The following is a 288,358-nucleotide window of genomic DNA, read 5'->3' as shown; positions in this document are numbered from 1 at the left end:
CTGTATTACAGTTTCGGCCCAAGCATTTCTCAAATGGCCAACATGTCTTTGTGCAGACTCTGTCTCCAAGTCAACCCTGCCAATAGTCATAACCCACACACTATTGTCTGAAGTGAAACAACTAGAAAATTAAGAAATATGTACCTTAGCTTTGGGGCCTCCAAAATCCATGACTTTTAAGTTACTTGAGTGTGGGCGAAACTAGAGTGCTTATCTGGGGTGTCTTTTTGTGTTTGGTAACATCTCCCCGTCATTGTCTGTGTAGCTATCTTGAACCTGAGTAGTTTGGGTTTAACTTACTCATAATGGTCTTCCACTCGGAAAACATTTTGACTTTGTGAGGTAATTTTGGTTGTTATGGCAAAGTTGTTGAGAGGAACAAGGATGGCTACACGAGATATTTTTAACAGGTAGAGCATTAAGGGTGTAGAGTTGTCTCCTGTGCCCCTTTGATGGTCACTGCCTGCTTCAGCATCCGTTTACGAGAGTATTAATGGGCAAAATCACATTTACAGGGAATAATGTCTATTAAAAGTTTTCAGCCGGGCATTGGTGGCACATGCCTTTAATCTCAGAACTTGGGAGGCAGAGGCAGGAGTATCTCTGTGAGTTCGAGGCCAGCCTGGTCTACAGAGCTAGCTCCAGGACAGGCTCCAAAGCAATACAGAGAAACCCTGTCTCAAAAAAACAAAAACAAGCAAACAAACAAAAACGATGACACTAACAATCACACGTATATTGTAGATCTAAATGCAACATCTGAAATTACGAGAGAGAAGGGGGTAGGGAGGGAGGGAGGAAGGGAAAGAAAGGAAGAAAGGAAGAAAAAGGAAAGAAGGAAGGAAGAATAAATACAAGGATCAGAGCTAAGGGTAGTGGCACAGGCCTGTAATCATAGCACCAGGAAGGCTAAGGCTGAGAAGATCTAACAGAAAGTCTTACGGAAGCCTGTATGGGTCATAGAAAGAAGGCTGGTCAGGTGCTGGGTGGAACTAAGCTTGGATGCCTGGGGAAAAGGTCAGAGGCTCTGAGAAGCTAGACAGGCATTGATATGCCTCAAGCACAGGCTTAACCACCTTCCCATGCCCAGATAAGGCCTTCCTCAACTTTCTAGATGGGTATTGGCAGGTGAGGGGCATCAAAATGCCAGCAAATATCTGGGAGTAGGCCAGGGAAAGATTCTTCCACATAGTCAGATCCACCCATCCTCCATCTTTGATATTGACCTTCTGCCATGTGGTTCTGTGAGACAGTAAACATCTGTTGCTGCAAGAACCCTGGGTTGGAGTTTAAGAGACATTAGAATACTGTGACAAAAATATATTCTGAGCTTGACTCGGGCTCTACCACTTGGCCTTACCATCAGGCTCCAGACCTCCCGTTCTCCCCTTGTCCAGTGGTGAGATAGGCTGTGGGACTGTTCGGAGCAGCTGGCTGGGTATGCTAAGGACTTAATAATCCATGCCATGGTTGTTTCTAAGAACAAAGCCATTTCCAGAGTCTTTGTCAAAATTCCTGATGACCAAATTCCTCCAAATTGCAGAGTGCATACAGGAGATGCCAGGAGGGGGAAAGGGAATTGAAAGGTCATATTGAGGACAGCCTGTTGGGCTGGGCACTATGATGTGATTTCTTGGGTCATTTAAATACTAGCCTCCAAAAAGGGCTGAAGGGGGGCTAGAAAGGTGGCTCAGTGGTTAAGAGCAATCCCAGAGGGTCTAAGTTCTATATAACCCAGTATACACATTGCTGAATGTGTATACTGGGTTATACATTACCACCAGCTTCAAGAGATCTGATGCCCTTTTCTGGACTCCCTAGGCACCCAAACATCACACACACACACACACACACACACACACACACACACACACACACACACAATACATCTTGTTTTGTTTTTGAGACAGGGTTTCTCTTTGTGTAGCCCTGGCTGTCCTGGAATTCACTCTGTATACCAGGCTGGCTCAAACTCACAGAGATCTGCCTGCCTCTGCTTCCTGAGTGCTGGGATTAAAGGCATGCACCACCACTACCCTGCATAAAAATATATTTTTAAAAAACACAAAGCCTGGCACTGGGGAGACAGCTCAGTGGTTAAGAGCACTCTTGTAGAGGACCTCGATTTGATTCCCAGCAGCCACAGGGAAACTAACAAGTACCTGTAACTCCAGTTCTAAAGGATCCAGCGTCCTCTTCTGGCCTCTGAAGGATTCTGCACATGTGGTATACTGACCTACATACAGTCAAAACCACTCATACATATTTTTTTAAAAAAAAAAAAAAAAAAAAAAAAAAAAAAAAAAAAAAAGGGCCTGAAGAGAATGAGATGTGGTCCAGGGAAAATAGCCTACTGATGGGAATGGAGGACAGCAAGACCAGAGAGGAAAGGGCTGGGTGGGGGGACGGTTATAGTGGGGGAGGGGTATCTAAGGGGAAGGAAAGGCTGAACCACTAAGCCTGTCCCTGCCAGGCTTCTGACCACTACTCCTGGCTAGGGAGGTACCTCTAGGGGGGGATGTACAGACCGTAAACATCTCAGTCAGTGCAGCCGGAGTCACCAGACCTGCAATAATACGCCTTTCTGCCCTGGTGGAGAGAGAGGCCATTGTGTCTGTCAGCTGCGTCCTGACTTGTGGCATAGCTTGCCTCTCAGAAAGGCTTGATTGTCTTAGGCAACCTCCACAGCCTGGGGCTTCCACCCAGTACATGTCAGCAAATTTACAAAGAGACAGCCTCTCTCGGGGGACAGGGTTCCTGTAACCCTCCAGCCTTGGCTACCTTGAGGAGTCAGTAACAAAGAGAAGCACATGAGGCAGACACTTCGGGGGGCAACTTGGATAAGTCAGAACTGTGGAACCGATCCAGTGCTGTGGAGAGACTCCCAAGCCCACAACCAGAAATCGGTGGGCGCCAGGGTTAAAGTCTTCCCTGAGGCAGTTACTACTAACGATTTAGGTCAGAACTGAAGATGACGCAAAGTCTCCCTCACACTGAAGACAAGGCGGCCTGGAGATCGAACTGCTCCACATGCGGGAAGAAAAGCAAAACACAACAGTGGTTCTCAGCCTGTGGGTCTCAGCCCCTTTGGTGCTACAGGTATCTTCATTACAATTCGTAACAGTAACGAAACTACGGTTACAAAGTAGCAATGAAAATAGCTGTGATTGGGGTCACCACAGCATGAGGAACTAACTAACTATATCAAAGAGCTGCAGCGTTAAGGAGACTGAGAACCACTGGCCTAGTGGGAGATCTGGACCTCCTCGTTACTGAAGGTAGCCTGTACCCCATTCCTGGTCTTCTATCCAAGGAGCCAGTTTTAGGAGGTGAGGAGAGAGACCTCTTACAGAGGCAGCCTCTCCAGCAAGAATCTCTACCGGGGGAGAGGAGGGAGAGAAGATATTTGATGTACTGCCTAAAATTGTTCCAGGCAATGACCCTGTCACTTTTTTTCCCTTTCCTCCCAGTAATTGTCCCTTGGTCACTTCTCTGGCTCTGGGAGAGGGTCACCAAGTGTACTCAATCTTTGACTGCCTCCACTTGGCCTCCCAGTGTTCTCTCTGAGCCCCTTCCTGGCCCAGTTCTCTGGAGATTCTCTTCCCACTACCTCCTGTCTAGGCGTCTGGAAGAGCCAACACCCTCATCCCAATCATCGACCGAATGAGCTTCCAAAAGCCCTGGGAAGCCAGGCACAGCCTCTCCCTCCCGCGGCTCCAGACCCTGCAGGAATTGGGAGGGAATGTGCCTGCTGGGCTCCTGCCCAGTCCTGAGCCATGCTGGGCCAAGGGCCTCTCCTTACCCCTCCCCCCACAGACACACAAGGCTTTATAGTCAGATTATGCCATGGAAACTATGTGCTTGGCCTGCCCTGTTCACATGGCCTCAGACGAAAAAATAACAGCGCCTTCTCACTCTGCCGAGACCCACAGTCCTAGCAGATCCTCGTTAGCAAAGCTGGCCCCTTATGAGAAACAGGTCCTTGGGAGAATCTCAGGAAGACCTGTCTGAGGGGTGCCTCAAATCGCTCCCCTCCTCCTGCCCCAGACATCTGCCTCCCTCTCCTCAGCAATTGGAGGGTCCAGGCACCAGGAGCACACTGCCTTATATGGTGGTTTCCTCTGAGAACAGTTGTATTTCCTTCTCCACCGGCTTCTGCCTTTAGCCACACCCCTCCCCATCAGTGGAGCCACCACCTCCTTCTCATGCAGTAGCCACTAACCACAGGTGACCATTTACATGTAATGTTAAACATTTAAATTAAAATTAAGTTCCAGATGAGCACAGTGATGCATATCCATTAGTTCCTACTACTCGGGAGGCTAAGGTAGGAGGATCACTTCAGGAAATAGTTCAACTTCAGCCAGGGGAGCTTAGGGAGACTGTATCTCAATACACAAAATAATCCATTTATCCATTAATGTCCTCGGGTGCCAAATGCCAAGTGGCTATTAATGACTACTACTATACTGGTCATCAAAGACAGAGGACATCTCCCACACCCCAGAATACCCTGTAGGATAGCAATGCCGTGGACCAATACCCAGACTTCCCGAGCTCACTTGGATCTGTGATGGCGTCTGGCCTAAGTTCCTAGGGCCATAACCCACTGCTAGGATACACACTCCTGGACCCCAAGGTGGTAAAGAGGGTCTGTGGATGAATCTGGGACTTGTGACTTAAAGAGTCCATGGGCTCCCTCAAGGTTCAGAGCACTCTGGGGACAGATGGAAAGGGAAACAGTGTAGTCTGGCTATGTTTTCTCACTGCCCATGGGACTCCGTGGATGCTAAAACTCTATCTTCAAGCCTTGCCTTCCAGGGTAGTTAGGAAAGAACACTTCTCAAGGAGGAAGAGCAAACATTTTACTCATTACTCAACTATTGATTGATCACTTAATTGAGACAGGGTCTCACCTAATAGCCCTGGCCATCCTAAAGTTCACTATGTAACCTAAACTAGCGTTGAACTTGAGGTGATCCTCCTGCCCCACCTTCCCAAATGCTGGGATCACAAGTGTGATCTTTCATGCCTGGCTCAAACTTTTGAGAATGTTTTAATTATGTCTATTAGGTTAATTTGGGTGGGGGCGTTTACTGGCGGTTGTCCTCTGACCATACACTCGGAGTTGTAGCCCCGGAAGAAGTGAAAGGAGAGTTAGCACAGGGGCCAGCCTCCACGTTTAGAACAGAAGCCGAATTCTGCTGATGATAAACGAACACAGAAGCCACAAAGGTCTACGTAGACCCAGATCCTGTGTCTCTTCAAAACCTTCCACCAGTGGCAGGGTCTGGCCCCTGCTTACCTCCTTCATTCTACCTGATCCAGGGTTGGCACTCTTGAGTGTGTGGCCAGAGGAGGTCAGGGGACAACCAGCAGGAACTGGTCTGTCCTTCTCCCATGTGGGACCTGAGGACTGAACTCAGATCATCAAGCACACTAACCACTGTCACCAGCCCCAAACTTTCAAGTTTGTAAACAAGTTTTTGAGAACTAATTTATATACTGTCTAGCTCACCCACTCAAAGTATGTAAGTCTGTGGCTTCTGGAATAGTCACAGAGTTGCATGGCGTCACTGGTCAATCAAGAGTGTTTCCATGACCACAGAAGAAACCTCATGGTCTTTCATCACCTCTAATGGCAGAGAAACACAGGATGCTCTGGGGTGTTGGCCTGCAAGTGTGGACATGAGTTTGTCTAACCTTCTTTCTTTGGTCAGCTTCATGAGACCAGGTGTGGTACCTCTGTCCCCATCTTACCCACAATGGGCACACAGTGGTACTCCCTAGTTATTTCTCGCTTTCCTCCTTGATGTGAGAGGAGATAGGCCATCCTAGACAGAATGGGGAACATGGGAATCCTGTGAGCCTAGAGGAGCTTGCGGCTGAAGTGGGTGAGATAGCAAAACAGTACAAGCTTCTGATCACACAGTGAAGGACTAGACTCTTGGGACCAAAGTTCTGGAAGGTGAATTCCTAGCCCCAGGATATGGGGCAGTGGTGAGGCCAGGTGGTCTAGAGCACAGACATGCTCAAGTCAGTAAGGGAGTGGGCCTAAGTGAACTCTGGGTCTTGATGTCTGGGACCCTGGGCTCGGAGCTGTCACTGGTGAGAGGTTTTGAAGAGACACAGGAGCCATATCTGCAGATTTTGCGGTTTCTGAGTTCAGTTTATCTTCAGCAGAGTTCTGGCTCCTGTCTTTTGAAACTCAGGGTCTGACCCACTCTGCCTCTGTCCTTTCACCTGTCCAGGGCGGGAGGGTGGAGGGGGTGAAGAGTGAAGGTGGAATGGGGGTGGAGGGTGGGGAGGTGAGGGTGTTAAAGGCAGACTGGGGAGGTGACTGAAGTTGGCTTGCACTGCTGAGAACCTAGCAAATAAGCTGAGACTAATGAACAGAAGAGCTATTCCAACAGGCCCAGACAGGCCTCACAGAGGATTCAGGAGCCATGGCCCAGGCCACAGCACAGAATGAACAAAGCTCTTGGCATTGAACCAAGCAGGAGGCCATGCTGTCCTGAATGTACCTGGGCTGGGCTTGTCTTTGATCATTCCAGAGGTGTTGATCATTGGGATGGAGGATGAGGGATGAAAGAGTACGCTTCATGGGAGGGGTCAAAGGAAGCGGACATCTGATGTCCCCAATGACTAAGAGAAAGTGATCTCGTGTCTTGGGTGGTATGGAGGAGAGGAACAGTGCGTTCCTTCTGGAAGAGGGGAAAGGAAGGAACCCACAAGGCTGTTCTATTGTGCCTGCTCTTGTCCAAGTGCCATACAGACACTAGGGACCCTACAAGGTCACACGTCTTACAAGGTGTGGAACAGGGGTCTGGAGAGAGTAGGAGCACTGGCTGTTCTTCCAGAGGTTCTGGGTTCAACTCCCAGCTCCCACATGGCAGCTTGCAACTGTCTATAACTCCAGTTCCAGGGAATCAGATACCTTCACACCACTGCACATAAAATAAAGTTAAATAAATTAAAAAAAAGGAAAAAAAAAAAACTCTGGCTCTGTGGCTCCTGGGCCAGGCTTGCCCCGTTGTTGGCCGGTGATCTCCTGTTTGTGTTTAATCCTGAGACAGCCATGGGGAACAGGGAGGTGGTCTCTGTTCTGGATGCTTAGGGAGGTTACATAGCTTGCCCCCAGGAATTCACTGCCAGGGTTCAGTCTTCACCTGTGTGACTCTGGGGTCCAGAATGTCTCTGTCACTCTACACTCAGATTCCAGGAGGTAAAGGGTAAGGCTTCAATAAGTCAGAACATCTGCTTTCTCATACACTTTGTTAGGAATGAACAGAACAGTGCAGCGATCCCCGAGACCTGGGAATGAGAGCAGGCGCAATAAACCTGCTGGGCTTCACACAATCCAGCAGTGACTGCAGCCTCTCTTTAAACGTGTTCCGCCTCATTGTTATTGTAGTCCAGGTGCCAGCGGCTTGCACTGACCCTGTGTACGTCATTAGAGTCGCACAGGTGAGAGTAATAAGGGGCTTCGTAAAAAGCCCATAGTGGACTTGACCCATGTTCCAGCTTGAGACTAAGTTAAACCCAGGCCCTGAGCTGAGTGTCTGCCTCCAGAGTCTTCTTGCTGACCCCTGCCCACACCTGGCCAGCATGCCCAGTCCTCTCTGACCCACCTGGCTCCCTCCATTGTCTAATGGTCCTGCAGAGCAGTGAAAGACTCTGGGGTCCCAGGATCAGGTCTAGCTATGTTACCAGTGAGGCTGACTGTGGTAATTTAAAAAGTGGCCCTGGAGAGGACACCACGTGACAGAGCTCACGTGGAGGGGAGATGGAAATTTGGCCTCTGGGGACTGAATACTAACACTAACTCACTTGGTTATCACTGAACCCAGTGATAACAAGGTCTCTCTAACTCCTGGGCTGGTGCTTGATGTCATTCATTCACTGGACCAGCTGTGCCACCTGCTAGGAAAACTAAGTATCTACTGCCTATCGCTGGCTCCAAGCAATTATGGGGGAGCAAATGTCCAGTGGTGGCAAGTTGATACTTCACTGACTAGAGGTGCAGTTCTTGCTGCAGGGATTAGAAGGAAATCTCAGATTGAATGTTGACTGTCAGGAAAGCAAGAAGGGACCTCAAGGGTTAGAGGGAACAGCACTCATGTAAAGGGAGTGCCACCAAAAACTTGTCCTGTGCTGTTTAAGCTTGTTGAAGGCAGACTCTAAGAGCAAGGAAACTTTCCCTCATCCCCTCTGCACCCCACGTGCTGGGTCAGGCTACCACCCCCCAACTCTGTAGCTGAGGGGGACAAACAACAAGTAGCTAGGTATTAACAGCACTGCATTCCTGAGAACAGAAAGGTGGTGAACCATTGTTTACCCCCATTGTTTACCCCTGGCGGCTACAGTGGGAACAGGAAGCCAGAAGGTTAGCCATGCAGAGAATGCTCAATTAGGAACCCTCAGCTTCCCCAGTGTCTGCTGATGCTGTAAGACCCCTCTTTGATGATGTTACCTTTGTTTACTCTCTCGGTTGGGCTTTGGTGGGGTTTTGCTGCCTGTCTGTAACTTGTTATTCATACTTTTGCTATACGCTTAGTAAACTCACTCATTCAGAAAGGGGAGTGTGCAGAGGCAGAGGTAAGGGCAGGCATGCCAAAGCCAGGCATCTGTAAGTCAACCGAGGTAGCTGGAGCAGAGAGAGAGAGACATTTAGAGGCAGGGAGCCTGTGCCACACAGGTGTGGAGACCTCTAGATCTAGAGAGGGTTTAAGCAGAACATTGTGCGTTCAGTTTGGAACCACCACTCTGGTTGGCAGAAGGTGGAGTGTTAGGAAGCAATACAGCTTCTCTGAGATAGAAAGACCCATCAGAAAATTATCTGAGGGCTGAAGAGATGGCTCAGAGGTTAAGAGCACTGGCTGTTCTTCCCAAAGTCCTGAGTTCAATTCCCAGCAACCACATGGTGGCTCAGAACCATCTGTAATGAGATCTGGTGCCCCCTTCTGGCCTGCAGGTATACATGCAGGCATAACTCTGTATACATAATAAATCTTAAAAAGAAGAGAAATATATCTGAGCCACTCAGCTGAGAAAGTGCCAGCTAAGGAGGGCAACATAACACTTCTGTTGTATACTGGGTGGTGGTGGCACACACTGTTAACCCAGCACTCAGGAGGCAGAGGCAGGTGGATCTATTGGAGTTTGAGGCCAGCCTGGTCTACAGAGTGAGTTCCAGGACAGCCAGGCCTACACAGAGAAACTCTGTGTGATGAGGGTGGTTTGGATAAGAATGAAGAGTGGCCCCATAGGCTCATGTATTTGAATACTTAGTGCTGGGGAGGGGTGCTATTTTAAAGGATTAAAAGGATAAGGAGGTGTGGCCTTGCAGGTCGGGATGGAGCTCTTGGCTACTGCTCCAGCCTTTGCATGCCTCGTGTTTCCTCCCATGACGATAACAGACTTAGACTTCCGAGACTGAGACAAGCAAGCCCCTGGCCAAATGCTTTCCCTTGTAATAGTTGTCTTGCTCTTGGTGTCTCTTCCCAGCCATAGAACAGTGCCTAGGACATGGTGTGAGGAGAAATAACCAGGGGAAGATAAGATGTGAAAGGCAAAATAAGACAAAGAGGTCCACGAAGGGTCTCAACTGTTTTAGGTGGCATTTTACTTTGTTTTGAGACAGGTCTTACTACGGAGCCCAGGCTGACCCTGAGCTTGTGTAGGTAGTTCTTGATGGCCTCAAACTCATGGTGACTTTAAGTTTGTCAACGTGCAACTGCTACTCCAAGCTCAGGAGTAACAGGCCTGGGGAAGAGAAAGTGGGGTGAGGTTTCCTAACTAAAGGGGTGAAAATTCCCTCCAGGCTGGGAACCAACTGCTATTTTCGAGCCTATCCCTTAACAGGCCAACTGAAACACCCTCTTGGAAGGGCTCTCTCTCTCTCTCTCTCTCTCTCTCTCTCTCTCTCTCTCTCTCTCTCTCTCTCTCTCTCTTCCCCTTCTTAGTGGTTTTTGTTTGTTTGTTTTTGGGTTTTTTGTTTTGTTTTGTTTTAAGGACAGGGTGTCTTTATTATAAAGCCCTTGCTGTCCTGGAACTCTCTATGTAGACTAGGTTGGTCTCGAACTCACAGAGCTCCACCTGCCCCTGTCTCCCAAGTGCAGGGATTAAAGACATGTGCCATCATGCTCAGCTGTCATTCTTAAAGTCCGAGGTAAGGGAAAGACTCTTGGGGTCCCTCTCAAAGGCATATTCGTCATCAGTAAGCTATGCCCTCTTGGGCTAAGGTCCAAGGCAAAGAGAAAAGTAGGCAATATGACAGAAGGAAGATGCTGGAAGGCATAGGATGAACAGAGGGAGATAAGTCACACTGATCAGCCAGTGTAAAGACTGGAGTGGTGTGAGAATTGTAGAGACCTCCACAGAGGTCAACAGCCTTGTCGAGACAAAGGCTATTTGTGCAACACTCCAATAGATTCATAGAACAGGCCCTGCCCTTGTGCATGTGTCTTTGTGCCCCTGGAGTGGCTGCACAAAGTGAGGCAGCTGCATGGTGTCACCAGTCTGGGAGAGGGACCTCCAGCCCTACTCAAATTCTCCTGTGTAGCCAGGGAGAAAGCCAAAAGTCCCTACTCGCCACTAGGAATGCAGAGGTGGGTGTGAGATAAGAGCTGGGACACACACACACACACACACACACACACACACACACACACACACACACACACGAGCTCAAGCCTGGAGGGGAATGGAAAGCGAGCAGGACCTCCACCGGGCTCAGTCTGCAGAATTAACACAGGACACAGGGGCCATTCGAACTACCTGGTGCCCCAGCACCTAACTGTGGATACTAGTAGATCAGGTGTGAGAGGGACACCTCGTGGATGCCACCAAGGTTTGGAGGCCAGCATAGGGCTAGCACCCAAATCTGCTACCTCCTCCACTCCCAGAAGGGCAAGCTGGAGAGGAAAAACAGTGTAGCGATTTAATTATCTGTCCAATTTACAGTAGAAGATTGGGTCTCTTTAATTGTGGAGCTTAAACTCTCCCAATAAAGACCTGGTGTGTAAGGACACACCCTCACTCCCAGCACTTAGGAGGCAAAAGCTGGAAGATTAGGAGTTCAAGGTCACCCTCAACTATGTAGTAAGGCAGAGGCTGGTCTGGACTACAAATGATTTTGTCTCAAAAAAATAAATACATAGCCATGGCACATGCCTTTAATTCCAGTCCTTGAGAGGCAGAGGCAGGCAGATCTCTGTGAGTTTGAGGCCAGCCTAGTTTACAAAGCAAATTCCAGGATAGCCAGGATTGTTATACAGAGAAACCCTATCTTGAAACAACCCCCCCAAAAAACATACAAAACAACAAAAACCACATGTATGTATTAATATGATAAGATGCATTTTGTCTGCAGCAGAAGAAATTCTCAAAGAATCAGTTAAGATATTATATTAAACAAATATATGCACATCTCCCTCTTACAACTGATGCAAAGGCCCACATGTGACATTTGCATCCATTCTAGAGACTACAGAGCTCTCACTCTTCATAAACAGCTTGGCTCTGCCAAGTGATGTTTGGCAACTCTTGCAGCTTTACTTTAATTCGAGTTTATGAGTTATAATTTACATACAGTAAAACCCTCTCAAAGTGCATGCTTGAATGTGTTTTGACAAGTGTGTGCACTTGGATAACCATCACCCCACCTAACATCTGAAACCATTACCTTTTGGGTGGTCGGGATCCCTGCACCACCCAATCCAGAGGCCACTGATGTGATTTCTGACTCAGTCTTTTGCTTTTTCCAGGATGTGATGGACATGAAGTCGTAGATTATGGAACTCTTTACACTAAATGTTTAAACACACTTCCTTAACTACCTCAGCTTCCTCCTCTTTTTCCACTTAGCCTTCTCTGCCAGTTGCTTTATATGGACAAGCCCTGGATCGGGGCAGCCTTCCCCAAGCCCTGCCTAGACCTATTTGTATGACGACAGTCCCCAGGGTCAGAATATGGTATAGAACGCCAGAGTTAGCATTCAATCTTGCCAGTTCTCTACTACATCTACTCCCCCCTCCACTTCTTCTTTTCTGAGACAGGGCCACATAGAGCCCAGGCTGGCCTTCAACTCATTACATAGCACAAGATGAGCTTGATCTCCTGATCCCTAGCTTCCACTCCTGAATGCTGGTGTTTCAGTCACATCCATCACGCCCAGTTTTAGGGGTGCTGGGGTATCCAGCGCAGGGCTTTTTTGCATGCAGCTAAGAAACACGCCTAGCCCCACATTTTCCTTTCTTCAGGAGGTGTTTCCCTTCACCCCAGGGAACACTGAACTTCCTTCAGATCACTCCAGACACTCTCTTCTCCCTGACTTCACCTGCCCCAGCAGCCTAGTGACTAAGGAACCCAATCCATGCATGCCACCCACTCCCACCGAGCTTCAAGCATGTTTTTCTTTTGCACACCCTCTCTTTTGCACACGTGTTCCTCTCTCATCCTTCACTGTCTGTCACCTTGGTGTCAGTGCCCCAAAGCATCTTGAGGTTTAGTTTTGTTGTTGTTGCTTTGTTCTTTGTTTGCTTGTATGTTTGTTTTTCCAAGACAGGATTCCTCTGTGTAGCTCTAGCTGTCCTGGAACTCACTCTGTAGACCAGGCTGGCCTCGAACTCACAGACATCTGCCTGCCTCTGTCTCCCAAGTGCTGGGATCCAAGGTGTGGGCCACCACCACCCAGCTATGACTTGAGATTTTATTGGCCACAGATCCACCTTGCTGCTGTTCTTTGGCCTCCAGCAGCATTTGGTCAATTGGCTTGGGTTTTGTTGTTGGTTGAGTTTTTTTTCTCTCCTTGGTGAGGAAGAAACAAGAAGCCCCAACATTACAATTTTGTTTCTGACAGATTCTGTATCTTCAGGACAAGGAATGGGTCTCATATGCCCCAGTGAATCCTGGGTCTCACACACAACAGTTAAGTGTTGCCTCCACGATAGTAAATAAATAGGAGAGGAGAGATAAAAACAAGAGGGAACAGAGTTTGTGCCTAGGGATAAGGCACTGTTGGACTAATGAGGTAACTGTCTTGCTACACGTGTTAAACATTTGCAATCTGACTGTTCCACCGGAACTACATGGCCTTCTCCATCTACTGTAGGCATTTCAAAGGGCCACAGTCTGGGAACAGGTCTCCTTGGGTTTCTGCCAGACAGGCAACTTGGTCTAGGAGAGGAGAGCAGAGGCCCAGGAGAAGGAGAATAGCAAAGGGGAGGGGATATAGCTTAGGAATAGTGGCTCCCTCTCTGATAACTTTCTCAGGGCTATTGACTTGACCTTAAGCCAGTGGTTCTCAAGCTTCCTAACGCTGTGACCCCTTAACACAGTTCCCCATAATGTGCTGACCCTCAATCATAAAATGATTTTCATTGCTACTTCATAGCTGTAATCTTGCTACTGTTATGAATGGTAATATAAATACCTGATATGTAGATGGTCTTAGGTGACTTCTGTGAAAGGGTTGTTCAATCCCCCAGAGGGGTTTCAATCCACAGGCTATGTTCAATCTTTCTTTCTTTCTCTTCTTATCTTTCTCCTCCTCCTTCTCCTCCTCCTCTTCTTCCTGCCTTGCTGGGATAACAAAGACAGACATCACTCTTCTGACACTTGTTTGACATTGGAGACTAAATTTGGAGCCTGAGTTCCTACCAATATTTGTCTTCGAAAGGATTCTTTCTTTCTTATTATATTTTTGAGACAGGGTCTTACTGTGACACTGTGTAGCTCTGGCTGGCCTGGAACTACAGTGTACACCAGGCTAGCCTCACATTCACAGAGATTTGCCTACTTTTGCCTCCCAAGTACTGGGATAAATGTATGCACCACGACACCCAGCCCTTGGTCGTATTGTTTTTATTCCTTACATATTTTAGTTATTAGTTTTGCTGGACATGGGTGCCCCATGGGCCAATAAGCACATCAGAAGTTAGAGGGTAACTTGTGATAGTTCTCTCCTATCCCTGTGTTGGGCCCAGGATTGAACTCGGGTTTGTTGGGCTTCATAGCAGGTGCCCTTACCCTCTGAGCCATCTCACTGGCCCTCAGATAAGATTTCAACCTGAAGCGAAAGCAGGCATCCTATCTGCTTTTCTAGTTGTCTCTGAGCATTTGTTTTCTTATAAAAGTTTGGGTGAGTCTCAAGGACCAGCCCCAAAGAATGGACAAGTGGCTTGATTCTGCCCCCTAGAGGACACTGAGCTAATTATATGCTCAGAGATCCCTACAGAAACAAGAATTAAAAAAAAAAAAAAAAAAAAAACCTCAATCTAAAGAGACCATCATTTATTTCAGGAAAGGGAGGCAGGCTGGAAGCAGGTTGGGATTATCTGGACCAAAAGTGAGAACCAGCATGTCAGTGTAGACCCATAGCAGACAGGGAACCCTCTGTGAGTTTTGTTTTGTTTTGCTTTGTTTTATTTGTTTTGAGACAGGTTTTCTTGGTGTAGCCCTGGCTATCCTGGAACAAGTTCTGTAGACCAGGATGGCCTTGAACTTAGAGAAACCCACCTTCGTCTTCTTCCACTGGGATTTGTCTCCACCGCCGATTCAAATGTACATTGCTGAATTTGGGGTTTCTGTGTCACAGTATTCTGGCTTCACAGATCAGACAAGGGAAGTGTTTCTGAGTCTGTATAAGTTTAATGTTATACTGTCTGTGAATGTTGGAAGATTTCAACAATGAAGCCCTCTCTTTTGACACTTTTTGGGAAGTACCTGGGCACACTCGTCTTGACACAAGCCCCAGATGGTTCTTTTTTTTTAAATTTTCATTGCTTTCTTTCATGTGCTTGAGGGCTATGCATGTGCACCATGTGTGTGCATGGTACCCAGAGGTCAGAAGAGGGTACTGGATCCCCTGAACTAATGGAAAGATGACTCGAGTTATCATGTAGGTACTAGGAAATGAGCCCTGGTGGTCCTCAAGAAAACAGGTTCTCTTAACCCCCAAGCCACCTCTCCATCTCTCCAGGCTGTTGCTCTCCAACCCTTTTATACCAGGGCATGTCATTCATTCACTTTATAAGAACTGCAAGAATATCTCTCATCTACACTTTCTTGGTAGTCTGAGGTGTACCTGAGGGAGCTGAGTCGAGGTCTCCATTCCGGTGAGGATGGGTCAGTCCCATTACCTCATTTGAAAGACTCGGCTTGTTAACTGAGAATAAATCCCATTTTCAAGATGGGGTGGAAGTCCAGCGGCCACATTGTGCTTGCAGACATGACTTCACGTGCTGTCTGTTCACACCTGGTTTCCTCGGCTGAAATACCATAGAGTAAACCTCTCTAAACCCCCTTCCTGCTCCAATCAAATCTCTTCCTGTAGAACCTAAGTCCTCCCCTCCCCCAGGGTGGCCTCTGAGAAGAGAAATTTGTCCAGGTGACCTGCCTAGGATACTGGTCTCCATACCTGTGCAGTTTTACCTCCTACCAAACAGTGACTGAAATTCCAGAAGCTGCTGGGACCTGTGTCCTGCCTGTCCCCTAGACTCAGCCTTTCAGGTGTCCCTGTCATTGGCATCCCCAGCAACCTTCTTTTTGCTGCTCTCTGGGATGGAACGTGCACTTTCATTTCAGAGGAGGCCTGGGGAGAAAGTAGAGTTGACTGGAAAAGGAACATTTCAGGCAGTGGTGGCATACACACATTTATTTAATCTCAGGAGGCAGAGGCAGGCACATCTCTGTGAGTCCGAAGCCAGCCTGGTACATAGAGTGAGTTCCAGAATAGCCAGGACTACTCTGTCTTGAAAAACAAACACAAATACAAACAAACAAACAAAAAAAAAAAAAAAAAAAAAAGAAAAGAAAAGAAAAGAAAAGAAAAATTTCTAGAACCCAGAAATCTTGAGATCTGGAGTCCATTGGGCCAGGCTCTGTTCTTAATAGCTGTGTGATTTGGAACAACTTACTCACCCACTCTGAGCTTGGTTTCCTCATCTGCAGAATGGACAGAAGAACAAAGTCTAAATGAGGTGGGAGCCAGAAGACCCATGTTGTGCTTGCAGACAGAGTGGATTTACTTACTTTCTCCAGTCCTCAGGGTTTTCTTTTGAATTTTTTGTCTGTAATAACCAGAGGATGTGGGCACACACTCCCAAACTTCCCTTCTGCTCAGATTCCAGGGTATCTATTTGTAGATGCTTAGCACCCAACCCCCACCCCCAGCATTTGGGAGACTAAAGCAGGGGAGACATAGGAGTTTGAAATCATCCTGGGTTACATAACGAGAACCTTTTTCAACTCATCATACCCATGTGCACTCATACTTACATATATACTCACACACTCACAAGTACAATTACACTGTGGAGGTTTCAAAGACAATGGTCCCCAAAGGGAGTGGCACTATTAGGAGGTGTGGCCAGTTGGAGTGGGTGTGGCCTGGTAGGAGGAAGTGTGTCACTGTGGGGGTGGGCCTTGAGGTCTCCTTTGCTCAAGCTACACTCAGTGGTAGATAGTTCACTTCCTGTTGCTCGGGGATCAAGATGTAGAACTCTCAGCTTCTACAGCACCATGTCTGCCTGCACGCCATCACTTCCCACCATGATAATGGACTAAACCTCTGAATCTGTAAGCCACCCCAATTAAATATTTTCCTTTATAAGAGTTGCCCTGAGCAGGGCGGTAGTGGCACATGCTTTTAGTCCCAGCTTTCAGGAGATAGAGGCAGGTAGATCTCTGTGAGTTCCAGACCAGCCTGGTCTACAGAGCTAGTTCTAGGATAGCCTCCAAAGCCACAGAGAAACCCAGTCTCGAAAAACCAAAAAAAAAAAAAAAAAAAAAAAAAAAAAAGCCCTTGCCCTGGTCATGGTTCATGGTATGTCTTCACAGCAATATAAATACCAACTATGACACACACGCATGCTCACAAAAGCTCACAGCACACATACACATGAACTCACACAGACATCAGAGGACAGCTTCAGTGGGATTTGGTCCTCTCCTTCTACCATGTGGGTCCAAGGATGGAACTCAGGCCCTCAGGCTTATAGGCAGATGCCTTTATCCACTAAACCATCTCAAAGGCCCCCATCTGTCCTTTTCCTGACTAAGACTCTCGTGATTTCTTTGCTTCACCGGGAGGATACATAGCACAGATCTATCCTCTCTACCCTGCCTCAGAGCAGGGACATCCAAAAAGATAAACCCTAAAAGTGTCATTTCTTCAGCCAATCAAACAAGGCCCACTGAACACATCCACACGGGAGTCTCTGCCCCCACCCTAACATTCATACTTCCAGGCCTGGAACTGTACACAGCCATCTTGTCAGGGTGCTTGTTCAGTTCAGCTGACTTATCCGGTCCACGTTTGAAAGGAGTGTGGGTCGAGGAAAGGAATAGACAAGAAACAGACAATAGAGTCAGGCATCCAGTAAATACTAGGATCAGCCCCAAGTTTATTGTTCAAAGTTCTTAGATATGCAAATCAAAACGGGGGAAGGCAAAAGGCTTCCTTACCATGATACAGGGAACAAACAAATGTAATTACCTTCTTAACACCCAAAACACCACAGCCTAAACCAAATACCCTGTTGTTAAGGTTAAGACCTCCATTAGCTACATTTTAGGCCAAATATCCTGTTGTCTAGATGAAACACACAATAGCCACACCTTAGGCCAAACATTATTGTTGTTTAACTTTGAAGGAGCAATAATAGGCTCAAATTCTCTGACGTTATGTCAAGATGGAATGGAGCCACTTTTATGGGCCTCCCCAGGTGCAGAGAGTACCAGCACATTTCCTTTAGCTTCTTAGGGAAATATGTGAAGCCTCCAATAAAGTAAATCAAAATTCTAACTGGGACTTGTACCACACACACACACACACACACACAGAAACACACACATGCACACGCGCGCACACACACATATGCACACATATGCATGCACACATACACACACACTCACTGGTTAAAAAGATTCGAGGTCTTTTTGTCAGTCTGACACTCCGAAAAGTCATTTTCAGGGTGGGGGTGGCCATCTTAACCTCTGACTTCCTCTCTGAAGGTTAATAAAAGTGTCAGTGATGGACCAAATCCAGGGGATGCTGGCAGGCCTCACAGAGGCACAGATAAAGCACAGCCACACCCCTTTCTCACAGCAGGTGCCAACACTGCAACCTTTAGAGCAAACTTTTCTCATGAGCCAGAGCTAGCAGAAGAAACCAGAAAGGCCAGGAGTGGATCCAGAGAGGCCAATTTGCTATCTTTTCCAGATATGAGTCATTCACTCACTCATCCAACATATACAAACATATGGCAGTGTTTTGTTTTGTTTTTTTTTCTTAACTAGGAGACAATTCATAGACCATATAATTCATCATTTTAAAGTTTACAAATCCGTGTTTTGCGTAGGTTCAGTCTGTATTGCCACATTACCACACTCGGTTCTTAAGCTTTTCTGTCATCACAAGGAGGCCAGTAGCCACTAGCATTCCCTCCCCGCATTCTCCTGTCTCTCCCTGGTACCTCCCTCCCCGCTCTCTCCTGTCTCTCCCTGGTACCTCCCTTCCCAAGTCTCTGGCAAACAGTAATCTACTTCTGTCTTTATAGAGTTGCATGTTTGGAAGTTTCATGAAAATGCAGTCATAAATTATGTGATATTATTGGGCAGTGGTGACACACACCTTTGATTCTATCACTTGGGAGGCAGAGAAAGGCAGATCGCTGTGAGTTCAAGGTCAGCCTGGTTTACAGAATGAGTTCCGGGTCCAGGACAGCCAGGGCTGCACATAGAAACCCTGTCTCAAAAACAAAACAAACAAACAAAAACCCACTAAACTGTCTGGTTTATTTTTCCTTAGCATATTTCAAAAGTCCATTTGTGTTTGTGGTATGTACTAGAATCACATTATTTGTTGTGGGCGTTAATTACTGTTCTATTGCTGTGAAGATACCATGACCAAGTCAACTCTTATAAGAGAAAACATCTAACTGGGGCTTCCTTACAGTTTTAGAGGGTGAGTCCATGATCATCACGGGGGAGAAGCAGACAAACATAGCAGTAGTTGAAAGCTTTACATCCTGATCTGCAGGCAGCAGGCAGACAGAAAAAAGGGAGACTGGGCCTGGTATGAGTTTTTGAAACCTCAATGCCAATCCCCAGTAACACACCTCCTCTAAAGAGGCCACACCTCCTAATCCTTTCCAAACAGTTCCACCAACCTGGGACCAAACATTTCACTATATGAGCCTATGGGGGCGGGGGACTTTATTAATTCAAACCAATGCAGATACACACACACACACACACACACACACACACACATATATATATATATATATACATACATACCGTGACAAGAACTTCTGGGCAACATGGTGTTTCTGTTTTTAACTGAGACCCTGAAAGGCTATTTTCTCCTCTGCCCTTCTGCTATGCTAAGAGGCTACACTGAAATGGCGGGCCAGACAGGCCTGGTCAGTGCCTGCTAGAGGTTGGAACTCTGCATGGGAGGGAAGCATGAACCAGACGACTGCAGGAGTTGGTGAGTATGCTTGCACAAAAGCCAGGAAGGGGTAGTGGAGGGAGGCTGCATTGAGACTGTCCTGTAAGAAAACCAGTCTCAGGGCATGGGTGGTATCCTAGTTTCCTTCCTATTGCTGTGATAAAGACCATGAGGAAAAGGAATGTGGGGAAGAAAGGGTTTTCTTTATCTTACAGCCTGCAGTCTACTGGAAGAGAATTCAGGAGGAGCCCAGAGACAGGAGCTGAGGCAGAGGCCACAGAGGAGCCCATCTGAGAAAAATGTTGTCACCAAGAAGCCTTGCTTGTCTCTTTCTTTTGCTTCTAAAATCCCTTTTTAAGCTTTTGTCAAGTTTTAAGTGGAAGTTCTTAGTACCCACATTGGGCGCCATTTTGTTACAAGCACGTTCCCTCCAGCCTGGTCCCACAACCGTTTCAGCCCCAAAATAACACACAATGACTTGTATTAATTATAATGCTGTTGGCCAGTGTCTACAGATTCTTATTGGCTAGCTCTGTCTTAATTATTAACCCATAACTACTAATATATGTATTTCTACGTGGTCTTATCTTACTGAGAACGCCACTCATGCATCCTCTCCTCCCGAGATCACATTGTGATTCTGTCCTATGTTTTCCAGAATCCTCTACCTCTCCTAGTCCCACCTACCTTGATTCCCTATTGGCCAACGGTGCTTTATTCAATTATTCAACCAATAAGAGAAACATATTTACAGAATGACAACTCCCATAAGAGCACTGCTCATTGGCTTTCTCGACCTGCTTTCTTATACAACCCAGGACACTGCCCAGAGGTGACACCGCTCACATCAATGCCTCCAACAAATTTGCTATAAGCACTTCCTAATTGAGATTTCCTCTTCCCAAATGATTCTAGTTTGTGTCAAGTTAACAGAGAACCCCTGTCTTGAAAAGTTGGTCCTCTTAAGGACCAAATACTAGGGTACAATGACAAAAAAAGGAAACGTATGTGGCCTCTAGCTCCTTTCCCCAAGTGTGAGAATGGCCAGCAAGCTGAGGGGCCCATCATACACAGGATAGCAGGTATTGGACAGAGTTGCCTACGATCAGCAGCTCCTGGCTGGTGTGGGATTCCTAAGGCCGCAGGCTAGAACTGCCTCTGAGTTCTCTGGGATGGTAGGACTCCTTCCTCACCACACTCTCGCAGCCCCTTCCTGTCAGATGTGGCTGCAGTGGTTTGCCTTCCAGCTGTCATGTCATTGGCTAAGCTAAAGCTGGGCATCCATAAGTCAGAATATGTATCTGTGTATTTATTTGGGAGCTGGCAGCCCCCACAAAGAGCAAAGACTAAGAAAAAGAAAAGCCAACTACATGGGCTCCATCCATCCATCCATTCTGTCAAGGCAAGGAATGAACAAAGCAAAGGCTGGCGTCCCTGAGGAAATCCGATCATGCGACTTGAGCTGCAAAATTAGGCCTGTGAGTCCCCTGCTTGCAAGCTCACACTGAGGTCTGTGGACTTGCCAGCCTCCAGTATAGCATGGGTCAGTTCCTTAAAGTAAATCTTGCTCTTGTTCCCTCTCCCCTCTCTCCCTTCCTGCCCCCATCCCCCCCACCCCTCCTCTTCTGTTTCTCTGGAGAACTCTGACTGATACACGTGGGTCATAAAATGCACCCCAGCCTCCTCCTGTTCCTTCCTTTCAGGCTGTATACTTCTGAAAACAACGGTGAGGCCCCCAGTGGGAAATATCATCAGCCACTGGACTTTGTGGGAGCCGTAGTAGCTGACTCAGTCACCAACCTCCCTCAGAATCTGCCACTTGAAGCCTCAGACATCGTGGAACAGAGAACAGTCAGTCATCCTTGGTGTGTGGTCCTATCCAACAGAGGCCAAATTGCAGATGAGTATTTGAGTTCCAAGCCTTACTTCAGTTAGCTTTTTGAGCTAGCAGCTTACTCTGCTGCCCGGGCTGATCTTGAATTCACAGCAATCCTTCTGCCTCACCTCTCCAGTACTGAGATTACAGATGTGCACCACCAAACCCCTCAAACTTGAGGTAAGTCAGGCAGAGGAGGGCCTAAACCACATCACTCTGGCTTGGACAAATGTCACCTTCCTTCTCCATAGTGACATCCTGCAGGGGTCTAGCCCCCAACATCTTGAGGGAAACAGAAAGGCCTGCCTTGAGGGAGGAGATGGCCTGGCATTGCTGGCTGCTTCCCAGATCTTTTCAAATGAGGAGGTTGAAAAAGGCCACCTCTGGCTCCAGATTAAGCTAACGTCACAAGGAACCGGGAGGTCACATTGTGAGTGAAGACCTTGGACTGGGTATTTCCTTCATGCTTCAGCCCTTCAGTCTAGGACTCTGGCTCAGGATGAAAAAACATAATTCTGGCTGTTTCCAGAGACACTGATCACGATGACAGTGACATTTCCTCAAAACAGAACCTGGAGGGGGACCTGCAGGCATCCCAGCCCCAAAAGTAGGAAACCACTAAGTGTAACGTACGGGTAAGGAAGATGCCAAGAGGCAGAGGAGAGTTTGCTCTGGGCCACGAACCAGACTGAGCCCTCTGTATATATCATCTCAAGGAACTCTGCAAATTTCCTCTGAAGTGGGGACAGGGCGAACTCCACCACACAGAGGAAACAGCCTCGACCTTCAATGCTGGTCCAAGTTCAGTGGGTTTCAAAGCCTGTTGTCTCCCTGCCTACCTCAGCTTTATCCCACACTCAAAGGCAGAGGGATGTGGTGACAATGATATGTCTATGATTTCCCAGATACAAAGACTTGTTCCCACTCAGCCACAGCACAACCACCACAGCACGAAATTGACGCCCCCTCAAACTGTTCATACAGTCCCGCTGGGATCCCAGGCGGCAGGCTGCTGCTAGCTGCAGTGGCCTTTGGTCTCCTTCAGTTAGAACAGCCCCTCAGGCCTTCCTGTCTTTCCTGACCTTGACGTTCTGCAGAGCACGGGGGATGTGCCCCAGTTTGAATCCATCTGATAGATTCCTCATGATTTTTGTATTTTTGGCAGGAATACCGCAAAAGCGATGCTGCAGTCTGTCTTCGGATGTGTCACGTTCCGAGGCTTGTGACAACTATCAGGGGTTGAGGGACTTTTAAACAAGCACTTGGGATTGTATATTGAGAAAGAAAGCTACAACTGCTGGGAATTTTGTCCCTCAATAAATCCTTAAAGACTAGGGGTAGTGGTCCAGCTCAACAGAGGCCAGAGCCCAGTGTGCAAGGGGAGTCGCGTTTGCTCTGGGAATACATCAGGCCCAAGTTTTGTAGCCTTCTTCAGGAGTGGCTTTGAGTGGTTGGAATGAATTCCTTAGTAAGCCACTCAGAGAGGAGGGAAGACCTCACACAGCCTTCTCAAATAGACAGAGTAAGGAGCTAGGTAGTGGGTAAAAAAAGCAGTGCCTTGTTCAGCCTAGACACAGGGGTATGGGAGGTGGAGAGTTGCCTTGGTTTTGCCTTGGTCCTGCCTTGGCGAGATGATGCCACAGACTTAGTAGACTTCCTAGGGTAGCAGATGGGAAGTGGGGGGGGGGATAGGGGGAAGCAGGAGGCGAGGAAGGAGGGGGAAACTGGGATTGGAATGTAAAAAAAAGATTAATATAATAATAATAATCATAAAGGTTATAGTAAACACATCAAAGGCCAACAGTAGAGGAGAACGATGGAGAAATGGGAGGTGTCTATATAGGCAACAACACAGCATTCCAAGCTGCAGGATGAGGGAGGGTGCTGGGAACTGAACTCGGGTTTTCTGTCCTGTGTTTAATCGGCTGATCCCATCCATCGGGAAGGCAAGTTCATTCGGTTAACACCTTCCACAGAATGCTTCCTCTTCAGCGGCTTCTGTTTCCACTCATCAGCCACGCTGCCCGTCCAGACAGAACACTCCACACAGGCCTCGCAAGTAGAAGCTGCAACCTGACCTTAACACCATAGAGTTTCTCCTGGACTCAGGCCTCCGACCAGGCAGCCCATAGACATTTCTAGGGCAACCTTCTCAATTTCCAGAAGAGAAAAGCAAGACTCTAAGAGTTTAAATGCCGTGTGGAAAGACACGAATGTGTACACAGCAGTCTGAAATTCAAACTAAGTCCTTACGCAAGCCCTAGAGTCCTACACCCCTTATTTTTTTTATTTCTTTCTGAGTCCTACGCCCCTTATTTCCATAACATGCTTCCCCTTGTCTCAGCTAGGCAGACTGTGTTTGGGAAACACACTGACCACACAGAGACACCCCCCCCCCCCATCATCTTTTGAAGTATTTACTCTCCCACAAGCTGAAAGTACTATTCTGTGCTGTTGAAGGGGGAGTGGGGTGGGGTGTGGCGGGGCATTAGCTGTGATGAGGAGAAATGTCACAAGGCTGCTGCTGAAGATGTACGGCTTATTTTAGAAACCCTCCCGTCGGTTGTTTCCTCAGAGAGCAGCTTCCTGGTTTCCCTGGACAAAACTTAAATTTCTGTTTAAGGATCAGCACCCAGATGCGTCTACGTGATTTCAGCACAGCCAGGACTGGGGTGGGGGATGAGCAAGTATGTGTGGTCGGCCTGTGAAGGAACCAGCATTCTCCGAAGATTTACCCAGCTCGGGGTCATCACAGACTGACGCAGATCTACACGCTGCTGCAGCTGGCCTTCTGTTTTGATGTTAACATCAATACAGCTGCTGGCTTTCATTTGCTTAGTTGCCCTTTTTTGGTGGTGTTGATTTTTTTGTAGACAGGGTTTCTCTGTGTAGCCCTGGCTGTCCTAGAACTCGCTCTGTAGACCAGGCTGGCCTTGAACTCATAGAGTTCTGCCTGCCTCTGCCTCCCCAGTGCTTGGATTAAAGCCATGCACCACCACCTCCCACTGCCCTTCCCCAATCACCACCACCATATTTTGCCTTTTCCTAAGTCAGCCATGGAGGTCAATGGATAACATGCAAAAATTGGTTCTTTCCTTACAACATGTGGGCCTGGGGACTGAACTTAGGTCTCCAGGTTTAATTTAGTTAGTGTGTATGTATGCATGTTCACCATAGTGTGTGGTGTGTGTGTGTGTGCATGTGTGTATATGGTCACCATGGTGTGTGTGTGAGCATTCATGTATGTGTGTGAGTGTATATGTGTGTGTTCACCATGGCAAGTGTATATGTATGTGTGAGTGCTCACCATGATATCTGTATGTTCAGCATGGTGTGAGTGTGTGTGTGTGTGTGTCATAGTGTGTGTTTGTCTGCGTCTGTGTATTCACCATTGTATGTGCATCGTCGTGTGTGTTATTCACCATTGTATGTGCTTCGTCGTGTGTGTTTGTGTGCCTGCGTGCTCACTGTGTGGTGTGTGAACCTTTTGAGAGGCTTTGTTCTCCTTCCATTGTGTGGGTCTCTGGAATCAGGGCCCTCAGCCTCAGCCTCAAGTGCCTTTACCCACTGAGCCGTGAGGGGCCACTTCTCACATGCCTGGCAAGGTGTGCTGTGGTGAGAGGCTCAGGACTGTCCAAGTCTCCTCATAACCCAGCAACAGGCTTACCTTAGAGCAAGTGACCCAATAGACGGAAGTGGCGGTCACAAGGGGGAGAACAGTCTCGGATTTTTGAGGGAGTTGCTGTGAGGAGTGGGAACTGGGGAAACGGGCAGATACTGGGCACTTTGCAGTGTAATCCCTTATTCCCATCCCTCATCTAGAGACTTCTGTAAACACTTATGTTGCTATTCCCTCACCCTAGATATCAGGCTGATGTTTCTTTTGAGTGCAACATCACGCTGAGACTGTTTGCTGGCCAGCATTTAAGGAAACCTTGATGACTGTTGCTTGCTTAGCATCATGCCCTCACACACTGTCCTGCACTGACCTGGGAGGTTGTCAGCTGTGACAGGATGTTTGCAGAAAGTGGGGTGAGGGGGAGTATGAGGCTGTCATTCTCTTCATGACCTCCACCTTGGTCTGTGGGGCCATCTGCCTTCAGGGGAGTCTGTTGTTGTGTTGTTTTTTGTTTTGTTTTGTTTGTTTGAGACAGGGTTTCTCTGTGTAGCCCAGGCTGTCCTAGAACTTTGTAGACCAGGCTGGCCTTGAACTCACTGAGATCTGCCTGCCTCTGCCTCCCAAGTGCTGGGACTAAAGGCATGTGCCATCACCACCCGGTCTGTTGCTGTATTTTAAGGAGACTCGAACAGCCTTATGGAAAAGTCCATTGTGTAGCAAGCAAGCCTCCCACCACAGGGAGAGTAACTTGTCAGGTCTGTGAGGACATCCTTTGGTTCTAGCCAAGAAATGGATCCTAATTTTCCTAACTGACATCCTGTTGTAATATCCTGACACTCTTGAGCCAGAACTGCTCAACTGAGCCACTCCCAAAATGCTGGGATTGTATGAGATGACAAATGGCTTCTTGTAAATCTTTAAGTTTTGGAGTTGTTCACTATGCCCTGGGTACCACCCAGCCAGCTTTGTTGAGGTTACACAGTTGTAGCCAAGCCATCTCAGTCATGGGTACAATAAGGACACAGTAATCACCCACGTTTCACTGCCTCTCGATTCTAATGCCAAAGCAAGATCTACCTGGAACTTGTGTGAGGTTGCCATCCCCACCAAATAGGAAAATTCGAAGCGTTTGTGAGTCCGAGGAAGGGAGATGGGTGTGTTTAGGAGCTGACTATGGTCTCTCACTGAGTGTTGCTTATGGTTTTTGAAATGCCACTGTCTTTTGCAAGCACTGCTGTTGTCACTAGGGTCCAGTGACCCTGCAGGCTTGACCCTCTTTTCCAGGTATTTCCCCTGAAGAACACACTGGCCCAAAGCCAGGGACTGTCTCTGTGAAGGGGTGGACAGGAGGACACATCCCACCTCTTCAGTGCAGTAGCTCTGCCTTCGGGAGTCAGAGTTCCCTCCTAAGTCATAGATGACTGTCCCTAGTCAGGTTACTCCAGGGGATAAAGCAGGGAGAAAGCTTAGACCCCAGGAGTCTAGGAAAGGCCTGGGCAGCATAGCTGGTCTCTTTAAAATGATTTTCTTTTTAATTTAGTTGTACTGTGACCATTTTGAATATGCAGTGAGAACACAGCCATATCCCAATTGGAGTTCTGTAGAAATGATTCTGTTTCTTCAAGACATAAATGTAGTAAGAGAAAGCAAAGACCAGGCAGGTATTGTGGTATGTGCCTGAAATCTCAGCACTGGGTAGGCTAAGGAGAGGCTAAGGAGTGTTGTCAGTTCAAGGTTGGCCTAGATTATCCATAGCAAGACCCTGTCACAAAACCAAGCACTGGACATACAGCTCAGTGAGAAAGTACTTACTTCAGAGGCTGGTTTGATCCTCAGCAAGGAGAAGACAGGGGAAAAGAAAAGAAAGGGTGTTTAGGAGATATGACTGGATTAAGAAATACTGAAGACATGTAAATTGAGCAGAATATGTGAACCTTATTTATGTCAAGGTATGAAAAAGTCAACCGTAAGAATGCATTTTCCCAATGGAATGGAATTTTAAACACAGATCTGATATAAGATGTGACTACACATTTGTTGAGCATTAGTTCTCTACGGTCTAGAGATTGATGCTGACATGCTTGTGAAATGATATTATGCCTAGTAGCCACTTTAAAATTCTAATGTAGGAACTGACAAGCTTTCTCTGGAAAGGGCCACATGGTTTGTCACTGTTCTTCAGCATTGCCATAGTCGTGCAAAAGTAGATATAGCCAATATGCACTCAAGTGGACATGGCTGTATTCCAATACAACTTTATTTATAAAATAGGCTTTATTTGGCCCATGGAACTGTGGTTTGCCAGTCCCAGCTCTATGAAAAAAGTAAAACATGCTGGGCGGGTGTTTAGTCCCAGCACTCAGGATGCAGAGGCAAGCGAATCTCTGTGAGTTCGAGGCCAGCCTGGTCTATAGAGCTATTTCCAGGACAGGCTCCAAAGCTACAGAGAAACCCTGTCTCGAAAAACCAAACCAAAACAAAACAGGTAAAACAAATCAGGAGAGTTGAGAAGTGGAAGCAATGGGTAAAATACCACTGAAGCAGGGTGACGGGTCTGTGGTGTTTCAGGGCACTTTTTCTCTATTACTTCCCTCACATCCTTGACTTTTGTGCACACATGCTCTCATTTCAAGCTGGTGTTAAGTTGAAATCGGCCTCCCAGAAGCCGAGGACAAGAGCAGATCCCTGCGGTCAGTGCTTTTGGTGGGGTCTTTATATTTCCCAGGAGACTCAAGGGCGCATTTCCTTTCAGCGCCTTACACCCTGGTAAACAGTCTTCCTAAAATGGAGATTGCAGTGCTCGGGGATGGTGCTTACCACCCTCAAGGAAGCAGTGTTGTTTTCTTCTTTCTCAGTGGGAAGTCGGAATGTCCCAGGGAGGACTAGAAATTCTCCAGAAGCTCTGTGGAGCGCTGGGAACTCAGGAAGTTGGAATCTGGTCAGAGCATCTGGGAGTTTTAAGGAAGAAAAAAGTTAAGCTATTCATCAGGCCCCATAAACACTCTCAAAAGCAGATACTGTAATTGCACAGAAAAGAGACAACGGGGCATGCTGTCAGCAGAAAGGAATCACACACGTCTCCAGCAAAAGGGCCCTGAATGGGAGGTTGAGTCCTTACCTAATTTTGGATCATGGGTGGCGGATCTTTTATTTTGAGAAAGGAATTTGTGGGTTTTTTTTTTTTTTTTTTTTTTTTTTCTTTCCTCGATAAGTTTTTTTTTTTACAGCCCTCGTGAAGCTGGCCCTCATTACGTGGCCTCTGCGGGGAACTGTGCTGTTCGTCCTCCATCAGCAGCAGCCTCATTCCTCAGTGCCAACTCAGCAGGACCGTAACTATACAAACCCTACCACCATTCAGACTCTAGCCTCAGCTACTAAGCTTTGCCTGTGTTGTCTAACATTACCCAATGTCATTATGCAACTGTGTACAGCACTGTATGAGACCTAGGGTAATGAATGCTGGTGTCATTCCACCCCAGAGCCTGGAGAGATGGCTCCGATGGCTCAGAGGCTAAGAGCACTGCCAGCTCTACCAGACTGTCCTGGGTTCAATTCCCAGCACCCACATGGCAGTTGACAACCAACTGTTAACTCTACTCTAGGGGATCTGATGCCCTCTTCTGGCCTCCAAGGGTACCAGGCACAAACGTGGCTCACAAACAGACATGCAGGCAAAACCCCCATACACACAAATCCCTGCAGAGGTAGGAGGACCTCTGTGAGTTTGAGGCCAGCCTGGTCTACAGAGTGACTTCCAGGACAACACAGAGAAACCCTGTCTCAAAAAACAAAACAAAAACAAAAAAGTGATTGTGAACACATCTTTCAGCTAGCCTTTGTGTACATTATTTCTATTGAGTATGTGTCTGGGAATAGAACTGCTAGGTCATTAGGTGCCCATATATCAACAAATAGTTTTCTAAAGTGGTCATAGATCTTGGCATGCTTTCCCACCCACAAGTACTTCGTGAGACTTGCAGCTGCTCCAAATATTTGCCAGCGCTTGGTTGTCTGTCCTGCTCCTTTAGCCATTCTGGTTTGGTGCGATGATATTCCTCCTGGTTTAATTTGCTTATCCCTGGTCATTAAAGCTACTGAGTGAGTTTTTAATGGACTCCCTGGCCATTTTGACATTCTACCTTGAAATGTCCAAGTCATTGCTTATGTTCTTTTGGGCAGGTTGTCTTTTTCTTACTGACCTGAGGAGAGTATCTGTACATTTGTTTGTTAATTATTTTGATGCAGCTGCATTCTTATATCTGGTAGATTCCCATTCCTTATCCTAAAATTAAACCCTTAATTTTGGTTTGGTGGTGGTGGTATACACCTTTAATCCCAGCAATTGAGAGGCAGAGGCAGAGGCAGATGGAACTCTGTAAGTTCGAGATCAGCCTGGTCTACACAGCAAGTTCCAGGACGGATAGGGTTACACAGAGAAACCCTGACTCAACCCTGCAGTACCCCTCCCCCAACACACACACACACACACACACACACACACACACACACACACACACACCAAAAGAAGAAGAGGAAGAAGGAGAAAGAAAGAATTTGAGGCATGCCTGGGACATACAGTGAGACCCTGTCTTCAAAAAGAAGAAAGGAAGAGAGAGAGAGAAAGAAAGAAAAAGAGAGGGAGGGAGAGAGAGAGAGAGAAAGAGAGAAGCTAGGCACTTGGGAGGTAGAGGCAGGCAGATCTCTGAGTTTGAAGCCAGCTTGGTCTACACAGCAAGCTCCAGGACAGTCAGGGCTACATAGAAAAACCCTGTATCAAAAAACAAACCGACCAAACAAACAAATAAACAAAAAAACTATTAATCAAAAATCCTCTTATTATTCTTATTCTTACTGTTTTTTCGAGTGCTAGGGTTAAAGGTATATGCCACCACCACCCGGCAATTAACAGTTTTACATTTTAAGGAACTATGTAATAGGTTTTTGTCTTTAATAGCTAGGCACTTTTTGTGTACTGGCTCTTCCAAGCTCATGGAGATGGTTGGTGTTATCTTTTAGAAGTCATATGTTTTACCTTTCACCTTTAGGTCTGTGGTTGATCTGGACTTGGCTTTTGCATTTGGAGTGATATGGGGAAGATGTGAATACTCAGGGCATCAGTACCGTGTGTTGAAAGGATCGTGTATCTTCCTCGTGTGACGTAGGACCTTGGCTGTAAGTCAGGTGACTACCTGTGTGTGTGGCTATCTAAGAACATCTTATTTATCTATGTTTTCACTGACATCACATGTTTTTAATCGTGCTGGTTTAAAAGCCAGTCATTTAGTTGGGTGTGGTGGCCCACACCTGTAATCCTAGCACTCAGGACGGAATATGGAGCAAGAGGATGAAGACTTAGAGGCCAGCCTGGCTATGCAGTGTAATCTTTGTGGATCATGTCCCAGGGACACCCCACACCCAGGAGTATATGGACAATGCAAATTAGAGTCGGCGGGCTGTTTTTTAAAAGGATATGGAGTTAGGGACTTAGTGGGGTGAGAGGTGGATCTGGGATGAGTTAAGGGGTGGAGCTGGGAGTAGATATGGTCAAAATACATTGTGGGAAATTCTCAAAGCATTAATAAAAATATCTTTTAAAAAGGGATCTGTGAAGCTCCTCGGGTCTCAAACCAGTGTCTGCCCTTCCAGAAGACTTTCATTTGAAAATACTGCATTGAAAGTCAAACTGATAGGCTGTGATTCGACCTGTATTGTGGAATACTGCTCTACAGTAAAAACAAAACACAAACAACAACAACAAACAGAGCTGTAAAGACAGAAAAGGAGGAAGCAGGTGTGATAGCTCATTCAGAGGCAGGAGCATGATGATGAGTAGGAGGCCAACCCAGGTTCAATCCCAAAACTCAACCTAAAAATAATAAGATCATTGAAGGTGAGAGAGAAGCAAAGGGTCAGAGCACAAAGGGTTTTCAGGCAAGGAAAGTTTTGTTTTGTTTTGGTTTGGTTCTATTAATTATTTATTTATTTAATGTTTTGGCAGAGTTTCTCTGTGTAGCCCTGGCTGTCTTAGACCTTGCTCAGTAGACAAGGCTGACTTCAAATGTCCCTTACAGCTCTCTTCCTCCCCCACCCAAGCTGTAGAACCTCCGTGTTCTCAAAGTTGAACATTCTCAGAACTGCCCGGAACATAGTACCGGTACCTTGACCCCAGGTGTGGGTGGTGTGACTTCCTCCTATGCTTAGCCCATCCCCTGGCTTGGGTGTATAAGCCCATTACGCTCTGTCATAACAGCAGCTTCTTCTTCACTTCTCGTGGTTGTCTGTTAAGTGCTTCAATCCCGACACCCTCCGCCAGCTCAGTACTCTGGTCCCACGTGCGCAGCATTCAAACTCAGAGATCCAACTGCCTCTGCCTCCTGAGTGCTGGGATTAAAGGTGTGCACCACTACCACCGGGCTATCTTTATTTTTTATTTGTTTGGTTTTGTTATTTGCTTACTTTGACAGAGTAGCATGTAGACCAGACTGGTCTCAAACTTTCTATGTAGCCAAGGCTGGCTTCAAACTCCTGACCTCCAGTCACTACCTCCAAAGTGCTAGGGATTATAGGTGTGTACTACCATGAAAGCCTCCAAACTATTCTGTATGGTATTGTGATAGTGAACATGTGTGCTATAAATTTGTCAAAAGCCATATAACATCAGGGGGCCAACAGACTGCTCAGTAGGTTAAGCCACTTGCCACCAAGCCTAATGTCCTGAGTCCCTGGGACACACATGGAGGAAGGAGAAAGCCTACTCCTGAAAGTTGTCCTCTAATCTCCACACTGGAGCTGTAGCCTGTGTGTGCACACTGAATGAATGGATGAGTGAATAAATGAATTTTACTTTCAAGTTTGAGGTCTACTAATCAATGCATAGACCTCTGTGGTAGGGACACATGGGAACTCTCTGTGTTTTCTACTCAGTCTTACTGTAAACCTAACACTGCTATAATAATCTCAAAAAGTGAAAGTCATAACTATAAAAAAAAACAAATGAAATTGCTGGTATATTTTCAAAACTTGAAGTCTTTAAAAATGATATTAAAGAAACCTGTTACTTCGGATAATTGTCTGGTCTCTAGGTCATTAAAAATATATATACTGTATCACCTAGGAATTACTCCCTAGAATTGCACCCTCAGAGGACAGGAAAGTGACTCAGATTATGCCCGTGTTTCTTTGAGTTTTAGTGTAGCATGGACATGCAACACACAGCACATGCTGTAAGATCTGGTAGCCACACTCTACCCAAAGCCGCTTCTTGTTTCATTGTAACCCTCAACGCCAACCACACACTGCACGATATCCAGACCCTGCAGCCACAGTCGCCTCCTGGTTTGAATGACACAGTTTCCATTTTTGTTCTTGCAATGTTCCCATCTAAGCGTTATTTAATTGCTGTTACCAAACACCAGTGATGCACTTTCTAGATTGATCTATTTTTTTTTTTTTTTTTTTAAACGCAGAGGCAGACAGGACCCTGGTGCCGACACTGAACTTAGCCTTGAGTATACGGCTGAACCCTGACTGGCTGAATTTGAGGTCGATCTTCAGTCTGTCGACAACGCCCATTGATGAGCATACAAAATACAGCCGGCTGCTTTGGGTAGTGATCAGATTGCCCCTATTTTCTGTCTTCCACAGACCCTGATTATATTTGGGCTGATGCCTGCAGTGTTTGTTTTCATGGCACCCAGAGTTAGAATATTCCAGAATGAAATGTCTTTTCATCATCCAACATCTGAAAACACCTGTTTCCACTGTGGTTCTGTGAAAACTGTGCTTCTGCCGACAAAGGAAAAAGTTGAGTGTGAATGTTATCACGTCAAGGCCAGATGTTTGGGTGCAAGCTTGCACCTGGAACAGAACAGCCCATTGCGTGAGCCTCACAGGAGGCCTGAGTTTGCCTTTCCAGTCACCCATGTTCCCACTTCAAGTCCAGCACAGAGAGGGGGCAGAGGAAGCTGGGGGCTTCCTGGAGAACTTCCGTCTCCCTTCCCATCTTCAGCCTCCTCTTCACTTTCTTTTCTTTTCAGTGCAGCATATTGCCTTTATTATGCAGAGAACACTTTCTGAGGATTGTCGTTGGCTACTTTGTCAACAGAAAAGTATCACATAGTTGACTTCACAACACAAAAAGCTACCTGTGCTTAAAGTAAACATCTTCTAGAGCACAGCCAGCAGATTGTAACTGGACTGGAAACTAGTCCTCTTCACGTTTTATGTCTTCCTGGCAGACTGTGGCTCCTTGGGCTTGCTAGGAAGTCTCCCTCGCTCCCTGCTGCCATGCCTGACCCCCTGAGAGTGATCACTGGGACCCACACCTTTGAAGGAGAGAACTAATTCCCCAGGCCTCTCCGCTTCCCCACCCCCACAATCCCCGTGACCAGTCTAGTTCCTGCTTGACCTGTTCTGTTTCTCTGTATTTCTTCCCCTCATCTGCTGCAGAATCATATATGAGCTTTAATCAGTAGCCTACACCAAAATTCTTAGACCAGGAATAGAAGTATTGAAGGCAAGCTGGCCTCCAGGTCCAAGAAAAAAAAAATCCCTGTGGCGTCTGTCCTCCTCTACTGTCCCATTGTGGGTCCTCCAGGTATACACATTCTGGTCAGAATTCTTAGTGTTTGCTCCCGGGTGTGCAGTTATTTTGTTCTGTTTGTTTGTTTTCAGGAAAGCAGCGGTGGCGGAACATGGTTATTCTAGAGTAACAGGCAAGATATGAGTGGGACCCGATCTTCCCACTGTCCGTGCCTCTCTCTGTCAGGGAGAGCAAGGGTTTATTCGGGTTCATAATGGGCCAATATGTTACCATGCTTTAGAACCAAGTTAAGAATAAAAGCAGCAATTTACATGCCACAACCTTTAAGTCCTTAAAACGTCGTGGAGCAGATGTTACTACTAAAGGCTTGCTCCATGTCCTGCAGCTATCTGGGAGAAACCTAAGGAAGCATTTTTTTTTTTTTTCATTGAATCTATTGTTGTCTTGTTGGTTGTATTTGTTTCTTTAAAAAAAAAAAAAAAAAAAGATTTATTGCTGGCCATGGTGTGCATGCCTTTAAGCCCAGCACTTGGGAGGCAGTGGTAGGAGGATCTCTGTGAGTTCGAGGCCAGTGTGGTCTACAGAGAGAGTTCCAGGACAGACTCCAAAGATACAGAGAAACCCTGTGTCGAAAAACCAAAAAAATTGTTGACTTTTATTTATGTGTATGTCTTCACATATTATGTGCCCATGGAGGTTGATGCCCACAGAGGTCAGGAGAGGGTGTTGGATCCTCTGGTATATAAGCAGTTGTGAGCTACCATGTGTGTGCTGGGAACTGTGCTCAGAGCCACTGTGAGAGCAGCAGGCTCTCTTAACCTCTGAGCCATCCCTCCTTTTTTTTTTTTTTTTTTTTTTTTTTAAAGATAGTCTTGCTATAGAGCCTAGGCTGGACTTGACCTTGTGATCCTTCTGCCTCCTGAGTGTTGAGATTTCAAACATGAGCCATCATGCCCAACTGTCATTTTCATTTGTCTGGAAGCAATATGACAAAAAAAGATCATCTCAGGAAGCAAGTGTTAAGTTTTTCATTTAAAATAGTAATCTTGGTTCAGGAGTGTGGGGGGGTGATGGTGGTGGCACACACTTTTAATCCCCCTGCACTCAGGAGACAGGGGCAGGTGGATCTCTGTGAGTCAGAGGCCAGCTTATTCTACAAAGCAAGTTCCAGGACAGCCAAGGCTACACTGAGAAACACTGTCTCAAAAAACCAAAAACCAAAACCCGTAATCTCCAATGTTGAATTTAGCTTCTAGCTGAATATGTGTACATTCTGGTCATTGAATAGCTTGTCCTGGAAACCACTGTGAAAGCCACCCATTAGAGCTTGAGTCCTGTGAGCTTCTCATTGGGTGGCATAGGGGAAGATTGGTTTGGGGGGCGGGGGAGACACAGAATTTGCAGACATTATAAAGAGATTCCACCAGCAGGTGGCAGTGTTTCCCACAGGAACCTCAGCCCACCAAGTTCTGCACAGATGCCTAGAGATGTAAAAACAAATTGGGAGTAGACCATAGCAACTGCTTGCATTTTTTGTGTGTGCTGGGGATTGAACCCATGACCTTGTGGATAGCAGGTAAGCACTCAACTGCTGAGATACACCCCCAGCCCTAAGTTTAAAATTTTTGTTCATTTACACATTTTTTTTTTTTTTTTTTTTTTTTTTTTTTTTTTTTTTTTTTTTTTTTTCTTTTTTGGAAACAGGATCTTTCCTAGAACTCACTACATAGACCAGGTTGGCCTTGAACTCACAAAAAAAAAAAAAAAAAAAAAAAAAAAATCTGCCTGATCCTGCTGGAGTTAGAGACAATCACCACCAGGCCCTGATTTATTTTTATTTTTAAAACATCTTTGTAAAAAACAAATCAGGGTAGACCTTGGTGAAAATGTTAAAGGCAGGAGCAGGCACCTCCCTCCCTGCCTGTCAGCTGCCCGGACTCCCTGAGATGCTCCAACAGATCTGCTCATCCAGAAACAGCCCTAGGAGGGTTAGTTCAACCCCATTGGCCTGCCTCGTCACAGTTTCCTCCTCCACTTCCCTGAAAGCCATCACTGTGCACATCTGGGGCCCGTCTAGCCTGCACCTGTCCACCTCTGCTTACGGTTCTCATGAAAGAGCCAACCACACTTCTGGAGAGGAGAGCCTTGGCAGTGAGCAAGTAGAGGAAGCAGCTGTTGGCTGTGAGAAAGACATTTCAGGACCAGGAGAGGCTGTGCCTGAGGTCCAGTAGGCAGCTACAGCAAGTCCACTACAAGTGAAAAATGTGTCCCTTCCAAACACAAGCTTCAGAGAAATACTTGTTTCTACCTTTGTCAGGCCGCCTGGAGTCTTAGGGTGGGCAATATACCCTTTTGATTTTGGAGGTAATCAGGTTTTAGAGAGCTTCCTGCTGTAAATGTAATTACAGGCCTTGAGATTGTGCATAATACCATGGAAACGAGAGTGGGTTAGGAGGTGCTGTCGTCACCAAGGGGACAGTAATACACTGAGAAGTCACTTTTCTAATGCTACCTCCCAGGCAGTTTACATGCAAATCTCACACTAATGAATGATTTGTGTTTTGTTTGCTGTCTTAGTCGATGCCCTCTTGCTGTGAAGAGTCAGTCCATGACCACGGCAGCTCTTAGAAAGGAAAACATTTCATTGGGGCTGGCTTACGGTTTCAGAGGCTTAGTCCATTATCAGAACGGTGGGAAGCATGGCGGCGGCATGCAGGCAGGCGTGGTGCTGGGCGAGCTGAGCGTTCTACATCCAGATTCACAAGCAGCAGAGAGAGAGAGAGAGAGAGAGAGAGAGAGAGAGGTTCTGTCTTGCTTGGGCTTCTGAAACCCCCAAAGCCCACCCCCAGTGACACACTTCCTCCAAGGCCATGCCCCCTAAGCCACTCCCTAAGCACTCAAACGCAACGCGTGAGCCTGTTAGGGGCGATCTTATTCACACCACTACATTGGCAGAAACAGGGTCTCTCTGTATAAAGCAGGCTGGCCTTGAGCTATCGCCTCCCCTTCCTCCTCTCCCACACCTACATTACATATGTCTAGACAGTTAGCTTTCCAATCAGGTACCTTCAGTCATCCCCTCTGAGTTACTGGTGGATGGGGCAGGCATCAGGCAGGCAGATGCTCCGAAATGTTGGGGGAAATGTTATCTTAGTAAGTCTCAACTTTGTCGTCTGCTAGCCTACTCAGCGCTGGGTATTGATCCACATCTTCTTGTATTGGACCATGTTATCAGTAGGCCGACAGGGCTAAATGTACTTAGCTTGCCCAAAGTCCCCTCATGAACAGTCACTAGGAACCAACAACTTGCTGTTTCTCCTTGGCCCCACTGTGGTTCCTTCCAGAACAAACCCATGTAACAGACCTTGGGCTAGTGACTAATTAATGGAACTCTACTCTCCAATTTTTGTCTAAAGTCTTTACTGAAACGCAAGAACAGGATCTTACGTTCCATTCCCTGGACTTCTTGGGTTCTCAGATATCTTGTGTGAGCAATGCTGTGCTTACAAGGATGCCTTATTCTGTATCTACCTATAATCAGGACTAGTGTTCTGACATGAGGACTCCCAGGCAGACTGACAGAGTGATGCTATTTAAGGGTGGGGGTGTAATCAAGCATGGGCTGCGTGGTCACCACAGTTAAACCCCTATTTGGACTGCACTTCCTTGTTTGTTCCTGGCATGGTAGAACCTAGCATTGTCCCATGAGCAGCTCCCAGCTCCTCTTGCAAGTTTGGCACCATCTGCATCTCTTGTTGACAAGAAGGACAGGCTAGCCTGTGCTGAAGTTCCAAGTAGGGTAGGGAATGACAAGCATTAGCACAAGCATTAGCACGCAGTTGTTTCCATGAGAACAGAGAACAAGCTGTTCACTGACTGCAGAGAGGCAGGGTGTCTGCTCTCAGGCCTGGAAAAAGGGCCAGTCCATTGTGTTTGGTTGCCACAGAATGGGGGTGGCACTTTGGAATACGCTGGACTGGTGTATTTCTCTTTCCATTTAAATCAGGGTACTCTGTGAGTCACCACCCATTTCAGGAACGGGTTTCTGTACCTCAGGGTAAGGGACGTGCCACCGAGAATAACTAGGTCATTGCTCTATTTCAGCTTACAAATTCCTCTACAGAAAAGTCTTTGTTAGAACATGGTAGTGGGAAGTGGTCTTCAAAGTGGGGTGTATCCAAGGCAACACAAAAGGAGTACAACTTCTACATTTTCGTTTCATCCTTTACAATATCTGTGGGCAAGTATTTTGTGTGACACATACCATTGTTATAATAGTATATATTGCTTTGAAAATACATCATATTAATATATACATGTATCATCACCACATATAATACATATAATTAAAGACGTTGCATATCTACCGTTGACATTCTGTATCTGTGAGTTCTCAAAAGCATTCAGGAAAAAGAGCACTCATACAGACCAAATGACCACCAGGACCAGTGATGAGAGAGCCTATGATGGCAGCACTCAGGAGGTAGAGGCAGACAGATCGCTGTGAGTTTGAAGCCAGCCTGGTCTACAGAGAGAGTTCTAAGACAGCCAGGGCTACACAAAGAAACCCTATCTGGGGGGCAGGGGGAGAGATGGACTGATGGAGGAAGGGAGGGAGGGGGGAGCCACATAGCCATGCGAGGCTGCCCTCACTTGAGCGAGTGCTTAGCAGGGTCAGGGCATTTAGAGACTCAGTGCACACAGCCTACAGGTTCTCCACCTCCCGGATTCACAGAGCTCTCCCCTCCTTCCCCCCCATCCCCCTCCCCGTGTTGTGGCTTAAATTGTGCCCCTTACTCCGCTTTCATATGCTAATTCTCTAACCTCCAGGGACCACAGGCATTGATCTCATTTGGAAATGGGGGGTGTTACTGATATCATTGATAAAGATAAGATCATACTAGTATGAACCTTGCTCCGGTGTGATCTGTGTCCTTCTAAAAGGGTTGGGGCTGTGTCTCACTTGGTAGATGGCCTGCCTAGCATGTTTGAAGCCCTGAGCTCCATTCTCAATCACCACATAAACTAGCTGTGGTAGCACTCTGCAATTGGAATGGGGAGGAAGGAAGATCAGGAGTTCAAGAGCACTCTCAGCCACAGAACCAGTTCAAGGTCAGTTCCGACACTGTTCCTCATGGGAGGAGTCAATGCAGACAGAATGATCTGAGAAGACAGCACAGGGAGACAACCTTCTACAAGCAAGGAATGCAGGCTGGAACAGAGCCCAACCTCCCAGGCCAAGGAAGAAAGCAGCCCACTGATAACCTGAACTCAGATTTCTAGCCTTCAGAACCCTGAAACAATATACTCGTGTTGTTTAAGCTGCTCAGTTTGTGGTGCTTTGTTATAGCAACCTTAACACACCAGTACGCCGTCTTTGCTAAGGAAGTTATATGGGCAGGGAGAAATCTAAAACTGGGATTTTGTATTTAAAAAGCTGGGATCTTCCAGGCTGGGATAATTTGGAAGAGACTGTTCTAAATGGAGAGAAAATGAGTTTGTCTTCTTACCTTTTTCAGACAAGTCGAAGTCCTCTGTCCAGCCAGAGGCAATGGAGGTTTCAGAAGAAGGTAAGTGATGTCCCCCATTTTCTGTTACTGTGACTGAACGTTAAAAACTGGGTTGTTTATGAATAAGTTTATTTGGCTCACAGTTCTGGAGGCTGAGACAGCTGGGGCATGGCTTCAGCACCTGTTCAACCTCTGGAGAGGCTTTTCCTACCTCAGTGACAGGGTGAGAGACCAGAGGGAGACAAGCCCACGCGTATGACAACATGTGCTAACTTGCTCCAGTGAAAATGACATAACTCCATAAGGATACATGCATCATCACCTAAACATCTGCCATTAGTTCGGCCTCCCAACCCCATCGCACTGGAGGGCAGGCTCCTAACACGTGGGCTTGGGACATACCTTCCAATTATAGCATCGAGACATTCACAGACCATGCCAATCCTTGTGCATCTGTACTGAATAGAATTTCAGCCTGACAATACTTGCATCTGAGCCAGGTGTGGTGGTGTGTGCCCAGCACTGGGAGGGTGGGGGCAGAAGGATCAAGAATTCAAAGCCAGCTCCAGTTGTCTACAAAGGTTGAGGCCAGCTTGGGCTGCTCAAGACCCTGGATGATGGCTAATCTTGGCTGTCAGTTTGACTGGATCTGGAATTAACTAAAAGGCAGGTCACTGGGCACTCCTGTGAGGGTTCTTTTGATCAGATTAGTGGAGGTGAAAGACACACCCTAAACACGGACAGCACCTTCTGGTGGCAGCCAGGACAAGAAAGAAGGACAACTCTCCTCTCTGCTTGCTTGCCTTCAGGCTTACAGGCAAAGCTCATCTTTCTGGTGATGCCACAGCAACATTCCTTCACTGGTGCGGGAACCAGCTTCTGCAGGGTTCCAGTGTAGACTGAAGACCAGCAGCTCTGTGAAAAAAAAAAAAAAAAAAAAAAAAAAAAAACAGTTTACAGCACCAGATTAGCCCCGCTGAGACATCCAGCCTCATGGACTAAGCAACTAGCAGGTTCTTAGCCTCTCTGGTGTTAATCAGACTTTGGTAAACTACCCAGACAATCTAATAGCCCCTCTCCGCTTTTATGACACAGGATCTCATTGATTGTGTAGCCTTGATATACCGGGAACTATATGTAGACCAGGCTGGCTTCAGATTCACAGAGATCCATCTGTTTGTGCCTCCCAAGGGCTAGGATTCGAAATGTGTGATACAATAAATCCACTTTAAAAGTATATTTAGTCTATCAGTTCAGTTCCTCTAGAAAACACTGACTAGTATACCTTAACAGGCAACAACAAAAACCCACCTAAACAACAACAAAACCCCACGCTGTAACTCCCCAAACACAGTTCTCACATCTCTTCCTGGACAGGCAGCTCTGTTCTTGTGACCGGAGCCCTTTTACCATTTGCAGCCTAGTCGCTGCGTTCCCATCTGCTTAGCCTCCTCACTTAGTTCTAGCAGGCTGCTAAGCCAAACACAGGAGCAGTGGAATGCTGGAGCTCATGGGTATCTCTGCCCTTGAGAGCTGGCTACGAAGTCTAGAGATGTTTTTTTGGGAGCCAGCTGCTGAACACCACTATTAGCAGTGAAGTTACAGAGGCTGGGGGTTAGCTCAGAGGTAGAATACATGCTTGTGTGTGAGGCCCTAGGTTCAAACTCAAGGACCTAAAAATAAAAGACAAGCACACAACAACTTTTTGTCTTTTATTTTTATTTATTTATTTATTGAGAGAGGGATAAACAGACAGACAGACAAGCTTCTGTACTAGCCTCAAACTTGCTACTGACTTCCACCTTGTGATCCTCCTGCGTCTATCACACACATGCTGGGTTACAAGCATGTGCCAGTGTGCCTAGTTTTCTCTCTCTCTCTCTCTCTTTGTCTTCTTTCTTTCTTTGTTTTTTTGAGACAGGGTTTCTCTGTGTAGCCCTGGCTGTCCCGGAACTCACTCTGTAGACCAGGCTGGCCTCAAACTCACAGAGAGCCCCCTGCCTGTGCCTCCTGGATGTTGGGATTTCAAGTGTGTGCCACCACTGCCCGGCATTGTCCCTAGTTTTCAAGCAATGGCTACAAGAAATGCATCGCTTCCTAATTATGTTAAGTATATTTTGGTTTTACCTACGCTTCCAGGCTGTTTCTGTCTGGAGCATCCATCAGTGGATACACTGGGTCAGGGACTACCTCTGTGCACCTCTCTTCTTGACTCTAGGCTCAGTGATGTCAGGTTGGCTCCTGGAAGTCAGCTACAATGAAAGTGCTTAGCCCAGGGAGACTGGCAAAAGTGTTGTTGTCAGCCCCAAGGATAGCCTATTGTTAAGAAGTTCCCTGTATGCTGTTCTGCAGATTTTTACGTACATTGGTGTTTTACCTGCATGAACGTCTTTATGAGGGTGTTCGATCCCCCTGGAACAGGAGTTAGGGACAGTTGTGAGCTGCCATGTGGGTGCTGGGAATTGAACCCGGGCCCTCTGGAATAACAGTCACTGCGTCATCTCTCCAGCCCCTATTCTGCAGATCTTAACACAAGGTGTTGACTCCGTGTTCTAATAAAATAGTAGGCTAACTGAAAAGCTTGAGAGACAAGAATTTCAGTGGGACCCAGATCTGATGTTGGATTTAAACCACCAGTGAACATTGAGAACAAATCCAGTCCTCCACAGTGTCACACACTGAGGTGGTACCTGGAAGAGCTGCCATGTATCCCCACAATCCGGTTGGGACTTTAAACAAATAGCGGCTCACTTCAATGCCTGTATTGTGTTATATTGCTATGGGTTAACAGTGTTGAAGAGGAAATCTCTGAGCTAGCTGCCCCTAACAACCCGTATTGCCATAAATACACTAGAAGGCCTCTTTCAGCCCTGCCCTAGGCAGCAAGAGGATAAGGGAACTCAGAAGGCTCAGACTTCTAGCAATCTGCAACCTATCTATAAAAGTTCCTTCAGAACCAGATGACAGGTGTTCAGGTCCCTATCACTGTCCAGTTCTTGGGGCAGCTGTTGGCTGTGTATAGTAACAGCTATAAAAATAGCAGGTTAGCCCACTTCTACAAGAGGAGCCAGGCTAAGTGCTTCCAGGCCTCGGAGGGAGGTTACACTGTGTGGCACAGACATTTCAAGGGCTTGAGACTGATCCGAGCTTGTAGCCAACTCTCTCATTTATTAGCTGTGGCCTGGGCAAGGTATGGCTTCCTCCAGACTCCATCCTATCCTTTGCACTGGAGAAAAACAAGAGGTTGTCTAAAGCTGAATGATGTCTTGAAGGGGAGGAGCGTGAAGAGATGTGAGGGAGGAATGAATGAGAGCCAGGTAGAAGGATACCATGTATGGACCCATTATTTTGCATATTTATTTAAGAAGCTAAATGAGCAGAGAATCTTGAGTGTGTGTGTGTTACAAAGTTACAGTGTTTACTGATATAATAAACAGAAAGATGTTAATTCATCTATAAAGAAATTGGGATGGGCTAGATAGGGATGTGGCTCACTTGGCGCAAATTCCCTGGGGTTCAATTCCATAGCAGCACGTTTAAACTGGATGTGGTGGTGTATGCCTGCAACTCCAGCACTCAGGAGATAGAAGCAGGAGGATCAGGAAATTCAAGACCATCCTCAGACACATAGTAAATCTGAGGTTAATCTGGGCTACATAAGACCCTGTCTCAAAAAAAAAAAAGGAAAAGGAAGGAAGGAAGGAAAAGGTAAGGAAGAAAGGAAGTAATGAATAGGGGTGTTCACATGGGTTATAACATATCTAAATCCTTGTCTATTAGAGCAGAGCAAGAAAAATTAAGCTTATTATTTAAAGGTGGTAATAACAAAACAAGGAAATTAGTCTTAAAGATTCAAGTGTGGTGGGACACACCTTTAGTCCAGCACTCAGGAGGTAGAGGTGAGTGGAACTCTGTGAGTTTGAGACCAGCCTGCTCTACACAGTGAGTTCCAGAACAGCTAGGGCTATGAAGTGAGACTCCGTCTCAAAAAAAAAAAAAAACAACAACCAAACCACCACCACCACAACAACAACAACAAAAAAACCAAGTTAACCTTCAAGGGCTTGTGTAGAAATGCAACTGACTTGTGTTAGGCTTTGCAAGTTTTTTACTTAAAATTTTCTTTTTTTTTAAACTTTATATGTATGGATGTTTTGCCTGAATGCAGGTCTGTGTACCACGTGAATGCCAGAAGAGGGCATCAGATTCCTTGGAAATGGAGTTGCAGACAGTTGTGAGCAATGCAGGCACTAGGAATCGAACTTGGGTCTTCTGGGAGAACAGTAAACACTCTTAACCTGTGAGCCATCTTTCGGGCCCCATTTATTTCTCTTTAAAAAAGGAAATATAATTACGGTCACTTGCACAAGATCAAGTCATGCAACAGCAGTGTTCCAGAAGTCAGCACTAATTAGATTCAGTGTGTATGGGGCACATGAGGCAGGGAAGGGAACTTGTTAGGACGGGGGACATGGAGCTGGAGCTGGGGCTAGGTATGATCAAGACGCATTGTATACAAGTATGAAATTGCCAAAGAATAAAGGCAAGATTGATAAAGAGAGCTTGGAAAGAAACACACTGTGCACCCCATGGCTTGGTTTTTAATGTCTCCCCCTTGAGCAGTTTGTTTTCCATCTGTTCTTTTCTCTGAAGTTGAGTTTACACCCCTCCCATTGGGGAGGCTGGAAATAGTTTGCATTTGTAGCCCCTCGTCTCTAGGATTCTGCAGCTACTTTAGGTCTGTTGTAAGAGTCTCTTGATTCACACCCACACTGGCAAATCCTTCCCAATAAAGCCTTTCTTTTCTTGCAAAACTATGTAAATAAACAGGAAAGGAGGGTTTAGAGCTGGAAGGGAACGCTTTCATCTCTGTAGAGCTGGGCAGTGGAACCTCCGGAAGCAGGAAGCAGCTGTGCCCGGTGGAACCAGGGGCCTGGCCTCACAGCCTCTCGTGGCCTCACAGCCAGGCTGGCTCCAGGAGGCTAGCAGTCTCAGCCATGGCAGGGAACCTGACATCCTTTCTTTTTAAGTTCTCAAGCCTGTTGTGGACTTCAGGGGGCCCACAAAGCCCAGTGTTACATATGCAACTATTTACTCTTCTGGAGAAAGGCTCCAGACAGTTTTCAAACTGCCAATCTCCTCAGGCTCAGACCTCAAATGGCCTAGCTTTAGGTAGGGTTTCAGTACTCCCGACAAGGCAAATTTAAGTGGCTTTTGGACCTAGGAACACAATAAAACTGTGTAGCCAGGCATTGGTGGTGCACGCCTTTAGTCCCAGTACTCGGGAGGAAGAGGCAGGAGGATCTCTGTGATTTCGAAGCCAGCCTGGTCTACAGAAGAGTTCCAGGATAGGCTCCAAAGCAATAGAGAGAAAAACCTGTCTCCAAAAACAAAAACAAACAAAAACACCTGTGCTGTACTAACTACTGAAAGACCCGCAGAGCGAGGACCTTCACGCTCTCACGCAGGAAAGGCACCCCCTGCAAAAAAAAAAAAAAATCACTCATGAGAAGCGGTCTTGATGTAAAAGCATGAGGTCTTTTATATTCCAAGTGCACTGGGGTCCACAGTCATGTGCCACGCAGGGGCAGAGGACTAAGAACTATGAGGACAGAAGTAAGATAGCTTTTATAGGATTACAACAAAGCCCGTGAATCGTAAACCAATCATCTCATAGCATCCAGAGCCTGCGAGATGTAGACCAATTAATTTAAACCATCCAAGCCCGCACTATATAGACCAATCAGTTTCCTATAGCCCCGGAGGTTTGCAAAGCTCATGTACTTCTGTAAACCGCAAAGAATGTGTCCTTTTGCCTATTTACTGGCTGAGGGCAGGGTCTGGAATTTAAGATTTAAACTTCTAGCTTCCTGTGGTCAGTGGAGAGTTAGGCTGTATTTTTTCCATTCTTACACTACCACTTTGTCAAGATTTTAAATGTATGGTAATGATAGAAGCCCAGACTGCCTTTACTGTCTCTTAGCAGTGGGACCTTTTTGGGACAACCAATTGACCTCTTGCTGCTTTTGCTTCCTGACTATATAAAATGAGACAGATAAAAGTACCTTCCTAGTCAGCCTGACCTTTTAAACAAGTTTACATGAGAGAAGAGCCTAGAGCACAGCCTGTCGCTGGCGCAGTGTTACGTGGTCTCTGCCCTTCACTGTGCAGTTCGATGACTCACGGTGGTTACCTTCAGTCACTAACCATGGAGTCTTTCCTGTGTTGGGGAGACAGCTGAATCGCTTCTTTGGGAGTCAGTGTAGCATCTCCAAGGGCCCTAGATGTAGGTGGCACTGCAATGATGCTAAAGAGAAGAGTAGAACGTTATAGTGGCTCTGTGCTGCGTGTGAGTGTGTGTGTGTGTGTGTGTGAGAGAGAGAGAGAGAGAGTGTGTGTGTGTGCGTGTGAGAGAGTGTGTGTGTGTGTGCGTGTGAGACCCAGGGTCTCAAGTGTGTTAGGAACCTCCTCTACCCCTGAGCTAAACCTCAGTCTCATCTCTGCCCATTTTAAATTTGGGTGTTTTCTTTCCATTGTTGTTACAGTTTTTCATGTATCAATATAAATCCTATTCTGCATTTGTTTTGCAAATATTTTCTTCATTTCTATTGGTTGTCTCCAAATTTTATTGCTATCTATTTTAAAGTATGTCAAATGAGTATGTGTTTGTGTGTGTGGGATTCACGTGTCATGGCTCATGCATGAGCTCAGAGGACAAGTTGTAGGAGTGGGTTCTCTCCTTCCAACATCTGGGTCCTGGGGCTCTAACTCAACTCATCAGGATTGGCTGCAAACACTTCTGTTTCTACTCTATCTTGCCAGGACATTCCTCCTAAGGCCAGCAATAGTACCTTTTTAAACACACACACACACACACACACACACACACACACACACTCATACACATGTTGCTATTTTGTTACTTTGTTTTTTGTTTGTTTGTTTGTTTTGAGATGCTCTTGCTGGCCTGAAACTCACTATGTAGATCAAGGAACCTCAAAAGAGTTATTGGATAAGTCCTATTTATTTATTTTCTTTATTTCTTTCTTTTTTGGGGGGAGTTGCTTGTGCTTCAGAATCATATCATAGGAATCACTGTCACTTTAATCAAAATCATAAAAATTTATGACTGTTTCCTCCTAGGCAATTCATAATTTCAGGTGTTGTGTTTAGATCTACAATATATGTGTGATTGTTAGTGTCATCATTTTTGTTTGTTTGTTTTTGTTTTTTGAGACAGGGTTTCTCTCTATTGCTTTGGAGCCTGTCCTGGAACTTTCTCTGTAGACCAGGCTGGGCTGGAACTCACAGAGATCCTCCTGCCTCTGCCTCCTCCAATGCCCGTCTTAGTGTCATCATTTTGATAGACTCTAGACTCACCTGGGAGATGGACCTCTGGGCATGCTGTGGGGATTATATTGATTTCACTTACTGAGGTGGGACTTCCTGCTCACTGTGAGTGTGGGTGGCACCATTCCCTCAGCTGAGGATCATGGATGTGTAAGAGTAGAGAAGGCAAGCTGATACCAGCATGCTTTCCTTGATCTCTCCCAACTGCTGACATAATGTGACCAGATGCTTCAGGTACCTGCTGCCTTGAACTTCTGGACGTAATGGCCAATGCCTCAAGCTGGGGATTGAAATGAATGACTTTCTGTTGCTCATTCGAGATTACTTTATTACAGCAACAGACAGATACCAAGACCATACTTTCACTCTACTGTGTTGTGTGAGGTAGAAATCCAAGTTCTCTTTCTTGTATGTTGGCATGCAGTTGCTTCTTTGCTCAATGGCTGTATGAATCCCTTCCTGATAGAACTGTAATGACAATCTCGTCAAAGTCCACTAACCATAAATGTGAAGGTTTATTTCAAATTCTCCCTGCTTTCCTCCTCTACCAAAGCATCCACTGACTGGGGCTGACATCAGGCTTTGCATACACCCTTTTTGGTCCTGCCATGGGTACCAGGTCAGCCATACAATAGCTGCACCCATGTGAAGGGCCAAGCATCCAACAAGTCTTCTTCCTTTCTCCCTCCCTCCCTCCCTCCCTCCCTCCCTCCCTCCCTTCCTTCATTCCTTTTTTCTAGACAGAATTTCTCTGTGTAACTTTGGAACCTGTCCTAGAACTCTCTCTGTAGACCAGGCTGGCCTCGAACTCAGAGTTGCACCTGCCTCTGCCTTCCCAGTGCTGGCTTCTTTACCTGTGAAACCTAGAAGTGCTCTTGAAGATCTATAGCCTAACAAGATTTGTCTTCCTCGGTTAAACAAGCTTAAGGGAAGAGTCTGGAAGAATTCCAGAAGTACATGAGGGGTACCTGGAATTGCTCAGCATGCCCGTACCTTTACAAAGTGTGGGCAGCTCTACTGTCTTCTGCCTAAATAACTCACTGCTGATTGGGTAGCTTTTGTCAGTTTGACACAAGCCAGAGCCACCTAAAAAGAGGATTAGCCATCCTGAGACACAGGAGACACTGATGGAGGGGGGGTGTTAGCAGGCCAGCTCAACAGCTCTTTTCTTTCTTTTCCCCTGTAGCGGTCTTGAGTCACCGAAACTGTGACAGATTCAATTTACCAAAGGTTTCTTCCTGGGATGAGTGCTGTCCTGTTCTGTGCAGGCCATATGGGTCTGTGTTGAAGCTGTATTCCAAGTGTATGATCAAGGAGTTTCCCTGAGAGCAGAGGGCAGCCTCTACCCTGTGATCTACCTTGGCCTTTTGGCATCTTCATCGGCAGGCAGTAGGCCTTTGCTTGCTTGCTACCTCATGGACCATTGATGATGGAAATTGGCTCCCTCATCTGATTCATTTTCCCCAAAAGGCAGGGTGGAGGTGGTACATGGGGGATGGGCCCATGCTCTGCTCTTCCCTGATGTTGGTGTTTCAGTAAATCTGGGGCTGACGTGAAGCCAGGATGAGGAGTAGAAATTACAGAGAAGACCATGCTTAAAGGCCTATGTTCCAAAGCAAAGCTGCAACATCAGCCTCATGCCCATCTCCAGCTCAAACTGGGAAACAGATGAGGCAAGTGAGCTCTGTAATTAGAGGCTGAGGTGAGCCAATGGAGGCCCCACAGTTTCAGGGAAACCTCATCAGAGGAAGTCCACCTCAAGAATAAAGGCTCCTGGGTTGGTTTTGGAAGAAGGGACTTTTGTCCCTTTGGAAGAACCAGATTTTGTCCTGGTTCCTACAAGAGACCTGGCACTGGATTGGACCATCCAAATATTAATACTATAACCGCATGTTGTGGGGAGGGCAAGTTTGGTTTTCCAGGGCCACATCCGGTGCTGGGTGGCAGTGTTGCACAAAGCAGGAAGGTCAAGTTTGCTCAGCTTTCTCTCCTGAGTAGGCAAATTAGAAGCTAGAAGGCAGGGGCCGCAAACACAGAGCAAGTCACCTGACATCCTCAAGCCCTTTGGGGGCAGCTTCCTCCCAGCATGACCATTTTTAATGCCCAGGGAGCCGAGCCATGGAACTTGTGCTGGTGGTAAAAACCAGTCTGTGGAAGCAATCTCCCAGATGAAGAGGCACTGGAGGGAACGGGCAGGAGGGCCCTCTGTGGTCATGGCCAGGAAATACCTGGGCCGACTCCACAGTCTTTCTCCAGGCATTCCCAGGAGCATCAGATCATTTACGAACAGCAACATGTTGGGGTCCTGGCCTCAGCTCTCTGCTGTGGCCTCGGCACTGCGGCTGTTGAGGGAGATGGATTCTTTCCCTCCCCCAGGAAATCAGCTGAATAAAATGGAAGACTACCGCAACAGTCGCCACCAGGCACCTTCCCGTATAGACAACAGAGAGGGCAAGGAATCAAAGGGGAGGAAGTTGTGGTCACCAAGGTTTCCGAACTCACTGGGAATGCTGCTTTGCAGTGCGCCCTTCCAGTGATGTCAGAAGGAGTGTTGCCCCCGGGGCCATATCTCTTTCTGCCTGGGTGATTGGGGGCTGAGAAAGAGGCCCTCACAGAGTTCCTTTGAACTCTGGGGCCCCAAAGCACCACCTCAGAGGCCCTTTTGCTTCACTACCCTGAAAATTCTAGAAAAGGACCCTGTTCACAGGAAGTGCTCAGTCGTCCCTGTGGTACAAGTGCAAAATTGGTTTATCTCGTTTAAACCCCACTAAACCCACTTACTGTGAGGTGTTCCTGAATTAGCCACACCCCTCAGGGTTGGTGTGGACTCCCACACTCCCAGGCAGGTGAAAACAGTGTGTCTGTCCCTGTCTCTCTGTAGGCACATGTCACCAAGTTATGAACCTTTATGAAGATTGGGAAAACAATATTTAAACAACTTGAATCAGAATTGAAACAATTCTTTGTTTGTTTGTGTGTGTGTTTGTTTTACAAGACAGGGTTTCTCTCTGTAGCTTTGGAAGCTATCCTGGAACTAGCTCTGTAGACCAGGCTGGCCTTGAACTCAAAGAGATCTGCCTGCCTCTGCCTCCCAAGTGCTGGGATTAAAGGCGCTCACCACCACTGCCTGGCCATAATTGAAACAATTCTATTAAGATTGCCTTTGCTAATACAATATTTCTTCATGGGGGGAAAAAGGTGGGAGTTTGTTTTTTCATCTTTTAGATTTTTGAAGCAGAGTTTGACTATGTCATCAAGGCTAGCTTCAAACTGGCAACCCTGTAGTGGGATTTTGGGTGAGTACCACCACCCAAAATAATTTTAAAGGGCTGGAGAGATGATCCAGCAGCTAAGAGTGTTTGCTGCCCTTCTAGAGACTCCAGCACCAGGGAAATCCAGCTCCAGGGGTCTCTCCAGGTACCTCTACATGCATGGGATGCACATACAAAAATACATAGTAAGGTTTTTTTTGGGGGGAGGCTGCTTTTTTTTTTTGTGACAGGATTTCTAGTGTAACAGCTATAGCTGTCCTGGAACTTGATATGTAGACCAAGCTGCCTCTGCTTCTCCAGTGCTGGGATTAAAAATGTGTGCCACCATGCCCTGATCACCTTAAGTAATAAAAAAAAAAAAAAAAAAAAAAATCTCTTGTAAACATTCAGACTGGTTGCTTTTTTTTTTCCCTCTGCTTCACTCTTTATTTTTAAAATCAAGGTCTCTCTCACACAGCAGGAGACTCCTAAGGAAATAGTAATTTCTTGGGATCTGTTCTTTCCTCAGGCTGAGAGCCAAAGAAGGGAACAGATTCTTTTTAGAATACTGTCATTCCTGCCCGACCAGCCCGGTACTCTTCCCAGCTCTTTATTTATAATGCTTCAGTTTAAGGTGAAACACAGTATAAACAGAGCACAGGGAGGAGCCAAGACTTGATTAGTCAGACAGTGTCAGGCCAGGGCACATAAGAACCGTTTCTGCACGGCCTCCTGGCTTTTACTTACTTTGGGAAGGATTGGCACAAGCAGCTCCATCTCTTCAGATACTCAACAAGATCTCAAGTGTATCTGTCCTGACCCCAGACAGTTTTATTCACCCTCTGAAGACCTCTCCAACCCTGAATGTAGTTGAGTGAAGACCTTCATTCCTGAGGCTGCCCACTTTGCCATTCTTTGAAACTAAATTCCTGCAGCTTCCTTCTGAATCCTTTTTCCAATTCCTACAAGACTGTAACAGGAGTTGATTGTGGTGGCACACCCTTTTATCCCAGCCCTTGAGAGGCAGAGGCAAGCACATCTCTGTGAGTTCAAGGACAGCCTGGTCTAAAAATCAAGTTCCAGGACAGCCAGGGTTACACTGGGAAACCCTGTCTGGAAAAACCAAAAAGAAAAAAAAAAAAAAAAAAAAAAAAGAAGAAGAAGAAGAAGAAGAAGAAAAGAATAGGATTACTGATCCCCAGGAAATGTTAGATGTTAAAATGCATTATTTCATAATGCAACACGTTGTGAGACTGGATCTCTCATTTAACCTGGAACTCAGCGATTCACTTCGATTGACTAGCCAGCAAGCCCAGGGCATCTGTCTCCTAGTACTGAGATGAGAGGTTCGTACTACAGTGTCTGACTTTTACATAGGTCTTGGGGTCTGGGACTCAAACTCAGTTCCTCGTGCTTGCACAGGAAACGCAGACAGAGCCATCTCTCCAGCTTTCCTTTTGTTTTAAGCAAACAATCTTCACATTTTCGTTAGTCAGTTGGAGATCCACCATGACAAGAAAAACAATCTGTTACCAGGGGAAAACAAGTCTTATTGTTTTTTGAACTCATCTCTATGATCTGAGTTGGGATAAAGTCTCCTCTAGTAATGATGATGATGGAGATGATGGTGGTGGTGATCAACCTTTTATCTTATCTGTTAAAACCATCTGGAAAGTGACACTAAAAGAAGAGGATGAAAGTCAAGGAGTGGGCTAGAGGTCAGCACTGTCATCCCAGAGCTGGGCGCAGCATGTGACAAGGCCGTGGTGTCTTGTGACAGGTACCAGCTATTCCTCCTGGGGCCTTGGGTATCATCTAGCTAGAGAGGGACAAAGGACAATCTGTCTTTTGCTCGGAACAAAAGCCTTGACCTTGCAGAAAGTACTGATTCTCCATTCAGCTGCCTCTCCCTAGCCCAGCTTTGGGGGTGGGGTGGGTTGGGGGGGAGACTTCCTGTTAATGACGATGGGGCTTTTGCTACTTCCAGAGACTCATGGTGCCCAGGAACATACATAAACTCTGTCCCCTCGGGATCCTCAGCTGCAGGGCTAGTGTAATAAAGATTCAGGCATCATGGTGGCCTGCCCCCGCCACCTGGCAGAATGCATTGCACTCAGGCAGTGCCCTGGTCAGTTCAGGGACCCATGATTGCACAGTCTGCACGCAGGCACAAAGGACCCCTTTAAAAGTCACACACACACACACACACACACACACACACACATCCTCTTTTCACACTCCTTTCTTTCCCTCTCTCTTTCCCGCTGTTCCCCTGGGGCAGACAGAACTTTTCCTGTCCCCGTCTTCTCTTCTGTCTTCTCTCTGTCTCTGTGTCTCTTAATCTCTTTTCTCTTTCCTCTCCTCCCCCTTTCCTTTCTAATAAAACTTCTCACTTAAACTCTGTCTGCCTGGTCACCCTCGCCTGCCATGGTCCCCCCCCCCACAAGGTTTACCACACTTTATGGTAACAGCTAGGACAGGCCTCATCAGCGGTACCAACACTCATTCCTTGTAACCCCAGGAGAGGGTGGTTTATAACAGAACCCACTTATCATTTACAGAAACATCTGTGAGGATGAACACGCTGCCCGCATAGAAATTACAATTGCAGATTAAAGGTGGTCCCTAATGACCGCCAGCCTGGCTCGTTAGGGCACCTGGTGTCCTCAGCTGGCAGCTGTTCCTCGTAGTACTAGGTTTCTGATGTCTTCCTCTGCTCTCTTGGAAAACTCAGTAACTACTTTCAGGAGTTTGGAACATCTTGCGTTTTCCTGGGATGACAATTCGTAGCATAATTAAATGTGGGCTAGAGCCTTCTTATAACGCTCTTCTACAATTTGGGGTGACATCTCCAGAGTCTCTAGAGATAGGACTCAAGGAAGGAGTTTTCTTTTGTTGTGTCTGTCACAGAGGGGGCACCCAATCCAGCGTTGCCTTTAAAACATGGATTGATGCACATGTAAACAAACACAGGCAGATTCTTACTGGCTCGCTTTGCAAGGCACAGGTGTGGTTTAACCCCAGGCCTCTCACTACTGATAACCCGATACTGTCTCATATTCATCTTGGAACAGCACGGTTCTATGCCAGCTCTACTTGGGAAAATAATAATGGTGATGTCAATAAAAGTCCTTCAAGTGGGGACTGAAGGATGGCTCTTAGGGTACAGTGCTTGCTGCTCTGTTAGTCCCGACGGTGAGATAAGACCACTTCCACAATTGGAAGCAAGCTTGATTCTTATATTGTGACGCCTCCTAAACCAGGTTGAAGAGAGCAGCCCTGAATCCATTTCTTGGGGTCCTTTTAGTGAGTAAAATCACAAATAGTTTTACAGAAGGGAGAGAACGGGGCAAATAAGGAAATAGAGAAAAAATATCTCAAAAAAGCATTATGTGTTCACTGTGTCATTAGGGAGGGTTCAAGGAGGGTCAGAGGTCATGGGTTGGGGAGGATGGGGTTCCAGGAAACAGAGAGCAACTCAGTAAATAGAAACTCATTTCTAATAATACAATGCAATGACTCCTGCCTTCAAAATGGAGGCAGGTTCCTTAGCACAAGCATGAGGACCAGGGTTCAGAGCCCCCAACATATATGTAAAAGCTGGGTATGAAGCCTAGCAGTGGTGGCATATGCCTTTAATCCCAGCACTCAGGAGACAGAGCCAGGCAGATCTCTGTGAGTAGCCTGGTCTACAGAGTGAGTTTCAGGACAGCCAGGGCTGTTACAGAGGAAAAAAACCAAACCAAAACAAAACAAAACAAAAAAAAGCTGGGTATGGACCTACACACACATCCTTCAGACATTCATGGAGACTACTATACAGCATTATCCTCTAGGTAGAATGCTTGTAAACATTCCTCACAACTGGGCTTGTTGACTTTTGACATTCTCTCATGAAAAGAAGAGGGCCAGCTGGGTCAATGGACTCTCACCTGAGCATCTCTGGTCCCCCCAACACCTCCCAACCCCCCACCCCCAACCCCAATCAGTCATATGCAAGTCTGCCCTATTGAACTTGACCTTGGGGTCTCAGAGAGCATGCTGAGGAAGTCTAAGGGTAGGGGTCCCATCTATGGAGCCATAGGGAATTGTGGTCCACACTGGATGCAGACTTTCCAGTCCAGCTGCTTTAGGGTCATACATACTGCGGCCTGAAACCTCTCACCGATCCTAAAAAAACTTACTGGTTCCCCCAGGGGAACTTTGGTTTGTCACTGGGACTTGAAGGAGGGAGGTAGACATTGACCAGCGCTCCACCCCCCCCCCCCCAGGGAGAAAATTCTTAAAACATCTTACTTTATTCGACCTGCAACACATGCAACCCCTTTTGTCCTCAGCTCTGAGCAGGGCAGTATCAAACTCCTGCCAGGAAACATGAGTGCCAACGATTGCCCTACCAAGGAAGATACAACTACCTCATGGCAGATCTGGGATTCAAATACAAGTCTGGAATCCGACTCAATCCTTGGGCAAATATTCCTATATATGTAGAGGTTATAGATGAGTTATTCACATAACTTACATAAATAAATTCCCAGACCAGTGCATGTAGAATAAACCAGAGATCTTAAAAGACCACAGAGTTCAACTCTGGCAGAACGGAGGCTCTTTCCAAGTCCGCCATCAGCCCTTCAAACACATTGCCCCTGTCTCTTGGTGTGCCTTCTGTTTCTCTGTGACGTCATGTGCTGCACTCCAGCTCTGCAGTGTCCAGTCTCCGCCTTCCTCTCAGCTCTGCCTTAAGAAATGCTCTCTTCTCCCGATACTTTCTTTAAGGCTCATTGAAGTGTCTGGCATTGTTGACTGTCTCTTGATTTCCAAGGCAACAATCCTCAGCAAAGCGCTATGCCTCCATAGTGATTGTACCTGAAATCTGGTGTCTATCCCAGGATATCCAAATGAACTGCTGTTTCTTCTCTCTCCTGTTAGGCTGGGTAATTGCATCTGGAATTGCAAAGAACAAAAGTTATTTGTCTTTCTAAGCACCTCCCACAGGTTCTCAATGATGGATGGTTGAGCTGAATGCAATTTAATAGAATTACACTGGCTTCAGAATAGCACAAGCTTTAGATATGAATACATTTCACAGTATGTTGCAAAGAGTATTTGTTAGTACCACTGGAATATCAAAGCACCAACAAACACGTTCTCTTATGAGTCACATCCAGGTTTGAAATCCATGATGTTGTGTTTTTCTGGGTCTTTTCTGCATCCTGTCATGGCTGCTAAAGCAGGGGGCTGGGTGAGGGTCTGATCCCTTCACTAGTTGACAGAAAGTAATCATAGAGCATCAGAGGGCATCTGGGAGAGATGGAGAGATGCACCGGAAGTAGTAGGGAGGAATTTTGAGTGGAGTGGTTTTTTTTTGTTTTGTTTTGTTTTGTTTTTGAAGGATGTTCTCTTGAGAGGGAGACTCCACAAAGAGAAAAGGTTGACTAGGTGCTACTCAACCTCTCTCGAGTCTTTGAGTCTCGAGTTTTACTTAAAATAGAACCATAGAGATTTAGTTAATGCTAACTTCAGCTGCAGCAGTAGAGCCAGTGCCTGTAGGAACAGAATTTCCACCAGGCCTCTGCTGGAGAAGCAGGCCAGTAACTGCAGAGCCATAATTGCCCGCTGAAATAGCAGTGGATTAAGTCCCAGCCACTGTGCCGAGGTTAAAGCAACAGAAACTGTGTAGTTGAATATCTGTGCTGTGTGTGTGGCAGCCGTGGCTGGGTTCAAGAGTTATAGTTTTGTGATATAAAAAATGTGGAAGATGGGTGGTTGAGATGATTCACTGATGATGTGACTTGTCCCTAAGTCTGACGCAACCTGGATTCAATCCCCAGGACCCACACAGTAGAAGAGAACCAACTCCTGTTATCTTGCCCTCCGAAAACACGCCACGCACGGCATGCCCACATCCTGCTATATACAAACCCAGTGATAATAAATACAACTGTAAAGCGATAACAATGAGGCAGTTTTGAAATTATGACTGAATACCATGTCAGTAGTATGTCTAACAGAGACACCATGAGAACTTGAACTTAATCCTAAATTTAAAATGACTTTTAATTGTTAATGGACTCCAGGATCCTTTTAGAGACCTTTCCTACAGGCTTTACCATCCACTGTGATCATACAATCTCAGCACTCTGGAGGCAGAGACAGGCAGATTTTGGTAAGTTCAATGCCAGCCTGGTCTACATAATGAATACCAGTAATAGTCACAGCTACATAGCAGCCCTCTCTCAAACAACAACAACCCATGCATTTGTCAGAGATTTGTATATACCATCCTCCTCACAAACTTATGAGGTCTCCCCATTGTGCTAGTAGGAAACCAGAGGCAACCTGAGGTAAAGTAGTTTAACTCAGACCTCAGATGTGGTCTAATGAGTTCTGAACTCAAGGAACTGCATCCATGCTCTTTGGCCCCCCCATATGCTGTTCGGGAAATTGTCCGGATTCAAATCCTCCTCAGGTAACCTGTCCTTGGATCTGGGGGAGTTCAAATTCTCCCAATTTTGCTCTTGTTTCTATTTGTGTCTTCCAAGGAAGAGAGCCAAAAACACTCAGCACTTGACCACTGACCTTGAATACCTGAAAATGTTTCAGACTTTTTAGTTTAAATGGTTCCCAGTAATCTTAAAATTCCTCGAAGAGATTGTCCCTTCCCATGGTTAACTCACCCATGTTTTTCCTGATGTACTATTTTTTTTTAAAAATAGTTTTCCTATATTATAAAGCTCCAAAGTGCATAGAAGTGTTCTCCAGTTAAGCCCTGACGATGCCATATATGGGAAAAAGAGTCAGGAATTTTGCCTGTGATTTCTGATTTCCTCACTGACATTCCAGCATCAGCCCATTGTGGAGGTACAAGCCTGAGATCCCAGCACTGTGGAGGCCAGGCTGGTTCATAAACTGAAGGACAACTTGGGGTACATGATATGACCCTGTTAAAATAGAAATCCAGTGTCACATTGTTTCTCTAGATTTTCTCTCTCCTTTTTTTCCCCTAAGTTTTAAATTTTATGTGCATGAATGTTTCATTCACATGTATGTTTATGTACCACAGGCATACTAGTGTTCTCAGAGTTCAGAAGCAGACATCTGTTGCAGAATATTTGTTTACACTGTAAAGATGTGACTCTGCCTCAAGGCTCCTCCTGATTGATTCAGTAAAGAGCTAAATGGCCTATAGCTAAGCAGGAGAGCTGGGCAGGATTTCCAGGTGGAGAGGGACCCCATGGAGATGCAGAATGAGTCTGACACACAGAATGGGAGAGAGGTAAAAATCACATTGTAGAACATTGATTAATAAAAATATGAGTTAGTTTAAGTTATAAGAGCTAGTGTGGCAAGCCTAGATTAAGGCCGAGCTTTCATAATGAATAGTAAGTCTTCATGTCATTGTTTGGTAGTTGGCTAGTGGGACAGAGAATGACTCATTACAGACATCAGATCCCCTAGAACTGGAATTAAAGGTGGTCATGAGTTGTTATGTGGGTTCTGGGAATCAAACCCAGTAGTCTGTAAGAACAATTGCTGAGCTATCCCTCCAGCCAGTTTTTCTAGCATTCTCCTGCTCAATGGCTCCGTACATGGGGCAGTTTTCACTCAAAGCCCCGAGTTCATTCGTATTTATATGTGTATGGATCTTGTCTCCTGGTGTCCACAGCAGTGTGAAAGGTACTGGAGAGGTTAGTCCTCACTGCCTGGATGGTAGTAGCTCCTAATTTGGTATCATTCACTGAACACAAAATGCTTGGACTCGACCATACCACACAGGTCATCAAAGAAAGTATTTATACAAGCCTCATTCCCCATAAACATATTTTCCTGGCTTCCAGATAGCTCGGGGGTGGGGATCTGAGTTCACATTTTAATTCTTTCTGAGAACTGCAGCTAGTTATCTGAAGTGTTTGCCTTTTGGGAAGAAAACAGTCCCAATTTGTTTCCAAATCTGAAGAAATACTGATGTTTGGCCACAAGTTGGCTCCTGGAAGACAACCAATGCTGGATTTATTCTAAATACAGGAGACAGCAGTGTTCTTTGGAAGCTGAGACCCAGCCTGGCTGTGTAGAAACTACAGAGAGGCCTCTACCCCTCACCCCGCCCATAGACAGGCACTGCTTTTACTCTGGGCTAAGCAGAGAAACACTGCAATCTAGTAACAGGTCAGGAACACTCTGAACTGAAGAACTGGGTGTTTTTAAACATGGGTTTTTGTAATGTTTTGTTTATGCCTTGGCTCCAAGAAAAGTAAAAACAGCCCTTTTAAAAGTTTATTTTTTATTTTATGTGCATTAGTGTGCCTGCATGTATGTGTGAGGGTTTCAGATCTTGGAGTTACAGACAGTTGTTCGCTACTATGTGGATGTTGAAAATTGGACCTGGGTCCTCTGGAAGAACAGTCAATGCTCTTATCCACTGAGCCATCTCTCCACTCCCCCCATCCCTCCCTATCCCCCCACCCACCCATCCACCACCCTTTTTAAAGGAACTTCTGACTGGGCTGATGGTTAGAACTGTCAGGGAATTTTTAGCAAATGGAACTGCTTGGCTGGGATGAAACACCATGACCAAAAGCAACTTGGGCAAGAAAGGGTTCATTTCATTCACAGTTTCATACAACAGTTCATCATCAAAAGCAGTGAGGACAGGAACTCAAGCAGGGCAGGAACCTGGAGGCAGGAGCTGATGAAGAGGTCATGTAGGGGTGCTGCTTACTGGCTTGCTCTTCATGGCTTGCTCAGCTTCTTATTGAACTCAGGGCCAGCAGTCCAGGGATGGCACCACCCACAATGGGCTGGGTCTTCATCAAGCACTAATTAAGAAAATGCCTTATAGCTGTATTTTTGTTTTGTTTTGTGAGACAGGGTTTCTCTGTGTAACTTTAGAGTCTTTCCTGGAACTCTGTAGACTAGGCTGGCCTTGAACTCACAGAAATTTGGCTGGCTCTGCCTCCCGAGTGCTGGGATTAAAGGCGTGTGCCACTACTGCCCAGCCATACAGCCAGATCTTATAGAGGCATTTTTTTTTTTTTTTTTTTCAATTGAGGCTCCTTCCTCTCTGATGTCTCTAGTTTGTTTAAATTTACATAAAACCAGCCAGTACAGTAGTGTTTACCACAATAACACCTGTGCAAGCACAAGCTTGGGTGGTGTGTAAGTGTGTGTATGTGTACTGTGTCTGTGTAGATGCATGTCTTAGATTTTAAAAATGAATCAGAAAGGATATAGACAATACAAATCTATAAAGATGGGAAATAAAAACCAACTGATTGGAAATGGGGACAAGCATGCTAATTGGATCACAGAACCCATGTTTTAAACAGCAGTCTGGTAGTGGTGGCACATGTTTTTAATTCCAGCACTCCGGAGACAGAGCCAGGCAAATCTCTGTGAGTTTGAGGCTAGCCTGGTCTGCAGAGCAAGTCCCAGGACAGCTAGAGTTGTTACACAGAGAAACCCTGTCTTGAAAAATAAAAACAAAACAAAAAAAGCTGGGTCTGGTGGTATATGCTTGTGATCCCAACTCTAGGGAGGTGGTGGAGACAAGAGGGTTGTTGGAACTAGAGGTCAGGACAGATCCTGTCTCAAGAAAAACAAGACCCACGTGACAACACATGAGCTTGTCAGTGGCCACTCTGATGATTAAGTATTAACTGTGTTTCTGTATTTCCTAGAGGCAGAAGTAAAAGAAGCAGGCCTGGAAGGTTATATATTCTTGTTCTCTGATTTGAATCAAGCACATTCATTTTTAGAGACACATTCTTTCCCCCTCAGTCAGTTCTGAGAAAGAAATGGACTTAGTCTCACAGTGTAACCACAGGGCACAAGGTGAGTTCCCCATGGCTGAGCATCATGAGGTTAGGCGTGTACAGTTTAATGTTTGGTGATCCGTGACTTGCCTATTTTGGATCCTAAAGGAAAATTTAAAAGTACACAGCTTCCTGGACTGCTCTGGCACCCGGGTAGCGTAGAGAGCCACTCAGGAAGAATGACTTCAAGGTAATAAGAAAGACTGTCACATGCCATGCATGTGTGGCATCAAAGTTCAGCACTGGGAACACTTTGACTATCTGGGGCTAATTTTAGGGGCCAGTGAGGTGACTCAACAGGCAAGAGGCAGGAACCCACGTGGTGGAGAGAGAACCAATTCCTGCAAGTTGTCCCCTGACCTCCACACATGCACTGTGGCACATGGCTCAGAAGTTAAGAGAGCTATCTGGCCTTCCTGAAGATCCAGATTCCCAGCAACCCACACAACTGACTGTCACTCCAGTTGTAGGGGGTTCAGTGCCTTCTTCTGGCCATCAGGCAAGCGCATGGTGCAGACATAGATATCGCGGTTAAATAAGGATCAGGATAAACAAATAGGCTGAATAGATGTTTATTCAGGGAGAAATAACTTACAACCTAGACAGATGAACACCAGGAAATTCAACCCGATCCTCCTGTCCGAGTCCCGCCAGCAAGAGAGCTTTACCCCGGCCCTTCCTCAGACCTCCTTCCACACATACATGCAGGCAAAACACCCATACACATACAAAATACAGATATGTTCTTGAGTTATCTCCCATTTCTGAAAAGCCAAACACTAAAACATACCAACAGCTAGGCACGGCAGTGCATGCCGGTAATCCCAGCCACATAATGCGTTTCTGGCCAGCCTGAGCTACATGAAACCCAATGTCAAGAAACCTCACAAATGGACAAAACCCCAACTAACCGACAACCAAGAAACCAGTGCGACAAAGATGAGCTCCCTGCCCTCACACCATCTCTTAGCAAACACAGCTCCCCTCTCGTCACACATCAAGCCCTCTGATCAACCCCAGTCTCCACTTTCTCAGGCACCTGTCTCTGCTCAACCTGTGTCAGAGGCGCAGCATCTAGGAGCCTGCACAGTTGACCGCATAATCCCACCTTTGATGGTCATTTTTCCGTGACCATCCCACCTTAGCCGCTACTTCACAGTGCCCCCTCCTCCAGCTCTTCTGATGTGTTGAGAGCCCTACATTTGGGCACTATTGTCTACCTGCTTTCTCTCCTTAGCTAGTCACACATTGTCCTGTGACAGGTTGCTTCCAAGTCTCCATTTCCAGCTCAGACAGTCCCCTAGAATGTGTACGACTAATCCGTACAGCTATGACCTGTTACCATTCTAAATGCCCCGGTTCAAAGGCGAGTTCAGTCATCCTCTTCCTCAGCTTTTTCTTCACGCATTCTCCCTATAGTGACACAAAATCTGCAGCTGTTTCAAACCAGGAGATGTAATTATCCTTGCTTTCTCTCTATTAGCCCAACAGCCAAATCTTATCAACACTACCTCGTCCCGAGTCCATCGCTGGCTGTGTATCCTAGGAACCTATGGACATTCTAAATACCTCAACTGTCATTCCCTGTTCTCCTCGCCTCCAGTTTACATCCCACATAGTAGCCAGAGAAATGCCTTCAAACACAAATTAGATTATGTCACGTGTTTGTCTAAAACCCTCCATCTTCTCCTCAGCACATTGTGTAAAGTCCTAACACCCTAGAACCAACTAAGCCCCCGATCATCTCTCCCTGTTAATTCCTATCTATCCAGAAAAGCATGACCCCATGTCTGCTCATCATGGGGAACATTCTTGGGGATTTGTGTAGCACAATAAATACTTTCTGTGAATCAATAAATCAGGGATTTAGAATGGTTCTCACCCCTTCTAATGTTGCCACACTTTAATGCAGTTCCTCATAGCGTGGTGACCCCTAGCCATAGAATTCTTTCATTGCTATTTCATAACTAATTTTGCTATGTTGTGAATCATAATCTGTGTTTTGTGATAGTCTTAGATGACTCCTATGAAAGGGTCATTTGATCCCTCAGATGGGACCACTGAGTTAGGAGGATAAACTTGCCATTCCAGACTTATAAAAACAGCTTTTCAGTGCAGAGTCCCAACTTGGAAAACCAGCATCTATGATCACCCATCCTTCCAGTTTGTGTGAGGAAAACTTGCCTAGTTTGAGACTCTTCGTGCTAGTTCTTCAATGAGTACCTGTTACCGTGGGAGACCTGGGGTCACTTAGGGTGCCCTCTCCCATGCTTCATTATGTGCAGTGACCAGCACAAGTCAACACAAGTGACGGGAATAGCCGTCTTGGGTCCTCTAACAGATGCTTTGCATCAGGGTGAGGTTATCAGCACACATGGAGGGAAGGATGAGAGGAGAGAAAGAAGCAGCAGTGTTTGGATGGGGACCAAAACAATCACTGTTCTAAATCACTGGGTTATTGATTCACAGAAAGTATTTATTGTGCTACACAAATCCCCAAGAGCGTTCCCCATCACAAGCAGACGTGGGTCATGCTTTTCTCAATGGATGACCATTAACAGGGAGATGTGATAGATTATAGGGTGTGTACAGAGGCACCACGTAAAAGAGCACATCCCCTCCCCCAGGACAAAGTGCCTGTAAATACCCTGCCATAAGCACGGAGGCCTCACACGGAGGGTGCTGAGCACATTGGAGGGCTGATGCAGTTTGCTTTCTTGAGGTTATTATTATTTTTTTTAAAAACTCTCATTCATGCTTTGGTCTGTGCTCAAGGCAAAGAAGAAGTAATTAGTAAGAGGGTGGCGCGTTACTCAGCAGCTGCTCACAGCCTGGCCCAAGCATGTCTCATGATGCCAGCTGTACCTGAGGTCCTTGTCTGGGACTCTTATTCTATTAAGGTTTAGCAAAATGGGCTGGAGAGATGGCTCAGCAGTTAAGAGCACCAACTGCTCTTCCAGAGGACCTGAGTTCAATTCCTAGCACTCACATGGCAGCTCACAGCTGTCTGTAACTCCAGCCCCAGGGGATCTGATGCCCTTTTCTGGCCTCTTAGGCATTGTGTCTACGTGATGGATAGACATACAGTCAAAATACCTACACCCATAAAACAAAAAGGACTTTTAAAATGTTTGCAAAATGATAATATTCTAAAGGTGATTTTTTAATTTTGAAAGAAAAATGGTAATATTTTAGTAGGACTACCCCTAATTATTACTTACAGTGGATCTACAAGAAGAAAAATTTCCATCATCCACAATTTGGGCTGCCCTGAGTTACACTTTGAAAGGGAAATTACTGCCTACTGTTTTGAGGTTTGTCAGGTTTGAAAGAGCACAGGAAAAGAGGCAAATCTCAGATGAACAGCTGTGCTCCTCAGGAAGCCATCCATCCAAACACTGGTGCTGGGCATGGGTGGGGTGGGTGGAGACTAACTCTCCAATGGAAATGAGATGTGGGGCCCTCCATTCCTCTGTTCTCATTACCTTTGAATGAACAGTCAGCCCACTGCTAAGTCCTTGGTCTCCACTTCACATTTAACATTTCCCGCATGTTCTCCTCTTCAGTTTCCCAGCCCTCATGTCCTCATTCAGCTCTTCTGCATGGAACCCACTTTCTGTTTCTTGAGTTCCTCATAGACCCAGCAAGGCACAGAGCACCGGTCAGGTTATCCACAAGGGACTGCGTAAGATCCAAGGTGATACAGTACTCATTTATCCCAACCATCCTCCAAAGCACTTTAGTGTCTATCTGAAGCAGTTGTTCTGTGGGTCCAGACCCATCTAGGGGTCCAACCAGCCTTTCGCAGGAGTCACCTAAGGCCATCACAGATACTTACAGAGTTACTGTTACAAAGTAGCAACAAAGTAACTTTATGGTTGGGGGGGGTCACTACCACAGGAGGAACTGTATTAAAGGGTGGCAGCATTAGGAAGGTTGAGAACCTCTGGTCTAAAGTATCTTGATGCACTATCACAGTAGGAACACAGCTGGTCATGTTACATGTGCAGTCAGGAAACTGAAAGAGAATTCTGGTGCCCAGCTCTCTCTCCTTTTTTTAAATTTATTTTTATTCATTCATTTGTTTTTATTTTATGCACCAGTGGTTTTCCTGCATGCATCTCTGCACGCCATGTGCTTGCCTGGTACCTGTGGGACCAGAAGAGATTGCCGGGTTCCCCGGACCTGGACTTACAGGTACTTGTGAGCTGCTGTGTCAGTAATTCTGGAACTGAGGCCCGGGCCACGGTGCTACCCACCCTCAGGACTGGTGTTCCATTCTTAGTTATGCCTTTCTGGAAACACCTTCACAGACTTACACAGAGGTGTTTTTCCATGGCTATTCTCAATCTGGTTGACGGTGGTGATGAACCATCCCAACCCCAGGGAGATTGTTTCCCATTTCCTCATTCCTGTGGCTCCTTTTGTGGCATTCTGTCCTGGAACTCTGCCACCTCCTAAATAATTTTCTGAATTTACTTACATTAAGACTCATTTCTGGTTGGGCAGTGGTGGTGCCTCTGTTTCTCTCAAATGCACACATAGCAAATAACTTAAAAGTAAAATATATAAGTATATGTAATTAAAAATTAACATGGTAATAAGGTGAATAGCATCTAAGAAATAATAATCAGGGTAGTCCTCTGGGCTCCACATGCTCACCTGCACACACAAGGGCTCCCTCCTACACACATTAACACACATGTACACAAAGAAAAAAAACTAGTAAAGGTAGGAAAATGTGCTTTTTAAGAGCTTTCTAAAATTCTTTATTAATCAGTTAGTAACTATTAAAAGAACAACCTGAGCCAAGGAATCTTGAATGTTTTAAGCGGTTATTTCATGACAATAAATATTAATCCTACATAGTGTTAAGTCAAAGTAGTTTACTTCAAATATAAGGACCGGAATAAAGAACCAAAACAAACTGGATTATTTAGGGCAGGTGTTTTGCGAAGATAGTGTTGTTATGACCAAGTCCAGTGTGTCCTCAATTGTGTTACTTCTCTCTATTATGGAAGAATTTCTTGCGCTCTGTTTCCCATTTTCTTCTGATTCAAGAGGGAGAAGAGTATGAGGGTTGAACAGATGTCGAGGCTCCCCCAAGATGCCAACTCTGCAAGGAGAATTACTGCTATGGTTAATCCAGTAAATGGGAAGGCCAAAGGCTGTGATTCACAGTTGTGCTTGTGACTGTGATTATCAGTCTGTGATGATCACACAGACAGACAGACAGACAGACAGACTCTCTCTCTCTCTCTCTCTCTCTCTCTCTCTCTCTCTCTCTCTCTCTCTCTCTCGTTAAGACATACAGATACTTTAAAAAGCCAGACCTGTTTCCATACCCATCACTGTGGTCTTACAAACACCAGCCCCTGTAGTATCTTGTTTATACTCTAACAAATAGAGCTTGCCTGAAGATCAGCGGGTGGAGCTAGCCACTAGCTAACCATAGAGATCTGGAGGTCTGTACAGACAGACAGGAAGTCAGATGCTGGGCAAAGAGGAATATAGATGGGAGGAGACAGGAACTTGGTCTCTTTTCAGTCTGAGGATTTCAGAGAGGCACGAGCTCTAGTGGCTGTCTGTTCTTCTCTGGTCCATCAGCTTTCACCCCCAATATCTGACTCCAGACTTTTATTATTAAGACCTATTAGAACCTGTGTTACAAGCCCCAAACTGAATCATAACAAGATTCTCTTCTGGCTCTACCTACATCTCCCCAACATGAATACTTAGAATAGACCTAAGGAGCTGTAAGCAGTCTGGCCCTCATTCCTTCAGGCTACAACTATTTAGAGCCTAGCACAACTTCTAGGATTTTATTTTTTCTAGTTCGGGTGTTCTTCAGTGGGGGAGCTCTGGTCACCGGGTCAGTGGTTGGCATGGGAACAGATGCCTCTGGCCTTCTCAGCTCCACCAGGAGGCACCGCTCACAACTTTCCCGTGACCCTCCTTGGGCTACTTACACTGGCAGGATCATAGACTCCAGACTTGCTCTTTCCTTCTGCGTTCGGGGTGGAAGTTTGATGCCTGCCACATATTTTTTTTCAACGATGTTTTGAGCTTTTTCTCTGAGAGATGGCAGCAGTGTAGACAAGACCGGGGAGCGCATGTCCATGGCCTTTTTAATCGCCGGACGTTTTGCCATCATTTTCCTGTGGGAAGGAGGGGTGACAGTCATGTTACATTGTCCTATTTCTTACAAATGTCCTTGAGCGGAGGAAAGGTCCCATGGCCATAGCTGAGCCAGATGCCACGTGCAAGCTTGTATCCCAGATAAGGTACAAAGATTACAGGTTTGAGGCTACACACACACAACACACACACACACACACACACACACACACACACACACACACACACACACAAAACAGAAAGAAAAAAAATAAGAGGTCGTACCGAAATTGTACCAATGTCATGCGTTTCTTCTCTCCTCCTGATTCTTCATCCTCACGCTTCCTTCGGGGAATGTTGAACATATTGGTACGAAAAAGCCTTCCTACTTCTTCCTCTATCTCTGTCAGGTACTGACGTCGGAAAACAATCCAAGCTATGCATGTACAGAAAGTATAAAAGGACTGAAAGAGAAAACAGAAGAATCACAATGCCCAGAAATGCTATGAAAAACTCCCACTGTCCCCATTAAGTAGGCACAAGCCGGGGTGACCCAACTGCTCAATATCCCTAGAAGCTGTACAGAATTACCTGTGTACTCACATGTATGGGTAGAAAATTGGGTCCAAATTCTAAGGTACAACACACAATATGTTATCATCCTTTTAAAAAAAGGATATCTGTTGAAGACATGTGCCTGCCGAATGGCTACTGGTCATTGTTGTGCGCTGTTTTCAGAGCAAATGAAGTCCCCAAAGCAAGGGGCTTACCTCAAAGAATTTCCAGTCTTTCTGCGTATCTGATATTTTCTCCCTGAAATATAACAAATCACAACTATATGTGATAAGTTCATTGTCCACATAATGTAGGATTCTAACTGGTGGCCCTTTCATGATTTGGATCTGGATGGTCCCGAGACAACAGACTAGGTTGCCAGCTGATGGCACTATCAGGTGTGTGTGTGTGGGGGGGGTGTCAGGTGGAGGAAGTAGGCCTGGGAATGTGCCTTGCCAGGGGCTCTGTCTCTGGGTTCTCCCTCACTGTCCACTTCATAAGCAGCTTTCTTCTATTGTGCCCTCCTGCCATGATGCTCTTCCTTATCACAGGCCAAGGACATGCTAAGAACTTCCCATTGGCTGTGATATTTCATTCTTCTACTGTCTCCTCAAGGGAGTCAGCACTGTGACTTCTATGTTACATCAAGGAAGCTGATGCTGAGATTCAAGTCCAGTTCTCTCTCTGTATTTCCATGATGCTAGCTAGCCGCCTCTCATCTTTCCACTGACGGCTACCCCCAACCCCACAGACTCCTCACATTTTTCTCTTTGCATTTATATTTGGCACTACTTTTTCTGCTGGATAGGCACTGAGGGTGTGTTAAGTACTTCAGATTTGCGTATGTGTGTGTGTTGTTGTAGTTTTTTTTTTTTTTTTTTTTTAAAGAGAGAGACATGAGATGGGAGTTGGTGGCATAGGCCTTCAATTTCAGCACAAAGGAGGAAGAGACAGGCAGCGCTCTGTAGTGAGATATTCACCTTGTGGGCACCTGTGGTGTGGACCACACCCATTGGGGATGGAGACAGGGCCTGAGGTGACCTGGGGGGAACTAAGGCTGAGGAGGGGGCTTGGAGAGCTCTCTTGCTTCCAGCACGGGGACAGGAGCACATTGGGAGGCATCCTTGGGATCAGGAACCTGCTGGTGTTCATCTGTCTATGTTGTGAGTTATTTCTCCATGAATAAACATCTATTCAGCCTATTTGTTTCTCCTGATCCTTAATAAACATCAATAGAGCTCTATGAGTTTGGTCTACAGAGCGAGTTCTGGGATAGCCAAGGCTGCACTGAGAAACCCTGTTTCAAGAAAAATAAGAGAAACCGAAAGAAAACATAAAGTTGGATGATAGGGAGGTAGGAAGGAACTCGAAGGAATTAGAGGAGGGAAAAACATGATCAAAATATATTGTATGAAAAATGTATTCAATAAAAATGTTAACTATTAAAAAATAATTTGTAAAATTATGTTTAAAACAAACACCAATCAATAAAATCCAAGGTTGAAATAAACTACTAGAAAAAATCAACGTCTTATAAACAAAAATGCTGTAATAGAGAAAATGACTAATAAATGGTATTGGAAATGGAACATTAGTAAAGAAAAAGTATCTTAGATTCATAGTTCACCTGAAGCATATGACACATTTCAAATGGATCAAAATGTAGCATTTTTCATGTGAGGTTTTAAAACTAAGAAAGAAAGATAAATAATTTAACCCAGGAAGAACATGTGTGATTAGCAAACAGTATTAGAAATAAGTTGGAAAAATTCACATAAATAAAAATGTGGACCATCTTCCTAACGTATGTAAGTTGCAGTAAACAAGAAATAGAACATATGACCAATGCTTGCTATGGTCATAGTGCTATCTATACATACGCTTTCTAGCTATGCAAATTCCCATTTCTGCCTTGGTAAATTTAAAATGGATGGTAATAGAAGATTATTTTTTTCAAGACAGAGTTCCTCTGGCTATCCTGAAACTTGCCCTGTAGTTGAGGCTGGCCTCAAACTCAGACATCTGCTTACTCTGCCTCCAGAGTACTGGGATGAAAGGCTTGGGCTACCACCAGCCGTCCACAGAGGATTTCTTAACCTTCATGAACTAAGGCTCCTGGCCCCACATGGCTCCACAGGCGGGCTGGGGAAAGCTCTGGAATCTTCTACTTCCTTTGCTTACTTTTTGAGATTGGGGCCATCACTGTGCTACCCAGGGAGGTCTTCAAGTGATCCACTTGCCTCAGCCTCCCAGGGGCTTCATTTTATGGGCATGCATCACTGGCATACCCCGCCTGCTATTAACTGGCAGTATGTAACACGGGCATTTAACAGTTTGCACTTTCTAGTTAAATATGTTCTGGGTAATAAGTCATAAGGAAAGAGCCCCAGTGTAATGTGGATAAAGATGTTCAAAGCAAAAAATATTAGGAAACAAAAAACAAAGCTCAAACCATACATATGTTCACAAAGAATGGTGAATCAAATGGGCCAACACACATGATGGAATTCCTATAACTGCTATTGAGACTACATACAAAGAATATATATGAATAGAGCATATGTGTAAAGAATGGTGGCTTGCATGGGCTCCCACACACAACAGCACACCTCCATCTGCTACTGAGACTGTCTACAAAACAAACAAAAAACAAGTAAAAGGAAGCACACAGGAAAGGCAGTATTTAGGCACTGTCATCCTCAGAGTAAAACAAAACAAAACAAAGCGAAAACATTTTCCCACGATGGTGGTCCTCACAGCTGCGGTTGCTGCAAGAGAAGCAGACACTGCCCGCCTCCCCTCCCCCTCCCCCTCCCCCCCCCCAACACTGGCTATCACATTGTCTCCTCCTGAGACAGCCAAGCAGCCCAGGTCCTCAGCTGCATAAGATTCCACAGAGAGAACAAGTGATGTCATCGCAAGATGGAGCAGTTTATACAATGCCGGCTGAGACTCTGAGATGCGTTCCATACTTACTTGGCTCTCTCAACATGGATATTAGCGCTTGGAACGGATTCTCACCTGAGCCCTGTTAGAGGGATCACTTTCTCGAGGGAACCAGAAATCAAATGGGAAGGTGCTAGGGATGTGCCAGCCTAAGGGTAGCAGAAGCGCATGCGTACTTTCCACAGTTCATGTGATGCTTATCTGCCATGCCCACACCCAGCACGAGGATGCAGTATTTCTGCGCCAGGTACTTCTGTGCATCTTCTAACTTGATCATAACCAGCTCCATCTCTTTTTTCTCTACCAGGCCTCTGCGGGTAGGGAGAGAGACAAGGTGGATTAATTCTGGTGTAAGTCTACATTAATGAGCAATTTTTAAGAAAGAATGTAGGCTATTTTGAAAAAAATAGTAGTGAGTCAACAAACCACTTGCCAATTTGACTTCCTTGAGTTTTGGCATAGAGAAAATCCTCAAAAATTCTCCTTTTCTTTTGGAAAAGACACTTATTTTTTATTCTGTTTGCTTGAGGTTTTTTGCCTGCATGTGTGTGCAGGCAATGTGTAGGTGCCTGGTCACAGCATAGCAGATGAGGGCACTGAACAAGAGATATGGATGGCTGTGAGCCACCATGTGGGAGCTGGGCCTGAAACCTGGACCTCTGGGAAAGCATCCAGTGCTCTTAACTGCCAAGCCATCTCTGAAGCCCCTCAAAGTCTCTTATGGCTATCAACTGCTGAAGTCAGCATCTCAAATTTGGGTGAATGTCGCTTGTATAGATCGATCCCTCATACTCAATGTTCTTTATGTATCCTCAACTATATTCACAGTGAATCCTAATACCTATAGAACTCTCCAGTAACAAATTATCGGCACTGGTTGCTGGGCAGCTGCCTCCTTCCATCCCTGCTATTTCTAAAACACTTGTGGAGACTCCTTGCCACCTCAGTTTTCCCCAAGGCCCTGATGTTGCCATTAAGTTCAGGCATTCCGGGTCTGTATGTGGGTGCTCCCAGTTCTGAGCTCAGCTCTGTTTGGTTGGGAACCATTTCTGCTGGCCAGTACTCGGGATTTTGGCATCAAGTGTGGGAACATCACTTCCCTACAAAAACACAGTCCAGTTCTGATTGAATTGCAAATGAACTTTTTAAAAGACACGAATTCTTATGTTACAGCAGGTCTGAAGTCTGAAGTACTGCACAGCATGGTAGGGAACAGTACTGTTGACAATACTGTCAAGTGTCACTGGAAAGTGAATCAAATGTGCTCTCAATAGTGACAAATGACTGCTCCTTCTGAAGTGAATTACTGCACAAAGACGGGGGGGGGGGGGGGATTGTGGGGAGAGGTGGCGCTCGCTTTTAACCCCAGCACTTAGGAGGCAGAGGCAGGTGGATCTCTGTGTGTTTGAGACCAGCCTGGTTTACAGAGCCAGGGCTACATAGAGAAATCCTGACTTGAAAAACAAAGAACAAACAACAAAACAAAAGAAAACCTGTATGGAGACATGCAGTGAGTGGAGAGGGAGGAGTTTAAGAATAACATGGACATTTAAAAAGCACAACCAATTATCACAGGCAATGGAAGGAAGGCCTGTGAGTCACTGGAGTTAAAACGAGATTCTGGAATAAAGAAAGTGGGCTTCAGCTTTAAGATCCCAGCTGTTATAGAGTCCAAACACACCCTCCATACACAGCCTGCTTGTCACATACCAGAGCCTGCCTCCCAGCTGCCTTCAAGTAGCCCTCACCCTCTTTGGCCAGAGGTGCCACTAGCTAACCCTGTTCTCTTGCTATAGAGACTTAAACAGCCACCAAGGGATGCTTTCCAACATTTAGACAACGGTTCTCAGGTTTTACTCATTATAAAGGAAAACTATCCTGAGGTTCTTGCTTAAAGTACAGAGTTCCCGTGTGACGCCATCTCCAGATTCTGGAGAGAGCTCAGGAAAAGTTAAAACAATCATCCCACAGACTATGAGGCTGGGGACTCACCTAGTAAAATACATAAGGAACCTTAGTAATGGTTTTCAAAATAGCTCAGCAGGTAAGGGTGCTTGCCATTAGACCTGATGACATGACTTCAGTCCCTGGGATCTTACCCAGTGAGAGAACAGACTCCAGCAAATTGTCCTCTGACCTTCACACACACACACACACACACACACACACACACACTAAATAAATGTAACTTTAGAAGATTAATGTAAACAAAAATGAAGCTAGGGCTGGAGAGATGAAGCAGTAGTTAAGAACACCTGTTGCTCTGGCACAGGACCCAGGTTCAGTTCCCTGCACCCACATGGTCCCTGACCTGTAACTCCGATTCCAGAGGATCCGACTTCTCTGGCCTCCAAAAATACCTGCACTCACGTGCACATCCCGACATGCAGACACACACCTACACACAATTAAAACTAATGCATCATTTTAAAGCCCCGTTGAAGTGGAAAGAAGGGGAAAAGCCATGAACCAAAGTCAAAGGAAATATAACCTCAGTACAGACTTCTAGGCAGCGCTGGCTCCTTGCGTCAGAATTTGGTGTTGGATAATCATTCCCCTCCACGGTTTCGCTGTTTTTACTTCTGCAACATGGTCTCAAACATTTGTGTGTGTGTGGGGTGGGGGGGCTCGAGTACCATATAGCCCAGGCTAGACTTGAACTCACTGTGTAGCTGAGGATGTGAACTTCTGATCTTTCTGCCTCTACCTCCCAAGTGCTGAGATCAGAGGCTACACCACCATACCAGGTGTGTGCAGTACTAGGGATCAAACTCAGGGCTCTGTGTATGTTAGGTAAGCTCTCTACCAACTAAGCTGCATCCCCAACCCTTAAACAGTCTTTAGATACACAGTGATTCACCTGAACTGACAAACATGGTCTTCGAAATGCAAATGAAGGGATAGGGATGGAATGCATGTTTGGGACCTTAGATCTGATTCCTAGTAGCACCAAAAATGAAAACTGAGACACTGACAATTTTGTTGAGAGTGGTATATTACATATATTGCTGTTACCACACAATTGACATAATTCTATGAAAAAATTTTGAAAAGAATTTAAAGAGACATGGAAGTGATTATAAATTTTGGGCCCATAAGACCTCTTCTGGAAATTCTTTAAAAAAAACATTATCCAAAATCAGACAGAGAAGTTTTATGAATGAAGATATTCAATTCTGAGCTGAGCATGGTAGCGTATGCCCATAATCCCAGCATTTGGGAAGTCGAGGCCATCCTGGGCTAAATGACTCTCAAAAAAAAAATCTTCAAAAACAGCAAAATTATTATTATTATTATTATTATTCATTGAGATAGGCTATTTCATTATGTAGCCCTGGTTGGCTCAGAACTCATTATGTAGATGAGGCTGACCTCAAATCATAGAGATTCACCTGCCAATGCCTCCCAAGTGCTGGGATCAAAGGCATGTTCCACCATGCCCAGTCTACAATTATCATCTATCTATCAAAGAGACAGGAAAATTTTAAAATAAATAACAAGAGGGATGAAAGCAATACCACTTGTACAGCCAGTTTGTTAGGATCTAAGGGCATGACATTTATTAACTTTGTGGGACTGAAATCAAATATTTCCCTCTGTGCAAATACCCCAACACAATCTATATTTAACTGTTATAAAGAAGTAAACCAAGAGACTCTTGAATATATGAAAATGAAAGGTGATCATGATTTTCATAACCCATTGGTTTCTTTTCCTACACCACTGGGTTCTAGTTACTTCCAGTGCATTTAAAAACTTACCAGAAGACCTTTCTTCTCTGCTGCTTATAAATTAATATATAAAACAAATATCTTTGCTAGATTAGTCATAAGCCTCAGAATTAGAAGGAACCAGAAGACTATAACAAGCCAAAGAGCCATAAAAGCCTTCTGAGTTCAGTTTGGGAATGGGAGGACTCTCCAAGCCTAGTAAGCCACAGTTGGCTTTAGCTTTTGATGCTGCCATAGAAACGCTTCATGCTCTGGCTGCCCTGCTGTGAAATGCCACCCTGAAATAACACTCTGTTGCAAATCATGGTAGCACTACAGGCACAGTAGTGTCTGATCTGGTTCCTTACAAAACTGCTATTCAGGGACACCTATCAGGTCACAAAATGTTTCTCCAACTGCTTGATCAGATACAAGAGTTCTATATTTTAAAAACGTTCTGTAGCAACAAAATAATGGCTCTCCCCAGCATTCCTAACAGCTAAATCATTGAGTTGGTTCCACACATACAGGGTGGGGTGGGGGTGGAGGACAGCCTGGGCACTTGGAAAGTTCCACAGTTTGTGAAAGGTCACCAAGCCTGGGAGGCATTGTTGTGTTCAGGACTCCAAGTTCCCAGATTTTGGCTCTGGTATTTATCTCTAGGCAACTAGGCACAGTCAAGTTTTCTACAGACAGGTTAAGAAAATGTGTCGATTTTCCTTTGATAGAGAATGCTTTATTTTCTACTTTATAAAACACCTTACTTTTTGTTATTAGACACTCACACACCTTTTAACATGAATTTTGTAAGCACAAAAACCAAGAGAGTAGCTGGGTGGCGGTGGCCCACACCAGTACTCAGGAGACAGAGACAAGTGGATCTCTGTGAGTTCAAGGCCAGCCTGGCCTAAAGAGGGAGTTTCAGGATAGCTAGGACTGTTACACAGAGAAACCCTGTCTCTAAACAAACCAACAAAGCACATGAGAAGAGAAAGCAGAGGGGTAGGGAGGGGAGTATTGCATGGCTCTGTACTGATATCACTAGCTGTAAGTGCCTTCTTAGTGCTTAGAGTGGTTCATCTGAATTGAAATGCTATAAACATAAGGGGCTGGAGAGATGATTTAGTGGTTAAGAGAACCAGCTGCTCTTCCAGAGGACCCAGGTTCAATCTCCAGCACCCACATATCAGCTCACATCTGTCTGTAACTACAGTTCCAGGGGATCTGACATCCTCACACAGATATATATGCAGGAAAAACACTGATGCACATAAAAATAAACAAATGAATAAATAAGGGACACCAGATTCTGAAGATTATAGAAAAAGTGATAATAACATCCTAAGGGGCTGGGGAGACAGTTTAGTAGGTGACATGGTTGCTGCTCAGGCTTAAGGACCGTACTTCAGATCCCCAACACCCAAGTGAAAACTGACATGGCAGCAGGCATCTCTGACCTCAGCTCTAAGGGGAAATGAAACAGGCAAATCCCTGGGGTGCTCAAGCCAGCTAGCCTAGCTGAAAAACAGCAAGGCCCTGTCTCAAAACACCAGGGAGTGTCGGAGGAAGACACTGACATAGCCCTCAGGCCTCCACATGCTCATATGTGGATGAGAATGCTACGTCCCACGTTGCAAACACATGCATATACCACATGCATACACATACATATATATGACATGCACACACATGCATATAATGTATACACACACAAAGGAAAGAATGCAACCTTTTAGAAGAAAGAATCATTTTAAAATATTAACATCCTAGTATTGACTACATATCACCATTGTAATATTTTTAAGTCATTAGGTTGGATAAAACAACATTTTAAATTTACATTACCATATTTCTCTATTTTTAAAAAATATTTTTTGTTTCACATGTATTGGCGTTTTGCTTGCACGTATGTCTGCAGGAGCATGTCAGATCTCTTGGAACTAGGGTTGCAGACAGTTATGAGCTGCCATATGGCTGTTGGGAATGGAACCTGAGTTTTGTGGAAAAGAAGCCAGTGCTCTTAACTGCTGAGCTATCTCTCCAGCCTCTCCTTTTTATATTTTTAGGACACATTATTAGATGTTTTTTCCCAAGACAGGGCTTCTTTGTGTAACAAATGGCCCTGGCTACTTGCTGTGTAGACCAGGCTGACCTCAAACTCACAGAGATGCACCTGACTCTGCCTGTGGCTTTCATTATATCTCATCATTGAGCAGTGTCGATCTGGGCTTGTTAGAATTCCTGTGTGAATTGCTCAGTGAGCTTTGAAACAGAGCAAGTCCTCCCATGAGAAAACCGTCTTCCTAGACCAGAGTGACTTAAGAGATGCCGTCACCCCTTCATCCTAGACAACAGCACCGACAGTAATAAAAACTCTCAAGCATTCATAAAATCTTACTCACACCATGTAGCTTTGGGGTTTCTTTTCCATTGAGATTTTCTCCAAGTAATAAGACAGATAGTACAACAGGGCCATAAGGAAGCTGTCAAGATTCTTATTTCTACAGGGAAATTTTGAGGTAAAAGAGAAAAAAGAAATCAATACTCCCGATTTCAAACATTAGGTTACCCGTGAAAAACAATGGGGACACAGTGTGAGAGTAAATAGAAATATATGGTTCCAAACCTACCACACAGTTAACTTACTATTTAAAATAATTCTACCCTTTGTGATGAAGATGGAAAAAGCATCGGAAAAAGACTTATTTCTGCGAAGTCAGATACCAAAGTATTAACGTATTATTTTTTTTCACTTCACAAATATTTGCTCTGTTGGTAATAATACTTCCATTGTTTGTAAAAATGGACAGAGCTGAGCATGGTGGTTCACACCCGTGATCCCAGCAATCGGGAAGATTTTAAGTCCTAGGTCAGCCTGGGCTACCAAACATAACTAACAGGAAAACTCCTAACTCCTCTGCAGCATGGCCCCATCTCAAAATACAAACAAGAGCACAGAAACACGTGAAGCAAAGTTCTCTTCTCCCATTCTTTCGCCTATGTGCAATTTGCTCTTACCCCTTGCTCCAGGACTTTAGAGCACCTGTGACTTGGGGCCCCTGTGACCTCAGATGTCTCACCCACACTGTCTAGTCTAGTCTCTGAAGGGATGGCTTGCACAGAGACACCATGTTATCTTCTGAGAAACCCATTGCTGCCCCCTAGGTCTGTTTCACTTATTTCCCCTTCCAAGAGAAGGGGGAAAGGTGTGTGCTGTCTCATCAGCTTTACCTCATGAACGTTGTGAAAGAACAGACCCGCTGCATTTCAGTGTCTTGGAGGGAAAGCAAGGCAACGACTGGAAGGAGAGAAGGAAGCAGTTAGTTAAATAGAGGCAAGGCGTGGCACCGGGAGCTGGGGGCTGTCAATCACGTGGAGTGGGAGGAAGAAAGGGGCTCACACTTGACATCATCCAGCGTGACATAGCCCTGCTGACTTCGTTTGTCCAAGGCTTTCACTGACTTTTCATCCCTCGAGGCAAATCTTTTATCTGTCAACCTGTTTGGGAATATAATAGTCTCAGGTGGTGGTTTTGTTGTTTTAAGATTTATTTTTATTTTATATGTATGGATGGGTGTTTTGCCTGCTTTTAAGTCTGTGTACCACATTCATGCAGTGCTCTCGGAGGCCAGAAGGGGGTGTTGGATTCCCCCAAGTGGAATTACAGTCCCTTGTGAGCCACGCTTCTGGTTCTTTCAGTCAAATCTGTGTCAGATCTTAGAGGAACAGCAAGCAGCCAGTTCCCTTAACCTCTAAGCCACTGCCCTAGCCCTCAGAGAGTTTTTTTTGTTTTTTTTTTTAAAGGTTTATTCATTTATTATGCATACAACGTTCTGTCTGCCTGCATCCCTACAGGCCAGAAGAGGGCACCAGATCTCATTACAAATGGTTGTGAACCACCATGTGGTTGCTGGGAATTGAACTCAAGATCTCTGAAAGAGCCGCCAGTGCGCTTAACCTCTGAGCCATCTCTCCAGCCCTTCAGAGAGTATTTTAAAGAATTTAGTTTTATCTAGTATGTCCTGAGATGCACGAGGAACTTGCTTGTAAAGTAATGAGAGCTTGGATGTCATGCATGGGTGCCATTTAATGCAGTATTGTGTCACAGTACACTTGATCATTGTATTTATTACAGGAGTAGAAGCATGTGTACTGATATAAAATGTAAACCAAATAGATTATTTTTGCTGATTTTTTTTTTCAAGACAGGGTTTCTTTGTGTAGCCCTGGCTGTCCTGGAACTCACTTGGTAGACCAGGCTGGCCTCCACCTTAGAGATCCACCTGCCTCTGCGTTTTGAGTGCTGGGGTTAAAGGCCTGCATGCTCAGCTTTCAAAAAGGTCCTTTAAATCCCTTAATGGGTTGAGCATGTAGTTCAGTGGTAGGATGTTTGCTAGAATGTGTGAGGCTTTTATCCCCAGCACTTGGAAGAATGGATGTTAGAATGGATATAAATGAAAATCTGGTGTCACTAGTATTTTCAGACTAATAAAAAACTATAACTGTAACAAGTTTGAAATGCACTAATAGCCACATTATCAAAGGAATGAATGCCTAGGGGCTGCTTCTAACTCCTGCTGTAGAGACACTGCCTGTGTTTCCCTTGATGGATATTTGCATGGCAACCTAGGAAAGCAGGACCAGTATCTCTTTGAGTTTGTATAGACAAGCAAATCTGCTGGAGCCACCTTTCTGAAGCTGGACCGTCCGTTTCAGCGAAGTGAACTGCCTTCCCTTTCTTGCCTTTCTCCTTGAGCTCTATTGTAGGCGTGAAACTGCAATGAGAAGGAGATGATTAGGGACCTTTTCCCAGAGAAAGCTGATCCTATGGGGCCATAGCTCACGTAGTCCGAAGATTGGTATGTATTAGCAGTGTTCAACTCCCGAGATGTATGAACACATGGGGCCACTAGCAAGAGGAAGATTAATACCTCCAACTCACAGCAGCTTCTAGGATGTCATCATGCACAAAAAAACTTCTGTCTGAACGTCTTGTAGTACTGTCACACAAAGGAAGCTCATGAATGTAGAGGGCTTTCAAAGTTTATTGAGTACTTGTGACAGGCCAGGGACTTTCAGGGACCATCTCATCCTCATAACCACTTTATGAGAAAAATATTACTGCCATCATTTTCACACCTAAGAAGAAGTGAAGCTTAGAGATTATAGGCATGGGCAGGAGGCAGAGCAGATCTCAGGATCATTGCTCTGTGAAGGTTCCAGCACTTGGACTGTTTGTGGTGGTGGCGTGGGGGAGGGGTGAAAAAGAAAGAGACCCCCATTGGGAAGAGGGTCAAAGAGATTGGGGGGGGAGGGAGTGTGTGTGTGTGTGTGTGTGTGTGTAAATGCTTGCTGGAATCTAATGGTAGAATGCTTGCCTGACATGTGCAAGGCCCTGGGCTCAAGCTCCAGTACTGTATGACAAAATTAAAACAGAAACTTGATTTTGACCCTAATGTGGTCTTGGAATTATCTGACAAGACATCTAATGTCTTTATATTTTTATAATTTAAGTACAAACTACATGTGGCTAGCCAACTCTTTTCTTGACCTCCAGCCTCACCTGGTCAACATTCTAACAGACGTTTTCACGGAAGCCTGTCATAGCAACCTTAAACAGCACACTGTTTTCCTGTGTGTTCAGGAATAGCAATGCCACCCAGTTACCTGGGGAGCAATGTAGCCGCCTACTCCTCTTTCTTCCTTCACATTTGGGTATTACAGCTTGTTGATTTTATCCAAACATCGTGCTTAATGCTGTCCACTCCCCCCTCTCTCAGCATAGTTAATTCTGACTCTGCTTTTCACTTGTATCCCGGTCTACAATTCCCTTTCCCTGCCCTTTCATTTGGTCCCCAGTTAACAGATAGTTAACAGAACATGGTTAATAAACATTTGTTAAACACTTATTTTGTTGGCTACAGAGCTAGGTCCAGGACAGCCAGCCAGGGCTGTACACATTTTAAAAAAAGAAATGGAAAGAAGAAAACAATGTCATTAAAGGCTGGTCAGCAAAATCATTTTCAGACGATGGAATTTAATTTTAGTTTTTTGTTTTTGTTTTCTTCGAGACAGGGGTTTCTCTGTGGCTTTGGAAGCTGTCCTGGAACTAGACCAGGCTAGCCTCGAATTCACAGAGATCCACCTGCCTCTGCCGCAGGAGTACTGGGATTAAAGGCATGTGTCACCACCGCCCAGCTAATTTTAGTTTATAGACTTCTCTGTATGGCTTATTATCGATCCCCTCATCTCCCACCCCCACCCCAGCACATATAACAGTGATAAAAAAAAATGTCTTAAATCTTTTTTTTTTTTTTTTTTTTTTTGGTTACGCTTTACCTTCTAAATTCCAGAGTTTTGGTTTCATCTTTCCAGTACCACATCCCCAATCGTAATCCACATTGCTGTAAAACGAAATGATTGCATCAGCTATAAATTCACTTTACAACCCACATGTCCCCATAAAACCTTTCATTCCTCCTGCTAGTTCCTTAAATCTACCTAATTAATCTCATTGAAGCTGACCTTGAGTTCCTTTTCTTTCCTTTTTTGTTTTGTTTGTTGAAACAGGGTTTCTCTGTGTAGTCCTGGCTGTCCTGAAGCTCAATCTGTAGACAAGGTTAGCCTCATATACAGAGATCTGCCTGCCTCTGCGAGAATTACAGGCCTGAGCCACCAGCACCAGGTGAACCTTTAATTCTTATCCTCCTGTCTCTACCTCTTCCCTGGGATTACAGGCATGCACTCTTACACCCGGTTTACGTGGTGCTGGGGATCAGCATCCGAAACAGGGGTGGGTGCATGCTAGGTAAGGACTCATACGAGTGACATCCAGCCTTTGCTTTAATTTTATTTTGTGTATAAGGGTGTTTTGCTTGTGTGCCTGTCTGTACACCTCCCGTGTGTAATGCTGGAAGAGATCATAAGAGGGCATCGGATCTCCTGGAGTTGGAGTTACCAAAAGTCACAGCAGATTTGTGGTTGCTGGAAATTGACTGTGGCTCCTGTGGAAGAGCAGGGCTCTTAACGACTAAACCATCCCTTCATCCTTCTGTTTTCACTTGGTTTCATTCTTCTTGTTTCAATAAGGAAACGATGAGAGGATGAAAGAAGTAAAGTAGGAGAACGGGAAAGCAGAAGATGGGGAGGGAGAAGGAGGAAAGAACTTTAGCTCAAGGCTAGTCACAACCATTCAGAGGATGCCATAGAGCAACCTTTAATCTAGGCCCTCAAGTTAAACTCCTCAAAAAAAGAAAAAGAAAGGAACAGTCAATCAGGCGGTGGAGGCGGCGCCTTTAATTCCTGCAGAGGCAGAGGCAGATCTCTGAGTTCAAGGCCAGCCTGGTCTATACAGAGTGAGTTCTAGGACAGCCAGGGCTACGGAGAAACTTTAAGGAGGAGGAGGGGCTCTAACGTTGTCTCTGACCTTCAGGGACAGAATTTTGCACAGTAGCTGGGGACAAACAACCAGCCTTTGCCCTTCCTGGGTCCGGAGCTGGTCTGCTTCTCCAGCAGTAAGACTACCTATCTCACAACATAACAGAGAGGAATGGACTTTCATAATAATCTACACATCTGTGTGGGGAGCCAGACAGAATTCCATTCCGACAACACACCTCTCTACTTTTGTGTTTGGAGGCAAATATGCCCCACGTTCTTGGGAACCGTGGGCACAAGATGAAGGCGACGACCCGCCTGTGGAGGAGCCCGAGCACGAGCACAGGACAAGCGCCACCCCAGCCTCCCCATCGAAAGCCGCTGGGCACCCACGGTGCCTGCCACACAGCCCGCCACACCGAGGGCAGGTCCCGGTCAGCACTGCCCGCCTGTCACTGGCCCTGAGAAAGTGCGACCAGGCTGCACTTACGTCCAGCGGGGTAGAGGATTGCCCGTCGTACTGCTTCCTCCTGGAGTAAAACTCCGGCACGGAGACCATGGTCTCACCCTGAGACGGCCAGCCGTCGCCTGGGATACGGCCACGCCGCGGCCCTGCAGGCGTCCGAGAGGCGGGGTTTCCGCCGGATCGAAGTCCAGGAGCGTTCTGACACCTCCCCATCCCCCACCCCAGCTCCGATCCTGCCAGGACTTGACACTGGTGCCCCCATGAAACCATCACCCCAAGCTTTAATTGGAATAACTCGGTACACTCCTATAGTAAAGACCTGTTCCAAACTGCCACGGCTAGCTCAGTGAAGCTGAAACACTGTTGGACCTAGGCTGCTTTAAAGAGTTCGTTTAGTGGAAGGGATTATGGGCACGGAAATAAAATATTCCGAGCAGTTCTTTTGTTAACTAGTGAAACCTGGTTTTAACCCACTTCTGAAAATACCCAAATCAGAGGTCATAGACATTTTGGGGTACCAGCCTGTGTGAGTAAGTTAGCGTTACTGTTGCTCTGAAGAAGCACCATGACCAAAGCAATTTGGGGAGGAAAGGATTTATTCAGTTTTCCCTTTCCCATCACAATTCATTAGCAAAAGAAGTCAGAACAGGAACTCAAGCAGGGCTGGAATCCGGAGGCTGGAGCTGATGCTGAGGCCATGAGGGATGCTGCTTACTGGCTTGTTCCTCATGGCTTGCTCAGCCTGGGTTCTAAAAGTAGAAACAATGCTAGATGAAGAGGCTGGCAATTGGGGATGCCTAATGAGTCTGCTTTTATATCCACAGAGCTGAATGGGTATGAGATGCACAGTAAATAGCCAAGTATATACTATACGCCCATAAACTTTACAATTACAGTAACTTGCATGTCACTGCCTGTCTGACCTAGTCTCCTGGTTTTCCAGTCACTGGTTATGGTGATCTAAAACTGTAATCAATACATTCCTGTCCTATTTACTGGAGTCAGTTTTACTTGTTGATCCAATTAATTTAAATGCATGGAAACTTATGTGGACACCTCCAGTGCTAGTTTGAGGCCAAGGGTCAAGCAGGCTTACTTACTGTAAAGGAAAGAGAATATAATATCCCAGATGCCAAGAATTATCTAACTACCAGTATCTATAATTTGGAGTGGAGTGAACCAGGAGGAGATAAAATTCCCAAAAAGACTAAGACCAAGGTATCTAGTTATTCCACAGTCAGTAGAGAATGTAATAATAACCCTGGGGATGGAGAGATGACTCAGCAGTTAAGAGCACTGGCTTTTCCAGAGAACTCAGGTTCAATTCCCACCACCCATATGGCAGTTCACAACTGTCTAACTCCAGGTCTAAGGTGTTCAGGCATCCTCTGGACATACATGCATGCAAACATACATGTAGGCAAAACACCAATGCATATAAAATAAATTAATAAATCTTTTTTTTTTAAAGAGAGAAACCCAAAGGGGGGAAAAATCATGTTGTTGACTTAGTACATGCTAAAAAAAATATCTAAAAGAAAAAAACAACCCTCTCAGATAGCTCACTAAATGCATTAGGTGCTAACAGAACACCATCTCTAAGTTTAGTCTAAAGTGAAAGGAAGTTCCTGAGAAATTAAAATATTATTTAAAATTAAGATGCATAGCCAGGCATGGTGGTGCACGACCATAATCCCAGCATTCTGGAGGTGAGGTGGAGGCAGGTGGATCTCTGTGAGTTCAAGGCCAGCCTGGTCTACAATGCAAGTTCCAGAACAGCCAGAACTATTACACAGAGAAACCCAGTCTCAAAAACAAAAACAAAACAAAACAAAATAAAGCTGTATAGCCAGGCATGGTGGTGCATGCCTGTAATCCCAGCACTCAGGAGGCAGAGGTAACAGGATCTCTCTGAGCTCAAGGCCAGCATGGTCTACAGAGCAAGCTCCAAGACAGGCTCCAAAGCTACACAGAGAAACTCTGTTTTGAAAATCAAAAACAAAACAAACAAATAACCTGGTCTCCAGTTTCAGGGATCAAACTTCCTCTTCTGACCTCTGAGAGCATCAGATACAGACATGATGTACATACATAAGTGCTTACAGAAAACTCATAATACATACTTTTTAAAAAAAATTCAAAAAGCAGCTAAGAGCATGTAACACAGAACAAAGTGTCTTGTCTCAGAATCTTAGACCTGGCATTAACTGGTTATTAATATATACTTGTGCTGGCCATGGCAACACAGACCTTTAGTCCCAACACTTAGGAGGCAGAGGCAGGCAGATGGATGTGAATTCCAGGCCAACCTGGTCTGCATTGTGAGTTCCAGGACAGCCAGTACTGTCCCACTAAACCAGAAATGCATATATTCTAGAAATATTTATATTACAAGAGTCATAACAAGAATAAAACTGGCGGGGTGGTGAGTTTGAGGCCAACCTGATCTACAAAGTAAGTTCCAGAATGGCCAAGGCTACACAGAGAAACTCTGTCTTGAAAACAATAAGCAAAACCAAAAGAATAAAACTGGATTTTTTTTTAAAGTCTTTTTTTATTATTTTATTTTTATTTATTTATTTATTTTTTTATATTCCAATTCTAGTTCCCCCTCTGTCCCCTCCTCTCACTCCCCCCACTTGCCCACAACCCCACCTCCCATCTGCTCCACAAAGAGGGTAAGGCCTCCCCTAAGGAGTCTACCAAGTATCTCATCATCTCCTTGAGCCAGGACCAAGGCACCTCTCCACCCCACACCCCTGTGTCCAGGCTGGGCAAGGTATCTCTCCACATAGAATGAGCTCTGCTAAGTCAGTTTGTGCCTTAGTGTTAGGTCTGGGATCCACTGCCAGAGGCCTCATATGTTGTCCCAGGCACACCATTGTCACCTATATTAAGGGAGTCTAGTTTGGTCGTATGCAGGTTCCCCATTTGTCAGACCAGAGTCAGTGATCTCTCACTAGCTCGGGTCAGCTGATTCCATGGGTTTCCCCATCATGGTCTTGACTTCTTTACTGTAATTTTATTCAGGAATAAAACTTTGTATATGATTTCTAAATGAGAAATCTTTAATGCCTATTTATGCACTAAGCATATAGAAGCAATTGAACATTCCCACACATTTGGTTTATTTATTTTTTCTTTTTTTTGAGACAGGGTTTCTCTATATAATAGCCCAGGCTGTCCTGTAACTCTGCAGTCTATGCTGGCCTCTCAAGAGACCCACCTGCCTCTGCCTCCCGAGTGCTGGGATTAAAGATGTGCACCACCACTGCCTGGCTTTTGTTTGTTTGTTTGTTTGTTCTTTTTTCCCCAATTTTTTTACATTTTACCACTGCCTGGGGCTTTAAGTTTCATTTTTAATTGTGTGTTGTGTGTGTTTATACGCACATGAATACAAAGGTCTACCTATGGTGGTTAGAGGTGTCAGATCCCCTGGAGCTGAGGTTACATGCCTTTGTAATCCACCTGATGTGGATGCTGGAAATTGAACTCAGGTCCTCAGGAAGGGCATATGCTCTTACCTACTGAGCCATTTCTCTAGCCCCTCCTACTCTTTTGTTTTGGATTCTCAAGACAGGGATTTTCTGTGTAGCCTTGGCTGTCCTGTAACTCTGTAGACTAGGCTGGCCCTTTATTCTTTTTTTAGGTAGGGTTTATCTGTGTAACTTTGGAACCTATCCTGACACTCGCTCTGTAGACCAGGCTGGCCTGGAACTCAGAGCTCCACCTGACTCTGTCTCCTGAGTACTGGGATTAAAGGCGTGCGTCACCACTGCCTGTCCTTGCCCTTTATTCTTATTTCTTAATTCTAACATACATATTCCTTTAGCAATGGTCTTGACATATGGCTATGAGATTAAATCTTTACTCACAATCATATGTGTACATGTGTGCATGTGTGTTATAATTAACCAAGGACAATTTGTGTGAATTTGTTCTCTCCTGTGATGCAGGGCCTGAGGGTGCAACTCAGGTGGTCAAGGTTTTAATTTCCAGTATCCCAAGTCAAAGGGAGTATGGTTTACAACACAACTTCTGCATCCTACAGTTTAAAGTGGGAATGTCTTATGTGCCTGTCCACTTAGCTTCATAGAAGCTCTTTTGATCTCATCCAGATATTCAGAGTGTAAGAATGACAGCTAAGGGCTGGGGGTATAGCTCAGTTGTAGAGTATTTCTGCCTAGCATGCACAGAGCCCTGGGGTAGATCCTCAGCACAATTAAAAAAAACAAAGTGAGGGCCTGTGTGATGGCTCAGGGGGTAACAGTGCTGTTTGACAGGCCAATCCCCAGGACTCCCATGGTGGAAGGGGAACTCCCTCAAGTAGTCTTCTGACCCCACGTGTGTACACCGCAGGAAAGCAAACACACACTCACATAATACAATCGTCATTTTGAAAAAGAAGACCGAGGCTGGAGAGATGGCTCTTAAGCACTTGCTGCTATGGTGGAAGATCCAGGTTCAACACCCGGTACCAACATGGCAGCTCACATGTGTGTGCGAGGGCAGTTCCAGATCTGATGCCCTCTTCTAGCCTCAGTGGCTACCAGACACGCACAGTGTACAGACAAATGCAGGCAAAATACACACATACAATTTTTTTAAACATAAAAAAATTCAATGATCAATAATTCTCAAAAAAAAAAAAAAACCCAAACCCTCTTCACCTTAAGCCTCTATTGCACATTGAATGTGTGATATATTAAAAATCCTATTATGTAAAGTTTTATGTAAGTAACAATATCTCCTAAGGTACTTACAAGTTTTAATGCCTTTTCATTACACATACAAAACTCTGAAAGAAATTGAAAGTTGAGACTGTTTCCAAATGTCATCTAAAACACTATTATATATTATTTTGACAGATTATCATTTATCACCTCAAAAGAAACAAAATAATCAGACATTCAGATACAAATGTGCCTGTTTTTATAAATTGCCTTTTAGCCCTCAGCCCTCTTTTTGTAAACATATTGCATCTGTTTTAGTCACCTCAGCCACTACTTGAAAGTTCATATGATGTTAATTATTCCTCCAACTGTAATTTAACCCCTCCGAAGAGCAAGCCTTGTTTCCACTGTTACTTGACCAGGGCTAGCTTAACATGTGATCAGGAGTTCCCGGGTGTTCTTGAGTTACCAGTTTCAATTAACTCTTGGAAACACAAAATGTCTATTTTTAGTGGCATTATCTTGGTAATATTCAAATCTAGGTAAATTTGAGAAGATAGAATTACAGATTTAAAAGGCTAGTTCACTTTTCAAAGTTACAGTAAATGAGGTCGCTAGAACACCAAGGCTAGCATAATAGCAAGTGGCCGCAGGTCAGCCCACAGTAGCATTGGTCGTTGAGATGATGAAGTGAGGCCTGAAGTCTGTTACAGCAACTTGCCTGTGTAGAAAGGCCTTATCATTTGAAATTAGAGCAGGGACATATTCACCAGAAGTCTGGGGACACTGAGTGCTCAGCTAGTACCAACAAGGTGCTGAGTTCAATATCACCTTCTGGTCCCCCACTCCCTAGGACAGGAAAATAAACACAAACACCGTTGAATTAATAGAGGACTAATAAAAGAGTAATAATGAGTATTGTCCTGGAAAAACTCCATAGAAAACCACTTTAAAGCCTTTAACCCCAGCACTTGGAGGGCAGAGATGGGTGGATCTCTGTGAGACCAGCCTTGTTTACATGAGTTCCTGAACACTCAGAACTGTCTCAAAACAAAACAAAACATAAAACAAACTCACGTTAAGACAGCATGCTGGTACCTAGCCCTTTAATCCCAGCATTCAGGAGGTGGAAGCAGGATCTGGAGTTCAAGATCATCCTCAGCTACATACTGAGCTTCAAGTTAACCTGGGCTACTTAAGACACTGCTCAAAAACAAAACAAAATCATTGTAAATCTAGTAGTATCAAAGTGCTTTATCAAAAGTGTAGGTAATAGTCTGTGTAACCTTGTTTTACTACATCTTTTAATGCCCATTGCTGGAAATTTCCACTAGTGTTACACTAACAGATTAATCTGCTTTCGCATTTATGAAGTATGGAGTAAGTAATCTTTGAAAAGTTTCTAAGTATTTTGAAGCAATTTCATAATTGCCCATTTATCTTCCTTTCCTCACCTAAGTGAGGATTGCTAAAAGATCTAGCTATACATAAGGGTCAACTATAATGTGAAGGTCATCACCAAAACCCCATATCCTTAGTTAACCTGTTTCCTAATTTTCACATTAACTTATATTCTAAAAATAAATCCACTAGTTTTGGATAATGAGGAATCCATTATTAAATAAAAAATACAGCTTCTAAAACACACTACTATTTTAAAAATAACATGAAAGCAAACTTTTATATGTTAGGAAGATATTAAAATGTCTATGTGCTGTTAAAACTATGCATTTTCAAATCAGCTACTAAATTTCTCCCAATTTCCTCTTAAAGAAACTTTTAAATATAATTTCATTAAAAACTAAAAACCAAATGGCTCAGCAGGTAAAGACACTGGCTACCAACCTGAAAACCTGAATTCAATCCTAGGGACACACACGGTGGAGAGAACCCCAAATAAACAAATCTAACTATGGTATTTCAGGCAGGTATTATAAAAGCTCTAAGATCTTCATATCAGAAAAGGAACCACTTCCCAAGTAAGTACAGCTGCCCAACGGGCTCTTACAGAATTTGCCGTAAGGTTGGCAGTTGAGCTGTTTTGTAGGAAGGTAAAACAAGATTGACTAGACTTGGACTCACATTAAACACTTCTAAACTGGCCTGCTGGATCTTGTTACAGGAAATTGTATGTCCCTTTGGCGATTATGGAAAGATGCTGTCCTTTCTGTTACTCTAGAGGAAAACTGTATTATGCAGGATTCTGGAATACAGCCTGTACTTTCCTGCAACATTCAGGCAGGGTTTTGTTCCTATTGTTTTAAATTTGAATACTAAATAAAGCCAGGGCTTAGGAGTTTACATTCACTGGAAGATCCCAACAGGTATCTGTATACTAAAGGGAGAGGGATTACCACGACTCTTCACCCCTTAAATTGTTGGTGATTCTAGGCAGGAACTTCATCTGAGAATTAGAGAAAATTGGATTAGATGCATTTCACATCATTAAAGATCAATGTGAGTAAAACACGGGAAGAGGAAATTGAAAACTCCAGACATCAATTTTGAGATCAATTTCAGCTTTACTTTAAATTTGCATTTATGTGTTTACAGAATATACCTGTCTTCAAAATTACTGCAATGTTTACTCTAATCTCGAAGTAGTACATAAAAATAAACAATTCAAGCTTCTCTGTATTTAGTGTTACCAAGCTTCCATAGGACAGGTGTGCAAACATTAGGTTTCCCATTTTGAGCAAATCTCCACGTACAAACTAAGCTTAACCAAAAAAAAATATGCTCAAATCAGCAAACACTTAAAATGCATTAGAAACCTCATTTCCCCCAAATCAAACTTGAGAACTAACCTTTTGTAACTAAACTAAGTTGCTGTACCTTTCCTTTCATATATATGCACCAGGCTAAAGACTTCCAACAACAGCTCTTACTTGGCACGAGGACATTTCAAAGAAACCAAAACAAAAGGGGAAGGGGGAGGGGGGAGAAAAAGAGGTTTCCGCGGACTCCAGTGCAAGCTTAGTTAGTCCACTTCCTCGATGGTGGGTCCTCCAGAGGAGCCGCCGCCGCCGCCGCCAGGACCGCCTTGGTAAAGTTTGCTGATGATGGGGTTGCACACTCTCTCAAGCTCTTTTTGCTTGTGTTCGTACTCATCTTTCTCTGCCATCTGGTTTCGGTCGAGCCAGTTGATCACCTCCTGACACTTGTCGAGGATCTTGTTTTTGTCCTGCTCGCTAATCTTGCCCCTCAGTTTCTCGTCTTCCACCGTCTGCTTGATGTTGTAGGTGTAGGACTCAACTGCGTTTTTGGCTGCTACGCGGTCGCGATTAGCTTCATCTTCTGATTTGTACCGCTCTGCCTCCTGTACCATACGATCAATGTCATCCTTGCTCAAACGACCCTTGTCGTTGGTGATGGTGATCTTATTTTCCTTGCCGGTGCTCTTGTCGGCGGCGGTGACGTTAAGGATGCCGTTGGCATCGATGTCGAAGGTGACCTCGATCTGGGGGACCCCACGGGGTGCTGGGGGGATCCCAGTCAGGTCGAACTTGCCCAAGAGGTTATTGTCCTTGGTCATGGCCCGTTCGCCCTCGTACACTTGCACCAGCACGCTGCTCTGGTTATCTGAGTAGGTAGTGAAGGTCTGCGTCTGCTTGGTGGGGATCGTGGTGTTCCTCTTGATGAGTGGGGTCATGACCCCGCCAGCTGTTTCGATGCCAAGCGACAATGGGGTCACGTCGAGTAACAGCAGATCCTGCACATTCTCCGACTTGTCACCGATGAGGATAGCCGCCTGCACAGCGGCGCCGTAGGCCACCGCCTCGTCGGGGTTGATGCTCTTGTTCAGCTCCTTGCCATTGAAGAAATCCTGCAGGAGCTTCTGGATCTTAGGGATGCGGGTGGAGCCGCCCACCAGCACTATCTCCTGGATCTGGCCCTTGTCCAGCTTGGCATCGCGCAGAGCCTTTTCCACCGGCTCCAGGGTCCCTCGGAAGAGGTCGGCGTTGAGTTCCTCGAAGCGGGCGCGGGTGATGGACGTGTAGAAATCCACGCCCTCGTAGAGCGAGTCGATCTCGATGCTGGCCTGCGTGGACGAGCTCAGGGTGCGCTTGGCGCGCTCGCAGGCGGTGCGCAGCCGGCGCACAGCGCGCTTGTTCGGCCCAATGTCCTTCTTGTGTTTGCGCTTGAACTCCTCCGCCAGGTGGCTAACCATTCGATTGTCGAAGTCTTCGCCGCCCAGGTGGGTGTCGCCGGCCGTGGACTTCACCTCGAAGATGCCGTCCTCGATGGTCAGGATGGACACGTCGAAGGTGCCACCGCCCAGGTCAAAGATGAGCACGTTCTTCTCGCCGCCTGCGCAGCCCTTCTTGTCCAAGCCGTAGGCGATGGCCGCCGCCGTGGGCTCGTTGATGATGCGCAGCACGTTGAGCCCCGTGATGGTGCCCGCGTCTTTGGTGGCCTGGCGCTGCGAGTCGTTGAAATAGGCGGGGACAGTGATGACCGCGCTCTGCACCTTGCCCCCCAGGTAGGCTTCAGCGATCTCCTTCATCTTAGTGAGGACCATGGAGGAAATCTCCTCAGGGAAGAAGGTCTTCATCTCCCCCTTGTACTCCACCTGCACTTTGGGCTTCCCACCCTCGCTCACCACTCTGAACGGCCAGTGCTTCATGTCTGACTGCACCGTGGCGTCCTCGAACTTCCGCCCGATCAGCCTCTTGGCGTCGAAGATGGTGTTCGTGGGGTTCATGGCCACTTGGTTCTTGGCGGCGTCGCCGATGAGGCGCTCGGTGTCGGTGAAGGCCACGTAGCTGGGGGTGGTGCGGTTGCCCTGGTCGTTGGCGATGATCTCCACCTTGCCATGTTGGAAGACCCCCACGCAGGAGTATGTGGTGCCCAGGTCGATGCCGATAGCCGGGCCGCGGGCGGACATCCTCACTGAAAAAAGCAGGCACGGCGACGTTAGGACGAGAGGCACGACAGACAAGCGGGGACCCCGGCCAACGGTCACGGCACACAGCTACCCACGAGCGCGGCTGGCGTCTCCCGGGTCCCCCGGCTGGGTCTCCCGCTCTTATAGTCGCCCCCCTACTTTCGGTAAACTCCCGGAGCCAATCCGCCCCCGGGACCGCCCGCACCGACCCGTCCAGCGCCCCCACAGGCTTGCCTGGTCCGAGTGACCAGCCGGTGGCCCAACAGAGAGCTAGCTGGCTGAGGGGCGGGACTCCGGCCCCGGGCGGGGAGGCTGAGGGGCGGCCGTTATGCAAATGAGGCCCCGCCCAGCGCCTCCCGCCGCTTGGGGGCGTTAGGCTCGCGCCGGGGAGCCGGGGTACAAGCCCCTTCCCCTCGCTCTCGTTGCTTTCTCTAAAGCGTGATTCGTTGACGTCTCTCGGATTGGCAGGGCAGATGTCCAATGAGCAGCGCGGAACCCTGGGCGCGGCACGGGGCGTGGCTCTCGGAGGCAGCGCGGAAGGAGAGCCGGCCTCCCGGGAGGTTTAAGTGAGGTTCGGTACCGTGTTCCGCCACGGACCCAGCTCCGCCGGGCCGAACTCTTCCTGGGGTGGTTGCATCGAATAAAGAACGGCTGGGGTCGGCTCTCGTCTTCCCCGCCCCTGCCGTTCCACCAGCGGGGACCGGGGCTGGGCGTGGGGCGGTTCCAGGGCGGGGACTGTGAGGTCGGGCGGATGCGAGCTTTTCCTCGCGCGTCTTGGTCGGTGCGTGGGGAGGGAAGAAGGCTGCGCCGTGCTTACCCGGGAGGCGCGCGTTCGCGGCCTCTTTGCTCGGCCCGCTCCGCCTTTCTCGTTTTTTCTTTCAAGCGCCCCTTTATAGGCGGTTTTGGCTCCTTGCCGCTATGGTAGAATAAGCCAGTGTCACTCTCCGGTTCCAGTCCCAGCACACGAGATCCCATTTAGGAACTAGTCGTTTTGCGGCTGTGCTCAGTTAAATATGATTGTCTTTTTTTCTTCGAAGAAGTTAGTTTGGCAGCACAGACTTGGGAGAGAAGGGAGATGAAAGAGTCAACCTCTTTCGCTCTTGTGTAGACGGGGTATGAGAATGATTTTGGAAATACTCTGGCGCGAGGTGGTGGGCAGAAGCTGGCTCCTGTAAAAGGACTCCTGGAGGAAAACGGAGAGCTGTGTAATGTAGAGCCACCGCTTCGCCTTACGGATGGGAAGCTGAGCACAGTCATCCCCGAAAACTTTGACAGGTGCCTAGGATGAGACGAAAAGAAAAAAAAGAAATGGCCCGTCCTTAAGCCGAAGTGCTTGGAGAAGAGCGATGGGAGCACAGGGCAGGGGCACACACAGACTAGGGAGTGTCAATGAATGCATCCTGGAGGAGGTGACATGCCTAAGTCCTGCGGAGTAGGGTAAGAAAGGTGGGTTTTGTTTGTTTTGTTTTGTTTCTTAGGTTTTTCTTTGCCCGTGGTTTTGGAGGCTGTCCTGGACTAGCTCTTGTAGAGCAGGCTGGTCTGGAACTCACAGAGATCCACTTGCCTCTGCCTCCCGAGTACTGGGATTAAAGGCGTGTGCCACCACTAGAAAGGTCGAGGTGTTGGAGTGTGGGCAGATGAGTTCTGAATTGAAGGTTGGGGGGTCTGGATACATTCAGTAGTTTTTTTTGTGTTGTTGGAATTGTTTTTTTTTTTCCCTCGAAGCTTTTCTGGAGAGAACTGCCCTTTGAAACTGACTAAATTGGCTAGTGAGTTGTGTGAGAAACATGGACGTTTTCTGTGTCCAAAAGGAAATATTGACAAAATTCTTTAAAACTTTTAACATTTTTTTACTTTCTTCTCTCTCTTTCTCTCCCCCTCCAGCCTCCTCTCCCCTCCCCCTCGTGTGCGTGCGTGTGTGTGTGTGTGTGTGTGTGTGTCAGGAGGTTTGTGCAATGTGGTGGTGCAGGTGCCTGCAGAGGCTAGAGTTGTCAGAACTCCTAGAGCTGGAATTAAATATGGTGGGGTGCCACCTGACACAGGTGCTGGGAATTGAACCCCAGTGCTCTTAACCTCCGAGCCATCTCTCCAGCTCAGAAGCCTATAAAACTTAATCAGGAAAAAATTTAATGATCCTTTTATTTGTTCCTACACGTAATTTCTGGTTTTAAAAAACACATTTGCCATTGATTTCTTCATCTCATTGATTTAGGTGGTGTAACTACAATTCTCTATCTTCCATGAAAGGCATTAGAGAAAAATTTGAAATAAGAAAAGAGTTAAAGAAAATAGCAGACCAGGCATGGTGGTATATGCTTACGTACCAAGGGGGGTGGGGTGGGAGAGCGCCTGAGAAACATCTCAGCAGTTAAGAGTCCAGCTACTCTTGCAGGGTATTGGGTCAGTTCCCTACATGCCCATGGTGGCTCACAACCACCATTAACTCCACTTCTAGGGAGTGTCACTCTTTTCTGACATCCTTGGGCTCTTGTCCTCAAGTGCACATAAGCATACAAAGGCAAACACACATGCAGAAATAAAAAGGAAACCTTAGGCAAGCAGTGGTACACATACATGCAGACAAAACACCTTTATTATGTTCTTATTAGAAAACATTTTTTTTAAATGAATCTTAAAACAAAGGGGGGGGGAGTTAGTGGGCTGCAGAGAAGTCTCAGCAGTTAAAAGGACTTGGTCTTATTAGAGGACTTAGGTTCGGGTCCCAGCATCCACATGGGGGCTAACAACCATCCGAACCTACAGTTCTAAAGGATCCAACGCTCTCCCCCCCCCACCCCCCCCCCCCCCGGTCTACCAGAGCACCACACAGGATTTGGACTCTCCATAAATCTTAAGCAAGAGTGAGAGCCAGCAGGCCCAAACTTCTCCCACAGAGACATCCTCAGAGCTTCAAAGGGAGAATTCTTTTGTGAAGTAACTATGTCCTATCTATGCAGTCACTGTGGACAAATCTTGCAGTCCATCACCACATTCATCTTCAACAGTCTTCTGAAATGACAACAGCAGTTATGCCTGTGTTTTTATTAGCTATATTTTTCTGTTTTCACTTTTCACCTGGTAAATTGATGTTTACATGTTTCATACTGTACATGGTATCTTGAGCCCTTCCCACAAAGATACAGTAATATTTTTATTCAGTCAGAATGTTCTTCAGTCAGAACATTGGCATATATTCATTCATTTTGTTGGTGTCTTTTCCATTTCCTTTGTTTGTATATGTTTTAAAACAGTCATTTCCACCCCTTTTTATAATTATATCTCAGAATTCATTAAAAACACAATTCAGGTAGGTGTGGTGGCACATACCTATAATCTCAGCACTCAGGATGAAGAGGCAGGAGGATTATTACATAATGAGTTCCAGGCCAGCATGAGGTATATATTGAAACAGTAAAGCCAAAATAAATAAACAATTAAAACCATAGTCCATTACAAATGATTAAATCAGCAAGGTTTTGAGCATCCGTGTTATCAGTGGTACAGCAAAACAGGCAAACCCTACCAAGACTGCTCACCACCGAGGGTTTTCTGAGGGGACTGTGGCAGGGTTTTGTTTTCACCTTGAAGAGATCATATCCTTTATATAATATTATTTGTGTGGGTTTATCCTAAGGAGATAATAGAAAATGCCTACATTATTATTTATGGTGGCAACAATAAATTGAAGATGATTTAAATATTGATTGCAAAAATATCGATTACATATATGCACATGATGAATTTTGTAACTGCAAAAGTATAAGTTTTTGTTTTTGTTTTGTTTTGTTTTTTAAAGATAGGATCTTTCCCCATAGCCCTGGCTGTCCGAAAACTCATTATGTAGACCAGGCTGGCCTTGAACTCACTATGTGGTCAAAGATGACCTCAAACTCCTGATTTTCTTGTCCTACCCTCCCAAGTGCTAACATCTTACCAACAAGCACATACCAAGCCCAGCTTATTCCTATAAGGATCAGGATCTAATGCATGCCAGGCAAGAAGTCTCTCAACTGTGCTACCTTCCCAGCCCCTCCGATTGGTTTTTAAAATAGCAATTAATATTCAACTGAAACAAAGTTTACCAGTCCCATTACTTACACATAATCCAGGACTGGTTTCCAATAGCTAAAATCTCTTTTAACAGATCATAAATACTAGACTATTTCTAAAATATTTTTTTAATCCATAGACTAAATTTTCACAGATTGGTCAAAGAGACAAGAGCTTTAACATACTGTAAACACTCTTCAATTAATGTCTAGGACCCGGAAGAGCATCTGGAACACAGTAGTAATTCTTAGCCTGGTGGGTTTTAGTTTGAGACTCGGTGTTGGGGATTAAACTCAAGGTTTCAAGTACAAAAGCCTGTAATGCACCTCATCACTGGGCCATATTCCCAGCTCATTCATTGTTTATTACAAGTTATCCAAAACATAGTATTTTCATCGGCAAACAATCTTTCTCCTGTGTAGGAAGAAAATCCTCTTACTCGTTTCTGTATTAAATGACATTGCAGAGACTAACAGTTGAAACAGATTAATATCTGAAAATAGAGCTCTAGAGCTAATATGAGGCACAAGACGATGTGTGCAAGCATTAGCTTGTAGAGTACAAGACTAAACTGTCCTGAGTCCTTTAAATCCCACCCAGGCACAGGCTTCATTAGGGTTGGGATTGTTTTGAGGAGGTATGAAGAGAAAGTAGGAGCCATAATAGCTTCTATATTGAGGATATGTGAGCAGGCTGGAGTTCAACTAACGATTATATTTAAAAATCTCTATATGCAGTGCCATTTTATAATCCTTTTTTTGTTTTTTTTTTTTTTTTTCAAGGCAGGGTTTCTCTATATAACATCCTTGGCTGTGTTGGGACTCACTTTGTAGACCAGGATGGCCTCAAATTCAGAGATCTGCCTGCCTCTGCCTCCCTTGTGCTAGGATTAAAGGTATGCACCACCATGCATTTTGTAACTAAGGCAGCCTCCACACCTTTTTGTGACAGGGCTTTGATACATGACACTGGCTAGCCATGATCCTCCCATTTCTACTAGTGTCCTGTTTTTGTTTTTCTCAGACATGCTTACTTTGGTTTTTTTTTTTTTTTTTTTTTTTTTTGAGATAGGGTTTTTCTGTATTGCTTTGGAGCCTGTCCTGGAACTAGCTCTGTAGATCAGGCTGGCCTCTAACTCACAGAGATCTGTCTGCCTCTGCCTCTGAGTGCTGGGACTAAAGGCATGTGCCACCAACACCTGGTAACATGCTTACTGTGTGTTAAGTACACGTGCACATGTGCCCTAGTATATATGGAGGTCAGAGAACAACTAGAGAGAGCTGGTGTTCACGTGGTTCTGGGGACTCAAACTCTTTAGGCTTGGTTGCAAGTTCCTTACCCTGGTGAGTTACCTCAACAGCTGTAAAGGGCCTGGTCTTAAGATAATTCTCAAATTCTCTGTCCATATAGGGGAGGAAAAAAAAAGTCACCATTTGTTTTCTTTGAGTCTTAAAATTTTGTCTTGCTTGGTATGGTGATTTAAACCTGTAATTCCAGAACTCTGAAGGCAGAGGCAGGAAGATCACCACCAGTTTCGGGCAGCCTGGGCTACAGAGTGAGACCCTATCAGTTAAACTGAAGATATATAGGAAGATGGGCAATGAGACTGCCATGTCCCCCGTGTGGACAGCTAAATACCTGGCCCTGGAAGACATGCTTTCTGAGAGGTGGCCAGAAGCTGCAGGCAGTTTGCCTGCTTCATCTTGAGTGCTAACGAATCATGTTCCTTGGAGAACAGTTTGAACGATGCGGCAAAGTGAGGCTGCCCTGTCTAGGAGACAGGCAGACCAAACATTCCATTATTGTCAACACAGTAATTTGCTTTCATGTTTGCCTTGAAACAGTATTTTCCAATCATTCTTCTGTATCAAAAACAAACAACAGGAGTGAGCGGTAAAATTTTAGCTCATTCTCTTTGGGCTACCCATGACCACCTCTGGTGACATTATTGTGACACTAGAGGCTGGGGGAGTTGATAAATTAGCAGACTAGTTATGCTTTAAAACAATTAGGTTGCAAACTAATGCAATACAAATGAAGGTAATATACAAACAGTTTAACTTCTGAATGTAGAGGAGGAAATTTTATTAGGTAAAAGCAACGGATTTCAAAATGTAACAAAAATACTGTATGTAATTCAAAAATTTCACTTAAAATAATGTACAGGAAATAATCACATTATAGTATGCACTTATGCCACTTATGTATTTCATTACACTTGCATTTAATACAGTCAAAATTCAAACCATTTTCTTTAGTAAATCTAGTGCAATAAAAACTTAGTCAAAAATTGAATCTTTTCTATCTTGATCTGGTTTCTTTAGTTATTGGGATTTAGAAAAAAAATTTTTCTGTGTATTTTAAGAAACCTTCAGTCTACATGCTCATGTTCCCCAAAGAGATTACTCTGGTGGTGTTTCAACTCTTAACATTTGTCTAGACTTTTTATCTTAAAGCAGTCATATATTTTGAATATTTTTGTCTGTTTGTTTGCAGTAGGGTCTCATGTAGCCCAGGCTGGCTTTGATTCACTCTGTAGCCAAGGCTGGCCTTGAACTTTTCTTGATCCTCCCACCTCCACCTCTCAAAAGGCTAGGATTGCAGGCATCCAGCAGCATGCATCACCAAATCTGAACTCTGTGTGAGTCCTTTGTTCTCTTCTCTATCTCCATTACTTCTTTTTTTTTTTAATATTTTTATTTTAAAGATTTGTTTTTATTATGTATACAGAGACTACAGGCCAAAAGAGGGCACCAGAACTCATTGCAGATGGTTGTAAGCCACCATGTGGTTGCTGGGACTTGAACTCAGGACCTCTGGAAGAGCAGTCACTACTCTTAACCCCTAAGCCATCTCTCCAGCCCCTCCATTACTTCTTAACAGTGGACTCTCTTGAATTTTCAGCCAGTTAGTTTACAGAATGAGATTCAAGTTATTACTACCTTAAAGTTAGGATTTTCTTTTTTTAATTAAAAAAGAATCTTTTTAGACAAGGTCTCATTATATAGCCTTGGCTAGCTTGGAACTCATTATGTAGACCAAGGATGGCCATGAACTCATACAGAGATCAGCCTGCCCAAGTACTGGGATTAAAGGTGTGAACTTTTCATTCCTTAGGACAGATTTCTTGGTGAAACTTATTAAAAAAAACTTTCAAGAATTTTACATAAAAACAAGTAAGCATTTAAACATTTGAAATCACACACACACACAAAGAAGCAAAAGGAATTAGTCATATTGTTAACAAAAATTTAAAAAAGTATATTCAATCAGGAAATAATACGGTCATAAGATTCATATGGTTAAGGAGTGTATGTATAGCAAAGCATTCATAGTCATAGCAAGATTCAACTCTAAGTCTCACCTCAGGAAAGGTTTTATACAGACATACCAGTTCATTTAGTGCTCCATTTTATTTTGAAATTTGAAGCCAAGCATGACACTATACATTAGTTCTGAGAATAACAAAACTTCATTCTACATTATGGGACCATATTGCTAATCAGAAGAAAATAATGCATGGTTTGTGGGAATCTATCACTACTGAATAATGTTCCTCTGTTTAAGAGACTTTGAAAGAGGCTTCACTTATACTCATAAGCAAGTGTGTGACTGGTACACAGCGAAAAAGGAAGCCTAGTGTTACATTTCCCTAATAGCTACACTATATTGTTAAAGAACTGGTCTTGGATTTTCTTTTTCTGTATCCATTTCTTTTTACTTATACTCTACAGATATTTTAAATATTTTTTTAAATTACTTAACTATATTTCACAATATATAAGCTATAATTCTGGTTGTTTTGAGTTTAGAATATGTTTCCAGAAATATGTAATTATCTCCCTTTATAGTGCATTTACAGTAGCCTAGCATGCCCTTTATTCTAGAAGTGAAGATACATGGCATAAATTTACTTGCTGATGTCACATGACTTTTATACTTTTCTTTAGCAGATTTTCCATAAGTACTAGGAAAGTCACTGTGAATCAATTTTGTTACAACAAAGTGATTCCAAAGTGATCTTAATTGAGTTTTCTTGGATCTTTGCAACTGGAACTTTGGGGCTGATGGCGTTTGTCAGGAAGACAGAAAAGATGGTGCCACGGCCACGTCAGATCTGATTTCCTGGGTCTGCACTTAAAGATTATCTGTTGAAGAATGATTCTTCCCCATGTCCTCTCCAAAGTCACATCTGTCACTTCTCCAGAGGCTTAGAAGGCCCTATTTCACCACTGCCACACAGAAAGAGACAAAACTCAAGAAAAATAACATCACAAGGCAACAACTGCTCTACAAGACAACATCATGCGTAGTTCAGAATGTTTTGGCTTTGGCACTGGCACACTGTTGAAGGAACAGAGCAGGAATGAGAGAATAGCTCCTAGAACTTGAACTTACTTACAAACTATTATCACTCGTGTAAGTCTTCAAATTCACGGTACCTTTTTGTTTTGTTTCCGTGTGGTTTAAGCATGGCTGCAGACATGAGCAACGTAAGACAAGACAGGGTGTCAGAGGTGGAGGAGCTAAGCAAGGGGCATGTCCCTTTGAATGGGGTGGTTCTACAATGTGTTTGCTAATGACAAACATCTGACTGAAATACAGATGTGATGAATCTGAAGGTCCATGTTTTCAGTCTTCAGCCATCACAGTAACACTACTTTCTTCAAATATTAGGTGTATGCTTTGCTAATGAAGACCAGGTACAAGCATGGCTGAGAATAGTCAGTCTGGAGTTTGTAACTCTCCTAAACCACCCCCTGATATTGGGCAAAGTGATATTTTTTCAGGAATGTTTTGCCCTGATACTAATATTCTTAAAAAAAAAAGAAAAGTTCCTTAAAGTATCTTTCTCATACTGGAGAACATAAGCATTTGAAGGAAAATGTGACTTCTATAATCTGGATGCCTAGATTTGTTTAATCAGAAATAGCACTGTAACTGTACAGGGTGATACATGTTTGTGATATGACACTTGGGAGCTGGAAGCAGAAGGATCACCCTGTTCAAGGCCAGCCTGGACTACATGAGGCGGCATCTTAAAAACAAAACAGAACCCTAGCTGTCTATGTACTGGGTAGAGTGAATAAACAGGTATAAACTATTGGTTTAAACATAATAAACACAAATGTTTAAGTACAGCTTAAAGGCTGTATGTTTAATTCTAGTCCTTTTTCAAATAGGTTATTACAGACTACTGTGCAATTTTCTCTTTTGTTTGTTTGGTTTTTTGAGACAGGGTTTATTTGTATAGCCCTGACTGTTCTGGAACTTGCTCTGTAGACCAGACTGGCCTTGAACTCAGAGGTCCACCTGACTCTGCCTTCCGAGTCCTGGGATTAAATGTACATGCTACCATAACCAGCTTTTTTAATGCAAATTTTCTTAATGAAATTAATATTCTTGGCTTCAAAATGTCGTTCACTACCTTCCTCAGGTGCTAGCCTTACCAATAATTTTGTACTTAGCTCAGTGATTAGCACATTGACCCATTAGAATGAAACCAGGAATTGAATTGTAATCTTCATACCGCCTTTCAGTTTTAATGCCCTTCTGCCCTCCATTGATCTGTGTGGGCTTTGATACAAAGATAACCCTCTCATTACTAATTTGCCTCAATGATTTGGTTCTCTTGATTATAAGAAAGTTAAAGATTTAAACTTAATGCTAACTTCAGTTGTGTATGTATGTGTATATATGTGCATGATAGTAATAAATTGGTTCAAAATCAGTATGGATTTAGAAGTTGTTGTCATCCGGTTAGTTTCTATTTACCAACTGTTACTAACAGACAGAAATATTAAAATCCTTCTCTTTTTGCTTTTGCCAGAATATAAACATATAAAGAGCTAAATTTCATCCATTTTTTATACTAAACCCATCACGAAGTAATGTGTCCAGAGAGCAGTGAGGAGCGGGACCACTTAAATGTCTGTATTGGTCACAGAACAGTCTCCATGTCATCCTTTTATTTCAAAACTATCATCGACATATATGGTAGCCAAATTATTAAAGTGGTAGCTTTAGCATAGAATCTGTTGTGTAGACATTAAATAATAGCTGCAAAGGTCAGAACCTTATTGTCTTCCTTAAAACATTATTTAATGTTTTGAGTGCTGCTAGACTGGTGTGGTTATGAAGCTGTGACCTCCTACAGTCATCTGCTTCTTTTGTAAGATCACCTTTGAGCTTACCTAGAAATCTATAGATATTTAATGGAATTATACATTGTTAGAATAACCAACTAGTTTTTAAGCAGATTCCTTCAGTAAAGCAACCACAATGTACCATTGGGGGAGGGGAATCTGTTCACTAGCCAAAGGAATAGTGAGTTTCTTATTCATATCTATTAAGTCAAAAGAGAGGAAACTAGTTATCATTATCTTGTTTTTTCCTGGAAAATTTGCTCAAATAATCTGACTTCTTTAATAATTTACTAGTTCCATGACCAATACAAGCAAACAGGCCAGTGGAGAGACTAAAACAGAGCCTCAGTGCAAACATGCAATGCGAATTCAAGCTAACTTTCAACTGACTATTGGGCCCTCAAATAACTATGCCACCAAATGTTTTAAGTTTAAACGAAGCAAAATCAGAACATTCTCAATGCCACATTCAAATCAAGTGTTGCTTTCTACTTTTGAATTCTTACCTCAGGTCATTCCTTAAGTACCCACTATTACCAGCCACTTTACCAGGCATCATAGAGGACAGATGACCAAGGAACACAGCCTCACATGATCTCTATCATGTGTCCTATGCTGAAAAGGCACTACTTTGTAGATGGAACATGTGTCTTCATGATTAAGTTACAAGAATGTAGCCTTAGTCAAAGTGAGTTCAAAGTTCTAATATATACACTTTGTGTGGCTTAGGAAAAAGTCTTTGGACCTTTGTCCCCCATCTGGAAAATTAGTAGACTTACCTCAGAGAGGATGAGGGATAGAGTGCTGTAGAATGGCTGCTCAGACTATAGGGGGCCCTACTATGGGCAGACTGTGGGTTTCCTAAGCTGGGATATAAATGTCAAATTCTTAACATGGAGGACAGCTTCACTTGTGTTAGTTTCACACCCAGTTAACTGAGCTGAGGTATCAGGGTTCTATGGAAACATGCCCCCACCCCTCAATTTCTGCTACTCTGCAATCCTAGTAAGTGGGAGAGAACAGGCATCTTATCATTGGAAGCACTTATATGGGAAAAGAGGACAGTGAACAAAGTTGAGGGACTGATCAAAACAGAACAATGGCGGGGGGGGGGGGGGGAGACTCTTTTCTTTTTTAACAACCTGTGACATGGTAACATGTAGTCCAGGCTGGACTTGAACTCTTGACGTTCCTGGTTCAGCCTCCCAAGCACTGGGTTTACAAGTATGTGCCATCATATGCAGCTCTTAAGTTAATGATAAACCAACCCAGTTCAAATTAGGTATGTCAAATGTTAACTTTTCAGCTATATGTACCTACTCAAGTATTTTTCTTTTAGTGCTGATACATGTTTTTTATTAATGAGTTTTATTTTTTAAATTTCAATATTACAACTATTAAACTGGCTCTTTGGACGATTTTTCAGAGATCTAGTAAGTATAGAACTTTATTAATTACATAAAGGAATATTGCATAACCAGTGAGAAGCTATGGACTGCCACCGCCGCCTGGCTTTTTAGGGCACATACTTGCCATGTTTATAACTACTATCCCATTGAGTATTTCACAATTACAATTGAATTAGCCTAATCAAAAAGACTTGATATCCTACGCCTCCTCCAACTTCCATTTATTGGTTTACATTCAGTTTTACATCATATTCGTACCATCCCCCACCTCCACCCTCCACCCCACCCCAGCCTCCTGAGCCAGGGTTTCTCTGTGGCTTTGGAGCCTGTTCTTGAACTAGCTCCTGTAGACCAGGCTGGTCTCAAACTCACAGAAATCCACCTGCCTCTGCCTCCGAAGTGCTAGTACTAAAGGCTTGCACCATCAACGCCCGACTCCTATTTTTGCTTCAAGCTGAAACATGGATTTTCCAGCCCAGTGTTGTTCTGTCTTAGCAAGCTGTTTTCAACAGTATCTTCCATTTTTCTGAGACAGGGTCTTACCTATGGGAAGACCAGTGGAGTCAACTCAAGTAGCAGCCTTGAACCTAGCCTAGCCTCTTGCCTGCTGGGATTGTAGGCATAAACTACCACACATAGCCTCTCTCTCTTTTTCTAAGACAGGGTTTCTCTGTGTAACTGCCATGGCTGTCCCTGAACTCACAGAGATCCCCCTGCCTCTGTCTTCCAAGTACTGGGATTAAAGGCATGCACCACCACTGACTAGCAGCTTAATTCTTTTAAGAGTACCCCTCTGGAATCCTCATATTTTGCTTAAGAGTCAAATTGTTCATTACCTTATATTAAACACTTGCTATGTTACTCATGTGGGTCATTTCTCTGAAAAATTTCACTTGAGAAGTATGGGAATTTAGCTAGTTGTGGTGGTGTATTATGTAATCCCAATACTCCACTACAAGAATGGAGACTTCCACTCCAACCTCTCTCCAAAGCAAGACCCTGACTAAAAAATGGAAGAACCTGAAAGGCCATGAGATGCTGAACTAAATAAAGCTTTAGCTCACAGCTGTAACTCCTGACTCGGGAGGCTGAGGCAGAGGAGCAGCATATCTTGAGGCAAGCCTGGGTTAGCCTGCCTGGGCTACAAGGGAGAAAAATGGAGGGGGAGAAGGATTAAATCCAGTTGGTTCTACTTTATTAAGTTCTGAGATCCAGTCTTTAAGAAAAATCATAATCCACAACCTTTTAGAAATTGGTTATTTCTCCTGGTTTTTTTTTTTTTTTCCTGTTTCCAAAAGGGAAACTCCATTCACAGCTGAGGCAGAATGGCTGCCTCGAATGTCAAGGCTCTGGGCTTGATCTGGAGTGCCAGAGAAAAACATCCAATCCAGCAATGGGACTTCAAATGAAAAGTGTCATTAATAGAGGGGAAAAGATGCTACTCTTCTCTAGTTTCTCTCTTCCTCTACAGACCGGAAAAATCTGGATCCTAAATATGTGAACTACCAAAGGGAGAAGCAGCAGGCAAATATCCCAGCCCTGAGTCACTGTCTTCACAGCCTAAGGAGAGGTTGGAGGTAGGATGAAGAATGCTTTTCATTCTCTTTTCTTTTTAAAACTTTGTTATGTATACAGTGTTGTCTGCATATACACCTGCATGCCAGAAGAGGGTACCAGATCTCATTACAGATGGTATTGAGTGACCATGTGGTTGCTGGGAATTGAACACAGGACCTCTAGAAGGATAGTCAGTGTTCTTAACCACTGAGCTATCTCTCCAGCCCAAGCTAAATAATTTTTACCTGAAGCCAGTCTTGTTACTGGCTTGGAGAAACTGTGCTATCCTGTAGCTTAATTCCCCCCAAAAACATGCATACTATATGGTATGAAATAGAAAACATCAAACATGGCTTCTTGAAACTGTCATAGTTGGATAAAGTTTGATTATGTTTGCTTGATAATTTGGTAGTTGTTAGCACACATTAAAACATTAAATCAAACCTCTCTCCCTCATAAACAGAAGACTCCTTCAAAGAGGAGAATATTTTAAAAATGCCTGTAACTATAGGAAAGCCTTTGCAACCCCAAATTCTGACAGGAAAAAATGACCTCCCAACCCCCAAATTAGGTCCCCTCAGATACTGTATAACTTGAACATTTCCTTTGTTTTCCTTTATACTACTCTTTGATGTCTGGCTTTGTTAGAGAACATTTATCAGGTGATTACTAGTAATCTACATATGCATCATATGTTTTCTTTTAAGCATTTGTTAAACTACTATATCCAAGACATTTTAAAATGAATGACTTTTCTAGCGTTTTCTGTTAATTATGTGGCCTTGGAAAAAACTCACATAATGTTATGTTTTTGTGCCTCTTCTCATGGTCAGGAGGTTTTAATGTCTTGGCTCCTGTGCTATCCTCTCCTCAGTAACACTCCAACACATGCCCATCGATCTCCGTGTTCATACTGTGTTCTAGTACTTTCAACTAACCCTGTACTAGCCAACGTCTCTCAGTTCTCTTGGCAACTTGCACTTTTATGCAAATAGCATGTGAGAAAATATGATTTGCATATCTTAAAACTATTGAGAGCAAAAAAGAGCAATGCATTTAAATTACTATCCATGATCAAAGCCATACTTTTAAATGTAGATGTTAACTAAAATCCCTTTCAATATAAGGAGGATGTTCCAAGTAATTCACATTAAAAGGCATTCTATTCAGTAGATGTGTTTATTGGTGGGTTGTTTTGCCAGTGTTTTAGTTCACATGTAACTGATATAGTATAGACCCTGTCTAACAACATGACTACTTTACCTGACAAGTAGAAGCTGTTTCCATTTATATGCTGTGATTTTATAGTCCTCAAATCTTGTATCTTTTACAGAAAATTATATATAAAGCATAGCAATAAATTGCAATTTGCCACAACACACTTCCTCCAAATCTTAGTGTAAACACAACACACTTTTGTGCACTCTACTTTTATAGAACAACCAGATTTATAATCGATTTCTTTATTTTATTAGATTTATCAATATACATGGCAGCTTTTTCAAATCTCAGTTCCAAAGTAATTTTAAAAATGAAAAATCATTTTTCCTTAGATGTCATATTTCTAAAGAGCTATTAAAGTCTATTTATAAACAAAATAATTGATAAACTAACACATTTTAGAAATCAGAATATTTTTAAATTAAAATATTTTAATGAGTACAAGATGTCTTTTGAATTAACTATCATAGTTAAATTCAGTATCACAAAACGAAATGGCTTATCCCCACTAATTCCTCAAGTGAGGGAAAGTCATTGGGACTTACACTTAATATAAGTTTTAAATGTGATTATTAAATGATAACATTTTATCAATTATAGGAAATGTTCATTTATAGGAATTTCCTTAGGTCCATCAATCTTAGGCCAAGGTTAAGCCCATGTCCACCTTACAGGTTAGATTCAGTGCACCTCACTTGCCTAAGTTTGTCAATTTAAGAATATGGATTTCATTGATAAGGGAGAATGAACAGTAACCACCCACTATACAACTGACAAACAAGTCAAAAAGCCAAAAAACCCCCAAAAGCAAAACCCAAAAAAGAAGCAAAAAGTGAATAGGATAGTTTTAAATAGTTATTTAAAAATTCTTTAAAAATTTAAGCAGGAATGGTCAATGATCTTGGGTTTAAAATTTCATAGGATAACCTTAAAAATGAAAGTACATAGAAATAGTGAAATCATTATCTTACTGATTAAAAAAAAAAAACTAGTTTAAATAGTCATTGAAGGGATAACAGCCACTTACAGTCTACATCGAAAAGGAATTTAATGGTAGTTAAGAAAACTATGAACAAAGAATGCTCTTGGAAACATCAAAAATGATAAACATTTAATGCCTAAAATATACTTAAGGTCCTAAACAAAAATGTTAAAGTAAAAGGGCCTTGAAATTTTTTCCCAACACTTCTTATAAAATCAGTGTCTAAATAGCTCATATCCTTTTGCTTTGGTGTTCTGCCTATCAACTAAACATTCGTGCAGCAGAGAACCCCTCAGGTTCTTTTCAAATGCTTGGCATTATAGTGTGATCTCATATCCTTCCTCAAATTAAACTTTGCTCCACATATTCCACACGTATACAGGTGAACATCCATATGCTGCTCCAACTGTTCATTATTTGGGAATATCTGAAAGCAGACCTGGCATATAGTCTCACCAGCAGATAAATGAGAAATCATATGCCGTACATGGTCATGTTTTCGGAAGTTTCCTTGATCACAAATGGAACAGACATACCTGGCCATGCCTTTGTGCATATCATTGTGCAGACGCAACTGCCGCTCTCTTAAAAACTGCTTTCCACATGTCTGACAAACAAACTGCTTTTCCTTAGTATGAACAGTATAGTGTTCTCTCAAATGACAGCGCTGATAAAATCCTTTTCCACACAGGTTACAAAAATGTTTTCGTCTGTGATCTCTTTCATTTTCTTCCAGGATGGCACTCTTAAACATATCTTGGTCTAGGCAGCTAGACATATGTTCAACCACTAAATTTTCAGTTTCAAAGCGCTGGCCACAATTGGGACACCGAAAAGGACAGGCAGAATGTTTGAATAACTGCTTTTTCTGGATACTGTTTATTTGGTAATGATTGTCCCTGAAATCATCTAGCATTTCAACAAACATGTCTCTTATCTCAGACTGCTCATCAGGATTCTCTTCCATGTCCATTTTCTCATCAGCATTTCCTAGCCCATTCATGGTCAGATCTTGAGGTTCTCCACATCTCTGAGCATGTTCCTGAAGCTGTCTGCCCTTGACCAGTATTTGTCCACATTTACCGCACGCGCAGATATTTTCAATGTGTTTGGCTAAGTAATGAGATGACAGGTCCTCCTCAGTTATTGTGAGTCCACACAGCTCACAGGATGCGTTTTCAGCATCCTCTCGGATTGGACTGCTATTGTTAGGGGGCCTCATGCTTTCTAAACCACTTCTTTCATCCACACTTATGGACATCCGAGGTTTTAGGGTTTTCCTACCACTCTTTTTAATGCCGACATCTTCCTCAACATAGTATCTATAGAATGGCTCTTCAGGTTCATCTTCTAATTCATCGTTGTCAGTGGACTCGTTGCAATCTTTATCAGTAACTTTAATAATATTGAAGTCTTTCATCTCATCTGTGGGAATATCTTCTGGCTCCATCTTGATAATAATTCTTTTCGCATCAGCAGCTCTACTTTTTTCTTCACCAGCCATTCCAGACTCTACTGTGCTTTTTCTGCTTGCAGTGGTCGAAGCTGAATCATCAGGCGCCTGGCTGGCGTCTTCTCTGTATTTGTCTGTCTGTGCAGAAAATGTTTTGGAAGAATCCTTTTCACCAAGCTCAGCTTTGATGTTACTATCTTTTCCATCTCGAATATCTACTATCCGGTGGTAAGCTCTTGCTGTGTTTTGGTATGAATGTCTATTAGTGCAGGTCAGCACATGTTCATCGAGTAATTTTTCACAGCTGAAACCAAATCCACAACTATCGCAGGTGAAACTCCGTCCAAAGCGTCGTGACACGCGTTCTTTTGGAGTGGATAATTTGGACACAGAACTTTTTTTACACACATCAAATAGTGGCTCAGGAAAATGAGCTAACTGTAAAGATTCTTCATCGGGCTCTCTACTGTGGGGGGTGTTCACCGTTGAACTGGGCTCTGCACACCACCTGCTGGCTTCATTGCCATTCCTAGCCACTGTGTCTTCATACATTCTTACCCCAAAAATCATCTTGCTGTTCTGTTTGCTGGAGGCAGAAGACGAACATTTTGAACTAGAACAGTCCGCGTCCTGTATATCTTCTAAGCAGTCAGGAACATTGTAGAGCTGCAGGTAGTTCATTGCCACTTTGAACTGCTCGAAACTGGAAGGAGCAGTCATAATCTTTCCTAAATACATGAACTGCAAAATGAGATCAAAACACTCAGCACTTATTTTCATGTTGCTGAGATTCAGTTGTGCAGTACTATGCTGATGGTTCATGAAAAACATTCTAAAATAGGAGCTACAGGCAGCTAAGACTGCTTTGTGTGCTTGGAAGTAGATGTCATCAATAGCAATACAGCAGTCACAGAGAAAACCCCATTCTCTTTGGTTGTTTAGCTGCTGAAGGACATAGCTGCTGTGACTGGGCTTTGCCATCTTCTATCAGTTAGACCTATGCAAATAAAAATATGACAGTCAGATTATCAGGAAGGCAAAAATCAGAACTATGTCTAAATCATTTTTTAAATTTGAAGATGAAAATATCTAGTCATTTATTCAGTTTTCTCATATTAAACAAAAGGCACCAAAAGCAAAAGCTTTAATATTTTTTAAGTTAAAAACAAGGCAGAGGGAGGCAGATCACTATGAATTCCAGACCAACCTGGTCTACACAGTAAGTTAGCTCTATCCTAGCCAAGGCTACATAGTGAGATCTTATATCTAAACAAACAAACAAGGAAACCATGTCTTTATAAAGCTGGGCATGGGGTATACCTCTGCACCCATGAGACTTGCTGGTGGGCCAGCCTGCTACCTTTCTTGTGAAATTCCAAGACAATGAGAAACCCTGTCTCAAAAATAAGGTAGATAGCACTGAGGAACAACGCCTCCACAATGCATACGAACACATATGCCTCTGTACACAAATGAACATATACACACAAAAACTGTCTTCATCCTTGAGGGAAAACACACATTAAATTTGAAAGGGGACATTAAGACACAAACAAACAAAAAAAGTAAATAAAGCAGCAACTTATAATAATTTGAGTGTAGAACATTAAAAGCTGTTTGAATGATTTACTATTATGAAACTTGCTCATTTGCAAAGTGTGCTAAAAAGCCCTCCTTTTTAAAATTTACTTCAGGGTTTTAAAATTATTTTATATGTGTGTCAGAGAGGGCATGAGATTCCTTGGAACTAGAGTTATAGGAAGATGAAAGTATGGGGATACTGGGGAAACTGGGAACCTAATCAGGGTTATTTGCAACAGCACTAAGTGTTTTAACTGCTGAGCCATCTCTCTATCCCTCTTTGGGTTTTTGAGACAGGGTTCTACCATATAGCTGAGAGAACCTGGAATTCTCTCTGTGTAGCCCAGTCTAACCTCGAATCCTACTTCAGCCTCCTGAATACAGGATTACACATGTGAGCCATCACATTGGGCTAAAAACCCTTATCTTTTAGATGAATGTACTGATGCATTTACAGATGAAATGACATATTTGAGATAACCTTCAAAACAAATGAGGAGGGGATGAAGGCTATAGATAATACAAAACTGGCTATGTTTTGAAGCAGGGCCATAAGAGTTTCATTTTTTTATTTGCTTGAAATTTTCCAGAGAGAAATGTATTAGGGCTGGAGAATGGCTTAGTGGTTAAGAGTGTTCCTACATGGCAGCTAACCACCATTTGTAACTCCAGTTCCAAGGGCTCCAATGCCCTTTTTAAGTCTCCATAAACACTGCACACATATGGTGCACAAACATACATGTAGGCAAAAGACCAATACACATAAACTAAAAAGTCTCTTAGATACAAAATTCCATTTTAAAAAAAATCTGCTGGATTTGGTGGCATAAATCTTTAATACCAGCACTTGGGAAGTAAAGCAAGCAGATCTCTGTGAGTTCCAGGCCTGCCTGGATATATAGTGAGACCCCGTCTGAGAAAATAGGAAACAAACTTCATTGGGTTATATAGAAACCAATTGTTTGACTGGTATTTTTCTTAAGTTATTGGAGAAACAGCAGTTTTGTAGTTAGAATACATGTAGTACATGTTCGCCATGTACTTAAGGGGAAAAGAAGCAGTGAATTTATTTGGGAAAAAGGTATCTTTATATCAAAAATTTCCCCCCTTAGGAGCTGGAGAGATGGCTCAGTGGTTAAGAACACTGGCTGTTCTTCCAGAGGTCCCAGGTTCAGTTCCCAGCACCCACATGGCAACTCAAAACTGTCTGAAAGTCCAGCTCCAGCACTTCTGACATTTTCTCACAAACATGCAGGCAAAACACCAATGAACATTAAAATAAATCGTTAAAAAACAAGAATAAAAGCAACACATGTTCACTGTAGTAAGTTTAAACAGAATAAAAATGCACCTTGAATGGCACACTTCTCAGGTGATCATCTAAGCACTCTGGGCCTTCACATCAGTCAGTGCTCACACAGTCTGTAATACCGTCCTAACAGCCAAGCATATAGTTTGCTTTTGTTTCTCTAACTCAAATGGTATCAGTGTGTAGACCTCTCAGTGACCTGTTTTCTTCAACACTGATGGGCAGTGTAATTATTAATGTAGTGAGTTAACTTGGGGTAAGAGAGGAAACTACTAAACCCTAGAGGTTCTGTTGCATTACCAAGCAACTTAAAAGTGGACATAACATATACCCCTAATCAAAGGCTGAGGCAGGAGGATTTTGAGTTCAAGGCCAGCCTAAGTTACAGAGTTACAGGCTAGTTAGGGCTATATAGTGGAACCCTGCGTATTGTTTTAGTGTGTGTGTGTGTGTTTTAAAGAGGTATAAAAATGCAGTTTTCTGATTTTGGTCTCAAATTTCGATCTGTATACATAAAAGTTTACAATTTACTCTCTACTAGAAAACCCCCACATTCCTATACTGTTTATTGGAAAAATAAAAGACAACCACAGCAAGATGTTCATGCCCATTCTTTTGTTTATTTCTATTTATTCCTCTTTCTTCCTTTCTTCCTCCTTCTCTCTCTCCCTCTTTTTTAAAGAGTCTCTAGCCCTGGCTGCCTGCCCTGGCACTTGCTTTGTATACTAGGCTGGCCTTGAATTCACAGATATTCCTACCTTTATACTCAGAATGCTGGAATTAAAGGTGTAAACCAAGTTCCACCAAAATGTAGTTCTATTCACTTTCCTATCTCTGTAGTAGCAATCAAGAGAATACAGAGTCCATTTATTTCTCCTCACTTTTATCTTTCTTCATAGATCAACTATAGGTCACGGATCCTGCTATATACAGGCCCATGTTGTCTCCCTTCCTATTTCCCTACCTAAATGTCAACAAGAGTTCCCTGGGAAGAGATGGGGCCTGTGAAATGGAGAAGGCGGCACTGTGTCTCCTGGAAGCCAAATCAAGTGTTTCGGGAAGGTAATACATCTCAAACTGGAGTCTCAGATGTCCACAACTAATCTGAGGATATGTCTGAATATAAAAGTTATGTATGTTCAAAGACATCAGTCATGTTATTAAGAGTTAACTACACTAAGGTTAATCTAGTAGCCTTTAAAGTATATTGATAAAAAATCCTGGAGAGATGGCCCAGCAATTAAGAGCACTTGTTGGTAGAAGACCCAGGATCAATTCCCAGCACCTACATGGTGACTCACAATCACTCTAGTGATCCAATGCCCTTTTCTGTACTCCAAAAGCACCAAGGGTGCATGTGGTACACAGATACACATATGGCCAACATACATACACACAAAATTAAGTAAATCTCAAAACATTTAAAAAATAAACATATTGATAAATGAAGGCAACAAATGAAGGCACAAAAATAAAACCATTACCATTAGAATGATATAAAACAAATCTACATAATAATACAACTAAATGCAGACGGTCAAAAAGTATACAAAAACATTGAACCACGCCTACTTTAAGTAGGGTGAGATTTTGAGGTCACTAGTCATCCCCATTCTATGATTCACAGAAATTTTTAATGAAAAATAAAGAGAAAGAAGCAAAATGACCAATAACTCTAAAAAAGACTTTCTCAACAGTTGTTGGAAACTGAAACAAGCCTAAGTGGAACCTAGTGATGCCCACATACAGAGAGATGAAAGCAACCTGTTTACTACCAGTTGCCCTCTACTAAGGTGGGACTCAAATAACAAACACAAGGAATCACACAACTAGTGTGTAAAATACGGTGTTTTGCCATGTAATAATAAACAGAAACAATACTGCCTGTGGTTGTAATGGCGGTGATGTTTATTTGAGCACCAGGAGGTAAATCTGACTAGGTCACTTTAAGCTTCCTTTCAGGTAAGAGCCAAATGACACAGAAACCAATGTCTCAAACTCCTACCCCTACCCAAATGGTATAGCGCATTTACTTTTATTAAACAACTTTATTCAAATTCCCAAAAGTTTGCCTTCTTTTCAACTCAATTTATAACTAAAAAATGTTGGGACTAAATGGAAGGCTCAATGGTTAAGAGCACGTGTTGCTCTTATAGAGGACCTAGCTTCAATTCGTACCTCTCATATGGTGGCTCACAACTTATCTGTGTAACTCCAACTCCAGAGGATCTGATGCCCTCTTAGACCAGGCACACACATGATGTACAAATATAGATATAGAGAAAATACTCATACATATAAAATAATAAGCAGATCTAAAAGAAATGTTCCTGGGTGTGGCTTTAATCCCAGCACTGGGAGGCAGATGGGGAAATGTGTGAATTCCAGACCAGTCTTGGCTACACAGTCACAAAACCAACAAAAATGTCACCAAAATATAGTAAGCTTTATGTCATGTAGCTTATCAAGAAGTTTACTTACATAAACAGAGTCCTTCTATCTCAGCTGCTCTGGTTTTTGTGATTAGAGTCTGTGACTGTGTTTGTTTGTGTTTGTGTTACCTGCTATCAATGGAAGATCACGTTGATCACAACTGGGCAAAGGGGAAAAGTACTCCAGCAATAAAAAGACAGAGATCCAATTTATCTTACGCCACAATTAAAAATTACTTTGAAAATTTACCAGTTTATTTTAAAAGTCAAAAAGTGATCACAAAACACATCAACTGTATTAAGCAATTCAGAAAGTCATAAACCTACAGAGCCCAGATCTTAATCTAAGCCCCAAATCTTACTTCATAAAAAATAAACACCTATGATGATTATACTTTGTATCAGGACATAGTTAACTGTGGTAAACCAGGTACTGGAACTACAGACAAAGACTCCTATGTACCTCAGCTGGTACTAAAACTTCCTTGTTACAATCTAGTGTGGGAAAGACTGGGTTCAGGTCCTGAATTCAGCAGGTGCTATTATGTAAATGATGAGCCTCACCTGAATAATAGATGTAATGTGTTTTTATCTGTTTATTGGTATGTTCCCTAAATATACTATATAGCTTTTTGTTTTTTGTTAAACCAGGGTCTCATGTAGCCTAGCCTGGCCTCAAACTCCATTTGTAGTAGAGGATGACCTGAACCTCTGATTTCCCTTGCGGAATCACAGGCTTCCCCCACCATGCATGGTTTACTCCCACCACATCTGGTTTACTAACTGCTTGGGACGGAACCCAGGCTTCCTGCATGTAGGTAAACACTCTGTCCCTGAGCTACACCCCCAGCCCTGCAGAAGCTATTTTCAGTGACTTTCTCACTGATTTTAAAATCTCAGGAACGATTTAGTCTATGGCTAGAGCTCTTAAATGGTAAATAATAAGTTTCTACCTGGTTACATTAAGGGTCTGTAAATATGCACATAAAGCAGGGTGAAGCACACCTTTAATCCCAGCAGTTCCACAGCCAGGGGTACACAGGGACAGACAGACACACAGGCACACACACACACTTCTTTGAATGCCATATTTCAGAGTACACAGTCCAATTTCTAACAGGAACAAAAGATTTTAGGTTCTCTGTTTAAAACTCATGGCAATAACCAGTTGTAGATATTCCTAAAGATAAAAATGTCTTACTATGAGCTACATAAGAGAAAATGAAAACAAAAAAAAAAAATTATTCCCTATCTAAAACCAGGCATTCTGGCTAGCTATTAAATTCAGTACTTAGCACAGGAAGTTCTGAATTTATAATGGGATAATGTTCCAACACTATTTCTAAGTTATTTGGAGCCTGCAGCACACATTCCCATAGAAACAATACTATAAATGGTGGCTCAGTTTCATGCTCACACCCAAGTCTGTTAAAGCCATCACACGCCCTGTGTTAATCTAACAATGCTGTGCTACCGCTTGTATCATTAGCACCCGCTGATCTAAGGAGCAGTGTGGTACAGTAATGCCCACTATACTGACTGAGCCCTTGAGGACAGGGACGTGCTTAAAGGCCTTGGTGTTCTTGTGCCCAGCACAGTCTTCCCACATGGTTGGCACTTAGCACAAGTTTGTTAAATGAAAGGGAGGGAAAAAAGTCCTGGAAACAGGCACTGCTAGATATGGGTACCAGTCCTACCCGCTTGGTAGGTCCCAGGAAACCTTCCCATCCCTTATATTTTGTCTCTCAACCATCAAAGCAGGACAGTCACACTCAGCAAAGGGTTCTTGTAGACACTAGGAATGACAGGGTTTTGAGCAATCTAGTTATTAAAGTTAAGGTCATTGCACTGAACACAATTTATAAATTTTCATGAAAAATCAAGTTCAACTCACTGTTCTGCAGATGAGAAGCAAACATGCTCTCGGGGTTAAGTCATATACTCAGCCACATGGGAGTTTCGGTGGCCATCAGGGTCAGACCTGGGTCTCCAGCCTCCTGGCTTAGGATCTTCCTAGCCTAGGATCTTCCTATTGCTCACAGCTCCCCTGACTTCTCTTCATCACTAAACACTGCTGAAATGCAGGAACTGTCTACACTTACTCCAACCACCCTCTCACACTGCCACTCTTTAGTTGTAGACTATGGCTTCTTTGTTGGTTGGTGTTCTAAGCCAACAGCTTCACTTCTAAAAGGTATGCTGATCGATCTGGTGTCTACCACTTTAATATCGCAGGCTGTGAAACTAGACAAAAACTCAGTGAAACACCATATAATTTAATTCTTTGAGGTCCTATGTACTATGATAGTAGGCAACCAAATTGCCTTCTCTGGCTTCTTGGCAGAACAATGGATAATGTTACACCAAGCAACACAAACAAACCATCTCTGTCAACTGGATCTCAGAAAAGGAATTCATCCACACCAAGGGCAGAGGGGAAAATATGGATTGAAATTTGAATACTCTTTCTCTCCAGTATAAGAGGAAAGGTATTTATACCTCCATTTTTAAGCCCCTATCCTAGAGGCAGTATAGCCATGTCCTGAACACCAGAGGGCACTGTAGGTGCCTCTGACCTAAAGTTGGTAACCATGGCATTTGAATTGTTAGGGTTTGTGGTGTAGGACTCTACTTACTCCAAACTATTGGCTCTGTGCACTGTCTGCTGTAATTGTGAGCAACCGGACTCAGCATTAGCCAATTCTTTATTTTAGAACTTAAGTATTCAGTAAATGCTGCTAAATATCCTGCCAGGCAGATACTGTAAGTTATATAAAGTACAGTTTCAAGTTCTGCTGCCCCGAGTAGTTTCTGTTTAGTTCTAACCAAAATTGTGAAAACTCTTTTTTTTTTTTTTTTTTTTTTTTTGAGACACGGTCTCACTATGTAGATCAGGCTGGCCTCCAGAGATCTGCCTGCTTCTGCCTCCTGAGTGCTGGGATTAAAGATGTGTATCACCACACCTGGCAAAACTCTAAACTTTTATTTAATTAAAATAAATGAAATAAAACCAATAAAGAGTATCTATTCTCATCATAATCCCATTTTTAAACCTTTAATCTCTTAAGGATTCCCCCAACCCAAACACTTGAAAAGTGAAAGCTTTCCTTATTTCACACACACATCTTTGGGGAACCCTTTCTGACCCACAATGAGGCAGGCACTTCTTTTGTGTGCTGCAAAAGCCCAAGATCAGGGAGACAAATGATGGATCATACAAACTGAAGGTTGCATCAGCCACTGTTTTAGTGTAAGGCCCTTGAGACCAAGGTGTCCTGTCATTCATGATTACAACCTCTAGCTAGTAGTAGTTTCTTGACATTTAATGAGTTTTTCAAGGAATAAATGTTGAAGCAGGCAAGTCTTATAATGCTTACCAGTTTTTCTTTGGCTATCACTGAAACTTAGACAGTTGTGGACAATTTACAGGGCCTTTTCCCCATGTTTCATATGTACTGATTCTCATGACACCCTGAGATAGGTTTTAAATTGTCCTCATTTTGTGAATGAAGAAAACAGGTGTGGTAGTTAACTACTCATCCAGCAAAATGGGGCCAAAACACTAACTCTGATTCAAAACACAGTGTTTCGGTTTTTGTAATCCAGACAGCACTTTCTGGGTATGATTATTAAGTAAGTGAAGTGCTCCTCTGGAACATTCCAAGCCTCCCACAGTCATTTTCCATCACTGTAAAAGCTCCTATCATGCCTGCACTGTCTTATCCTGCAGGCAGGTAGAATGCACCCCATGCCCATCTTCTTTTCCATCTGTTGACCACCCATCCCCCCTCTGCTGCTGCCAATTTCAAGTGGGAAGGGGCTCTTCAGCTAGCGCTTAAAAGGCCAGCATGCTTCTCACACAGAAAACTAAAAGAAAACATAATCAGTAATGTATTATTTAATTTTTTTTTTGGGACAGGGTCTCACCACATCGCCTTGGCTGGCCTGGAACTATATATATCAGGCTGGCCTTGACCTATGGGAAATGCACTTGCCTCTGCCTTCTGAGTGTTGGGATTAAAGTCACTCACCCCCACACTCTGTTATTCTTTAATTTTTAATACTCACTATTATATGTTCCAGTGCTGAGGGTTGAGCCTAGGGATTCATGCGTGACAAGCAAGCACTCTACCACTAAGCTAAACCTCCAGTCTTCAAATATGATTGAGAACAATTTATATTCACATAGTAGTGTTTTAAAAAAGCATGTTCTCGGGGCTGAGAGATTAAGAGCACTGGGTGTTCTTCCAGAGGACTCAAGTTCAATTCCCAGCACTCACATGGCAGCTCACAATTGTCTGTAACTCCAGTTCCAGTGGACCTAATACCTTCACACCAATGCACAGAAAATAAAGTTAATAGGTTATTTAAAGAAAAAAAAAAAAAAAAGGCATGTCCTCAACACCTCCAAGTGTAACTACTGTGATTAAATTTACATGTATTGTTTTGGGGCTTTATTAAAACCAACTTCACAGCTCATCCTTCTTGACACCAGGCTAACTCTCTAATGACTACACAGAACAAAATATCAGTTCAGTTAAGACACCCACCTTAAATATATGAGATGCCAAATGTGTAAAGTTCAGGCCAGAGTCCTTGCTCCCCCCACCCAACTGTTAGTCTTTCCCATGCTAAAACAATAAACACCCTCACTAAGACTCCCTTCCTTCTGATTTCCTTCCAATCATGTTTCTCTTGCAGCTTTGGATGCTGATCAAGACGAACCTATACCATAACAAAAAGGCACAGGGTTATCTTGGCAGAGGTTTTAGAGGCAAATATACCCACTCATTCCCAATGGTAAGCTAGGAAGCTCTCTACACATGAGGGGTTTGTTTTAATGAGTTTAACCTGCATAAATCAATCAGGTAATAGACTGCAATATTTGCAAAGATTGAGAAGCCCACTAAGGTAAACTTCATGAGGACTAAACTAAAACAGCTCTATTAAACTTAAAAACTTACACGTTACTAAATCATAGATTTGACATCAGCTCAATACAAAAAACCCTGCCTCCTTTCTCTGTACCTGGTAGTTCTCACCAATCTGAGTTATGAAAAAAGAACATGAGCCTATAAACAAGAAAGGCCAGCACGAGGCTCACATAGCAGCAAGATGCTTGGATGCTGCCTTCGTACTTTTACAACATGATTACCACTGGGGAGTGGGAGTCAGAACAACTTCCAGTTTTGTATTTTATGTACTTTACTAAAGAGCAGAGTATTCCACCTAGCACTCGGGAGGCAGAGGCAGGTGGATATCTGAGTTCTAGGCCAGGCTGGTCTACAGAGCAGACTTCCAAGACAGGCAGGGCTACTCAGGGAAAAGAGAAACCTTGTCTCAAAAAAAAAAAAAAAAAAAGTCATTCCCACTTTAAAGAAAAATAGACACAAATTAATAAGGCTCACAGGAGAAACTATGAATGAATAGCTGAGCATTTTCACTATTTTATTACCAGAGACACTAGCACAAGAATCCATCAGAAGAACACCAGAGACCAAAGCGAACTCTGAAGCATATATTTTACATATTCACCCCCAAAGATTGCAGCCTAAAAAATATATTTTTTTTTTTTTTTTTTTTTTTTTTTTTTTAGCATTCCTATCACAAATGTCCCATTCTCACTCCCTCTCCCTTTAGGCAAAGATATAGTCTGTCCTGGCTAAAGAAGACGAACCCCTCCTCCCCAAAGGGCAGCGACATTTTTTCCTGAGTGTTAGAAAAATAAAAATGGTTTTTTACAGGGAGCACTCAGACTCTTTGAAAAGGGACCATGATTGCACCAGAAACTGACAAATGTGGAGAATGAGGAAGCAGAAGGTACAAAAATTTAGCAGCTACCATGAAATCAAAACACAAAGTTCTGGGCAGGCTTTGCTGCATAACCCATTAACCCTAGAACTGTAGAGTCAGATGTGGACACATCTCTAAGAGTTCCAGGTCAGTCCGGTTTAGAGCTGTGAGACCCTGTTTTCAGAAAACGAACAAAACCTACAAGGTAAAGAACCTGGTGTGGTAGCACAGGCCTGTTAATCCCAACACTAGCTGAAAGGTTGGAGCAGGATAGAAAGTTAAGGCCAGTCCTGGACCACAAGGCAAGAGTCTAGCTTTAAAAAAAAAAAAAAATCAAAACGAAAGAAAAAACAGCCAACTTGGTGATGCATGCCATTAATTCTGGCACTAGGGGCAGATCTGAGGCCAGCCAAGTCTATATAGACTACACAGACACACACACATGGTCAAGGCAGATCTGAGGCCAGCCTGGCCCTACAGAACACACACACACACACACACACACACACACACACACACACACACACACACACACACACACACACACACACACACACACACACAGTCAAGAAGCTATGCTTATGCCCTGGTTAAAAATGGGTTCTTTTCTGGCAATGATGTCCCCACCACCTTCACTGGTTTAAAACTGTAAGCATGATGTTAGAAACTGGAGGAATTTAGTATTATGAAAACAGAGAGTTCACTTTTAAAAAATTATTTCTAATTATGTATTCATGTGGGGGAGGGGCATGTGCACTGGAGTTGCAAGCAGTTGTTGCAAGCAGTTGTGAGCTGCCTAGTACATGTGGGTGCTGAGAGTCAAATTCAGTTCCTCTGGAAGGAAAAAAGCAAGTGCCCTTAACCACTGAGCCATCATCTCTCTAGCCCTGAGTTTTGTTTTTTGTTTATAAAAAGAGTCTTGCTATGTAGCCCAGGTCCAGCCTCTCTGGAAGTGCTGGAAATATAGGCATGCACAACCACACCCTGTAAAACTTTGGTGTCAACAGAGAAATACTGTTGTTAAAATGGGTGTAAGTTGCTACAACCAACACTGTACTACAGAATTTATACTTATTAACCTCTGGAAAGGCATTTCATCTCTTTTCTACTTTACTTCCATCTATTTCTTGAAAAGGAAAAAACCCCGAGCGGCTCCTAATGCTATTCAGTAATTACGGAGACTTTAGGAGATAACAGCAAGTGATTCAAAAGGGAAGTTTTACGGTTCCGGGGAACCAACCAGCCATCATTCAGGCTTCAGACTCCTACACTTTCATCCTCTACATCTCTCCAGATCACATCCATTTGAGGTGACAAAGTTCCAGAGAATCTATCTTGTACTCTTTTTAAAACCATGGCTGCTTTAAAGTTATCTTAGGAACTACATCGTTTCCCCAAATCTGCTTCAGGGTGCCTCGAACTTCAGCTCAAGAAATTAATTCTAAGTGATCTTCAGAACACAAAACCAGGCTTGGTGGCTCATGTGTATCACCCCAGAACTTAGGATCCCCTAAGGCAGGAGAATAACGTCCAAGCGATCCTGGGCTATCTTGCCAGACCTTGTCTCAAAAAAGGGGTTAAAAAAAAATGCTTGGAACGCTTTGTGGATTCCAGCAAAGTGTTGCCGCAGCGATACAAACTGTACGGAAATGCATTCTGAACAGCAGAGAATCTACTTGTACCTTCGCAGCGACACTCGACTTAGGAACACGATCACAAACATACAAACACCCTAGCCCCAGAAAACAAGGACTTTCATTAACCTGTTCCAGACGCGACCGAGTTGGAAAATGTCTTGTCAACCCCCGTGATCACGTGGACGGGTGGCTCAGGTGGAAAGGCAGCCTGGGAGCGGCGGCTGAGCTCAGACCCACGCCTGCACGCTTCAGTCGTAAGGACTCCCGATCGCCACCCAACTCGCTCACCGCCTCTCCCAGAACTTGTTACTTGTAAGCGCCCACCACTGGAGGCTTCCGAAAAGCACTTTCTTCTCGGGACTCGGGGGGGGGGCAGAAAAAAAATCTCATCCACAGAAAAATCCCCCCACCTCCCCCCCCCGAGACCTACCACTTTTGACCCGAACAAAAAGCGTGTGTACTGACGAGAGGGGGTGGGAAAGGGCGAAGCAGGAATCCGCGCGGCCCAGCCGCCTCCTCCCTCGGAGCGCGCCCAAGTGTGCGGCCTCCGGCTCCGGGACGCTCCCCTCCCACCGGCCGCCCGGCCGCAGCTGGAAGTTAGCGAAGCGCGCTCTGGGCCCGTCAATCAAGCGCGGCCTCCCGCCTCCACCTCCCCTCCCCCCTCCCCCAGCACAAAATAAAATAAAGGGAAAAGAAGTAATTTGGGAAGTCGTCTGGAGAGGGGGATTCGTCCCGGATCCGGCGAGACCGCGCGCACTGGGCTGACTGACCGCCGACACCGAGCAGGAGGGCGGCTCAGCAGTCCCCCGCCACCGGATCCTTGCCGCGCGCCCTCCGCGCTCCGGCTCTCCCCCGCACCGGTCGCCGCCGCCGCCGCGGGCCACGCACTCGTCCAGGCCCGCGGCGCGACCGGGCCCCGGTCAAAGTTGCGCAAATCGTCCCGACGACTGGCAGATACTCACCGGGCGCGGCGGGGCGCGCGGCTGCGGAGGTTTTCGGGAGTTTCGGGCGGCGGGGCCGCGGGGCGGGCGAGCGGAGGCGAAGGACCGCGGGCTGCAGTTGACGGCGCGCGGCGCTCGGCTGGGCTGCGCCGAGACACTCCGGCTCAGCCAGGGACTGCGCTGCAACAAAGGACTTCCGCTGCCGCACAGCCGCGCCTGCCGCACCGCACTGAGCCGGCCCCGCTTACGCGGCGACTCCGGGTCTGCCCACCAGTTCGCCGCGGCGTCCGCCAGCCTTCCCCTCCCTCTCGCCCGCCCACCCACTCCGCCGCTGGCGGCTAGGGGCACCCGCGGTCGCCTGTTGGTTGCAACAAGTTTCTGCGTCGGGGCCGAGGAGGCTGGCACTGCCCGCAGCGACGCGGGCGCCCGGGCGTCGACTGGAGCAGCTGCACTCTTCGTCCCTCTCCCCAGGGTCGCCTTGGCCCTCCTCCTGTTTGCACAGCTGGACGCCACTGGGATCCTCCCGACTCCCCCGGGGCTGGATGCTGCTCGCCCTCTGCCCAGTTATCAGACCCCTGCCCCGCAGGGCCCCGCACTTGGACCCGCCCCCGCGCTCCACCCTGGACACTCTGGGGGCGCTGGCACCCTCGTCCCGTCCCGCCTGAAGCTCGTCCGCTCGGGGTCGCCCGTTCCCCGCGCCCCCCCACCCCAACCCCTCCTCGCGCGGGCCCGACGGCCTCTGGCCTGAGTCACTTCCCCCGCCATGCCCCGCCCGGCCCGCCTCCTTCCCTGGCTCCGGCCGCGCGCGGCCGCCTGCCCCGCGCCCTCACCCCGCTCCCACCCCACACGCGGGCGCATCCTTTCCCGTCCCCACCCAGGGCCGAGGGGACACCCGTGCTTTTGCACACGCCGGGGGAAAGTCCCCGGGTCACGCGGAGGCGTGTGGGGGAGCCTGTGACGCTCGGGCTCGTCCCCCACACTTCCGCCTCTAGTCACGACGGGGGACCGTGGCAGAGGCGCCCGAAGCGCCGGCCGACCCCCGCCTAGCCACCCGGGCAGGCGCGCACGTACGCACGCAACGCACGCACGCATGCAGGCACCCCAGTCCGGGTGCCGCCGGCTCCCCCAGCAGCCGGGTCACGTGGGCCCGGCGCGGGAAGCCGCGCGAGAGCAGCCCGCCGGGTGCGTGAGCGGGCGCTGCCGCGTGCTGTGCGCAGCGCGGGAGCCCGCCCCTCCCGCAAGGAGCAGCACGCCCGCCCGCCCGCCCGCCGCCGCCGCGGCGGAGTCTGGGTAAGCAACGCGGCCCTGCCCCCGTGTGCTGCTCCGGGCTCAGTCCCTCCCGCCGCGAGCCGCCCGGGTGGCGGCTGCAGCTGCACCGGTCGCGGGACAGATGCAAGTAGCCGGGGGAGAGGGGTGTTTCTGGTCCGTTGGAGATGTCAGTCAGGGCCCTGCAGGAAATTAGCAACGGCGAGCGAGTGCGGGCGCGCGGCGCCTGCAGCCGCCCTTCGCTGTGGGCCTCCGGGGCCTAACGCAGGCGGCGGGATGGCGCGCGCGCGGGCGCCGTACAACCTTGGAGCCCGGCCCGCAGCGGGCCGGGCCCCGACCGGGGCACAGAAGTCTCGATCCGCCCGTGGCTGCTAGCTGCAGGCGACCGTGCCAGGCCTACGGCTCTAGCTAGTGGGCGGGCGTCCTGATCAGGCTGCGCAGCCATCACTGCCCCCCTCCCCCGCCCAGTTTGTGAGTACCTAGTTTCTAAGGCAGGTAGCCCCCAACCCTAATAATTCCTTTTTCCGCCCACGATTTTTATCATAGCTAAGTGACTTTTCTTTTTGAAGTCTGTCTGCCCCCATCTTATCACCGTCTCCCTAGCACTCTTTTGGAGAAATCAGCCGTTATCAGTTGCTTAGGAAACGCTCAGCGCTGTACCTGGAACCTGATAGCAGCTAGCGTGGTGTTTTACAAATTAGCTCCGGTATAGGTACCTCTAAAGGATTAAACTTGGCGTTCTTCCTCCAGAGACTGGAGCAAGTCCTCTAAAAGCTGCAGAGCTGTTGACTGGCAGGATTAAAGTACATCTTGAGAGTCTTCAGTTTACAGAACTGAAAAGGACCTTAAGTAAAATCGAGTTCATCTCTCATTTCACAGAAGACACCGGATCTAGCATAGTGTAGGTCGATTCTGCACCTCTCATGGTTAGGCTTTAGGGCCACAGACACCTTTTGCCATTGAACCTGCCATTCCTTGTGCCAGGACGGCAGTGTCAGGTTCTTCTGCTATGGACCATGTATCCACCAGAAGTGATTACACTTGGCTGGCAAGATTGAGAAGTTAGGCCTGTGTAGTAGGTATGGCACTATTTCTGAGTGAGTTGTGCATAGTGTATTTTGGAGCCAAAAGCTCATTTCCCTTTTTTCCATACCCCCAACACCAATTCACCCTTACACAGGGATAGGCATTGAGACTTGTTTATTTTGGTTTTTGAGACTTTGAATCTTGGTATATAGTCCAGGCTGTCATAGAATTATTGATCGATCTTACATCAGGTTCCTGGGTGTATGGCTCCGTGCCTGGCCACTGTTTCCTTTTAGCATCCTAGATATGATTTAGTTAAGAATAAACAGTGTGTCCCACTGCCAGACAGATGGCTGGGATACAATTAGGAAGCAGTGACACATCAGGAGGTGGTCAGCAGGAAGAACCCGATGCACAGACACACACACACACAATCTAGATGTTTGTGCCCAGTCCTATAATGCCTTTCAGCTATAAAGAGTTCCCACTCAGGTTTTTGTTGCTGTTTGTGTAGTTTGATGTGCTAATGTTTGCCAGCTGTTTTCAGAGGCGAATTCCCTAAAATGGTAGTACCGTCTCTGTGTTACAAGTATGTTTTAAGCCTGCAGAGGTGAAGCAGAGATACACCTGACTGTGATGGCAGTCATTTGCAGAGGAATGTCAACCCAGACCACTTATCTTCCAAGTCCAGTCAGTGCTCGTTTGCATTATATCCTGCTCCCACTTGAAGCCGGGAAGGGGATGAGAGAATCGCCTGTGGCTGATTTATTGGCGCCTGTGGTTGCCCAGAGAGGCCAAGCAGGACTTTCAGCTGCTCTCTATGCCTTACAAAGTGGAGCTGTGTACTTCCACCCTATCTCCTGAGGGGAATGTAGGGGAGCCAGGCTGTCTAGCTGGGGAGGAGGGGCCCAAGTGGCTTGGCAGTAAAATGTCCTGACCATGGCTGTGCTGCTGGGAAGCCTTGCATAGTTACCCCCCCACACCTCCACTGGCCCACTGTGACTTATTCCTTGCAAGCTGTAGGTGGTGTTTGACCAATTTGTCCATTTTTGTAGTAACAGCTAGACGACGAGATGGAAAGCTGTATGACTGTAGACTCCCCTTAGAAAAGCAGTTCAGGTGTCCTTATCTTGATGAGTTGTACACCACTTCCTGTGCTCCCTTTCTGCTTATTTAGTCCTCAGAGCATGTGAACCCGAGTCCTTTGAGAGAATGCTGAAAAGAAAATGCTGTTCCAGTTGGTAGTTACCAGTACTGACCGGCTATGGACTCAGATCCTTTGATCTCTAAACCATCTGGTAGTTAGATTCCTCAATCACTTGTCCTTCCTCTGGGCTGGCCAGATGGTTTGTCAGATAAGAGCTCTTACTGTGCCTGTAGACTTCCAGGTTTGGTTCCCAGCACCCTTCTAGTTTCCACAGGCTTCCGCACGCATCCGGGGCATCTGAATTCATGCAATCACACACATAAAATTTTTTTGCCAGGACTGGTATATATAAAAAGGTGATGCACACCCTCTTAATCCCAGCACTTAGAAGACAGAGGCAGGTGGGTCTCTGAGTTCGAGGTCAGCATGGTCTAAATAGTGAGTGCCAGGATAGTGAGAGCTATGTAATATTTCCTGTCTCGCCCCATCCCCCACCCCAAAAGTGTAGAGGAAAAAGTGCTTACAGCTAATAGGAGGTTTGATTACTAGTTGATTTTATTTATACCTGGTTATGTTCAGACCTGTCATCTTGTGAATGCTAGTCAGGGCTTCTACTACTGAACTATATTATATCCACAACCCTTTGTCAGGCTTTGCTTTCATTTTATTAAGCCTTTTTCTTCTCTCAAAAAAAAAAAAAAAGAATTAAGTTGGATTGTGGTGGCCAGTGCCTTTAATCCCAACAGAGGCAGGTAGATCTTTGTGAGCTCAAGGCTAGCCTGGTCTACAGAATGAGTTCTGGGACAGTTCAAAACAGAGAAACCCTGTTTTGAAAAACCAGACCCCCTCCCAAAAAAAAAAACCTTATTTAGGAAAAGTATTTTTATATTAAGTTTTTGAAAATTTTCTGCTTCATTGTTTTCCTAGTTACAGATCAAAACCAATGTTTTATTCTGAAACACCAGGCTTTTAGGCAGAGGATCTAATTAGCCCGTGTGGGCTCATTCGGGTAGTATGTTCATGGAATAGAGCTGTAACTCTGGGACAGGAAATGCTGTAAGGCACACACTCAGGCTGTCGTTGCCCACTATATTCTAGGTCTGTTGTAGTTTGTCTTCTTTACCTTCCCTCTTCTTTGCGTCCCTTCTTCTGTTAGGATGGGACCTTTATGAGTCAAGAAGAATTACGCCCTTTTCTTCCTATATTGCGATTTTTTTATTTCCAAGATCTATTGGCCTGTTGCTTTATCAGACAGGCACACACACCATGGTGTTAAGAGATGAAAAGGCCACCACTGTCTGCCCACAAGCAGGAGCCCCAAACTGCCGTGTTGAAGGTTTCTAGAGTGTACCTGCCCTTCTGAGTAGTCTTCAATGTCTCCTTCCCTAACATTCTCTGTAAAGTTTTATAAGTAGATGTGTGTATGTGTAGGGTTTATGACATGTTTTTAATCTGGGATTGTATTTTCAGGTCAGCAGTTCTGTATCATTTTTAGACATTGGAAATAAAGAGTATGAGAATAAATGCTTCCTTTTCCTAGATGCTTTTCAACAGAACATTTGGAAATAGTGTGGCCTTTCCTCATCTCTAACCATCCTACTGTTGATTAGTTTAGATCATTTCTGTCTCTTTTACTTGGCTGTGTATGTCTGGGTGTGTGCATGTGAGGTCAAAGGTTGATGTTGGGTGTCTTCAGTTTCTTCCCTGTATTTTTTGAGACAGTGTCTCCCTGGAATTGAAGCTCACTCCCTCTTCTAAGCTGATTAGACAGTGAGCTCTGGGTGTTTGTCTGTCTGCCACTAGAGCACTAGGAGCCCAGCTGCACGTTGCTACAGGAGTTTTAAAGAAATATTTTATAATTTTAATTATGTGTATGTGAGGGGCTTATACATGTGAGTACAGTGCTCTTGGGTAGAAGAAGGTGTGATGTCCCCCGGAGCTGGCATTACAAAAGCAGTTGCAAGCTCCATGGTGGGTGCTGGGAATCAAACTTGGGTCCTTGAGAAGAATAGTACTCTTAACTACTGAGCTGTCTCCCCAGGTCTCACCAGACACATTCTCAATTTTTTTTAAAAAAAGCTTTTAAAATTTTTATGTGTATAGATGGTTTGCCTACACAGGTTTGTGTACCACGAGTGTGCTTGGTGCCTGTTGAGGCCAGAAGACAGTGTTAGCTCTTCTGGAACTGGAGTAACAATGGTGTGAGGCAGTGTGGGTGCTGGGAACTAGACTCATGTCCTATGAGAGGAACACATGCTCCTAACCACTGAGCCATCTTTCCAGCCCATCAGCACACACGCGCACACGCGCGCGCACACACACACGCACACACACACACACCGGGGTGCACCATGTAGCTCCAGTCAGTTGAAGAAAGGCACTCCAAAATGAAATGTTAAGGCCTATGTGGTAGCAGAAAGGTCCAGCTTCTCTGATGGACTGAAACAGAACAGTCATACAAAGGCATATTTATTGATTGCTACACAAAGTATTTCCTCATGCCAAGGCCCCTAATCTAATTTACATGTTTTACTGAAGGAGAACATCACATGCTCCATGACTTTGTGTATTGTTTGCAATACACAATAATATAAGAGCCTCAGGTGTGTTTGAGGTGTCTTGTGACCAGAGTCATTGGGTGGCTGCAGTGTCTCTTCAGCAAAATGATTCTCCAGTCATGGAAAACAATCAGTTTTCTACAAGGAGTCTTCAAGTCAAATACAGTGGCCCTGCTAAATTCCTACCCCGCCCCCCCCCACACACAGGCACACACACACACACTTTAAATTAGGGTCCTGGGGATCCAAACCCAGGCCCTCATATTTGAGTGGCAGACACTTTACTGACTGAGTTATTTCCTCAAGGCCCCCGCTTGTTTTCTTTTTGAGGTATGTTTTCCTAAGCTCAGATCTCAGACTTCCATGTGCACAGTATGTCTAACTTCCTTAAACTACCGAAGTGTTTAGTGTAAAGTTACATTTAGAATAATTGTTGATATGTATTTATCTACTGTAATCAATATAATTATTTGAAAACTCATGAAATAGTTTATGTGTGTGTGTTTGTGTGTGTGTGTGTGTATGTGTGTACTACGTGTGTGCAGGACCCCTTGGAAGCCAGAAGAGAGCATCAGATTGCCAGGAGTTGCAAGTGGTTGTAGGTTGCTTAATGTGGGTGCTGGGAACCAAACCCAGGTCTTCAGCAGGAGCAGCAATACTCCTACCTGCTGAACCATCTCTTCAGCCCCTTGAAATCACTTCTTTATAAATCAGTATAACATTGTCCCATTTGAGCCTGGAGAGATGATGGCTCAGTGGTTAACAGCACTGACTGTTCTTCCAGAGAACCTGGGTTTAATTCCCAGCACCCACGTGGTAGCTCACAACTGTCTGTAATTTAAGTTTCAGGGGACCTGACACCCATGGTATAACACCAATGGACATTAAATAAATAAAAGTTGGGTTTTGTAGTGTATAAAGTAGCTAGTTCATATTAGAGTGTAAATGCTCTTTTGGGTTTCCTTAGCTTCTTGTTCTTCTAAAGCAGAGTTTATTAACTAAGGTGTCTGTTAGAATCTCCTGGGAAGTTTCTTCAAAGGAGAGAGAGAGAAAGTGTGTGGGTGTGTGTGGTGGGGGTACAGGAGGGAGGAGGGGGAGCAGCAGGTAAAAGCAATTGCCATACAAGCCAGATGGCCTGAGTTTGGTCCTTAGAACTCCCATGGAAGGAGAGAAATAATTCTATCAAATGGTTTTATTCTGACATCAACATGCATGATGTATAGCATGTGTGGTTTGTACTCACACAGAGATTATACACATAATAGATTTTTAAATGTATGTATATGGGTGCTTAGCCTGCATGAAAATCTGTACCGTGTGTGTGTGTGTGTGTGTGTGTGTGTGTGTGTGTGTGTGTGTGTGTGAGTGTGTGTGTGTGTGTGTGTGTGTAGTGTCAATGGAGGCCAGAAGAAGTCATTGGATCCCATTGGACTGGAGTTAGGACAGTTGTTAGCTGCCATGTAAGTGCTGGAAATCAAGCCCAGCTCTTCAATAATAATAGTTTTAATTATTTTAAAAACTGAATGGTCAGAGGGCAGTCTCTGGAATTGGTTCTCCTACCACCTTGTGGGACATGGGGATTGGACATAGGTCATCAGGTCTGTGCACAAAAGCCTCTGTCTACTGAGGAGTCTTGAATAAAATGAATTAAAAGTCATGGAGCTCAGCCCCAGCAATTCTTGGGGGTTGTTTTGTGGTGAGACTTCAGCATAGCCCATTCTGTGTAGTCATTGATGGATGCACTGTCCCATCCTGTACATTGTTTCATTCCCGCTGGGAACAGTGACTGATATGCTCACAGTTGAGGCAGGCAAGAGAATACAGAGGTCAGCCTGGGCTCCATAGTAAATTCCAGGTCAGTCTCGGCTATAGTGAGATCCTGTCTCACAAATAAAACCAGATGAGTTCTCCGTTTCTTAGATAATGAAATGTTACACATCCACAATCATCTAAAAATGATTACCATTTTACAATTCCCAAGTTTCAATCAGTGAAGAAAGCCTTCTATCATATGGCTGTAGAGATTTTTTTTTTTAACCTGTGTATTTATAGCCATGAGTAAGTAGCTCAAGAAAGCTTGACATTCCTCTGCCAACTTTCCTGTCTTTTAGTGATAATTGATTATAAAGTCTGTTAAAGGTTCTTACAGCCTGAGAGAATGAAGAGCTGAGTAGTCTAGGTCATTCTGCCACTGCTGAGCTGAGCGTGCAGTCCAACTAAAGAAATTTTCTAAATGAAAATAGTGAATATCATGCTAACTGAATTATAATCTAGCATACATTTGTTTTATTTGAACTAGTCTGGAACTAAGTTACTACTTTCTAGAAAGTAAAGAAGGCTTTTTTAGTCTTATAATTATCAGTATTAAGCCTGTTTAGTAAATATTACTTTGGGACTTTGGGGGTGAGGGGTTAATGCTTGGATGGGGAGAATTGGGTTGAATAAAAATTTTGTATGCATGTATGAAATTTGCAAAGAATAAAATATTTAAAATACTAATTTGTTCATAAAAATTTTAAATGAGCCACTCTTTGCTTTTCAAAATAATGAATGGTAAGTTATTTTTCTACATCTTTTTCCTCCAAAAATCTTTTTTTTTTTTTTTTTTTTTTTTTGTAAGATAGGCCCAAGTCAGCCAGTCTAGAATTAACTATGTAGCCTTGGCTAACATTGAATTTGTAGCACTCTTCCAGCTTCAACTTCACAAGTCATGGGACTACAAGTGTGTACTGTGTCATGTCTATCTACCATGTTTTAAGAAATTCTTTTTTTGAGACAGTTTCTCAAGTAGCTGTCCTGGAACTCGATTAGTAGACCAGGCTGGCCTTGAACTCCCAGAGATCCACCTACCTTTGCCACCAGAGTGCTGGGATTAAAGGTGTGTGCCACCACCACCTGGCTTAGGTGTTAAATTTTTTTTTTATTTTATATATATATGGTGCTTTGCCTGCATCTATGTCTTGGTACCATGTGTGAGACTGTGAAGATTGAAGGGTTAGAGCAGTGGATATTTCAGTTTTTATGGCTTTGGTGACACAGTGGCTGGCTACAACTGGGCAACTATTGCTTGAAGAAAAATGGGGATCCAGAACAAAACATGTAGATGGAAAGTGGGGGGGTATCCAAGAAATGGTATGTTGGAGTATTGTCACCATGGAACTGGACATGTTCATAGCAGCCACCAAGCAGCACACCAAAGGACAAAAACATGCCTTTAGTTGCTACCCAAAGTCAGGGTAGACCTTGGGAGTGTTAAGTTCAGCCAAATTAATTGCTAAAATAAAAACATCACTGTTTGGAGGAATATTACTGAATCTAGAGTCTCTTATATTAAACATAGTTTACTTAATATGTATGAGTGCTTTGCATATGTGTGTGTACCATGTGCATGCCTGGTGCCCATGGAGTCCAGAAGAGGGTGTCTGATTTCCTGGAACTGGAGTTAGAAAAGATAGAGTTGCCATTTGGGTGCTAGGAACCCAACCATCTTTTCAAGAGCATTAAGCACTGTAGCTGCTGAGCCATCTCTCCATCCTTAATCATGGTTTTTAGGATACAAATGACTAGATGTGGGAGGCAGGGAGAAGACTGTCACCCTAATCAATAAAGATTGACCCCACAATGACACAAAAGTTAGCAGAGCAAGGGTGTAAAATAAGGTTGTAAGCAAACTGGAAGACATTGAAGCACAGAAAAAGGACCCAGGCCAGGCCTAGGGAAGGCATGGCTGCCAGGTTGATGGTTCAGCACCTTCCTGAGAAATTTTGGCAAACCCAAAGACTGAGGAGAGGTACTATGCTTGGAGAAAAGTAGGGCAAGAGTTTACAATTTTTTCAGACTTGTAAACAAAATATCTGGAATCTTAGGGAGTAGGTTTAACCCATTAGAAAAGACAGGCATTGGTGATTTTGAAGACAGGTTAATGGAAACTAAAGTAGAAATTATTGCCTATGAAAGATCCTTATACAGTTTAATCCACCATTAGTATTCCAGGGCCCCTTTCCCTGCGGACTGACTTCATTGTGAGTTAGATTGCTCTGTCCTCAGGCATCTCTGTACTCTTGGAAAGAGATCCGTCTAGCTGCGTCTAGCTAACTTGGGTTAATCTGGGGCCTGTCTTCTTCACCCAGAGCTCTTGCATCTGCAGCTTCCTGGGTGCCTCACCCTCACTTTGGTTGCCTCAGTCTTTAATCAGAAGTTGGCCTTGGCCACCTGCCTACACTTGTGGGAGGTCACACACTCTCCTGATCACCAGTGCTACCTCCTCTCCCAAGGTTCTTGGCTTTTCCTCATCTCCTTTGCCTTCTCTTGGTTCTGGCATTTTCCTGTTCTGTTTGGGTTTGGGTTTTTTGAGACAAGGTTTCTGTTTCCCTGGCAGGCCTTGAACTCTAAGAGATCCCCCTGCCTCTGCCTCACAAATGCTGAGATTAAAGGCTTAAGCCAGCCCTGGGCTTCAATTTTGTTTTATTGTATCTTTTCTGTTTTCCAAGGATTCATACTTTATTTTCATGAACCAAGGAGCTCCTCATGCTAGCCAAGTCCTCTCTACCACTATTTAGAACCCCTTTTAAAAATTATTTTTTCTTTTGACACAAGGAATAGCTAAGTTTCTAAATTGGTTTTAAGCTTATATTCTATCGCAGGCAAGCCTTGAATTTGTGACTTACATACCATGGTATCCAGTAGCTCTGATTCCAACATGCCTGTGCCACCAGGCCCAACTCAGACTTAGCTTTTTAAGGCCTCTCTCTCTCTTCAGTTTGGTTTCACTGCATAGCTCCATACACATTTAGAAACTTCAGTCTTGTCTTTTCAAGGCCACCTCCCTTTTTGGCCCTGTTCCTCCACTATCACCAGACAGTTCTACTTCCTTTTCCTGGGGTAGACACTGCACTCACAGTGTAAGAAACCTCTACTAAGCCAGTTCCTGTGGCTAGCTCTGCTGTTGTACCTCTCTATGAACACTGAGAACATGGCGGTTACTCTGAAAATGTTCTCTGAGGAAACAAATGACATTGTCTAGTAACCCAGCCTGGCGTTCTGAAACTCACCTTTAACTCGAAGCCTGTGGTTGACTGCATCCGGTCTGCTGCCAAGTCATGTCAGCTCTGGGTCTAGTAGATCTCTCGTGTTCTCCCTTTATTCCCATGGCCATTACAGGGTTCCTAGTTGGCTCCTTGACTGACAGACCTACTGTCAAGTACTGTGTAGGCCAGGGGTTCTTAATGCTGTGACCCTTTAATACAGTTCCTCATGCTGTGGTGACCCCCAGGCATAAAATTATTCTCATTGCTACTTCATAACTGTAATTTTGCTACTGTTATGACTGTTTTCCAATGGCCTTAGGTGACCCCTGTGAAAGGAGCATTTGACCCCCAAAGGGGTCATGACCCACAAGTTGAGAACTGCTGGTCTGTTACTTAATGAACACTTATCTATGGGTTCCACTATTAAATGTATTCACTATATAGCTCAGGCTGACATTAAACTCCAGAGCCTCTGTCTCAGTCTCCTGAGTGCCTACAGGTGTGTGCCATCACACCTGTTTTCGTATGACAACTCTCAGGAAGATACTGCCATTATCCAGTCTACAAGTGAAACAGGCCCACGGAGTCGAATGTCCTGTCGAGATCACAGACCTAGTGGCAGAGCTGGAACTCTTCAAGGCCAGGCTTTGAGTACTATGTATAGGTGACGGTGCAGTTCCTACAGGAGCATCCTATGTAGCTCATTTCAAACACAGCTGGGGTAGCTTCAAGAACAGCTGGGGTTTGCTTATACTTAGGATCCTCAGTGAGCTGAGCCTGTGTTATTTCAATACCCCTTTATATTGAATTGAATTCTCCTGTTATCAAAATATTACACCCCCTTCCAGTAATGTTACTCAGTTTATCTGTCTGCCTGTTTGAGTAAGACCAGTTTGAAAATCTTAGCTTTGATCGTGTTGTCTGTACTTATCTCCAGCTATCCTGGGGCACTTTAACACTCTTGTAATGCGATTAGTGCTTTGTGTTTTATCATCTCCTTGCTTAGCCTGTATTCTTGACTTTGGCATTCTTGACTTTATGTCATTTTTTTTTTCTGTCTGTAGCCTAGAATAAAGCATGTTTTTGAGTGTGTGTGTGTGTGTGTGTGTGTGTGTGCGCGTGTGTGTGTGATATGATACTGCTGGGGAAATGAAAATTTTAACTGTTAGCACTGAGGTCTTTACAGTGTAGCTTTTTTTGTGCTATATCTCATTTCTGTATGACTCAACAGCTGGCTATGCCAACGCACCATATATATAGAAAAAACTGGTGAAAATGCCTGCGATCCAAGATTTTGGTAGGAGTTTTTGTGAAGCCGTTTTTTTTTTTTTTTTAACAGCTGAGTTAAAATATTATACTTTGAGCCATTTTATTGATTCTAAAGTGTTTTTGTACGCTAAAACTTCAAATATAGGACTTTTTAAAATCTTGTAAACTTGTGATGTTTTAGAAACTAATGTGGTGATTGTAAGTAGTAACTTTTGGTCAAATAACCTCTTAGAATAATACCCAAAGCTGGAGTCTGGAGAGGTGGCTCAGAGGTTAAGAGCACTCACTTACTGCTCTTCTAGAGGTCCTGAGTTCAATCCCCAGCAACCATATGGTGGCTCACAGCCATTTGTAATGAAATCTGATGCCCTCTTCTGGCCTGTACAAAATAAATAGGTCTTTAAAAAAGAAAGAATACCCAAAGCTTGCAGGATTCCACCCCTCCCCCCCTTTTGAGGATAAGGTTTTGTTTCTCTAGCTTCTGTTGGATTATTTCAGTGATGCTGAAAGTTTCGATTTTGTTCTTTGTTTTGAGACGACGTTTCTCTGTGTAGCAGTCCTGACTGTCCTGGAACTCACTTGGTAGACCAAGCTGGCCACAGATTCACTGAGATCCACCTGCCTGTGCCTCCCGAGTGCTGGGATTAAAGGAATGTGCCACCACTGCCTAGTGGTTTATTTGTTTGTTTGTTTGTTTTTCTGTTTTTTTAAATGACATGAGGAAGGATCAGTAAGATGGCTCAGCATATAAAGGCACTTGATGTAGAAGTCTGATGGCTTGAGTTTGAGCCCTGGAACCCACATAGTGGAGAGAGAAACAATTCCATGACATGGTGCTCTGACCTTCATATGCACACCCCTGGTATGCATGCCCCCCCATACAGAGTAATAATAACAACAACAATAATGATGATGACTTTTTAAGTGAGATGACTTAGCAGTAATGATGCTTACTGACAAGCCTGACAACCTGAATTTGAACCCCTGGACCTACGTGTTGGAATTAAAGAACCATGACACTTGTTCAAGCTGTCATCTTAGCTCCACATGTGTGCCGTGGTATGCTTATACCCAGACACACACACACACACACACACACACACACACACACACACACACACACGAATGCGCGCGTGCTCATGCACACTCTGAATGCATGTTAAAAATGTTTCTTGTAGTTGATAGTGTTTGCATATGTGCATGAGTAGGTACATGGCATCTTTAGGCCAGAAGCTGTTCAGGCATTTTGCAGAATACCTGGTTTGTCATATCAGTGCTGGGATCTGAAATCTGATCTTAGTGATTGAGCAGGAAGCACTCTTAACTGCTAAGCCATCTCTCTAGCCCCATGACAGTTTCTAAAATGTGGGATGATAGAGGGTTAGACTTTTATTGGAAGATGAATGGAGTTGGCTCAGCAGTTAAGAGCACTTATTAGGCTTGTTTGGGTCTCAGCATCCACAGGCTAGCTTAAAACTGTCTGTAACCCCAGATTCAGAGAACGCAGCACTCTCTTCAGACTTTTTTGGCACTACGTGCATGAGATGCACAGACACACATGCAGGCAAAGCACCCATACACATACAATAATTCTAAGAGATGGAGTGAGAGATTGCTTGTACTGCTCTGGCAGAGGACCCACATTCGAGTCCTAGCACATACATGGAGTGACTTCCAACCACCTGTAACCCAGCTTCTGGGGGATCCAATGCCTTTAAGAGCACCTGAAATCATGTCCACACACAGACACATAGACATAAAATTTGAAATAATACCTTTTTTAAAAAAAAATAAAAGTAACATATGAATATAGAGTTAAATACTCAAGTTGTGGGATTCCTGACATGTAATTATTTGTGAAAGTAACACTTCTAATTAGTACTATCCTTTGGTCAGGGATATAGTCCTGTACAGGAAGAATGTGATGATGTAAAGAGAATAAAAAGCACTAAATTCAGGATGGTGCTTATCTTTGGAAGCAAGGTAGGTAGGTGGGGGGGGGGGAGAAATGAGGGATATGCCAAGGGGCTTCTGCCAGGTGTGATAATTATTTCCTGTTTTTTTTTTTTTTTTTTTTTTTTTTTTTGGTTCTCTGTACTATGTACTACTTGCTTACCCTAAATGTTTATAGTTTTAAGTTCAGGTAGTATAGTCTACTGGCAGCCTTTCCCCCCTATTCCCTAGTTCCTTCTCCAGAATTGTTCAGGAGTAAAAAGCCTACTGATTGGTCTAAACCTTTCCAGTGATGTATACATGAACAGGAATTAATGTAAAACTTTCTCACATGTTTAAAAATAAAATAATGATTCAATTCCTTTTTAATGGTTTTCTTCATACCTATGTCTTTTCTTGTAAATATATCTTAGAGATTATATTGTATCATTATACTATACAGTTTTTAAAAGCGGCTCTTTTGTTAACAGTAATATTATTGTCATTATGCTATGTTTTGGACTTTATTTGCTACTGTATATATTGCTTTTGTTGTATACCATCTGCTTAACCAGCAGGAAATCCAAGTTTCTCCCTAATTCCTCTTTGCAAATATTCCTGGAGCTTCCCATGGAGGTTTGTTTTTATCTGTAGTTCTTCTCTGTGCTCTTCGAGTTTGTGAGTCATGGTTCCTTTTAAGGAATGAATATGAGGGAGGCAGATTTGGGCTTCAGAGCTTGGGTTTGAATCCCCTGCTACTGCCTCTTACTAGCAGTGTGGTCTTGGGAGCTTGTTCATTCAGTCCTTAATCTGTAAAGGGAATTTAGTATTCCTTTGCTTGTGAAGCTCTATTAAGGATTGAATGGGTTAAAGTGCCTAACACAAGGGAAGTGATGTAAAGTAGTAGCTACTTTTCCATTTTTATTGTATTATTGATTGCTCACCTGTCTGCTGCTCCTGCTACTACCAATCTGTTGATGGATAGCCCTGCCTTCCTACCCTGACCTCCCTAGGCCTTGGTCTCTCTGGCTATTAAAGGAGCCTCATACTCATTTTCAGAATCTGCTCTTTCAAAGGATGTTCTCCCAGCCCCCAGTGACACCCATTGAACTGCAGCCACCTTCTCCCTACAGCACCAGGGCCGATGGCTTAGCTAGGGCAGAGGTAGTGGTGAAATACAGCCTCCCACCTGCCTGAAACTAACTTTGCTGTGTCCTTGGTGCTCACAGAACTGGCTTGCATATCCTCCATCATTCAGGAGTTTTCCCTTGAGGTCCATTTGCCATATTCCATCTTCTTACAATAGAGAATCTGCATCCAGGCATGTGTCCAAGTCTAGCTGAGATGAGGTCAGATTGAGGTTCATTCCTGTGAGCTCCCAGGTTACATGTAAACTGGGGTATGGCTAAGTTCCACAGATATTTATGACAGCCAGGAATCCAGTGTCATCTGAATGCCAGAGGATCTCCAAAGACGAGAGTTCTAGTCCAGGGAAGATGCCCATCAGGCTAGAGAATTTAGGCTCACAGCCAGGGAGGATGCCCTGTTATTCCCACTTATAACTAATATTTGAATAGCAATTTCTATTACAACTGAATTTTCACTTGTTATCTCCTCTAATTCTGAGCCACACATCAGTATCTCATTTTCATCGCCAGTGAAGAAATTAGAAACATGATCACGCTGGACAGCAGTGACACACCTTTAATCCTAGCACTTGGAAGGAAGGGCAGGCAATCAGATCTCTGTGAGTTCCAGGCCTGCCTGGTCTACAGAGTGAGTTCCAGGACAGCCAGAGCTATTACGTAGGGAAACCCTGTCTCAAGAAAACAAAAGAAAAATGATCACAAGATGAGGGGAAAACTCAGTAGTAGAGTGTTTACCTAGTGTAGATGAGGTCCTGAGATCATCCCCAAACCATGAGGAAAGTAGGGTGGGGCTTGCCTAGCATGTGCAAGGCTCTAGGTTTGACCATACATGCACACGTACTAATGTGCGCGCGCGCACACACACACACACACATATATTTGTGTATATTTAGGTATAAACACATGTATATACCTAAAACATACATATTTATGTTGATTTTTCTCAGAGCCACAATGGATACTGCTAGCCATAGCCTTGTTCTTCTGCAGCAGCTGAACATGCAACGAGAATTTGGTTTTCTGTGTGATTGCACAGTTGCTATTGGAGATGTTTACTTCAAAGCCCACAGAGCGGTACTTGCTGCTTTTTCCAACTATTTCAAGATGATATTTATTCACCAAACAAGGTAAGAATGTGTTCTTGTATAGTGATGCAAATCTTTACTGTAATATTGTTTAAGGGATTGTTACGGGGTTACCCTAATACAAACTTTTAATTATAATAACTTTTGTATAACTAAAATTGATTAAGTCTTAGCCCCACAGGTGTGGTGGTGCATGTCTTTAATCTTACTACTTGACAGAGAGAGGCAAGTGGATCTCTGAATTTGAGGACAACTTGGCTATGTAGTGAGTTCCAGTCCAGCCAAGGCTACCTAGTGAGACCCTATCTTGAAAAAAAAAAAAAAAAAATCACCAACCAAAAAGGCTTAGCCAGTACCCAAATATCGATCCTATAATGTAAACTCCACTGTTGTCCAGGTCTTAGAGAAAAGGCAACTGAGCCTGAACTGCTGAATGGCCTACCCAGGAGTAAACAGCTGGTCAGTTAGGCTCTGATGTAGCTCTGTCTGAAGCTAAGCATCTATTCGTAAATGTTGGGTTATTGATTTCTAGTGTAGCAACATTAAAGTATCACGTTCTACCATAGCATTACTAGTCAAAGACCATTTGTTTCACATGTTTGTTTTGTTGTTTTTAATTGTTTTGCTTTTTTGTTTTGTTTTATTTAGGTAGCATGGCAATTCAAATTCTTAGCTCCAAGATTAATTTTATCCTAGCTTTAGTCCATTCTAGAACAATCCCTTATTTATTTATTTGTTTGTTTGTTTATTTATACATTTTGAAATAGGGTCTCACAAAGTTGCTCAGGCTGGCCTTGAACTCACTCTGTATCCCAGGAGGGCCTTGAACTTATGATCTTCCTGCTTCAGCCTTCTAAATATTTTGGGCTATAGGCCCAAGCCACCAGACTTGGTTCTCTGTATATTTGGTATGTTGTTAATTTGTTTCTTTTTAAAGGACCTTGCATGAAATTGAGGTGTCAAACCTCAGTTATATATTTTTTATTTAGTTGTTCAGTTACTTAAATATTTCCTCAGTACGAATGTTAGGAGATTGAGCTGGACCACAGTAACTTCTCTATCTTCAAGAGATCTATAGTTTGATTGAGAATTAAATGTAAAGCAAATAATTGACCTTGCTTGTGTTAGTCACTCTTCACTGCTGTGACACAATGCATGCTTAAGAAAACAAGGATTTGTTTTGGCTGCAGTCTCTGGCTTTAGTCTCCTGCGGCTGGCTGTATTGCTTTTAAGACTGTAGGAAGTCAGAGTACATGACAGAAAACCTGTCCACCTCAGTGTAGGCAGGAAGAAAGCAGGTGCAGTGCACACAGATCAGGGACAAGGGAAGTCGTGTTCTTAGTCCTCTTCTCCTAGTTTCTGCCATCATCCTGTGACTTGGTTTGTGGACTGATAGATACACTGATGAAGCCAGAGTCCTCAGAATTCTGTCACTTCCTCAAAGCCCGTCAGCTGGCCACCAATTCTGTGGTACATGAGCCTCTAGAGGACAGTTCATGTTCACACCCTAACACTCAGCTTTCTTGTCTGTCGAATGCCTGCCAGAATAATATACTTTCCTTTTGAAAGATTAAATGGATTAGTAAAGTTAAAATGCTTAGAACAGCCAGGAGTGGTGGCACACGCCTTTAATCCCAGCCCTGGGGAGGCAGAGGTGGGTGGAGCTCCCAGTTTGAGGACATCCTGGGCTATAGAATGAGTTCCAGGACAGCCAGGGCTACAGAGGGAAAAATGCCTAGGAACAGAGCTTTGCTGTTATTAATGTGATACCTAATGTCAGAATGTATTCAAAGTAAAAGTGTTCTAGCAGTCCTGTTTTGAGAAGTTTACAACAGACTTTACAAATTTGAAAAACCAAAGTTCTTCAGGTATTGCAGAGGAATAATATAATATAAGGAGGGGAAATGGCATGGATCAAGGTTAGGTAGCTAATGCTTGTAATAATCCCAGCACCTTAGGTACAGAGACAGGAGGATCGCTGTGAGTTTGAGGCCAGACTGGGCTATGATGTTGCAAGTGTCAGGCCTGAGCTGCATAGTAAGACCCTGTCTCAAAAACCAAAATGAAACAAAAGTGGTACTAACACACATGTATAGGTATGAAGCAGATGTGGTTACCCAGACAACAGAATAGATAAGGGACCAGAAAGGGGCACGGTAAAAAGAATGGGGTTGGAATGCTAGCCAGGTAATGCGAAGTCTTTTCTGCTAGAGGAGTTTGTCTCTTATGTGACACTGCAGATTACATTGACCACGTTACAGATGCTGACTGCCCCTCAGCCTGAGCTGTGACTTGTGAGTTTAGGAGCTGTGATCTTCTTAAGCCCCTGTTGTGAGCTAAGTGCTATCCAAACATAGGTATTGGGAAAGGTGAGGCCAACTCTGCTAAACTCCAGGTAACAGAATTCTGAACTTATCCCCCCCCCCAAAAAAAAAATGCTTGTCACACAACGTGTCAATGAATATACAACACAGAGCAAAGAGAAAAACTGAAGAGAGGAAACAGGAGTCCCGAGATGCCAGGACTAGAGAAAGTAGATTGCAATATGCTGAATCCCAGTGCATTTATTCTGACTCAGAATAAATTTCTGCCCAGGGAAGTGAAGCCAGTCAATGCTGTCAACTATTTTTTCATGTGTATCCTTCTCTTTTGGCTGTTTCTACTCTATTTACAGAGCTTTACTCTGTTACTCTATCTAGTAACCAAATTGAGTTTGAAATTATTATAATGCTTTTCAGAATTATACCTGTATTCAGTTGTAATTTAAGGATTTAGAAGCCAAATAAACAGTGTCATTTACATTTTGAATGATTAGAATTTCATTAGATTCCTTTAAAAATATGAATATTTTGGTTTGGTTTGCTTTTGGTTGTGATTGCCATTTTGTTTGTCTATATTATGATTGTTTTGCCTGAGTGTTATGAGCTGCTGTGTGGGTACTGGAAACTGAAGCCAGGTCTTCTACCAGAGTAGTCAATGCTCTTAACTTAATGGCAGTAATTATATTCACAATCCTGCAACTGTCACTATGTTTCCAAAACCCTCTCATCACCCCAAACAGAAACATTGTACCTATTAAGCAGTAATTTTCTATTGTCTTTCAGCCACCAGTAACAGCCCCTTATCTAAATGTAGTTCTGTCCCTATCCCTTGTATGTCAGTGTTTGACCTGCATGTATGTCTGTGTTCCACTTGCATGCCTGATGCTCACTAAGCCAGAAGAGGGCACTGGGTTATAGACAACTGGAGTTATAGATAATTGTGAGCCGCATGTGGGTGCTGGGAATAAAACTGGGTCTTCTGAACTGTTTTTTTGTTTTGTTTTTTAACCACTGAGGAATTTCTTTAGCCTTGTTCTGTCTCTTTAAATATATTTATCTTAGATACTTCTTTTGTTTTGTTTTTTTGAGGTAGGACTTTATGTTTCTCTGGCTGTAGGTGAGTTCTGGGATTGAAAGCATGTACCACCAGGCCCAGCTTTGTTTTAACTATTTCATGGGTGTGGTACAACATCATTTTCAGACTTTTTTGGTCTGGCTCGCTTTATTTAGCATGTTTTCAAGACTTCAGCCCTGTTATAACACACACCAGAACCTAATTGTTTTTTATGGCAGAATAACATGTCTTTGTATTTACAGCCCCCTTTGTTTTATCCATTCTTTCTTTTTTTTTTTTTTTTTTTTTTTTTTTTTTTGAGATGGTCTGTCTAGTGGCCTTGGCTGTTCTGGAATTCTCTATGTATATCAGGCCAGCCTCAATTGAAAGAGAGTCACCTGCCTCTGCCTTTCCAGTGCTGGGATTAAAAGCTGTACCACTACACTCAGTTCTGTTCCTCTTTTGATGCAGTTGTTTTCAGCTTTTGGCTACTGTAAATAATGCTGGACCCCAGCATATAGGTACCCTTTTGAGTTTCTGTGTTTAGTTCCTTTTGTTATGTGTTCAGTATAAAAAGCAGAGCACCTATTTTAGTCACTGGTTTTTTCTGTCCTCTGTCACCAGTAGAGATGATACTGCTTAGGAGTCACTCAGTGTTGAACTATCTGAATATCTGTTTCCCAGTGCTAGGCAGTAGATAGGATGCACAAAGCTTTGTGGATGGACCATAAACGCAGTTACAATCAGATTTCTTGCTATTGTATTTCATCAAGGCAGGTTGCCAGATTTAAACCTCTTAGGAAGAATTTGTTTTAAAATAAGATTGCTAGAAACCAAAAGGCCAACCAGGTTGTGTTTCATTTTGTATGGTTTTGTTTCTGTTTTAACAGTGAATGCATAAAAATACAGCCAACTGACATCCAGCCCGATATATTCAGCTACTTGTTGCATATTATGTACACAGGAAAAGGGCCAAAACAGATTGTGGATCATAGTCGTTTGGAGGAAGGGATCCGATTTCTCCATGCTGACTACCTTTCCCACATTGCAACTGAAATGAACCAAGTGTTCTCACCAGAGACTGTGCAGACCTCAAATCTCTATGGTATTCAGATTTCAACAACCCAGAAAGCAGCTGTCAAACAAGGGCTGGAGTTCAAAGAAACTCCTCCCAGTAGCAGTGGAAACCGAGCTGCGGTCCAAGGTGAGCACCCCCAGTTGCAGCTCTCTCTTGCAATTGGGCTAGACGATGGCAGTGCCGAGCAGCAGAGGGCCCGGCCTGCTGCCCAGGCCGTGGAGGAGCACCAGAAACCCCCGGTGTCCATCAAACAGGAGAGGTGTGAGCCAGAGACTGCGATCTCACGAGGCCACTCCTCCTCCTCTTCAGAAGTGACTGGCCCCTCTTTTACAGAAAACAGTATCAAAGTCCACTTATGCCATTACTGTGGGGAGCGTTTTGAATCCCGCAGCAGCCTGAGACAGCACCTGCATACCCATGTGTCTGGATCTCTCCCATTTGGTGTTCCTGCTTCCATTTTGGAAAGTAATGACCTTGGTGAAGTGCATCCACTTGGTGATAGCAGTGAAGCTCTTGAATGCCGGGGGCTTAGCTCCTTCGTTGTCAAGGAGAATGAGCAGCAGCCTCCACCTCCTGAGCACTCAAGCCGTAGTACAGCAGAGCCTTTACAGATCAGTCAAGTGTCTTTGATCTCCAAAGACACAGAGCCAGTAGAATTAAACTGTAATTTTTCTTTTTCAAGAAAAAGAAAAATCAGTTGTACCATCTGTGGTCATAAATTTCTTCGAAAGAGCCAGTTACTGGAACACATGTATACACATAAAGGTAAATCTTACAGATACAACAGATGCCAAAGGTTTGGAAATTCACTGGCCCAGAGGTTTCAGCAGTATTGTGACAGCTGGTCCGATGTCCCCCTGAAAAGTTCTCGCTTGTCACAAGAACATTTAGACTTGCCCTGTGCCTTAGAGTCTGAGCTCACACAAGGAAGTGTGGACACCATTCTTGTCGAGTAGTAGCTTCTCCTTTAGAATTTTTATCCCAGTCCTGGAGAAGATTCGTACACCATTTTTAAATAATTATTTAATTATTTACCTCCTCATGGTCTGTTGACTTAAAATATCTGTCCCTAGTTTTGAGGTTGTACATACCAGTTCTTAATGACATGGCTATTAAAAGTAACTTTCAAATTATCCTATGAGCTTTTTTATAATTTGAAAAACAGAAGTTAATGTAGAAACTTTAGAGTGACTGATTATTTATAAAATCTTTGTTTTTCCAGGTTGCAGAATCAGTAAAATGAACTTGAATATGAAGTAGACGAGATCTGTTTTAAATATTTTAGAGACTAGGAATGAAGCTCACCTGTAGAGGGCTTGCCTAGCATGTGTGAGGCCCTCGGGTCAGTCTCCAGCTCACACATACACATGCTCACACACAAACACTTCTAAACTGTCACTCTTATCTTATGATTCATGTGAATTATGTCCTCATAAAAATGATCTTTAAATGTTTTCTGCCATATAGGAAGTCAGTAGTTATTTTAATGTATAACTATATATTATAATGTATAAAAAGTTTGTTTTAAGACATGGCTATACCAAATCATGAATAATTTTAACTGTCTACTTTCTAGTACCCCAATCTCTCTCTCTCCCTCTCTCTCTCTCTCCTTTTCCTTTGGTTTTTTGAGACCGGGTTTCTCTGTGTAGTTTTGTAGACCAGGCTGGCCTGAACTCACTGATCTGCCTGCCTAGTGCTGGGATTAAAGATGTGCACCACCACCACCCAGCTGCACCCCAGTCTCTTACATGGCCTTTTATTTACCTAACATCAAAGATACCTCATTTTTAATAAAAAAAAATTCCAGCTAGAATAAAGGACTGGAGAAGCCAATGGTAAGGAAGTCTTGGCCAGAGAAGCCAATCCGTACACATAACTAAGCACAGAGGCATGTCTGTGAAGTAACCCTGGGCCACACAAGTAGTGTGTCCTTAGACACCAAGGACAGACTTATAGCAAGAAGTTTACCCAAGTTTACAGAGAAAAATAAAAATATACAAGTCATCTCTCTACCTTAATATAGCAGAATTTTCTAGGCTGTCTGGGTTGATGGTAGTTTTTTGTTTGTTTGTTTGTTTGTTTGTTTGTTTTTCCTCAGTAGCCTTGAAAGAGATGGTAGTTTCTAAAAGTCACTCTTTAGGGTAATTTTGCAGTAGCACAGCTTTCACTTTTTCTGTTAGTAAAACCAGTGAAGTAGATACATTCCGTGTTCTAGACCTACTTAAAAACCCACACTGGCAGCTCTCTTTTTGTGAATATACTTTACCTTCCCTTTTAGAGTGGTGATACTTAGAAATCTAAAACCCCAGGAAAATTGAAGTTGATTTTCTGAAGCTAAAAAATAGCCCATCAAATTTCATTGTTTTTGAAATGTTTCAGTGTGAAGGATAAGAAGGCAAGAAAAGCTGCAGAACAGCCCTCTCTCCTTCCCCTGTCCTACGGAAGTCTAAGCTTCACAGGCATTTGAAGAGCATCTAAGATGGTCCTGACAGCCCACCCCACTCCCTAGTTTGGAAACAGAGTATTGCTATGTTACCTAGGTTGGTCTTACACTCTTGGGCACGAGCAGTTTTCCGCTCAGCTTCCCCAGTAGACAGGACTGTGGCCATGTGCCAACCCACAGATATTTGTATACACCTAATAAATGTAATGCTTAGATTTTAGCCACATGTAAAGTTTGAGCTACCCCCACCCCAGTAGAACACCTATGAAGACATTTCTTAGAGGTCCTACCGCCTCTGCCTATGGGGAGCCTAGAGTAATCCAGCTAATTCTAAAACAAAAGTTTTTTTCTGGGTAAACTGTGAGTTCAGGTAGTTTCAAAGATGATGTTGCCCGCCTCTAGTCTCAGAACTCATGAGGCTGATCTCTCGTGAGTTCAAGGCCAGCCTGGTTTATAGTGTGAGTTCTAGGCCAGTTAGAGCTACATAGTAAGACCCTGTCTCAAACAAACAAAAATCACACAGGCACACCACATACCAAACCAAAGTAGCAGTTTCCTTGTTTTTAGTTTTTTGAGAGGTCTTTCTTCCCTGCTTCCTTAGTGCTGGGATTATGGGCTGTACCACCAGCCAGGCTTCAGAGTGAGAACTTTTGAGGGCCAGCCCCACAGAAAGCAGCTGCAGATTCAGAGAGACTTTTGTCTTAAAAGCTGAGGTAGAGAAGTGATTGGGGAAGATGTGTTATCAGTCTCTGGTCTCAGCACATGCCCACATGGGTGCACACACCCCATGCAGAGTAAGTGGAACTCTAGCTCTATGAGCTTTAAGAAAATGTAAGTTCACCCAGTTCCTGTTATTCTTAAGTGCTAAGAACTTTACTTGATTGATCTTATTTATAAAGCTCCTTTTAATACTAAACCAAAAAGACAAAATGCTGGGGCTTGCCATCTGTAACCCCAGCTGTCGGTAGACTGAGGCAGGACTGTAAATTCAGGACTAACCTGGAGCTACATGGCAAGACCCAGACTCAAGAAAAGAAGAAAATATTAATTGTTCTCAGTTTTAGGAGGTGGAGAAATATTAGTTTCATTTAATGGAAAAAGTTCCCCAAAGCTAGTGTTTACATAGGTATGTAGTAAGTGGTATGGGATCTGCTGTTACTTTCTTTCGGTTTTTAAAAAGAAACATTTACTTGTCTTTATGTTATGTGTTTTGTGTTTGGGTGTTTTGCCTGCATGTGTTTCTGTGCACAGCATGCGTGCAGTGCCCATGGAGGCCAGAAATGGGCACCAGATCTCTGGAACTCACGTGGGTGTGGGAACTGAACCCAGGTTCTCCCCTAGAGCAGCAAGTGCCCGTAAGCACTGAGTCATCTCTCCAGCCTGTTTTCATTTTTTGAAGTGAGATCTCATTATATGGCCCATGCTGGCCTGGAACTTGAACAGTCCCTTGTCACGTAAGTGCTGGGATGGCAGACATGCACTATCATGCCCTTAACCTAGATAGTTTTGGTTTTCGTTTTTCTTAAGAACATAATTCTTCATTGGAAACAAAAAAAGTTTTAATATTTTATAATTTTTTTCCAGAAACAAAACAAAACAAAACACTTTACTTTTTGCCACATCTGCAAAATGGAGCTTTGTCTCCGGCTTAAGCAGTGTGGTTTGTGTAATGGTTGCCAAGTTGAACCAGTAGTTGCCGGATGTACTTTGTTGCCAAATGTCGCCCTCTTGTGTTGAGGTAGGTAGTTTCTGCTGGGTAACATTTTGAAGGCATGGTGGGAAAAAAGCCCCGGTTCTTGCCAGCCGTCCCTGTATCAGGCAGATACTGAACAGACCTTCCCCACTTGGATCAGCTTTAAATCTTCCTTCTTTCCGGATCCTGCGTAGTGGGGTTTTCTGGAGAAAAGTTGATGCTGTCTCAGCATTTGTTCTTAGGGAGAGCCCAGGAAATGCAGTCTGCCTTAAAGCCAATGTTGTTTAATATGTAACCTTGAGATGGTTACTTCTCCGACTGAACCCCCAGGTAAAGTGGGGTCTATAGCACTTGTCCTGTGGATTCTAGAAGATGTTTGAAGCAGTCATGCACTACTTAATAGACCACTAACTGAGAAAACTAGTTTTTACTCTGGAAATAGCAGTGTTACTTGAATTCTAACTCTGCTGTATTATTTCAACCTTCAGCAAGGGAAGGGGGATTTAGCATTATTATTGGGAGTAAAATACACCAATTTCAGCATTATTGAAACTCTCCCGACAAGGAAAATGGGGGGAAAGTCTCACCATCTCTTGGATGAAGATGGTCTACGTAGTAGGCGGGGAAAAGAAATGGAATGAGGAGCTCAGCAGTGACCTTCTGAGGACACTGAAGAAGGGTTCATGGAATGCTGGAGGAACCCCGACAGTCGTGAGGAGAGAACAATGGGAGAGGGCACATTTCCCAAAGCCTGTTTGTACAGGCAGATTCTTCACACTGAAACTCAGATTCCTGACCAACACTTGATAGGTATTTTTGTGGTAATTGTGCTAAAAGTAGGTCATGTGGGCAATGTAACTTGTGTGTTTTTGTATGCTTAAACTAAATTTGTCTGTGATATTTCATTATAATAAGTTGTTAAATTCCTAGGAGTGAACCCGTAAATGCTTCCATGCTGAACAACATTTGTGTAATTGGTCTTTCTTTTTTAATCTGGTATATGCAGGTATCCAAACTGATTGTCGTCCTAGATTGGGAAAACCCATTGTACTTGAGAGAGAGAGAGAGAGAGAGAACGCACGCACTTGATTCCTTAGATGCTACTTCATCACAGCTGTGTGCAAATCACAGTTGCCTCACCAGAGCAGATCAGAATAGAAAGTTAAACTACTTCAAAGAAACTCAGATCTGGCCTTGGGCTGCATACCTCTTTCAGCATTCAGGAGACTGAAGCAGTAAAATTATGAGTTCAAGGCCAGGCTGAGCTTATCTCTTAAAAAACGAGTCTGGAGAGACTGACTCAGTGATTAAGAGCACTGACTGCTCTTCTAGAGGACTCACATTTGCACTTAGCACCCATATCAGGCAGCTTACAACTACCGGAGGATCCAGCATCTCTGATCTCCAAGGTACCTGCAATTGTGTGTGCATACCTTTGCACAGATACACATAATTAAAAATAAGCCCCAAACAATTCTAAGAACTTACATAGTAAAAAAGGCATAATGAAATAATCCTCAGATTATCAGGCTTACATAGCAAATGTAGGACACTACACTGTAGGGTTATACTTCTGTATGATGTGCTTCAGGAACACTACAGAGTTTTGTCTCCCAGCTGGAGTGGAAACTGGCTTTCATCTATTTTATGAAGGCATATGTGACTTGATCTAGTAATAAAATACTAGCTTGTGGATCTGATCTTACAACAGTTTCTGCCAATGTTGTTACTGTTGTTGAGGTAAATAGTCTTTGTTAGGTAACTTAATTTTTTTAAACATCTGTGAGTGTTTTTCCTGCACATATGTATTTGCACTATTTGGTTCCTGATGCCAGTGGAGGCCAGAAGGTGTCTGATCTGGAAATGGAGTTAAGGTACCTACAAGCCAGTATGTGTGTGTTGGAAACTGAATTTGGGTCTTCTGGAAGAGCAGGGCATGCTCCTAACCATCTCCAGCCCCTCTTACATTTTAAGGCATACTGCAAAAGGTATGAATGGACCTAATTCTTACCAACTTTAGCCTGTAGCAAGAGAAAAGTGCTGTCAAAATCAAGGAAGTTCCAACTGGAAAGAAAGGCCATATCTAGTCATCTCTCAGAGGTTTCTTGCTTTGCTTTTGCTTTCTGCTTTGTACTCTATTCTCTGCTCCAAGTAACATAGTCTACCACAGTGATTCTTAGGGTGTATTCTGATGCCCAGAGGAAAAGGATAAGAGGAAGAGATAGGAAAGTAGATGTTACATTGACTTATAGCTGCTGTGGTGGTGCACACTGGTAGTCCAAGCACTTGGGAGAAAATAGCAAGGACACCATGAGTTCTAGACCAGCCAGGTCTCCTTAGTGAGTGCCAGAGCAGTTGGGGCTACACAGTAAGAACCTACCTCAAAAAAAAAAAAAAAAAGTTAGTAAATGTGACTTTGACTCATACCTTCATGAAGACAAAAGAGATATAACTGGAAAAGCAATTGGAATAAATTCCAGTCCAAAGCTAGCAGACCCAGAATGATCTGATGTTTGGATTTTTGACCAATGTTAGGAAAAGACAGGTCTCTCAGGCAGGGGAATGTCACCTTTCTGTCCAAGCCTTCAGCTGTTAAATAAAGGCCATCTCTTTTACCCAGTGTACTAATTCTAGTGTCTCTCTAATCCCCAAACTCCACAGCAAAGCCAGATGTGACAGCTGACATGGAGGGTCCAGTAAATTAGGCTGAAGTGGGAGGACCGGCTTCATGGAGAGCAGCCTGAGCAAGGAGACCTTGTCTCAGAAACAAAACAACCAAAAGCATCTTCACACACACCCAGAGTAGGGAATGGGAGTGTGGCTCAGCAGAGGGCTTGCCTACCACACACAAGGCCTTGAGTGCAATCCTGCAAAATAATATATGCTAAAACACATCCCATAGCTCAGCCAACACAACATTAACTGACTAAAAACTATCTTCGCCGTGAGGATGGTTGGCAATGTGGAGATGTTTGGGGTAATTATGCCTGCATGGAGGGCATGATAAGATTGCTATTGACATCTAGTGGGTGGAGAACAATGAGATTGCTGAACATGTCATAAAAGGGGGCATGTCTTGCTGGGCAGTGGTGGCACACGCCTTTAATCCCAGCACTCAGGAGGCACAGACCGATAGATCTCTGTGAGTTTGAGGCCAGCGTGGTCTACAGAGACAGTTCCAGGACAGGCTCCAAAGCTACAGAGAGACCCTGTCTCAACAGAACAACAAAAAGAGGGTATCTCCCATTCCTGCCTCACTCAGTTACCCACTCCAGGTGTCAGTAGAGTTGTGGTCATTAGCCCTGGTCTAAAAGCTTTAAATCTGTGATTGGGATTTCTATCTAGTCATTTTGGAGTTATTACCTACCCAATGGAATGTATGATGTTTGTCCCAAAGTCAGTTCTGTTTGCACAGTTCTGTTTATCACAGCTTTTTAGAAGATGTTGAATTGGATTATTAAAGTCAGAAATAGAGCTTCAGGAATGGCTTAGTAGGTAAAGTGCCATTTGACAAGCATCAGGACCCAAGTTTGTATCCCCAGAACCCACATATGAAGCCTGCACTGTTGCACACGCCTGTAACTACAGTATGTGGTGAAGTGGAGGGACGGACACAGATGGACAGGTGGATCCCTGAAGTCATTGACTCAGTGAGTGAGAAACCTTGCCTCAAAAAAAAAAAAAAAAAAAAAAAAAAAAGGATGGGAGAGCTTTGGAGGAGTGGCCCATATGAAGTCTGGTGCACACGCACCCACCCACATTGACAAGTACATACACAACACACTACAAACACAAGTCAAATCAAATCATTATTCATCAACAAAAAATCCCAGTCATTTTGTTCTATAGCACAGGTTGGCCTCGGACTCATAATCTTCTTACCGCAGCCTCCCAGGTTCTGGGGTTAGAAACATGTGCTTCCACTTTCAGGCCAAGGCAGTTTTAAATCTATTAATGTTTAAAGTAAGTAACTGTAGCTCTAAGATCCGTTAAAAGAACAATATGACTGTAGTTTGTAATTTGTGTGAATTTTAATCTGGCCAGAAGATGGCACCAGCGTTCCATAAAAGTGGGTGTTCTCAGTTTTGCTATTACTCTGCAATTCATTTGGGATTTGACAAGCTGCATCTGGACCTTCCCTAACTTTACAGTCAGTCTGTGTTAGGTGATAGTGTCTTGACATCCCTCTGCATCTGACTTACAGGACACGCATCCGCACATAAGGGCACAGTATGGTTGTAGTACTGCACAATTTTGAGGATTTTTGCATGTCATTCATAGTAAGGCCATGGGATTTTATTCCAGTGACATTGACTCTCCTACTCATGTATCAAATTCAGTTAATGTTTTCTGCCTAAGAGCTAAAATGGAGACATTGGAGAAAGTCCTACCTTGCTTGATCTTTTTCTTTCATTATTTTATTGGCATGTAATGAATATTACATACAGTGTTGGGTTTCACAGAGTCAGTTTCAAGGATATCATGTGTTTTGACCACAGTCATCCTCTCCCATTTCTTTCCCCCACTCGTTTGTCTCCCCTGGTATCCCTTTTAATTTTTTGTTGGTATGTATGTATGTATGTACGTATGTATGTATGTATGTATTTTTGAGACAGAGCCTCTCAATTATATAGCTCTGGCCATTCTGGAACTTACTACATAGACCAGAGCTACTTCAAACACAGACATCCATCCATCTCTACCTTCCATGTGCTGACAGTAAAGGCGTGTGCCACCACACCCAGCTGTCCTACCTCCTTCCGTTTATGTCACATGTATGAGAAGGAAAAGGAAGGACAAAGGCATGCATTTTTTTTTTTCAGCACCCATCTTATTTTTCGTAGTATAATCTCCAGTTACATCCATTTTCTGACAAACGACTCTTTCATTCTTATGGCTGAATGAAACTTATGTGTATGTTTTCCATGTCTTCTTTATTGATGGACACCTAGGACCCTAACTTGGCTATTGTGAATTGTGCTGTAACAAGCATGGATGTGGCAGTATCTCTGTGGCTTGTTGATGCGGAATTACTCAGGTGTGTACCCAGAAGAGGCACAACTAGGAAACAGAGCCAAGAACTGGCAGGTAGGATTGCATGAGATTAAGACTGTCTACACACCCAGGTGTAGCTTTGCACCCCTTTAATTCCAGGCAGAGTCAGGCGGATCTCTGTGAGTTTGAGGCCAGAGTGGTTTACAGAGCTAGTTCCAGGACAGCCAGGGCTATATAGAGAGACCCTGTTTCAAAAACACAGGCAGAGCACAGCTCCTGTAGCAAAGGAAAAAGAGTAAATGGCAACCTACAGAAGGGGAGAAGAACTTTACTGTCTGTGTATCTGACAGGATTGCTATCTAGAATATATAAAGAACTCAAAAAGCTAAACACAGGCTTACTCAAAACAACCCAAGCAATCCAGTTGCCAAATGGGCTAAAGAGCCCATTCTCAGAAGATGAAATACAAAGGGCTAGTAAACGTGTTCAAAAGTTCTTGATATTCTTAGCCACCACCGAGGAAGAATTAAAGCCACGTTGAGACTCCATCTCTCCACAGTCAGAAGGCTACACCAAGAAAATAAGAGGCAGGAAAAGAAATCATAAACTGCCGGTGGGTACACAGATTGGCACAGCTACTGGAAATCAGTATGGAGCTTCCTAGAAGAGGCTAGAACTGGGACTGCCTGGCTTTCATCTTGCCATCTTGCCTCTCCTCTACATGCAAGCACATACGCACACACGTACACATGCACACATGCGCGTGCACACTTGCCTTTCATAACTACAGTTTCCGTTAACTGCGGGGATGCCCTTAGATTCCTTCTTTTCTCCCTTCTACCCAGGTCCCTCTTGACTAGTCTTCCCCACTCTCATCGACCGCCCTTTTTAGCTCTCCGCCCCCATCTGTCTCCAGAGTTATTGCTTGTATTTTCCTCCAGCTTTGAACTAGTGCTTAAGTTTCCATACAGCTGAGCCTTCTTGAGAAACGACCCCCATCTTCTCCCAGATAATTTTCTGCCGGTGTTTTCACAATGTTAGACCTTTCCAAGTTGAAACAATTTGGTGATATTGTATCAAAATAACAGAAAGTAACCCTCAAACTATCAAACCCATGGTGTCTGTCCCCTCCTGTCAGAAACACGAGGGAATGGCAGTGCTGTAGGGGGATTCTTTTTTTTTTTTTTTTTTTCCCTTTTACAAGTACCCATGACAGGGCCCAGTCATGGGTCCTGCCTGCCTAGGGGCACAAGTGGGTGGTATCAGACCTCAGTACCATTAGCTTACAGAATTTTTTAGAGAGGTGACATTCGCATCTATTGTCATTCTTTTTTTTTCAGTTCCTTTTTTTATGATAATATTTTTTATTTAAATTTAAAACAAGCTTGTTTTATTTGTCAATCCCAGTTCCCTCACCCTGCCTTCCTCCCCTGTCCCCATCCCAACCCCCATCCCATCCCCTTTCTGCTCCTCAGGAAGGGTGAGACCTTCCATGGGAGTCTTCAAAGTCTGTCATATCATTTGGGGCAGGGCCTAGGCCCTCCCCTATGTGTCTAGGCTGAGGGAGTTTCCCTCTATGTGGAATGGGCTCCCAAAGTCCATTCGTATACTAGGGACAAATACTGATCCACTACCAGAGGCCCCATAGACTGCCCAGTCCTCCTAACTGACACCCACATTCAGGGGGTCTGGGTCAGTCCTATGCTGGCTTCCCAGCAATCAGTCTGGTGTCCATGAGCTCCCCCTTGTTCAGGTCCACTGTTTCTGAGGGTTTCTCAAGTCTAGCCTGAGGATTCTTGTATATTCTTTGTCCCTTCTCTTCTGGGGACTAGAAGCCAATGCTTACAGGGAAGGAGGCCTAAGCAGCCAGGCCACCCTTATCCATGCAGTTGTCTGATGCTCAGCCTGCAATAAGGTCCAGGGGAGATTTGTGTGTGTCTCATACCTTTGAAGAACAAAACTTGTGAATTCAGCTCTGCCATGTTTTTCTGTGGTGAAAGCTGTAGAGTCCAAATCCTATGTAGATTAAGGTATGAAGGCAAGGGACAAAGTTCTTTAATGCACACCCAAGACCTGGAGGGAGAGGGAAAACTCAAAATTCTTCTTAGGCTAATTTTGCCCTGCATCAGCATCTCACCCGACATCTGCAGTTTCAGGTACTGTTATACAGTGGTTCCTGATTCGCTTATTTTGGGGTTGTTTTTGTTTGTTTGTTTTTTAACTTGAGTTCCCAGTCCTCTTGTCTCAATGCTTCCAGAATGCAAGGATTACAGGTGGACCCACCCCACCCAGATTAATCTTTATGAGCACACACACACACACACACACACACACACACACACACACACACACACACACAGTACTGAGCATTAAGCCCAGGGTCTTTCTCTGGGCATGCACTCTCTGGGCATGCTCTCCACATGGACACATAGTCCTTGCTGCTCCCCATTTCAGTGTTTTAAACTGAAAGAAAAAGCAGAAGACCAGAAACCCCACTCTTCAGCACCTGTGTGGATGTAGCCTGCCCTGCCGTCTATACTCAGAAGCCCCACAACGGTCAGAGATTATACTCGGTACTCGGGGAACAAAGCTCACCTATGAACGCTTTTGAGGCTGGCTGTGCAGCTGCACAGCGAGCTATGCCAGCCTTGCTCTGCTTCCTCCTGGAATTGTTTTTGTTTATTAATTTAATGGTGGCTGCAGGCTGTGTCACAGGCTTGGTTCTCCTAGTCTAAACCCTGAGATTTAAAACACTGTTACTTTGGATTTCTGCACAAATAGCAATTTTTACTATTACAGGAAATTATACTAATCTAAAAATACTCGGTATCTGCAATGGTGACTTCTTTTTGTTTTTGTTTGTTTATTTTAATGGGACTCTCTATGTGGCCCTGGGTGTCTTGGAACTGTCATGTAGACCAGGTTTGCCTTAAACTCATAGAGATCCTCCTGCCTCTGCTTGGGAAGTAAAGACATGTGCCACCACACCTGGCTGGCTAATTTTGATTGTCAACGGGATCTAAGCATGTCTGTGGGAGATTATCTGGATCAGGTTACTTGAGTAGGAAGACCCACTTTCATTATGGGCTTCGCCCTTCCATGAGCTGGGGTCCTGGACCGAATAGATAGAAGACAATTAGCTGAGAGCTTGTGTTCATCCTCTGTTTCCTGAAGGTGGACCCAGTGTGACCAGCTGCATGAAGAAGCCCATGGCTTGTACTCTCAAACCATGAACCAAAATAAATCCTGTCTCAAGTCACTTTTGCTAAGCATGTAGTCACAGCACTGAGAACACACATTCAGTGTATAAATCTAAGATTTAAAATGTGGGGTTGTGGGTCAGTTTGTAGAGTGTTTGCCTGGCATACATAAAACTTTGGGTGGATCCCCAGTGCCACATAAATGGTGTGGTGGCACACACCTATAATTCCAGCACTTGGGAAGGGAAGTAGAAGCAAGAACATCAGAAGTTCAGGCTGGAGGACTGCTCAGCTGTCAAGAGCACTCGTTGCTCTTACAGAGGACCTGGGCTTGATTCCCAGTGCTCCTAGGGAAGCTCACAACCATCTGTAACTCCAGTTCTGGGGACTTTGACACTGGCACCAGGCATGCAAGTGATGCACACATATACATGTAGGCAAAACACACACACACACACACACACACACACATTCTGTCTGGGCAGTGCTCCACTTTAGTGCTCCAGGTCCAAGGGCAATTCTACAGCTTGGCATGACCTTGTTCTGTGCTCCAAGTCCATGAAAAGCCTATCCTAGAATCTTGGCTGTTGCCAGGGGTGGACCAGAGAACTACTGATGACGGATACTGACCAGACCTTCCTTACACAAGAAGGAAGAGATGTCAGTGCAGGAGTCTGGTAGTGAAAGATTAGGGTGTGGGTTTCCAGTAGTAGAGTTCATGGTGAACATAGACAATTCCCAGATTCAGTATTCAGCATCTCCTCCCCTCAAAATAAACATTTGGGCAGTTACAAGTGACTGTGTCTACCTCAGTGTCCTCCTGCGCTCTGCAAGTCCCAGGAAAGCAGAAGTGGAAGGCTCAGGTGTGTAAGTGTTGCTGTGAAAAGTGCATGAGAAGCTTAATCCTGCCCACTAATTACATGGTCATGAGAGTCAAGATTGCTGGCAATGTGGCTTAGTGGCAGAGCACTTGCCCAGCACCCACAAGGCCCTGGGTTTGATTCCCAGCACAGTTACAAATCTATCCTGGTCCCCCCACTCCATACTCTGGCTTGGATGAGAGTTGTCTATCATCTACAGAACTTGAAAAGCTCCCTCACAAGGTGCCCTTGCTCCCACCCTTCTTCTTGAATTTATCCCATAAGTCCCAGATGAAAGCCAAGGCTAAAAGTCTTGAGTTTAGCGACAAAACAAAGGATGAGGAATCTTGCTAACATGGGGTAATTCTTTGCACCATTCTGGTTGGCTGACATTTACCGAGGCCATGCTAAGGCTGACAGTCCCAGCCCCTCCCCCCATTCCTGGATTTTCCCTCGCTGTTCGTAAAGCTTGAGCCAACTTGACTCTGTCAAGTGGGCACATGTATTTACTCCATTCCCCCAAACTAATGAAAAGCCCCCAGGAAATCAAATCGAGAGGGACATGGGCACTCTAGACTTTAGGGTTAAAGTGAGACTATAAGAAATTAGATACTTGGTGGTGAGTACAGTCTGTAAAGGGTGGTGTGCCTTTTCTATTAGGAAATTTGATTTCATGAAGCTTTATCCCCAGTGTGGTGACATTCTTGTAATCCCAGCACTCATGAGGTGCAGGCAGAGGCAGGAGGATCTTGAGTCTGGGGCCAGCATGAGCTACACAGACCCTGTGTCATATAACAAAAATAATCTTTTAAAATTCTCAAGAGCCAGGTGTTGCCAACAGCTTTAATCCCAGCGTTTGGGAAACAGAGGCAGGCGAATCTCTGTGATTTTGAGGCTAGCCTGATCTACTTAGTGAGTTCCAGAACAGCAGGACTACATAGAGAGTCCCTGCCTCAAAAAAGTAAAATAACAGCAACAGTAATAATAGTAATAATAACATACAATTCTGAAGCATGTAAAATTAGCTATGTATGTGCAGTGCTTGTGTAACATAAGGCAGTAAGTGAAGCACACAGCCAGGATCTTGAAGATGCTACCAACTTTTCAGTGGGTCCTGAGATTTGGAAAATACAGTCTCATTGCACCCAATTATTACTATTAAGTTGCAGTTAGAGAATAGCAGAGGTCAACCTAGCAGTGCATGCCAGTAGCTTCAGCACTTGGGAGGCTGAGGCAGGGGGATCACACAGATGTTCAAGGCTTGCCTGTCTCACAATATAACCAAAGCAGTCGTGGGGATACAATGAAATGAGGGTGTTAGGAAATCAAACTTGTGAAACAACCAACTAAAGTTGATATCCTGTGAATAACGTAAGCCCTTCCACACTGTGGCTCATTTATGAAACCATAGAGATTATTAACAATTTATAGAATAATATAATACAGAAAAGACAGGCTGGGCGATGGTGGCACACACCTTTAATCCCAGCACTTGGGAGGCAGAGGCAGTTGGATCTGGGATTTGAAGCTGGCCTGGTCTACAGAACAAGTTCCGGAACAGTCAAGGCTACACAGAGAAACACTGTCCAAAAATAAATAAATGAATGAATAAATGAATGAATGGATGAGTAAGTAAATAAATAAAATAAAACCCCAATCCCCCCAAAACAAACAAACAAACAAAACACCAAAACCAGAAAAGCAACTCATGCAATTGGTAAGAAATAATGAAACTTCCTTTTTGCTTGATTTGGTTTTTGGGAATAAGCATGTATCACGTACTGTGTCACTGGGCTCCAGAGCCCAAAGTTCTGATGGCATTAAATCCAGAATTGTCACTCTTGTAGTTGTACCAGCTCAGTGTTCTGTTCGCATTTCTTTGCTGGAGGTGAACTCCTTTATGCCTGGGTGGTAACGTCTGTGCACCCCTAGCAGAATGGAACTTTTTATAGAACTAAATGTTCTCATCAGTGTGATCACCACAGTTTTAGGAAGTGAATGTAATTTACCATATTCCTTTTTTTATAAAGACACAGATAAAATAAATAAGCTAATATAACATTTATTCTGTGTTAGTCAGTACATCAATTAATTCAACTTGAAAACCTTATCTCTACAGAGTATTGTTTCTTTAATATGAGCCTCTGATTCACAGGAATACTAATTTTAAGGGGAATACAAAAATGGCATTCTTATTTTGTAAGGCTCATCCTCTTAACGTTTTTACAGGCACAGAACTGGCAGGTGAGGCCTTATGCGGGCCTTTTCCTGAGCCTGGCCACAAATCAGAGTGCCGCTGTATTCAGGTCCCAGCTCCCCATTCCAGACAAAGCCACTCTTTTCACTTCCCTGTTTAGCATTTATCTTTTTGCACTGCCGTGGCTCTGCCTTTCCCCCATCCTGACTTCTGTTACCACTTCCTTCTCCCCCCCCCCCACACACCCTGCCCAGGATGGTGTGGGAGGCCCTATTATCAGGGTATAGACAGGCGGGAAGCTAATACATCTTGGATCTAATTATTCGGGGCACCTATACTTGATGTAGATTCATTCTAACAGATTTTTGTCGTCAGGGATCATTACAAAAAATTCCTTTTAAAAATGTGCAATAAAATGCAGAATGGATTGAAATTGTCAGCTCCATATAAGAAACTTTGTTACACAGTAAGACAGGAACTGGAACCTACAACTTACATGAAGTTATTTTTTTTTTTTTAAATGCAAAAATTGGCAGGCAGAAAAGTCAAATCCTGGCATAGTTAGTATTAAACTAGAAAGTAGAATACTGACTCAGGGAAGTCCACAAAAGGATCTTTTCAAACAACGGGGTTTTTAAAAACCCTGCCACAACCCCTTAAAAAATTCTCAACTATAAAAAATAAGGCAAATTGAAGCTAGACATTTGCAGATGAAATGAACTCTGGGCCACACGTAAGGGCAAGGCTGGCCCAGGGCCTTCTCACAGGTCACACACCATCTCCCTCAGAAATAACGCTGCATCTAAGACCCCACTAAATAGTAGACCAATTAAGGTCATTACCATCTTCATGCTGTCAGACCCATTGCCGTGGAGGAAAATTATGCAGACAGCGTCTCTGAAGCTCACTTCATTTGTGCCACACGCTCATTATTCTTGGAGGTGGAGGAGGTGGCAAGGAACATGATTTCTGTTGGAAAGTTCTTTTGTTTTCTGCTACCTTTACTTAAATGTTACCAGGTACTATTTTTAATATCCTAAAAAGTGCTTTGAAAAAAATGTTAAGTGAATAGTCACACACACACACACACACACCATGGCAAATGCTTATATTCTCTGTGTTGTAAGGAGTGAACAATACTTGACTCTTAAGAGGGTGAAGAGAATATATTGAAAAATTATCAAGTAGCTGATAGACCCACCCCCAGCCTTAGAAAGTTTTGAGCTCAAAAAGAAACCTGATCCTAACTGATAAATGCTCATTAAAGGCAAATTTCAATTAAAATTAATGTGAGAGATTAATGATGGCTAAATTGATGCCTTTAAACTGGTCAGTTTAAGCCCAAAGGGGTATAAATTGAGTGAGAATCTTCATATTTTGCATAGAAGGTCAAACTGCTGGAAATATATCTTATCATAATAAAATATGGTAATTTCCAAGCCATCCCTCTGGTTCCTGCTTATTTTTGTAACAAAAGAACAGTTTGGATCACCCTAAACTTCCCTATGATTTAGCCATATAGCAGCTATGCAATACACTGATGAATTTCTGTATTCTATTTCCAGACGGTAACTCTATTTAAGTGCCTAGGAAAGCCAGAGAAACCAATTAAGAATGAATGAGAATATATTTTTTGGTAAAAACAATCAGTCATAATGCATTCTAATGAGAGGTGTATTTATCAAACAGCAGTATAGGGAATACACACATGCACACACACATACACCCCTCTCCAAAACTTGAAACTTGGGGCTACCTTCTTACCTCCAAATTACATATTTACTTTCTGTTTTTCAAAATTCCCTAATCCAAAATACCGTAAGTAATTGCTAAGTGTTGTGTCTCTTATAGCTTTTTCTTATTCATGAGATTATCAGAAACTTTAATGCAAGTATATTGGCTTGGAGCCATTCTTATAGTAAACAAACAGATACAGGATTACTTAAAATACTGCAAAGCGCACCAACCTTAATCAGGTATTTAAAACTGTTCACTTTAAACATATTTGCTGGTAGCTATACAAGTCTTTTAGCACCATACACAGTGGGTTAAAGTATTCTCTCAAAGATGACTTAGAAGTGATTTTGTGTCTAAAAGGTACACAATTAAAAGAAATTTATTGGGAGGGGGGTCATGTGTTTTTATCTGGCTAAATTTAAAACATGAAGACAGGCAAGCCTGCAGAAAATAGCTTCACATTCCAGCTAAGAATCTTGCTAAACATCCATCATTTGGTTAAATTCCAAAGCCACATTAGTTACTTCTGTAAGTGATTACAATATGTATATTTACAAAATGAAAGTATAGGAAAAAAGCAATGTATGCATATGCAGTCCATAAACAGTGTATATGCAGAGCCGAACGAAAACCATTGGTGTCTGTGCCTCCAGATGCTCTTCAACAGCCATCATACCATCTGTCCAGCCTCTGTTGTAACAAGTAGTAACATCATCACTTAGGTTAGATAGTGGGGTGGGGGTGCTGTACAATATGAACCCTAACCCGTGGGGTTGGGAAGTATGTTATAGGATCATGGCTAGACACAACAACAACAAAAAAAAAAAAAAAAAAAAAAAAAAAAAAAAACATTGGTGTTGAAAAGTCTATGCTTTAGCATGAATTATGACTTTTTATTCAGCGGTATACATAGTTCATGTTTGGTGAAGAGGAAACATTTTCACAAGAATATTATGGTTTTCCTGGACCTTCAGAAGTCGCTCTACTAAGGGAATCCTTTGTTATCTAGGAAGTTTGCCTTCTGGATGAAAAATACTATTCCCTTTATGTATTTGTTTCTAAACGTCTCAGCAGATAGGTCCGCACAGAGATGGCTATGTACACGTTTTCTGGGCAGAAGGAAGAGAAGAAAAAGCACTCACACACTTGTTAACTACTTGCCTGGCTGAAGGAACTTGTGAATGGCTTTTGTAAGGAACCTGTGCGGGACTAGATATCAGCTTACCTGATTCACCATTAGAACCACAGGAAAAACATACTGTAAAAGAAAAACGAAGGCAGTGTTCGCCTATATACAGGGTTGAACCATCAGGAAAGACCCAGACTTCATGGCATTAGGGAACAGCAAGGGGCATACAGCATGCCGAGTGCTCGATAAGTGGTCTTCCTCAACACACCGAGCTCGTCATTTGTCGTTTCTGCATGTCACTGCACCTTGTGACCTGTGCTGACTCCCTCCAGCCCAGAAGTGACCGTGTTTCCGATTAGTTTTATAAACTTTATTCATTCTTGAGCACTTCTGGGCTGGAGTTGCACCTTTAAATCCCACAGATGACAAGCCTTTCATTTATGACTGAGAAAGAAGTGCCACAAACGTATGAAAGAATTCATCTTCGAGTTGTTTCCTTCCTTTCCCATGATCTGGAGATGAAGTCACTGTAACAGAGTATTTATTTTATTATCCTCGGAAACCATTTCATTAACCAGCTGTTCTACAGACAACTGGATAGCATTCTTGACGAGAGAAGAGGCTGTTTCTATTAAGAGTGTTTCATATTGTTCTGAAGTTCTCCCTTCGAAATCACTATCATTAGCAAAAACCCCTACTTGCTCATTTTCCATTGACATTAGGAATTGCTTAGGGACATTTTTAGATTTCTTAACATCAAATTCACTGATCTCAGTGTCTGTAATGATAATAGCAATTGGCTCCATTCTTTTGCTTTCTTCTGATTTGGGTTTCTCTGCATCAATTCCATTTTCTTTCAGATCTGGTGCCTGGCTCCGTGCAGCTTCCTCTGCCTGGCTCCGTGCAGCTTCCTCTGCCTGGCTCAGTTTACCTTCTTCCACCTGGGCCACAGCGGCTTCCTCTGCCTGGGCCACTGCAGTTTCCTCCACCTGGGCCACGGTGACCTCCTCTGTCTGGGCCATGGTGGCTTCCTCTGCCTGACTCAGTTTACCTTCCTCCACCTGGGCCATTGGGGCTTCCTCCACCTGGGTCACTGTGGTTACCTCTGCCTGCCTCAGTTTACCTTCCTCCACCACTGCAGTTTCCTTCACCTGGGCCACAGTGGCCTCCTCCGCCCGGGCCGCTGCAGTTTCCTTCACCTGGGCCACGGTGGCCTCCTCCGCCCGGGCCGCTGCAGTTTCCTTCACCTGGGCCACGGTGGCCTCCTCCGCCCGGGCCGCTGCAGTCTTCACCTGGGCCACGGTGGCCTCCTCCGCCCGGGCCGCTGCAGTTTCCTTCACCTGGGCCACGGTGGCCTCCTCTGCCCGGGCCACAGCGGCTTCCTCTGTCTGGGCCATAGCAACTTCCTCTGTCTGGGCCACTGCGCTCTTGTCTGCCTGGCTGACAGCAGCTTCCTCTGCTTGGCTCAATGTAGTTTCTTGAGCCTGGCTCAGCGCAGTTTCTCCGGATTTCTTTTCCTCAGCTGCACTTCTGTCATCTTTCCTACTTGGTGCACTTTCTTGGGTGCCGCCACTGGGTTCTTCCACACCGCGTTGATAAGCAGTTGCTTGTGAGGCAGGAACATCAGAAGCCGCTGGACGGGAGCTGTCTGCTTCTGGACTTGCTTGCTTCTCTTGCACACTTGGCTTTTCCTTAATCCCTTTAGTTTCCTTTTCCAGCACTGGAGTTCCCATCTGAATAGCAGAAGCCTCATTTTCTAATTCCAGTTCTACGGAAATCACATTCTCTCTAGATGTGATGCTGTTGCTGACATGGGATTCTTGGGCCTCCTTACCGCCTTCCACCAACCCGCTTTCCTGTGGGCCCTGGGTGGACTTAGCCTGGTCAGCCGACTGGGTCTGGGTTTTTATCTCTAAGTCGTCGGCCCCTCCCTGGACTCTGAGGTTGTAGTCTGAGTCGTCTGTGAGTTTAGAGGGATGACTTCTCTTTGTCCCTCTTGAGAATCTTATGCAAGGAATCCTGAGTCTGGATTTTGCCTTTTTCTTAGGAAAAGCCTTGTCCTCGGGCTGCCCTTCAGCCTCAGATGGCTTCTGCTTCTCCGAAGACCCTGACCTTTTCCTGTGTGTGACAAGGCGTTTGATGGAGGCCCAGGCCCCCGCTGGCTGTGGCTGGTCAGAAGCTCCGGCTTCTGGGGGATGCTTCTTTGTCACCCCAGCAGTCTTGGAAGCAGCTTTAGGCTTCATTTTGTTTGCTTTCTTCCTTCTCTTGAAGCAAAGAGTGGCTGTTTTTCTCTGCTGCCTCTCTTCCTGAGGACAAACAGCTACTGGCCCCTTCTCATCCTTAGTTTCTATCTGAATCTCAGAAACTCTGCTCTCCATTTTTACACTACACTCTTTCATCCTCTGGGAAGTGTCTTCTCTCTTCCTCTTGAAGCCTTTTGTGACAAAAAGATCACACCAGGTGGAATTTCTCCCGGGTGCCCGCCCTGTTTCCACTCCACAGTTGTTTCTATGGCCCTTTCAGGACATAGCTGCCTTGTTTATCTGTTGCTTATGATTTCTTCCTTTAACTTCTCCTTTGAATGAAAGCTCTTTCCTGGATAAAATTCTCCTTTATTCAAAGACCAACCTGATAAGAGAAAAAAGTGGGGTTATATTTCATCATGGGCCTATTATTTTTAATATAAACTTACATCATATGGGGCATATGTCCTGTGGGGGCCTATGTCCTGCAAGACATACCAAAACAACCATGGCTACAAAATGAGTCTTGCTTTTGCCCTAGCCAAAGAGCTTCCTGTGCGAACCCATTTTGTTCTATTATTTTTTGACAAAACTTTGTTTGTGGTCACTCTGCAAGAGTGCCCTGGCCCTTAATTGACTTCTCCATGAATTGTCGTGGCCTCTCATAAAAAGTTTAACAAGCAACAACAACTAAACCTCAGAGAGCAGGGTGATAGGGCAGCTGGACTCCCTTCTCATCACATAGTAAAGAACTATGGCACTGCTAGGGACTTAGGAGATGATTCAAGATTAATCAAGTACGGCCCAATGACAAAATTGAGCTCCCAAGTGGGCAGTGGGCTTGCAGAAAGCCTTAGGCTTGATGAGGTCCTAGCCAGAGTTAGAAGTAGAAATTCTGACTCTCTGGTGTTCTTTCTATTGTAGCATACGGTTTCCGTTCTAAAAATGTACATTCCATCAAGGAGGTGCTATTTTCCATACACACTCTCAGAAAAACCCAGCATTGCTGTCATTCTCCCATCTAAAGTTGTTGTGTAACTTTGACATTTTCACCGGTGTCTGCCACTCACACTTTCCCACTGTAACTGCACACAGCTGGGGGTTAGTGAGGTAAAAGCCAACACTGGTTGTGCAATTCGTATGTACACGGCGGTGCTAAGCACTTTCACATACATCTCTAACCTGCACCACAGGATCCCAGCGTGAGGAGGTGGTGAGCTCTCCATCTGCAGTCAAGCAAGCAGTCTGCCTGAGATTACAAAGCTAGTCAGCCACAGTGCTCAGGTTTAACCCGAGACTGCCTGCTTCTGAAGCCTGTGCTCTGACTTCCATCTGAGGCTGGTTTTGGGGGTGCACGAGGCAATGCCAGCATGTGGGAGGTGGAGGCAGGAGAACCGATCAAGGTCATCCACAGCCATATAGTGTATCTGAAGCCAGCACTGGCTACATGAGACTGTCTCAAGATGGAAGAGTGTGTAAAGCTAAGCTGTGGGTCTGGGCATGCACCTCAGTAATAGACCACTGGCCTAGCATGCTACAAGGTCTGGGATTTGATCCCCAGTACTAAAACACACACACACACACACACACACACACACACACACACACACACCCCCCAACCAAAAAAACCAATCTACAGAAGGGAATGGCTCAAAGATTGGGGACATAAAGTGCTTACCCAACAATTCTATGGATTTTAGTTGGTAGACATCCTAAGTTAGGCAAATTATTCTGCTTGCATGTAAATTCTTTACTGGACTTTCATTTGGGTACCGGCTTCTAATTCTCTGTAGAACCCTGAAAAATCATTTTAAGATATAAGGAGATTTTCTTTTTAAAAGCTAGGTATTGTACGTTTCATGTTCCTACACAGAAACATAAAATTCTAGAATAATGATGAAACCAAAAACCATTTACAGTGTCTTCTCACACACCCTTTATCAGCACTAGAACCATCAGTGTTAATGTCTCCAAGCCTAAGCGAGCATTCCTTCTAAGCTATCAATAGAAGAAATATTCAAATGCGTTTATTCCGGAAAGTATCTGAAACTGACCTGAATGGCCCAGATGTTCGCACAAGAGGCTTCTTCGAATGTACATCACTGTAGAAATAACACCCCAACAAGTGTATCTGAGGCAGGGAAAGGATGCCGGCAGCAGGCGTTAAAACTTTGCAGACTGTTAAGACTGCAAACGATCTGCCTTTACCTTTGAGAGGAGCTTGATCACCTTGGAAACCTTAATGTCCCTGCTGTCCTTCGCTGGCAGAATCTCATGTCTAAGGCCACAGAAAACAACCACAACCGTCTTCCCCTCTTGAGTAGCAAAGAGCAATCACTATCTAAGCCGAGCAAGCAACCTTTCCCAGCACCAGGCACGAACCGCGAAGCTTCCTCCTGGAAGAAGGACTCTATCCAGGCTTTGACGCCCCTGTGGCAGAAGACCGGGCTCAGGATAAAATGCTCAGAAAGGAAAATACCGGGGGTGTGGAACAGACTGCCCGAAGCTTCCAGCTATCTGCAGAATTATCATAGACTGGAGCCGAAAATCACAGTTCCCCCAAAAAGCCTTGAAGAAGGAAAAGGTCTGGGTAGCCGGTGCCAAGGCACCAGCTGCAGCGCGTGCGAAGCGAGAGGGAGGCAGAACTGCCCAGGGTCACCCACCTGGAGACGCTTGAGGACCAGCGACCTTGCAGTCCGCGCCCCTTGTGTCTGGTGACCCGGACCCCGGATCTGCCGCCGTCACCTTCCCACCAGGGGCTCAGTGTCCCCGATCCTGACCCAGAGACTCTCGTCCTGCCTCTACTTACCCAGAACGTCACAGTCTCTGCTCAGCCCTGCTCCCCAGGTCGAGGCGCACGGGCCCAAACAAGAAGCTCCGGAGGCCGCGGAGCGCGCAGCCCTCTGCAGAGGGACCGCAGCCGCGCGCCCCCTCCCCAGTGCAGAGAGAGACAGCTGGTAGCGCCAATGCAAACGGAGCAGTGAGGCGGGGCTAGGGCCGGGGGCGGGGCGAAGTCAGCCAGCCACCTGCCAGCAGACTGCCCTGCCTCCTGAGAGAGACCTTCGTGCTCCCGCCCCGCACGCTTCCCCGCTGCATAATGACATCAGGGTCTGGGGTAGAGGGGCCAGTAAGGCAGAGCAGAAGAGGGTAGATGGCCCTCATTTCCTGAGACGCACAGCTACAAATTATAAGGCGTCCACCATAAATTCCCCTCCAACATTAAAGACAAGGTAGACAGCATATCTTCAAAGAAAAACTGATGAGGTTGGAAAAGATGGCTCAGTGGTGAGCAGCACGTATTTCCTCTTCCAGGGGATCCGAGATCGATCCCCAGTACCCACATCAGGCGGTTCACAAACACCTGTAACCAACTCTACAGTGATATTTTGCTTCTGTGGGAAAAAACATTCACGTGCCGGTCCTCCCCCCCCATAACTAAAAATAAAATTAAAAAAAGTAAGATTCATAACCGTACAGAGTCATAAGGGGTCATCTTGAAAAAAAATTGTTTTTGAGACAGGGTCTCACTGTATAACTCTGACCCACCTGGAACTCACTAAGCACACCAGGATAGCACCCATCCTATGAGATCCACCCACCTCTGCCTCTGGAGCCACACCTGGCTAGAGAAGGTTATGCTTATGGTCAGAAACAGAAACAAAGACAATGTTGTCAAACAGGACCCCAGAACTGCAGAGGCCAAGCTGAGATCTGCTGGAGGGATGTGGCTATCTACATCGACAGACCACAGGTGGGGAGCGCACAGAACATGGCCCCCCTAACATCTCACATCAGAAGCGTGGGTGGATTACTGCTTCCTCTAGCATCCCCTGGGGCTGCACACCTTGTTCCTCTCAAGCCAGGACAGAGATAAAGGGCACTCACCATTCCAGTCCCATTCGGAGCAAAGGATGCTGGCGTAATAGTACACACTCTGGAGCAGGTGGGTGTCGCATAGGGTGAAGAATATTATAAGTACATTTCTGTGCACAAAGGGCGTGGCTTCTACAGCCCAGGGCCAGTGGCTTGGGTTTTTGAGAGCCTCAGCTAAGGTCCTGTAAATGACATCCCAGCCTCCTCCAAGGCTTTTCCTAGCACAGAGCTCAGGAGCCCCAGTAATGTGGAAGAACAAGACCCCCTTCCCCTTTCATGAGTGGACCATGGTCTCTGGGAGGGTTAATCTCAGACTTCCACTTGGGGATGGTTTTTCTAGGGATATGGTTTCCCTTCCTAAGTAAGTCTAGACTTATTCCACCAAGACTTGATAAGGCACAAACTCTCAGGACACAAAACTGATAGGATTCTAAGTCTGTAGATTAAAAAGTAGTGATAAGAACTGTCAATCAGGAAACCCAGATACAGTCAAGCTGTAAGAGTTAGAAGGAGGGAGCTGCAGGGATGCTCAGAGGTTAAGAGGTCTTCCTGATTGGCAGAGGATCAGAGTTCAATTCCCAGCACATTTCAGGTCACTCCCAACTGCCTTCAACTCCAGCTCCAGGGGATCATACACCTTCTTTTGGCCTCTACAGGTACATGAGTGCATGTGCCCTGCCCCCAACACTCCCCCCCCCAATTGGCCTAGGGGACTAAAGATGTTGCTCAGTTTGTACAGTATTTGCCTGGAGTTCACAAAGTCTGGGATTTGGACATGGTGACACATGCCTGTGATCTCAGCACTTAGGAGGGAGATATAGTAGGATGAGACTTTCAAAGCCATTGTTGGCCACATAAGGAGTCTAAGGCCAGTCTAGGCTACATGAGACCCTGTCTCAAAAAACAAAATGAACTTGGTTTACCCTTGTTCACCCAGCAAACATGGGTGGGTGAAAATAGTCTTTTTATCCCCTGGTAGGTTATATGTTAACCTTGCTTCTAGCTGTTTTGAACTTGAAATAAGCTGGAAGAAATACACCACTCAAGCAGCAGAGGTGCTGTGACGAAAGGTTCCTCAGATCCTGCAGATCTGGGAGCTGGCAGTCACTTTAGGAAGAGAAGAAAAAGCAGGATGATTCAGATGAGGATGAGAAGCATAGCTATGTTATTAGAAAGCACATGAAGCCAACCAAGTGTGGCTGTGCAATCCCAGGACTTGAGTAGCTGAAGCAGGAGGATGGCAAGTCCCTAGCCAGGCTATGTTACATAGCAAAACTCACTTAAGAAAAAAAAAAAAAAAAAAAAAAAAAAAAAAAAAAGCATTGGGAGATGAGAGATGCAGGTTGAAACACCAGCAATTAAGAGCAACTAAGAACTTGTAGCTCTCCTACTTGCTTTGTTATTAAAAAAGCAGCTGAGCATGGTCTAAGAGGTAGATTTATCATCCATTCTAAGGGAAAATACAATTTATATGATCAATAACTTATCTGGTATCTCCCTCTCTCATGCACACACACATACATACCCAGAAGAGAAAGAACATTACTATAAATAAAACACACGTTTGTGGCTTTTCTTTAGGGTATGACTAGAACTCGATGCCAGATGTTTGAACAATGCACGCCATACATCATACATGAAAGAAACCTGTCATTCCTAAACACATTTAAGTGAAAATACTGTTGAAGCTATTACTGTATTATTCCCTACTACTCTATTTGAATTATATAATTAGGAAATGAACTATAAATACCTCTGCAATCTGACAAGGAGCTATCCTCCTTACAGCTAATCTTATTAATGTCACCGATACAGTGTGCCAATAAAATAGCCTACATATGCATCTGAACAGCACTGAATTGATTAAACCATCTCTTCCCTTCTGGTTCCCATCCATACAGTCCAGGCTTGGAGCTACCCAGTCTTACCATCTTGTTAACAATTCTTTTATGTTGTTGAGCCTTTCTCAGAAAAAGCCTTCCACAGTATTTTCCTCTGGCACCATCTAATGAACCTGTGGTTCCAGATCCCGGGTGGTTTGATCTATTTGTAAGTACCTTGACAGCTGCAGGGAGCCAACACAAACCCAAGTGCCTTACTTGGCAGCACATACGCACTGCTGTCACTCTTAAATTATGTGTGTGTACAGCATCTGAGGGGCAATTATGTGTATATACATCGTCAGCATACAGCAGCTGAGGGACAATCAGGAGGTACAATCTGCTTCTCGGGAATCCTACCAGCATGGAGACAGGAGGGCCTGAAGACTGGGGACCAATGGGTCTGGAGAGAGGCTAGTTCCGTGGTGAAGGGTTAGGACCTGTGCTGGTGACACAGGTCGTCATGCACTGATGCGTCTATATGTATTTTATACATATGGCTGCAGATGTCTTATGCCTCCTTCCATTATGGAAAGAGCCTCTACTCTTGTGGCACCTTTGAGCAAAGATCCAAGAATCAGCTGCATAAAATCCTTGCCTATCAGGATTGCTCAGCAGCCACCTTTAAACTCATCTCTCCTTTAAACTTCCATACATTGCAGTTACCTCTTCCTTCTGGAGGCAAGCGGAATGGACCCAGTTTTCTGCTTTGCACAGCTTGGCAGGAGCTGCCCTGGCTTCTAAGAACTGCTGAGAGGTGGCAGAGAGCAGAGTCTCTGGAATAAGGTGACAGCAGACACCATCACTAGAACCCTGAAATACCTTTCTGTAAAACGAGATAGAAGCCTAAGTGATTACAATAAAAGTACACATTTCCACAGATGTCAGTTCTTGTCATGAAGATGGGCGTTTCACTGGCAGGGGTTAGTCGTGTGGATGCCTGTACACAAGTTGCAAAGACACATGAGAATTTCCCAGGTTTTCTAATGTTGTCTACTTACCGTTATGTTATTTATTTACTTGTGGCTTTGTTGATTAAACCCTGGGCCTTACACATGCCAGGCAAGCACTCCCCCAATGAGCTCAAGCCCTATGCTACATTATTTGCAATAGTAAAAACCACAGGGCTGGAGAGATGATTCAGCAGTTAAGAGTGTTTGTTGCTATCCTATATAGACTGGAGTTAGGATCCTAACTGCCATGTCAGGCAGCTCACAAATACCTCTAACTCCAGTTCTAGGGGATCCAAATCCACTGGCTTCTATGGGCACCAGCCCACACTGACACATACACATATTAAAAAAATAAACTAAAATTCCAGTGTCTTTAAAGCCTATCATTCTGGGAGGCAGAGGCAGGAGGATCTCTGTGAGTTCAAAGCCAGTGTGGTCTTCATAGTGACTTCCAGGTCAGTCTGAGATATACCCTGCCCCCAAAAGACAAAAAAGAAACTTTAGGGGCTGAAGAGCTCCTCAGTGGTTAAAGTACTGATTACTCTTCCAGAACCCAAGTTAGATTCTCAGCGTCCACAGGAAGTTCACAAGCACTTATGACTCCAGCTTCAGCAAATCCAACACCCTCTTTCAGCTTCTATAGGCAGCCACATCCACATACATGAAGGTCAAATCTCCCTTCACTATATTCATTTGTCCATTATTCTTTCTGGTATTGAGGATTGGCTTCCCCAAAGTTTGTTAGTATGGAGGAAGCCTGGGTCCTTTAAGATGGTCTCCAAGTCACTGTATCTCATAAGACTGCGTCCTTTAAGATGGACTGCTACCTTCATGTTTACAAATGGATTCCTAGCAAATCTCTATAGACTATTTTGAAGCCTACCAAAAGATGCTTCATCAGGGACAGCAATGAGTACTCCAAATGTGCCAGGCACTGCACAAAGCGCCTTATAGGATGTGTTTACTTGACTTCAGAACTACCCGTGAGGAAGCAGCAACAGCACCCTTTTTTCCCATAAAGTGAGTGAAGCAATAAAGGCCAGAGGGGAGTACCATGCTAATGACTCCTTTGCCGTTCACTTCCCAATGTGCTGCCATTGTTTTTTCAGATCACAAAACTGTATCACAACACTGACGTGAGCCCATGGAATTAAGTATAACAAAAGCAAAGACACCTGGGAAAACAGAGCTGTGTTCACACCAGCAATACTTAGCTTTGGCATCAAGGGTTTGCAGCATCTGGAAGGAGCCAATGCAGGGAGAGGAAAAATAGAAGACAAGAGAAGCAAGAACATGCTAGAACTCCAAACAGACAAAAACTCACAAGACAGTGTATGGAAAAGTCGAGCGCAGGAACTTCTCAGCAGTCTAGCAAACATTTGCTAAGCCAGTGGAGCAGAGAGGCCCACCTAAAGCTTGTGTTGTCATCCTTGAGCAATCAGCACAGAAGTCTGTTACCAGAATGGATAATTAAAATGTGGTACATGCATAAAATAGAATTTTATCCAGCCACGAAGAAACAGGAAATCATGAAAATGGATCACTATATTAAGTGAGGTATCCTATGCTCACAAATGCAGCTTATTCTGTTGCATGCAGATGCTAGCCTTTAACTGTTATTTAGGTAGGAGTAAATAGGAGTAAAGGTCAGGAAACTAAAAAGGGGTCCATGAGGGAGGGGTAGGGATGACAACAGAACAAGATGGAAGGAGAATACTAAAGGGAAAAGAGGAGGAGCCAGGCAGTGGTGGCACACACCTTTAATCCCAGCACTGCACTTGGGAGGCAGAGGCAAGGCAAGCAGGAATCCGTGAGTTCGAGGCCAGCCTGGTCTACAATACCAGGACTGTTAAATAGACAAGCCTTGTCTGGAAAAACAAACAAAACCCACATAGAAACCCAAATTAAGTATTAGAAAAACAAACAAATAAACAAACAAACAAAACCAAAAAAACAAACCCACATAGAAATGTTATTTTATATAATTTAAAAATTATATCTATCGATCTGTCATCAACCCATCCATCCAATGTATGTGTGCATGCGCGCGCGCGCGCACACACACATACACACCCCACCCATCCACATACCAGTAACAAAAAACAACATTAAGGAACTGATTCAGATGGGGAGCTCAGCCAGACCAGGAAAGTATAAAACAGGGAAGTCTCCCTCCAGACCCTATTCCCACTCTTTCAGTTCTCTTGAGTTATGTTCTCACAGAGATAAATACATAGGCCAGCACCCACCTCCCCTTTAAACAACAGATCACTAAGTGCCTCCTGCAGCTGTCCCCCTCCCCATGTGCCCACTGGATGGATGGCAGCCATTACACTATTTTTTTTTTTTTTTTTTTTTTTTTTTTTTTTTTTTTTTGAGAGAGGTTTCTCTGTGTAGCCCTGGCTGTCCTGGAACTCCCGGAGATCCACTTACCTCTGCCTCTTATGTGTTGGGATTAAAGGCATGGCTACCACTGCCTGGCCCATTCTACCGAAGTCTATCAAAGTCACAATTTATGTTTCAACACCAAGATTGCAAAATTATTTAATTTATTCTGTGAACATTCACTAAGTAAATAGACATGATTTATGTTAATTTATACATGATGGTGTGAATTAAGGCTGTGAAAGGCTTTGGGGAAACTCCCACTATTTCTGAAGCTCTTTGGGGCAGGGACCGACTTCCTGATCTTCTGCACATTTCCTCTACAGGTCTGAACAGACACTGATTAGACAAAGTAGCCTCTTGGAGACAGAAGATCTAGAAAGAAAAGCAAGATAATGAATGAATGAATGAATGGTTTTCTCTAAGCACTGTGTTTTCATCTTTCCACACTTCATCATTCTCCAGTTGCATCTCCAAAACTGTTCACACTTACACCCTTTTCTCTGGGTGAGTATTCCAGGGTCTGTCCATACATGAACTTGAAAACCAACCTGCAGCATGATGGATGTGTGAACAACGTGCCAGATGGAGCAGGCAGCTGGGAAAAAGCCCTATGGCACGTTCACCCTCGGCAGCAAGTGCTTCCTTACACCAAACTCACTCTCCTCACCGTGGTCTGAGTGAAGACCACATCTTGACACAGGCAGGAGGCTTGCTTTTCTAGTACCTTGTTATCCCTGTCTCCCAGCTCCACGCAGCCTTCCTCCACGTTCTGAACCACATCTGAAACTCAGTCCTGTCACGTGCCCTTGTGAGAACCCCATCACTACTGTCCAAATCCAGTTCCCTAAAGCACATACCTTTCCCTTTCTTGGTTTACTTCCTCATTTTGCTGCAGTATATAGACTACACTGTTAAGTAACTTCCTAGCAGAAGTGGGGGTGGCAACCCTCTGCTTGTCTGAAAACACCTTGGCAGATCTGGCCAGGGGTGAACACACGATGAAAGCTTATCTTCCCCTCACATACCTGGGGACATTCCTCTACCACCTAAAAGCTCCTTACTGCTGATAAGACAGGCATTCTGTTCTCTTCTCACACGTGTCCCTGGCACCAGACAGGCCATCCACAGCTCCTTCCAGGAGCAGGCTGTTTTTTAATCCCTTGGAGAGGGACCATTTCCCTGCTTGACATTTTTGAGATCTGAACTCAGTGTTACTCAGGTGAGTACCCTAGCCCTGTTACACAGGACCCAAGTGGCTCTGCTTCCTTCTCTTCTCTGCTTTATGGATGATTACCCGACTGACGGCCCTGTGAGTGTATGTGTGTGCTTTCTTGGGAATCGAACACGGCTCTCACACAGCTACACCCCCAGCCCAATGCTTGCCACCTGTCTTTCTTTCTTCTCTCTTCCCTTCCTCCCTCCCTCTCTCCCTCCCTTTCTTCCTTCCTTCCTCTTTCTTTTTGGTTTTTCAAGACAGTGTTTCTCTGTGTAGCCTGGCTGTCCTGAACTCACTCTGTAGACCAGGCTGTCCTTGAACTCAGAGATCCTCCTGTCTCTGCCTCCTGAGTGTTGGAGGCACCTGGCACCTGTCTTTTCAAGGCATACAGATGGGTTTGGGGCTGCTCCTGCCCCTACTAGACCATTAACTTTGAACTCCAAGCCTCCTGGGCATCCTTCAGAAAGACATTAACATCCCCTGCAGGCCTTCATAGTGACCAGGACTCTTCCAGACTGAGACATGAACCGTTCATCTGTCGATTATTGGTAATTCTCTTTCCTGGATACCTCTTCTCAGTGAATTATGGAAAAAAAAATATATTTGGAAATGGCTAGAATTTGAGTGTTTGTAAATTTGGTTTGAGCATTGGAATTCACGAATAATCTCAAAGTGAAAACATAAACAAACTTTTTGCAGGGCAGGAGAGACAGTTCTAAAGGCACTTGCTACCAAACCTAAAAACCCAGGAGCCACATGGTAAAAGAATACCGACCCCTCTGACCCCAATACATAATATGCACACACCCCTCCCCACTCATATGAAGTAAACAAATTGGCCAGAAACAGCTCACCTGTTTAAAATAATCCATTCACTTGTTCAGTTTCGGGGTCCAAGTCAATATCATAAAAACAGGGCCGGGTAGGGAGTCCAGGCATTGTGCTCATCTAAGAGGTAACACAGCAGTACAAATGAACTGAAGGGACCAGCAAGGGGGCTTACTGGGTGATGGTGCTTGCTGCCAAGCTGATGACCTGAGTTTGATCCTCAGGACAGACAGGGAGGAAGGCAAGTCATCCTTTGAATAGTACTTGCTTACCGTGGCCCACTCAATGTAATGATTTACCTTCCCCTTTGTGCCTTGCAACAGCCACAGAACCGGGCACACCTTTTAAGTTATCAATGAAGGGGCCGCTCTTCTTGTTACATGTTAAAAACCCAGTCAATGATGCTGGTATGAACAAGAATCCCTCATGTCCCTCTGCAAGCCAAAGGCCAGCCTCACTCTGCTCTTGGGCAGGACAGTCGTGGCTGAGCGGGGGAAGCATGGTCCGGTCTCTCACCTGTACTGGCAGGTGCTGGAGAAGCTGAGCACACATGGCTGAGGCAGTGAGCAACACGCTTCGCAAGACCACAGGAAGGTGGGACACCCTGTAATCCCAGCACTGGGGAGCCTGAGGTAGGATTGATTGTTGAAAGTTTCAGACCCGCCTGGGGTACACAGTACTGCCTAGCAAAACCATCTCTCAAGACGGCTAAACAAAGCAACCAAAAGGAGGTGTCTGTTTTGCAATGTTCTTTCAGCGGATCTCGCATAGAAGGCCATGTAATTTCTGTGATGGCAGTGACACGACACCATGAGCCACCTCCTTAAACTTGAGCCAAGGCATTTCATTTCAGTGCAAGGCCTGGATGGCTTTACGGTCTCTATACTTACTGATTCTCAGGCTCTCTAAAGCTAAACTTGAATCTCCGCACTATATTTGTGCTTGCTTCTTTTCTGCAAATTCATATGGCTTGTAACAGAAAATGTGGCATTTTCCCCCCCCAATCATACTGCCTGTATAATGAATATACACAGTCGTTCCAGAGCAGACCCAGAAAGGAAGACAGCTTAGACTGAAGTTCTAAAGCTTCACTATAAAAATGTCAAACTCCATGAATCATTTTCTATAACACAAAACATCAATATTTGAGGAAAACCCAATGCTGACTTCTGAGCACCAGTCAGTCTCCAAGGGGAGCAGTAGAGACCCGACGACTGGCTTCTGTTAATGCACTCTGTAAGAAGAAAGGGGTGGGTGTGGGGACAAGGAGAGGAAAGGACAGGTCTGGTCTTCAGACCCAGAACAACCCAGCAGACTACATTAGAAAGGCAAATGATGGGCGACACTGGCCTAGACGTGCATGTATGTGCTGGCAGAAAATTCCAGAGATGGCTCCCAGAGCAGCAATGGCTAGAATTTTCAGTACCTTTATTCCTTCTCAGAGGAAGATCTGCCCCTGTAAACACTGGTCACTGATAATCAGAAAAAAACAAGCAAGCAATGGCATGTATACTTACATGTAAACCTAGATGCAAAACTCTGGAAAGCCAGTCACCCTGAAGCATCACACACACACACACACACACACACACACACACACACACACCCCATATGCATACCCCATACGCATGCACAAATGCTTGCACACCACCCCCAAACATGCGAAAGCATGCACACACATACCACACACACATGCATGGATGCACACACCCTCTGAACTCTGCTGAAATTCCAATAGCAGTCAGGTGTTGCTAAGGTTGTTTGGATTTGATTGTTGTTTTGTGCTGTGCCGGGTCTGAACCCAGGCCCTTGGGCATGCTAGGCAAGTGCTCAGCTACTGAGTTACACCCAGACACCAGGAAGGATTAAAATACAATTATTAAGAATCATTAAGGTGACTTTCTTGAAGAACCTGCCTACTCTGGAATGTGCATAATATTGCCCTTTTCTTATTTTCTCCCTCTTTCTCCCTTCCCCCCTCTCTTGGAGATAGGGTTTCTCTGTGTGTCCTAGCTCTGTAGACCAGGCTGGCCTCAAAAACATAGAGATCTGCCTCTCTCTGCCTTCCAAGTGCTGGGATTAAAGGTGTGCGCCATCGCCTGGCTAAAATGTTTCTTCTTTTTCCCCCACCTACACAACATTTAACACCTTATACAATTTAAAAGCCAGATAAACAGCTGTTACACAACGTTATTTAAAAACTGATAAGAAATCTATATCCACTCATGTCAGTCACTCCCCCCCACCCCCAGCAATTTTGCTTTGGAAGCTGAGTTAGAGATTTTATTAAAGACATTTTAAAATAGGCCTAAGCAAGAAGATTAAAAAGAAAAGGAGATGCTAAAATGAGAGAAAGGCACGTGGATTATGGACTAATCAAAGAGTAGCAGCAAGTAAGACACACCCAACAGTGGGTATTGGCTCTTCAAGGGAGAGTTGCTTGCTTTGCTTTGCGACAGGGCCTCATCACAGTAGCCCTGGCTGAACTGCAACCCACTATGTAGACCAGGTTGGCCTCACACTTGCAGCAGACCTCATCTCAAGTGCTGGGGTTACAGGTATGTACCACCATACCCAATACTATTGTCAGTCCACAGACAATTGAATCAGTGGATGCTGAAATCATGTACACAGAGGGCAGACTGGATATTGGCATCATCTGAGCCCAATTAGACCCATTCCGGGTTCAACCAAGAGCAAACTGCCCCTGGGAAACAATTTTATTCAACAGAGGTAGGCGCAGTGTTATATTGAATGGGTACTTCACGGTCCATATCAAGATCAGGCCTAACACAGATAGGCCTAATTACAACTTCCTCAGAGGAGAGGCAATGAGCAGGTTCCACTTACCGTTCCTACTAAAGGGTACAGAAAACCAGCACCAACGCTGGCACGGATGTCTCGGATGGGCAGGATGAACCCAGTAGGTGCACCTTTTTGCTCTGGGTTGTGAGACAGAGACAGGTGCGTTTTGGCCATGCAGATGGGTAGATTCCCAAAGCCCTGGGGGGGGAGAAAGGGAATAGGGCACTGACAAAGGAAACACTGACTTTGCAATGAAGAGCGTCTGGATACTGTCAAGAGAAACACTGATTATGCAATGGAAGAGCATCTGGATACCATCTCGAGACTCTGAGATGGCTGGCCCCCTGCATACCTACCTCTACCTCAACACCCTTCAGCTTAGTTATCACAGAGCAAAACAAAAAGGAATCCTTGTAAGGGATGGAGGAGAGTACTTAACTATAGCCTACAAGTGACTATTTGATTTCCATCTTTATAAGCAATAAAACGCAGTATGTGGAGCAGAGAGGAGAGCACGACAGAGGGACCTCAGCATCTCATCAGAACATTCCATATTTCCTCCTGGCTTCCCTAGACGTTCACATACATACAGGTAGACACAGAATTCAGGCCCGGGACTCTTCACCTAAGACCAGTATTTTGGGAGAGGAGGTTGCTATCTGGAGGAGTGGAGTGTGGGGAGGTCATAAAAACTGGGAAAGAAAGCTCAGGGTTCAGACAGCGAACACCTACCTGCTTTGTGTAGACTTCTGCTTTCTTCTGTGCTTCAGGGAGCAACTCAATGTTATCTGCCCCATAGATCTTCTGTGCGATGATCCTGATTTTATCCTCAATGGAGAGCTGATGCACAAGAGAGAAGGGGGCTGTGACTAGACACACATTCATGCATTCTTAGTAAGGACAATACAGGTCAGTGTCCCCAAAAGAAATACAAGTTGCATTTTATATTCTACAGGCATGCAAATAATTTGAGATTCCTTTTTTCACAAACATTTAACTAATTTGATTATTGGAGATGGTGAGGATAAAACCTAGCATCTAATGCTGCAACCCTTTAATACAGTTCCTCATGTTATGGTAGTGACCCCCAGTCATAAAATTATTTTTGTTTCTAGCTCATAATTGTAATTTTGCTACTGTAATTTACAACATAAATATCTGTGTTTTCTAATGGTCTTAGGTGATCCCTCTTAAAGGATCATTCAACCCACGGGTTGAGAGCAACTATTCCAGGCAAACACTCTACACCTAAGCTACATCTTATAATTGAGATCCTTCTTTATTGTATGTGTTTAGCATATGGACATGCATTTCCCACTGCTCCTGGGTGGGGACCAAAACAACTAATGGGAGTCAGTTACGTCCTTCAACGATGTGGGTTCTGAGGACTGAACCCAGGGGGATACAAGTGCCTTTACACACCGAGCCCAGAACCATTTTTATACAAAGTTCCAGATTTGGCTAAGTGGAAAATATCTCCCAGATACAAAGTCATTCTCTGTCTCTATATGCATATAGATATGTAGATTGCACACACATCTCTCCTCCTTGGTAACTAAGGCTAAATGAATATATCAGGCAGAAATTAAAAAGAGCAACACTCTACCTATAAAGACAGACTTTAGTTTTTACTGAATAGTGACCACTTCCCAGAGCGCTTTCTAAAATGGCCCTGAAAAGTGCGCTCTCAGTGGTGGCGATATAAAGCTGCGGATGACGCTCATATGCATCTTATAATTGGAGCTTGTTAAATGCCAAGGCACATTTAGAACTTCAGAAGCAAAAACACTTGGTTGAGGGGTGATTTAAGACACGCAGATGTTGAATAATACAAAAAGTGGCAGCCTCCTGTTTGCCAGCACAGAGAGGAGCTCCTGAGAGAAAAGGATTATGAATCCCCAGATCTCTCACTCAAGGTCTAGGATTCCTGACTCAGGCACCATGGACATCAGCTTGGAGAAGGGCCCTATAAGTGCTTTTTGTTTGTTTAAGGCTTTTTCTAGAAGGGGGATTGTTTGAACAGATTTTCAGCCCTATTTACACAACCAAAGCTCAACAGGAGAATGCTAATTAACTCTCCATGTATTAAATCCACATAGTGCAAAAAGATAGATACATTTTAAGTTGAAACTCAAGAATAATGGTCTCCCCTTACTTTTTGAGTCAGGGTCTCTCACTGAACCTACAGCTCATTGACTGGGCTTCACCAGCTGAAAAAAAATCAATTCTAGAGATACATGTCTCCGGCACTGGGGTTGCAGACATACACTTCGACATCTGACTCTTACATGGTCCTGGGGACCTGAACTCCGGTCAGTCCTCATGCTCAGGTGGCAGACACTTTACTGACTGAGCCATCTGACCTGGGCTCCACTCTCTGATAAACTGCATCTGCCAGGCCAGATGTAATTCACCTGACCTGGCGATGGGGAATATGACTAAACCTGGGAAGGAGCTTTGGTTTTGGCTTGGAAGGCTTCTCTGAACTTGGAGTGACATGACACCAGGAAGTGGGCTTGGGAACACTCTTCTTTGCTCTATTACTGAGAAATGGTCAGAGAATTTTCCAGAGCCAGATATAGCTGCTTTGTTACTACATGGCCACTGGGAAAGCCTGCAATGCAGTGAGTTATACACTTGGCTCTACCCACAAAAGGGCATAAGTATACTGTAAGCTTCCAAAGGCCAGGGAGTGAGCTAAGCTCTCCAGGTATTTCTCTTTGCAAACAAGCCAATCATCTGTGAGAGTTCAGGCTGTGTGGGTTGGGGCGACTTACCCACAAGGCAATCAGACCACCAGGTACACGCTGCTAACTACACACAGGTTCCACACTGAGGCATTTTTCACACACACTCCATTTTCTGTTTTGGTTCTGTTTACATATGCAAGAAACCCACCTTGAGGTCATAGAGGAGCCGGAAGCTGCTGGGGGCCTGTGACGCTCTCTGGACGGCCTGAGCCAGGGCTAAGGCCCCCTGGCCTCCTTCCGCCCAGTGGGTGCATTTGACAGCATCAAAAGCTCCATGTTCTCTGGAGAGGCGGGCGATGAGGTCCAGTTCAGCATCTGTGTCTGTCCTGTATATGAGGGCTTCATGTTAAGAATGGAAGGCGGTGGGGAGGGAGAGTAGATCTTGCGTACGCCATTAAACCCCACATAGACTGCCGTCTGGAAAACGGACACTACTCAATCCAGACTGGTCTCAAGCTCAGCCGGGTAGCTAACAGGCCGGGGTGACTTCTGGTCATTTACTTCATCTGTACTTATTTGGCTCCCACAAGGAAACACTGGAAAGAATCACAGCAGGGCTGCCCCAGGATATCATGAGGGTTAGACGGCAATACATGTAGAGTATCTGGAACATTCCCAGGGCACCAATGGGAATCAGTAAATACTAGCTTCACAAATTGCTTCTTCCCATTGCACTGCGGTGAGGGCATTATTTTGAAAGCCTAAACAGTGCTAAAGTGCCAAGCAACCCACACAGCTCTTACGTTCCACTCTCAATATGACATCCCACTTGACGCAGTGAAATAAAGCTATGCTGCGGGCTATGCTCTTCTGTTAGAGGACAAAAGGCCTTGGAACGACCAACAAGACCATTTCTTGTCAAGCTTGTGCGTTCTCCTCATTGCTCAGCAGAGCAGAGGGCCCTGAGCAGCAGCTCTGATTTCCGGACCTCAGTGGTGAGGTGGCAAGTCTGCTGGGACACATAAGGTGCCTGCCACGTCACAGGCTAAACCATGGGCTATATCCAACAGCAGTGAGCAAAGGACAAAATGCAGCCAGAAGTGGCGCCACACAACTGCCATTTCCCACACCCCTTTCTCTGTATTCTGCACGTACTTGAATGCGTTCATGGCCACGACCACAGGCACTCCAAACATCCTGGCATTTTCTATTTGTTTCCTCAAGTTACTGAAGCCCTTTTCAACCAGGTCCAGGTTCTGCAAAACAATAGCAAAAGGCCCATCAAGGTCAAAGCAAGCAGACGTGAAAACAGCTGTTGCTTTTTGAAGACAGAAACTGTCCCCAGGGGAATGGCAGGGCACACCTGTAATCCCAGCACTCAGAAGGCGGAGGCTGCAGGATAGAGAAGTGGAGGTCAGCCTGGGTTACCCAGTGAACTGAATGAATAAATTAAATAAATAAATAAAAGGGAGGGAAATGTGTCTTTGAGCCAGAAGACATTCACAGTGAGGGCAAGGAGGTGGGCCATCAGGAAGGCCATCGATTCACAGCCCACTTGCTGCTGGTGGAGTAAACAGAATCACTCATGTCTACAGCCCTGGAGGGAAGCTGTGCTGTCTCCCTGCACCCTGAAAAATATGACGTCATTCCGTAACATATTAATGTCCTCTTTGTTGTTTGAAGGGGATGAGTTTGCTATCTCTACTTAAATTACACTTGTAACTTGTGTGTTGACACATCAGATTAATCCTGTAGTGCAACAGAACAACGGGACTCTTCTCAGTACACTGAGAGACCCACCCTGCCTGCAGCTGTTGCACTAACCACAGCATTTGGGCGTGGTCACAGGTGCAGGCTTGATGGGGTAGACTGGTCTGGGGTCCCAGACCCCAACTTGCTTGGGTCACGGAGAGCAGGCTGGGTGTGGATCCTTGGAGTGGGAACTTTCGGGTCATTGGCTTCTTGTGTAAGTGACTTTTCCCAGAATAAAATATATAACCCTTATTTTTAACCTCATCCTGTGTATCTTAATCTGTGCATCATTATCTCAGTACTGTGCAAATCATTTGGTCATAAGATAGCCCACCCAGCACAGGGCTCAACCGACACCCTAAAGGCATTTAATACCCAATGGTCATAAATACCGTCCTGCAAGAAATAAGTGAAATTTCTGAGGATTTAATGAACTTAACTTCCAGCCTTCCCAAGGCTAATAAAACAAGGCAAATAAAAACCCAAGTACTGGACTGGACAGACACATAGCTCAGTGGTTTAGGGTACTACAACTAGCCAGGGGTGTGGTCCACACATTTAATCCCAGCACCCAGGAAGCAGAAGCAGGCAGATCTCTGAGCTTGAGGGCAGCCTGTTCTACAGAGTTCCAGGACAGCGAGGGCTACAGAGAAACCCTGTCTCAAAAAAAAAAAAAAAAAAAAAAAAAAAAAAAACAAAAAACTACTTCCTGTCCATCCACAGGAAGTAAATTTGGTTCCAGCATCTAAGTCAGGCAGCTCATAACAGCTTGTAACTCCAATTTTAAGGAACACCCTTTTCTGGTCTCCTCAGCATGCCTGTTCCCCATGCATGCACAGAGACATATGAATAAAAATAAGTTTATAAAAGAAAAACCAGGGCCGAGTCTGATGGTTCGGCAGTTAGGAACACTGGCTGTTCTTGGAGAGGATCCTACCAGCCACCTGTAAATCCAGTTTCAAGGGAGCTAGACATGAATACAGTGCACATAAATACACGTAGGCACTCCTACATACATGCAAAAAACAGATAGATCAAAAACAAACAATGACAATGAAACCATATAAAATATTAGATCTTTGAGGCTACAGTTCAGCGAGCAGAGTGCTTGCTTAGCATGCATGAAGCCCTGGGTTTGACCCTCAGCACCACACGAATCAGCTGTCATGGCCTATGATCCTAGCACTTGAAGCTAAGGAGGACCAAAAGATATAGAAGCAGGCAAAAACATCCCTATACCTAAGATAGAGTAATCTTAAAAAATAATAGTTTGTTCTGGGTGGTGTACTGATATATTCTCATATCCTGTTTCCCAAACATACCTTCAAAAATACTATAACGTTTAACTTAAAGGCAAGCAATGAAAGAAACTTGTGGAAACATTATTTACTTATTTAACCCTTTAAAATTTTTTATTTTATTACTTTGTGTGTATGGGAGTTTTGCCTATAAGTCTGAGCACCATATGTATGCAACGTCCCTGGAAGCCAGAGGATCATCTCTGGGGCTGGAGTTAAAGGTTGTTGTGACCCACTGTGTGGGTACCTGGAATTAAACCCAGGTCCTCTTGAGGAGGAGTCAATGCTCTTAACCGCTGAGCCCCTTATTTACTTATTTATTGACAAGATTCTTATAACAGTACATGAACTCTTATCCACCACCAAATTACATGAATGATGACTGTGTGTGTGTGTGTGTGTCCCTGCCCCTCCTCTCCACCACCAAATTACATGAATGATGACTGTGTGTGTGTGTGTGTGTGTGTGTGTGTGTGTGTGTGTGTGTGTGTGCGTGCATGCGTGCTTGTGCGAGCGCATGTCCTTGCTGTGCCATGGTATGATTTGGGAGGTTAAAGGTCAGCTTTCGGGGCTCAGTTCTCTTCTTCTACCAGGTGTATCCCAACAGGTTAAATCAATCTAGATATAGAGAGCCAGATGGCTACAGTGTCTCATGTTGCCCAAGTTTGCATCAAACTTGCTATATAGTCAAGGGTAACATTGCATTTCTGATTATTCTCCTGCTTCCACTTTGTAAGTGGTAGGATTCTCGGAGTGCAATGGCATGCCCAGCCTTGTGCAGTAGCAGAGATTAAACACAAGCTTTGTGTTGGCTTGGCAACCACACCAGCAACTAAGCTAGTAACTTCCCCAGTCAGAAGAATATGTACCAACTGTTAAAGGAATTTCAGTGTTTTTACATTTTTTTTTTTTTTCTTCAAGGAGACAGGGTTTCTCTGTGTAACAGTCTTGGAACTTGATCTGTAAACCAGGCTATCCTCAAGTTCCCAGAGATCCACCTGCCTCTGCCTCTTGAATGCTAGGATTAAAGGAGACTGTGCCACCACCTCCCAGATATCTTTTTAGTGGCAGGGTGGGGTCAACAACTTTTTATTTACTTTAAAAAATTATTAATTTTTATGTGCATTGGTGTTTTGGCTGCATGTACGTCTTGTGTGAGGGTGTTGGATCCTGGAGTTACACACAGTTGTGAGCTGCTGTGTGGGTGCTGGGAATTGAATTCAGGTCTGTGCTCTTGGCTCCTAAGCCATCTGGTGAATTGTTTTACATCCTTATAGTGTCTAACTTCATTTTTGTAAGGTAAACGCACTAAGGGGAGAGACTGCAGAGCAGCAAGCATGAGACCCTGGGTCTGACCCAGCACTGGGACACAGAAAATAATCAGAGCCTCAAAATATTAGTAAAAATAAAACCTATGCCTAGGTGTAGTAGCATACACCTTTAATCCCAGCACTTAGGAGAAAGAGGCAAACATGTATCTGTGCATTCAAGGCAGTCTGGGTTATAGATTGAATTCTAAGTTAGTCAGAGCTATAAAATGGGACCAAGTCTCAAGAAAACCAACAAATAAATAAGATGTGGTTGTCTTCATGGAAACATGCTGGATCACTAGGAAAACCTAGCACTATTCTTGTTTTTTAAATTAAGTGTTTTTATTTATTTTACATCCCTTCCCTCCTCTTCTCCCATTCCCTCCCTCCATTCCTGGTTTTAGTTGCCTAAAGCAGCAGGAAAAGTAGGAAGACTAAGGGCAGAAACAAATAAGATCTTACACTTTTCAAGCCCCCTGCCCCCCAACTGTAGTCTGACATGAGGATTATCTGATGGTCTAAACAGCACTCTAATTATTTTTACCTTTATCCGCATAAAAACCAATTCATACGCAAGACCAATTGAGTGAGAACCGTTCTAAACAAGTTGAATCTCTTAAATAAAGACACCAGCTGGGCCAGTTTGGGGCAGTCACTGCAATTAGATACAGGAAAGGCTGGGGGATGGCAGGAGGGCCAGAACTGTGAATTCCCCTCCTACGCTGAGTCACACAGATGACCATAAAAGGCAAATCACAGCTCAGAAGACCGGCAGATTCAAGGCACCAACCATATTTTTTCTAGACAGTTTTGCAAACTTCATTTGGGGATTGTACAACTGACCCTGTACTGCTTGGTAATGTAAACGCCTCCAAAAGGACAGAGAAACTGAATCAACAGTGACAGCCACTGACCCTGCATCTTATCCACGGAACCACTCACAGTGGCCTGGGGATGTTCCTTTGATGGTAAATGATGTCATTATGAAAGGAAAGAAAAGAAAAGAAAAAAGCTTAGAACTCTTCTTTGAGCTCCTGCCCAACAGATCAAATCAGATTATGGACGATGTGGCTGAAGACCAGCCAGGGCACTTAGTGGCCCCAGGACGCAGGTTTGGGTTTGTAGAGAAAATGCTATTTCTAAAGGTCTCTCCTTGCTTGATTTAAATGGCATTTAGGAAAGATAATGAAAGGGAAGAAATGTGCAGCCTAGAGCATGGCTTAACTCTGGCACCGGGCGGGGAGGGGTTGGCAGGTAGGGGCGCCCTACACATTCTGGCTGTTAGGAACATTCCCTGGCTTCTTCTACACATCAGATACCAGTAACACCTCTGTGGTTATACTCTCTCTAGCTGGGTATAGAGTGCATGTCTCTGATCTCAGCACTCATGGTGTTTAAGGCCAGCTTGGCCTATATGACAAGACCCTATTGCTAACAAACAGCAACACAAAGCTTCCAGATACAGCCAAATGCTGCCTGGGAGTAAAACTGTGAGAACCAGTCACTGGCCTAGGACAATGGCTTCTTGCCATCCTCGTTGGGCCATTTCTACTCTCAGCTGCATCTTTGATACGATTACCCGTTCACCACAGTTTGTTTTGTTTGTCATCCCCACCCCCAATCCCAAGGAACAGCCCAGGGTCAGAGTGACTCCCCCTTTGTTGAGGACATGCTGATTTGGGGTGTGACTTCCTAGGACCAGGATCAGAAATAACTGTAGTTACCTCTTTAGTGTAAGCCTCGGGAAGGGGCAGTCCAGCGGTGACCTGGAAGAAAGGAGACAAAGTCAGTCAGGTGTACACACTGACAGGCGAGTGGCTGCACCCTTCAGAGAAGGAAGGGCTGGCTGGCCAGCCGCGTGAAGCTGTTTCCTGCCCAATGGACGTGGAGCGTGACACAGGGCACAGAACAATGACTGCTGGGAGCGCCGGGTGGTTCTTTGTGAATTGAGATGAGGAGGGACTATCGATGGAGGCCACGGTTGACAAAAATATGCTTGTGGCAGGACAGTGATCCCACCGAGTGAAGTACACACCGGTGGAATGGGTGTAAGGTGATGAGGGAAAGGCAGCCTCCAGTCCTGCAAAGGGCACTATGGATGGATGCTAAGGTCAGGCCTGGGAAGAGCAACTGCAGCTCACGACTTGGCAGGAGGGGTGGGTGAGGGCTGACCTAGGATGACTGAATAACGAATAAGAGGGAATCAACAGTCCGTGTGTGCCTGCAATCCCTAGTACTGCAGACTCGCTTCTCGGTTCCCGTCAACATAGAGGTTGGAGGCCAGTCTGGGTTACGTGACCCTCTCTCAAGAGGGCAAAAGGGGGGAGAGGGTGACAAGGGAGGGCCTGTAAGTAGACTTAGAGGTATGTGGACTCTAAAGCAGTTAGCTCACTGTGTCACTAAGGGGAGGGGCCTGGGCCTGGCTTCTGGTCTGGGTGCTGATTCAGCCCTGCTGCATGGTACAGACAAAGGGTTCAGGGTTGATGCACTTGTCACTGTAGGCAACAGTGATCAAAAGCCTCTAGCTGGCTCTCCTACTCGTCAGGAAGATTTGAGGTCTGTGTATCCAGGCTATGGTGCTCTGATCCTAGAAAAGCTGCATGGAAAATAAACAGGAGGCAGCGACCTTCTGCATAGCTCCCCACAGGTCTGGCTCCTGGATAGAGAGAGCTGTAGAGGCAAAGCCTCCCCTCAGGACAGCCAGGGTGGGGGCCAGCATTATTACAGTGAGGCTTCCAGGCCCATTCAACCTTTGGACATTGCAACATAATGTTGTCACCTACAAAAATCATACTCAAGAACCGCATAAGCGAGTTACAAAAATGGAAAAATAACCCACCCCTCCTCAATGTTTGTGTACATTTAAGGCTTCATGGGGCTTTATCCCATCTATCACTGGCCACAGGCAAGTTGGTCATGCTATTGTGTAAAGACGGTGGGTGACTGAGGTGCATGTGAGATGGGAATGCCGGCTAGAATCTGAAGACAGCCTATCTAACATTCCTGACAGAAAGGGGGTGTCCGAGGTTCGGTTCTCAGGGGCAGCTAGACCAACCACGGGCTGAGAGAGGCTGTGTGAGTTAGCAGAGTGCTTTCAGACAGTCTGGACCTAACCTCCCAGGGAGGGCCCGAGGCCAAAATGATTTCCCAAATGAGCCTTCACTCTCTCACTGGGTGGACAATGATCTCTCCAAAGGTTACCTGCCCAGAGACATCTCAAGGTCATGTGTAGAAGAGAATCAATCTAATGTCTCTGGGGAGCCAGACGCAGGAGAAAGGGGAAAGAGTGCCTGCACTTCATTTCAGAAAATAGTTGCTTTTCATTTAAAAAGGCTATTTTCGTTACTGTGCAACTCAGCTCTAATTTCAAATATATTAAATATTAATAGCTGTAACTCATATAAATAAAAGCATTTTTTTTTTTTTTTTGGGCCAGGTGGTGGGCATATACCTTTAATCCCTGTACACGGAGGCAGAGCCAGGCGGATCTATGAGTTCAAGGCCAGTCTGGTCTACACAGTAAGTGCCAGGACAGCCAGAGATACAGAGAAACCCCATCTTAAAAAAAAAAAAAAAAAAAAAACACCCCCCCAAAAGCGTTTTTAGGCCATCAGCAATTTATAAGTGTACAAAGAAGGCTAGTAGTCAAACACTTGTCAGACATGTGGCAAGCTCTAGGTTCAATCCAGCCATGTGCAAAGCTCTAGGTTCAGTCCTCAGTGTACCCCCAATCCTGAAAACACATACAAAAAAAATCCAAAACACTTGAGAATTGGTCTATTAGGACAAATGGGTGTCACTGCACCAAGAAACAGATTCAAGATCTTGTTCCCTAAGTCACACTAGTAATGTCCAAAGAGCAGAAACTTAATACTACAATGATTGCTCAACAGTATAACCAACTGTACATTTTAGTCTGAAGCCAGGTGTGCTGGTACATTTACTCCCAGTACTCAGGAGGCAGAGGCAGGAGGGTCTCGTAAGTTTGAGGCCAGTCTGATCTTTAGAGGGAGTTCTAGGATCGACAGACTACAGTGTGAGACCCCGCTTCTCAAATGGCAAACAAAGAAGAGATGTGAAAATACTAGAATAAGTAGTTTCTAAGCAATAGGAGTCTAGGAAAACACGTCAGGTCCAGGAATAGCTGGCCCTAAGTGAGCCCACCCTTTGCCTCTATCAGCCGCCAGTCCTGAGCTACCTGTCTCAGGCAGCCCGACAGCTTACCGCAGGCTATCAGCAAGAATGGCTGCTCATAGCTGACATCTGCTTCTGCACTGTGTTTTCTGGCAGGCTGCCAGTGTCAATATCAAGAAGGAAAATAACATTCAGATGTATAAAGAACAGGCTGACATGGAGTTTTCTGCCAGTAAGGCCAAGCACAAGCCCTTAGAGGGGCTTAGATAGGTGGGTGACAAAACCAGTTTGGGTCCCCTTAAGATGATGCAAGGGGATCTGTCCCTGAGGGTGAGGTGGCCTGTCCATGAGTTATGTGGTCATCCTGGCTTTAGCTTTCTATCCATCAAGAGAATAAATAAGAGCGAGGGAATGCCAACCCCGGGATGAGTCATGAAATTTCCTCTAAGCCTCTAGAACATTCCTGATAACCACTCTCAGTCCTTGGTCCTCACCGTGGGGCCGCCCCCATGCATTTTAAGAGCTCTGACAGTGGCAACAAGAACCACCACATGTGGCTGGAGACCAGAATATCGGCACTTGATGTTGAAGAACTTTTCCATTCCTATGTCTGCTCCGAATCCTGCTTCAGTCACTACAAGGAAGATGAGCAAGTGTGAAATTACCATCACTGCGTGACATTAAATGCAACACAGATCCATCCACCATGGATGCACAGGACTCACCTACGAAGCCCTCAGGGCCAACAAGCTTGAGTGCAATCCGGTCTGCAATGATGGAGGAATTCCCATGTGCAATGTTGGCAAAAGGCCCAGCATGGACAAACACTGGTGTGCCCTGTGGAAACCATTACATCATGAGCAAATGTCAACCTGGCTTCACAGTGATGTCACATTAGGATTTAGCTAGAATTTAAGAAAAGACTTTTAGGAGGAAAAAACACCAAGCCACCCCTCTGTTGTGGAACAGAGTATTTGTTTAACTATGCTGTTTCACCTTGCCTGCACCCGATTAGTTTAATAAAAAAACCAAGTGGCCAATAGTTAGGCAAAGGAGGGAAAGGTGGGGCTGGCAGGCAGAGAAAAGGGGAGCCAGTCGACCAGATAGATGGGGGCCAGCCAGCAAGAAAAGCAGGATGAACAGTATGCCGATGAGGTAAACAAGCCTCAGGGAAACACATAGATTAATAGAAATGGGTTAATTTAAGTTAAAAAAGTGCTAGCTAGAAACAAGCCTAAGCTAAGGCTGGTCATTCAAAATGAAAAATAAGTCTCCGTGTAATGAATGATTTGGGGACTGGTGATCCAAGAAAGCCTGCTATACCCCTTTTTCTGGGGTAGTGCTGGGAACCAAAGCCAGGGCCTCTTACACATATCAGGTAAATGCTGTCACTGACACACACCTCCAGTCCAAAGCCATTTATATTATTTTAGACCCTTCCCCACAACTGTAAGAAAGTAAGGGAAAAGATGAGCAGCAGAAAAGGCTTGTATGGGACAACAACATGGCTCACTGGGTAAAGGTGACTGATTGCTTTGCAAGCTTGGAGACTCAAGTTCAAATCCCGAAGCCCAAGTACAAATGCCAGGAGAGGACTGACTCCAAAGCTATAACCTCACTTTCACGTGCACGCTGTGGCACACACAACCCTCCCGTAACAGACTTAAAAATCTTTAAGAAAGGTATCTGACTCTGCAAGGAAAGAAAAGTGTGCTTTCTAATCTCTTGGCTTTGAATAGATGAAGTGAATTTTGAACCCCAGGAGTTACCCAGCTCACCTCTAAGGTCTGCATGAGATTGGGCTTGATTGCATCCTTCAACAGCACCGCCACGGCTCCACTCACACCCTGCAAGACAAACCCATGAAGCCTCAACTCGTGCCAGAAGAAATCCAATCTCTTGAAACCAAAATTCAGCACTCTGGGGCTTCTCATTCATTTTAACCATCTTGGAGCAATTAGTGCTTATACCTAATCTCAGCCATTCATCTTTAGTGCTCATTTTTCCGGCCTGTACTAGGAAGCCACCAGTTATCTTGGCAGGGAGAGGAAGCAGAATGAAAATGGCCTTCATGTACAATTTCTGCAAACGCATGTGGCGCTGGAAACAAGTGCCTCAATCAAGCTCTGCGGCTGGCTGATGTGGGGAATCCATTTAGATCAGTTTAGAGTAGATATGTTAGTTCCGGCAGCAATGAGTTATTTATAACTTTGGTATCTGAGCAGAAATGGGTATGAATCAAATTCAATGTATGTTTCCCAATGCTGAAGCAAAAATACTAGCGAGAAGCCCAATTCCAATTCCTAAATCCAGCTCCCTCTTTTAAGGGATTCAATCATCACAGAGCAAACCAACGGCAAAGGAAAATCAAGCAGTGGTTCTCATTTATATTCAACATTAATGTGTTTCTAAATTTAAGGTTTGGGTGTTAAGATCTAAAACACATTATAACGGGGAAGACAAAGTTACTATTTTTCTTGCTTTTCTAAATTCATCTGCCATAACACTGGCTATACTGGTGTGTGTTGATACACACAGGCCTTTACATTTTTTGATCTAAAGCAGGTGTGGTGGCTAATGCTTATAATCCAGCATTGTGATAGCAAAATTACAGTTATGAAGTAGGATTGATATCAAATGAAGAATGGTCTGGGCTACACGATTAGCTCCTAGCAAGCTTGGGTCAGGTTGAGACCTTGTCTGAAAAAAGATTTTCTTTAAGAATTTTTATTTCAAATTTTATATCATGTACATAGAAAGCTGGGCATAGTGGCACACACCTTTCATCTCAGCCCTTGGGAAGCAGAGACAGGAGGCTTTCTGTGAGTGTGAGGCCAAACTAGCCTACCCTGAGTTCCAGGACAGTCAAGAGATACATAGAGAGACCCCGCCTAAAGAAAAAGTAACAGCAACAACAACAACCAAAAAACACCCACCAAAAACCGGAACAAACAATAAAACAAAACAGCAGAAGACCCAACCAGAAGAGAATCAGCCAAACTGGTCAATAAGTCCTTCCAAGCCAAGTGCCATGGGAGGCACCGAGGGTGACATCTCTCGTGGTGGCTTGCTCAGGAAGACACTCACAGGATGGAGGTATTATTCACACTACCTGGCACTTACAAGCACCAGTCCCTTTACCATCACTCTCTATGAGGAAATTTTTAAAAATACATAAATTTCATAATTGTTGTAATGAACAAACTCAATGAGTTAATCACAACATTTTAAGAAGAGTGTAAATTCTGCTTTCGATAATCACCGAGGGACCCCAGGATGCCATGTCACCGAGCCTGGCACTTACCAGATCCTCCACAGTGATGGGCTCTCCTTTCTTACTGGATGCCACCACCATTTTGCCCACTCTCTCTATCATGTCTTTCAGAGAAGTAGTGAGGGCCAGAACAGCCATAATTTCACTGGCCACAGAGATATCAAACTGGGCCTGTGGGCAGACAAAGAGACAAAGACAGACAGACCCTCTGTGTCAAAGTGGAAGTTAGCAAGGATGGAACAGAAAGATCTAAATCACCCCCAACAGTCAAGATTTTTAATTGTTCAGATGCCTTGAGTAATCATTCTTTAAATATTATAGGGGTTGTGGCACTGGGGCAGAGAACTTGCCTAGCATGCACAAAGGTCTGGGTTTGATCCCCAGCACCTCATAAAATGGTAGTAGTACAAGCCTGTAATCCCAGAACTTGGGTGGTGAAGGCTGGAGGATCAGAGTTCAAAGTCATCCTCAATTATAATACATTTGAGACTTTCCCTGGATTCCCACTAACCACCCCCAAATTGTAGCATAGCCAAAAGCTATTATTTTATCCCTGTGAAAGCACCTTGGTTACAGCTGCTTATATATTGGCTACAGTTTCTCTAACATAAGAGAACAACACAGGTATTCTTACATTGAAGATAGAAAATGCCAAACGGCCACAGAAGAGCAACTTTAATTAATACACACGCAAGACTATTATTCACTTGGGGTTCTCCACCTCCAGGAAAAGAATGCTGGGGGAAAACCACACAGGTGACACATGGATTTACTGCACAAGCTGTCAGGAGCGCACGGTGCCACACCCACTCACTTCCATTTTAAAAGAGAGAAGGCAGAACAACACCTGCCGGTGTGGTCGCTAGGGAGGGGATGGAGGAGGATGGAAGCCGAGAGCTAGTTCCCACGAAGCAATTACTGGAGATGAACAGACAGTTACCGTGCGTGTGTGGCCCTTCTCTGTTGGAGCCTGTCCAATAGTGATCTTCCTCAGGAATCTATCGTTGGTGTCCAGCACTATAGTGGAAAGCGAGGGCAAGGTACATAAATTAAGGAACGGAGATCCAGTGCAATGGTAGTGCAGTCTAGCACTGGCCCTAGGTTGCTCCCCACCCCCCCCCCCAAAAAAAAAACAGGAAGAAGAAAGGAAAAAGGAAGAAACACAAAGCCAGGAAAGAGAGCATATGCCTGTGATGGCAATTACTCTGTAGGCTGAGGCAGGATCATCTTAAACTTAAGGCCTTTCTAGGCTAGACAGAGTGACCCCATCTCAAAATTAAACAAATAATTCCACAAAGATGTAGGGACCATAAAGCTAAAGGGAACAGCAGAGGTGTGTTGTGTGTGTGTGTTGGTGTGTACATACGTATGTGTGTTGTTGCTCTTGTTGTTTTTGAGACACAGCCTCTGCATTATACAGCCCTGGCTGTCTTGGAATTCACTATGTAGGCCAGGCTGGCCTCAAAATCAGAGATCCACCTGCCTCTGCCAACTGAGCGCTGGGATTAAAGGCATGTGCCACCAATGCCCAGCTTAGCAACAGTTTCAGAACAAATCTAACCTAATGATAATCTATTAATACTTAATTTCAACATGGACAACAAACTAAAATACAGTGTAGGAAACACAGCCACACACAGAAATGTAGAAGGATGGCTCTTAAAGCAAAGGATTGTGGAGTGGTTGAACTTCATTTCTTCCAAGGAATTCAAACAATTATAAAATCTGGACTCTACTTCAAAGCACATTCTATATTAACAGAAAAAACAAAAAACCAGAACAACCCAGCTTTTGAAAAGGCTAAGGTATGTACTGCCCTGTGGTGTGATTCTCTGGCCATACACCCACACAAGGGCCATCAACTCAGACCAAGTGCAAATGCCTGTGAAACAAACATTCCAAGTCACAGGTGTGGCCTCTCCTCAGCACATTGTCTTGTGATGACAGAATATATACCCAACTATATGACCTCAGGTGACCACCAACCAATCCAGCCCTCGCTTCCCAGGACTAGCTCTTGTTCACTCTTCAGGGGGCTCCTACATTTGATTTTCTTATGAATGGGATCCAAGGTAACATATTTCACCTTTGCCATGGGTTCGTGGCACAAGGTTCCATAGCCCTTGGAATGTTAAAAGGACAGAGAACCTCAGGAGGAGTATGGTGACCAAGCACAATGGCTTGGAGGAATGGAGGTGAAGACCTATAAAAATCACCGCCATCATTGTTGTCCTCGTCATCATCACATTTACATGTATAAAGCATCATCATCATCACCATATTGACATGTATAAAACAGTGAGTTTCCAGGCTGGTTACCACATGAAAGTACAAGGAAATGGGTATATAGATCTTATGTAGGTCTCCAGCTGCCTCTTCCTTAATTGTGTCTTTTGTAACAAACCAATAAACATCAGGAAAAGAAGTCAGTGGTGCCTCATGCCTGTAATTCTAGCACTTGAGAGGCTGAGAATCAGGAGTTCAAGGTCAGTGTGGGCTACATAGTAACTCTGGCTACACACCAATAACATCCCCCCCACACACTAAAGTAAATAATTAAACAGTAGTAAATCCTCATAACATATGGTGAGCTTGCTTCCTTCTAAAAATAATGCTGTGGGGTCTTGAGAGATGGCTCAGTGGTTTAGAGCACATATTGCTTTTGCAGAAGACTGGGGTTGAGTTCCTAGCATCCACATGGCAGCTCATAGGCATCCATAATAACTCCAGTTCCAGGGGATCTGATGTTTTCTTTCAGTCTCCTTGGGCACCAGGCATGGATATGGTGCTCATACATGCATGCAGGCAAAACAACCCCCACACATGATATAATAAATATATTTAAGAAATTTAAAATGTTACAACATTTGCTTAAAGCTATTGAGGAAAGAGTAGAAATGCCAGTATAGTTTTTCATATTAAGAATGTCATTTTGGGGCTATAGAGATGGCTCAGAGGCTAAGAGCATTGGTTGCTTTTCCAGAGGACTTGGGTTCCAGAACAGGCATGACAGCTCAAAACTGAAATTTCAGTTCCAGGGTATCTGATGCCCTCTTCTGGTCTCTGTAGACAGTACATGCATTGGGTACATAGGCACAAATGAAGGCAAAACACTCATACACATAAAAATTAAAAAAAGAATGTCACTTTTAAAATGCCATTAGGCCAGGACAGTGGACCACACCTGTAATCTCAGTAGGGACATGGATGCAGCAGGGCTAGTTGAAAGTCAACCTTGGCTACGATTCAAGACCAGCCGGGCTACATGATCAAAACAAACTCCCCAAACTCCAAACCAACAGGGCATTAGCAGTTACAGTGTCAATAAAAACAAGAAAGAAGTTGGTAAGTTCCCTTATGGTGCATTCTGCATGACTAGATGGAAATTTCTTCTCTACAGTGAGACAGAAGAGATGGGTAGAAAATAAAACCCCAAGCTAATTGTACACAGAAAAACAACATATGGCATTGAAGTCAGGCAAGCGTCTAAAAAGCTTAAGGCTGATGAGCATTACAAGAAAGTTAATAAAATGAGAAATGATGAGCAGGCTGAAGGGATTGATGAAAACTCAAGTCACTGGTGCCAGAAGAGTTCTGACAATAAAGAACACATGATTCAAGTGATTAGACATCATTCTCCCACTTCATGACAAGAAAACTTTCTGCATAAAATTGAAACTTAAAAAACGTTATTTTTGGTTTATGCATGAACTTCCTTGAAACCCTCATTTCAATCAACACTGAACAGACAGTAGACATTCAACCAGTCCCACAAGGGGACATATACAAAGCGGCTAAGTTGGCAAGCAAAGTAAAGGATATCCTGGACAGCATCCTGAATCAGGAGCATCCTGGGGGCGTGGGAGGTGGAGTTACCATAGCAAAGGACGCTGTGCAGCATACATACCTCTCTGCCACGTTATGGTTTCTGGATCAATTTCCAATCTTACAAATCTGATTATCTCGTCATCCGTCAGCGTGGCGGGGTCAGTCTTTTCAATGCCTAACCTCTGAGAGAGGAAAAAAAAAATAGTAATAAAAATAAAAAAGTAAAATAAGACATAAAATGAGACAAGAGCCAGCACTCAAGAGGCAGAGACAGGCAGATCTCTGAGTCTGGTCGACACAGCATGCTGCAAGACAGCTGGGGCTGTATAGCTTAGTCTTTGTCTCAACAAAACAACACACCAAGGCGAGAGCTTTCATTTGTTCATCCCCGTTTCCTGATTATGGATGTAGTGTCACCAGCTGCTGCAGGCGCCTGCCTGCTGCAGTGCTTGCCCACTACGATGGACTGTAGTGAAAGGTAAGCTGAAATAAATGCTTTCTCCCTTAAAGACAGAGTGAAACAAACGAAACAACCCCAAAACAAAAAGAAAACAAGGAAGCGTATTTGTTATATTGAGATAGGGTCTCTGCTGGGAAATAAGGACCACGAACCCAGTTTGTGGCACTTCCTTGGACCGGCAGCATCTTCTATTGGAAGGGAAAATTGCAACCCTTTGGCTAAGCCTGGAGGGTCTTTCTTATCTGCACGTGGTATGCCTGCCTCTGTAACTCGGCTCCAGAGAGAGACTTGCCTCAACATGGCCACAAAACAGCCCCGACGGAGAAATACCAGTGCATTTCTGGATCCATCAAATATATTGAAATGAAAAGCAACACGCAAAGCTTAAAAACCAGACTACTGAGAAACCCACTGAAGTCAAATTTTAGGGAAGGCAAAAATGAGCAGCAATGAGTTAAAAAAAAAAAATCAATTAAAACTTTTACATGTTTTTATATGGCCCAATACTTTTGCTGACTTCTTACTGTTCTAAAGACACAAAGAAAGGGGCTTTTAAATTTTACTTCCTTATAGAGTCTAGGTACTTTTAAAATTTATTTATAGTGTCTACCCAGGTCACTTTTCAAAATGGAAAATGTTTATAAAATTGCCCTCTTCTCACAGGGCAGTCATGAGTGAGTCCCAGCAAGACCTATGGTTCTTTCCATTATTATTATTATTATTATTATTATTACTACTACTACTACTACTACTATGTCCCAGAACTCATTCTGTAGATCAGGTTGGCCTTAGACACAGAGATCCACCTGCCTCTGCCTCCCAAGTGCTTCGATTAAGGGTGTATGCCACATTTCTTTTCTTAGATATGAGAATATGAAAACCTCAGGTATGTCTCTGGAATTGTTTGCCGGGTGCCCCACAAGCCTAGAACTTGATACTGTTCAAAGAAACCCAAAACCCCTCAGTCAGCCTAACAACTGGCTATTGGAGGTGATGGTCAATCTCACCTGTCAATTTGATGAGGTCTAGACCCACTGGAGATGGTATGGGGAATGATCCCAATTAGGTTAATGAAGCTGGGAAGATCCACCCACCCACCATTGGTGATATATGTTGAGTTATGACCCTGCATTGTACAAAAAGGAAGTGAGCCTGGAGAATACCCACAGCCCCTTCGGCTTCTCCAGGAGAATATGACATGACCAGCTAGCTGCCTTAGGCTCCCCAGCTGTGACTTTCCTACCATGATGGACTGTAATTTCCAACTGTGAGCCAAGACAGAGTCTTCTCCCTTCAGGTGGTTTTGTCTGAGTTTTTTTTTTTTTTTTTTCTTTAAATCATAGTAACCTATTTTTGTCTGAGCACTCTGGGCAGACTATGAAAACACTATGTATCAGAGTACGGTGACACCTTTAAGGCCAGCACTTGGGAGGCAGAGGCAGGCATTGAGTTCGAGGCCAGCCTGGTCTACAGAGTGAGTTCCAGGACAGCCAGCATTATACAGTAAGACCCCATCTCAAACACACAAACACACACACACACACACACACACACACACACACACACACACACAGAGTATCCCTGCATTATTCCTTTACAGTTGTCCCTTCCTTCCCCTGGACCCATGATCCTTGGCATCCAGTGGTTTGATGTCCATTTACATCTCACCGAGGATGCTACATAAACAGAGGCACAGCCTATGACTTTTTGATACTGGCTTCTTTTATTCAACATAATTCCTTTGAGAGTCAACCAAGTTGTTGTGCACTTCAGCAACCCATGTCTTTTTATTGCACAGATGCACCACAATTTGAGTAACCAGTCAACCATTGAAGAACACTGAAGAGTTTCCTCACTTTAGGGAGATTTTTAATAGAGTCATTAAAACATTCATATATAGGGTTGTGTGCACACCAATTTTCATTTTTATTGTTAAAAATCAAAGAATGGAATTTCGGGATTATGCAATAAAACATGTGCTTATTGATGGATATAGAATTGGGTAGATTATTCAGGATGTAAGTGCACTTTCTTTGAAAGCCCAATGACCTGGGTTCAATTCCTCAAACCCATGTAAAGCCAGATGTGGTGGTGCACACCTATAAGCCCAGCATTCCTACAGTGAGATGGGAGAAACATACACTGCCTTAGCAGCAGAATGGAGTGGCCCTGCCCCAACAAATTGAGGAGAACTGAATCAGAAGCTGTCCCCTGACCTCTACATGGTGCTATGACCCACGCATGCCCACACTTAACACATAAATATTTTTTAAAATGGCTACATGTCAAAGAAATTCAAATAAAGTACAGAATTCACTAATTCTCCCAGACTCCTTTCTCTCTGTTGGGCAAGCATTACTAAATTCATTTTTATAGAAGCTGAACCCAGAGGAGGCCCACAAAGAGTCTGCTCAAGATCACCGGATGGGGGGAGCAGAATTCAAATTCAAATTCTAGAAGCCCCACATCTCCATCCACAGTCTTTCCACACTGAAAAGCACCTGTTCTCTTTCTCGTTAATTGAGGGCAGATTGTCAGTGCTCTATTTACTATAGGATCAATGACTTACAGTTTATAAAGAAAACCCCTACCATTAATCCCTGTTGTTTCTCACAAACTCTGCTTACCTGCAACCTTCGGATCTGGATATCACAGAACTTTCTCGCTCCGTCTTTTGAAGGTACCAAACGATTAAAGAGAGCCTTAGAGAAAGGGAGGAAAAGAGCTTTAGATGAGGAGCTACCCACTGCCCTACCACCTACCCCAGCACCCAAGGGACCAACACTAATTCAGGTAAGCTCCCCCTTCCCCACCCCTCCCTCTGCATCCTACCTTTTCCGTCTGGGTCAGCTCATGAAATATCCGAGTATCGATGGCAGCAGCCACGAGGTTATTAGCTGCAGTGATGGCATGGATGTCACCAGTGAGGTGAAGATTAAACTATAAAAGAACAGAAGCCATAGCAGCCTCGGCTGGACCCTGCCTCGCCCCACAATCAACTCAAGCTGCACTAACAGCCGTGGGTGCTGGCTGGAGCACAGCTGGCGGCCAGGCTCAGGAGTGGGCTTCTCTATGAAAAGTAAATGCCTGAAAAACTAGGCATGGCGGCTTATGCCTTTCACCCCAGCACTCGGGAGGCAGAGTTGCCAGTTCAAGGACAGCCTGAGCTACACAGTGAACATTGGAACTTTATTTATTTTAAAAGAAAAATGCCTGCCTATTTGTCCCTTGAAGCAACTCTTCTCAAAGAAAGGATTAGCAGTTCTCCATAAAAGCGTCCAGAGAACAGAACACACACCCTACCACTGAGGTCAACAGAGCCTGCTCCCCTCAGGGTCCCTACATCCATCCTTGTGAGGTGTGGACTCTGGTACCACACAGCACGTGTTCACTGCTCAAAATGATTATCCCCACCGAAAGGCAGACCCTGGGACCAAGCTATTGTCACAAGTCTATCACACAGACACGGGTTGAGTCAGGCCCTGGACTGCTTTACCTCTTCCATAGGGATGACCTGGGAATAGCCGCCTCCTGCAGCGCCACCTAGGGGACAGACCAAGGGTGGACTCAGGTTAACTCGCTCCTCCATGACTTGGAACCCAAAGACTGACAAATCCATTTTCATAACTACTAAGCATACTGTTTGTTTACTGTTTAGTCATTTGGACAGATGAGAGCAGGTGTTTTCTAATTTTCTTCAGCGCACTAAAACACTTGATCATGTTCACACTGAACAGCCTCTCAATTGAAATATGAGTGCAAATGACAAAACCATGAACACACACATACATACCTACTTATTATCTTTAGAAATAGGCTCCCTGTGATTCCTAACATATTAAAAAACCCAGATGACAGTTACATAAAGGCAAGCCTGTTTAATTTCCTACTCTTACAAAGCTACTCTAGCTTCCAAAAAAAGGAATCTTGAAGGTACACACCTAACACAGAGACACCACTGGCTCTTTCAGAATAGAAGACACATATTAGAAAACAGCTGAGCTGCTAGGGTTCTGCTGGCCTATGAGGTTATAAAAAGGTCTGTCAAGACGTCCAGGGTGCCTTAACTTCAGGTAAGCTAAATGCCAGCGTAAAGAACAGATTTGATTTTTGTGAGGAGGAGACCATGTAAGGAGAAAATTCATTAAGAGGAAATGAGAACAATGGGTTCTCCAATCAGAAAAAGGGGAAAGGCTCCTGGGGTCAGAAGGGGATTGTTTAGCCTCTCGTGGTGGCGCACTAATCCCAGCACTCAGGAGGCAGAGGCAGGGTGATCTCTGTGAGTTTGATTTCAGCCTGGTCTACAAATCTACACAGAGAAACCTTGTCTTGAAAAGTCAGAAAAAATAAAAGGGGTGATGGTGGTGGTGAGGATTGTTAGAAGCTCAAAGGTCGGGCACAGTGGCTCATACACAATTCCAGCACGCTTCCGATGTCAAAGTGGTCAGCCTGGGCTCACAGTGAGTTTTGGACCAGCCCAAACTACCTGGAAAGACCTTGTCTCAAAGACAAAATGAAGCTAACAAACAAGTCAGACCTGGGGGGGGGGGTGTAATGCCTGCTGAGAACACTTGCATTAATTACTGGAACAAGCAAAGCAGAACATGATACCTTGTCATCTAGCAAATGAAAAAGCCACTTCTAAGAACATATTATAATTAGCAAAAATCGTTTCAATTAAAGGAGTATGTTTTGAAAGTAGAAGCAAAACCTGTCTAGGAAAACAAAGAGGAGTGATGGGAGGGGAAGGAGTGAGAAAAGGGAGGGTATGGGGGTTTGGGGTATGCACTGCATGTTTGTGTCAAAGCATCCTTGCGTAGCATAGCACCATGTGCAAAGAAAGCTAAAACAAAAACAAGCATGTCTGAGTGTGCAGCTCGGCGGCACTGTTTGCCCGGCAAATGTGTGATGCCCTGAATTTAATTCCAACCAACGCATGCAAAATAAATAATAAATAACCTGGAAAAAAGGAGAGGACAAAAGAGATCATCACAAACTGCAGAGATCACAATCAGGAGGTTAAATATGGTCACCAATCCAATGTTGTCACCTAATCAAGTGTTGTGTGTAGTGGCCTAGCGTGAGAGGCAAGAGCTGCTGTGGTCTGAGTTTTAGTGGTTCTCAACCTTCCTAGTGCTGCAACCCTTTAATACAATTCTTTGTGTTGCGGGTTACTTTTCAACTGTAATTCTGCTACTGCTATGAATCGTAATGTAAATATCTGATATGCAGATATCTGCTATGTGACTTTAAAGCTTTAGGGGCTCGGGGGTAAAGGTGCTTGCTGTCAAGTCTGACAACCAGAATTTGATCCCTAGGATCCATATGGTGAAAAAAAAATGAACAAATTAAGCAGGTTGCCCTCTGATCTCCACACACAGGCTGTCACACACACACACAAAATGAAAAATGGTGCTGTTAACCAAGGTACCAATAAAGTCTCACTGTTGCTATCATAAAGCGGTGATGATATCATCTCATATGGGAAGAGAGAATGACGTACACACAAAGTGATTAGTACAATACCTAGCACAAAGCATACACTAAATGGTGGCAGGCTTTTTTTATTCTTTGGGGCTGATCTGTTGCAGTGGAAGCCTGGATCAGCAGCCATGATTTCCATTTTTGTTACTGTGTCAGTAGAGCGGATATCAGGGTCTAATAAACGCCCCTTGAACTCCATTTTACATATCCCCAAGGACACCTGTTGTAGCAAGTCCTAAGTCGTGGGGTAACAAGGAAACCCTTCCTCAAAGGCATCAGGATACAAATGTCTGAAGCAAATATTCCAGTTGAAGCCTATGGGTAAAGTCAGTCTGGGAGGGCTAAGGGAAAGGCAGGGGAGGCAGGTCCCTCTGACCACAAGTACCTTTTATTCCAAAGGTGGGTCCCTGAGAAGGCTGTCGGACACAGGCAAAAACGTTCTGATTCAGGTGGGCTCCGAGGGCTTGCACCAGCCCAATTGTGGTTGTACTTTTCCCTTCTCCCAGGGGTGTTGGAGTTATTCTTCAAGGAGAGAGCAAAAGATCATGGAATTAATGTCACTCGAATCACTGAACACTCTAGAGGTGACTCCTGAATAGAATAATAAGAACAAGGGGCCAGAGACATGGCTCAGTGGTTAAGGGCACTTGCTGCTCTTCAAGAGTTTGGATCCCAGAGTCCATGTACTTAACAAACCACTTAGGCTTGCAGCCCTCTATAACTTAGCTCCAGAAGAATCCTATGAAGAATCTTACAGGCTCTTCTGATCTCTGCAGGCACACACAAGCACAAAATATAGACCCCCCCCAAAAAAAAGTAATTTTCAAAAACTTAAAACTAATAATAATAATAATAAAAAAAAGGTCTACCGTATGGCCCCACCACATCAAAGCCTTACTGTCCTTACTGTGAGTTCCATCCGGAACCCAGATAAAGGTGGAATGAAAAAGCCAACCCACACTGTCCTTCAACTTCCACATAAGCAGCCCTACATGCAGATAATCATGTATGCAACACAACAGTACAATTTAAAAGAACTTTGGCTCTACTTACTATAGGAAAGAATTATAACCGACACGACCCTGGTATCCCATGATTTTTTTTTTTTTTTTTGAGTTCTTTTTATAAAAATTTAATTTTATGTGTATGGATATTTTTGCCTGGATATGTCTATGCACCACATGTATGGAGTGCCTGTTAGAGGAGATCACATTCCTCAACCTGGAGTTACAGACAGCTCTGTGAGCTGCCATGTGGGTGCTGGGAACTGAACCCAGGTCCTCTGCAAGAGCAGCCAGCGCTCTTAATCACTGAGCCATCTCTCCAGCTCTCCCCCCTTAAAAAAAAATGTACTTATTTGTTTTTGTTTATGTGTTTAACCCGCATGCTTGTAAGTGTACCGTATGCATGCTTAGTGCTCTAAAAGGCTAGAGGAGGCCATCAGACCCCCTGGAATTGCTTCTTTCGGAGTCTGTGGGCACCCACTTTCTCTCATTCTCCCTCTCCCTCCCTCCCTCCCTCCCCCCTCCCTCCCTCCCTCCCCCCCCTCTCTCTCACACACACACACTCATAAATTAAAGAACTAAATCCTTAAAATAACAACAGGTTTGCCTGGGCAGTGGTGGCACACGACATCAATCTCAGCACTGGGGAGGCAGATCTCTGAGTTCAAGGCCAGCCTGGTCTATACAGAGTTCCAGGACGGCCAGGGCTGTTACACAGAGAAGGCCTGTCTGGAACAACAAACAAACAAAACCACCGCCAGCATAAGACTGAGCTAACAGCTCTTCCACACATGTGTACCGAGTGCAAATGCCACCACTGGTGATCCCGGAAGATGTGCTGGCAAAGGGCATACATACCCAGCCACCACCACGTATTTCCCGTCAGGCTGGTGCTTCAGGCGTTTCAGTGTGGACAGTGACACTTTGGCCTTTGTGCTCCCGTATGGTTCCACCTCTTCTGTGAGCAGCCCGATTTCTCGGGCCAGGTTACAGATGGGCTTTGGCTTGCAAGACCGCGATATATTGATGTCACTTTAGAAACACAGGGATGGATGTCAGTCTTTACCTACTGCATTTAACAAACCTCACTGGTAACAGCCCCCTCCACCCCATCCCTCTACCGCTTGTCAGCAGACACACCCATGGACCACAGCACCCAGCGGTTAAACCCTAGCCAGCCACAAAGTTCTAACCAAGAGCGTTTCACTCACCTCGGAACGGGTGTCTGGAGGCTCAGCTTGTTGTACTGAATTGTCCACTTTCCCGGCTTAAATTTCTTCAAGAAACGCTGTGCGCTCTCTACTGTGCTCTGGGCCCAGTGACAGAAATGGAGATAGGAAGGTGAACAGTTTAACTCCGCAATCAGTCCCGAGGTCCAGGCCATTACAGTTCGGTCCCCAACTGAGCCCGTTCATGATCACCCCTGTAAAAACCTCAACTAGGGGTGAGTGAGGGCCTTCGTCTGACCCACATCAGCAGGGGGAGAGCCAGGTAGTATGTTCCTGCTTCAGTTCTAAATTCCAAAGGTGTATGTGAGAAGGGCGCCTCTTCCTCTGCTAATGGGACAGATAGCATCTCTTGGTTCTCTCCTCTCACACCACTTTCCTTCAGCAGACCCCCGTCTGTGCCTATGACCAGGTCTATAGTGGTACCTTTGGGTAGAAAGGCCTTTCTGCACCGTACCTGCATCAGCATCGCCACCGTCATGGGCCCCACACCACCGGGGACAGGTGTGATGAAGCTTGCCCTCTCCTTGGCCTCATCATATGCCACGTCACCCACAACTTTCCTTCCATTTGGTTTTGTATCATCTGGTTCAGAAGAGGAGGGGGAGAAAAAAGCCAAGCCAAGCCTCAGAGTCACAATAATGGTATTAATCTCCAACTTCAGTGGTTAATTATGTCAGTTTGGTCCCCTCTCCACAAAAGGTCTGTGTACAATGGAAGCGTGCATTAGCCCTCTGACGCTCAAGTGTCTGCTTTAATTAAAGCTACTGGACGGGGCTGGGGTGTGAAGTTCAGTGGCGGAGAGTGGTCCAGCATTTGTTAGGTCCTGAATTCTGTCCCCAGCAAAATCTGAGACAGACGGCAGATGTTCACCATCTTCAAGGGGAAAAAAAAATGTATTACCTGAAAGACCTCATAAGATGTGTAAATGGCAAGAAATGAAATTTAAAATAATTTAAAAATAAACAAGATAAATCCTTTTTAAAGAGGGCATTTTCAGATCCCAGAGAATCCTTTTGTAGTCTCTGGTGATAAATAAAATGTGTTTTTTTTTATTCTTAAAACTGAAGACCTTTTAAAATGTTAATTTGCCAATTTGCCAAGGCCTACAAAGACTTTTTTTTTTTTTTTTTTTTTTTGGTATACAAAGCTTCAACTATGTCACAGCTGCCAGATACCGTTTCTACAGCAACTGTCAGCAGTTAGTGAGTTCCAGGCAGGAGCTGGAGGAACAATTCAACATCCAGTTCCAAAGACAGCAGTTACTTAAATGCTTGCTCAAGGCAAAGAATATAATTGTGCTTCCCTTAAAAGGACCAGAACTACAAATCTCACCAGCAAAGAATAGCTATTCAAGGGAACAAGCTCGGTGATGCACCATTGCTCAGTCACACAAAGAACATCCTACACTCTGCTCACTCACACAAAGAACATCCTACACTCTGCTCTGGTATACTTCCGAGCTCTGCTGGGGATAGGCCTAGACACTTCGGTAACCCCAGGGAGGGTCTGGTAAATCTTAGCCACATTGCCACCTCTCTTTGAGAAGTGTCTCTATGGCCAAGTTTTCAGATGTAGCCAAAAACAAACAAAACCCAAAACTAAGAAGTCCTTTCATGGACTGCCCTACGCCCTTAGCGGGTCCGTGTTTACTTGAGGTCCAAAATGTACAGGCCTAACACACACCTGCTCACAATGTTTTAGGTTACTAGAGAGGCTAAAGCAGCACAGTAAGGCAAGCAAGATTCTCCTTGTAGTCCTCAAAGCCATTCAGAATGCTAAGGAGGAAGGAAGGATGGTTCAGAGTGCAGAAGCACAGCCTTGGAGCCCCAGAACCCACGGAAGAAGCCATATCCCTGCCATTCCAACAGGGTTCCCCTGACTTCCACACATGCCCCACAGCATGAATACACCCACCAAACACTATGAGGGCTGATTTAATGATGTGTTGACAAAGGGACAAGAGCCTCACAGGTATTATGTGGTCTGTGGGAAAGTGATCACTAATCGTTGCTTGGGCTATCCATTCCTAGCCCTAGACTCTCTCTTTCAATTGAAAATTCCAAGCGTAGAATTCAATGGAGTTTGACCCTGACATTTAATTTGGAGACCTCTAACTATGGAGGCCAGGACAGAAGCTATTATACAGGGTGAGTGGAGACTAGATCTGGGCGTGGTAAGGAATCTGTCCCTTCAAAATGAAACATTAGCACTTCTCAAATCACCTTTACTATCAAGCTAAGCAGGAAAGACACATTCACAAGTTCTGACCAGTACTTTCTAAAAATACTCTTTTGAAGTAACTGGAGATGTGGCTCAGTGGAAGAAAGCTTGCCCTGAATGTGCAAAGTCCCGAGTTTGATTCCCCAATTCTTCAAATCAAAAAAAAAAAAAAAAAAAAAAAAAAAAAACAACAACTACAAATAGATATGCATTAACTCATTAATTGGTAAAGGAATTTATACCTTTTATCCTTGAGTGGATCACACAAACAATTCTCATTTATTTTTTAATAAGCTAAAACTCGGATTCTTGTGCTTGCTAAACCCCTGTCTACCACTGAGACTCAATTCTCAAGCAGAAAACTTAAAAAACACGGAGCAAGAATTGGCTGGGGGAGGGGGGGGAGAATGGGATGGGACGGGACTAAATTGCTTCATCAAATGAAGCTATCCCAAGAACAGTCTTTAAGTCTTGAAACCTACCTCTGGCCTGTAACCCAGTGATTGATTTTACCATTCTCAGGGAACTACACAGTCCAACCTTACTGACATTTCTGTGCCCATATACCCAGAACTGGTGAAAACGCTGATGACCACCCCTGCTATTTCGCCACTGACATGGGAAATCAAAGTTTCAGACATACAGCAGAATTCTAGATCTCCTGATCTCTAAAAAGTAAATAAATAAACATCTCTCCCTTCCTGAAGCAATAAGACAGAATAATCCAGGGTGTAGCACAGCTAGGCAAACTACCACCGAGCTCAGGTTTTCTTTTCTATCTCATGTCTCATCTTTTTTTTTTTTTTTTTTTTTTTTTTTTTTAGGGGAGGGGGTGTTCGAGACAGGGTTTCTTTGTGTAGCCCTGGCTGTCCTGGAAATCACTTTATAGATCAGGCTGGCCTCAAACTCAGAGATCCGCCTGCCTCTGCCTCCCGAGTGCTGGGATTAAAGGCATGCACCACCACCTCCCACTCTTTTTTAAAAATGCCCATAGTAGTTTATGATCCAGAGATGCGGGGATGTAAGCAGACTGAGCTTAGATGTCACATTGCAAGTATTCACAGTGGGAAGATCAGGAGAGCGACTTCTTCTGCACCAGTTAGACAATTACACCCAGAAAATGAGTGATCAATTATGAGCTACTGTCTTAAAAGTGAGGCCGAGTGGGAGGGAGGTTAGAAACGGTGAGAACTTGACAGTGACTAATGCTCCTGGCAGTTCAGTGTCTGCATTTTAAACTTCAGATGGGAAGGGAGAAAAAAAAATATATCCTTGCTGCAACTCGCCTCAACAACTCAAAAGATCTGAGTGCTAGTGTGAGAAGGCAGGGTCCAGGACCACCAGGAGAAGGCAGCTCGGAGACCACTGAGGAGTTGACTGTGGAGCCGGAAGAACACCAGATACAAGACATACAGAAATGCCAAGTTCTGTGTGATCAGAGCTGGGGGGAGAAGGATTTTCAGAAGACAAAGCTCATCTCTGGGTGACAGGAAATAAGATATAGCTTAGGAAGAACTGACATGGAGGAGAGGGACTGAAGAGGCTATTTAAATCCCAAATACAGAGAAGGGTGATTGCTGGTACAGTTCAGTGGGAGAGCACTTGCCTACTATGTGCAAGGTCCTGGGTTTGATTCCCACAACCACAGAATGAATGCATGCATGCATGCATCCATGAATGAATGAATGCCTAAGTAGACTCCACAACTGAGTCATAGTCACTCACAGAACCCAAGGCCTTCCATAGTGCTCAATGCACAATAGTTACTGAATTAGTTACTGGTCCTTTCATCAGTTCACACACACGCATGCACGTGCAGATGCAGACACAGATGACAAAGGCATGGTTCCTGTCCCAAGTAAGTAGGACAGAGAAGGGCAGCACAAGAATCCATCAAGCTAGCTGGGTGGTGGAGCTACTACTCACCTGGAACGTAGTTGATCCCACAGTCTATGACGACAGCCCCGGGCTTGATCCATTCCCCTTTCACCATCTCAGGCTGTCCTGCGGCAACCACCAGAATGTCTCCTTTGTTTATCTAGGGGAGGGGATCAAGACTCCAGAGATGAAGTAATCAAACACATACACCCCTAGAAGTGGGAGGGAAAATCCTGAGCTGTGGCATTACATTTTTAGTATTCCACAACGCTTTCAGGGACACTGGGGAAGGCCTCAAGTGCAAGCCGCAGAGGCTCTGCTGACCCACCCCATGCCGTGCTCAATCCTGTAACACCAGAAGCCTCCTTTCACTAGTTATTTTCCCAATGGGAAAGGCCATGAGAACTTGTGGGGGCTGGGGAAGCACAGGGCTGGAGTCAGACTCAGGACAATATTCCTGGTGATGTAACCCTGGAGACTGTACCCTCTTTTATGGGATGTGAATGCTACCACCATCACCACAGAGCAGTTTAAGAACATTAAAGACAGTGCCAGGCCTCTATCTTGTCCTCTGCCCACATAAAAAACTACACTGCCAACAAGGACATGGCTGTGTGAACATTCTTGGATCAGGAATACAGTGCCAAAAACAAGCTGCTGGAGCCAAGGATATAGCTCAGTGGTAAAATACTGCTCTACTATAGGGGGTTCAACCCAGCCTAACAACAATAATAAGGCAACAAAGAAACAGCTAAAGATGCCCACTGGACACATCCGATTCTAGAGCGTCTCCATTCCCATAGCCAACAACACCATGCCTGAGAGACCTGTACTTGACATAATTCCACTGTCAGGCATCATTCCCCACATAATACTTCCAAGCCCTGTCTGCCAAGGGGCTGACTGGTGTAGAGAGTATAGGTCAGAATGAGGGGAATAAATGTGGGCAAGTTCGTGATTTGAATTTGTTCCTATAGCACAGCATAGTTGCCTGGGCTAAGTGAGATAATGCAGCCGCGCACGCTGGATGCCTACTGCACTCTGGGCCTCCTACCTCTTTGTCCAGATCAGCAGTCTTGGAGTGGCAGGTGGTCACTGTAGCATTGTTCCATAGGAGCAGGTCATGCATGGGGGCACCAACTATTTTACTTCGCCCAACCACAACAGCGTGCCTTCCGGCAATCTGCACACCTGCAAGAGAAGCCACCCAGATGGAAGACAGAGCCTAAGTGCAGAATAGATGCTTTGCATCAGACAGCAATCTTCCTAAGCACACTCCCTGGGCAATCACGTTCTCAGTTCCAGCCACAGTCTGGGACTTGTACACTATCCTTCCCGCAGTGGGGCTTGGAGATCTGCTTAGGCCAAGATCTGTTCATTGAGTCATAAGGGAGTGGGAAGAATCCTACACTCAGAAAAGAAACCTCGACACACAGCTAACAGCCATATGGAAGTAGTTATCAGATTAAACTCCATGGGAAAAACAGTCTTGAAAACTATGGTATGTGGAACAGGGTCAGAGCAAAGGCGGAAATTAGATTAGTATCAATGAGGCTTTCCAAATTTGGTGAGTTTATTCATATACTTTCTCATCCAAAATTCTGCCTGGCTTAGGGCCTGAACCACAGGGTTATTTGCAGGGAAATGATAAAGGAAGTGATAACGGGAACTGTAAGTGACTGGAAAGCATCTTTGCTGACTTAGCACCTATGCTTCTGACAATGCATCAACAACATCCCCCCCCCCCCAACCCCAGTGCTGGGGACCAAACCCAAGAAGGCCTTGCACATGCTAGGCATGGGCTCTTCTACTCCCTGAGGCTTGTTTTTATTTTGAGATACTCTCAGTTGCCTGGTTTGGCCCTGAACATTCTCTCTACAGCTCAGATAGGCCTTGAACTCATGGTTCTGCCTTACGTATGTATCACCAGGCCCAGCCCGCTAATGTGCTTTTTAGCACTGATACCGGCTGTCCCACAGAGGTGACTGACAAATGCTCCACCTCACCCCTTGGCCTGAGAGATGCAGTCCATGACTATGGGAGCAGCAGGGGTATGTGTGTACCAGGAGGGGCCTGAAAATGAGCTGCCCACACAGAAGGGAGGAGAGAGTTCTGGACACTCTGCCTGGCCATTCTATCTCACCAAGGCTGAAAAGGTATGAACCCTTGCTTGAGGCAGCTTGAGATTTAAGACACACTTCTCACAAAATAGTCAATTTCAATACAAGACCAGTGCTTAGACAGTGTTAACGTCATGACTATCCATACTGTAACTGAAGCCCTCGAAGTCTGAAATGACTAACAAGAACACTGGTGGGTTGGAGGCATGGCGGAACAGCTGACTAGCATGGAGAGCCCTGGGTTTTATCCTCATCACTGCAAACCAGTCAATCACACCTTACTGTACCAGAGAGCATTCAGCAACGACCTGAAGCTACCTTAAGGCTACAGCGGCTTCACTTGGAAGCCACAGCTGCTGTGTGTAGCCCATGCGATTAATTTCTAGAAAGCTGTAATAAACACTGACTAAACATACTGAAGAATATAAATTGTAGGTCTGAACTGTCACAGTCAGGCCAAGGCTTGATCTTTGCTGGCCAACAGCAGACAACTTTCATTACTAACACTGGCCAAATGCTTCACTTGAAACTTCTAACCTACTTCTTTCTGACAGGACTCATTTCTCTGCAAAAAATAAACTCTGCTAAAAGTATTCATAAGACACGAAAACATGAAGGTATTCGCTATGTCGTAAAGTAATGTGGGGCGGCTGTTCACGAGATCCGCTCCAGCCATCTGTCTACTGCTGGAGCCACAGCGGGGAGGAACTTAGACTTCTGCACTCTCTGAAGTCTTTCTGCCATTTAGGATTCCCACCCCGCCTCACCCCCCACACTAAATCACTTGTTTCGAATGTATATAACCCTGCCTTCAAATCTTGCTTCTGTTATCTCTTGGACAAAGTTAGCTCTCTGGCCTTTGGTCTGTTTGCTCATTTTTTTTTTTTTTTTTTTTTGCTTTCAGTGCAGGAATGAACTCTTGGTTTTGAGATAAGTTCTCATGTATCCAGGGTGGTCTCTCAAACTTACAATCCTCCTTCCAAATACTGGGATTACAGGTCTTTTTGCAAGTATGGGGGACCTGAGCCTGTTTCCTCAGCTGTTAAACAACAGCATGCATACTCCACAGGGCTGGGGAGAAAACTGAGCATTTTTTTCAGCCTTTTTTTTTTTTTTGGTCAATCAAGTTCATTTCCCTCTATGTCCTCTGTATTGCCACGTATCTAGGAGCTCTTAGGAAACAATGCCCTCCTGTTGCTGGCTTTGCTCATTTTTACCTGTCTCTTTGATGAGTTCCAAGCATCCTTTGGGTGTGCACGGAATGAAGCAGTCGTGCAGATCACCTCTGGCAAGCTTCCCAGCGCTGATGCTAGTCAACCTAAAACCAAGTTGTCAAAATAAGGAAGAAGGCAGGCAAGAAGTCTCTGTTCTTTAGAAACAAATTTGGTGTCTCCAGAGGCACAGTAAATAAACCCACGGGTAGCACTTACCCATCCACATCCTTGTCGGGTGTGATGGCGTTGATGATGGCTTCAGTGTTAATGGGATTCTCTGAATCCAAAGGCAGCTGCACTATGAAGCCATGCACAGTGGAGTCCTCATTCAAGGAGATGACATGCTTTAACACCTAAAGCAAGTGTCACAGTTAACTTGTTTACTTCATAGATGCCAAAAGGGGGAAGTGTGGGCTGGGAAGTACCTGGAATATTTCAGCCTCTAAAATTCCACTAACGAAGCAGACGGGAAGGGCACCTCACCACACTCATTCATATACTCACCTCAGACTCAGTGGAGGTTCTCGGCAATTTGAAGTGAGTGGCTTTGATCCCAATCTGCAGGGAAAAAACCCACAGGAAACAGGTAAACAAGCTGGGCGATAGTGTCACACACCTTTAGTCCCAGTGCTTGGGAGGCAGAGGCAGGAGGATCTCTGTGAGTTTGAGGCCAGCCTAGTCTACAGAACTAGATCCAGGACAGGCTCCAAAGCTACAGAAAAACCCTGTCTCAAAAAAAAAAAAAAAAACCAAACCCAAAAAACAAATAAACAAACAAACAAACAAACAAAACAGATAAGAGAGGCAGAGATCTGTCCTGTTTCTTTGAAAGACTGTGACTAAGATAAAGGAGTGCCAGACATCATTTCACCCTGTGTGTGGAGAAGAATCAACCCATCCTACCATTCACTTGTCACCAATTGAACTCAACATCATTCTATATCCATTCATCTGGCTCTCTGGGAAGAAAACCAATGAGAAGCACTAAGGAAAACCAGCTGTGCCAGGTCACCCAATTCTGATCAGTTAAATTAGGGTCTGCTGATGGCAGGAACTTTTGTGGGGGTCACCAACAGAACGGACGTACGTGTGTGTGTGTGTGTGTGTGTGAGTGTGTGTGCGCGCGCACGCACATGCGCGTGTATGTATGTGTGTATGTGAGTGAGTGTGCGTGTGTGTCTGTGAGTGTGCATGAGTGTGAGTGTGTGTGTGTCTGGCTTTACCTCTTCAGCAGCTTTCAGCTTCACATTTATATAAAGATTGGAATCGTCTCTGTCGCCAACCTGGAATAATAAATACATGCAAATCAGACAGTTAGGAAAAGGCAAAGTGTACAGAGAAACTTTAGAAATTTTAGTGTTAAATAAATGAAGACAAAATGAACATTGCGATAACATGAAATGTTTGAGCAGTGGCACTCTCGGATGAAGAGAACTTTTATGGAAGACAAAGGAGGCTGGGGGCGAATACAAGTGGCTTCATTCCATACCCTCTGACTGGACTCATCAATTCCATGGACAATGCCAAAAGGAAAACCATGGTAAGTTGGAAGAAATGACATGGATCTGCAGTTTCAAGCTACTCAAGAGGCTGAAGCAAAAGAGATGTTTAAACCCATCAGACAATGGCCAGCCTGCGCGGAATAACGATTAACTCATCTTTAAAAGAAGGGGGTGGGGCTGAGAGAGGGCTCACAGGCTAAGAGCACTGGCTGCTCTTCCTGAGGTCCTGAGTTCAATTCCCAACTCACAACCATCTATAATGAGATTTGGTGCCCTCTTCTGGCATGTAGGCACACATGCAGGCAGAGTACTGTATACATTAAATAAATACATCTTTAAAAAAGAAAAGCTATTAAAAAAAAAAAGTATGCAGCCGCACCATGCCCCATGCCTGCACTGTAAACAGGGCAGGAGTGTTATTAATTAACAGGCTACTAGAAATGCAGGATTAGTTAGAACAGGACAGGTAATTGAAACTGAGAAATAATCATCAGTCTAGAAAGACACCAGAGAGGCAGAAGTTCCCAAAGGCGCCGTCTACCCACCGTCTACCCTTGGGGCAGTGGGAAATGCTCACATCCAGCCACACTGCAGTGAGAACAGTTACAACCCTCAGCTAGCTCATACAGAACAGGACCGGGAGAGGGCAAACCGGTACCCACCTCACAGCAGTCAGTGTGGGAGCCGATGTACCCTTTGAACCCAGACCCCACTATGCTATCTGTTTTTCATCCTGACCATGCTTGCTTGCAGTCCTTCACTGCAATCAGTTGTCTGTAAAGCTCCGTTTCACAAATTATGTTCCCGTGTTTTGGTGGTCAAGGCCTCTTTGCAGTAAGTTTCACCTCTCCCCACACTTTAGAGGGCAAAGTAGTGGTTAAGTGAAGTCCTCAGCACAGGCCCCAGGCTGATGGAGCCTGGCCTTCATAACAGCATTTCCAGAACTTTCCATATGGATAGTCTGATGCTGCCTAGGAATCTCAAGAATATGACCAGATTCCCAGCTCTGGTTGTCCCTTATCTGGTTCTCAGCTTTGCTGACTAATCTGAACTATTCTATAGGGAAACTTGAATTTTAGAGGTTTAGCTTTGTTTTTCAGTCCTGCCTCTGGCATCCTAAGATGTTAGACAAGCATTGAGCCTGCGGTACATCCCCAAGCTCTATGCCTCTCACAGAGGAACTGGTTATATAACCAATGATAGACTAGATGCAGGAATGTTTAAAGAACATTACATTCTTGACTGGCGGGTGGGTGGGTGACTGGCTCTGAAGAACACATCTTAATCCCAATGTGATTTATCAAGAATGTTACTTTAAGCATTTTATCCTGAGTGCTCACCCCTTCCTGCAAAGGGGTTGTGCATTGTACCATCAGAAAAACCCAACATGACAAAAGTAAGCCAGATGTGGTGGCATCCTAGCACTAAAAGGCTGAGGCAAGAGGGAGATTGGTGAGTTTGAGATCGAGCTGGGTCTCATGTAACTTAAACTGGCCTAGAATCTTTTATGTAGCCAAGACTGGCTCTGATCCTCCTGCCTCTGCCTCCCACAAACTGGGATTACAAACCCTGGTTCAGCTCCTTTGCAAATGGTTTTTATAATGGTCAGAAAGCATGTATGTTAGGGTTTGTTTCTTCTTTTTTCTTTCCCCAAGATGTTTGGGGGCATCAATAGCTATTAGGACAGCTTTTTCCGTGTAGGGGTAATATAACAATTAGTACAGTCACAGAACCTTTGAACCACAATAAACACCTATCTATGTTATCTATGTAATACTGCCATCTCATCAGTAAAGAAGGAGCAGAGAGAGTCAAGTAGGTTATGATGGGATTTGTATTTTATGAGGCTCAGAGATTAAGAACACTTGCACATTCAGAGGACCTGGGTTTGACTCCTACACAAACAGCAGCTCACAACCACCTGTAAACTCTAGTTCCAGGGTATTCAGTGGTCTCTTCTGGCCTACACAGGTATCAGGTATGCACGTGGTGCAAAGCCATACACACACACACACACACACACACACACACACACACACACACACACACACACAGATGAAGGCGCTAGAAACTAGAAACAGGAAATCAGTGAACAGTCATAAGGGTGACCCAGAGTGGGAGGGACAGGGATCTAAAGCAGGGAGACTCCAAGATCCAAAAGGCAGACTCCACAGGACAATAGCCCTATGGGAATAAGATTTTGTTTTGAAGACAGGATCTCTCATAGCAACAGGTTGGCCTTGAACTCCTAGTCCTCTGGCAGGGCTGGGATTATCGGTGTTAAACATTTATCGATGTTAAAACCAGAGAGGCAATGGCAACATTTCATGTAGCCAAAGAGCAAGGTATTGTTTCATTGCTAAAAGACATATGCAGCAGATACTTATAAACTCAACAATTCTGAGGTCACTTTTAAACATTATTGCTAAGAAAAGGTTTGGCTAGAAGAAGAGATTAAGCTGGTACCATGGCTCACAGCCATAATCCCAGCACTGGGGAGGTAGAAACAGAAGGATTGGAAGTTCAAGTCTATCCAGTCTGAGACACCTAAGATCCTTTCAAAACAAAACATACACTAAAGGAGAGAGGGAAGGAAGGAGGAAGGGAAGAAGGAAGGAAGGAAAAAGGAAGAAATCACAACTTATAGAGATAGATCAATTGTTTTCTTTGCAATTCTACAATCAAGCACACTTGACTTCATAAAGCAGAGGCTGGTTTTGTAGACCACATAGGTTAAGGAAAGCAGGAAAAAAGGAGAAAGTGCACGTAACACTTCAAAGTCACTTTCTCTGGAAGGCGAGAGGCAGGGAGTCAGAACCAGAAGATTGGGCAGTCAGGTTCCAACTGAGACTGGACAGCCTGGGCAATTTGGCAGTTTTCTCTTGGGTCAGACAAACAGCTCAGCGGCATTGAACATTTGCATGACCGACTCCATTTTGACCTGTCATTGAACTGCTGGACCCAGAATGAAGTAGCTTAGTCCAATGATTTACAGAACTGAATTCTTTTCTTTCACCCCCACCCACCCCAAACTCCCTTCTGCAGTGCTGAAGATAAACCCAGGCCCTGGCACATGTTGGGTGCTGCAGCACTGAGCAATACACCTCCAACCCACAGTCACAATTCTTGCCTCTGACATTTATTTCTTCCCACAACAAACAATTAAGAACAAGCTGAGAAGTAACCAGTCCCCGAATGTACCAGGTATACACCCACCACAGGAATCTTGGTTCTCAGTTATTTGGGGAAGGGAAAAGAAGAGGAAAAGCCTCCACAGCCTGGAGCGCACCAGGCAGAGCCACAGCCCTTCTGTACATGCATTTCTGTTGTGCTCAGGCTGTATAGACAAACAGCAGCGTGGGTCGGGGGAGGCGGTATTTACCACTCATTCTGAAAGTTTTGATAAATAAGGGGCAGAGGCTGAGCAAAGAATTAAATAGCATGTGTGCACACACGCAGAGGACGTAGGGCATGGATGATAGTGATTCTGAAGGAGGTTTCAAAGGAAAGCTGTTTCTTCCTTCCAAATCAATCCTTCAGACCTCCATCTGTACATGTGCCCAAGCAAATGGTTGCCTCCCTGGGGAACGACTCCTGAGATCATCGAGAAAACTGGACGGAGAGAAACCGTTTGGCAATATTCTTTCATGAGGTCGTTTAAGGAAAGAAAAGGATGGAAAAGCTGAGCACATGACTACAATTCCAGCACTTGAGAGGTGGAGCCACAAGGGCTACCCTGAGTTGAGGGCCAGCCTATACTACTACATGTCAGACCAGGCTAGCTAGAGGTACAGAGTAAGACCCGGTCTGAAAATATGAATGAATGAATACAAGCAAGCAAGAAAGAGATTACACTGAACTACATAGTGTGTACATTAATATACAGATGTGACGATACATGCTTGTAATAACAGCACTTGGGAGGCAGAAGCAGGACAACCAATGTAACTTAAGTTGTTCCTGGTCTACACAGTGAGACCTGACTAAAAGTGTGTGTGGAGTGGGGCACTGTTAAAAGGAATAAAAATGATAATCTTTCTTTAAAATGAGGGTTCCTTTAAGAAGAATGCAACTGTCTTCATAAAATTCTCTGCCAAACATTAGGCAGAGAGAGCCCAAACTAGAGGTCTCCATCAGGTCCCTCCCCTTGGAGCTCAGTGAACCCCATGGAAGAGGTGGAGAAAACTGTAGGAGCCAGTTGACACCAGGAGAACATGACCCACAGAATTAACTAAGCAGGACTCATAGGGGCTCACAGAGACCCAAGTGGCAATCATGGAGCCTGCATGGGTCTGTGCTAGGTCCTTTACATATAAATTATGGTTGTGTAGCTTGGTGTTCCTGTGGGATTCCTAATAGCAGGAGTTGGGGCTGTCTCTGATTCTTTCCCTACTTGTGAGGCCCTTTTCCTCTTGCTGGGGTTGCCTCACCCAGCCTCGATGTGAGAGTTTGTGCTGGTCTTATTGTATCTTGTTATGCTGTCTGTGTGTATGGTTGATATTCCTGGGAGGCCTGCTCTTTTCTGAAGGAAAATGGAGAAGTGGATGGGGGTGGGAAGGGGCTGGGAGGAGTAGAGGGAGAGAAAACTGAGGTAGGGGTATATTGTATGAGAGAATAAAACAAAAACCCTCATCAATCTAAATAACAAATGGAGAGCGATTCTCCAAAGAGAAATGAATACTTCAGTGGAAATACACCTGCCACAGTAAGTAAATTCAGGGAGGCAAAAGAAGACAGGGCTGTTAAATGTAAAACCAGAGTCCCTTAGGTTGTTCTGAAACAACTGCCCTTGGCTACGAGGATCCATACGTACATAACAAGGTTGGCAGCTGTGTCTGGTGTTGTATACCTGTAACTGTAGCACTCTGGAGGCTGAGACAGGAGTTCTAGGTAAACGTGGGCAATATAAGTAGTACCTGGATGGCGATGTCAGACCACAGTTAGACTGGCAGTTAGTTGCTAGAGGCATAGCCTTGCATTGCAGAAAGAGATGTTTTCTACATAAGGTTGTGGTTTTGTGTATGGGTGGAGACTTTGATGGCAGTCGCATGTGACAACTGTCCCTTTGTGACCCTCTTTGTCAAAAGCAAATTCCTTTTAAATTCTAACTACCTTTACATAATATGAAGCCACTTGCCTTGTGTGTGTGTTGATTTTTGTATTGATAGTACAAAAGTAACAGTGGGTAAGTCTGCTGGTGGCAGCACAAATCAAGCCAAGGACAACAACCCCACTACTTTTCCATGTCTCCTACCCTGCCATGGTCCCTTGGGGGGGGGGAATGGCAGTTTCACTGAGGGATGCTCTTGACAAGCAATACCAACTATTGATGTTATTAAACCTGGGTGCCTTTTCAGAGTTCTATGTAAAGAATCAGGAAGTCCCCAAAACACTCCTGCTGTCTGTGAAGGAAACTCAGTGACTATTAATAGGCAAAGCACTTGGGCTATTTTGCCTTGCGAGATGAACCAGATGCATTTCCCCAACTTTTCTTGAAAGAACTGACAAACAATGATTACTCAGGCTTGAGTAGTTTGCAAATACTTTCTAAAAATGAACAAGTGAGATGGGCATGGTGCGCTACATGTTTGCAATCTCAGCACTAAAGAGGATGAGGCAAGAGGATGACTACCAAGTCCAAGGCCAGCACCGCCCCCAAGTCCAAGGCCAGCACGGCCACATGGTCCAGGCAAGTTAGAGTGCTAAATCCTCTCTCAAAAACAAATGAAAAATTCTACAAACAAAACTAAACCTTTGACTCTTGGCGTGCTGGCTAGTTTTATGTCACCTTGACACAAGCTAAAGTCATCTGGGAAGAATTAACTTCAATTAAGAAAATGGCCCCCCTAGGCTGCTCGGTGGGTAAGCCTGTGGCACATTTTCTGAATTAGTGATGGAGGTGGGAGGGCCCAGCTCATGGTGGCTGGTGTAACCCTATGGGTAGGTAGGTGGTTGGGGGTGTATAAGGAAGAAGGTTGAGTAAGCCTTGGGGAGCAAACCCACAAGCAGCGCTCCTCATGACCCCAAGTCCTTCCTTTGATGCTGGGTGGTGATGAAGAACTGTAATCTGAAATAAACCCTTTCCTTCCCAGGTTGCTTTTGGTTATGATGTTCCTTCTATCACAGCATCAGAAACCCTAAGACAAATGGTGTGAGGAGGATTTGAATGTCAGCCTGGAGTACAAAGCAGGCCCTATTTATGTTTATATATCAAGTTTCCTATTGGCCATTTCAAAATAATTATATTTAACACTTGATGGGGGGGGGACTGGTTCAATGGTTAAGAGCATTTGCTGCTCTTTTTTTTTTTTTTTTTTTAAATTTATCTTATGTGTATTGGTGTTTTGCCTGCATGTATGTCTATGTAAAGGTCTTGGAGTTATATAGGCAGTTGTGAGCTGCCATGTGAGTGCTGGGAATTGAACCCAGGCCCTCTGGAAGATCAATCAGTGCTCTTAACCACTGAGCCACCTCTCCAGTCCCACTCGCTGCTCTTACAGAGGAACAGAACATGGCTCTCAGCACCCATGTTGGGACTTCACAACCATCACTAAGTCCCAATCCAGGGAACCTGACACTTCCTCCTGGACTACAGAGGCACTCACATTCACATACACACATACCTATACAAAGATACATACTTACACAGGTAATTAAAAACAAAATATCCTTTAGGGCCGGGCATTTTGGGGCATACCTCTAATCCCAGTATGCAAGAAGTGAGGCAGCCTGGTCACATAGGGAATTTCAGGGCAGCAGGACTACACAGTGAGACCCAGTATAAAAAAATATTAACAAGAGCCGGGCAGTGATGATGCACACCTTTAATCCCAGCACTCAGGAGTCAGAGCGAGTGCCAGGATAGGCTCCAAAGCTACACAGAGAAACCCTGTCTAGAAAAACCAAGACAAACAAACAAACCAAAACAAACAAACAAACAAACAAAAAACCAAAACACTTAACAAAAGAATTAATGCACTTAACACACACCAAAAAAAAAAAAACACACACACACAAAAACCCAGAATTTCATTTCCAATACAATAACTATTAGCAGCCAAGTTCCATGAAATCCTTAAATTTTAAGAGTAGAGGAACCCTAAGAGGCAGGACAAATATTGCAGCTCAGTGGGTAAGAGCGCTTGCCTAACATGCAGAAGGATTAGGAGTTCAAGGTCATCTTGGCTTACATTGCCTATAAAACAATTCTGATGCCAATTCTGAGGCCCTGCTTCAAAACAAAGCAGACGTTAGTCTTTCTGCCTACAGAAAGGACAACCACACCGGCACAGAGCAGGATACACCAGCACCCGGAAGCTGGGTTGCAGACGGGAGCCCGCAATGAGAAGCCATGGTGCACCTGAGGTTGACAACAGAGGAGAAAGACAGAGGCTGGGTAACAGGGTGTCACATTACCTGCAGGATGGCCAGGCCAGGTGTGAAGCCAGGGACTTGCTCCTTCATCTGAGTAACCTGACTCTTCAGTCGGTCCCTTATTTGCCTAGAGGGAAAGAAAAGGTGTCAGCCGCCACCTCCTTCATGGGCAAGCACAAGTGAGACAGACCACTGGATGCAACTCTGAAACTGAAGTCACCTTCACGGATGGCTGTTATCTGGCATGCTATATCTCATGGCCTCCCCTCCAGTTTCCCAGGCCTCAGTCTAATTGGATTGTTCTCTAACCTCTACTGACAGAGATCAAACCAAGAGGTAAGAAGGGAAGAGTTGATTTACAGTAGTTGGGGACTGGAGAGGTAGCTCAGAGGTTAGACCCAAACTGAGGATTCCGAGGACCCACGTCAGGCAGCTCACAACTGTCTGTAACCCCAGCTTGGGGGGGGGGCGGAGGGAGATTGGATTTGTTCCTGCCACACACTCTCGTGTGTACACACAATTAAGCAACAACAACAAGAAAACTGTTAAAGTCTTAGTTAGGGAGGAAGTACAGTGCAGTGGTAGACCACACAGCTGCCACACACAAGGCCCTGGGTTCCACCCTGCAAAACAAATGAATCCATGGATGTGTTGGCATCCATGATCCCACAGTGAACAAGTGAAAACTTGAGCCCTTCTGGCAGGCTCTGCTGTTCGGCATTTCCACTCTCCATATGCTATTCTTTTTGTTTGTTTTTCGAGATAGGGTTTCTCAGTGTGGCCTTGGGTACTTAAGTCTATCTAATGGCTGGGCATGGTGGTCCATACCTTTAATCTCAGCGCTCGGAAGGCAGAGGCAGACAGATCTCTGTGAGTTTGAGGCCAGCTTGGTCTATAGAGTGAGTTCCAGGAAAGCCAGGACTGTTACACAGAGAAACCCTGCCTCCAAAAATAAAACAAAACAAAAAGCAAAAACCAAAAACAAAATAAAGAGATAAATAAATAAAACCTGGGTGCAGGGGACTCCTGCAATCCCAGTATTCAAAAACAAGACTAAAGTGAATTACTTGAGCTACACAGATGTATCAGGGAAACCATACACAGCAAAGATTGTCTGGAGGGGGGATCACTAAGTTTTACTCAAAATTTCCAAATTTTATTTCTAGTTAGTGACCTTATTATTTTTTTCAAAGCATTGCAAACATAAGAATATAGTTAAAAAAAAGAAGAAGAATAGACCATAGTTTTTTTCGGTTTGTTTGGATTTTTGTTGCTGTTGTTCTGTTTCTGCTTTTGTTTTTCCAAGACAGGGTTTGTCTGTGTAACAGCATGGCTGTCCTAGAACTCACTGTTTTGGTTCTTTAAAACCAGATTTGACCGGCATCATGGACGGACACGACTCTTCTGTGAAACAAGAACCGGCTATCTTGCAGATGCCGAGTTTCCGCTTCTTGGCAGTCCCAGCCTTTGCTGCCCCTTGTCAGGGACAGGGTATGGTGTAGTATGGTGTCTGGCAGCTGAGGAGGAGCTCTGAGCTCCGTACCAAGTTTCCAGGCTTGACTCTTCTTCCAGTCCCCCTCCCTCTAACCTCTGTCAGTACAAAGCACTTTAGGGCAGAGGACACACACCGGAGGAACATAAAGTACCTCCTGATCAGTGTTCTATTGTGCAAGCTGGACACGGTGCACATGCCTTTAATCCCAGCAGCTGGGAGGTAGAAGCAGAGGATCAGACGTTTGAGGTTATCCTCAGCTACATGATGGACTACATGAGAATGTGTCTCAAAAATGAAAAATGGGGTAGGAAGACAGAGGGGCATGTGGTAGGCAAAAGTTTCCTATCTTATCCCAATCCAAGCAGAATCTATGCTGTACAATTACTACCAAAACATAAAAAATGGCTCAGAGAGAGATTACCTCCTTGTCAAGTAGGAAGGCAGGAGAGGCTCTTTCTGCCATTCATAAATGAAACACCAGCTCACAATAGGTCAGTTTTATTCTGTTTTATTCTGATGTGTCAGGAGGGCATCCCAGAGTTCTCAACACAGGTCACATGGTCAGTCGCCCACTGGCAGAAGTTTGCTCTGGTTGTTGAATTGGAAATGGACCAGGGTTCTCTCTCTCTCTCTCTCTCTCTCTCTCTCTCTCTCTCTCTCTCTCTCTCTCTCTCTCTCTCTCTCTCTCTCTCTCTGTGTGTGTGTGTATGTGTGTGTGTGTGTGTTTTATAATCAGAGGTACTAGAAAGAAACCACCGCCACTGCAGAAATCCAGACAAGATTGGATCACATCTCTGTTGACAGGCTAATTAAAAAAAAAAAAAGAGATAGGATTCTAGATACATCTGCACGAAGCACATAGAAAACGTCATAGCTATATACAGACCCTGGTAATGGAAAAACACCTAAGAGTATTTTAAACGCAGGGCCGATTTCATACGGACGGGCACAGTCATCTATTTACCAATCTTCTAAAGTAAGTGGGTGTGTGAGACCTAAAGTTGGAAGTCTAGGGAGAAATACCAACAAACCTACTCAGCAGGTGGCAAAAGCTATGGGAACGTGGTGCCATGGGTGGTGAACTGAAAACACTGGCTTTGCTCAGTAGGATAAGGCCACGAACAGAATGTTCCAGAGTTCTATGCTACCATTTAAAATAACCCAAGCTTGATGTTTCCTTTTTAAGGGGGAAGAAGACCTTAGCTGGAAACTAGTTACCCTGACTCCCCAAACTTTTCCTAACAGGCAGCTCTCTCTTTCATGAACGTATGTTCCATTAATGTGAGTCTGATTTCATGTTATGTGAGTAATTGCATGTATATACAGGACATGCACATGTGTGGACATTGGAGGACAACCTTGGATGTCGTTTTAAGCCCCTTACTGGCTTGGGACTCATTCAAGATGGCTAGCCAATGAAGCACAGGAATCTAGGCCTTTATCAAAAAATTGTTTAGCCAGGCATGGTGGCAGACACCCTCAATCCCAGTACTTGGGAGGCAGAAGCAGGCAAATCTCTGATTTCAAGACCAACCTGGAATGAATACATGAGGTCCAGGCTAGCCAGAGTTACATGCTTAAAGACAAAAAAATAAAATTACTGTGGGTGTATGCCATAGTGTGTACGTGGTCAGAGGACAACTTAAGCGAGTCCTCACACTGTGTAAGTCTTGAACTGCAGTCATCAGGCGTGGTGGCAGGTACTTTTACTCACTGAGCCACCTTACTGCCCCCCTTTCTTTCTCTTAGTAAGCCATGTCTATTTCCATTGCTTTGAAGAAGAAAAAGTACTCTTTTTGCTTTCTGGGTTGGCTTCTAAGAACCCTAAAATGAAAAGGAGGAAAGCTAAGAGTCTGCTTCAGCCGGAACAATCGATGTTGAGGAGCTACAAAAAGGAATCATAGAGACAAAACACAAGCACAGCCTCTCCTGTCGTTATGAAGTTGGTCTCAAAGCCACAGGAAATTAAACGGTAGCAAGTCCTTCAATGTTTATAGCCCATAATTTCCAGAAACTTCAAGTGCTATAACAAAGCAACTTCCTAATCGTTACAATCTTTTCAAGTCATCCTCTTCAAGAGCCTCCCAAGGCTCCCCATTGCCCCTGGGCTAAACCTTCCATGTAAGGACACCAGAGCCAAGCGAGCCCAAAAGGAGCAACGGAAATCTCTGGTCCCCAAATAGAACTACGCATGCCAGATTCATGGCATTCTCCATCAACCACCTACAATCTAAGGGAAGACACCTGGCAGTCTCGATGTAGGAGCAATCCATACTGAAGTGTGTACAGGAACCCAGAAGCCTCGGTGTACCACTCACATCCCTTTGGTTCTGACAAATGGACACCAGTAGAATTATCACTGCCAAGTGGCTATGACAAACTAGGTGAAAACACCCACAGTGCTGTTTTAAGATGATACTGCCATCTAGTGGGTAGAAGTCAGAAGCACAACAAATATATTGGGTTGAGAGGCTTCAAAAGTGTACTATTTAAAAAGTAGACTATGTGGATGTGGTAGCACACACCTTTAATCCCAGGACTCAGGAAGCACAGGCAAGTGCATCTCTATGAGTTCAAGGCCAGCCTGGTCTATACAGAATCCCAGGACAGCTGGAGCTACATAACAGAGAGACTCTGTATCAAACAAAACAAAACACAGTAGGCTATAAGGATGAAGAGAAGGGTCAGTGGGTTAAGTCACTGCTGACTAGCCTGATGACCTGAGTTTAATCGCTGGGATCCACATGGTAGAAGAGAAATGGCTCCCTACAAGTTGTCCTCTGACCTCAAGACACATACTGTGGCACAACACCAAGCCCCACCCTCCGGCCTCCACCAAATAAAGATAAATGTAATAGCTATTGCATGGGCTAGGAACCTAACCTGGGTACTGTGGAAGAGAAGCCAGGGTTCTTAGCCCACTGCCCCAATAAAAACATCTTGATAAACGAAACAAAATGTTTAAATGGCAAGTTACAAGCCAGCAGCGGTGGCTCACACCTATAAGCCTAACACTCAGAAAGCTGAGGCAGGAGGATTGCTATAAGGCCTATGTAAGCATGGGCTACAGAATGAGTCTAATCCTAGGTTGGTGAGATAGCCCAGTGGATAAAAGAGCTTGCTGCCAAGGCTGCCTGACAACCCAAGTTCAATCAGTGGGATCCACATGGTGGAAGCAGAGACCCAACCTCAAAACAAATAAATAAATAAATAAATAAATAAATAAATAAATAAATAAATAGGTAGGTTATAAACTCATTAGAGAAGGGCAACCAAGATAAACACCATCAGAACCCTGGTAAGATTCCTGAACGATGAAGTCCTCCCTGACTGCTACCCTATTCCGCGGAGGAGCAGATCAACACCTACTCAGATCTAACAAGCTCCTGCCACGAGGTATACAGACCATGGGCTAGGAATGTAGCTCAGTGGCCAGGCTGTTGGCTGCCACACACAGCCCTAGTTTCAATGCCCAGCACTACAAGAATACAGAACACAACGCTGTTAAACTCTCCATCATCTTTCAAAGAGTCAGACATCCAGATTTTTAAATATGATCTCAGACATAAGTGTGTAGAAATGTAATCCAATTTTTAAAAATAATTCTGCAAGTCAAACAAAACACTTATTAAGCCACTGTTTTAAGACAGAGTCAGGGGAAAAGATGGGATGGCTCTGAGTACGAAGAACTAAGAAGCTGTGACAACTTTGTGCCAACAAGGAAAAGTCACGCCAATGGGTCTTCCAGCACAGGTCTCACGCCAGATTTAGTCTCACTATCTACCATTACCTAACTATAGATCTATCTGGCTGTCAGAGCTTCTTGTGGCAACAAGGAATAGCTACAAGTCACCTGTAAACCCGGACATAATCACCAATGGGGGGGGGCATGGAAGTCCAAAACATCTGATCACCAGTGGGGGACACAAGTCTAAAACATATCTTCTTGAAGAGAAAAAAAAGAGGACAGGAACACACCAAAAAAGCCTCACAAAGACCCATGTTTCTGCTTTAGAGAAGATGAAAACCTCAGGGAAAAGGGCTGAGGGCAGAGAGATGGCTCAGCACCTGATTGGTCCCTAGTACCCATACCTGACGGCACACAGGCAGACACACACAATTAAACACAAAAATGAATCTTAAAAACAAAATAAACACCTTCAAAAAAAAAAAAAAAAAAAAGGTATTTGTTTTTTTCTTTTAAGACAGGGTTTCTCTGTGTAGTCCTGGCTGTCCTGGAACTAGCTCTGTATACCAGGCTGGCCTCACACTCACTGAGATCACCTGCCTCTGTCTCCCGAGTGGGGGGATTGAGGGTGGGCACCACCAGGACCTAACTTGCATTTGGGTCTTTAAAAAAATTAATCATTGTGTATCTAAGTGCACCTATAGGTACTTGGAGAGATGCCAGGCTGGCCTTGAACTCACAGAGATCCGCCTGCCTCTGACTCCAGAGTCCGGGGGTTAAAGTTATGCACCACCATGCTTGGCAGGTTTGGATCCTAGGCTGCTTGTTTAGTAAACAGGGTCTAGTATTCAACACCAAAACCCAAATGAAAGATCTTTTTATCCTGGGATGTGCCAGGCATGTTAGTTCCTGATAGCTCTGAAAACAAAAAACAAACAAACAAACAAACAAAAAACCTTGCACAAATGATCCTCTATCTTCTGAGATGCCCCATGATGGCAGGAATGCAAAGTGGCACCTCTCTACCCAGGCTGTGGCAAAGAACTAACTCACCAAGGAGAAAGAGCAGCTTGGCCAAGGGGGCGGGAAGGTTTGATTCTGGATACCCTCCTCTGTAACCCTCCCACCCTCTTGGGAGTTCCTTTCTCACTTTTTCTTAATAAATTTACTTATTCCTTGTCTACACTTCAATGTTTCTTTTTAATTTAAAAAAGATTATTTAAAAAAAAAAAAACTCATACCTCTGGAAACTACTTTCTGGGGGGAAAAGTTTTCTTTGAAGAGCGTCTCCTGTAGCCCAGGCTAGCCTTAAACCCACCATGTAAATGACGATGACATTGACATCTACCTGCCAAGTGCCGGACTTACAAGACTGTACCGCCATGCCCAGTTTAGGAAGCCCTCCCTATGCCGTGCGCCCTCCATGTAATCATCAGAAAACTATGAGGGGAGATTTGGGCTATTTTATTCACTATTGGGAGTCTTGGGATTTGAAGATATCCTGGCATAGAGAAAGCACATGGATACTGCAGAGAAAGAGTAAATAATCCAAGAGGACATACTGCCTCTATACCCAGGCTTCATCTACCCCCCCCCAAGTTCCAGGATAGTATGGGGTATATAGTAAGACCTTCCCTCAAGAAACAAACAAACAAACAAAGGCTGAGTCTAATGGCTGAAGGCTGCAATTCTAGCTGAGAAGCTGAGGCAGAAAGTGAGTTTGAGGTTTGCCAGGGCTACAGAATGAGTTCAAAGCTGGCCAGCCCAGGCAATTTTAATAAGAAGTAAAAAAAGAAAATTAAGGAGCTCATAGCTCAGGGGTTAAGTATTAGGCCCTTAGATTTAGTGTCTACTACCACAGGTGTGAAGGTGAGAGATGTCTTTGGCTCAGCAAAAGGAAAAGTGGGGACAACTTAACCACTAAGAACCTCTATGTATGTACAGCTCAGCCTGCCCAAGCTGCAAGAACACCTCTGGTTCAGGGTCCCCGCAGCTCTGGCCCAAGCATGCAAGCGCTGGAGTGACTGAGACAGGCAGTCCATTTCTGCAACTAGAATTTTTGTTCTCTGAAAACTGTCAACAGGCAAACCTGTTCCCAGAGACAAGCTCTCCAGGAAGGCCAAAGAGACAAACAGCCACCAAAGGAATACACTGAAGTTTGACAGTCAGCTGGTTGAATGGGTGGAAGTTCTCCATGGGCAGGCCTGAGGACCTGAGTTTGATCCCTGAAACCCCCAGGGGAGAGAAAAACCAACTCTACAGAACAGTCCCCTGGTCTCTATGTGTGAACCATAGCAAAGTATGGTAGCATTCTCTCTCCCACACAATTATGAATTCAATAAGAAAACTCAGGCTTGGCTGATGTCATTCAATAGCCTAACAAGGTCTTAGGTTTGAATCCCAGCATCCACCAAGCAAATATAAAAATTTACAACTATGTAGTAAATCCCAGCATTCCAGAGGTGGGGGGGCAGGATCAGGGTTCCAAAGACATCTTAATTCATAGTAAGCTCAAGGCCAGCCTGGATATATAAGATCTTGTCTCAAAAAGAAAAGAAGTTGTCTGCAATGAAGCCTTGGGCTTGAATCTGGGTCCTCTGTAAGAACAGTAAGGTTAACCAGAGCCATCTCAGTTGAACTACATTGAGAAGAACTGGTTACTCTTCAATGCAACAATGTAACAAGTCAGTTTGCTAAATTCCTATCTTTCACCACCCAGTCCCTACAATTCTAAGTCACATTTCCAACAGAAATGTGTACATTAGAGTGTTCCACCAGAAGACACACACTAATGCCTGTGAGTTTGAGACCAGCTTGGTATGTTCAACTCTTTTTCACTTCTCCCCACCTAGTTGCCCAAGATGGTCTTGAATTCATTCTGTAATCCAGGCAGCTGTGAATTCATCATATGCCAGCCTCTGCTTTGCAAGTAGCTAGGATTGCAAGATTGTACCACAAGGTTTCAAAGATGACATCACCCTGTCTTAGCCCCCCAGGTCACCACTGTTATTGGACACAGGCCTGGTGGCCCAGTACCATTTCTTGATCTAAGTTTGCAGGCACATTCAGCTGTGCAAATTCACTCACACACAAGCTTGTGATGGTGACAGTGAACTTTTGTATCTACTTTCTTTTTTCCTGCAGCAGCAGGGTCTTACCTGGCTAGGCTAGGCTCACTGTACGGTGGAGGATGGCTCTGGAGTTCCGATTCTCCTTTCTCCTGCCTCCACATCTTAAGTGCTAGAATTACAGGCTTAATCCAATATACCAGGTCACATCATTAAAAAATAAGTGGTGTGTGTGTGTAAAATCAGAGGACAGCAAAAGTGTGTGTGAGAATTCAGATGACAACTTGCGGAGGTCAGTTCTTTCCTTCCTTCATGTGGATCTTAGGGATTAAACTGGGGTTCTCAGCCTTGGTGGCAAGAACCTTTACCCTTTGAGGTAACTGCAAAACAACCACGGAACAATGGCAACATCCATCTAAACAGATCACACATGTGTTCCATTACTCTAGGAGTTGCCCTCTATTCTCCCTCCCTCTCTCTCTCTCCTTCTCTCCCTCCCCTCCTCCCTCCCTTTCTACTGTGTGGCTTTGGCTGTCCTAGAACTCACTGTGTAGACCAGGCTGACCTGGAACTCTCAGATATCCATCTGCCTTCCTAATGCTAGGATTAAAGGTGTATGCCACCACTCCCTATCACTGTGAATAAAGGCAAACATTTCCAAGTGACTTAAAATGCAACTAATGTTGAAAAGCACGGGAATAGATCAAGCCAGCTACTGCTTTCAGAAAGAAAACCAAGAGGACATCCATGTATATATCAACTATAGTCTATGAATATAGACAGCTAAGGTATATTGGGCACTGTCTATGTGTCTGTCAGGAAGATTCTTCAGTGTTCCTCTGTCAAGAACTCATTTAGGTAGCCGGGAGGTGGTGGTGTACACCTCTAATCCCAGCACTCAGGATTAGGCCAGCCTGATCAACACAGTGAGTTCCAGGACAGCCAGGTGATATAGAAAGACCCTGCTGAAAACTCAATAATCTAGATATTACTTTTAATTTACATTTGAGGAAATTACAACACTGATGTTAAGAAATTTGCTTAAAACCACACAATTAGTATAAAGTGAAAAAGTTTCTAGGTACTTTAGATATAAACAAAATTGCATATGTATCACATATTACTTATTTTATTTATTTTTTGTACATGAGTGTTTGGGCATGTACATATGTGCGTGGGGTATGTTCTTGAAGCATGGAGGCCATCAGATCCCCTGAAACTAGAGCTACAGATGGTTATGAGTTTCCATACGGATGCCTGGAATTGAACCTACGTCCTCTGGAAGAGCAGCCATTGATTGTTCTTAACCACTGAATCATCTCTCCAGCTATTTTTTTTTTAACAGAACTTATAAGTATTTAATTTCCTCTTCATAATGAAAACATACCCATATTACCCATTCTCAGTTACCTGCCAAGATGAAAACCCAAATTATCTCTCTACAATTTTTTGTTTGTTTTGAGACAGGGTCTTTCTGTAGCTCTGGTTGTCTTGGAGCTCACTTTGTAGACTGGACTTGCCTTGAACTCAGAGATCCCCCTGCCTCTGTCTCCTGAGTATGGGGATTAATGGTGCGTACCACCACTGCCCAGTTCTTTACAAACGTTCTAACAGGAACACTTCAAGAAAAGAGCATAGTAAAAGTTATGAACATATATGAATATACATATGCATATATAATTCATAAGCAGAAACAATATACTTCATTCAGTAAGGTTTATGTTGAAAAGACATAAATCTAGCCAATAGGCACACATACCCCTCAGTACCACTTTTGAGGGAAAAGCAAATTAAAACCACTGAGATAGTACTTCATATCCATTAGGATGTGGATTATTAAAAGGGCAAGGCCAAAGAGATGGTTCAGCAATTAAAAGTTCTCTCAGCATAAGCCTGCCAACCTGTTTGATGCCTTCATCCACCTCTTAGTAGAGGTATGGATAGATGGATGGATGGATAGAGAGAGGCACAGAGAAAAGGGAATCCTGGTATACTGTTGGTGAAAACATGAATTCATATGATCATCAAAGAAAGCAGCAGGAAGTTGCCTTAAAAAAAAAAAAATCAGATATATCCTTTTGTGGCAAAAAAAAAAAAAAAAAAAAAGCCCAAAAAACCAGCCAGTGTTCTTAAAGGCTGAGCCACCTCCCCCTCCCCCAAATCAAATCAAATTTTAAAAATTATAAACAAAATAGAGCCAGGTGGTAGTGGCACACATCTTTAATCCCAGCACTCAGGAGGCAGAGGCAGAGGCAGGAGGATCTCTGTGAGTTTGAGGCCAGCCTGGTCTACAGAGTTCTAGGACAGGCTCCAAAGCTACAGAGAAACCCTGTGTTGAAAAACCAAAACAAACAAACAAAAACAAAATAAAATTACTAGAATTAACAATACCTTTCCTGAACGTGTAACCAAAGACAATTAAATTACAACCTTATAAAGAAGTCTGCATGTTGTCTGCCATCTCTGAGGAGGCAGGTCTCTTGATTCTGTCTGTCTCTCTCTTCTCTTTCCCTTCACTCTTCTCTTCACCCAATAAACTCCCTTCCCATTAAGAGAGAGAGAGAGAGAGAGAGAGAGAGAGAGACTGTACACTCTGATAATTGTAGCATTATTCACAATAGCCAAAGTATGGGAACAACCTAAGTTGTGACCTTATTGAAGGTTGCTTTAGGACATTAGGTATTTCACATGCCAGGCAAGCACTCTAACATTGAACAAATAGCCACATCCTCAACAAATGGATAAAGAGACTGTAGACATACTATGGAATAGTATCCGTACTTAAGAGATCTTGTCACAACATGGACAGAACTGGAGGGTGATATGCTTAGGGAATAACCCTGACACTGCAAGGAAGATGCTGTGTAATCTCACTTACAGTGGATCTAAATCCATACAGACTGCTACAGAGACTAAAACAGGGCCGGGGTAGAAACCAGGTGAATTCCAAAGAATACAAAGGAGAAGATGTGTAAAGTATGAAGTCTGGAGCCCCAGGGCAGAACCTGAGGACTGTGGGTAAGCAAGGGATACTGTATCCAGGGTTATGTTGAGTAAGGTCACTTTAGTAACTCATGTAAAGGAGGTAACCACGTGAGATGCCCATCCATGCACATTTGTGTATAAGTGTATGCCATGCCTGTGCATGGGTACCCAAGAAGAGGCATCTGTTCCCTTGGAGCTGGAGTTACAGGCAGTTGTGAGTTGTCTGACCAGGATGCTAAGAACTAAGCTGAGTTCTCTGGAAGAACAAGAAGTGCTCCCAACCCCTGAGCCACCTCTTTGGTCCCCACATTAAGGTTTATTTCAATTTATTTATTTAATGGTTTTTCAAGGCAGAGTTTCTCTGCATAACAGTCCTGGCTATCCTGGAACTCACTTTGTAGATCAGGCTGGCCTTGAACTCACTGAGATCTGCCTGCCTCTGCCTCCAGAGTGCTGGGATTAAAGGCGTGTGCCATCACCACCTAGTATGGTTTAAGACAGAAAAAATGCCTGGTGTAGTGGTACAGACCTATAATCCTAACACTTGGAAGATGCACTGAATCAGTAGTTCAAGACCAGGCCCAGCTACATTTGAGTTTGAGGCAAGCCTCGGCTACTACATAAGACCCTGTCTTTAAAAAAAAATAAAGACGAAAAGGTATGCATTAAGAAAAAAACAAATCGGGCAATGGTGGTGAACACCTTTAGCATTGGGGAGGCAGAGGGGGGCAGATCTCTGTGAGTTCGAGGCCAGCCTGGTCTACAGTGAGAGTTACAGGGCAGCCAAAGCTGCTACACAGAGAAATCCTGTCTATAAAAAAAAAAAAGAAAAAAAAAGTAAAGCCGGATGGTGGTGGCACATGCCTTTAGTCCCAGCATTCAGAAGGATCTCTGAGTTCAGTGCCAGCCAGCCTGGTACACAGAGCTAGTACCAGGACAACTAGGGATGTTACACACAGAACCTCTTTCTCAAAAAACCAAATAAAGAAAAAAGGAAAAAGTATGTACATATATTGGGTATGTATATTACGATTTCTAGTCCAAAAATGAAGGGTTCTTCCTTAGTTTGTGCAAGATTCACCATCTAATTTATATTTCTCCTCTTTTCTCAACTTCCCAACCTCCAGTAAAAGGATCACTTTGCCCTGGAATAGTTTCCACTATCAGTTTCTAAAAGCCTCTACCGATATAGCCAAGAGTTTACCGTACAATTATTGTTAGCCACAGCAGTTACTAAATAACCAGTGATGCCTAATAACCTAAGAGCAACCTTCACCAGGCGGTGGTGGTGCATGCCTTTAATCCTAGCACTTGAGAGGCAGAGGCAGGCGGATCTCTGTGAGTTCGAGGCCAGCCTGGTTTACAAGAGCGGATAGGGTCCAATGAGACAGGGAAACCCTGTCTCAAAAACAAAACAAAACAAACAAACAAACAAAAAAACCCCAACCAACCAACCAAACAACAAACCGACCTAAGAGCAACAAAATACACCTTTCTCTCTCCCCCTCCACAGTGACCCTGTGTCGGAAAATAAAACAAGCAAACAAACTTGGAAAGAGACGCCCTGTCACCAACCAACTGTGTCAAGTCTTGCCACAATCGAATCACCATCAAATAACAAGGCAAGAAGAGTCTATGCTGGGTTTCCGAGTTCTGACTCTCCAAGCACGCGGCTGGGTAGAAAGATGCCAGCAGTCACACTTCTGGAAGCAAGGTTGGGCCCGAACTTGCCGCCAAAACACAGGCGTGCAGCTGGCCATCAGGCAGCGGATTGCAATCACACGCTGGGCAGGGGATTTTTCTCTGGATTCAGAAAACTGACCTTCAGATTCTAAGGCCATGCCGATGTCCTTCCTTCCCATCCAACCCATTTGATTGTGCCCCAGGCATCTCTACTGCAGAACCAGAGTGCATGGAGACCCGCACGCCCTGCCCTGAGCCCACCGCCCCTATAGACAATGTCAGATACTTACGCAGAGACTACCTTCCCGCTCAGGATTTCCGCGGGTGCCATGGCCTTTACTAGTTTTCCGCCCACGATGAACACCAGCAAATATCAGGTTGCAGTCCCTCTGCGCGCACGCGCGGGACAGCGCAACCCACGTGCTCAGAGAAGTAGAAATACAGCCACTGCGCCTGCGCCTCACTCGCAGACGGAAAGGTGCGCAGGCGACCCGGAATGACGTGGTAGCCTGACTGACAGCGGAGGTCCTGGAGAGTCCGCGGGAGTCGGAGAGCCCAGGAAGCACCAAAACAGTGCCGTTGACTGGCTGGGCGGTTGTGACTGGCTGTGGATAAAGCCTGTGCAGAACCCGCCTCTGGTGGGCCGAGAGCTTCCCGCCTCGCTTTCAGCCAATCACAGGTCAGGTGTAGGGGGCGTGTCCGCGGACGCGGGGACCCTGGCCAGAGCCCGGGCAGAATAAACCTGTCTGAGCAAGTTTCCCTGGCTCAGGACAGTTTTGCGCTGCCATGTGTGTCGGTAACTTTTGGATCGTCCTTGCTTCTCCCGGCCTTGGACTAGTTGCGGATGCTGGACTTGGAGCTTGTGATGCTTTTTCCACGTTGTCACAGCCCAGAGTGTGGTGGAGCACCTGGGGTAACTTTACCTCACTCTAACCCTCCTAGCAGGAATGAGGCAATTGTGTCCTTCCCGTTAGCCTTTGGACGGGAAAACAAAAGCACCCAGGTGTGATGGAAAAACTAAAAATTAGGGCTTATTGCAAGAAGGGAAAACTAGAGAGAACAAGAATTTCTGCCAGTATTGATAACTCCCTGACTGCAGAGTACAGAGCCCACATGCTGTTCTCAGGAGATAAAGAACAAAAATAAGAAAACCCCCTAACCTTGCAGGTGTGCTAATCAATCTTGCCTATCCATAATAACCTTGTAAAGAAACTTTGTACTCTTTGAAATGTCTGTAACTTTGGAAACCTTGCGAACGGAGACTAGGAGTCTCAAGCCTCCCTTTCCGTTTTCTTTAATACCGCTTCGCAATTTTAAGTAGGAATCTCCTATAGAGTAAGATTCCAGCAGGTTTGGTTCTTCACAATAAAAAAATTTTGCTTTTGCAGTTGGAAGTCACTTGGAGGTTGAGGAAACCTAAAGGCCAGGAAAACACAAGCACCCCAGGGAATTGAATTTCCCCCTGGAATCTCGTGCTGGGAGAAGATGCTTAGTGTCCGCCGGAGTAGAAACTTGTTTCTGGGAAAGAAATTTCACACAGATCACCTCGAAAGGATGAAGCCTAGATAGTGATGGATGGGCCTCCAACTGTAGCCCCACAAAGCTGGGCTCCTGCAGGGTAATATCCAACCCAGGGCCTCTACCACTGTTAAACACGAGTTCTGCCACTGAGCTACACACAGCCCCAAGCCTCTTCTTTACCATTCTTTAAGTCTGTACAAGTGAAACCTAAACTAGATATGGTGGCACACACACCCAGCTTTAATCCTAGCACTTGGGAGGTGATGGCAAGAGGATCAGGAGTTCAAGGTTATCCTCAACTACATAACAAGTACCAGGCCAAACCTATCCTACAAGAAACTCTGTCTAAAAAAGAGAGAGAGAGGGAGAGGGAGAGAGAGAGAGAGAGAGAGAGAGAGATAAGATAGATGACTCAGTAGTTAAGAGTATTTGCAGCTTTTAAAGACAGCCCAGGCTTGGTTCCCAGCACCTACACAGCAGTTTACAGCCACCCATAACTCCAGTTCCCAGCACTCCAACTCTCTCTTCTGACATCTATGGCTCCTGCACGCACAGCTATACACACACAAACAACAACAAATATTTTTAAATGGAAGAAAATGTTCCTATAAGTTGCCATTAGTGTTTCTATTGTATATTACATTTCAAAGAATATTTTTACTAATTCAGCTTGTTTGTGAGGAAGAGATCCAAGCCCCATCTAAAAGATAGGGAAATGGTCTTAAGCCCATAAGCCTATGGCCCAAAGCTATGTCTAGGTTAGGCCCCAAACTTTGATTCCTCATCCCTAAGCCTTTGCCATCTCAACAGACTGGATTTCACCCACAGTATCTATGTGTGACCTGTATAGTTCTCTCATTGAACATTTGACTCTTGAAAAGCCATTCCATGGCAATAATTCTGCTTCAAATATTGACAGCATCCTAGAGAGCTAGCTTAGTACCCAGCTCACATTCTGGTGGGGGATACAAACACCAATTACATATGTAATTTTAGACATGAAAAATAGCCATGCTATTTAATTTAATTTTCAGTGCTAGGGATGGAAACCAGGATCCTGTACCTGCTGGGAAAATGCTGCATTGACTGCTAAGTGACATTTCATCTCAGAGACATGCTATTAAAAAAAAAAAAAGTCAGCAAAGCCAATGTCTTTTCTGTGACTGTGATAAATAAAACACTATGACCAAAGCAATTTATAAAAAGGTTTTTAAGCTGGGCAGCAGTGGCACACATCTTTAGTCTCCGCACTCATGAGGCAGAGGCAAGTGGATCGCTGTGAGTTCAAGGCTCACCTGGTCTACAGAGTGAGTTCCAGGACAGCTAGGGTTGGCTGTTACATAGAGAAACACTGTCTCCAAAAAAAAAAAAAAACCAACCAACCAAAACAAAGGTTTTCTTTGGGCTTATAGAGGGATGAGAGCCCATCAGCATCACAGCAGGGAAATGTGGTAGCAGGTTAGCTAGTGCAGCAACTGCAAGCTTGCTTCTCAAACTCCAAACAGGAAGCAGACAGTGCATGAAGCATGGGAAGAGCATCCCTCCAGTGACATACCCACTGCAGCAAGGGCATTCTAGCCCTCCACTTACTAGGGAACAAAACACTCAAACTGTGGAGCCTGTGGAGGACATTCTCTTTGCAACCACCACAGCCAAGCCTGGTGGCACTCGCTTTAATCCCAGCGCTCAGGGAGCAGAGGCAGGCAGAGCTCTGAGTTCTAAGCCGGCTGGTTTACACAGCGAGTTCCAGGACAGGGAGGGTGACACAGAAACCCTGACTCAAAAAAAAAAAAAAAAATAGGAAAAACAAAACCGACCCCCCCCAAAAAAAAACAACCGCATAGGTGGTGATGTCAGAGGAGATGGGAAAACGATATATATATATATTTAATTTTTAATCTTGTACTGTTGAAAGTCACACAACACACATGCTAAATAAGCACTGAACTGCTGTACCACATCCTCAGCATGAATGCTGGGCTTACAAGTATGGTAAGAGAAGTTTCTCTGGGTATTTGATATGAGAGAAACCTGACTCAGGAAAGGGGCTCAGAATATAAGAGAGAAAGCAGGGGTTTGGCCTGAGCAAGTAGGCAGGCCGAATTCCATCTTAACTTTTTTTTTGTGAAAGGATCGTGTTGGAGAATAAGACCCCCAAATCAGTTAAAATGTTTTTAGATGCCTCCTGGACATCGAGTCCCTAGAACATGTCAATGTTTTGAATTCCAAATGGATAGGGGAGATGGCTCTGTGGGTAAAAACACTTGCCTGACAACCTGAGTTCCAACCCAGACAAGATGGGCACAATGGAGGGTATCTGCAAATCCAGCATGCCTCCTGTTGGATGGGAGGCAGGAGAATCATGTCTAGGCTGGAAAGGATGAGAGAGACCCTCCCTCAGAACAGTGGAAGGAGAGAACTGGTTCCTGAAAATTACCCTTTGACCTCTGCATACAGGTTTGGTGTACACACACACACACACACACACACACACACACACACACACACTCTCTCTCTCTCTGTCTCTCTCTGTCTCTCTCTCTGTCTCTCTCTTTCTCTGTCAGGATACACCTGCTGCTCAACTACTATGGGACCTGGCAGCAGCTCTCTGTGTCACAGACACCCACAGGCACACTACTGAGGCACTCTGAGTCTGAGTCTCTAGCTAAGAGTGGCAGGTGGCAGGGCTCCGACCTGGAGGGGTGAGTTTACATGCAGGTGGGTATGAGTGGCTGCACTTCTGCTGCCGACCCCCTTCTCTGCCTCCTGGAAGCTGTAGGCTTGTGCTTGTACCTGTCCTCAGTAAGAGAATCCTGCTTCTGCCTCCTGAGCCCTGATGTCCTCTCTTCAGAGTCCCCACCGAGCTATCCTGTCTCTGGACCTGGGCTTTGAACTCTCCTCAGAAAGGCACTATGTTTGTCTGTCCATGGCAGCTCTTTAATACATTTCTTACTCTCCAACAATTCATCTCAGTGTCTCCTTGAGCCCCCATATGAGACCTTTCACACACATCTTTTTTTTATATATATTTGTTTGCTTTTATTTTCTGTGTATGGGTGTTTTGCAGGCATGTATGTCTGTACACAGTTTGCATGGCTAGTTCCCCCAGAGGCCAGAAGAGTTTGTCAGATCCCCTGGAACTGGAGTTACACAGATGGTTGTGAGCTGTCATATGGGTGCTGCAAATGGAACCCAGGTCCTCAGGGAGAGAAGCCAAGGCTCTTAATCACAAAGCTGCCACTCCACATCCGTTCTTACATATCTTTTAAAAAAAGAAAAAAGAAAAAGAATTTCAGGAAATGAGGAGGGGGGAGGGGGGATGAAAAAGCAAAACCTAACGTAGAGGAAAACCATAGAATCCTGTTGTCTTAGAAAGCAAATGAGGAGCTGGGCGGTGGTGGTGCTTGCCTTTAGTCCCAGCACTTGAGAGGCAGAAGCAAATCGATTTCTATGAGTTCAAGGCCAGCCTTGCCTACAGAGTGAGTTCCAGGGCAGCTAGGGCTGTTACACAGAGAAACCCTGTCTTGAAATTTCATAGAAAGAAAGGCAATCCTGCCAAATACTGAAAACAGGGCAAATAAGTAAAGACAAAAATGACCACTTTTCTGGGAAAAATATTTAAATGCAAACAATGGCAGTCATGACTAATGCAGTATGTCATTTCCCCCCCAAACTCCATTTTTATTTACATAATATCTATCAAAAAATTAAATGTAGCATGGTGGCACATGCCTTTTGTCCTAGCAGTTGGGAGGCAGAGGCAAGAAGACCTCTGTGAATTCAGCATCAGACTGATCTACATAGTGAGTTCTAGGTCAGCCAGAGCTACATAAAGACAGTGGACAGTCATTTTCAGCCCTAAATTTACATTTGAATGGTCTTATAGCTTCAAAATTATTTATGCCCAGGCTCTACCCTTGACTCAGAACTTGGAATGAGATTAGGCTATCAGTATTCTTTGATATTTGAAGTGTATTCTCTGCTATTTCGGCATCAATAATATATGTATACTAGGGACAGACTTCCTTTGCTGTGAAATTATTTGCCTAGAATGAAAATTCCAGTTTTGAGATAAATCATCTTTTCCTTAGAAATAGTAGCTAGAATTATAATTTTCTATCCTCTTAGGGATTATATATATATATATATATATATATATATATATATATTAAAGCATATATGCATATACCTTATATGTACACGCACACACACACTAGAGTGTAACCACCACTTGATCTATTCAGGAACTTCACAAAAGCCTCCAAAAAGGACACTCACATTTGATGGAGAGATCAGTCACTTTGGTAGAATCGCTCACTTTCCTGAGCATTGTTTGTTTGTTTGTTTTGTTTTGTTAACTAAGACTTGGTGAAAAAGACTTTGTGTTTTTATTTCCTGATTTAGGACACTAACCACAGTCTAACTGCCACTCTGAGAGGGTCCCTGCATTCCCTACTCATCTGTGATGTGCTCACCTAGCAACAGTTTCCGTGACATGCGAACATTCTACTGGCAAATTGTGCGCAACGCCCACTCATTGGGGTGTCTCTTGGGAATTGATCTTGGATTTGAGATTTTCTCTTGATCTCCGGCGTGACATGGTAAAGCAAACATAAAAATATGCTTTGTTCTTTCTAATAAGTAAATTATAGTAAGCTGTGTAAGAAAGTAAGACACAGACAGTATGAGGATGGGGTTTTCAAAGAGCTGTAGAGAGTAAGCTGTAACCTTAGATAACCTTAGATAGAACTCAGCTTCCACTTAAAAGAAAATAATCACATGTGTGTGCATGTGTTCTTACCATGTGCACCTGTGGTGGTCAGAGGACAACCTGGTGTGTGTGTGTGTAAACACCAAACCATGAAAGAAATTCCTAAATAATAACCAGGCCCCTGAGTGTCCTTCTTTGCTAGTGAATGAGCACGGGATTGGAGTGATGGCTCAGGGATGAAGGACACTCACTTCTCTTGGAGATGACCCAGGTTTGAATCTCAGCACACCCATGGATATTCACAATTGCCTTAACATCAGTTCTCAGAGATACAGTGCCTTCGTTTGACTGTCGAGGGCTCATGCACACATGCACATACTCAGTGAATATACAGATACTCAGGCATGCACACATACACATAGAATATATACATATATATTCTTGCAAATACCCAGTCTAGGCCCTGACCTCCAGTAACACTAACACACTCTAGGACCTTGGGTTTGATCCTTAACACTGAAAAGAAAGCAATATGAGGTTATGTTTATGTTTTCCTCTGGGGCATAAAGTGCTCTATAAATGATTGTATGCACATTATCAATACATATCTGAGTTTTTATGATTTGGCTGCTCCTTGAATGCTATAGCTGGCATTTCTGATAGACTCAAAAATAGAAAATAAAGGAAATTCACAGATCATAAAGCTATGACTCCTACATAGCATTAGAAATGATATGAGTGTGTGTGAATGTGTGTGTATTAAAATGACATTATTCGACACTCAGCTATTCTACACTCTCTTTAAAACTAGGTCCATGTTGTCTTCAAGAAACTAGTTCGGCAGGCAGTTCCTCCCGAGGCCTGACTAAGCACTGAGACACTACTGGGAACTTCTGGCAGTCTTTACTGTTGGCTCTGGGCAGGCCTCATCACCTCTTCCTGAGTGCTATACGGAAACATCCCTTGGCAGCACGTGGGTCACCATTAGTGGATCTGCTTCATGTCCCCTGTGTCTCCAGCATGTCAAAGCCACTCCAGTCTTTGAATCACTCAGACCCAGGGAGGCTTGCTAATAGCCAAACCCAAGAGGCCTGTGAGGTGAAGCCGTCTGAAGCTGGGCACCTATCACATCTGACAGCTCGAGAAAGTGTCCCAGTGGTGAGTTGTAATCTGTCTGATATTTTTTCCCATTTTCCGAAGGAAGTGAAATATCATTTGGCTACTGTTGAAAACTAGCCTAAGAGAGGGGAGGTTTACTCCTGGCTGCACATTTGCTGGTGCACTTAGCATTTCTTTGCCAGTGAATGATACAAAAGACAAATTCAGGGGTCTGTTGACAGTTCAGCAGGTAACGGTGATCTGTGTTTGATTCCTTCTAGCTTGTGGAAGGAGAGAGAATGTTGTTCTCTGACCACCACATGCAAGCTGGGGCAAACACTCCATCACACACATGCAAACCAATGTTAAAAAAAGAAAAAAAGGCTAAACTACATCCCACTTTTGTTTGTTTTTTGAGGTGTAGTTTTACTAGATAGCCCAGGCCAGCCTCACACTTGTCTCCTCCTGCATCAACCTCTAAAGTGCTAGAACTGTAGGTGAGTGCCACCATACCTAGCTCTGATTTTTTTGAGACCGTATACAGGATGAACATGACACCATGTAGTCAGGCAATCCTCACATTTACACCGAGCCTCCTGCCTGTTTCTCTAGCGCTAGGATTACAGGAAGGCCATCATGCCAGGCCTCTCCCACCTACACTTTTTAAATTATGTGTATTGTGTATGTGTGGCGGACAGAGGACAACCTGTGAGAGTCAGTTCTCTCCCTCCACCATATGGGTCCCAGGGACAGAACTCAGGTCTTCAGGCTTAGCAGCAAGTGCCTTTACCTGCTGAGCCATCTGGTGCAACCCCCCTCCCCCAGCTGATTCCTCAGTGTACAAGAAAAAGAGAAACATCTGGTTCTAATGAAAGCTCCAATAGGTTTTGGGTTTTCCTTTTTGGTAGTTCAGTTTACTACTGCCCATTACTCCCAGTCAACATGAAATACCTGCAGAGGATCTGATCATTAATTTGTAGATTAGGGAACCCCACCTGGGAACGGCCACAGTGACTTAGAAGTGTGACAAGATGGTCCCATTCTATCTGGGTCCAATTCTGTCTGTCTGGTGCACTATAGCACAGCTGGGTTTGCAGGCCAGTTTCATGACCTTAATAGGAATTTTTCTGGAATGTGAATATCTTTTCAGAACACATAACCTGTCCATTGACATTTTTAATAGCACCAGAAAGGTGTGCCCAGTCTTTATCTTATTATTATTATTTTTAACATTTATTATACATACAGTGTTCTGTCTGAATGTATGCTTACTTGCCAGAAGAGGGCACCAGATCTCATTATAGATGGTTGTGAGCTACCATGTGGTTGCTGGGAATTGAACTCAGAACCTCTGGAAGAACAGCCAGTGCTCTTAACCTCTGAGCCATCTCTCCAGCTCCCAGTCTTTTTTTTTTTTTTTTTTTTTTTTTTTTTGAGACAGGGTTTCTCAGTAGCTATGGAGCCAGTCCTGGAACTCCCGCTGTAGCCCAGAGCCTCAAACTCAGAGACCTGCCTGCTTCTGCTTCTCTAGTGCTGGGATTAAAAGTGTGTGCCACCTCTTCCAGCCCTGTCCTCCAATCTTTTGTAGTTGAATTCTTTTCACTTATCTCAATGCTCCTGAATGTGTCTGGGAATTTTAAAAGCACTTGGTGTGGTTGGAGATATAGCTCAATTGATAGCATGCTTGCGGGTAATGCACACAGCCCTGGCTTTGGACCCTGACCCTCTGGTGTGGTACATATGCCTGTAATCCTAGCACTTGGGAATGGAGGCAATAGACTCAAAAATTCAAAGTTATTTTCATCTATATAGTAAGTTTGAAGCCAGCTTGGCTTAAACAAACTTAGTCTTAAACAAACTAACTAACAAACAGGACTTTTGTCATTTTCAATATTTTATAATTAATATAAACCGTATAAAGTTCATAAGAGTAAAGTAATTGTAATCTTGTTTTCAGTTAATTTTGTTTAACTATGAAATCATAACACAAAATGCCTGGCTTTGAGACCCAGATTTCAAACAACACATTGTGAGCGTACTTGTCATCCCAGATGCTTGGGAGGCTGAGTCACCAGGAGGGCCACTGGAGCCCACAAATGTGTGGCCATCCTGGGCAATTGTGAGCCTCTGTCTCAAAAGTAAAATAAAAGGAAAAGGATTTCTTCTTGGGGAGCAAGTATACATAAGATCTAGTTAGGGTTTTAACCATAATACAGCACCATAAGATTGCTTTTCATCACCTCAGAGATTTCTTATAGAGAGTTAAGGTTTTGGAGTCTCTAGGGACTGAACCTATAGTCGAACTCAGTCAAATGCTTTGCCAGTGATCTGTGTGCATGTTTGCACATTAAAAATTTCCCCCAGTTCTGGGGATGAAACTCGGAGCCTCACACACACCAGGGGAAGGGCCCCACCCTGAGCTGCTCACTAACCCCACATTTTAATTTCTTTTACTTTTGAGGCAGTGTCTTGCTGTTATAGCTCAGGCTAACCTATAGAACTCTCAGTTCTACAGGTGCATGTACAATTTTAAATGGTTTCCATTAGTTTGTCATTGATTCCAAAGGATAAAACCATAAATTGTTTATCCATTAAATTCCTACTTGACATTAGATGTTCTCAACTGTGTGTGTGTGTGTGTGTGTGTGTGTGTGTGTGTGTGTGTGTGTGTGTGGTTTATTGAGATAGGGTTTCTCTGTGCTAACAGTCCTGGCATCTGCTTTGTAGACCAGGCTGGCCTCAAACTCACAGAGCTCACCTGCCTCTGCTTCATGAGTTCTGGGACTAAAGGCGTGCGTCACAAGTGCCCAGCTATTCTCAACTTTTAAGAATGTTTTATAATATGTATAAAGTATATGTAATAATAGGTTTATTATAACATTGCATACATGTACATATGTAGCTCATGTTCATGTCTCCATTACCCTCTCTTGTCCTCCTTACCTTGTTTCTATATATTTTGTGTATGAATTTTATTACATTTGTTAATAGCTGCATGTTACACCACTGAAGAAAATGTCCCCTCCTCCCACAACCATCCATATATATATATATATATATGTGTATATATCCTTCAGATGGAAGTGGCTATCTCCTTGGGACAGTTAACACCAAGGCTAACAACATGACCATTGTAGTACCCAATAGCGACAAAAGTCTTGAACCTGGTCCTCTGGTCAGTTCAGGTCTGCTTCTATACAGGCATAAACTTAGAACTTCATCCTTTAGGGATACTCCCAAGAAAAATTTGATTAATATCAGATTCCTCAATGGGCATGGAGAACGAGCAGATTTCCTCCAGGACTTGATCTTCATGTCCTTGACCAGGCGGCCCAGCTTGTAACTGGCATCCACTTCTTGTCCTTCGCTTTGCCTCCATGAGCTCTGCATCCTTGACCATGGCCACGGCCTCAACCACAGCCACAGACCCAAGACTACTGCTGGATCCTCCAATCTAATGAGGGAAGAGGAGGGGGAGGAGGAGAAGCTTTATTAATGTTATTATTTAGAGTTAGTGATACAGCTCAGTTGGTAGAGTGCTTGCCTAATATGCACAGAGTTCTGACTTTGATCTGTACTGGAAAAACAAATGAGCCGGGTGGTGGTGGTACACCCGGGAGGCAGAGGCAAGTGGATGTCTGTGAGTTCAAGGCCAGCCTGGTCTACAGAGCAAGTTCCAGGACAAGCCAGGGCTACACAGAGAAACCCTGTCTTGAAAATAAATAGTCACCTAAATAACAACAAAAATGGGTGTAGTGGTACACTCTGATAATCATTTGGGATATGTGGGCAGGGAGATCAAAATTCAAGGTCACTTTTGGCTAATATGGAGTTTGATGCAACAAGCAGGAGAGAAAAGAGACTATTTTTAAACAATGTTTGGTCACATCTCTAATATCTAATTACATGTAGTCTGTTTGTTCAATCTCCTGTTAGCATGACACAATCTGATTGCTTGTTTTTGTGTGTATGTTTAATTTTTGCATGTCTTTTCCCTTTTCTATTAGCTTAGAAGTTATACAATAAATGATATTTTCACAGCTGTAAAGCTTTTACTATTGAGGTGGATTTGAGCAAAATATATTATGAAATTGTCAAACAATAAAGACCTTTATTATATTAACATATATATATATATATATATATATATATATATATATATATATATATATATATATACTCTTAGCATAGTTAAATAAAATCTTTATTAGCCTTTTTTTGTTTGTTTGGTTTTGTTTTTTGTTTTTGAGACAGGGTTTCTCTGTGTAGCCCTGGTTGATCTGGAACTCTCTCCATAGTCAGGCTGGCTTCAAACGCAGAGATTCACCTGTCTCTGCCTCCTGAGTGCTGGGATTATAGCCTGAGATACCACCACCTCTATCTATTCTTCAGATGAGATCGGGCACGTTCGGGGTGATATGGCTGTAGATCCTGCATATTTTCTTAGTCTTAAAATATAAACTGGGCTTCGAATCCCCCATGACAGCGCCCCTTACCAGCAGGAAGTAGTTTGGAAAGAACAACGCCCAAATTCCCAAATATTGTCTATAAATGTTTGTTTTAATTTAAATGGACTTGGTTATATAAAATAAAAAAAAATATAAACTGGGCATGTAATCCAAGTACCTGGGAGACAGGAGGGTCACAGTTTAAGTCCAGCTTGGGCTGTATAGTTAAATGGTGTCTCAAACAAACACCAAAACATAATTTAACTCAGTATGATATACTAGATGACATTTTCAGTATTTCATTAATTCTTAGGAAACACTATTATTGTAAATTTGAAAGTATGTTTCCAGCTAAGTATGGACAATATGAACTGTCTGCACTTTAAGATGCTACCCCAACTGCCTAGATAAGAAAATGTGTGGCTGGAGAGATAGTTCACTGGTAAACTGAGATCAGTTTCTTGCATCTACATGAAACCCACAGGCACAGCCAAATGTGCCCATAATTCCAGCACTGTAGAGGCTGTACAGACAGATCCCTACTGAATGAGCTAAAAGCTAGTGAGAGGCATCTCAAAAAGAAGGTGGACAGCACCTAATGTAATACACACACACAAACACACACACACACACACACACACACACACACACACGCATGCACACACACACCAAAAAGGAAAAAAAAAAGCCAGTGAAAGACATCTCAAAAAACAAGGTGAATAGCACCTAAGGTAACACACGTGCGTGCGCGCGCGCATACACACACACCAAAAAGGAAAAAAAAAAAAAAGGAAAATATTTAAATCTGTGCTTCTTGGAATGAATGAAAGATGATACATTTTTCTTAGTACATTAAAGATACCACTTTGAGGTTTTCCAGTTTCTGTGTTATTAGTGAGAAATCACTTGGATTGCTGTTTGTCATTAATCTGTCTTATGCCTAGGCTGTCTCAAACTGAACACATAGCCGAGAATGACCTTGAATGTCTGTCACCCTTCTACCCTCATTCCTGAATGCTAGGATTACAGGTGTATGCCACCATGCCTGGATTACCATTAGCTACCTTTTTTCCTTTCCTTTTTAGAAACTACTTTTGTTTGTTTGTTTGCTTTTTGAGACAGTGTTTCTCTGTGTAGCCCTAGCTGCTAGCTGTCCTGGAACTAGCTCTGTAGACCAGGCTGGCTTGGAACTCACAGAGATCCACCTACCTCTGCCTCCTAAGGGATTAAAGGTGTACACCACTACTGCCCAGGCAAAACTACTTTTACTTATTTACTTATTTATTTATTTATTTATTGTGTGTGTGTGTGTGTGTGTGTGTGTGTGTGTGTGTGTGCCTGCACATGAATATAAGTGCCCTCAGAGGACGGACAAGAAAGTCAGATTTCTTGGGTAGAATTACAGCTGGTTGTGAACCACTCAACTTAGGTGCCAGGAACTGAATTTGTATGTTCTGGCAGAGCAGCACTCCCTTAATGTCTCTCTAGCCCCTAGAAACTACTTCTCTCTTCTTTTTCTCTAGATATACTTTATGTACATGACCATGATGTAGGGTATCCTTCTGCAGGCTGTGTATATGTGTTGCTTTTATTGATTGGTGAATAAAGCTGTTTCAGGCAATGGCCAGCAGAATATACCTAGGAGGGAATTCCAAACAAAGACAGAGAGAAGGAAGATAGGGTTAAGGAGATACAATGTAGCTGCCAGGTAAGCAAGATGCAAGGGCATCACTGGAAAGCTACAACAATGTGATGATAACACAGATTAATAGAAATGCGTTAGTATTTTAAGAGAGAGAGGAGAGAAGGGAGAGAGAGCAGAGCTATGAGGAGAGGGGAGGTAGAAATGCTTGCATGAAGGAACATTTGTAAACATCTGCCTTCAGGATCCAAGACTACTCCTCTCCACCCAATAGCCGGTGGAGTAACTGCAGTAACAGGGAGGGAACACAGCAGCAGTCTCCTCTACAGTACAGCCTAATAATAACACTTGAAAAGTTTGGGTTCTGGTAGATTGGGCTTGGATACAACCATTAGTAAGTTTGGTGTGTCCATGCGTGCGTGTGTGCGTGTGTGTGTGTGTGTGTGTGTGTGTATTCACACACAGGTATATGTACGATAAACACACTATTTTGACTGGACTGTATTCTATGAATATAGATGATTATGGTCTTTGTTTAAGACAGATTCTCGTCATGTAGGTCAAACTGGCCTTGAACTTGCAATCCTCATGCTTCAGTTCCCGAGTGCTGGAGAGAGTCAGTTCTCTCCTTCCACCACGAGGATCCCAGGGATGTTGCTTCGGTTGTTGAGCTTGGCAGCAAATGCCTTTATCTGCTGAGTCATCTTTCTGGCCCTTAAAAAGCTTTTAAAGCAAATTGCCAATACAGGTTTTGGGAACTTTAAAGAAAATATGTAAATTATTTTCAAGAATTTCAGACATTTTCCTTGGTTGGTTGTTTTAAGATGGTGTCTCACTACATGGTCCTGGCTAGTCTTGAACTCACGAGATGAACTGATTCTCTGCTTTAGGTTCCTAAGTAGCTCAGGCTATAGCCATGTGCCAAAGTGCTTGGCTCATTACACTACCGTGCCTGGCTTTCAAAGTATTGTTTTCTGAAACTACCCTCTGTGGACATATGAACATCTAAAGGGTTCTTTAGGGTCCTTTTGTTATAGGCACCAAAATGTATTCCACCAGGTGAGGTGATCTGCACATGTAAGCCCAGTGCTCAGGAGGCTTCATTAGGAGGTTATGTCAGAGGCTAGCCTGGTCTACATGGGGACTATGGATGCAACTCAGTAGAAAAGTGAGTGCCTAGCCATATGCAAGTCTCTGATCCCCACCTACACCCCCAGAAATATTCCTTAATTCCTATTGGCATTTTCTAATTTAATAAAAATTTCAAAGCCAGAGCCAGAGAAATGTTTCATCGGGTAAAAGTGCCTGTTGCCAAGACTGACATCCTGAGTTTAATCCCCAGGAAACTCATGGTGGAAAGAGAGAACCAGCTCCTGCATGTTGACCTCTGACCTCTGCATATGTTCCATGGCACGTGCCTCCCAGGCCTAACCTATCCCCTCTACACACAAAGAAATATAATTTTAAAAAGAAAAAAATTCAAGCCAGGCATGGTTGCACACTCCTTTAGAGCCAGTACTCAGGAGGCTCAGTAAATAAGATGCTGAGTTTTAGATCAGCCTGGATTGCCTAATGAGACCCTGTCTCCAAATAAAAATTTAGTGACAGTTATTATTATATGCTATCCTCATGTTAATGTTATAAAAGGAAGTTTAGTGATTCCAACAAGATACCTGAACCCCAGTATGAGTCATCTTTGCCTTCCTTGGCAACCTACCACTTAGTCAATAGGACCCAATTGTCTTGATAAGGCAGTTTCTTCTTCATGGGATGCCTTTCAATTTTTCATTATAATTAACCCTATCTCTTTGTATAACATGCAAAAATAATTGCAATGTGTTTCTGTTCTATATTGGAGAAACAGGTGCAAGAGATCTATATTTGGGTGAGCCCAGATATAGAAGGGATTAAATATGAGCCTATTCAGTTGGTGATTGTGTGGACTAGTTTAGGGAAGACGGTATTGAGATAAAACTTGCATGCTTTCATAGATGGGGTGCAGTGGTAATGAGTTAAGATGTCACTGATAATATATAACATGGAATATTGTAAGTTGGATACAAATCTAATGTGATATATATATATACATATATGTATGTATGTATATATACAAACACTATATACACATACATACATGCATACATACATACATACACACACACATACATAAATATATATATTATGTATGGGTGTTTGCCTGCATGTCTATATGGCCAAAAGAGGACGTCAGATCCTCTGGAACTGGGGTTGCAGACAGTTGGGAGCCGTCATGTGGTGCTGGGTGCTGAGAAACAAACCTGGGCCTTCTGCGAAGATTAGCCAGTGCTTTTACCCTGTGTGGAAGGAGGAGGACTTCCTCAATAATAGTGGCAATACCGAGGGCAAGAACGGATAACAAGAGGAGACTATGGCAGGCCTGTGGGCCACACCCTGTCTGTCTCTAACATGAAACAGGTCTAGGTGTCCCCATTGTCATGCTCTCCATCAGCCCCTCAGGACTGTCCCAAAGAAGACCTTCATCACAATTGTCTACCACAGTTGCTGATTGCAGCTCAACGCAGCAAGGGATGCATCTGGGTCTCTGAAGGTCACCTGCTTTCCCTCACATGTCTCCTTTTGAAGCTGTACTGTCTAGGATGTGGGTGGAATTCTGGAGCTGTAATGAAACCATCATTGATCTAGTGCTTGCTTTCCCTTTACCCCCATAAACTTGGTGTTCTACGCAAGGGATGCAAGGCCATGTTCAGTATCCCTGTCAATAAGAAACCACACCACAGACCGTGACTGGAGGTGACACACATTCTTCTAGTTATACAAATGCTGGCCCTGCCTAGATGTGGTTTCACAGACTGCATAGGCATTCACGGTGGTTCTTAAATGAGGCATGTATTTTACTTACTAGCAAACACAGAGATGTTGGTTGGGTCAAGCTTTTCTAACCTCATGAAATTGGGTCTGCAGCTAGGAGTGGTGAGGGAATGAAGATGTCACTCACATACACACACACACACACACACACACACACACACACACACACACACAGAGAGAGAGAGAGAGAGAGAGAGAGAGAGAGAGAGAGAGAGAGAGAGAGGGAGGGAGGGAGAGAACACCTGGGATCAGGTGGCTGTGCATGCACTAATGGACCAGCATTGGGGGAGAACTTAGCTGGTCCCCATAGGAGGTTTTTGTAGTGGAACTGCCTCTCAGGCAGTAGACATATGGAAGGATGAAGCTGCATTTGCTAGTTTTGAACACACTGATCAATCCTTTATAAACACTCCTACCTGGAGGAGAGGAACCTGGGGTGGGTCTGATTCCTTGGCTCTTGTCAAACAAGCACACTCACCCAGAACTTCTATAGCTCAAGGTGGCGCTTGTCCCCTATAGTCGAGCAACCATTGAAGAGAAACACAAAGAAACTACGAAGTACCCATTACCAGTCTCTGCAAAGAAAGCAGGAAGCAGATCCAGATGTGGCAGGGTGTCTGGGAGTCCTGAGGTGTAGATCTGGATAATAGATAGAAGATAAAATGACAGTGATCCCTTTCTCACATGCTTGCCTACAGGACGTGCGCTGGATCTCTGACTGGGTTTGGCTGGTGGATCTCAGTGGTCACATGTGAGTGTGAGCCAGTGGCATGGCTCTAGTAAATAGCCACCGGCTCAGTAGTCAGTCTGTGCTGTGATGGTTCTCTGGGTTGCCTGTGGTTCTGGGCTCTGGTATGCTGAGCTTCTTAAGCCTTGGAGGACTAGTTGGTAGCATGTACCATGCTCTATCAGGCTGCTGTACCTTCGAGGAAGAGCCCTGAAAACAGGCAGGCAGAGTCATTCCAGCATGTAGACCCTGGAACCGGTGAAATCAAGTACAAAATAAATGTTTGGAAAACCTAACTAGACACAGATGGATTTCAACCCCGAGACCTCGTGGCTGAGGAGTCAAGGTCATTGGACATTTGGAACATGAGCACAGGTTTCTATCTGTCACTGTAGCCCTATTTATTGCCTGTTTGCTTTATTTATTATTATTATTATTATCATTATTGTTATTATTATAGACAGGCTTTCACTGTATATATAGACAGGCTGTCCTTGATCACTTTTGACCTTCCTGCTGGTGTAAGCCACCACACCCCACTGATTACTATTATTATTATTAAGGCAGGCTTTTGCTATGTATGTAGACAGACAGGGCTGGCCTTGAACACTGTGACCTTCCCGCTGGTGTGAGCCACCACACCCCCCTTCTCCTCTTCCTCCTTCACTGACCTCTGCTGTTCTTGGACTTGCTTTCCCCCCAGCAAGTCATCTCCCTTGTTTCTCTTCATAACTTTATGATCTCTTCTCCCCTTTATCTGCCTTTTAAAAATACTTTCAAGTTTTATTTTATCACTTTATGTGCATAGGTGTTTGTCTGCATGCATGTCTGTGCTTATGTGCATAGGTGTTCGTCTGTATGCATGTCTGTGCACCCACACACATACCTGGTGCCCACAGAGGCCAGAAGAGGGTGTCAGTTCCCTAACTGGGGTTAGAGATGGTTGTGAGACAGCATGCAGGTACTGGGAATTAAACCTGGGTCTTCTGGAAGTACAATTAGTGCTTTTAACTACCGAGATATCTCTCTGTTTTGTCTGTCTTAAAATAGAGCTAGCCATTTCATTTATTTGTTTGCTTGTTTGCTTGTTTATTTTTGAGACAGAGTTTCTCTCCATAGTCCTGGCTGTCCTGGAACTCACTATGTAGAGCATGCTGGACTTGAACTCACAAAGACCTGCCTGCCTCTGCTTTCTGAGTGCTGGGATTAAAGACTTGTATCTTTTTAGTTTTTTCTCTTCCTCTGTATTCTCCCCTTCTATTTTCCCACCAGCACAAGTAAGATCAGAAACCAAGACAGGGTTAGTGAGCCACACACCAGAAAGCTGGACATTTAAGGCTAACCCATTGCATTCTTTCTGACAGAAATCCCAAAATCCATTATTCCTGTATTTAGTAGTTACAAAGGTATAAAGACTCATGCAGTTTTAATGTTAATAAACTATTTATTTCAAAATGCTGTGCCATTGTATTTTATCTTAAAGGGCTTTTAAACCTTAAGATACACTGTTAAGGAGTAGGTGTGAAAGGTTTTATTTATCCTCTAGTAATGTGTAACTTATATCCACAGTAACTTAACATCACAAATGTTTAAAAGCAAGATACGAAGTTATTTTAATACTTTCTTTTCCCTTCTCATTAGCTTAGAAATCTTCAAAGCAAACTTTTCATAAAAGAATCTTCGTTGCAAGAGATGAAGACCGAGTTAGATAGTTACAAAGAAAGTAACGCCCAGCAGTCGCTACAGATAATGTCCCTGAGAGATGACGTCAAGAACCTTCAGGACCACATTGCTTCTCTAATGAAAATTAAGGTTTTGAAAGACACAAATTCTCAGAGTCTGGGAAGAGGCAACTGGAACCTAACTGAGAGAGTTATAGACCTAGAGAACCGCCTAAGGTGAGATTCCCTGGTCTGTTTTCCTACATACCTTTTGCCATATGTTTTCAAATCACATATAAACCCACAATCCTGATCATATTGGGGGGTGTGCTTAGGGTTTTTTTCCCCCTTCAACTTGATACAAGAGTGTAATTTGGGAAAAGGGAATATCTGCTACACAGAGAACCCCCCCCCACACACACACACAAACACGTATATATGTTTCGTCATACTGAACATTGGTGGAGCTGGTTTCATTGCATTGTTGACCACTTGGTGTCCTACGCAGAGAGCATCTGGTGGAAAGAGAGAAGGTGGGGCGGAAGGCAGAGCTGGAGAAAAGATGGCCCTGCTCCAGCAGATTCTCTCCCTATATGAATCTGAAAGAACCAGAGGATTCCTTGGATATTTTCCCTGTGAAGGTGAGGGTGAGTTTTGACTGTTGCCCCGAGAGAAAAGGGGACGCCTTGGTTAGGGTGCCAGTTCTGTTGTCAATGGAAAACCCAACGAAGGCCAGTGGAGAAGGGACTGTGCTGAGGACTGGAAGGTGAGTTTACAGAAAGATTTGCAGGGGAGGGATGGAGCTGAGGAACAGCTGGGGTGGGGGTGGGCGGATGATGAGGAGATGAGATCCCGGAGCTGACCATTTCCTATTATTGGCTGAATACACTGGGCTTGGTGTCTTTGGATGTAGAGGGCCGGGCACAGGTACCACAAGCCAGGGTGCTATTGGGTCATCGACTTTGGCCATTGAGATCTAGCACAAGGATTCCAGGAGGGAGTGTATGTGAAAGAGAAAAGGAGGCTGGCAGGTCATTTTCACGGGACTTGTGAAAGTTTACCGTGAGCTCCTTAGACCATCACAGTTTCTTACATCATCTGAATGCAGAACAAAGACCTGTGGGACCCAGTTACTGTGAGGGATCCTATTAGAAAAAAATCAGGGCCTGAAGAGATGGTCCAACAATTAAGAATTTTTTTTTTCTGAGCAAGCATCAGGAGCAGAGTCTGCATCCCGACTCCCACATGACAGCCAGGCATGGTCAGGCATGTCTACAGCTCCAGCACAGAAGGAGCCAGGATCTCTGTGACTTTCTGGCTGCCAGGGTCAACACGACCCTCCTCAAGGAATAAAGCAGAGAGTGATAGAGGGGGACACCTGACACCTTCCTCTGACCCTCTATACTTTCATTCAAGCAGAGGGGCACACACAGCTCTGTACAACTGCGTACAAGTGTGTATATGTCACCTGCACATTCAGCACATTGAATAAGTCCAATTTTTATTTGCATCTCAAGTAATTGGGCTTAAGACTTTTCCCCCTTTGAGCTTTTGTTACAGACCTCTCATTTCTAAAAAAGTTAAAGATAAAGAATAAAAGACCCTCTAAGAATTGGAACCCACGAAGTTATGGTTTTCTTCCCTGCTCTTTTTTCCTTCCAGGATTTTAGTGATACATTATTACTTCCATTCTTGTTGTTGTTTTTTCCTGTCCCTCAACCTCACCTAACAACAACAACAACAACAACAAAACCCCCACAACTAAACTTGCTGACTCGGTTGGTGAACTTCTCCCATGGGAGGAGCTTAGCAGGGCTAGCAGCACTACTCAGCTGGTAAAATCTCTTAATGAAGAAGTCTGATTACTGTTGTTCAATCCTCAGGCCCAATGGTGGAAGGAGAGAACCAATTCCCATCTATATTTGCACCATGGCATGTGTGCTGTTTGCACTCACACACATTCTACATATATACAACAAGGAATACTTTTTAATAATAAAAATGAACCCAGGGTTATCTTTTTTCTTGTCATAATTACAATACAAATAGTCCAGGAGGAAGTGCTATGACTTCTTTCATTTATATTATTGAGGTTGTTATACTTGAAAAGCATGACTCTTTTTTTTTTTTTTTTCTTGCAGTATTAGGGACTGAATTTAGGACCTCCAGAATGTCAGGCAAGCACTCTACCACAGAGCTATAGTTTCAGCTCTTCTGGAGTATAATTGTTTATGAAAACACCTGTTTCCTTGATAGCTCTTTACATAATGGCTTCAGTATTCATTGATGACCCTTGCCTGAATCAGTTATTTATTAGAAGTTACAAATGAAGGTTTCCAGCTGGGCACGGTGGCATGCAGCTGTAATCCCAACACAAGGGAAGGCTGAGCTGATTTCACATGATCACCTTGGTATATGCCACCTCTCTCATAGTGACAAATAAAATAATCAAAAATAATAAGGTAAAACGATAACTGAAATTCGTTCTACACCTTGAGATGGAATACGCTGTAGAGTTTGCCTTTATCAATAAGGTGTTTGAGCGGACTGTGTCAATTCCTACCCTCTGCCATTATCATCCCTCCTTTTAAATCTATGCCTTGTTTCTTATGTGACTCTAATGTTTCTTTTTCTTTTTTTTCTTTCTTTTTTTGTTTTTGTTTTTGTTTTTCAAGACAGGTTTTCTTGTTGTAGTCCTGGCTTTCCTGGAATTTTCTACATAGACCAGGCTAGCTTCAAACTCATGGCTTTTTTGTTTGTTTTGTTTTTGTATTCAAGACAGGGTTTCTCTGTGTAATATCCCTGGCTATCCTGGAACTTGCTCTGTAGATCAGGCTGGCCTCGAACTCACAAAGATCTACCTGCTGGAATTAAAGGAGTGTGCCACCACTGCCCAGCTAAACTCATGACTCTTAGTGTTTCTAATGAAGGGTCTTTTCTCTTAAGGTTTTGTGTTATTGCTATATTCATAGTTCATAAGAAGGGACAAACACATGTCCATATTAAGTTTCAGATGAGAAGTTTAACCCTGTGTTGGTACATTTAGGACAATGGTGAAGCCTCCAACTTTGAGAGAGACATTATTTACTCTGAAGGACCAATCGATGGGCAAAACATTGGCGGTAAATGTCAACAAGATTTGATCCACAAAGAAAAACTAACATCTGAGTTTGAAAGACCTCAATACCCCTGCAGCTGGGAAACCACACCTGAGCAATCCCATCATCAGGATTTCCTTGGTCAGTTGGCTACTCTATTGAGTGACAGCATTGGTCCCATACTAGCCACCGAGGAAGCAGTGAAAGAGAGGATCCAGGAGATGGGTGTGAATGAACAATTGTGGAAATCTGTAAGTATACTGTCAAAAAGGTTACTCTTCCAAGTTTAATTAATGTAGTCTCTCTCTCTCTGTATACCTACGCATGGGGATATGCGTAGGTCGATGTGTGGGTTAATGCTTGTGGTTGACCCTGGGTGTGTTCACTAACTCACTGATTTGACCACTCTGGCTTGCCAGTGGGCTCTAGGCATCTGCCTGGCCCTAGCATTTGAATTACAGATGTGCACCAAGCTTTTTATGAATGGTGAGCATTCAAACTCGGGTCCTCATGTTGGCACAGCAAACACTTTACCATCTGAGCCATCTCTTCCTTTCCCCAATTTTTATTAGTTTAATATGTAGATTTTGATATTAGCCAATTAGTAATATCTTTTGTTTCATTGCAACCATCAGTCAGCAGAGTTATGATCCTTAGGAAGCAAGAAGGTAGATCATTTCAACGTGACTCGGTAGGCAGTGTTGGTTGAGAGTCTGACCCCCGAGCAGTTTATTATAAGCATATTTAAGCACAGCACAAACAGGAGAAAAACTTTCCCAGTGACAAATAACTTAATCCTGTAAGGTATATGGTTTTTCCGCCTGCCGCCTGGTCTGGTCCAGCTGCCGCGCCATCCCCAATTAATACACAGAGACTCTGTATTTGATACAATGCTGTTGGCCCGGTTACTTGTTTCTTATCGGCTAGCTCTGTCTTAATTATTAACCCATTTCTATGTATTTCCACGTGGTCTCCTTACCGGGGAGTGAGGCAGGCGTCTGGTCACCCCGGTCTCTCCATGCTGACTCCTCCTTACTACTTCCTATTTCCTCCTTGTCTCCTAGTCCCTCCTATCTTCCTTTCCTATTGGCCAACAGTGCTTTATTATTAACCAGTATGAGAAACATATACAGAATGACATCTCCCATCATAATCCCTTGTGCACAATAAACCTTAAGAAATGACTAGAGGAAAACTCTTTGTAAAGTACAAGTGACATTTTTCATAAAGATGGGTTTTATGGATTGACAAACTCATGGTAAGGGTCTGGGGGTGGATCCGATGTGGTCATCTTGGCTGCAGAGATAACACAAAGGTCACTAGGCTATTAATCATATCCACTCCAGGCTTCTGGTCTCCTAGTACTCATCTGTGAGCATAGGGACCTCTGTGTCTCCACACCTGACCTGGGTGTTGGGTGCTGAGCCATCTCTCCAGCTCTTCATTGTAATTTTGATTGCATTTTTATTATTAAGTGGAAGAAGAGAACAGGCTTTCCTTAACTGTATTGAATACACTATAGCTTGGTTAGGGCACAGAGCCATGCTATGACCCCAAACTGCCAGCTGTGTGTTTTTGGGCAGGTTATTTATCTTCCCTGTGTTTTAGTTCATTTATGAACTGAAGAGCTATCATTCCTATTTTCAGTATGGTTGCAAAGATTAAATGGGTTAATAGATGATAAATGTTTAGTGTAGTTCAACATAAGATCAATACATATTAACTTAAAAGTAATGTACTAGCTGGGCATGACAGCATATACCTATACTCCCAGGTTTTGAGAGACTGAGGGTAAGATTGTGAATTCCAGGGCAGTTTGGGCTACATGGCAAAGAACAGCAACAAAATCATTATGCAACTTTATTTCCCACTATTAATACATCTTATCTTTGTGTATCAAGATTTTCTACTTATTTCTTAAAACAATAAATATATCCAGATATATGATCCATAACTATATACTACTAGTATGTGGAACACCGAGGCAGGAGAAATGCTGTGAGTTCCAGATTGTCCTAGTTGATAGAATAAAAATCTGCCTAAAAAATTCAAACAACCAGTGATGTAGAGAGGGCTCTGTGCCTAGGAATACTTGCTGCTCTCACTGAGGACTTAGGTTCAATTCCTAACATCCAACCATCTGTAACTTCAGTTCCAAGAGATCTGATACCACTTCTGGTCTCCTTGGACATGGAGCATGTGTGATGCACAGACATACATGTAGGCCAAACACCTATACACACAACAAAAAAGTACATGTCAAATTTACTCATCTTTCCAGTAGTTCATGTTACCTTAGTGTCTATAGAAATAGAATTTGTACATTGGTGGGAATGGTGTGGGGTACACGGAGCACTGGGAATGTTTATTTAATGTCATGTCTTGCAGAAAACTGAAGCCCTGCAGCAGGAAATTCAGATGCTCACTAAGAGACTGGAGCAGCTGTACCACCTTTATGAAGAAGCTGTTGATAAGTCACCCCAAACTGAAGAAAATTATATGGGGCAAAAAAGACCCTTGCAACATCTGGAAGGACAGGCTGCTGTCAACTCCTGTCTTTTAGACATGGGCAGGAAGAAAGTAAGAGTTTCCATGGGTGACAAGGTTCTCTGGGAATGGTCACGTTTTGCTTTACTTTATCAACAGCTTTAACATGACTAAAGCTGCTTATGCTATTTATATCTTTCTATTTTTGGTATATGTGCATGCATGTGTATATGTATGTGTTAGCATTTTACTGTGTAGCCCTGGATGTACTCAAACTTGCAGCATCCTCACTCAGCCTCCCAAGTCTAGGATCACAGCTGTGCACCACATCTGGCTTATGCTTCTCTTGAGAAAAACAAAAGCCTCTCATATTTCTTTATCTTTTTTGTATATTGTACATATATTTGATAAGTATTATGATGACACTTGTTAATATGACTCTTATTTTATTTTTCTCGAGACAGGGTTTCTCTGTGTAGCTTTGGAGGCTGTCCTGGAACTCGCTCTGTAGACCAGGCTGGCCTCGAACTCACAGAGATCTGTCTGCCTCTGCCTCCCGAGCACTGGGATTAATGGCATGCACCACCGACGCCTGGCTATGACTCTTATTTTTAACAGGTTGTTTTTTTGAACAGGGTTTAGTTTAACAATATAATATAGCTCAGGCTAGACCAAAACTCTCAATGTACCCAAGGCTAACCTTAAATTTATGGTTTCTCTGCCTCTGTCTCCATAGTCTAGCTGAGATTAGAGATGTACCAACTCCCCTGGCTGATACATATCTTAACTCACTTTGTTTTTATGTTTTAAACTGCATTTTCTTTAAATTTATTTATTTTTATTTTACGTGCATTGGTGTTTTGCCATGGGTGTCAGGTCCCCTGGAGCTGGAATTACAGACAGTTGTGAGCTGCCATGTGGGTGCTGGGAATTGAACCCAGGTCCTTTAGAAGAGTGTAAGTGCACTTAACCACTGAGCCATCTCTCCAGCCTTCTTAATTCACTTTTAAATGAAATGAAAAGGAAATGTATTTAAAGGAGTGGCTCTCTAGTGGTGGAATTCAAGGGTATTGTGACTGACGACATGATGCCACAAACTGTAAGGGGTCCCTTGTGACATCCCTCAATTATTCCTGTGTGAGCCGTTAACCATCTCTGCTGAAGAGGCAGACCAAAAGGATAGGAATGGCTGCAATTTATTTCCAGGAGCTTCTGCTTTCATTTCGGCATCTCTGCACAGAACTATGCGCCGCGTCCTAACCTACACCACGCTCTTCTAGAATGACATGGCTGGAAGTGCCATCTCACACACTTACCACTGACTAAGCTGGTCTTCAGCCTGTTCATCTACCAGTATGTGTTTGTGTTGTTTCCTTTGGCTTGCTGGTCATCAGAATCTTATCATGTGGCTTTGGATGATCCGGAACTTACTGCAGACTCAGAAATCCACCTACCTCTGCCTCCCAAGTGCTGGGACCAGTCAGTATTTTTTTTTTTTTTTGAGTAGTTTTTTTTTTAAGGAAAAAACCAACAACAAAGGCAACAACAGCAACAACAGAAAACCTCTGTTATTGAGGCTGAAGAGATGGCTCAACAGTTTAGAGCACTTGTTGTTTTTGCAGAGGACCTGGGTTTGAATCCCAAACCCACTTCATGGTTCATAGCCATCTGGAACGCCAGTTCCAGGGTATTCACTGCCTTATTCTGACCTTCTCAAGTACCAGGCATGTCCATGGTAAACATACACAAATGTAAGAAAAACACGCCATCATTCTGAAATAACATTTGTTTTTGCCTTTTGTGACAAGATTTCGCTATGGAGATTGATATGGAGACCAGGTCAGCCTTGAACTCATAGAGATCTGCCTGCATCTCTAGCCTCATGTGCCACCATGCCAAGAATCACTCTGAAATGACATAAAAAAAATGTGCCTCAGAGCGTTCAAGATTGAGCATGCCTTCTGTGTCCACTCTTGAACAACCTTTCAAATGGACTCAGGAAAACAGTAATACTTGTCCCAGTCCTCTTCTGCCTCTGTTATCCCAGGAACCAGTTATTTAGGCAGGCATTTTTAGAGACATTACTGTGGTGCTTTGCAATAAAGTGAACATCACAACCAATTGAGTCTGGTGACATTTTCGGTTTGTTTCTCAGTGCATATAAAAATTCTAATGACATTATATTATAGTCTAATATGTTTTCATTATATATAACATATATGTCAAAACAAATTAGTAAATTGTTCTCTAGAAAAATAAAATAGACAGTCCAGACAAGCTTTCTTTTTTAGTGAAGGTGAAAATATGCATTACTTGTGTGATGATTTGAATGAGAATGGCCCCCATGGGTGCATATATTTGAATGTTTGTTTCTTAATTGGTGGAACTGTTTTGGAAAGAATTAGGAGGTGTGGTCTTATTGGAGGAGGTGTGTCACTGGGTCTGGGCCCAGTCAGTCTTTCTCTGCCTATGACTTGTGAAGAAGTAAGCTCCTAGCTACTGTTCCAGTTCCATGTCTGCCTATAGGCTGCCATGCTCCGCCATGATGGTCACAAACTTACCCTCTGAAACTGTAAGCAAGGCCCCCAACTAAGTGCTTTCTTTTATAAGTTGCTCTGATCATGATGTCTCTTCACAGCAATAGAAAAGTAACTAAGACAATTTTATAAACAGAGAAGGAAAATATGAAAGAATATTTTGCCATCTAGGTCTTGGTGGAACTCAACAGTAGAGCCTGTGCTTAGCATATTTTAAATCCTTGGTTTGATTTTCCTCACAGTGGGAATAGGGAGAGGGGTGACGGGGAGGAGAGGGGAGGAGGAGTGAGAAGGGAGGAGAGGATATTTAAAAGAAATAATTTGTTATAAACAATATAATGAGACAAGGTCAGATCTAAAGTCCCCAAGACACTCAGAATCCTGAGAAAGAAAACTATTGGGCCTAAGCAGACACTCCAGTAAGGTGGCCCATAATTAATGAAGATATAAACACGTGGGCTGAGGAAGCTCAGGTGGTAATGTGCTTGCTTAGCCTAAAGGAAGTCCTGGGTTCCATCTCCAGTAACACACAAGCAGGCATGGCGGTACAGGCCTGTAATCCCATGATTCTGGAGGCAGAGGCTGGAGGATCAGAAGTTCAGGGCCACCCTCGGCAACATGGTGAGTTCCAGGCCAGAGATTCATGAGCACCTGTCTCACAAACCCTCCTCTGAAACACCAATAAATCCCAAGACCCCGAGGAAACAGTGTTATATGGGAATATTTTCTCTTGACTATCTTCTATGAATATATACATGAAAAACTGTATAGTTTTAAAAACAGAGTTCTCTGTGTAGTCCTGACTGACCTGGAACTTGCTCTGTGGACCAGGCTGGCCTTGAGCTCTCTTCCTCCTGCTGGGATTAAAGGCATGTGCTACCACCACCTGGCATTTTATGAACATTTTAGCATAATTGAAATAAGTGAACCTTCATATGTATATATGTATATATATATATATATTTCCATTTACAATATCACTATTACTTTTAATAGATATATTAGAAATAATTTCTAGGGGATGTATATTTTATCATGCAAAATTTAATTATTCTGATTTGACAATTGCATGGCAATTTCCTTTTATTCATTACTAGTTATGCTGTACATCATGTTGTATGCGAATCTTTACCCAAATACATAATACATTTTAATATGTGCTCAGAAATATGGATGAATCTATGCTAACACATAGTACTTACTATAAAGTTGATTGTTTAACTATATATTTCATAGCATTGAGTCATCATTTAATTTGCTTGTTTAATTTTCCTGATGATTTTATTAGTTCATATTTATGCTGACAGATAGTTATGCAATTAGCACTTAACCTCACCCAGAACATATTAAAATACAGTTCTTAATTTCAATACTGTTAATGTCTACAAAGGAAAGCTCCAGGACTCGGTCTGCTCAGACAGATAAACACAAGAAGTTCAAACAGTTAGACATGTTATTGGATATTGAACAGAATTCGAAGATGGCTGCAGCCCCAAGAATGGAGGAGAAAATTCAGAGACTCCAGAAGCAGCTTAGTGACTTGAAACTGTCAAATAAAAATATGAAGACTCAACTGACAAGAATAAATATACTTAAAGTAAGTAAAGGAAGCAGGCTTTCAAACATTCACCTATGCTTCAGGCTCTTCCTATTAGTTGTATGTCTTCCATACTTTTATACTTTTTATTTGTTTAGTTCCTTACTAAGTGGCTCAAACCAGGTTTCACCATTCAATTAGCCAATGGAAAGCGCCAAATTAGGGGCCTGGAGAAATGGCTGGGTGGTTAAGAGCACTGGGTTTTCTTCTAGAGGACTCAGGATCCACGCCAAACACCCATGTGATGGCTAACAACCATCTGTAACTCCAGTTCCAGGGGATCCAATCTAACCGTCTTCTGACCTCTTCTGGCACTGCATGTACATGATACATAGGCATATATGCAGGCAAGACACCTATACACGTAAAATAAATAAAATGCTTATTTTTTTTTTTTAAAAAAAAGAGACTAGTAGTGGAAAGCAAAAGGAGATTTATTCAATTTGGTCACATCGTGAAGAAGGGCAGAGAGATCCAGTGAACGACCCCAAGACCATTTGGGGGGGGTCTTGAAATGAGATCCCAGTTTAAATAGAATTTAACATTTAGTTCGAACATCCCTGATCAAGGTAAGGTCCTCCCTACCACTGACCATCATTGTCTGGGTCTCAGTCTCATCCTGTAAACTTATCTGACAAGTTGTTAGAATTTTGTAAAATTTCCTCCTAGCAGACAAGTTTCCCCTCTGGCTGGTGACTTTTCCTTCTCCCAGCCTGAGGCTTCTGTGGAAATTCCCATTCCTTTGGGATCATTGTTTGAGAAACACAGTATCTCCTTAGAACAGCTTCATTTCTTCAAGGTCATTTATAGTGCAATGACACGTGCATACCACACATGTGCACACACACACACACACACACCTATGCACGAATGCACGAACACACACATGCACACCCAATGAAAATGATTTTGTATACATGCAAAAATAATATTAAAGCCTACAACCCAGTGGTTCTCAACCTTCCTAATGCTTCAACCCTTTAACACAGTTCCTCATGTTGTGATGACTATAAAATTATTTTGTCTGTGTAGCCACCAGACAAAATGTTGTTAAGCCTGTTGAAACCTGTGCTTAGCTCACTACTTCACAAAGTGTCACAACTATAAAGCATTCCCTTTTTGTTTTAGTTTTTAAAGATTTATTGGTTCGTGCTTTTATTCTATGTATCTGCACCTTCATGAGTTTGTGTGTAATGTGAACCCAAATGCCCACAGAGCTCAGAAGAGGCCATTGGATCCCTTGAAACTAGAGTTACAGGAGGTTGTGAGTGGCCTGATATGGGTTATACAAACCAAACCCAAGCCTGCTGTAAGCATTCATGATGGCTGAGCCATCTCTCCAGTACCTTCTTTTGATTTTACTGTGGTGTTTGTTCAGAACTTGGTAAGTTGACTAGACTGGCCTTGACTTTTCAGAATTTGCTATTTACCAAATAGCTAGGGCTGGTCTGGAACTTCCAGCTTCATCCTATGAATTGTTGGAGTCATAGTGTGCACGCACAGCTTTTTACCTTATTGGATTAATAGATTATTTTGTTTTTAATTAATTTTTTGGATGTTTTGGGGCTATGTAGCTTTTATACTGTTTCAAGAGTTAGTTATATTTGAAGTCAAATATGCATTAAATAATTGACCATCTGCTGTGCAGTTTAACAAGGATGTTTCTCTGCTGCAGAACCAGTTATTTCTGTTTTGATATTTGGTTAACATAGAGTACATAGAGTATAATATCATTAAGGGCTTAGAATATGTGTTAAGGCTCTTTAAATTCCATGTATTCAGTATATAAAATGAATATTAAGGTGAAAAATAATTTCTTAACCCAGAAATTGGTAAGATATGCTTTCCATGTGTTTTTATGAAGTTATTTTTAAAAGGCACATGAGCCAGGAATGGGAGGTAGAAGCAGGCAGATCTCAGCAAATTCAAGGCTAGCCTGGTCTACTTACTGAGTTCCAGACCAGCCCAGGCTACATCGTGAGGCCCTACCTCAAAACAAAGTTGAGTTGTCTAGTCTGTTAATTCCAGATCTAAGCACATTTTTCCCCTTCCTTCCACTTCCCCTTTATCCTGACACAGGACAAGACAATCGAGAGGCTCAGACAATCTGTAACAAAAGTTGAAACAGTGAAAGAGAAGGCAGGTGCCAAAACAGACAACTTGAAAACCTCCTCAGACTCAGCGGAGCAGGCAGCAGGATCAGAGAAGGAGAGGGTCTACCAGACACCCGCGCGGGCCCCCCCTGAGCCCTCTGCCAGGAGCGCACTGAAGGTCTCAGGACGAGAGCAAGAGGTCTCTTACAACCATGTTAAAAACTAATTTCATTGATGTGATCAACACTCACCTTAACGTAGACTTTAGCTGACAGAGTGCCCGAGTCTTTCTAGCCCCCTATTCACATTAAAATCCTTGTGTTTGCCCTACTCTTTCCATACTTCTGCTTCAGAGCACTTAACAAGTTTCTACTAGAATGTATGATTATTTTAGCTGAACACTGCCCTCTTCTGTTGGGAAAGCAAGGTTGCATGTTTTAACTCCTGTAGTCCAGTCGGGTGCAAGTGGTTTCTTGAAGGCTTGTATTTGCAGGTGGAGGGATCATGTGATGTCTCCTGCAATACTCTCTTTTTGTGTATTTTCATTGTTCCTCTTTTCTTCTACTCACCTCTCCCTTGCGAAAACTCTGCAGCCTTCCTCAGAAACCTTGCCTTCTAGAACTGCCATTTCTGGTCTCATAAGCTTCCAAGCCTCCTTCTTTTCATTTCCCACCTACCAGTGTGCTGATCCCTGAGGTCTCAGGCTTGTCAGCATTGTGCCTGGGGATTAAGGTTGTGTACCACACCATCATATCAAATTTACTGCCCTCTGGAGCTGCCTCTGCTGCCTTGGGAAATTCATGTCCCTCTCACACGTAAAGTGAAAGCTGTCATCTTCCTTCAGAAGGCTTTGTGGGTGTTTTCTATTCGCTGTCCTTGTTGATCTCTTTGTCCTTTGGAGGATTGAGGATGGCTATTGTCATTAAGCAAATCAGAAGCCCCAAAGGCAGTTTGTCACTCCCAGTGGCACATGCCAAGAGTCTCCAGTTCAGGGATTGAGGTACATGGGTCATTTGAACCCAGGCGTTTTAAGGCTAGGCTGAGTAACACAACAAATACAAAAAGTAAGCTAGCGAGATGGCTGAGTGGGTAAGGGTGCTTGCTGCCAACCCTGGCAACCTCCTAATCCCTGGGAGAGAACTGACTCCTGAAAGATGTCTTCTGACCCCCCCACAGGCACACATGCATGCACAAATAAATAAATGTAAAAAAAGTAATTACATTATGAATGAAAGTAGTAATAAGTAGTAATAAAATTGGGTTTAATGTATCGAAGCACAAAATGAGAAAAGGAGATAAACGTGCACAAGAAGATTTAAAGAATTCTTGCAATAGAATTGATTTCTCTAACTTGCTAATACTGCTCCACCTAGGCATGGTGTGAGGCCTGGCTGTAATTGCAGCATGCGGGAGACCGAGACAGAGAAGGTGAATTCAAGGCTAGCTTAGCTGCACAGCAAGGCCCTCTACCGACCTCCCACCCCCATAGATGTCTTGCATTAAAGAAATATTTCATAAAATTAAATTTCAGTCTGTACCAAGTTCCTTGTACACAGTGAGTGGTGACTCATGGCAATGACATATTGATTTTCTCGGTGGTTCTTTATAGCTTGCCGACTTTCGAGAAACCATTATGAAGATGCTGGGATTTAACATGAAAACAGCGGACAAGGAAGCCATTAATCAACTGAAGCTTGTCATCCAAGTTTATGAAATCTCCAGCAGATCAAAGGTAGCTTCTCACTGTGAGACCAGACAGGATAAGTGAGCCAGCACCTCCTCCACTTACTGTCAAGAGCTTATGAACAGCTAGCTGTTCTACAGCATCCGGAATATAACTGCATTGTGAATAAAATGCACCAGGGAAGTTTCACTTAAAATCTCTTCTCTCCTGTGTTTGGTATTTACCTTTACTTTCTAATGATTTTTATATATATTTATATTTATATATTTTTATATATTTTCCTGGCTCAGTCTTTATTGTCAGTGGTGAGATTATTGACTGTATTTTAAGCAGGATATGAATCATAAACATATTCTTAGCTGCAAAATTTATAACCATAGTCAATAGCCCATGTCTTGAATGAATGATTTGTTGGATAAACAACCCCCTTGGAAAAGCCGATAATGTTATATTCTCTTAATTGAGTCTATCTTATCTTCTTAACTGGGCATATGGACTTCAGATATGACATGTTGAGGAGTAGGAGAATTCTTGTAAATAGAATGGGCATAGACTGTATTGTATTTATTGTCCTAGCATTTAATACTTTCCCTAATGTAGGCCCATTTTCCTCTCAATAGTTACTTCATTCCTTTACATTTGTGATTTGAGAAAGGGCCCAGGCTAACTTCACACTCACAGCCTTTTTAATTTCTAGAGGTGGCTTAACTTTGTCCCCCTCCCCCTGCCTTGAGACAGGAACATTCTGAATAGCTCAGATTGGCTTCAAATTCATGGTCACACACTATTATACATCTTGAGAGCTGGGATTACAGACTGTACCACTATGCCTAGCTTCCTCATAGTCTTGGCTTATGTCCTCCTTCATTTTTTTTTTATTATTTTTAAGATTTATTTGTACTTTTATGAATGTTTTGTCTGCATGTATGTATGTGCACCATGTGTGTGCAGTGGAGGTCATAAGACATCAGATTCCCTGACACTGGAGTTAAGAAGAGTGTGATGTCGCCCTGGCTGACCTGGAACGTGCTGGCTTCAAACTCACAGAGATCTGCCTGCCTCTGCCTCCTGAGCCCTGGGATTAAAGACATGTACTACCATGTAATCAGACGTTTTCTGTTCCACCAGCCAACTCCCAAATAACCACACAGAGACGACTTATTAATTATGAAAGCTTGGCTGAGAGCTTAGGCTTGTTCCTAACTAGCTCTTATAACAAATTAACCCATATTTTTATTAATCCACATTCTACCAGGTGGCTTTTACCTCTATCCCATTTTGTGTGTTCTAGTCATTCCATGTCTGGCTTTTCTGCCCTTCTTCCCAGCATCCTCTGTGCCTGGAAAGCCTGACTATTGGCCATTCATCTCTTTACTAAACCAATCATAGTGACATACTTCATAAAGTGTAAAGGAATATTCCACTACATTTCCCCCTTTTGTCTAAATAAAAATGTTTTAACTCTGACATAGAAATTCTATATTCAATAAGAACAATTATCAAGGAAGGCTTACATTTACAATATCCAGTCTACTTGCATTTGGCAGATTCCAAGTTTTGTGCCTAATTTACTCATATAAGGAAAGCACAACTATCTCGTCTTCAACTCCATCAAAGACCCGAGGAGGGTATAATATAACCCGATTAAACAGGAAGATCAGAACAAACTACTTATAAAATTATAGAAATGACAGAAACAGCTTGTTGCCTGGACGGTCACCCAAGGTTCTTCTGTAATATTGGGGCATTCATTTTCAGGCCTAGGATATCTGACAGACTTTTCTGTGAAGGAGGAATTTTGAAGGAGTGTCCTATCTTGTGTTAGCAAAGTTTGGCAGTCCTTTCTTTTGTGTCCTGTTTCTCCAGTTTGGACAGCAGCTGTCAGCAGCTGAGCCAAGGGCAGTTTGTTGACCAGTGCCTAACTTTTACCATGAAGAAAGCAAACTCCATATGGAGGTTCTTTGATGCCCATCATCTTCTCTCTTGTTGCTGTCAGGTTATGTATCATTGTCATAAAAAGCCTTATGTTATAAAAACATTTTAAATACCATATTCTGAAGACAGTCTATCCAAAGTATATCTCTCAGGATGACCTTGAAAACATAACTAACATCACTATAAGTTAGATTGTTATAGGTGACTAACTACTAACCTGCACTTCGTTATTATCCTAAATAGTTTGTAATACTGCCACGACTAGCTTGTTCCTTCGTTTTAAAACCCACTTTTTGTCATGCAACTATTTCTCTGGTTCTCTTATGTGCTTCTCCAATTTCCCTTGCCATTACATCGGGACTACTTGCACAATCCAGAATTATGTTCCTATTTTTATCTTTAACTTTAGCATCCACTAAAATTGAACATGTATATGCTTTATGGGCAGGCAATTCCATACCTATATATGTAACATATATGTAGGCATTCCATGAAAATGCATTTACTAGACTTTATAGTGGCATTGTTCACAACTGTACCAAATGCATATTATCCAAATGACCAACCATAGCCTAAGTAAGGCTACCAGATACATCGGTTCAGGTCTCCTTTGGGGCTGGTCAGGGAGGAAATCTAAATTTTCCCAGCTGATAAACTAGGCTCTAGGACCAGAAGTAGAGAGGCAGGCAACATGGGAATTGAGGAAGAGGGTTTCCTTTAGAAAAGTAGGAAGATAAACACGGTAAGAAACTCAATCGGTTGTGTTTGCTTCTTGCTGAACACTTGTCACTGAACAGCTTGGTAACCTTGGTCAAGGGCTGGAGCTACTTAGAATCTCAAAATTAGACAATAAATGTGGCCTGGATCTCTGAGTTCTAATGGTGGGGTCGTGGGTAGCTTCAATCACTCTGACAAAATATTTTCTGTACTTACTGGAGTTTATGGTACTAGGAGCACCAGAGCTAGAGGGCACGGTCCGAAGATGTATTCTACCTCAGCTCTGTTCTTTGGCTGCCAAAGCAGGAGTCATGAGTCTCCCGGATCACCCAAAATTCTCCTCCATCACCTTACTCTGGCCTTCACCTCTAAGTGTTCCCTTCCACAAGGAGGGACCATGTCCTTGCCTGCGGTTCAATATACCGAAATTGCTACTTAGGCCAGGAGTGCCTTCCTGCCCAGAATTTGCTTTCGGGGTGCGACCAAACTTGAAGTCTTACAGCTTCCAACTGTCAACCAAGTAGGGTACATTGCCTGAGCTTGTGCTGGCCATGCTGCGCTTGCGCACACAGCAGAGGGTCGTGACGCCAATCAAAGTGCGGGTGGTACCAGGGAGGGGCTGGGCCCGGGCAGAGTTGCATTTTGGGAGGTTGGTCTCTGCAGGATGGTGACTTCAGTGCTTGTGCCCAGGCTAAGAGCTGGTGGCGGCTGGGGCGACATTCTACTGTCTCTCACCGGTTCAGTAAGATTGAGGTCCAGCTTTCTAAATGCGAGGATCTGGGAGGGGTTCCAGAACTTTGCAGTGCTGGCAACAGTTCTGCATGTGCTCCAAGTGCAAACTTCCCCTAAACTACCCCTGGACTCAGCTCTTATAGAGTTAAAATGCACAGCTTTAATACTTTCACAGTTTCTCAAGTAAATTAGTAATCCTCTAGTTCCTTTTGCCTTCATTTCTTCCTTTTCTTTTTCTTTTCTTTTCTTTTCTTTTGCTGCTGTTGTTTATTGAGACAGGGTCTCACTATTTAGTCCTGGCTGGCCAGGAACTCACCATGTTGACCAAACTGGCTTCAAACTCACAGAGCTTGCTTGCATTCCAAGTATTATAGAGGCTGTGCCACCAAGCCCTGCTCCTTTCTTTTAAAAAATATTTATATCCTTATTTTATGTGTATATGTGAGTGCCTATATGTCTGTATGTGCAACATGTATGTGCCTGGTGTCTGAAGTCCAGAAGAAGGCACTGGATCACCAGGACCTGGACTTACAAGCAACTGTCAACTGCTTTGTGGGTGTTGGGAACTGAACCCTAGTCCTCTGCAAGAGTAGCCAGTAATTACAACTGCTTATTAGCCATCTCTCTAGAACTCCCCCCCCCCACATTTTAAAAGATAAATAGGCCAGATGGTTATGGTGGTGCATGCCTTTAATACCAGCACTCGGTAGGCAGAGGCAGGTGGATCTCTGAGCTTGAGGCCAGCCTGGTCTACAGAGTGAGTTCCAGGACAGTCAAGGCTATACAGAGAAACCCTGTCTCTAAAAACAAGAACAAAACAAAACCAGAACAAACCAAAAGCAAGCAGAATGATAAACAGGCCAATACCAATAGGTAAGTGCTTCAGAGGATGCCAAGGCCAGAGGATAACTGCTGAAGTCATTTCCCTCCCTCCACCATGGGGTTCTGGGAGATAAACTCTGGTCAGTCATTGGCCCCTCCAGCATTTTAATATAATTTTAATTAGTATTATTTGCCAACCCCCTAAGCTGATGAGTTTTCTATAATTATTTTGCAATCAACCTGCAAGTTAATATCCCTTCTCTGTAATTTAGCATCCTTACACCTTCTAAACACAGCTGTTGGTAGACATGATTTTAGAGAGCCATGAGCAAAAATTTAATATGGAAAGAGGGAAAGGGTTTCATTTTTCAGGGAAGGGTGTATGAGGAATTTGCAAGAGAATGACCAGGATCATCAGAATGACCAGGAGTGAGTCAGACAGATTGGATTTAGTTTGTATGCGCTGTTGGTGAAAATTCGAAATGAATCTGCCATTTTTTTTTTTTTTTTTTGTATCTACTAAGGACTTTTTTGTTAATTTTCAAGACAGGATCTCAACTGCTGGGCCATCCCCTCAGCCTCTGTTTTCATTCTTAGTTGTGTGTGTGTGTGTGTGTGTGTGTGTGTGTGTGTGTGTGTGTGTGTGTGCATATGCATGTAGGTGCCCTTGGAGGCCAGGAGAGGGTGTTTGATCCCCAGATACCCTGAAGCTGGAGTTATAGGCACTTGTGAGCTGCCCGATGTGGTGCTGAGAAACAAACTCAGGTCCTCTGCAGAAGCAATATCTGCTCTGAGCTATCTCTGAGCGCTTTGTTGTTTCTGGATGGCTCTCATGTAGCTAGAGATAGCCTTGAATTCATTCTGTAGCCCAAGGCTATTGGCTATCCTTGAATGTCTTTTTTTTTTTTTTTTTTTTTTTTTTTTTTTGAGACAGGGTCTTAATTGCCCTGACTGTCCAGGGACTCACTGTGTAGACCAGGATGGCCTGGAACTTGCAGAAATCCTCGTGTCTCTGCCTGCAAGTGCTGGGATTAAAGGCAAGTGCCACCGTGTCTGGAACACACCTGGCAGCCTTGAATGCATTTTCCTGCCACCACAACTTAAATTCTGGACTCATAGGTGTGTGTGAGACACAACTCTCAATTTCGGGGGACTTATTTGCGTGACAGAGTCTCAGTTATGTAACATGAGCTGGCTCAGAACTTGTTAGGTAGCCCAGATTGGCCTTGAACTCGCAGCAATACTCTTGCTTCTGATTCTAAAATACTAGGATTACAGGCTGGTGCCACCATGCCCAGCTTCAAATGCAGCCTGAAGGGACCATGCTGGTTGGATCTCAAGGAAGTTATTCTAACCATAGTGACACTCTTGGGTCCTTTCTCAGCAGCCACTTCCCTTCTCCCTGCTGTGTCCCATCTGTTTGGGGTCCCACGCTACTTTTTGGTGCTGTGCTCTGAGTGGTCATACAAGCTGATTGAGCTATCCCATTCCCTTAGCCTGTGGCAGTTTTGTCTGCGACATAGAGCTGTTCCAGGAGAGCTTCTGGGAAAGCTTTCCTTGCCCTCAAAGACAAGAAAGAGTTCAGTTTTTCCTATTGAGTGTGTGCTTGGATGTAACCCTTGACGGTCACATTCGTAGCCATCTTGGATGAGCTGCTTTGAGGACAGATCAGGGTACACCAAAGGCAGCAAACCAAAGAGGGGAGGCAGAGTTTATGATAACTCTGAGCTTCTGGGGTAGTCAAATTCAGAGATTTCTCATACTAGATATAAATGAGATGTTGCCTTTATTTCACTTTCTAGTCTCCTTGTGTTGATTTCCCGACTCAACATTTTCTATACCTATAACTGGAAATTGTGTATATTTATACCTACTGTTATATGTTTTATAGTATGACTGTGGGCTCATTTGCTCTACCTGCATAGAAATGGTGGGTAGGCAGAGAGACCCTCTTTAAAGGTTAGCCTCTGGTACCTTCCTTTTCTCCAGTGTTGGTCGACTGTGGTGGTAGCAGGCGGGCAGAAGCAGTGGCAAGTGGTGCCTCTAGTGGTAGAGCCCTCTAGGCCTGAGTTATCAGGACCCTCAGCCCTACAGCGATTCACATCTCCTCCCTGGGCAGCCCTCGGTGTTACAGCTCTGAGCCTAGGCTCTGAGACTCCTGGCCCTGAAGGCTTGCTTAGTCATCAAGCCTGACCCACAACTCAGCCATCACCAGGATGACTTGAGTATAAGTCACACTGCCTAATTAATCACTTTGCCTCTTTTTTGTACTGCTCTTGGAGATTAGTGGAAAAAGTTACTAATTTTTTAAATTTTCAATGGGTCACACTCATCCCGAAGTGACTTAAACCAATGGCTACTTGACACTGGGCATGGTGGAACACGTGTTTAATTGCAGCACTTTGGAGGCAGAGGCAGGAAGAGCCCTGTGAGTTCAAGGCCAGCCTGGTCTACCTAGCAAGTTCCAGGTTAGCCAGGGCTTCTGTGTGAGACCCTGTCTGAAAAGAAAGAAAAGGAATCTAGCCAGTCATATTCTTTTCCATCCACCAGGGGGAGGCACGAGCCTGCTGTGTAATGCTTGCAGAGGTTCTAAGGATTTCTGAGTCAGTGCTACAGCCGGTAGTCCTTTATAGATTGTGGGGCCTGAATCAACTTCTGAAGGTCTTGAGGTCTTGCATGGTAAAGGACATTAAACATGGAAGGAGAACACAATTTGAACTAGGGAGTGAGGATGCTGGTAACTCCAGTTCCATTGCTCACAGTGAGATAAATGAGCTGTGCCAGGAAGCTAGCCCTCTCTCTTTTAAAAAGTAATCTACAGAAGTTTTAATTTTATTTTGATTGTTTTATTGTGTATATAGGGGTTCTGTCTGCATGTATGTCTGTGCACCACTTGCCTGTCTTGTGACTGTGGAAACCAGAAGAATGCATTGGGGTGCTCTGGGTTGGTAAGTTCAAGACCAGCAGCTTAGCAAGACCTTGTATCAAAATAAAAAGTATGGCTTGGAGATGGTTCGTTGGGTAAGAAGCATAAGGACCCACATTAAAAAGCTGGGCATGGTTGTGTGTGCCTGTAATCCTAGCATGGGGAGGAAGATTCTGAGAACTCCAGCCTAGACCGACCAGTGAGCTCCTGGTTCAGTGGGAGACCCTGTCTCAAGTGACAGAGGAAGACAGGAGGCATCCCGCTCTAGCCTCTGTATGCTTGTGCACAGACATGTGTCCCTGAAGACTCATGTGCATACGACATACACACGCAAACACAAACTTCCTCCTCAAATTGCATTCGATCAGTGTTTTGTCACAGGACATCTAGAAACAGCCTGTGACAGAGCTCAGTAGTAGAGTGCTCGACTAGTACGTATTCGGCTAGGTCCAGTCCTTAATTCTGCAAAACAAAGCATTTTCTATTCCCCGTTTCTCCTGTGAGGTATACTCTGTATATTTCTCATTTTACAGGGAAAGGTTAAAGATATAAATGTCCAGGCACACAGCTGGTAGGTTGTTGAGGTGAAACCTCACCCAGGCCCTGGATTCCGTTCCTGCACGGGTGGGGCCATCCTGGTCTGTCTGCCCTGGTATCCTTCTCTTGTCTGCCCTGCCCACAGAGCTCCTCTCCACTACCACAAGGTGAGGTTAGACCACAGAGCAAATGGAGGTGTGCCTTCCAGTCTTCAGGCTCCCTGAAAGAAACGTCCAGAATACCAAAGACAAAGACTGGCAAGTATTGCCAGCGAAGGCTGCAAGGCTTCACACCTGGGTCATTTTTTTTTTTTATTAACTTATCTGGCAAGTGGAACCTCAATTGAGAAAATGCCCTCATCATATTGGCCTGCAGGGCATTTTCTTGACTGGTGATTGGTATGGGGTGATGTGGGATGGCCTAGGTCACTGGGAGTGGTGTCACCCCTGAGTAGGTCATTCTGGGCTATATGAGAAAGCTGGCTGAACAAGCCAACAAATGGTATTTGTCCATGCCCTCTGCTTCAGTTTCTGCCTCTGGGTTCCTGCCTGGAGTTCCTGCCCTGACTCCCTTCAATGATGTGCTGTAAGTTATAAATGGAAATGAACCCTTTCCTCCCCAAGTTGCATTTGATCAGCATTTTTCTTAGCAATATAAAGTGAACTAAGACAGCTGGAGGATTCAGATAGGAACCCAGAGGGAATAAGCGCCGCTGGGGCCTGAGACCCCATCTGCCCAGGCAACGGTCTCGAGAGCTACCATGAATCTCCCTCTAATAGGAACACAGACATGGTTGGGCTGTGGTGCACACCTTTAATCCCAGCATCCGGGAGGCAGAGGCAGGTGGATCTCTGTGCATTTAAGGCCAGCTTGGTCTATAGAGCTAGTTCTAAGACAGCCAGGCTGTTACACAGAGAAACCCTGTCTCAAATCTAAAAACCAAAGAACAAAACCCCTGTGGAAGCCCACTGAGTCCCTATCTACCCCACTTCTTTCCCACTTCTATAAGGCCCCGAGTAGGTCTCATGGAGTTTTCACTTCTCACATTTATTGTACAAAGCCTTGGGAGAATAGCAGTGCAGAGAAGCTGGGCTTTGGAATGAAATGGGTCTGGTTTGAACCCTTTGTTACCCACTATCTGTGTGATCTCTATGCATATTCTCTAAGCATTGGTCTCTTTATTTGTGAGGTGGTAACATAAATAGTATCTGTTTAGTCTGATTGTCCTAAGGATTCCTATAGTTTGCATGGTGAATATCCTCCAATGGCCCGTGTGTTGAAAGCTTGGAGTCAGCCCCATAGTACTCCCAGCAGGTAGATGAAACTTTAGGAGATGAGGCCTGGTGGAAGCAGGTTAGACCACTGGGGACACGCTCCTGGTCTATCTGCTAGAACTTTACCCTCTCCTCTTGTTTTTCTTTACTTCTTGCCATAAGATGGTGAGCTTTATCTGTCACATACTCCGCCTTGCTATAAGCCCAAAGCAGTGGGGCCTATCAACCGTGAATCAGAAGTTAGACTCTCATATAGATCAAGCTGGCCTTGAGCTCAGGATCCTCCTGCCGTGGCTTCCCAAGTGCTGGGACTACAGGCATGCACCACTCCAGCCAGTTCAGCATCTCTTTTCAGTTGATCTCAGGTACTTTGCTACAGGAAGGCAAGCCACTAAGACAAAGATAGATTGAGCAGGCAGGGCACCGATGGTAGGTGTGTCTTCCTTGTGTGAGAGCAAGTACCCTCACAGTTAGCTCCTCATGCCTCAGACACTTAAAGCATTATGGTTTTCAGCATTAAGGGGCACCCTTCAAGACAAAGATGCACCAGGCAAACAGCATCCTCAAAGACAAGTGTCTTATGAGAGGATAAATGGAACGTTGGCTGTCAGGAACGTTTTAAGATGAAAATAATTGAAGAAGCTGTCAAGAATTTTCTCTCTTAAATTGCATTTCAGAGTGAGCTGGGGGTGGGAGAGTGCAGGTGGGTAGAGAGAAGGGTGGGGTCGTGCTGACAGCCTATGAGATGGTAACCCTGGTAGCAGACATTTGGAGACCCCAGTGATGTCAGCGTAATAATGAAATTTCCCAGGGGATGGATATGGACCAACATCCAAGGCCAGGCATCCATGTACCTGCAGGTGTAAAACTGTGCTCTTTAAAATATGGTAATGTTACCTTTTACTTTTTATTCTTTTAAAAATTGACACATAATTGGGGCTGCAGAGTTGAGTCAGTGGTTAAGAGTACTGCCTCCTCTTGCAGACGACCCAGGCTTGATTCCCAGCATCCGCATGGTGGCTCACAACTGTCTGTAACTCTAGTCCCAGGTGATAAGATGCCCTTTTCTGATCTCTGAACATACTGGCACACACATAGTATATAGACATGCATTTGGACAAAACACCCATACACATAAACAATTGATGCACATTTGTTGTACATATACCCATAGGGTGTACTGTTTGAATACGTGTGTATACTGTGTGATGATCAGGGCACTTTTTTTCAACAGTTACCATTTCTTTGTGTTGGGGGGGGATTCAAAATTGTGTCTTCTAGCTTTTTGTGTGTGTGTGGGTCTCGTGTAGCCCAGGTTGGCCTTAAGTTCCTCACATATGATCTTTGGCTCCTGACCCCCCCCCACTTCTACCTCTCAAATGCTCCTATTACAAGCATTGCAGCTTGTTTGCCCACCTACTTTGAAATACACAGTAAATTGCTGACAGTTACAGTTGCCCTACTGTGCTGCAGAATGCCAGAAGTCACTCATCCTTTCTAGCTATAATTTTGTACCTTTCATAAACTTCAGAAGATTTAGATTTTTAAAAAAGGGACAATTTATGCAAAGTTTATCACTACAGTCTATTGGTGTGGGACAACGTGAGTCATTTCCTTTGCACTTGTTTATTATTATTGGTGTGTGTGTGTGTGTGTGTGTGTGTGTGGTGTGTGATACACACATGTATAGGCAGGTGTGGAGGCCAAAAGGACCAGTTGTGGGAGTTGGTGCTTTCCTCTACCTTTTTAGGTAGGTTCCAGGCACTGATGGTAAATTTGCTTTTACCCACTAAGACATCGTCTGGCTTCAATATGAGACATTTCTAATATTTTTCTCTAACAAGTGAAAAATTTGGAAATGTTAAATGCATAAGAAGTAGAGAAAAAAATGGTCGATTTATAAAAAAAGATTGAACTACAGAATCAGACATTCTTATTAGAGTCTGTGGCCCCTTAACCATGTCCATCTATAACCCTTCTCCTTCCTGACCTCATTCTGGGGACTGTTACACTGTCTGGCCTGTTATTAATACTGTTTTATTCTGAGCCACAAGCAGTAAGGACGCTGCATTTCCAGAACTGTGTTTGAATCATTCATGAGATCGCATCTTACAGTTTGCCACCTTTTCTGGAGGCTCTTTAGCATTTCCTTCTCAAAGGGTGTGCTCAGTCACACCAGGGGCTAGTTTACCTTCTAGAGCGTGTGAGAACGCTGCTTCAGAGCTGGGGGTGGGGTGAGGCCAAGGATATACATTCTTCAGGTTGTTTGGTGTCAAGTGGCTAGAACATCAGCAACTCAAGGTATTTGAGAGACTCTGGTGGAGTTCGAGCACCTTTAAGGAGTTGCACAAAAGTTATTTTGCCCACATGTTTACAGACATTAAAAATTTACATTGAGACGTGCAAGGGTGACTTGCAGAGACCTGGCTGCAGAAGCTGGTTGCCCAGGTGGGTCATTTAATCTTCAGGTTAGAGGAATCTTCTTTGGTGGCCTGGGTACACAGATGTCAAATTAGGTCTCCATTGTCCTTGGTACCCGGGATACCAATCCAATATGGATCAGTAAAGAGTTAAGTTATATAGTTGTATCATAGGTGGTCAGGTCTAGAGCAGAACTTGACAAAATTTCACACAGCACTACCCAGTTCTACAGCACAACCTGCTTCTGATTATGTTCCATATAAGAAAAAAAATCATATGCAAACAGATGGAAAGGAGAGGTTTAGTCAGCGTACAGATAAACTTGAGGTGGAATGTCTGTTTAGACATGTGTACTTGGAACGCCTCTTCTCTCTGAGATTCGGTTTCCTCATTTGTAGAAAGGGCTTGGAAGACGTTCAATAAACATCATTTTCATTTTTATTACCACAAAGGCATAAGGGTTCTACTCAAGCTCAGCCCTCAAATATTAAGTCACACTGTTATAAAAGTACTGTGTTTTCCCACTGTGAAGCAAATCCAAGGGCTTAGAGATTAGTGAAGAAAAAACTTTAATAATGGCACACACCAGTCCTGCCTAATGCACAAAGGGGACCAGGCCATGAACAACCCCCATCCTATTAGCTTCTATAGCTTCTTGTCCCAAGTTACACTTTGAACAATTAAACATGTTTTGCAGAGACAGAAACTCCAAGTTTGGCCGTTTGGATAAACGGGGAGATTTAGAATATAAAAATATTGTCACAGCTATCCTGAGACAGTCCGGAGCTGCTTTTCCTGAGCAGCTGTTAACCAGGTCACCCCATCTGCCTGGTAGAACTATGATCTTCCTGAGGCACCATCTGCCAAGGTCGCCTTCTCTAAACTGCTTGGCAGAGACTCCTTTAACTACATCTTATTTTTGTGTAATTCATTTTTTTCTAGTCGAGCTTATTGGTTAGTTTCTTACAACACCAATTTGTTGCCTCTGTTTCCCCCTTTAGCATTGTACGAGGTCTGATTCCTGAGCGGTGGAGATGAGGCCTGGCCTGCTGCATTAGACAATACCATGGCTGCCACTCCTCACCAAGGAAGCTGCCATTGCTTTGCAGTGGTCTAACTCCACAGGTGTGGGTTCTACCTCTTCAGACCCTTTTGAAACAGCCCGGGTTACATGCACAGAATGTAGAGTAGGTCTGATCATATGTTTTAGAACAAGAACATTCTAGGACTCCTCCAGCTACACTCAGAAGAGAGAGAGAGCAACAATCCAGAGGCATGCCTTAGCGTGACCCCAGCCTAGTAGTCATTTTTTAGGTGTTTTCATCCTCTTCAGGCTTTTTTTTTTTTTTGTCTTTGTTGTTTGTTTTTGTTTTTTGCATCATCCTTTTCTCTCTAGCTTCCAACAGTCTGTCTGTTTTTCTTCTTTGTGTTTCTAACAGAAATGCTCCCCCTGTCCATTTCCTCTGGTCTTCTAATTGAAGCCTTTGTGAATGACTGAATGGATGGAGTGAGTGCTGTGGGATTGTGGAGGATGCCAGAGACACAACATGAGCCCTGCAGCCATGTCAAAGGTGATGCACACACCTTATGGAGGCGGGGTGCACATTCCGTGGGACTGAGATTGGTTGAGGCAGGATGGATGGAGCCAGTGTTATCTTCTTTCCTCCAAGCTCTCTCAGCTCTAAGCTGTGGCGCAGGATGAGGAGGTGGCAGATCCACTTTCGTCCCTCCTCAAAGCAAAAAGTTATCTGTTATAAGCAGGATTCTTTGTTTTCTTCAGTGTTGCCCACATCATGCTTCAAGTTAATCTAGAGTTGCCATGAATACTACTAGATAGAAAACAAACCAGCTCGTTAGAAGGTGGTGTGTGTGCTGGGAGTGTGGCTCAGTGACAGAGCAGGTGTGTAACATCTGCAAAGCCCCAGGGTCCCTCCTTAGCACTGAACACAGCAGCGAAACAAGCTATGGAGTTGATGTTGCTCATCATATGAAACATGACTGATTGTTAACAATTCAGTATTCAGTGTTTTATCTGAGCAGGGGTGGGGCACACCTTTAAACCCAGCCATTGGCAGGTGGATCTCTGTGAGTTCGAGGCCAGCCTGATCTACAGAGTGAGTTCCAGGATAGCCAGGGCTAACAGCGAAACCATGTCTTCAACAGCAGCAGCAGAAACAACAACAACAACAAGAAGAAGCCAGTGCCTTATTCCTGAAGATGATTTACTAGCGAGGAGCCCAGGCTCTGTTGCAGGGCATTGTGAGGAGAGGTAGACCCTTCCTGTCACACCACTTGACTTCTTTGCTAGGTAGCTTGTGGATGAGATAGACAAGACTCTGGCCCTGATAAGCAAAAACACCATTCTCACCCCTAGGTTGCAGGGTGCTCTTTGTTCTAACCATTGGCAGTCACTGTCACAAGAATCCCTCGTTAGTTTTGGTCCTGGCTCAGGTGGACTGCGGTAACCAACCTCTTACTGTGCATTCAAGCGGACAAAACGCCCATCTGAGTACCGTTATATGTTTTGATGGACAGGGTGAGTCAGAAAGGCAATCTTTGTTTCAGATGTCCTGCAATGATATGCCCAGCATAACAAGTAGCAAACTGTGGGTGTTTGAGGGTCTTTAAAGAGAGGACATGCTGCCCCCATGAGCAGGACACTATCTGAAGGAAGCAGGACAGAGAGCCCAGGGTTCCACTGCTGGGACCAAGCAGATACTGGCTTCACAGCAAGATGGTGCTGCAGAGGGGATTGTCTGTAGGAGGCATTGGAATAACCCTGCAACTCTGCTTATTTCTGATCCGTTTGTAGAAATCAAGGCTTTGGCCCTGCCCTAAGTTCAAATCCTTCTCGGCCATTCAGAAGCACGTGGTCCTAGGAAGGTCACTTAATCTCCATGAATATCCATTTTCACATTCATAAAATTGGAATAACTAGTGATCGGGTTTGCTCTATAGGCAGACGTGGCAAGAGGACTGCAAGTTTGAATTTGGAGGCAACTTGGGCTACATAGTAAGATTTAAAAAAAAGAGAGAAAGTCAGAAAGGAAGAAAGAAAAGGAAGGATATTTTATATTCTCATTGTGTAGAAAGTATACATATACAGGTGTTGGTTAGTTTTTTGTCTACTTGACACAAGCTAGAGTCATCTGAGAAGAGGGGACTTGAGTTAGGAAAATGCCTTCATCAGATTGTAGGCCTTCATCCAGTAGCTGATGGAAGCAGAAGCAGTCACCCACAGCTAAGCACTGAGCTGAACTGCTGGAATCCAGAGAGGGAGGAGTCATTAGCAAAGGGGCTAGGGGACCCTTTCCCTAGACCAGGCTGGGGAAACCCATAAAGACAGTTGACCTGAACAAGGGGGAGCTCATGGCCCCCAGACTGACAGCTGGGAAACCAGCATAGGACGGAACCCTGAACGTGGGTGTCAGTTAGGAGGCTTAGCGTACGAATGGACTTTGGGAGCCCAGTCCCCATAGAGGGATACTCTCTCAGCCTAGACACGTAGAGAAGGGTCTAGGCCCTGCCCCAAATGATGTGACAGACTTTGATGATCCCACATGGAAGGCCTTACCCTCTGTGAGAAGCAGGGAGGGGATGGCATGGGGGGTTGATAAGGGCCATGGGAGGATGGGGGAGAGGGGAACTGGGACTGATATGTAAAATAAGATCATTTCTAATTTAAATTTAAAAAATAATTAAACAAACATGAAGATTGACCTGTAGGCAAGCCTTGGGCTATTTTCATGGTTAGTGGTTGATGTGTGAGGGCCCCAGCCCACTGTAGGTGGTGCCAGGTCTGGGCAGGTGGTCCTGGGTTGGATAAGAAAGCACACTGGAACAAGCTAAAAGGGCAAACATATAGCAGCACCCTCTATGACCTCTGTATCAGCTCCCGCCTCCAGCTTCCACCCTGACTTCCCCTCAATTATGGACTACAATTCTAAGCTGAAATAAACTTTTTCCACCCCGAGTTGCTTTTGGTACTGGTGTTTATAATAGCAATGAAAATCTAGTTCTCACACACACACACACACACACACACACACACACACACACGCTCACGAAAGCAACATGTAGTTAAATGTTCAGTAAACGATCTCTGTGTATAAAAACCTCTGTTGCTACTGGGTGCATTCTTTTTTTTTTTAAGTATATTCTTTCTTTTTAAAGACTTATTATGTATATAATGCTATGCCTGCATATATCCCTGAGGGCATCAGATCTTATTACAGATGGTTGTGAGACACCATGTAGGTTCTGGGAGTTGAACTCAGGACCTCTGGAAGAGCAGTCAGTGCTCTTAACCTCTGAGCCATCTCTCCAGCGCCCCCCCCCCCATGGGTGCATTCTTATCTTGTAGCTTCTCATTGTAGATGTAAGCTCTGTGAGCTTCCAGTCCTCGTGGGGAAGGTGGGGCCAATTTCAGCTGCCTGGTATAAACATTAAATGAGATGCTGTGCAGCCTGGCTTGCTATGCATACTCCATAGATGTGTTCTTCATCCCCACCCTCCTTCACCTGCCTCTTGGCTGTTGATTGACTGATGTTCCATTCCAGATGGTTTTTTTAAAGATTAAAAACATATTATTGTACGTACATAATAATACAATGCGGGTATGTCACATCCAAACAGTCAAGGTTGGCATTGGACAAGTTTCCCTCAAAATATCCCCTTGTTCTTCCTCTGATAGACTACCACCCATCAAGAACCATGTCTCAGGTCAGGGGAGACAGCCCAGATGCTGAGATAGGATACTCTTGAAAAGAAACCTAAGTCTGGCTGGGTGGTGGTGGCACACAGCTTAAATCTCAGCTGTTGGGAGGCAGAGGCAGGCAGGCCTCAGTGAGTTCGAGGCCAGCCTGGTCTACAAAGTGAGTTCTAGGACAGTCAGGGTTTTTTTTTTGTTTTTTTTTTTTTTTTTTTTACACAGAGAAACCCTGTCTTACAAACAATTAAAAAAAAAAAAAAAAGGCCTAATTCTGTCCTCACTACCCATGCCCTAGGGCTCACATCCTGTAAGCTCATCTCCAGGGAATCCCACACCCATAGTCTCTGTGGGATCTGCACACACGTGCACATAATTTAAAAGATTAAAAAGGTAGGTTTTTAAACCCCTTTATAAACATGTCTCCTGTGCTGTGGGGGGATGGTTTGATGACTGATTAGATACACTTGTGACACCAAGTTAGCCTACAGGTCCTTTGTTTTCCTTTTAACTTTTCCCACCAATGCCTGCCTTACAGTCAGTTGTTTCTCAAAGACTAAGATGTGATGGAAACCTTTGCATAGTAGGACCACTTCCAGATGAATGGGGACGGCTGACAAGGTTCAGAACTGGGAGAATCAGGGCTGCCATCAGGGGGTGCCAGAGACTCTCGCCGCCTCGGAGGGAGGAACCCTGTAAAAGCGCAAGCGCAATTTCTCCAGGTGAATTCCTGGAGGCACCCGAGATCTTGGACCTAACCCAAGACTTTTTCCCTCGCTGTCTCTCCTCACCCGCGCGGTCAGACTCTGAGAGATGAGCACCCACGCTTCCACCTTCAGCCGGTGGCCTTGCCTTTCTGGGGACAAAGCTAACGCTCCCTGCAAGGAACCTCTCTGGCTTCATTACTCCGTTATTACGGCCCATTTCGATGCGATTACCAGTGCCAGGGCCTGACCCACGCTTCTTAAGGATAGTTGTCAGACTTAAGCATTTAATGACACCAACATCTGGAGACAGGATGAAGTGTGAACCCGCGCTGCCAACTCCAGAATCTCCGAGGAGCTGGTCAGAAATGCCCATTCTCTGGCCCCATCTCGGTCCTCCATTGTCAGTCTCTTGGGAAGGGAGGGGGTGTCCCTAAGTGGGTGGCTGTGAGATGGCTGGAAGTGGACATCCAGTGGATCTGGAGGCGCTGCGCAGGAGTGCGGGAGTGCGGGAGATCTCCGGGTTCGCAGTCACGTGGGCTCTTCAGCTAACCATCCACCCCCTCTTCTCCGTCTTTAAAAGGGAGACTCACGAACGCCTTGTTAGTTGCGAGTAATCTTTGCAGTCTCTCCAGCTGCTGGCCTTTTTGAAACGAGCTCCCAGGTCCCTGCCTCCTCCTACGCTTCGAGAACCACCTCTTGAAACTTCCCTGGAGTAGAGGAGGCGGGGAACCTGGCCGGGAGGGAGCTGCTTGTGCTGGGACTGGCATCCTTGGCACCAGGTCTGAGTAGAGTCTGGCAGCTCCAACAGGGCTGAGCGACAGCCAGTGGCCGCGAGTCCCGCGCGGGGACCGAGGAAAGCACGTGTCTGCATTTAGAGAATGCCAGGTAAGTGCTCTTTTTGCTCAGAGTGTGGTTTCATTGACTTTGTGTGGATTCCTGCAATGGGAAGCCAGCAAAATTTAGAACAATAAAGGGGCAGGGGGATCCAGTAGTGTCCTGAACACTACTGGAAACAAGTTTTGTTAACTTTTGGGTTGGTTGTGTGAATATAATTGTTTTCTTTTTAAAAAAGAAAATTCCCGTGGTTTTCCTCCGTGGATTCCTGGTGGTGGATGTACTAAGGAAGCTTTTTGCCCGAGTATCGCGGATGTGTCTATCTCAGGCAGGTCATGGCTTGATCATGGTAATCCTTAGTCATGTCAGAAATAGATTTTTTTTTTTTCCTTTCCGGATAGGCTCAGATACGTTAAAGGTGATCTCTCTTATTTGCTGGAGAGAAATCTAATGGTTGCTTCTTCACGATTACCTGGGTGACTGTTTGATAGTGGAAGTAGAAAATTAGGTCAAGTGAATATTGTTTTTGCAAGTGAATATTGTTTTTGCGTGTGACAAACCAAACTTTGAATTTGAGTGGAGCACTGTTCAGAGAGGAAGCTTGGTGGTTATTCTTACATTTTAGAAGGCAGGTTGCGTTTGGTTTGGCATTCAGCACCCTGCAGGAAGGAGTTTTGTTCTATTTCAAGTGTCCCCACTTGAAATTTTATTTCTACGTAATGATTCCACTCATGGTGATATTTCCTCTCTCTCCCCGTAAATCCGTAAATGTTATTTAAAAAATGAAAGGGAAGATTAGAAAGCAGATAAACGGGACAATGGAAAGAGAGTGATAAATACTTAACTCACTGTCTTTCCCAAGAAAGCCCATAGAGTGGTTCTCAACCCGTGGCTCACAACCCTTTATCTTCAAAAGTATTTACATCACGATTCATAACAGTAGCAAAATTACAGTCACTAAGTAGCAACAAAAAATAATTTTATGGTTGGGGATCCCCACTGTGTTAAAGGGTCACAGAGTTAGGAAGGTTGAGGACCCCTGCTCTAACATAACAGACGAGCTGTCTGAACAAAGTGAAAGGTCACTAAGTGTTAGAGCAGAAACAGCGTTCCATTTTATGTTCACTGGTTTTCTGGATGAATCTGAAATTCTTATTTCAAAAGCAGTGTTAAAAGGAATGCTTTAAGTCTTGCTCAAGACATGCAAGTGTTTGAAATAAACAAAAAGCACATGTAGGTGGGTTTGAGGAAGCCAACTGGTTCCAGTCAGAGTTGACATTTCTCAGAACGGATTTTTAATATAAAACTTCGTACTCAGTTCAACCTATCAAATATACAGTTTGCCTTTAATGGACATTATGTCCTTTGTGAAGACTTAAGTCACTGTAATCCAACAGGCCATACCTTAAAATATATTTCATGATAAAAAATTTATTTGATGTTTCAAGTCATTTTTATGGAATATATTAGGAAGTGATTACATAAAATTCTGAGGAGTAAACATCAAACACTTGCTGGTTAAGTTTTTGTTGATTATAAGCAAAGCCCATGAAAACTGAATGTTTGGATATTAGGTCTCATAATTCAGTGTTTAGTGCATTGTGATAGACACTTGAAAAATTATGCTTATTGCAGTATTGTTTACAGACAGTTGAATGTAAGCTTTTTTTTTTAAATACCACTCTAAGGATTATGATAGAGAGGGATTAGCTTTTTCTCATTTTTGGAAGATACACATATAATTTTAAAGAGTTTTGTGTAAGTCAACTGTTAGTGGTTAGTTTTATGGTTATTTTAGAGTAAGTTTCTTTGTTCCTAACATGAAATTTATTGAGGGCCTTAATATTTTACTTTGGAAAAGATACATGGGAAGGTAGTAACTGCTAAACAGAAACACAGCAAGAATGCTTGACGCTTAGAAAGGGATACCTAAAGGGCCAGAGATGTGGCTTAGTTGGTAGAGAGCTTGCCTGGCATACACACAGCCCTGGCCTCCATCCACAGCATTCCATGGATCAGGCATGGTGGTGCTTGCCTATAATCCTAGAACTCAGCATACAGAAGCAGGAAGATCAGGGAGTTTAAGGACAACCTTGACTGCATAGCAACTTTTAGGACAGCTTGGGCTACATGAGATTGTGTCTTAGAGAAAAAAGGAGGAAGAAGAGAAATGTGTTTATATGGATTTTTCTTGTTCAGGAAATTCATCCTGGCGAGTGTGAATTGGAGTATGAAGAGGATGCTTGTGGGTGGTGGATGGCGAGTGTGAATTGGAGTGTTTGAATAGGATGAATGGACAGGTGGAGGAACGATAGAGGTAGCCTGTCGAAGTTATCCACATCTGCAGGCCCAGGGAGGTGGCGTTTCATTGACACACGTGCAGCAAGCAGGCTCCCAGCAGGCTCTGGACTGCTTGTGGTGGTGGGCTTCTGTCCAATACAGTTTAAAATGAAAAATCCAGTAGCTGGGCATTGGTGGTGCAGTCTCTAGTCCCAGCACTCGGGAGGCAGAGAGCAGGCGGATCTCTGTGTGTTCAAGGCCAGCCTGGTCTACAGAGGTAGTTCCAGGACAGGCTCCAAAGCAATAGAGAGACCCTGTCTTGAAAAACAAAAAAACAACAGAAGTAAAATTCAGAAGCATGTCTTCATGGTCAGAAATCATTTTATCTTAAATTGGCTGGGAATCCTGACCAATGTGAGAGGGGTCCCCGGTGGCATTTCAGTGGACTGGTTTTACCCTCTTTGCCACACAGAATGTTTTCACTTATGCCACTTCCTGTCTTCTTTGGGGCACTGCGAAAAGGGGCATCCCACAATGCTTTCTCATTTCTACAGAAAAGGATGTGAAAGTTCAAGGAATTTATGTGGTTCATCTAAGATCTGGCCCTAAGCAGAGCAGAGCAGAGCCTAGGACCCAGTGTTGTGTTCTGTCCACTGGGCTAGAGTACACATGAATACACACAGGCCGGCTGGTGACTGGCTTCTATCCATCAGCTGGATCTGTAGGTCTGTCTGCTCTTTGTGGAATGCTGTGTTATTTCCAGGGCCAACCTTATTCTTTTCCACAAATCCACTGTCAATATTGGGTTTTTCAAAGTTATTTATTTATTTTTTATTTATTTTTTGGCTTGAGATTCAAAATGTGTTTCCCTAGCTAGTACTTTAGCACGCCATGCATAACCCCAAGTGTACAAAAGCTTCTCCAAGGTTGTGATTTAGGAAGAAAAGTTGTTATCAGTGATCATGCTACTAATCATCCAAGATGCCCCTGACAAGTAGTCGTGACAGGAATCTGGATGAATCAAAAGATATTCAGCCAAAGGGCAACCCCAGTTCTAATGATCACCGTCCAGCAGTGGCTCTCAACAGCCCTGAGTGTACTGGGATTTGGTAGCAAAACTGGAGAAGTTGACTACTGCTATCCTAGATTTGTTTTCTAGGTAACATTATTGTGGCAGCTGACTGATGGCCTGAATGATCTTGGCATTTGCCTTTCCATGGCAGGTACCTGACCCGAGGGTGTGAAAATGGATGACAGGATCAACTCTCTGCTGTTTTTAAATTTTATATTTGCTTACCAGCTGGATAAGGGAAAGTGTGTTTCATGTCTTTCTATGTGACTGCTCATTATTTTGTTTATATGTGTGTGTGTACACATATGTGTGTGCACAAGCATGTGCAAGCCAGAAGACAACTGCAGGTGCTGTTCTTTTTCACTTTGAAGATATATTATAGTTTATTATTTGTTTATGTATGGGGATATGTGTATGGGTATGCATGTGGTTCCTGGGAGGGGGGTCTGAAGAAGGTGTCAGATCCTCTGGAGCGAGGGTTGTAGGCAGTATTGAGCCACTTGGTGTGGGTGCTGGGAATTGAACTTGGGTCCCCTGAAAGAGTAGCAAGCACTCTTAACTGCTGAATCATCTGTCCAGCCCAATTTATTATTATTGTTATTATTATTGTTATTATTATTATTATGTGTTAGTATGTATGATGTCTATGTGCATGCCATGGCGCTGCATGTGTCTGGAGGCTGGAGGACAACTTTTCTCCCATTCTTCTGTGGGTTCTGACGATCAAAGTCAGTCTGTTTATAAAGCAAGTGATTTCACCTGCTGAGAATTCTCATTTGTCTCACAGAGTCTGTCATTGGCCTGGTATGGACCATCATGAAGCTTTTTCCATGGATTCTTGGATTGAACTTGGACCTTCCTGTTTGCAGATTAAATACTTTACTGGCTGAGCTACCTCCTCAACCCATTTACTTCATGCCTCTTAAAAGGCCCGATGAAGGGGCTGGAGAGGTAACTCAGTTGTTAAAAGCACTTATTGCTTTTTCAGAGGACCAGGGTTCAATTCCTAGCATCCATGTGGTGGTTTACAAAACTACAGTTCTAGGAGATCTGATTTCTTTGGGTACCAGATATATGCTCAGTACACAGACATATATGGGCAAAATACTCATACACAGAAAAATAAGAGTAAGCAAATCTTAAATAAGAGTTCTGATGAGAAGAAAGCACAGTTGAAGTTTCTGATGGCTGTTAGGTGGAGTCTGCTGACCTTGAAGGTGAAAAGTTAGGACCCTGTAGACTCAGTATGATCTTGTTTGATCACAATGCTAAAATTGTATCAAACCATTCACCGTTTAATTGTATTTTTGCAACTTTATCATCTTGAAGTCCTTTGCTCAAATTTGTTTGAGTTTTACTGTTCTCTTGGCTTATAATTTCCTGAATTTGATTACTTTTCATTTGACAATTCAGAGCACTGTGTTTGGTCCTTATGGTGAGAGGTTTACATCAAAAAGATTTGGTGGCATTTTTGTGTGTGTGTTTTTTAAATTTTTTTTGTTTTTGTTTTTCTTTGTTGTTGTTGTTGTTTTTTGGAAAAGGTCACATACATAGCTCCAGATGGCCTGGAATTCAATATGCAGAACAAGCTGGCCTCACACTTGCAGCTTTAACTCAGGCCTCTGCCATTGCCGTTGCAGTGCTAGGGATACAGGCGTGTGCCACCATGCCTGGGTCGTTCAGTGATGCTCTGTATAGGAAGGCTGGGGATGGGCTGGGGATGGGGTTCATTGGTAGAGGGTCTAGCTTGCACAAAGCTGGACTTGATCCACATATACTGGCATGGTTGTGTACATCTTTACTTGCAGACCTGGGGAGGTAGAAGAGTTCTAAGTCATCATTAGTTACATAACAAGTTCAGTACCAGCCTGGGTTACATAAAATACTGACTCAACAAACAAACAAACAACAAAAGCAGGACTGGAGAGATGACCCGGTGACTAAAAGTACAATCACGAGGACCAAAGTTCTAACCCTGGCACTGGTGTAACAAGCTAAGATACCCCATGCATGCTTGAAATCTCAATTCCAAGAAGAATGGAGACAGGAGACTAGGGTTTTGGGCTTACATCATTACAGAGAAAAACTTGAGACCTAGGCTTAGGGAGATAAGGACTGGGTGGGGATAGAATAGAGGAGGACACCCAACAACCTCCATGGGTGCACACAGGTGCATGTACTTGCATATACATGACCACATACACATGTGTGCAGTGCATACACAAATAAATACATACACACACAAATAAATCTTTAAAAAGGTAGTATGGCGACCATACTTAATTTTGGACATAATTTTTATTCGTTGAATTGGACCTGTCATTTTGACTCTTTACTTTTTTTTTCTGAATGTTCAAAAAAATTAAATTTTAATCATTCTATTCAAATTTTATGTATAACTACAATTGCTAAGCATGTCAAGAGCATACACATATTTTTCTCTCAGTTGTTAGAAAGTGCACTGTTTAAAGTGTCCTAAATGTGTTTCTGATTAAGGATTCGGCAGCATCAGATGAGCTCTGATGATACAGCCAAAATGTGCACTGAAGTATGACCTTGGAGCCGAAATACTGATGTCACAAGCACAGTGAGAGGTGGATTAAGATATTCCTGGGGTTTGAGGAACAAACAGCTCTGCAGCTAAGAGCATTTGCTCGTCTTCCAAAGGACCTCGTCGTTATCTACCAAATTCCCTCTACCTTTGAATCTTTGGATTACCTGTTCTGTTAGTGTAGCAGTCTGGGTCAAATCAGAACATCCATCTATATGATGTCTCCAACAGGGGAAGTTTAATACTAAGAAATACTAAATATACAAAGAGATAAGCAAGGTGTGATGGCACACACCTTTAGCTCCATCCAGCACTTGGGAGGCAGAAGTAGGCAGTTCAAGGCCAGCCTGGTTTACAGAGCGAGTTCCAGAACAGCCCGGGCTACACAGAGAAATCCTGTCTGGAAAAACAAAAAAATAAAAAAGAGAGAAAGATAAGTATGAACTATGCAGAGATTCTTTTGGACCCTTAGGGCTGAGGGAGAGTACCCAGTTGGAGAATATCCAACTTTGAAGGAGTTTAGAACTTGCTGGGCAAGGTGAGGTTTGGCCACTGACTGGAAGTGATGTCATGGGGTTTAGAGGATCTAGGGTTGTGGATTTAGAGGTCCCCTCTAAAATGTAGTTCAGTGGCTGGCAGCCAGTAACCAGGCCATGCACACAAAGTGGGTAACTAGGTTCCCTCAAGGGCAGAAGGCCTTCAGAGCATGTAAGTTGTCATGGTGTCAAGTCTTGTGCAATGGATGACTCTGCAGTGTTCAACCTTTGGGTCATAGTCCAGAGAGGTGCCTATGAAGAGGTCATTGCCACTCAGACTGCAAAGCTGCCATTCTGGGCCTTTGGCTGGGGCAAGCTCCACAATGGATTCTTACATTCATACCACCTGCCTCTGCCAGGGCCAGATGTTGCCGCAAGCCTCTTTGTCCCATAGTGTCTCAATAGCGCCCTCCTCTGAGCTAACCATC

The 288,358-nt window shown here is 44.2% G+C and overlaps 7 protein-coding genes across 15 annotated transcripts; 2 read left to right on the top strand and 5 right to left on the bottom strand.

Annotated features, from left to right (window-relative positions):
* Positions 1-64,285: 64,285 nt before the first annotated feature.
* Positions 64,286-80,690, bottom strand: Ppp1r36 (protein phosphatase 1 regulatory subunit 36). Its single transcript, XM_051196034.1, has 11 exons — positions 80,615-80,690; positions 79,087-79,151; positions 77,436-77,522; positions 76,148-76,245; positions 75,979-76,045; positions 75,150-75,248; positions 69,214-69,348; positions 66,307-66,349; positions 65,822-66,000; positions 65,389-65,577; positions 64,286-64,535 (listed from the first exon to the last, which is right to left on the bottom strand). Exons 1-11 carry the CDS (start codon positions 80,681-80,683, stop codon positions 64,352-64,354), a joined length of 1,215 nt encoding a protein of 404 aa, XP_051051991.1. The 5' UTR covers positions 80,684-80,690; the 3' UTR covers positions 64,286-64,351.
* A 7,075-nt stretch (positions 80,691-87,765) lies between these two features.
* Hspa2 (heat shock protein family A (Hsp70) member 2) lies at positions 87,766-90,553 on the bottom strand. Of its 2 annotated transcripts, none has more exons than XM_051196025.1 (2): positions 90,386-90,553; positions 87,766-90,156 (listed from the first exon to the last, which is right to left on the bottom strand). In XM_051196025.1, the coding sequence occupies exon 2, from the start codon at positions 90,149-90,151 to the stop codon at positions 88,244-88,246; it is 1,908 nt and encodes a 635-aa protein (XP_051051982.1). In that variant the 5' UTR covers positions 90,152-90,156; positions 90,386-90,553; the 3' UTR covers positions 87,766-88,243. The 2 variants fall into 2 exon arrangements, with proteins under 2 accessions (XP_051051982.1, XP_051051983.1); XM_051196026.1 differs by lacking the exon at positions 90,386-90,553 and adding an exon at positions 90,357-90,374.
* Positions 90,554-97,595: 7,042 nt separating this feature from the next.
* On the bottom strand, positions 97,596-120,833 carry Zbtb1 (zinc finger and BTB domain containing 1). Of its 4 annotated transcripts, none has more exons than XM_051196024.1 (3): positions 120,684-120,829; positions 106,053-107,966; positions 97,596-98,433 (listed from the first exon to the last, which is right to left on the bottom strand). In XM_051196024.1, the coding sequence occupies exons 2-3, from the start codon at positions 107,948-107,950 to the stop codon at positions 98,397-98,399; spliced, it is 1,935 nt and encodes a 644-aa protein (XP_051051981.1). In that variant the 5' UTR covers positions 107,951-107,966; positions 120,684-120,829; the 3' UTR covers positions 97,596-98,396. The 4 variants fall into 4 exon arrangements, with proteins under 4 accessions (XP_051051981.1, XP_051051979.1, XP_051051978.1 ...); XM_051196022.1 differs by lacking the exon at positions 97,596-98,433 and adding an exon at positions 119,848-120,081 and having other exon boundaries at positions 104,761-107,966; positions 120,684-120,833; XM_051196021.1 differs by lacking the exon at positions 97,596-98,433 and having other exon boundaries at positions 104,761-107,966.
* Positions 120,834-121,745: 912 nt separating this feature from the next.
* On the top strand, positions 121,746-142,706 carry Zbtb25 (zinc finger and BTB domain containing 25). Of its 3 annotated transcripts, none has more exons than XM_051196030.1 (3): positions 121,746-121,952; positions 136,983-137,162; positions 141,386-142,706. In XM_051196030.1, exons 1-3 carry the CDS (start codon positions 121,753-121,755, stop codon positions 142,527-142,529), a joined length of 1,524 nt encoding a protein of 507 aa, XP_051051987.1. In that variant the 5' UTR covers positions 121,746-121,752; the 3' UTR covers positions 142,530-142,706. The 3 variants fall into 3 exon arrangements, with proteins under 3 accessions (XP_051051987.1, XP_051051989.1, XP_051051988.1); XM_051196032.1 differs by having other exon boundaries at positions 121,949-122,054; XM_051196031.1 differs by lacking the exon at positions 121,746-121,952 and adding an exon at positions 122,256-122,399.
* A 16,853-nt stretch (positions 142,707-159,559) lies between these two features.
* Positions 159,560-164,872, bottom strand: Akap5 (A-kinase anchoring protein 5). 3 transcript variants are annotated; one of them, XM_051196029.1, is made up of 3 exons: positions 163,752-163,864; positions 161,123-162,458; positions 159,560-161,077 (listed from the first exon to the last, which is right to left on the bottom strand). In XM_051196029.1, exons 2-3 carry the CDS (start codon positions 162,227-162,229, stop codon positions 160,355-160,357), a joined length of 1,830 nt encoding a protein of 609 aa, XP_051051986.1. In that variant the 5' UTR covers positions 162,230-162,458; positions 163,752-163,864; the 3' UTR covers positions 159,560-160,354. The 3 variants fall into 3 exon arrangements, with proteins under 3 accessions (XP_051051986.1, XP_051051985.1, XP_051051984.1); XM_051196028.1 differs by lacking the exon at positions 163,752-163,864 and adding an exon at positions 164,737-164,872 and having other exon boundaries at positions 159,560-162,458; XM_051196027.1 differs by having other exon boundaries at positions 159,560-162,458.
* Positions 164,873-171,315: 6,443 nt separating this feature from the next.
* Mthfd1 (methylenetetrahydrofolate dehydrogenase, cyclohydrolase and formyltetrahydrofolate synthetase 1) lies at positions 171,316-232,294 on the bottom strand. Its single transcript, XM_051196019.1, has 28 exons — positions 231,997-232,294; positions 218,830-218,914; positions 211,135-211,194; positions 210,416-210,469; positions 210,128-210,264; positions 209,915-210,015; positions 207,632-207,768; positions 206,626-206,737; positions 202,934-203,061; positions 202,462-202,559; positions 202,109-202,282; positions 200,632-200,768; positions 198,259-198,305; positions 197,595-197,702; positions 197,390-197,464; positions 194,382-194,484; positions 191,415-191,491; positions 190,505-190,645; positions 188,979-189,047; positions 187,926-188,037; positions 187,695-187,834; positions 184,791-184,832; positions 179,862-179,962; positions 178,915-179,092; positions 176,749-176,856; positions 176,062-176,214; positions 173,238-173,331; positions 171,316-171,539 (listed from the first exon to the last, which is right to left on the bottom strand). Exons 1-27 carry the CDS (start codon positions 232,035-232,037, stop codon positions 173,242-173,244), a joined length of 2,808 nt encoding a protein of 935 aa, XP_051051976.1. The 5' UTR covers positions 232,038-232,294; the 3' UTR covers positions 171,316-171,539; positions 173,238-173,241.
* A 6,629-nt stretch (positions 232,295-238,923) lies between these two features.
* LOC127230704 (coiled-coil domain-containing protein 170) lies at positions 238,924-263,981 on the top strand. The gene is made up of 8 exons (XM_051196012.1): positions 238,924-239,096; positions 250,363-250,619; positions 250,891-251,023; positions 253,429-253,731; positions 255,869-256,060; positions 259,895-260,101; positions 262,181-262,393; positions 263,804-263,981. The coding sequence occupies exons 1-8, from the start codon at positions 238,959-238,961 to the stop codon at positions 263,960-263,962; spliced, it is 1,602 nt and encodes a 533-aa protein (XP_051051969.1). The 5' UTR covers positions 238,924-238,958; the 3' UTR covers positions 263,963-263,981.
* The last annotated feature ends 24,377 nt before the right edge of the window (positions 263,982-288,358 follow it).

The sequence above is a fragment of the Phodopus roborovskii genome, unplaced genomic scaffold (assembly GCF_943737965.1).
Source record: "Phodopus roborovskii unplaced genomic scaffold, PHOROB, whole genome shotgun sequence".
Lineage (NCBI taxonomy): Eukaryota > Metazoa > Chordata > Mammalia > Rodentia > Cricetidae > Phodopus > Phodopus roborovskii.
The sequence above is the reverse complement of the archived record's forward strand: the minus strand, read 5'-3'. Positions and strand labels throughout refer to the sequence as shown.

Coding starts and splice junctions, on each gene's coding strand:
- Ppp1r36 (XM_051196034.1), bottom strand. CDS start 80,683: ATGGTCTCCGTGCCGGAGTTTTACTCCAGGAGGAAGCAGTACGACGGG. Junction 77,523..79,086: donor AAAACTCTGGAATTTAGAAG/GTAAAGCGTAAC, acceptor TTCTCATTGCAG/TTTCACGCCTACAATAGAGC. Junction 65,578..65,821: donor ATGACATTGGTACAATTTCG/GTACGACCTCTT, acceptor TCCTTCCCACAG/GAAAATGATGGCAAAACGTC.
- LOC127230704 (XM_051196012.1), top strand. CDS start 238,959: ATGTCAAAGCCACTCCAGTCTTTGAATCACTCAGACCCAGGGAGGCTT. Junction 251,024..253,428: donor TGGATATTTTCCCTGTGAAG/GTGAGGGTGAGT, acceptor TGGTACATTTAG/GACAATGGTGAAGCCTCCAA. Junction 262,394..263,803: donor TCTCAGGACGAGAGCAAGAG/GTCTCTTACAAC, acceptor GGTTCTTTATAG/CTTGCCGACTTTCGAGAAAC.
- Hspa2 (XM_051196025.1), bottom strand. CDS start 90,151: ATGTCCGCCCGCGGCCCGGCTATCGGCATCGACCTGGGCACCACATAC.
- Akap5 (XM_051196028.1), bottom strand. CDS start 162,229: ATGAAAGAGTGTAGTGTAAAAATGGAGAGCAGAGTTTCTGAGATTCAG.
- Zbtb1 (XM_051196022.1), bottom strand. CDS start 107,950: ATGGCAAAGCCCAGTCACAGCAGCTATGTCCTTCAGCAGCTAAACAAC.
- Zbtb25 (XM_051196030.1), top strand. CDS start 121,753: ATGCAGGCACCCCAGTCCGGGTGCCGCCGGCTCCCCCAGCAGCCGGGT. Junction 121,953..136,982: donor GCCGCCGCGGCGGAGTCTGG/GTAAGCAACGCG, acceptor GATTTTTCTCAG/AGCCACAATGGATACTGCTA. Junction 137,163..141,385: donor ATATTTATTCACCAAACAAG/GTAAGAATGTGT, acceptor CTGTTTTAACAG/TGAATGCATAAAAATACAGC.
- Mthfd1 (XM_051196019.1), bottom strand. CDS start 232,037: ATGGCACCCGCGGAAATCCTGAGCGGGAAGGTAGTCTCTGC. Junction 210,470..211,134: donor AGCTGAAAGCTGCTGAAGAG/GTAAAGCCAGAC, acceptor TTTTCCCTGCAG/ATTGGGATCAAAGCCACTCA. Junction 202,283..202,461: donor CTCCAGACACCCGTTCCGAG/GTGAGTGAAACG, acceptor GTGTTTCTAAAG/TGACATCAATATATCGCGGT.